Consider the following 288,358-nt stretch of genomic DNA (forward strand, 5'->3'; position numbering starts at 1 on the left):
AGAAGCAGGAAATATCAGAAAGTCTCAGAATTCAGAAAATGCAGCTGGGGGAGGAATCCAGATCAACAGAATGTGTGAATCGGATATGATAAGGGACCAGGTAAGAATATATCATGTTTGTGCAAAAGGAGATTGAGAAATGGGAGAGAGACAGAGCTAGGGGGAGGGGTTATGAAAGCCGGAGAAGTCAATATTAATGCTGTCCAGTTGGAGGGTGTCCAGTCGGAATTTGAGGTTTCCTGCAATTTGTGGGTGATCTCAGTCTGGCAGACCATGGGACCATGGACAGACATATCAGCAAGGGAATGGGATGAGGAATTGAAGTGGGTGGCATTGGGAGATCCATGCTATTGCGGTGGACAAACCTGGGAGCTCAACAAAGAGTTTTCCCAGTCTGTGCCCAGTCTCTCCAATGTAGAGGAGACCACCACAGGAGGACCAGATGCAGTAGATGATCCCTGCAGATTCACAAGTGAAAAGGTGTTTCACTTGGAAGGACTGTTTGGGACACTGAATAGTGCTCAGGGAGGAGGTGTGGGCGCAAATGGAGCATCTCCTGTGGTCACATGGGTAGGTTCTAAGGGACAATTGGTGGGGAGAGAGGAGTGGACAAGGGAATTACGGAGGGAATAGTCTCTGCAGAAGGAGGAGGGCGAGGAGAGGGGAATATGTGTCTAGTGGTGGGATCATGGTGGCGGAAATTGCAGAGGAAAGTGTGTTGGATATGGAGGCTGGTAGGATGGTGGGTGAGGACAAGAGGAATCTTCTTGTTGCACATGAGAGTGGAGGGAGCCAAGGCAGATGTGTGGATAATGGGGGATATGCAGGTGAAGGCCAGGTTGATGATGGTAAAGGAAGAAGCACATTGCTTGAAGAAGGAGGATATCGCTGATGATCTAGCATGGAAGTCCTCATGCTGGTTTCACAGACAGAGAAATAGAGAGAATGGAATCCTTAAAGGAGACAGGATGGGAAGAGGTGTAGTCGAGGTAGCTGTGGGAGATGGTGGGTTTATAGAAGCTGTCTGTAGAGAGAGAGGAAATCAGATGTTGGAGTAGTGGCTGGTCAGGAAAAACAAGCCCTCCACAGAGAAAAGGAAAAAAGAAGAGGAAAAATTAAGCTGAACAGAGAAAACCTAGAGGAGCTGAAAGATAAAGAAACCAAGAAGGCCCAGGAGATGGCTCCAAAAAAGAACATCAGAGGGACAGACAAAGAAGAAGAAAAGAAAACACCAGAAAGAAAAGAGGTAGGCCTTACCTGTACACGGGAGCGGGGAGCTCTCGTTAAGAAGATCATCCAGCCCCAAAAGGCGGCAGGCGCTCAGCAGAGTGGCGACTTCTCCCAGAGCGGACTGCTGAGCCAGAAAAAGAAACGCAACAAAGAAGACGTCGGTGGGAGAGGGGCCCAGCAGCAGGACACGACTGAAGCAGCAGATGGAGACGGGCAAGTGACATCGAGGGAAGAGGAGATGCTAAGAAGATGAGAAGGAGCCAGAGATGGAAGAAAAAGAGGAAGACAAAGATCTACACGGGAAAGAAGAAGGTAATAAAAGATAAGCAGTTAATAGATAGGGATTATTTTGATGAGCAAATGAGGACATTAAAAGACATTTTAACAACAGAATTTAATACAATTTAAAAAATGGAAAAGGCAGAAGATAGAATGGACCTGGCCATAGCAGAGATAGGAAAAAGAACAGATGAAGTGGAAGAAATTCAGGCAGTTATGGAAACAGAGGTGAATGAACTAAAAGACTGAAAAATAGAGACAAGGAAATTAAGGAGATGCAAGATTTGTTAATTCAAAAAATTGATGTGTTGGAGCAGACACAACAATATAAAAACAATGGGCGTGCAAGAAGGCAAAGAAGGGACAGACATAAAGGGATTTATAAAAAGATGGATCCCACAAGTCTTGGGAGCAGAAGAATTACAAGAGGAAATAGAAATCGAAAGAGCCCACAAAGCATTGGCACCAAAGCCGCAACCAGACCAAAAACCGCGCTCCATATTAATAAAGTTACTCAGACACACGATGAGAGAGAAAATATTGGAGCGGACAAAGGATAAAGTGAAATAAAATAAACAACCACTGGAATACAAGGGACAAAAAATATTTTTCTACCTGGACATTAGTTTTGAACTCTTAAAGAAATGGAAGGAGTTCAACTTGACAAGAGAGGTATTGTGGAAGAAAGGCTATAATTTTGTGCTATGTCATCCACCAGTATTAAAAATATTCATCCCTAGGGAGAGAAATAGATTGTTCTCAGATCCGAAAGAAGCCCAATACTTTGCAGATCGATTGTCGGATAGACAATGAGATAAGAATGCCAAGATAATGTATAGAAATAAGTTGTAAAGATGATAATGTAAATATAGAACTTTAAGGTTGAAAAAGATAAGAAAAAAAAGGAGCTTTGTTATGTTTATGGAAAAATGTATAGTGTTTCTCTGGGGGGGTGGCTGGGGAGGGGGAAAGATCTGCTATTACAAAATCTGTTGATGCTTGCGGTTATTATCACAACCCAAGTGGATAAGGGAGTTATGGTTGTCTGGCAAGGAGTCAAAGACAACACAATGCAGGGAGGATTAATGTTAATTTAGTTAGGAGTATGTTATGTGTTAGTTTTTGTGAGGGTTTCTGGGGTATTTTGTTTCTTAGTCATGTTATCATGCATTGAGATGAGCAAGAATAATTTAAAGAGTAACACTTGAAAAAGAGAGATGGAGGAGTTGAGGAAGTGAGAAAGAACTGAAAATGGACATATAAGATGGGTACATTGAATTATATGACCTTAAATATTAATGGAATACGCAGCCAAATTAAAGTAGCTATACTAGTTAACAAGAATTTGCCAATTAATATAAAGGAAATAATAACAGATCCAGCAGTTATTACTCAAAAGTTTGGAATTTGCTAAATATTTATGCACCTAACGAAGAAGATCAGGAATTCATCCAGGACATCTTCCTAAAGATAACGAATACACAGGGGCATATTTTGCTAGGGGGGATTTCAACTTCAACCTGGACCCAATGATAGATAAAACTTGGAAAACAATAAACATTAAGAATAAAGTAACTAAATTTATGCCTAAATCAATGTAGGATATGAAATTAATTGATATATGGAGGAAGCAACATCCAAATGAAAGAGAGTACTCATATTACTCAAATCGACATAAGACCTACTCAAGGATAGATATATTTATGTTGTCAGTGCAGATACAAGGGAGAGTTAGAAAGACCGAATACAAAGCAGGACTATTATCCAATCACTCACCCTTGTTATTAACAATCAAATTAGAGGATGTCCCACCAAAGACAGAGATGAAGGGTAAACCCTATACTGTTAAAAAGGAAAGATTTCAAGGAATATATTGAACAGAAAATTATAACATATTTTGAGATAAATACAGAGTCAGTAAAAGATAATTCATATTATGGGATGCAATGAAGGCCTTTATTAGAGGGCAAATAATTAGCTATACGACTAAAATTAAAAAGGAATAAAACCGGGAAGTAGAACAGTTGGAAAAAAGAGATAGCAATTATAGAAAAGGAATTAGCAAAAAGAGAAGACATAGAGAAAAAGAGAGAATTGGCAGAGAAAAAATTAGAATATAAAACACTACAAATATATAAAGTGGAGAAAAATATAATGAAAACAAATCAAAGATATTATGAATTGGGAGAGAAAACCCACAAAATATTGGCCTGGCAACTTAAAACAGAGCAAGTAAAAAGAACTATACTAGCGACAAGAAAAGATGATAAACAGATCACATACAATCCATTGGAGATTAATGAAATTTAAAAAAATTCTATAAACAATTGTATCAAACTGAAAATACAGGAAAGAATGACCAAATTGACGAGTTTTTATCTAATATCGAACTATTGCAACTACAAGTAGAAGATCAAAATAAACTGACAAAACCCTTTAAGATTGAAGAAGTACAGGATATATTAATGAAACTACTAAACAATAAAATACCAGGCAAAGATGGATTCCCTATTAGAGTTATATAAAATATTTAAGAGTCTATTAATCCCTCCCCTCCTAGAAGTAATGAAACAGATGGAAGAGACCCAAAACTTACCAGAATCATGTAAACCAGCAACAATCAAAGTAATTCCAAAAATGGGAAAGGGCCTACTGTTGCCAGCATCATACAGACCAATATCTTTATTAAATGCAGATTACAAATTAATAGCAAAACTACTAGCAAACAGCCTGACTGACTGTGATCCAAATTTGAAAAGTAGGATCAAACTGGATTTGTTAAAAAAAGACAAGCAGCTGATAATGTTTGTAAACTTATTCATTTAATCCACGCAGCACAAATGAATAAAATGCCAACGGTGGCTGTTACGCTAGACGCAGAGAAAGCCTTCGACAGGGTAGAGTGGAATTATTTGTTTAAAGTGTTACAGAAATTTAAACAACCGGAAAAATTTATGAATTGGATTAGAGCATTATATAATGGACCGTTAGCAAAGGTAGTAGTAAATGAATATGTCTGATCACTTTAAATTGAGCAGGTCAACAAGACAGGATTTATGATGGATTTAAATTGGATAAATTTTAAATTGCTTTTATTCGTTTGGCCTTAGCTGCAGCAAGAAAATGTATAGCAGTAACATGGAATGATGACATAGTATTCAAAGATGGCATAATGAATCTATTTAGAAAAACTAACATATAGTTTACATAATAATTATTCTTTTTTAACTAAAATGTGGGATTCATATTTAAAATGTATGGGACTTAGTGTATGTTGGTATAAATTGGGAAATAGCTTGAGATTACCAGAAAGTAGCAGCTATGAATATTTAATCACAGACACAATGATAATTTAAAAAATTATTACCAACATGAACGTCAAATTGCAATATAAGGAAGAGGATGAAACATGGTATAAACTGAAACAAAGTTGGGAAAATATTTAAATATAAAGATAAAGAATGAAACATGGGAGGAGTTACTTACAGGAATTATGAGGAATACAATAAATAATAGATTACGTATGATACAATATAACTGGCTACTTAGGCCATATATATTTTACTCATCAGAATATATAAGAGTGGGATCCAACAGCATCGGACAGATGCTTCTGCTGTAAACAAGAGATTGGAACAACATTACACGCATTTTGGACATGTTCAAAAGTGAAAACTTTTTGGGAAAATTTAAACCTCATATTAAATAAAATCGCAAAAAATAATATACCAAAAGATCCAGAAATGTTTCTGTTAAATAATATAAGAGACAAAAAAATTAGGACTAAAATTAGATAGAGCCCAAAAAAGATTTATTATGATAGCGCTGGCAGCAGTGAAAAAGTGTATTATGACAACCTGGAAAATGGAAGCAAGTCTAAAAATACAAGTGGTATACAGAAATGAACCAAGTGTATTCAATTAGAAAAAAATTACATACAATCTGCATTATTTGAACAAATTTGGAAACCAGACATAAAATGTTAGAAAATTCCAACCTCAAACCTCCATCTCTTAAAGTGATATGAATATAAACACGATAAGATTTAAATATGTAAAAGTGGGCGATACGACTTCTTTGCTTTTTTGTTCTTTTCTTTCTTTTATGTGTTTTATTATTTATTAGTTTTTGAAGGGGGAGGGATGAAGGGGGAAAAAAGGAAATGTCATTGTGCATATTTTAATGATGAACATTTGTAAATATTGTTATTGATATGATTCATGGTGCAATAAATTTTTAAAAGATGTCTGTAGAGTTTGTCTCCCAAGATGGAGACAGAGAGATCGAGGAAAGGGAGAGTATTGCTAGAGATGGACCAAGTGAATTTGAGGTCGGGGTGGAAGTTGGCAGCAAAGTGGATGAAATCAATGAGCTCATCATGGGTACATGAGACAGCATCAAAGTAGTCATCTATGTAGCAGAGGAAGGGTTGAAGGGCCTTGCCTGTGTAGGCTTGTAGCATGGATTGCTCTATGTAGCCAACAAAAAGGCAGGCATAGTTGGAGCCCATGGGGAAACCCATGGCTACCGCTTTAACCTGGAGAAAGTGGGATGAGTCAAAGAAGAAATTATTGAAGGTGAGGACAAGTTCTGCCTGCCAGAGGAGGGTGGTGGTGGAAGGGGGACTGGTTGGGTCCATTTTTCAGAAAGATAGGCCTTCAGTATGGGGGATGAAGGTGTATAGGGATTGAATGCCATGGTAAACATGAGGTGATCAAGTTCAGGCAACTGGAAGTTGTTAAGGTGATGCAAGGCATGTGAAGTGCTTCAGATGTAGATGGGGAGGGACTGGATCAGCGGGACAAAATAGAATTGAGGTAAGAGGAGACCATTTTGTTGGAGCAGGAGTGCACGGTCATGATGGCTCTGCAGGGACAATTGAGTTTGTGGATCTTGAGTAGGAGTTAGAAATGGGTGGTTCCAGGTTGGGAAACAATAAGGTTGGAGGCCGTGCCAGGGAAATGATTGGAAGAGATGAGTTCAGAGATGGTGGTGATACAGTGGTTTGATGAGTTTTGATGGGATCCTGTTGGAAGGATAAGGTGTCTGAGAGTTGTCATCTGACTTCAGCCAGATAGAGACCAGTGCACAAGACCACAACAATGCCAATTATCCCAAGGACACTGTTCCAACAAACTTGGAAGTAAAATCCAAAAGTGCTGTATATACTCGTGTAAAAGTCAAATTTTGTGGACTATTTTTTAATGTTATATTTATGGGGTTGACTATTACATGAATGCAACAGGTACCTTTCAGGGGCTGAAAGTCACACTAGAATCCAAATACAGAGTGTACACATCAAAACTCCTACCACGGGGAGGTCAGAATCACAGTAGGGATCTGCATTGTCTGAGATATCGAGAGGCCCAATGGATGGGCTACTAGGACTGAGGCACGTGTTCATAACCGAAGCATCAGGAGTTCCAATGGGCGGGTGGCCAGGCCCAAAGCATGAGCCATGTTGGAGACATCAGAAACTTCAACAGCCAGCTGAGGCCGAGGCACGAGTCATTGTTGGAGACATCAGGAGTTCCGATGAGTGGGTAGCCGGGTCCAAGGCTTGAGTCCATGTTGAAAGCGTCAGAGGCTCCAATGGATGGGCAGATGGATCCGAGGCACATGTCCACGCATGAGGCATCAGGGGCTCTAGCCTGTGGGTGGCCAGGGCCAAGACAAGAATCCGCGTTAGACACTTTGGGAGCTCTGATGGGTGGGCAGCTGGGGCTGAGGTGTGAATCTGCGTTCAGGGCGTTAGGCATTCCGGTGGGCAGGTGTCCAGGGCTGAGGTGAGAGACAACTTTACATGAGATATAGTACATTGAAAATTCCAGATCCTTTGGTCAAAAATAAAGAGTCGACTTTTACATGAGCTCAACTTTTACACAAGTATCTACCATAATAAAAATATTGTTATTTTGTTCACTGATTATAAGAAATTATTGGGGAAATGTGGGTTTTGGGGTGATGCTTGACCGTTAATTAATCAGGGAATGATTGTGTGATAATGGACACCTCACTGCTCTTGCTCCAGTATTTCTCTCACTCTGCCTTGGCTGGAGCTGATGTGCAACAGATGTTCTTGACATCTGGACAATATTTCACTGAATGCAATTGGCTGAAATCCATCAAGGGGCAGTGGAGACAGGGGATGATAGATCCTGGGATCTGGAGCAACAAGCAATCTACTGGAGAAAGTCTGTGGGTTGACCAGCAGTAACAACGTTTTGGCATGGAATGCTTTGTCAAGAACCTTCCAGTAATTGGAGACAGAATCACATAAAGGATGATGCTTGTGGTTGTTGGACATCACTGTCATGGGCCAGCCATCTTCATCTGCTCTTTCAGTACTTTCTTTCCATTGTAAGGTCAGAAGTAGGAATGCTTACAGCCCCTCAATGAATGATAGCACCCTGGTTCGGCATGCAGCAAGAGCCAGCCAATACTTAGACACACCCTGCAAAGTAGCAGGTAACATTCATGCCAGACAATAATTACCTCCAACCAGAGAGAGTCGAACCATCTCTCCAAGTGCAATACAAATGGGAAAGTATTGATGATTTGTAGATGTCAGACTGAGAACAGATGCCTGAAAAATACCATTTAACCCTATAACAATTACAGCACAGAAACAGGCCAGTTCGGCCCTTCGAGTCCACGCTGAACACCTTCTCACCTAGTCCCAATGACCCGCACCCACCCAATAACCTTCCATACCCCTTTCATTTATATACAACCTTTCCTTAAATATTCCTTAAATATTAAAATCGAACCCGCAACTACCACTTTGGCTGGAAGCTCATTCCACACTCCCTCTGAGTGAAGAAATTTCCCCCTTATGTTTCTCCTATACTTTTCCCCCTTCAAACTCAATCCATGTCCTCTTGTTTGAATCTCTCCCACTCTCAATGGAAAAAGCCTATCCATATTTTCTCTATCTGTCCCCCTCATCATTTTAAATACCTCTATCTAATCACCCTCAATCTTCTACACTCCAGGGAATAAAGTCCGAGCCTGTTTAACCTTTCCTTGTAACTCAAATCCTGAAACTCAGACAACATTCTTGTAAATCTCCTCTACACTCTCTCCATTTTGTTGATATCCTTCCTATAATTCAGTGACCAAAACTACACAATATTCCAAATTTGGCCTTATACAACTTCAACATGACATCCCAACTCCTGTACTCAATACTCTGATTTGTGAAGGCCAACATAACAAAAGCTTTCTTCACCACCCTATTTACAGGTGACTCAACTTTCAGGGAATTATGTACTAGAATTCCTAAATCCCTTTGTTCCACTGCTCTCCTCAATTGTCTACCATTTAACATGTATAACCTTTGTTGATTTTTTTTCTTTGGCTTGGCTTCGCGGACGAAGATTTATGGAGGGGGTAAATGTCCACGTCAGCTGCAGGCACGTTTGTGGCTGACAAGTCCGATGCGGGACAGGCAGACACGGTTGCAGTGGTTGCAGGGGAAAATTGGTTGGTTGGGTTTGGGTGTTGGGTTTTTCCTCCTTTGCCTTTTGTCAGTGAGGTGGGCTCTGCGGTCTTCTTCAAAGGAGGTTGCTGCCCGCCAAACTGTGAGGCGCCAAGATGCACGGTTTGAGGCGATATCATCCCACTGGCGGTGGTCAATGTGGCAGGCACAAAGAGTTTCTTTAGGCAGTCCTTGTACCTTTTCTTTGGTGCACCTCTGTCATGGTGGCCAGTGGAGAGCTCGCCATATAACACGATCTTGGGAAGGCGATGGTCCTCCATTCTGGAGATGTGACCCACCCAGCGCAGCTGGATCTTCAGCAGCGTGGACTCGATGCTGTCGACTTCTGCCATCTCAAGTACTTCGACGTTAGGGATGAAAGCGCTCCAATGAATGTTGAGGATGGAGCGGAGACAACGCTGGTGGAAGCATTCTAGGAGCCGTAGGTGATGCCGGTAGAGGACCCATGATTCGGAGCCGAACAGGAGTGTGGGTATGACAACGGCTCTGTATACGCTTATCTTTGTGAGGTTTTTCAGTTGGTTGTTTTTCCAGACTCTTTTGTGTAGTCTTCCAAAGGCGCTATTTGCCTTGGCGAGTCTGTTGTCTATCTCGTTGTCGATCCTTGCATCTGATGAAATGGTGCAGCCGAGATAGGTAAACTGGTTGACCGTTTTGAGTTTTGTGTGCCCGATGGAGATGTGGGGGGGGGGGCTGGTAGTCATGGTGGGGAGCTGGCTGATGGAGGACCTCAGTTTTCTTCAGGCTGACTTCCAGGCCAAACATTTTGGCAGTTTCCGCAAAACAGGACTTCAAGTGCTGAAGAGCTGGCTCTGAATGGGCAACTAAAGCGGCATCGTCTGCAAAGAGTAGTTCACGGACAAGTTTCTCTTGTGTCTTGGTGTGAGCTTGCAGGCGCCTCAGATTGAAGAGACTGCCATCCGTGCGGTACCGGATGTAAACAGCGTCTTCATTGTTGAGGTCTTTCATGGCTTGGTTCAGTATCATGCTGAAGAAGATTGAAAAGAGGGTTGGTGCGAGAACACTGCCTTGCTTCACGCCATTGTTAATGGAGAAGGGTTCAGAGAGCTCATTGCTGTATCTGACCCGACCTTGTTGGTTTTCGTGCAGTTGGATAATCATGTTGAGGAACTTTGGGGGGCATCCGATGCGCTCTAGTATTTGCCAAAGCCCTTTCCTACTCACGGTGTCGAAGGCTTTGGTGAGGTGAACAAAGGTGATGTAGAGTCCTTTGTTTTGTTCTCTGCACTTTTCTTGGAGCTGTCTGAGGGCAAAGACCATGTCAGTAGTTCCTCTGTTTGCGCGAAAGCCGCACTGTGATTCTGGGAGAATATTCTCGGCGACACTAGGTATTATTCTATTTAGGAGAATCCTAGCGAAGATTTTGCCTGCAATGGAGAGCAGCGTGATTCCCCTGTAGTTTGAGCAGTCTGATTTCTCGCCTTTGTTTTTGTACAGGGTGATGATGGTGGCATCACGAAGGTCCTGAGGCAGTTTTCCTTGGTCCCAACAAAGCTTGAAAAACTCATGCAGTTTGACATGCAGAGTTTTGCCGCCAGCCTTCCAGACCTCTGGGGGGATTCCATCCATACCTGCTGCTTTGCCACTTTTCAGTTGTTCGATTGCCTTATATGTCTCATCCTGGGTGAGGACCTCATCCAGCTCTAGCCTTAGGGGCTGTTGAGGGTGCTGGAGCAGGGCGGAATCTTGGACTGAGCGGTTGGCACTGAAAAGCGATTGGAAGTGTTCTGACCAAAATGGCACCTCATACTTATCTGCATTAAACTCCATCTGTCATCTTTCAGCCCACTCTTCTAACCAGTCTATATCCCACTGCAAGCTTTGAACCCTTCCTCACTGTCCACAAGATCACCAATCTTAGTATCATCTACACACTAACTAATCCAATTTACCACACTATCATCCAGATCATTAATATATATGACTAACAACAATGGACCCAGCACCAATCCCTGTGGCACTCCATTAGTCATTCGCCTCCAATTTGACAAACAATTTTCTACCACTACTCTCTGGCATTTCCCATCCAACCATTGTTGAATCCATTTATCCTAATGATTGAACATTCCTAACTAACCAATCTGTTTAAGAATACACTAGTGCATCCAAGGGTCCTGGGCCTGGAGAGAAGTGAAAGGCAAGATATTTAATTGTTAAATGCTCATTGTGACCCTTAAGTCTTTTCCTTACATTAGCTGCCATGTGACTGATAAATGTCTGTCGAGGTTAGGGGTAAGAGCAGACTCTGACAGTGGTTTGTGGTCTGTGAGACAGCCCATCACAATCCTGTGTGCACCAGATTCAGATTGCTGCCTTGGACTCTGGAGCTCCTGAAACCTGTCATCTTTCAAACACAGTCCCTGACGGACAGATGGACGTGTATTTGATGATTTGTTTCTACTTTGGTGTAGTTATACATTCTCTTTGTTGTTTTTACATTATTACCATTTTTACTTGTAGTTTAGTAAACGTATTATTTGTAATTTCTATTTTTTGAAGTGCTCTTTCTCCATCATTGATCCAAATCTTTGGAACTTGTCTGTACTGTAACACCTTAACATTCAATGGCATAACCATGACTTGAGTCCTTCATCATTGACGTCCTATACCAGTGGTTCCCAACCAATGGGCCATGGCCCACTGGTGGGTCAGTGTTTCCATGTGGGCCACGGAGACTTCCCAACCCTGTGAGGTCAGGATCATCTCAATCTGCCACTGAGGTCAGTGAGGTCATCTGGCAATCTCTCAGTACAAGCGGATTGGCACTCAGCACTCATTCACAGTTCCTATCAGACCTCCACACAAGACGGATTCAGACTGATTCAAAAATGTTTGTTTTCTCTCTTCTTCTTGCTTGTTGTTCTTCACTGCAGTCAAGACTCAAGATGCTCCTGTTTATAAGGTAGGACACATGATATATTTCTCCTCTAAAATTGTATACGAATCAATTTTGAAAAATTTTCATCTAAGATTTATCCTAGACGAGTTTTCCTGACTGTCGGATATATTCAGAAGATGAACCTTTTGTAAATTGGAATAAAATTGATGTTTTCTTATGTTATTTGATGTGCTTTTCATGATTTGGATATTCATTTCCCCCAGAAATTTCTCATTTTTTAGATAAAACCCTTTACAGACCTTTGGAAATAGACTCGTTTTTGAGACAATTAATAATAATAAAAGCCTGATAATGTACATGTTATGTCAATAAGCATTGATATTTATAGTTAAAACAGACAAATCATGAAAAAAACAATTAAAAATGTGACAAATTACATTAAAACAGATGCACCGAGATATAACACAATTACGGTTTGGCATCACTCTGTCATCAGAAGATCCTGCCCTTCATGACCACTTGGCTTTGTGAATCATATAAGACATTGATGCAGTTGAAGACAAAGGCTCAAAACTGCATTGAAGTGGAGGCAGATCACAGGTGTGAACTAACTACAACAGAACCAAGGATGTGGAAAGTGGTGAAGAAACTTCAGGAACAGGAATCTCATTAAAGTGGATTGAGCTTTGATTTTGATTGCGAGTTTTTATGTTCAGTGTCTGCTTGCAGTGGTTTTTTTTGTTCTTTAAAGATGTTGAATAAAATACTTTAAATTAGATAAAGATGTGTTTCTTACAGAGAAATCCATCAAGGGGCAGTGGAGACTTGAAAATATTACTCTGTCATCGCCACTAGTGGGCCATGACATGTGAGGCCAGAAGCCAGGAGGGCTTTAACTGAAAAAGGTTGAGAACCACTGTCCTAGATCATCAGAACACAAGAAACAGAAGCAGGAGTCAGCCTTTCGACCCATTGAGCCTGCTCCACTATTCAACAAGATCAGGGCTGATCTGGCTGTGGACTCAGCTCCACCGACCCAGCAGTTCCCATAACCTTTAATTCTGCTATATAAAAAATCAGTGCCTTAAAGACATTCAACAAGGCAGACTCTGACTGGTTCCTTGGGCAGAGAATTCCACAGATTCACTCCTCTCTGACAGAAGCGGTTCCTCCTCATCTCGGTCTGCGTGGTTATCTGAAGGATCAGCATTAACCAGAAATTTGATCTGAAAACAGCCACGAGAGCAGGTCAGAGGTGAGCAACTCACCTTCTGACACCCAAGTACTTTCTCCAAAGCACTGATGGAATACTCTCCACTTACTTATATAAAAGAAATTCCACCACCACCATTCAGAATGAAACAGTTGACTTAATTGGTACTTCATCCACACCATAAACATTTACTCTTTTCATTATAGAGACTGTTGTGTGTACCATTCATAGAATGCAGTCTCTGAATTACACTTGTATTGTCTATATTCATGATGTGGATGATAATGTAGAAAATTTGAGTTTGCTGATGTCACTAAGCTGGAGGGATTGTTGACAGCAAGGAAGGTTTTCAAAACTTTCGGAGGGATCTGGACCCACTGGAAAAATGGGACAGAAGGAGACAGATGGAATTTAATGCAGAGAAGTGTGACGTGTTGCAAGGTAGGATGTGTATAGTAAATGACAGGACACTGAGGAGTGCGGAGGAACAAAAAGATCTGGGAATTCAGATACATAATTCCCTGAAAATGGTGTCACATGTAGACAGGGTTGTGAAGAAAGCTTTTGGCATCTTGGCCTTCATAAATCAAAATATTGACTACAGGAGTTGGGATGTTATGGTGAGGTCATATAAGACATTGGTGAGGACAAATTTGGAGTATTGTGTGCAGTCCTGGCCGCCAAATTTCAGGATTGAAAGAGTGCAGAGAAGATTTTCTAGGATTTTGCCGGGTCTTCAGGAATTGAGTAACAGGGAAAGATTAAACAGGTTAGGACTTTATTCCTTGGACCGTAGAAGAATGAGGGGAGATTTGATAGAGATCTACAAAATAATGAGGTATATAGTCAGTAAATGTGAGTAGACTCTTTCCACTTAGATTAGAAGGGAAAAATATAAGGGATCATGGACAGGGTGAAAGGGGAAAGGTTTAAGGGGAACATTAGGGAGAATCTTTTCACTCAGAGTGGTGGGAGTGTAGAACGAGTTGGCATCTGACTTGGTAAATGTGGGCTTACTCTTAAGTTTTAAAAATAAACTAGATAGATACATAAGGTCTGGAGAGTTATGGAATGGGTGCAGGTCAGTGGGACTAGTGGTATGATATTTGGCACAGACTAGAAGGATCAAATGAACTGTTTTCTGTGCTGTAGTGTTCTATGGTTCTATAGTTCTAACCTCTACCCTCAAGAAGGGTAGGGGCAGCTGGTGCAGGGGAACACAACTACCAGCTGTAGCTTTCCCAACCAGTCAATCATCCTGAGTTGAGATATTACTGATCTTTCACACTTCATTACCGGATTGGGATCCGCTCAGTTTATTGAGTCCATCTTCCCCAAAACCTACCCTTCCCAAACTTCTATCAACTCCCCACACCCCACATCCTGATTCAACCACTCCACACACACTTGGGACAATCTCAGTAACTATTTAAGGTACTAAGCAATGTGCTATGGGGTATGGGAGAAAACCGGAGCTCCCAGGGAGAACCTGCAAACTCCATGCAGTCAGTGCCTGAGGTCAGGATCTCCGAAGCTGTGAGGCAGCAGCACCCAATAGCTGTAATGTCTCGGTGCAAATCCCAAATTCAGAACTGCAGCAGTTCAAGAAGAGGAATCACAATCTTAATACCCAGATCCGGAAAAGTGAAGGCGTAAAAAAGCATTTCAATGGGACCTTATGAAACATATCCTGGTTTTAGCATATGTCTAAAGAATGCTCACTACAATTCAAACATAACTCATGGGATGGGATATATCTTGGAACATCCTCAGATCACGATGGATACTCTGCAAATATTTGGATTTTACATTTTCCTTCAACTAGAAACACAGGAATGTCATTGGTCAGTGCATTGGGAAACAGAGACCTGATTGGTGGGCTCTAATAAGTGGTTCCCATGGGTCTGTACTGTGCCATCTGCTTTTCAGTTTATGACTTGGATAGAAGATGTGTAGCATTATGTGAGATGATCAGTGATTCCAACACATCCTGTTCTATTTCAACATTCATAGCATTTTGAACTTGGATTATTGCTCAAATCTCTGCTACTTCTCTCCCAGGACCATCATTAAGAAATTTTGCTCTGCTCTCTGATAGAATTTGTGTCTCTGCTTACATTTCTCCTTCATATAAGAAGCCAGTGATATTATGCCTGGAAATGGGATCAGCGAATTACAGAGATACCAACAAATTGACTCTACATCAGAGAGACTGGGTGCAGATTGGGAGATCACTTCGCTGAGTATTTTCACTCCGTCCCCGATAGTGACCAAAACCTCCCAGTTGCCAACCATTTCAGTTCTGTGTCACACTCACATCTTTAGACATGTCTTACGCACTATCCCACCAAGACCACCCGCAATTTGTAGAAACAACACCTGATTTTCTGTCTGGGCACTTTCCAACCAGATGGCATTAACATCAACTTTTCCAGTTTCTACTAATCTGTTCTCTTCTTCCCCCTCCCCCCTCCCTTCCCCTTTCCAGTTCTCCTCCCTCCCTTCACCTAGACATCTCCTTTCCCCTTGATCGCTGCTCTCCGCTCACTCCCTTCTCTACCTATTACCTCCTGCCTTCGCAACCACACCTTCCCCTCGTTACTCTTTTCCTCGGTTTCCTGCCGACATTTTTCCATACCTTGATGACGGGTTCAGACCTGAAATATCAGTTATGTATTTTTACCTTTGCTATATAAAGGACACTGTTTGAGTTTCTCCAGCATTGTGTGTTTTTACTTCAACCACAATGTCTATAGATTTTTGTGTTTTATTTCCAATAAATCGACTACACAGTTCACAGTGTTTGACGTGAGGCATTGAGCTGGGGTAGAGGGTGCCACAGAGTATTTTCTAAATCTAAGGAAACAAATTGTGGGGAAACAGAGAAGTTTGGCTGCTCAGGTACATATATCACTGAAACAAAAAGAAATCAAACCAATTGGTCGAGTGTTATCCTTCATCTGGGGAATGCAATAAAATAAAGATGTTTCTGCAAAAGTTCCACATTCCCTCTGAGCAATGTGCATATCTGTCACAGGCTCCCCAAGGTGGTGTGAACCAGGCTTCCTTCCTCAAGAAGGAGGAGAGCTGACCTCATCACAACATTTATGATAAAGGGCATTGTGTGGATAATCGTTGCAATAATACTGTAACAGCAAAAAGGCTGCGTAAAATGATGAAAGCTCAAATCTTTTTTTTTGCTTTGTTTTGGAGTGAGTGTGGGGTCATCTCCCCTAAACTTTTCACAACTCACTTTGGTATTTTCTGTAGTTCCCCAGGAAAAAGGTGCTGGCTGACCACCCTATGCCTCTCGTAATCTTCTGCATCTCCATTAAGTCACCTTTCATCCTTCATTGCTCTAAAGAGAAAACCCTTGTTCTGACAACCTTGCTTTATATGACCTGTTCTCCAATCTTGACAATATCCTGGTAAATCTTCTCTGTACCCCTTCCAAAGCTTCTACATCCTTCCTGGAATGAGGTGACCAGAACTTATGCCTCCTCCCAATCATGTTGCATGTTTAGTTTGGAGAGCCAAGGACAATCTTCTGCAGCATTAACTTGTGTGTGGTCTTTTGTGATGTACAGATTAAATGCTGCATTTGCAGGGTGTTGGAATTACCTCAGGGGTCTGTGCTAACTGTCCAGTGTGGTATTTCTTTATGCATTATATTCCCCTCCCAAGATTTGGTTCTGTTGATGTTGATGCAGTGTGAAGAACACAGGCTGTTACTGCCATGTTGCATAGAGAAACATGAAGAGTGCAAATGCTGGAATCCTGAGCAAACAATGAGAAGCTGGAGGGACTTAACGGGTCAGGCATCATCCATGGAGAGAGGTAGTTGGTCCATGTCTCGAGTCAGGACCCTTTATCAAGACCAGATAAAGGGCCCCTGGCTCAAAACATTGACTGACTATTTTTCTTCCCCCCCCCCCCCACAGATGCTGCCTGATCTCCTGTGTCCTAGCTTCTCATTGTTTGCCATGTTATGTTGTATGTTTAGCACTGGAGATCAAGAGCAGATTCCACATCATTAAATAAAAATTAATTCATGCAAATACTGGAAATCTGAAATACTGGAAGTGGGTTATTTGATTTTTTAAATTTAGAGGTACAGCATGCTATCAGGTCATGCTGGTGTTTAATAATCATACTGTGTATTAATTAGCTGCTATATTTGCCTAAATACCTGCTGAGAACTCCTTTAAAAAGTTGCGTGTCTCTTCCAGGCACACCTGCTTGATGGATGCTTCTGTATGCTAATTTTGTTTTAGATTTTCAACATGCAAAATCCTCTGCATTGATTTTACTGACAACAGTACATTGGCTACAAAGCACTTTGAAATGTTATGAGAACTATGCAAATCAAATTATTTTCTCTCTCTCACACACGTTTTGCTGCCAGGAGGCTAGAGGATGTTAGGAATAACTCAGTAATATCAAGGCAGATGAACATTTAAATGAAAGAGACACAAGAGATTGCAGATGCTGGAATCTGGAGCAAAAGAAGAAACTGTTGGAGGAACTCGATGTGATGAGCACCACCAGTGGGGGGAAAGAGATGGTTGAGATCCTTCAACTGGATTGAATGAAAGAGTGAGGTTGCTGGAATTCATTAAATAAAACTTCAGCATGTTGGGATTGACGAATTGAATAGCTGTTACCCACCAGGAGTGGCTAACTTTAAAACATCTGGGCAGGCTTGCTCCAACCTCTGGAAAGTGTCACAGGTGAACCAGAGCCCCCTAGGCTTGTGCCCACAGCACAGCTGCACAAAGCTGGAAAGGGGACGGTGAGGAGTCAGTTGGCCAGCACTGAGGGTAGAGTGGTCCCTGCTGTGAAAATCCCATAGTGTCTCTATTTTTTGAGGTTCGATCACAGACCTCACTTTTAATCCATTTTCATTTCTCATATTTTCTCCAAATGCAAGCCAACATTTATTGCCTATCCTTAATTGCCCTGAGAAGGAGGGGCTTCCCTCCTGAAATACTATAATCTCTCTGGTGAAGCTCACACAGTTCCAGCAATGACAGAGGGCTGGAGATATACTTCCAAGACAGGATGGAGATGATCTGGAGAAGAACCTATGTAAGGTGATTATGCTGTGCACTCTCAACCTTGTCCCTGATGGGAGAGGATGAAGTGCCAGTCCAATGAGCTGCTTTGTCTTGGACAGTGTTGAGCTCCTGGAGTGTTGTTGGAGTTGTACTCACCCAGAGAATGGGAAGGGATGCCCAGACATTCCGATGGTACAATGGCCCGGGGATGTCTTTGCAATAACTATCCCCTCCTCCAACCTCTGATTGCAACAGTTGGTTGGTCCGGTTGCGTTTCTGGTGACCTCCACGAGACTGATGGGCAGGGATTTTGTGATTGTAATGACATTGAAAGTCAAGGATGGGAAGTTAGACACTGGTTGGAGATAGTTGTTGCCTGAAACTTTGTGGTACAAATTTTCCTTGCCACTGTGCCTGAATATTGTCTCAGTCTCTCTGCATTGGGGAATGGACTGGTTCCCATTGGAAGGAGCTGTGAACAAACACTGCAAACAGTGAACACCCCATTCTGACCTGATGATGAGAGGAAGGACAGCTACGAAGACAGCTGGGCCAGGGCACCGCCTGAGCATCTCTTGCCATCATGTCCCTCGACTTGGCTGATTGACTTTCAACCATCACACCATTCTCAGGTACAACTTCCATTCTTCCCCCTTTCCTTCTCCCCATCACACTTTTGTCTCCTTTCCTGCCCATCCCCATACAGCCCCCTATCCATGCTAATCCCCCTCCCTCTTCAGTTCCTTCTATTTCCCCCTTTGGATTCTTCCAATCTCCCCTCCCTCCTCCCCATGTTTTGGTTCCATCTGGTTTCTCATTATACTACAATTGTCATCTCTGCACGGGCAGCTTTCATCTCTACTTAACACCCATCCACCTTGCGTGACATCTTCCTCCACCTCACCCTTTTGCTTCTCCCTCCCTCTGCCTGGCATCCACCAGTCCATTGACTTCCACCTCTCCCTGATTCAACAATAATTAATGCACCAACATGCATGGAATGTGGGAGGAAACCCACATGATCATGGGGAAAATGTGCAAACTCCACAGAGAATGTGCTAGGATTGAACCAGGGTCTCTGGAGCTCTGAGGCAGTGGCTCTACCAACTGTGCCACTTGCGCTGTCTGACTCAGTACTCCTCGCTGAAAATGACTGAGAGAAAGCTGCTTCCTTTGGTACTCTGGAGTTGGGTGCATCATCACTGACAAATGCACTCCAATGGAGCCATGGTGTGACCTGCTGCCAACTCCTGTCCTTGCCTTGCAGGTGTTCATTGTTCTCATCCCTGGTTCTAATGAATAGTTATTGATCTGAAATGTTAAACCTTACCTCCAGCACTTTCCAATTTCCATCAGTGGTAATATTCAGCAAATATTATTCCACTTGACTGACTGAAGAGATCAGAAAATGGAACTATGAATCAGATTGAAAGTCTCACAAGAAGACTGCAAAGATATCCATCAATAAACGCTAAGAGGTGATTGTTTAGAATGAGGAATTGCATGGATGTTTCATCAAAGGTGAAACATAAATGGCTTACTTTGAAGGGAAGTTACAGAAATGGCTTTGGAACACATGGGCAGTTTTATTGCCAGTGATGGACAATTTCAATTAAGGAAAAATAAGTGATTCAACATCATACTGAGATACTTTGAACCAATTTCTTCACAAGTCTTTCTCAGAAGATCTAATTCAACAGATCTCACGGCACGAATCTGAAAGATGATGACTTTCTGCCCAGTGCACTGAGGCCAACATTTGTGCTTCAAATAGTATCATACAGTCAGGTGATTGTTATTTCTGTGACCTGGCTGTTTGCAAAACGGTTGGTTGGTTTCCGAGATTGAATCAATCACTACATCTCAAAGATAATTAGCGGATCATCACAAGCTTCTGGATATCATGTGATAGTGAAAAGCACTATGGAAATGCAGTCTTACATAGAATGGTACAGGAGGACGCCCTTTTACCATGGACGTCCATGGTATTTCCCAGGTGAGTATTCTGTCTCTCCCTGCAGTCTCACATGCCCAATCCTCTTTGATTCTTTTTCCACTTGCTTACACTGACAAGTTATTTACAGCAACCAACTGAAGTGCCAGCCAAAGACTCCTGGGGGGAACCAAGATGTTCATAGAGAGAATACTTGAACCCCACCAGACAGCAGCCAAGGTCATTGATTGAACCTGGGTATCTGGGCAAGCTGAGCAGTAGTATTAACTGCTGCTTTTACAAGCAGTATTACTCTTGAAATCTGGGTTGTCTAGCCCGGAAAGGAATGGCTAACTAACTGCCTGTGTATGATATTTTGGACTCTCTGCCTGCCCTCTTCTCCCCTCTGTTGGCAGTGAATTTGAAATCAAGGTATGTGGGCAGTTTAAAGCACCCAGTTGTGGATAAGGCAGCTCACATTGAGGTTCTGCAGGGTCATAATGTCAGAAACTGGGACTTTTTACTGCAATGTGGAAATAAAGAAAATGGTGTTGAATGCAGTGAGTCTGCGATAATGTATAAAATATCTGTTTCAATGTTTGTGTTTGAATGATGTTCCTGGACTGGAGGGTTCAATAAAAGGATAGGCTGGGGTTGATTCCCTGGAGTGAAGGAGGTTGAGGGGATACCTTCCAGAGATTTCTAAAATCATGAGGGCATGGATAGGTAGTCAGTCTTTTACCCAGATTAGGGAAGTCAAAAATGAGATAAGTCTCCCGGATCGGATAGAATGCACCCCCAGGTTCTAAAAGAAGTAGCTATGGAGATTGTGGAGGCATTGGTAATGATCCTCCAAGAATCAGTAGATTCTGGCATGGTTCCAAAGGACTGGAAAATTGCAAAGGTCACTCCGCTATTTAAAAAGAGAGGGAGACAGCTGAAAGAAAATGATAGGCCTGTTAGTGTAACATCGGTGATCGAGAAGTTGTTGGAGTCGATTGTCAAGGATGAGATTATGATGTACCTGGATGAGCATGTAAAGACAGCATAGTTTCTTTAAGGGAAAATCTTGCCAGACAAACCTGCAATTTTTTTGAGGAAACCACAAGCAGACAAGACAAAGAAGATCCAGTAGATGTGTATGTGTATAAACATATATATATATATATATATATTTGGACTTTTAAAAGGCCTTTGACAAGGTGCCACACATGTGGCTGCTGAACAAGATGAGATCCCATGGAATTACAAGAAAGTTACTAGCATGGGTCGAGCATGAGTGATGAGATGAGAGAGGGAATAAAGGGATCCTATTCTGGTTGGGTACCACTTATCAGTGCTGGGTCTTCTTCTTTTTACATTGTATGTTAATGATTTGGATTGGAGAATGAATGGCTTTGAGGCTAAGTTTGCAGATGAAACAAAGAATGGTGGAGGGGCAGGTAATGATGAGGAAACTGAGAGGCTGCAGAGCAAAAGACAGATTAGGAGAATGGGCAAAGAAGTGGCAAATGTCACAAAATGAATGGTCATGCACTTTGGTAGAAGGAATAAAAGGGCAGACGATTACAGTACAACTCTGATTATCTAAAATGGTCAGGACCAGGCCTATGTTAGATAAATGGTTTTTTCGGAGAACTGGTCATTTTTTGCAAACAGCCCAGTAGCAACTGCAAATCACTTGTATTAATGAATGCCAACATTGCACTCAACTTAGAGGTTAACCTTTAGGGTATCCTGCATGAGGACTCCCAAGTCCTTTTGCACCTCAAACAACAAGGGAAGGCTTTTTAAGCATTAAAATAATGTTTCTCACCAAACAAATTGCTGAGCCCGAGACCTCACAACTGCAACTGATCCCTGGGGAGGCTTCTCAGGCTGCTGGAACTCACTGGTGAATGGTGGGCTCCAGTCTCCCTGATCACCAGAGCTGCTGACACTGGAGGCCCAACTCCAAATCCTCCTCTAGGCCTATGGCACATGCACATCGGGGAGTCCACTGCGTGTACAGTAAAAGGCCAAGGGGAGGATTCGGAGCTGACCAGAAACTCCACTATGCTGAGGAGGGAAGAGGAGGAGAGGGGATGCTACTGAGCCGGGAGCCCGAGGTCTCGCTCCTGCCCGGCAGCCTGAGGTCCTGCTCCTGCCCAGGAGGTCGCTCTCCTTGATAAGGCTATGACAAGGGATTCTTCCCACCATGTGGCTGGAGACAGTGACATCCAGTTTGAGAGGGAGAGTTGGAGAGAAAAGTCAATGGGGAAGGTGAAAAAGAAATAGAAAAAGAGAGAGGAGGGAGTTGCCTGAAAAGAGGGCAATCAACGTTTTTATTTCATGTCTGGTGAATTTTTTTTCAACCTGTGAGGTCAGCTTGGCGCCAAAAAAATTTTGGATAAATGAGGATTTCTGATTTGTTTTGGATATCTTCATTTATCTGAATTTTTTTTTAAATATGGATAAATGAGGATTTTGAAGAATCTAATTTTGACTAGTTGGAGTTGTATTGTATTTGGATAGGGAGAAAATTCAAAATTCAGAGATACAAAGGGATTTGGGACCCTCAAGCAGGATAGCCTAAAGGTTAACCTTTAGGTTGAATGCAATGTTGGCATTCATAGCGAGAGGAATAGGATATAAGAGCAGGGATGTGATGTTGAGGATTTATAAGGCACTTGGAGTACAGGGTACAGTTTTGGGCTCCTTATTTCAGAAAGGATATGCTGGCTTTGGAGAGGGTTCAGAGAAGATTAACAAGAATGATTCTTGTAATGAAGGGATTAGTATCTGAGGAATGTTTGACAGCTCTTGAACTGTACTCCTTGGAGTTCAGAAGAATGAGGGGGTGGGGGGGGAAAATCTCATAGAAGCATTTCGAATGTTGAAAGGACTGGACAGAGTAGATGTGACAAAGTTGTTTCCCATGGTAGGGGAGTCAAGGACAAGAGCACACAACTTCAGGATTGAAGGGCACCCATTTAAAACAGGGGTAATGTCTTTAGCCAGAGAGTGGTGAACGTCTGGAATTTGCTACCATGGGCGGCTGTGGAGGCCATATTGAGTGTATTTAAGCAGAGATTGATAGGTTTTTGATTAGTCAGGGATTTAAAAGTTATGGGGATAAAGCTGGGGAATGGGGCTAAGTGGGAGAATGGATAAGATCATGATGGAACGGTGGAATGGACTTGGCAGGCCAAATAGCCTTCTTCAGCATGAACTAGATGGGCTCAAGGGCCTGTTTTTGTGCTGTAATGTTCTATGGTTGTATGGGTTGAAGGTGAGAGGGTAAAAGGATAAAGGAATCTTGAGGGGTAATGTTTTCTACACAGAGGTTGGTGGATGTGTGGAATGAGCTCTGAGAGGAGGTGGTAGAGGCAGTGACAATCACAACATCTAAAAGGCATTAGGACAGGGTTTGGGGGATAAGGGCTGAACAAATGGGACTAGTCCAGGGGGCACCTCTGTCCAAATAGATGACACACTCACAGTCCATCTTGGACTTTGTCCACATCTCAGCAGTGGAGCAGGAAGACATTCAAAAGTTGAGCAGGTTTTCCTTGGAAAGTTGGAGATTGAAGGAGATTTAGCTGAGGAGTATAAAATTCTCTGGGACTTTGACTGGGAACTATTCTCCCCACCAAACCAGGGGCATGACAATAAAGGAAACTTGAGCATTAAAATCTGTGCCTGTGAGTGGCTGCAATCTGGATTGGTATAATGAGGATAAACCTTCCCTGAGCAGTAACTCAAATTGAGTAAAGTTGCCCAGAAGTAAAAAAATGTACTAAGTACATTTCTAGATGAGCTCTTATGAATTGTGGATCCCATGAACTATCCCAACTTCACTGGCTCTTTCACAAGCTATCTACTAACCAGAGGGAATTGACACAGAGGAGACTGCAGATACCACAATCTGGAGCAAAACACAACTGCTGGAGGAATTAGTGGGCCAGTCAGCATCTGTGGAGGAAAGGAATGGCTGACAGGACCAAGAGTGTGAGGGAGAGGTGGCCAGTAGAGGTGGCTTGGTTTCTGTCAGTTTCCAGGATTTTACTGATGTCATCTCTAAAAATAAATACAAATACTTAGTGATAAGATGTTTCTAAATTCCTGCTCAGTTGGGCAATAAATGTCCAGGAACTCTAAACGTGGAGTGGTACAGAGGTAGCTGTCAGCTTGCAGATGAACTCACAGATGGTAGGTATGTAGATGATTCAATGAAGGTCAGCTGGCTAAATATTTACTTCTGTAGAATTGTCCTTCTGCCTCACTGCCAGTCGATACTGTGTCCTTCATTTCATAAATAGGCCTATTGTGCTTTTGTGCAGTGCTTCGGATGGGCTGTTAATGGAACATTGACCTTCTCTGAAATGGTCCCTGATGCAAGTTGAATTATTTGAAACCATCCACTGACAGGGAGACACAAACACATTAGCCTTTCCCTTGAAATAAAACTCTTTATGAACTCATGCACTGTTCCACAGTGCAGTGTTGGGACCCACTTCTTTTTATGTTGATTATGGAGTGAATGGGTTTGTGGCTGCATTTGCAGACAATATGAAGTTTGGTGGAGGAGCATGTAGCATAAAGGAAACACAGGACTTTGACAGATTAGGAGAGTAGGCCGAGAAGTGGCAAATGAAATATAATGTCGGAAAATGTACAGTCATGTACTTTGGTGGAAAAAAATGAGCAGACTATTTTCTAAATGGGGAGAAAATTGAAAATATCCAGATGCAAAGGGACTTGGGAGTCTTTGTGCAGGAGAGCCTGAAGGTAAACTTGCAGGTTGAGTTAGTGGTGAAGAAGGCAAATATAATGCTGCCATTCATTTCAAGAGGAATAGAATATAAGAGCAGGGATGTGATGTTGAGGCTTTATGAGGCACTGGTGAGTCCTCACTTGGAATATAGTGAGCAGTTTTGGGGTCCTCGTTTAAAAAAGGTTATGCTGACATTGGCGAGGGGTGAAAGAAGGTTCATTAGCATAATTTGGGTTATCATATGAGGAGTGTTTGAAATTCCTTGGCCTGTACTTGTTAGAATTTAGGAGAATGAGGGAGGACCTCATTGAAACATTCTGAATGTTAAAAATCATGGACAGAGTATATGTTGAAAGGTTGTTTCCCGTGGTAGGAGAATATAGGACAAGAGGGCACAACTTCAGGATTGAAGGGCATCTGCTTAGAACAGAACTGGATAGGAATTTCTCCAGTCAAAGGGTGGTAAATCTATGAAATTTTATTGCCACAGAAGGTTGTAGAGCCAGGTCATTGGGTGTATTTCAGGCAAAGAGTCACTGGATTTTGATTATCGAGGCATCAAATGTTATGGGGAGAAGGCTGGGCAATGAGGCAGAGTAGGAAAATAATTGAATGGTGGGACAGACTCTATGCGCAGAATCGCCTATATCTGCTCCTTTGTCTTATTGGCTTAATGTAGTGTTATAATGGCAAATCAAAGAACAACGTCCTCAATGGACAGTACCTTATCATGGGTTATGACTCAGAAAATGTCTCCATTTTGCCCTGCCCTGGGTCCAGTCCCTTCCCACCTATATCCATGGAACATTGCATGCCCTCCATCATTTTGACAACTTCCACTTTTCTGAGCTAGGCCATCTTATTTTCACGCTGGACATCAAGGCCTCAAAGCTCACTGATACTCACCCTCAATCACTTCTCCTTTGGCTCATCCCACTCTCTCCAAATCAAAAATCTAGCCATGGGTACCTGCATGTGTCCTAGCTATGCTTATCTTTTTGTTGGCTATGTGGAACAATCAATGCTTCAAACCTAAACAGGCAAGGTTCCTCAACCCCTCCTCTATTACACTGATGACTACATTGGTGTTCCTCATGCCCTATGGTTATCCATCAACTTTATCCACTTTGCAGGCAACTTCCACCCTGACCCCAAATGTACTGGGTTGTATAAAGAAGTGAGAAGGAAGGTTAAGAACCACTGCTCTAGACCAAATTGTTACTGAAATATTTTGCTTGAGAAAAACTTCCTTTGGAGTTATGAAACCGTGCACATAGCGGGTCAATTAGGTACAGTGGTTTTTCAAACTTTTTCTTTCCACCCACATACCACCTTAAGCAATCCCTTACTAATCACTTGGCTGAATGGCACATCAACAACACCCTTGCACTCAATGTCACCAAAACTAAAGAGCTGATTGCTGACTTCAGGAAGGAAACCCAGGGGTAGATCATTGGGGATCAGAGGTGGAGAGGGTGAGCAAATCAGTTCTTGGGAGTTACTATCTCGGAGGATCTTCCTTGGACCAAACACACTAAAAGCATCGTGAAGAAAGCAAGCCGGCACCTCGACTTCTTTGAGAGTTTGCGGAGGTTTGGTATGATACCAGAAACCCTGGCAAATTTCTACAGAGGTATGGTGGAAAGTGTACAGACCAGCTGCATCCCAGTCTGGTATGGAGACACCAATACCCCTGAGCATAAAGACCTGCAAAAGGTAGTGGACAAGGTTCAGGACATCACAGGTAAAACTGTCCCCTCTATCAAGAACATCTCCAGGGAATGCTGCCATCAGAGAGCAGTCATCAATGATCCACACCACCCAACTCACGCTCTGTTTTCACTGCTGCCATCAGGAAAGAGGTATAGGTGTTATAAGACTTGTACCACCAGGTTCAGGAACAGCTGCTACCTCTCCACCATCAGACGCCTCAACAACAAACTCAATCTGGACTCTTAGTTGTGCAATTCATTGATTTTTTTTCTCTCTATATTGCACAGTTGGTTTGTTTACATTCGTTATCTGCTTACAGTTCTTTATTTCTTTACACTGTATTCACTGCAATCAGGGTTGTTTTGCACTACTAATTAGTGGTGATTCTGCTTCACCTGCAGAAAAAGAATCTCAGGATTGTATGTGATGTCACGTATGATTTTTTGACAATCTGAAATTCAATTGGTCCCTCTCTGGCAACACTCACCCCTTTCTTGATCTCTCAGTCTCCATCTTGAGAGACAAACTATTTACTGACATCTTTTATGAACCCACTAATGCCCACAATCACCTTTTTTTTCACACCCTACCTCCTGTCAGATTTCTATTCCTTTCCTTTCAATTCTTCCAACTACATCGTAGATTTATGCACTCAATCCCCCTCCTCCACACAGAGAGGGGATAGAGTTCACTTGCTCCTCACTCTTCTTCACACTAACCTCTGCATCAAGCGCATCATCCCCAGTCACATCTTCCCCTTCTGCCTTCTGCAGTGACCACACCCTCTGTGACTATTGATCCGCTCATTCTTCTACAGTCATCCCTTCCTGACCCCTGGCACTTTTGTCCCCAACCACAGGAGGCGTGACACTTAATCCCGCACATCCTCCCTCACTACCATCCAGGGACCTAAGACGACATTCCAAGGGAGGCAGAGGTCTACGTGCTCATGGCACCCAGTATTCCCAATGTGGCCTCCTCTTCAACATATGCCTCTGTCTCTCAACTCCATCTCTTCCCCTCCCCATCCGTCCATTATCCTTTCTCCATCCCTGGTTCACTAATTCCCCTTCAAACCCCACCCACCTTCTCTTTTTCTACCCTTTTCACAATCAGTCTTCAGGCAAAACATTGCCCTGAAATGTCATGGTTTCAAAGAGAGCCATACCGAAGGGAGCAGGCCCTTCAGTCTAACTCATCTATGCTACAAAGTTGGCTTTCTGGGCTAGCACCATTTGCCTGCATTTGGTCTCCATCCTTCTAAACCTTTCCTATACATAAATCTGTTCAAGCACCAGCAATTCCCAATCTTTCCACAAATGCTGTTCAATCTGCTGAATTCCTCCTGCAGATTGTTTGTTTTTGTTTTAGAGTATACAGTTTTAAGGCATTGTGCCTTGTAGTTTATCATTTGTGTGAAAGCTGCTTCTCTGACTGAAAGATGTGATTGCATCAGCATTACAGAAACTCTTGTTTTTCTGAAGAACTGCATCATGCCAATCAGAAAGGCTCAAGGTATTTAACAGTTAATATACCAAATACTGTTGTGGAGATGATGGTTGTCAATGTGCATAGCAAGATCCCACATACAACAATATGATGTTGACAGATGGTCTGTTCACAAGCGTACAAGAGTCCCCAGGTCACAGTGGGCTCTCTTGGCTCTTCTTTGATCTTCCAGAAAAATCAGACCCAAAAGGCTGCTCCTCTGGCTTTGCAGATCTCTCTCAGCTTGTATATTCATCAAACATAGAAATCTACAGCACAGTGCAGGCCCTTCGGCCCATAGTATTGGTATTGATCTAATAACCTACTCTACCAACTACCTGGAATTTCCCTACTACATAACACTTAATTTCTCTCAGTTCTAATCCTTTCTTAAAAGATCCTATTGTACCTGCCTCCACCACCGTGGTCAGCAGAGCTTTCCATGCATCCACCACTGGAAAATCTTGATTCGTACATTCCCCCTCCCCCACCCCATACTTACTCTCAAACACCTTAAAACTATGTCCCCTCATGTTGGCCATTTCAACCCTTGGAAAATGCCTCTGTTCATCCACAAGATCAAAGCCTCTTGTGCACCTCTATCAAGTCATCCCTCATCCAAGAAGAAAAGACCAAGTTCCTACAACCTATTCCCATAAGACATGCTCTCCAATCCAGGTAGCAACCTTGTAAATCTCCTCTGCACCCTCTCTATAGCATCCACATCTTTCCTGCAATGAGGTGACCGGAACTGTGAACAATGTATTCCAAGTGGGCTCTAACCAAGGTCATGTTACAATATTATTATATCACTGTAACATTACTTCATGTTTCTTGAACTTAATCCCACAGTTAATGAAAATGAACACACCAGACACCTTCTTAACAACACAATCCACATGTTCTATGGACACAGACCCTAAAATCTCTGTCTATCCACACAGCTCAGGGTCCTCCAGTTGTATTCTGCCTTCAAATATGACCTGCCGAAATGAACCACCTTGCATTTTTCTGCCACTTCTCAGCCCATCTCTGCATACTATCAATGTCCCTTTGTAATCTCTGGCAATCCTCCAGATCAGTGGTTCTCAACTGTTTTCCTTCCACTCACATCCCACTTTAAGTAATCCCCATGCCATCGGGGCTCTGTGATCAGTAAGGATTTGCTTTAAGTGGGATGTGAGTGGGAAGGGAAGGTTGAGAATCACTGCTCTAGACCCAATTGTTACTGAAATATTTTGCTTGAGAAAAATTGTCATTGACCCATTTCCTTTGGAGTTATGAAACCGTGCACATAACGAGTCAATTAGGTACAATTAAAACTGTGGTTTTCAAACTTTTTATTTTCCACCCACATACTACCTTTAAGCAATCCCTTACTAATCACAGAGCACCAATGGCATAGGGAATACTTAAAGTGGTGTGTGAATGGAAAGAAAAGGTTGAGAACCACTGCTCCAGACTATCCACAACACTACCAACATTTGTGCCATCTGCAAACTTACTAACCCAGCCTTCCACTTCCTCATCCAGGTAATTTATAAAAACGATAAAGAGGAGAGCTCCCAGCCAGATCCCTGTAAACACCACTGGTCACCGAGCTCCATGCAGAATACGAACTATGCACAACCACCCTGCCTTTTCTGGGCAAGCCAATTCTGTACCTACAAAGCAAGGCCTCCTTGTATTCCATGACTTCTTACTTTCTGAATGAGCTTTGCATAGGGAACCTTATCAAAGGCCTTACTGAAATCCATATACTCTACACCCACCATTCTACCTTCATTAATGTTCTTTGTTTGGGCTTAAGCCAATTGGGGGATTCAAATGCATGAAGTGGAGCCTCAGAGGAAACAGGTCTGACAATGATGGAGCATTAATGTATTACTAGGGGTCTGGTGAGGCTGATGGAATTACACAGAATGGATGGGATGGATGCCACTGGGGTGGTTTGAGTCAGAAAAGATTGCCATGGCCAATGACTCATGGGATCTGGAGAATAAGCTTCTTCCCAGAGGTGGAATCTGGAACGCTCTGGCTGAGGAGGTGGTGGAGATGTTCTTACAATGTTTAAGAAACATTTGGGACCAGCACATGAATCCCCAAAGCATCAGAGTAGATGGGTATTTGATTATATGGTGGTTTAAAGGGGAGTTAAAGAATGCATGGGAGAACTGGTTACATGGACATAAGTGTTGGCATTAAGTACTGCAGGAGCTGGCACAGACTTGATGGGCAGAATATTTGAGAAGAGCTTGAGGTTTGGAGAGAGTTTGGCAGGAACTGAGGTTGGGGCTGGGAGGGGACGAGATCTGTAAGGAGACGGAGAACACCACTGAGGTATTTCCGTGGCTGCAGTGGGCAGGGAGTGGGAAAAGCAGGATCATTCCGGCGCCGGAGGCCTTTCAGCCCTTCCTGTGTGTGCTGGTTCTCTGCATCTGCCTCCTGCGCTGCGATGCAACGTCGAGGTCCCCACTGAAGACGCTGGCCGCTGGGTTTCCAACGCCAATTCTCCTAGCTCGGTGAAACCCGCTCGCGGAGCCCGCATCGCCTGGCCGAACCTTGTGGTACGGCATCGGCTCCTCCAGCCCCGTCGGCTCGGCGGGGTTCGGGGCTGCAGGGACGGTCGGGGAGGAGCCGGCGTTCCCGGGGGAGGGGCAGCGAGAGGACGGAGCCCGCCAGCCAGACAGCGAGCCACCACGCTCGGCAAGCGGCGTTGCAGAGACGAGGGGAAGTTTTGGTGTGGCGACTAGGCAGCTTGGTCAGCGATGTGCGGTTACTGAGCCAGCCGGGGCTGCGGAGGACATGCTGCTTCTGGTCGCTGCTCTCACACTGCTGCCCGCACCGCAGGCGCGACCGGCCAGCGACACGGTGGGCACGGTGAGTGTCGGCCAGAGGACGGGGTCCGGAGCGCGGGTACCGGAGGCTGCGCGGGTACCTGAGGTTGTACAGGCACCCCTCCTCAAAGCAGCACCTGTCCAGGACCCACTCCCTCCCTTTGCCTCCCCCACCCCCTCCCTTTGCCTCCCCCACCCCCTCCCTTTGCCTCCCCCACCCCCTCCCTTTGCCTCCCCCACCCCCTCCCTTTGCCTCCCCCACCCCCTCCCTTTGCCTCCCCCACCCCCTCCCTTTGCCTCCCCCACCCCCTCCCTTTGCCTCCCCCACCCCCTCCCTTTGCCTCCCCCACCCCCTCCCTTTGCCTCCCCACCCCCTCCCTTTGCCTCCCCCACCCCCTCCCTTTGCCTCCCCCACCCCCTCCCTTTGCCTCCCCCACCCCCTCCCTTTGCCTCCCCCACCCCCTCCCTTTGCCTCCCCCACCCCCTCCCTTTGCCTCCCCCACCCCCTCCCTTTGCCTCCCCCACCCCCTCCCTTTGCCTCCCCCACCCCCTCCCTTTGCCTCCCCCACCCCCTCCCTTTGCCTCCCCCACCCCCTCCCTTTGCCTCCCCCACCCCCTCCCTTTGCCTCCCCCACCCCCTCCCTTTGCCTCCCCCACCCCCTCCCTTTGCCTCCCCCACTCCCTCCCTTTGCTTACCCCGCCTCCCGCCCCCCTGTCTCTCCCCCGAACCCCCACTCCCTACACCCCCATTGTGGGGCAGCAGAATGGGGTGAGTGGCCTCTCAGTCTGCCTCTGGTCCGTGTCCACCTCCGCTCTCTGCCCCTTATGCGGACACTTCCTGGGCTTCTGGCAATCCCAACGTTAGCACCAGGTGACATGTGGCTCGGTAGCTCCAACCGTGGTCAGGTCCATTTACCGAGCTGCTGTTGCAAGAGGCTTGGTGAAAGTGACTGCCATCCGCCTTGCTCCTCAAGGGCACAAATGTATCATTTCTCCATTTGGAGCCGAACCAGACCCAGGAGCGTGAAGAGAGGCTGCCCTAACACGACCCCAGGTCAACCTCGGTAGTGAGACTGTCGGTCTTGTCCCCAGCCCAGCCCCTCCCGCGTGTGGGAGCTGGACTAACCCTCCGCTGGGTTCCAGTGGCAGAGATCTGACCTGGAAAACATCAAGAAGTGAGGGGAGGACTGAGGGAGGGGCATGTAGTCTGCGGCAGGGGTACCTTTGTGCAGCGATGTCTTGAAATTCTTGTGCGTACTTCCAAAGTTGTCGGGCACTTTGGGAATTGTGAAGACGTGTGGTGTGTGTGGGGGGAGGGGTGTCGTGTTTGTGCGAGTGTACAGAGATCTGGGGTCCTGTGTTGTGGAAGGATTGTGTGTAGTGAGGGTGTAGGGTCCTGTGTGGGGGTTTAGTGGGGGTGTGGAGTCCTGTGTGTGGTGGGGATGGGGTTGGTGTGTATTGGGGGTGTGGGGTCCCGTGTGTGGTGGGGTTGTGTCCAGTGTGGGGGGGGGGGGGTCCTTTGTTTGGAGGGGGTTGTGTGTAGTGGGGATATGGGGTCCTGTGGGTAGAGGAGAGGGTGTGTGTATCGTGGGGGTGTGGGGTCCTGTGTGTGTGTGTGTGTGCCCATGCGGTTGGGATCATGCTGGAGAATGACAGGGGAAGGAGTGGAACAGCCTGTCCTTGGGTGTGATGCTCCCTGTCGGATGGCAAGGACTTGGCAGCGTGCTCTGACCACCGGCCCGTGAATCACTCCTTCTGCAGAAGCGGAGGGGAAAACGTCAGCATGTAAAGTGTCGGCTACTGGGTCACAAGTTCATCAGTGAAAAGTATTGGGACGATGGAGCGATTGTATTCCTGGTCCCCGGATCTCAGAGTTAGATTCCGGATATTGAATTATTTTTTATTGAGATATTTGTAAATTACAAGCAACAAGTAGAGCTTCAGTGGATGTGATATTGTCGGAGCTCCTCCAGGAAATAACTACATTAATGCAAATCGTTGTACTTTGAGTATTTTCACTTTCCAGTTTGTTCTCTTGATAATTAATGGAGTAGATAGTGTTGTGTGAGCTGACAGTGTGACAGTGAGGCATCACAGCCGGCTCAGTGCTGTTGCCTTGGGTCAAGCATCTTGGATGAGTTGTTAAACCCAAGCCAGTCATCTGGGAGATGTGAAAGATATGTGGGAGTATTTGACCAGAGGGCAGGGGTGTTCTCTCTGCATTTGTGACCAACATTTATCACCTGGACAGTAAAGAGAAAGATAGATGATCTGGTTATTAATCACATTTCTGAGTCTTTACCTTATGCACTTTGGATCTTGTGGTTACAGAAATTCTTTATGGACTGGGAGCAGATGATGTGCACTTTATGTGCATTCAACATCAATAATTATAATCATGATTCTATTGTCATACACATGTAAAGACACACTGAAATTTTTACTTACTGCAGTCAAACAGGTACTTGTAAAAATAAAACAACTCCAATATCGAATCCTGCTTCACTTCTAAGAAAGCTGTGTTCGTAGTATACTGATGCCCAATTTTTACATGTGTATGTTGTGCAGAACTGTTGAAGGTGGAAATTGTGAGAGTTGGTATTTCCACTGTGTTTCCTTTCTCCTTCCCAGAAACTGGGCCACTTGGGAGCCACGGTGAACTAAAGCCAGTGGGGGACCTGCCTCTGTGTAAAGTAGAACAACGGGCTTGCTACTTCCTCACGATTCACTTGCACTGTCTGGTGGCCACAATCTGAATGCAGCAACACTTATTTCCATCCCAGTAGCTTTACCATGGCTTTGATAGAGCAGAAAATGTATGGCACAGGAGCAGGCAAAAGACCCATTATGTTCATGTTGGTTGACTAAAGATCTCCCAGTCTAAACTTGACCTGGTAGAGATTTATGAAATTATGTGAATGGTGACAACCTTTATCTTGGAGAGTCTAAAACCTGGGGTAGGGACACAAAATTTGCAGACACTGAGATTAGTGTAGGGCACAAGGTGCTAGAGACCATGCAGCATCCATGGGAAGTAAAACGCAGTTGATGTTTCGGGCCAGAGAACTTCATCAGGAGGGCCAAAAATCAGGTAGATACCCAAATAAAAAGACGTGGACATGGGGGTTTCAGAAAAGGCCAAGCAGACTCGCTAGTGGGTACAGAAGAGAAGGTAGACGGAAATAAGGTGAGAAGTGATGGGAGAGAGGGTGATGAAAGGTAGTTCTGATAAAGAGAATGAAAGGAAGGGAGTCGGAGGAAAGGGGGAAGAGGGATAAGGGCAGGAGAGAGACCAGTAGAGGGGGTTAATGGAAATTGTTGAAATAAATGTTAATGCCATCCTTTTGAAGACTGCAGAGGCAGTATTAAGGTGTTGTTCCTCCACTTTTCTGTTTGGCCTCAACTTGGCAGGACATGAAGTCATGCACAGACATGTCAGTGTGGGAATGGTGTGTGAAACTGAAGTGCTTGGCCACTTACTGTTGCAGTGGATGAAGCGAAAGTGCTCAACAAAATGATCACCCAATCTGCATCCAGTATCTCCGATGTAGAGGAGGCCACATTAGGAGCAGTGGATGACCCTTGCAGATTCACGAGTTAAGTGTTGCTTCACTTGGAAGGATTGTTTGGGGCCCTGAATAATGGTGGTAGGGGCAGGTGTAGCATTTCTTGTGGTCACAGAGGTTGATACCGAGGGGCGATTAGTGGGAAAGGATGAGAGGATGATGGAATCCTGGAGGGAGCTGTACCTATGAAGGTGAAAAGGGAAGGAGTGGGATCACATTGTAGGTGGCGGAATTTGCAGAGGATAATGTGTTGCATCCAACATATTTTCATACAGAGGAAAAACAAGCTCATGCTTTTTTCTCTTCTATTCACTTGTTAGCCTGAGCTCCTCCCCCTGTCCCCTCCTCCCTACTCTCCTCTGCTACTTCCCAACCCCTCACCTTTTTATTCAGGTGCCTGTCTGGTTTTTTTTGTTCTTATTCCTGATAAAAGGTCTTTGCTTTCTGTGGGTGCTGCCTGACCTGTCGAGTTTCACTGGGACATTTGTGAATTGCATTTCCATGCTCAACATAGTGGTGGATTTTACACATCTCTCACATTCCAGCATCTGGTAATCATTTATTGTCCATTCAGGATCGGCCTTGAACTGCAGGACAATTGGGAGTCAATCATATGGGTGAGTTAAGTACTAGACAGCCGGCGTGAGGACCCTAGATTGCACAACATTAAAATGGTAACCTGACTGCAAAAGAAGGTCTGAAGAAAACTGGGCTGATGGAATAATTGATTTGCTGAGTCTAGGTTATGAGGGACTTGTAATTAATTTCCTTTTCTTTCAAAACCTGTCTATTGTGGCAATTATCCAGTGCCTTACCAAAGAGAACTAAGGCACTCTGTCCAGGGAAGTAGTAGAGGCTAAATGTATTCAAGACCCAGATTGATTTTTGAAGAGGAGAATTTGGGTTGATGGAGAAAGAGCGAGTCAATGGATTGGAGTGCGCAGCTAGATTAGTCATGATCTTATCGAATGGCCGAGCAGGCTTGACGGGCCCGATGGCCAACTCCTGCTCCTGTTTCTTGTGTTCTTATTCTAAACATTGTGCATTTCTATCAAACATGGAGCTGAACAAGATCTCTGGGCAGAGGACAGAGGGAGGGAGAGGCAGAGATTCAGGTCAGGGAGGGAGTTCCAGAGCTTGGAACTCTGGCAGCTGAGGCAGTGCCACCAGTGATGGGATTAGACCGGGAGAGGGCTACTGGGGTGCAATGGTCTCGGCAAATCACAGAGCAGGTTCAAGGATGAAAAAGAAACACAGGGCTTTGAACAGTGCAGAATAAAATGAATTAAGTCAACAAATTAGGCATCTTGATTTGTCCTGAATATTTGAGTTACCTAAAAGCTGGGAAAATTTTGAATAATTATCATGTTTCAGGCAAGGAATCTAATTCCCTGTGATGTGCAATGCTTGATTCCCAGTGTGAGATAATACCTCTTCTTACTAACAAGTGTTTCTTTGTGCTATTTTAATCTTGTGTCTTTATACATCAGGGCAAGCAGAGGCTTGTGCTCCATCTGGCTTCATCAGCATAATTTCCTGCTTGTGCCATTCCTTCAAGAGCTCCTCTTCCCTCCCTCCCCCCCCCCCCCCCACCCCATTGAAAGCCCAGTGTTATACTCGAGGTATGTGCAGAGGGAGATCAGGCTGCCAAATTTATTTCCAAGCTTGTCTTTTCTCCAACGCTGCTTTCCTCGGTCAGTCACTGGATAAATTTGGGAAGGTAGTGACCATGTTAGCCTAGCCTAAATCCTACTCAAATGGTGGGGCAGGCTTGCGGGGCTGAATGACCTCCTGTTCCTTGTCTTGCTTTCAAACCGTTGAGAACTGCTGACTCCGTCACACTGATTGGGAAATTGTGGGCGTGGGCACAACACAACCTGATGCTCTCTATTTGTCCTTCATTGCAAGAGTGTTGGAGGTTCTTGTGAACTTGAAAATACAAGGCAGGTTGGTGAGAGACAGTCTTACATGCCCTTCTGCCTAACTTGGCCATGCCATCAAGTTACCACCTAAGCCAGTTCCCGTGTTTGATCTATAATCCCTCTAAAGCTTTTACCTCCTGTTCTCAGACTCCTGGATGAGTCTCTCACTGGCAAATGATGATGCTCTTGCACTGCTTTCAACTGCACTTTTCTCTATACCCTGCACTATTTGACTTATATACTGACTTATTATAACTCCCCTATCTACACTGTGGTTTTATATTTTGTTTGGTTTGTTTTATTGCTTGGATAGCACAGAAAACGAAGCTTTTTACAGGCGACAATAAAAGAATGCAAATATCCATGTACCTGTCGAAATGTCTTTTGTTGAAACTGTTCCTACCTCCACCCCTTCCTCTGGCAGCTTGATCCACATGCCCAGCTTCCTCTGTGTGAAAATTTGCTCCCTTTGAACTTTTCCCCTCTCACCTTAAACCTAATACCTCTAGTCCCTAAAGAAAATACTGTGACTATTTTCCCTTTCCATATTGCACACGAGACTGCCCGCAGTACTCCGTATATCCAACTATAGTTTGATGCAAACTTGGAGTTGATAAGCTTTGCTTTGGGAATTAACTACTGCAATTATTATTGGGTTTTGGTGAGATTGTGTCTGGAGTGTCCTTATCCAGGAAAGATGGTACAAAGCTTTAGTCCTATTGCAGGGGCAATGGGGTGGCTATATGAGGAGGGCTTGAGTAGATGAGGGAGCACCAAAATTGCAGTGCTGCATTCCTGAGCAAACAGAGAAGTTGAAGGGACTCAATAGGTTGGGCAGCATCCGTGGGGAGAAAAGGAAAAAGGGCCCCAACTCGAAACGCTGACTGACCACTTTTTCTATTAATAAGCGTGAGATCACACACCATCAGATTCATGGACTGTTTCTTTCCCACTGCTATCAGACTCCTGAATGAACATCAAAATAGTAAAATGATGCTGAATTTGCTCTGTCCCAACTGATCTCTCCCTCTATGTCTGTACTTCTGCACTGTCTCTCTCTCAATGCATGAAATATCCAGCTGGTCAGCTCTCAAAACAATCTCTATCACTGTCTCCTGGTATATGTGATAATAAATGAACTCATGATAACTGAACTACATAATGTGTGCAGATCTCTGACCCTATCAGCAGTGTGGACACCAAGGTTGGTTGAAGTTCCCAATCACTTGTGCTCTACCTGGGTTTGACCTTGCTGTCATATGTGCCTTTAATTACCTCTTTGCTTCCTTCTCGGTCATGTAGGCAGATGTACATGATATACATTCACCCTCACCCAACTGTTAAAGGGGTGGGAGCAGACCTGAGCTGCCCAGAGCTATTTCCCAGTTCCCTCTCTCCCCAGCACCAGTGTGAAACTACAACTTCTGCATTGTGATGGTGTTTGAGGGCCCACCTGTTAGCTGTGCGCCACCCTCTCATTCAGAAGACAGCATCCCTCTCCTTCTCAATGTAGCATTGGCTCAGGGGATGCATCCCCCTGATGAGGTGTCTGGGATGAATACTCTTGTTTACTGGGACTCGTTGGGTACAGAATACTGTTTAAACTGAATTGATTTTCCCTCATTTACTCTGCACTCCCACTCAATGTTTAAGTGCCAATGCCACAGATAATTTTTATTTAAATTTACTCCAAGCCATCACAAGACCATAATCTCCCATCAAGGGGGATTAAAGGGATTTTCTTTTTAATCTTCCAGTGTCTGTTTTAATCTGTAATCACATCAGTTTGATTAGAGGCAGTATTTGTCAGATCATTTTGAATGGATTCTCTAATTCTTGTAGTTTAATGTTCGTGTTTGTGTTTATGTATACATCTGTGTGCTGATGTGAGTACATGTAATCCCGAGCATTGGGGTTTGTATTAAGTAAATGTTGGGGTATTCGTTCATTCTGGTGTGTACTAATGTCCAGTGAGAATGCTTGTTTTGCGTGATATCCACCTAGTCAACCCGTTCCTAGTACAGAGCGCAGAGTTACAGGGAGAGATCAGTTAGAACAGAGAGGCAACATAATTTTATAGTCTGGGTTTAATTCAGGAGTCCGATAACAGTTGTAAGGGAAGCATGTGACATGCTGAATTTCCTCAGGCATCTGTAGAGACACTGGTGCACTTTCTTCTCCATCATTTTGACATGGGTGGATCAGGACAGATTATTGGAGAGGTTTACCCCTGGGAACTTAAAGCTGTCTACTGTCTCCAACTCAGCAACATTAAAGATAGCTCCATCAGTTTTTCAGAAGTCGACGACCAGCTTCCTAGTCTTACTGATATTGTGGGAGAGTTTGTTATTCTCCCATCAAACTTCTCTTTGTCTTCCTTTTCTATTCCAATGTCATTATTTGAATTTACAGATGGAGTTGGAACAGTATTTGGGAGAATAGTTGGGGGGATAAGTAACCAGCCTTGCAGGCCCCAATGTTGAGGATGATGTGGAGGAAGTGCTGTCACCAATCCTCTCTGGTTGTAGCCCATAGCACAGCAAGTCGTAGAGCCAGTTGCAGAAGGAAAACTCAGGCCAAGCTCAGAGTTTAGAAATGTTTACTTGATTCCAGTATGCTGAAGGCAGTGCTGTAACCAATGAACATTGAGCTGGAATAGATGTTCCTTGGTGCCCAAATGTTTTAGCTGTGTAGAGCCAAGGAGAAGGCACCTGTTGTGGCAATACTGGAATTGGACTGGATCACAGCTGTCTGGGAGAAAAGAGAAAATGTGAACCATGACCAGCCTCTTGAAGCACTTCATGATAGTGGATGTCTGGAAATTAATCATTTAGACCAGTTTTTAAACTGTTTCTTTCCACTCACATACCACTTTAAGTATTTCTTATGCCGTAGGTGCTCTGTGATTAGTAAGGGATTGGCTAATCCCTGTTTTAATAGTACCTAATTGACTCGTTATGTGCAAGGTTTCATAACTCCAAAGGAAATGGATTAACGAGAATTTTTCTCAAGCAAAATATTTCAGAAACAATTGGGAACCTTTTTTCCCCCACTCACATACCACTTTAAGTAATCCCTTATTAATTACAGAGCACCTATGGCCTAGGGATTACTTAAGGTGGTATGTGTTGAAAGAAAAAGTTTGAAAACCACTGATTTAGACTCTTCATATGCTCTTTTGCACTGAGAAGGATAGTCTGGAGAATCCATTAGTTTGGCACTAACAAAGCCAAGAGCGGGTTGGATTACCAGAGTTTTACAGTGCAGCATGTTTCCAGTGTTCGGTGATGCAGGAGTGGACTATGAGGCATCAGGGCATTGATGAGGAGAGCCACAGATTGGATGGACAGCCAGCGTCTTTCTCCCTGGGTGGCAATAACCAATACCAGGGGACATCTGTTTAAGGTGAGGGGAGGAAAGTTTAGGGGAGATGTCAGAGGTAAGTTTTGTGACACAGAGAGTGGTGGGTGCCTGGAATGCATTGCTGGGTGGCGGGGGGGGGGGGGGGGGGGGTAATGGAGCTGGTACAATAGAGACATTCAAAAGATACAGCGCTGTCTGTAAGGAGTTTGTATGCTCTCCCCATGTCTGTGTGAGTTTCCTCCCACCTCTCAAAAACGTACAGGGATTGTAGATCAATTGGGTAGCACGGGCTTGTAGGTTGGAAGGGCTGTTACTGTGCTGTATGTCTACATGAAAAAAAACTTAATAGACGCATGGATGGAAAAAAATGGAGGGTTATGGGTGTGAAGGCAGGAAGGGTTAGATTGTCCAAGAGTAGGTTTCCATAGGTCAGCACAACATTGTGGGCTAAAACACCTGGACTGTGCTGCATTGCTCTATGTTTTATGGTAAACTTTCCAATAGCTGGGCAACTGAAACTGTGCACAATACTCCAAATTTAGTGTCTCCAAAAGAGTTGTACAGTTGAAACGTGACATCCATGCTCTGGTGCTCAGTGCCCTGACTAATGTAGGCAAGCATGTCAAACACCTTCACAGCCCTAAATGTGTCTCCACTTTCGTGCTCCACAACACCCCCCCATTCGCCATGTAACCTTGGCCCTCGTCTCGTGCCTGAACAACACTCACTCCACTTCCACAATTCCATCTCTGGGACAGCTACTTCCCTGCAAATGCTAGGGATGCTTTGTCCTGACCTTTTCTTGTTGCCTGTTTGAGAAAATAGCTCAGCCTTTCCACCAAATGACCTCGGATGAGTTTGTGGAAACATGTGTAATATTCTTCATGATTTCAACTCGTCTGTCTCCCGCTGCCTTCACTGGCAGAGTGAATCCCAAGGAACCTCAGCCAAACAGCTTGCTTGTGCCTCGTCCATGACAAAATGTTCTGCGAGGCCAAGGTGAACTAACTGTGGAACTCAAACCAGAACCATACTCCAAAGTCAGTGACTAGCATGGATCCCACTGCTGTAGGCCAAGCACAGTGATTGTGTGCTGCTCACTGCTGTAGGCGTGGCTCTTTGACCAGCATGGGCCCACTGACGCAGCCTGAGATAAGTACATACCATCAGTGGTCTGTGATATTTTTAAACCCTTATATTGGTTCTTGAATGATGTGCAGTTTTCACTCTTGGAATATTGTATTCAATTATCTAAACAAGTGTGTCGTTCTTTAAGGTCCAGTGGACAGCTCTGCACTGAATATTGACTCAGCTTTAAGTGGTTTGAACTGCTGTCTGTCTGATATCTCCCTAGTGATTACTCCAAACATTTAGCTTTGGCTTATTGCTCTTGACTGACCTCATCTTGCTGATGGTTCTAATATTCTTAAACTTAATTACCCACTTAACTTAATTAACAACTCTGGTAATTAGTTGAATTGCAGAATTGATTGCTGGTTTCTCACCTCCCCCACTTCATTAGCTATTGACCATTTCTGTTCCAAACCCAAGGACTGATGGTACTGGGAGAGATGGGAGGACAACCTGATGGATGGGCTCTGATGGAGAGAAGGGAACCATTAACGTTTAAGGTTTCCCATTTCCGCTGCATCTCCTTCTCTGCAAGGACACCATCCCTTGCTTCCAGTTTCACTGCCTCTGCCACATCTGCTCCCATTCTAGGACATGCAAAGTGTCCTTTTTTCCGGGGAATTTGGGTACCCCACATACTCATTTCCTCCATGTGGAAGCATCGAATTCTACAGCACAGAAACAGGCCGTTGGGCCAATCTTGTTCATGCTGATCCAGCTGGTCCCATGATCTAGCGTTCGGCCCACATCTCTCTGACCCTTTCCTATCAATGGATCTGTCTAAATGTCTTTTAAATATTACACTAGTCCCTGTCTCAAGCACATACTCAGGCAGCTTGTTCCACTCACCTGTGTGAAGAAGGTGCCCCTCAGTTCCCCTTTAAATCTTTTCCCCCTTACATTAAATTTATGCCCTCCTGTTTTAGATTTGCATACTTTAGGGAAAAGTCTCTGACTACTGACCTGGTCTATGCCCTTTGTGTATTTATAAACCTCAATTAGCTTCTGATTTTCTCGGAGTTCTGCCCAGACCACCTCGCATCCCTCTCCTCCCTCCAGGTTCTCGTACCAGGAACTTGTGTGTAAAGGTCCCAGATAGAGGAGACATCAAACTGTCCTAACTGCAGCAATGGATCCAGTGATATTGTTTTGAAGAAAGGATGTTTCTTGCTTGAATTTACCTGACAACCTCATCGCCAATCATGGCATCTTTAAGTGAAGAGGCTGCACTATTTCCCACCTTCCATTTCATTGGCTGGAGAGTGATAATCAAAGCTGTGAACATTTAACGAAGATTGCATCTTTCTGAAGCAGTCAGGGATGACAGCTGAATGGTCTCTTTCAGCCAGGGTCAGCGCTAGAATGAATGTTAGAGGGGAGGATTAGTGTATTAGAGAGGTGGCTCACAAACTCACTCAGCTGAGGGGGGGGGTGGAATGCTATTGGATGCCGGAACCTATCTGTTGATGGGGAGGGGAGGGGGGGGGGAAATGCTGGGACATACCTGTTGACGAAGATTAACATCATCCACCCCACCAATGTAAGAAGTTAGGGTGCTGACACTTGATGCATGCTAGTGACGCAGTCGAAGGAGGGTGCAGAATCGCTAGCATGCGTCCAGCTAGGCGCTAGTGATACGGAGATCCACATTGCCCAGTACCCGTTCTATTCTCGCTGCTATTGTCAGGAAAGAGGTAAAGTTGGCACAAGACTTGCATCACCAGGTTCAGGAAGAGCTGCTACCTCCTCCACCATCAGACTCCTCAGCAACAAACTCAATCAGGGACTCTTTTAAGGACTCTAACTTTGCACATTATTTATTACTGATTCTTTTTTTCCATATTGCACAGTCAGTTTCTTTACACTTTTCTTTACATTTCTCTCTTTTGTATTCATATCTTTTTCTCGAGTATAGTTTACACTATTGATAAGTAGAAATTCTGCCTGGCCCACAAGAAAAAGAATCTCAGAGTTGTATGTGATGTCACCACTGGTGCTGTGGTCCTCAGTCTCTGCTTGTACGCAGGGAGTAGAAGGACAGCCAGGTCAGGTAATCAGACTTGCTGAAGAGCAAGGGTAAATTGCATTAAAATCAATATCTTCCTAAGGATACAATACCTATTTCAATCGTTACCAATTCCCTTAACAGAGAAATTCTTCAATGAGCTAAAGAAAATAATAAGGAAATTCTTATGGAAAGGGGGGAAACCGAGGATAGCGCTAGATAAATTAACAGAATGGTACAAACAAGGGGGCTTACAGCTACCAAACTTTAAGAATTATTATAGAGCAGCACAATTAAGAAACCTATCAGATTTTTATCAAACAAGGGAAAAACCAGATTGGACCAGATTAGAGCTAGATAAAATAGGGGAGAAGGTACCTGAACATGTACTATATAAGTGGGATGAAAAGTTGGTGCAACATGGAAGTTCACCAGTACTGCACCATCTGCTCAACATTTGGAAGAAGATTCACGTAGAAAGGAAAAAAAACAAATAAAAAAAATATTATTGACGCAAAATCAACTGATCTCTTCCACAATAGATAACCTTTTAGATAATGGGGGAGAAAACAGATCAAAAGAACAGAAAATTGTTTTTTGGGAAATAATTTATTATCTTTTGAACAAATGAAGTACAAATATGGTATAACTCACGGTACAATGTTTACATACCACCAACTGAAAACCTACTTAAAGGATAAATTGGGAAGCAGGCTGAGGTTACCAGAAGGAAGCAGCTTTGAATATGTGATTACAGACACAATGATAATTGAAAGATTTATAACAAACATGTACATCAAGCTGTAAGAGAAAGAGAACGATGAAATAAGCTGTAAACCCAAACAAAAGTGGGAACAAGATCTAAACATAAAGATAAAAAATGAAAAATGGGAAAAGCTATGCTCCAGAACTATGAGAAATACAATAAACATGAGGTTATGCATGATACAATAAAATTGGTTACACAGGCTATATATCACGCCCCAAAAGTTAAATAAATGGGACCCAACAGTATCAGATAGATGTTTTCGCTGTAAGGAGGAAACGGGAATAACAGTACATGCAATTTGAGCATGTGACAAAGTGGAAAAGTTTTGGGAAGATCTAAATCAGGTATTAAATAAAGTCACGCAAAGCAACATACCAAAAAACCCAGAGATCTTTCTTCTAAGTAATATAAGTAAAGAATTAGGCCTCAAATTGGATGAAGCACAAAAAAGATTTATTATGATAGCCTTAGCTGATGCTAAAAAATGTATAATGTCAACCTGCAAATCAGAAGAGAGCCTGAGAGTACAGCAATGGTACATGGAAATGAATAAATGTATTCCTTTGGAAAAAATAACATATAATTTAAAAAATAAAGTCACAGTATTCAAACAAATTTAGGAACCGTACATGGAACACAACAGAGAGGGCCTACCATGGACCTCCACCACCTAAAATGACAGAAGGAGAAGAAGACGAAATGAACTGACCCAGTGTGTAAAAGTAGAAGACACAAATTTTCTTGTTTATTTACATTGTGTGATGACATTGTTTAATGGGTTTATTGTATATGTTGAACATTTAGTGGGTAGGGAGGGGGGTGGGAAGGAGGGAGGGGGGAAAAGGGGAGAAAATGACTGTGTATATTCAAGAGGGAAATATTTGTTTGTATTTTGGTTAATATGGTTCATAGTGAGAAAAATAAAAAAATTTAAAAAAAGACTTGCTGAAGAGCGCTTGTCGTATGGCTCGGTATGAGTTTTTCATAATGGTGTATCAGTGGTCGAGTGTGTTGGTTGCCCTCGTCTCGCGTGTGATGTGTTGGTGGTAGTTTGTCAGAGACTTCTTGAGGTGGGCCCTGATTAAAGTCTCCTGCAATGATCGGGAAGGCATCAAGAATGTGCTGTCTCATGGCTGCTTATCACAGTGCTCAGTCTCTCCAGTGCCAGCCTGACATTTGCCTGGGGTGGCAGTGAACTCCTTCGGCAGACAGAATGGGTAACACTTGATCGCCAGATGTTCCAGGATAGAGGAGCAGGACGAGGACGTAACCATCATAACTGCACCACAATGAATTGATGCTGACACAGACGCCACCTGCCCAGGTTTTTCCAGAAGTTAGTGTTCAATCAGCACAATGGAGGGTGCAGTCCTTGGGCTGCAGCTCCATGTCCTGAATGTTTGCATTTAGCCATGTTTCAGTAAAACACATCACACAGCACTCCCTGATGTCTCTCTGATGTTGAAGTCTGGCTTGGAGTTCATCAAGTTTGTTCTCCAAGGACTATACATTGGCCAGGAGAATGGTAGGGAGTGGAAGCCTCAGGTCCCAGTGTCTCAGCTTGACCTGTAGTCCCCTCTGCGTCCACGTGGTCAGATCTTCTTTACCTGGTTCGTGGGTCTGCTGATGGAGTTGATGTTGCACCTGCTTGAGCAGTTTAAAACTCCAGCGGAGCTCCTTGGTTTTTGTGACATTTATGCTTTTAGACTGCAATGTCGGGAAAAATTAACATAATTACTGCCCTTGTGGTCATTCGTACTGAGCGCCTTTTTAGACTGCAAGTACCTGAGTGCAACAGTCCCGGTGGTTGGACGTGCAGTCGAGTGGATGACTCAACAAATTTTTCTGGTATGATTTACACTGCAGGCTTCTTCCAAAAAGTTGTAGGGGTCCTGCAAGATAAATTGTGGTGCAGGAATTGACTTGAACTTCCTGCACATTCCTTTTTAGACTGCCTGTGTAGCAATAAAATTCCTTGATTATGCCAATCTAAAAACCATAATTGAGTGAGACGTTGTTGTTGGTGCACCATTCAGCCAAGTTTTCAAACTCCTTCTTGTATGCGGACTCATCGCCCTTTTTTATAAACCCATAAATGGAATAGTCAGCAGATTTGTGGATGGTGGTGTTGTCATACCGTCATAGATATAAAGTGAGCAGAACAGGGGGTTAGAACAGCCCTGCGATCCTCCGGTGCTGATGGAGATTGAGCAGGAAATGTTCTCGTCATTCTCCACTGGTAGGACTCTGCAGGTGTGGAAATCCAGAATCCAACTATACAGTGCCCAGGACTTGGAATTTACTGATCAATTTTGAGGAGATGACAGAATTAATTGCCAAACTGTAGTCAATAAAAATCATCTTTGCTGTCCATGTGTTCCAGGGTCGATGGGGGGGGGAAGTTTGCGTGATGTTCACCATCTTCTGGTCCTGACCAGAACAGCTCTCATCCCACATTGTGACGTATCTAATGAGTCTGCTCTTGATGGTGCACCTGCAGATGGAATTTAGGGATGGGGACATTAGCCTTCCCAGAGAGCAGAAGAGTTGTTCCACTTTCTTGACTGTCATGTCAGCATCTCTGTGCCAGACCAGTTCACTTGAGATGTTTAGTGAAGCTCTCTACTCTTTCCACTTCAGCATCATTAATAGGGCAGGGGTGTGGACTCTTCTCCTCCTCTGACCCCCGAAGTCAATGATCACCCCCTTCATGTTGAGAGAAATATTTTGCTACCATGTCACTAGACTTTGAATCTCTGCGTGAACAGGTATTTTAAACTTCATATTTCTGTTGACTTTTATAAAAATGTTGGTCAGCTTGTTCTTTATTTTCCCTGGAGACTTGTTCAGAGGGCATCCAGTGACCGCACAGTTGATCTTGGCGAGAGAGGTGCTTTAATCTCGAACCTGGTGCTCGGATCTCGGGTCAGGGAAGTAGAAGGTTGAGTTCTGAGCGTAGGTGGAATAGATGTGGCCTTTTCCCTCATGTGCAGGTGTGAATTATTTGAGGTATTTAAAATTCTAAAAGGATTCAATATAAATGTGACGATATCTTCCACTGAAGAAGGGATCCAAATTCTTCACATCATTGTATCATGAGCTCAGGAAATACCTCCCCGACAAAACCATGGTGCAAATCCAGAGGTCTTCCCCACCCTTTCTCCCCCCAACCCTCCCCGACGTACTCAGACAGTGGGAGGCCGGCTGATCTTTCAGTTAAGGTTAGTTCTTAAGTGCTGTGTGTGGTTACTGAGGGACACAGACTGAAGAACAGCTCCCAAAGCTCTTTAGCTGATGTTCACTTCAGTGATTTGATCTGTTAGCCCCCTGCCAGGATTGGGCAGTGAATGAATGATTGAGAGTTTACTGTCATATATGTAAACACACTGCAGATATACACCAGCATTCTTACTTGCTGTAGCCACAATGATTCACTATGTATGATGGTGTATATACTGAATTACCACAATATCCCAAGGTAGAAAAAGATATAATAAATATAAAAGGATAGATAAATAAATATTCACAGTTGCAGTGAGTGCAAAAAGCAATGTTTCAATCATGTGGAAAAATCTTTTGGTGGTCCTGGAGTAGTTTGTGGTGAGAGTAGTATGGGGAGATCAAAGAGCCTGACAGCTATTGGAAATAAACTGTTCTTGAACCTGGAGGTGCTGGTTTTCAGGCTTCTGTACCTTCTGCCTGAGGTAGCAGAAAGAAGAGGTTGTGACCAGAGTGATGGGGGTCCTTTATGATGTTGGGTGCCTTCTTGAGGAAGTATCTTACATAGATGCCTGCAGTTGGCCAATTTTGATTCAGGTTCTCACATTTTCTCACTATCCCTTAAAGGATGCCGACATTGTCAAAATGAAAGAAATCAAAGGGGAAAATGTCCTATTTGGTTTTGGAAAATAAGCCCTGGGAAAGCTGATTGTGAAGCTCTGGTGGGTATGTTGACAAGAAACTCTTTGGCTGCTATTGCAGGCTGATATTGTGCACTAAGCTTCATCAAAAGCAATTATAGTGTAAGAAAATGAGTCTCCTAATCTCCATCAGCATCTTCCAATTTTACAGCCAACAGCATTTTCTCAGGTAGATTGGTACTTTTATATGCAGTGTTGTGAATTTGCATTGGGTTAATGGGAAAACCCCTCCAGCATTTCAGCTCGCTGAGCTGTACACTGATATCTCACTTAAAATCAGGCTCTGTTCCCAGAATGAGGAGGGGGAGGACGTGGACCTGTCCTCGGGCCTGCGCAAAGGAGCTTTTAGGTGGAGTGCCGTGCGCGCAGTACTGGCCCCACCCTTTACACCCATGGTTCGTGTGCCGTGGCCAAGCAAGCTGGGACGTGGCAGCGAGGTCCTTGGGTCGTAGGTTTTATATCGGAGTGGCCTTCTCCTATGCAGGTTTCTTACCCGGGCTGGAGGGGCCTGCCTCCCCTCCTAGGTCGGTCCATACTGCCCGGACACCAGTGGAATTCATCACAACCTATTCTTACTGCCCCCATTGGGAAGAAGGTACAGAAGTCTGGAGTGCAGCACCTCCAGGTTCAAGGAGTTTACGGAGGTTTGGTATGACACCAGGAACCCTGGGAAATTCCTACAGAGGTATGGTGGAAAGTCTGCTGACTGACTGTGTCACAGTCTGGTATGGGAACACCAATATTCCTGGTGTAAAGCCTCCCAAAAGGTAGTGGACACAGCCCAGGACATCACTGGCAAAACCCTCTCCACTATTGAGTACATTTACAAAGAACGCTGCCATCAGAGAGCAGCAGCAATCATCAAAGATCCACACTACCCAGCACATGCTCTGTTCTCGCTGGTGCCATCAGGAAAGAGGTGTAAGTGCCACAAAACTTGCACCACCAGTTTCAGGAACAGATGCTACCCCTCCAGCATCAGACTCCTCAACGACAAACTCAATCAGAAGACATTTTACACAGCCACTGAGAAGCAGAAAATTTGCACTAACTTTCTGCTCCGCTGGCAGTGTAACAATGTTGTGACAATTTATTTGCTAAATTTCATCCCGTAATTTTTCCACCAAGACTCCTACACATTTTTATGGAGTGGCTGCCGTTTAAATTGACTTCAGGCACTCCGTGAAAAACTGGGCTAATGAATATGACATTCTCCCTCCGACAAACGTCGCCACACAGGAAGGCAGTGTAAAAGTTCTGCCTGTGTAAATGACCACTCCAGAGGCAAATATGTAATTTTTAAATGAAATTTTTTTCTGTGTAAAAAAAAATCATAAGAGATTCGTGCACTTTATTGATTTTCTTTTATTCTCTCTGCATTGCAGTCATTTTGTTATCATTTGTTCTCTGTTTACAGTTATTTTATTTGTTTACATGTTTATTTTTGCATTACCAATAAGTGGTAATTCTGCTGAGCCCACAGAAAAAAAGAATCTCTGGGTTGTATGTGATGTGATGGACTCTAGCACACTTCAGCAGGGATTTATCTGATGGCTGCACCTGGTAATTGGAGTCAGGTGACTCAGGCAGTTGGATTTGTAAAGCTCAGATCAGCAGGAAGCTGATTAGGCAATAGAGATCAAGTGACACAGGGTGGTATTAATTCATTTCAACTCAGCAGTCTGGAGAGATGGTGCTATTGATCAGAGTTTCACACAGTAGTGAGTAGGAAATTTTACAGCTAACTAATTTCTTTGTCTACGACTCTGACAATATTAATCTGAACCAACGGGCTCTTGAACCTCCCTGTATTATCCTCACCCTAGCCATAAATCGCTCCAGGACCACCAAAAGATCTGTCTGCACTACTGAAGCATAACTTTTTCTTGCACTAACTGTAACTGAATATTTATTTACTTATCCTTTATATTTATTGCCTCTTTTTTCTGACTTGGTATATTGTGGTAATTTAACGTTAATTGATGTAGATGGTGTATCTTGTGTCCCTGTGTGAGAATTACCTGTGTGAGAATTTTGATGCAGCTGTTCATTGTACTTGTGGAAAAGATCATTGGGGGTTCTCTTCCTACCATGAAGGACATCTACAACACTCGATGCAGGCAAAAGGCAGTAAACATTGTGAAGAACTCCACACACCCCTCATATAAACTTTTCTCCCTTCTGCCATCTGGTAGGAGGTACCGAGCACTTGGGCCCTTATGTCCAGATTGGGCAACAGTTTTTTTTCTCCCCCTCCCCGCCCACCCAAGCCATCAGGCTCCTGAATTCCCAGAATAGAGTTGGATAGTGTACTGCCGACTCTTACTGTATGCACTCTAATATTTTAATGTGTTTAACTATTCTAACTTATATTTCAGTAAATATGCTCCGTAGTCCTGGCAAAATACTATCTCGTCTTTACTGTGCAAGCATAGTATGAACGATAAATAATGGTGACTTGAAGTGTGTATGATAATGAACTCTCATTGACACATTAATAGGGGACATTACAGCATTACATATTGAGAGGGGATCTTGCAGAAACATAAAATTACAAAATGGATAGGTATGTTGATAGAGGCAGGAAAGTTGTGTTCACTGATAGGTGAGACTGCATTTAGGAAATGGGCAAGATTCATGGGAATAGATTTAGAATGGAGATGTGGAGGAACTGCTTTTTCCAGTGAGCAGTGAATCTGTAGAATTACCTGACTAAGAAGCAGTTGAGGCCGCCTCATTACATATATTTAAAAGGCAGAATGATAGATTTTTGTGGTAGGAAAATTAAGGGCTATGGGGAACAGGCAGATAGGTGGAGTTAAGTCCATGGCCTGAATGGCAGACTAGGCTTGAGGGACTGAATGGCCTCCTATTTCTTGCATTATGTGTACTATTTGTTACTGACTGTTGGATTGGGAACCTGGCACTAAGACAGGCTCAGTGTGGAGAAGCTGGCTCTGAGGTGGGTGGTGGGTGGGCTGAGGTCAGCAGTACTGTTCACCCAGAGCTGAGAGATGTGCTTAAGGCTACACCACGATTGGTACAGTGAGTGCAGTCTGTGCTGTGACTGGCAGCCCCTGTTTCATGTGGATGAACCGCCAGGGTCCTACTGTCTCTCTCATCAATTCCTGATAGTTCCCTGTCAAGTCAGCTTGTGCCCATTGAGAAGTCTCCCATTTGGGGAGCACTGTGCAGGAGAAACAAAGAGAGCAGCTTCTGCCAGGATGTTCTGTCGATAAAGGGACATCCCCATCTCTGTGTTGGAGAAGCCAATCTCAGGAGCACTGGGGGTGGGTGAGGGTCACAGCATTGGGGTATCTGCGTAGGAGCACGATCTTCCTGGAGCTGTGCTCTGAAGCTCATTGGAGGCAGAGGGATGAATATAGACTTTGGATAAGAAACAGAGGTGACGAGTTTTCCCTGGAGTGAAGGAGGCTGAGGGGTGACCTGATGAAAGTATTTAAAATTATGAGAGGCATTATTCGGGTGGATAGAATCTTTTCTCAGATTTAAAGGAGATCTGAGGTTAAGATTTATTTACATAGAGTGGTTGATGCCTGGGTGGAATCAGATACAATCACAACATTGAAGTAGCATTAATTTATCTACACTGAAATAGGCAGGATATAGAAGGATACAGTCCTGATGTGAGCAAAGAATTGGCATGGGCATAGAGGGTTGTGTCTCTATTGGTGGTGTATTGCCTTTGGTAGGAAGTGAATGAGAAACCAGAGGGACTCAGTGAAGATCCTTCAATTTCTTCAGATGGAATGGGATGAGTTTGCTGGGCATTCTCTGTGAGGATTGGGCAAATAAGAACAGGTTGCCATGACATCCAGTTTATCAAGATACTCCTCAACCATCCACCTAGTGGACAAAACTGGAATTGTTTGTTCATCTGCTGTTTCTGGAATCCTGCTCTGTTCAATGGTGATTATGTTTGGTATAGAACATTACAGTCCAGGCTCTTCAGCCCACAATGTTGTGCTGACCTACGTTAACCAACTCCAGAACAATTTCACACTTATGACCATGGCCGGATTAAGCTAGTGCGGGGTCCTAAATTTAAAAAACCCACATAAATATTAAAACATCTAGTGCTTTAAAAGAGAGAACGAAAGGGGCAGGTAGGACACCAAATGCCAGGGGAAGCTAAATCATTGGAAATGCAACATTGCTTATTTTATTAATGGATACAAACATGAGTGGGTGACTTGAGGAACTAGGTCCTCCGACTTTCTGGTGACTCAGAGAAAGTCTGCAGGTGGTCTATTCTGAACAAGGCAGTGTAACAAATCACATGCTTTTGATTTTTCAGGATGGTGGAGCGAGGGGTTGGTTTTTTCCTCCTTTGTCTTTTGTCAGTGAGGTGGGCTCTACGGTCTTCTTCAAAGGAGGTTGCTGCCTGCCGAACTGTGAGGTGCCAAGATGCACGGTTTGAGGCGATATCAGCCCACTGGCAGTGGTCAATGTGGCAGGCATCAAGAGATTTCTTTAGGCAGTCCTTGTACCTCTTCTTTGGTGCACCTCTGTCACGGTGGCCAGTGGAGAGCTCGCCATATAACACGATCTTGGGAAGGCGATGGTCCTCCATTCTGGAGACGTGACCTACCCAGCGCAGTTGGATCTTCAGCAGCGTGGATTCGATGCTGTTGGCCTCTGCCATCTCGAGTACTTCGATGTTGGAGATGAAGTCGCTCCAATGAATGTTGAGGATGGAACGGAGATGATGCTGGTGGAAGCGTTCTAGGAGCCGTAGGTGATGCCGGTAGAGGACCCATGATTCGGAGCCGAACAGGAGTGTGGGTATGACAATGGCTCTGTATACGCTAATCTTTGTGAGGTTTTTCAGTTGGTTGTTTTTCCAGACTCTTATGTGTAGTCTTCCAAAGGCGCTATTTGCCTTGGCGAATCTGTTGTCTATCTCGTTGTCGATCCTTGCATCCGATGAAATGGTGCAGCTGAGATGGGTAAACTGGTTGACCGTTTTGAGTTTTGTGTGTCATGGTGGGGAGCTGGCTGATGGAGGACCTCAGTTTTCTTCAGGCTGACTTCCAGGCCAAACATTTTGGCAGTTTCCGCAAAACAGGACGTCAAGCGCTGAAGAGCTGGCTAAAGTGGCATCGTCTGTAAAGAGTAGTTCACGGACAAGTTGCTCTTGTGTCTTGGTGTGAGCTTGCAGGCGCCTCAGATTGAAGAGACTGCCATCCGTGCGGTACTGGATGTAAACAGCATCTTCATTGTTGAGGTCTTTCATGGCTTGTTTCAGCATCATGCTGAAGAAGATTGAAAAGAGGGTTGGTGCGAGAACACAGCCTTGCTTCACGCCATTGTTAATGGAGAAGGGTTCAGAGAGCCCACCTCACTGACAAAAGACAAAAACCCAACACCCAAACACCAATCGACCAATTTTCCGCTGCAACCGTGTCTGCTGAGCCTGTAGCTGACGTGGACATTACCCCTCCATAAATCTTCATCCGCGAAGCCAAGCCAAAGAAAAGGAGTGAGGGGGGTGTGCTTTAAGTTTATCAGAAAGATAAATTGTTTTCCCTTGGGGGACTGTATAATTTTTATAGAAGGGCTACCTGGAGAAAGGTTGCTGTAGCAACCCTTTTAGCCGACAACTAGATGAGTATATTCATGAGGCTGTAATTTAAAGGAATTGTGCACACTTGCATAGTGGCCAGGATTTTCTATGCAAATAGACTGGTTTCACAGGCTGCGGTGCTGCTTAATTCTTTGGCTTGGCTTCGTGGACGAAGATTTATGGAGGGGTAATGTCCACTTCTCACTAAAAGGCAATCTAGCTACAGATTAATCTGCCTTTGTTTGCTGTTGTTCCTTCCTTTTATGGTAAGCATCAGGATTTGTAAAGGGAAGCAATGACTTAACTGTATGAACTGAAAGATTTTGTTTCCTAAAAGCAACATTATCATCTGCCCACGAACTTCTCCTGTAACTGCATTTCCATAGTTGCTGCGTGATTTTCAACAGAATTGGTAAATCAGTTATCCTCATGCTTTTTTAATCCACCAGTGATAATGTTGCCTTCCTTGCAAATTGCAGCGTCTGGGTCATTGTGCCATGTCACCTCAGCTTTGTCGAAAATAACATTTGTTTTAACTTGCCTTTATTATCCTTCCTTTAACAGGAACTATTGCTACTTATTAATATTTATTAGGATGTATTTGTTATTTGCATAATCATCCATGTATTAAAATGGCATTTGGTCTTTTGCCTCTTTCAAAAGAAAGCAGGCAAAAAGTGTCACAAAGTTGGAAAAAAAGAAATTGGTCTTTGTTCAGACCAGATTCGATTACCTTATGTATCTCTGGCTCCATCCCATTCCAATGTAAAAAGGCTGCATGACAGAGCTGAGACAGTTGGTTCTGCCTGGGATTCCTGTGCGAGCCATCTTGATAATTTGCCTCTGCAAAGGTATTGTTATAGAGTAATGTTGGAACAATGAAACAGTTGTTTTTTCACATTTCAAATCATGCCCTGGGCTCTTCATGTTCTTTATAATGTAACGGAAAAGGTGATCAATGTACCCCTATCCCCACCCTGTGTGGCGGATCATCATATTTCGAATCCGTAAATGAGAGCTCTGGTCGGAATTGATAGCTTGCAAGCATTAAGTGCAGAGTCCATGGCATATGCCACTTTTGCTACTGAATTAATCTGGCCCTGCTCATGACCCTCTATTTTTCACACAACCATGTGCCTGTCTAAGAGTATTTTAAATGTTCCTATTGTACCAGCCCCTACCGCCACCTCCAGAATGTAATCCAGGCATCCACCACTCTGTGGGGGGGAAAAAAAACATACTTCTGACATCTCCCCTCAATTTTCCACAACTCCCCTTAAACAGATTCCTTCTGGTAATTGCTACTGTCGGTCTAGAAAAAGTGCTGGCTGTCCACCCAATCTTAGCCCCTCATCATCTTTTATATCTCTTAAATTTAAAATAAAATTAAATGTGGACATACAGCATGGTTACAGGCCCTTTTAGCTCACGATTCCATACCACCGAAATTGACCTTCAAACCCCAATACATTTTGAATGGTGAAAGGAAACCAGAGCCCTCAGGGAAAATCCACGCAGACACTGGGAGAAGTACAAACTCCTTACAGACACCACAGGATTTGAACCCTGGTCCCATACCACCCTATGTTAAGACACCTCTCACCCTTCATCATTACAAAGGGAAAAGCCCATGGACAATCAACCTTGCATCATAAGACACATTCTCTAATCCAGGCAACATCCTGGTAAATCTCCTCTGCACCTTCTCTAAAGCTTCCACGTCCTTCATGTAATGAGAACTGATTGTATCACAGAGTAAGAATTATTACTCTGAAGCCACCTTGGGCAGTACTGAAGCTCCAACAAGGTCCTTTCAGTCCCTCAGAACTCACTGTTCTCTGAAAGTGTGCTGGCCATTTCTTTGGGTTGTCCAGCACAGACATCAAACAAGTTTCCCTCCGACAAGTCTGTAATAATGCAAAATGAAGTGGAAGAAAATTTTCTGTTCATTGTGTACAGTGTGCAGAGACATCTGATTATTATTTACCCGGCAATCTTACAAGTGTAATCATAAATATTCATGGCAATAATTGAGCAGGCCTGACAAACTATCATTTCCACTCAGGAATTAAGCCTGATGCTTTTTAAGTCTTGGCAATGCTAAAATCATAATAATTTCAATCTCTGTACAGCCACTGTGAAATCAGAGCTCCTTTCTTCAACCTTCTCCTGACCTTGTGGTCTATTGTTATAAAGGGGGCTTAGAAAAACTTTGAATTCACAAATTTAATCAAAAACAGATGTGCCCTTTCACTGCATCTTCCACAATGTCCAAAGGATGTGTGTAGCCATTGAAGGATTTCTTAGTGCAGTGAAAATGGGCACCAACATTCAATAAGTCCAGATATGAATTGTGAAGTAACGTCGGCCTCAAGGCACAGGAAGAATCAACCCTCCATGCTATTTTGGAGATGGTGGAGAGCTTTAGGTTTTTAGGAAAAAATGTCATCAACAGCCTGTCCTAGTCCAACCACCCTGACATTGTAGCCAGCAAAACGCACCAGTGCATTGCAACATTTCCTCAGAAACTTGAGGAAAATTGGTTCTCAGTGTCCCTTGCCAAACTTTTAAGGATGCACCATAGAAAGCATCGCAGCCCAGGACAGGAGCTGCTCCAACCAAGACCGCAAGAAACTGTAGAGTGTTGTGTATACATGTCAGACCATCGCACACACTCCCTCCCCTCCATCAACTCTGTCTTCACCTCCTGCTGTCTTAGGAAGGCTGCCAATATATTAGGGACCTGTCGAACCCTGGTCACGCACTCTTCTACCTCTTCCATTGAGCAGAAGATGCACAAGGATGAAAACACAAAACTCCAGATTCAAAAACTGTTCCTTTCTTGCTGTCATTAAACTCGTAACTGGTCCTCCCATTAGTACTGATGATGCCCTTGCACTGTTTAATTGTATTTTTCTTTTACATGACACCTGCTTTTGTTTTATTTCAGCACTATGGTTTTATTCTTGTACTATCTGTTGTTCTTTATGGAGGTTGACTTGCCTGGAAATCACTTTTTAATGTATCTTGGTGCACGTAACAATAACCAGTTCCTTTCAACAGTGACAGGTGTGTTATAAGAAGCAGATGGATCCTGGTGCAGTACCAACACTGTTGACAGGACCCAGCACATTGTCAGTTTAGTTTGATTTATTTTCATGCAGTGAAAGGCTTAGTTTTGCGTGCTACCCAGGCATTGCAAAAATGTCTCCAATCTCCACTTAAAATTAACAGAAAACATGGTAAAGGCAAAGTCACACAAGACTAACTGTGGCAGTGTCAGACAGTTTCTAACATGGCATACAGGGAGGGTAACAGTCGTCGGAAAGATTTAAAGGGCTATGGGACAAACGCAGGCAAATAGTACTAGTTTGGGTAGACAACTTGGTTGGCATGGATGAGTTGGGCCGAAGGGCATGTTTCCATGTTGTAAAACTGACGAAGTTCGATTCATTCATGGCAGCTTCCTGCTATTCCAGGAGCCACTCTGTCCTCAGCGGGTGGATGGAATTTAGCACAAACTGTCATTCCATAGGGAGATCTCAGCCATTCACACATTGAGTGCAATTGGCAAACAACTTGGACTGCTTTCTCCTGACCCCATCTCCCGCTGCATAGGAAAGACAGCCAACACACTGAAGGACCCATCACACCCTGGACACACTCTCTTCTCCCTCCTTCCATTAGAGAGAAGGCTTAAGGATGCGAAAGCATCAACAAGATTTAAGACAGTTTCTTCGCTGCAGCCGTCAGTCTCCTGAATGAACCCCACAACAGTTCTCTCATGTTGCCCTTACTTGGTGCTTCATTGTAATCTGTAAATTGTGCTCATTACATGGCTGTATGAATGATTGATGGCCTGTTAGTCTACTTACAGATGAACCCTTCTCACTGAAATAGATATTTTGTGACAAATAAACTTAGTGCTGATAGGCCTCACAGGATTAACTTCTGAGGACAAGAGGCCTGACCAGGGACTGTACACATTCCCTTGAGTCTGAACAGTTTATCAGGTGACTTAAGTGAGGTGTTGGAAACATGACAAGCCGGAGATTAGTGACAATAGCTAATCCTAACCCCCTACTCCCAACAAAATTCATGGCTACAAGTATTAAAAATGGGGTCATAAAGACACTTAGCCTTGTAATATTGGTAAGGTTTTTTCCACTTGGCAAGTTTACTGATATATTACCAGTTATAATAGGATTTTTCTATTCATTGAAAGTTTTATATTAATCCATTTGCTCACAGAATAAAGGTCACAGGCATGCATTGTAATGCATTTTCATGTGTTAACTTTATTGTTTTGGGCCACGAGAATTATTTAAACTGGGTCATGCTCAGTGAAAGATTTTCAAGTAGTAGGGAGAGAGACTGAGAGAGAGAGGTGCTGTTCACGGTGTTAAGGATAGAGCTAAGTGGGAGAGAAAATGATGGTGGTGGAGCAGTAGCAGGTTTGTAGAGCTCCCCGTTGAGGATTAGAAAAGATAGAAAAACAGAACCCCTGTAGAAATCGACAGGATAGGGACAAGGTAGTCTGGAAAATTTATAGAAAGTAAGAAATTGGTGAAGAAAATCAAAGTTGGTGAAAGGAGAGGTCACGGAAAACAACTCGTGGAAGGAAGGAGGAGACCAACACTGGGTCTGCCCAGAGGCCATAAACAGCTGCAGCTGTGACATTGGTGCCTGAGTGAAGGAGCCCCTGTTGGGAAGAGAGCTCACCAGAGGAGGAAAGCGAAGGCAATTTGGGAGGGGCTGACCCAGGACGATGTTGGAAGAGGGCTACGACCGAGGCAGCGGGAGCACTGTTGGGCGCAGAAGGTTCAGAGGCCCGAGGTCAGAGGAGTCAGTCTGATACGGAGATGGTGGTGGTATTAGTGGTGGCAGAGGGAAGGACCCCACAGGCTAGGAGAAAAAGCAAAGCAGAAAGAAGAGACTTACCTGGTTAGACTGCTCCAACCAGCGGATGCAAGGAGGTCGGGTCCAAGGTTTTGAGGGCATTCGAGGTATCGGGTCTGGTTGACTCCAGGAGCAACGTGACCAGAGAGGAATTGGTGGGAGAATCATGTGGTGGGGTGGTCTGGAGTCAGAAAGCAAGGTGGAAGAGAATGAAGAAGAGGAAGAGCAAGGGGGTAAAGAAGGATATTACACGGAGGTGAAAGGTAGATAAAGGAGGCAGAAGCACCTGATGACTTCTGCGAGAGGAATATTGGAGGGCATTAGCCAGATTCAAAAAACACTTTGAAGGCTCTGGTGGCAGGGCAGGGGACAATCAAAGAACAGTTGGATAATTTGACGGAAGGGTATCAGAAACAGAAGAGAGAATTGAGAGGGTGGAAGACAGATTGGATAAGAGGGAGAACAAAATAGTTACATGGGATAGGGTAAGGATGTGGGAGAAGATAGATAGAAAATATCAGCAGAAGGAATATAGTTAAGATTGTGGGGATGCAGGAGAATACAGAGGTGAGAGAGACAGTGGAGTTCCTGAGAAAGTGGATCACAAATATATCGGGGAGGGAAGAAATAGGAAACAACCTAGAAATAGAATGGGCCTATTGATCTCTTGATGTCCCCCACCCCCAGCCAGTGGCCAAACCACTGGCCATGCTCTATTCTGAAAAGGCTCCTTCACTACCAGGATAGAGAGAAAATTTTAAGGGTGGCAGCAGTGGATGCAAAGGCAAGGAGGGGGGTGTTGTCTGGTGGAATATGAGTGGGTGAAGGTTTCATTCTACCCGGACGTAAGTGCAATGCTATTGAAACGCAGGAGGGAATTTGACCTAGTTAAAAAGAGCCTTGAACAAAAAGGAATTGAGTTTACCCTCATTCACCTGACAGCTCTGAAGATAGTAAGGGTGGGAAGGGAAAGAAAGTTTATTAAGGATCCAAGGGAGTGAATGGATTTTGTAAGAACCCTGCCACCACTTTAGGATTAAATGTAAATAAAGATGAAAGAGGGAACCAGGCGAAATAGGAACTGTAAATATTGTCATTGTGATGAATATGGGGGGGGGGGTGGGGGGTTGGGGGTGGTATGTGTTTTTTCATAATGTTACTGTTTTAAGGTTAATGTATATTTTAAGTAAAGAATGAATACAGGGAGCTCAAACGAAGGGAGGGATGTATAAACGGTAGATGGGTCCATTGGGCACGTCTCAAAATGGAGGGGGGGATTGGCGCCATTAGCTTGGTTATTGGGGGGGGATTTCTGGGATGTTTTTTATTTTGTTATGAATTGAGGGTTCTAGTTGTGTTATTTGTTTAGTTTTTGATGTGAGCGTGATCGTCTGTGCCAAGGATCTGCAGAGGTTAAGTATCAGGATGAAAAGAAAGGAAATAATGGAGTGGATTGGGGGTAATGGATAAGTCAATCAAATTTGTGAGTTTTAATGTAATTGGGATAAATGAGTAATTAAGAGAAAAAGAGTCTTGGCACATCTGAAAAAGATGCTGGCAGACATGGTGTTTTATCAGGAGACCCACCTTACAAAGCAGGAGCATTTAATGTTAAACAGGGGATGGGTGGGGCAAGTGGTGATTCCCTCCTTCAAATCCAGAGCCAGGAGAGAGGGTGTTTTGGTTGGGAAGAATGTTCTAGTGATGGTCAGGGAAGTGGTCGCTGACTCAGTAGGGAGATTGGTGATGATGCAATGTCAAATGTACTCAGAACCCTGGACGTTTATGAATAATTATGCCCCGAATTTTGATGATGAAGAATTTATACAGGACATATTCTTGAAAGTATCTGAATGGTGTGAGAATGTTTTAATTGGAAGGGACTTTAAATTTTGTCCGGATCTCGTTAAGGACAAATCAGCAAAGAAGATAACAAGGGCTAAATTTCATAGATGTCTGGAGAATGTTGAATCTGAGACAAAGGGATTACTCCTTTTACTTGACAGCATGGTTCCTACACTAGAATTTATTTATTTTTGGCATCAGCCCAATTGGAGGGTAGGATAGTGGAAACACGGTACATGGCGCAGCTACTGTTGCCCCACTTGCACTTAACTTTATCCAACATAATGCCAGATAAGCAGGCCTTGATGTATAGATGATGCCTGAATATATTGCTGTTGGAAAAACTGGAATTTTGTAGCTTTGTTAGAGCTCAGGTATATTTGTTCTGTGAGACAAATTGCCCCTTTACTGAGGATAACTTCCTAATATGGGACACATTGAAGGCTTATGTAAGGGGCTAGATAATTGGATATACCAAGAATATTAAAAATGAGCACATGAAGGAGGTTAATGCTTTAGAACAGGAGATAACTTAACCAATATAGGAATTTGGTGAATAAAAATCTCAAATACAATACGTTACAAACATATAAACATATAAAACAGAAACATTGATTTTAAGATCTAGACAGCAGTATTTATGAGCTGGGGGAGAGGGCCAATAAAGTCTTGTCTTGGCAGGTGAGGGTGGAAGAGGCCTCAAGAGCAATCAGAGTGATTCAAACAAAGGAAGGCAAGATATCATATAAACCAAAAGAAATAAACAAAACATTTGGAAGGTTTTATAAGAAATTGTATAAATTTGAGTCAGGGAGTGATCCTACCAAAATAGATGATTTCTTGCTTTCATTGGATCAGGAAGAGCAAGAGGGGCTGAGTGCCCCTTTCTCTAAAGAGGAGATTGCATGGACTCTGAGATCTTTTCAGCCTGGCAAATCACTGGGGGAGGAAGGTTTCCCCACAAAATTTTATAAAGTGTTCAAAGATCTCTAATGCCCCTTCTATGAAAGTGGTGGATTGGGCGGCAGAGACACATACCCTCCTGGAGTCTTTCTCAACAGTAATCGTCACAGTAATTCTTAAAAAAGAAAGCCAGAGACCCATTGAATCCCGCCTCGTATAGTCCCATCTCATTATTGAACACAGATCATAAACTTATTGCAAGAGCATTGGCCAATAGGTTGGCAGAATTTTTGCTGAAATTAACAAATCCAGACTAAGATGGATTTGTAGAAAGGCAACAATCAGCAACAACATAGCTAGATTGCTTAATATAGTACATCTGGCACAGTTAAGGGTGGATCCAGGAGTGGCCATAGCTCTAGATGCAGAAAAGGCCTTCAACAGATTGTAGTGAGACTTCTTGTTCAAGGTACTGGAGAAATTTGGGTAGGGTTGAATATTTATTAATTGGGTGAGGACACTTTATTGTAAACCCCAAGCAAAATTTATTACAATGGGCAGATTTCTTCAGTGTTTCTATTGAGTGGGTCCAGTAGGCAGGGCTGTCCAATGTCTGTTTGTACTGGCAATTAAGCCGCTGACAGAAGCCATTCGGTGGGATCCGATGTAAGGGGTTCACGGTGGGCCAGGTGGAATACAAAATCAACCTTTTCCCTGATGATGTGTTAGTGTATTTGACAGACCCCAGGGGGTCATTGGCCAGGCTGAGGACCACACTGGAGGATTATGGGAAGGCCTCAGGATGAAAGATAAACTTGGTCAAAAGTGAGATGATGTCTTTGATGTACGGAGATTATAGACAATATCCACAGAGAAGTCAGTTTAAAAGGCCACAAGAAGGCATTAAATAACTGGGGATAAAAATACACAAAGATTTATTCAACTTATACAAACTTAATTATCTCCCTTTGCTCTGGAAGATTGAGGAGGACCTTGCTAGATGGAGAACTCTGCCCTAACACTGGTGGACAGAGTTAACTGTGTTAGAATGAAGGTGCTCCAAGAATCCAGTATCTTTTTCAATTGTTACCCATTTCGTTGCCCCAGGCCTTTTTTTAAATGGCAAAGAATGTGCCAGGAGGTTCCTGTTCTGCCCCCCCTCTCCTCCCCTGGGTATAGATTATACTACATGCAGGAGGTGAAAAGCTAGAAGGAGAGATTATATACAAATGGGACACTAAATTGATTTTTTAAAAATGGATAACCTCATGCTAAAACGCATACTTCAGATATGGCAAAGAATGAGTCAATGTATTGAATTGAAGGTGGAGATAGCTCCAAAACGCCTTAATACCCTTGACTCTGGGGTATAAAATCCTGGACACATGATGGCAGAAGGGGATCCGGTGTTACGAGGATTGTTACAAGCGAAGGCAACTCATGTCATTCAAGCAGTTGAGGAACGAATATTATTTACCTCATAGAACATTCTTCTGCAATCTGCAAATAAGATCTTAAGGGAAAAATTGGGACCATCAAAAACTAAATGTAATAATGTGGATATTCTAATTCGACAGGGGAATATGTGTAAATTTATCTCTAAGATGTATTATATATTCCAAAGTGAGGGCCGGAAGATGGGCTTACACAGGTCGAGGGAGTCAGACTTGGGCACAACAATCAATGAAGAGTGGTAGGAAGACTTGTGTCTGGATAGTGTGACTGGAGTCATCAATAGCAGATACAGGATGGTGTAAGCTCACACCACAAAAATTACATAAATCAAAGCTAAAAGTTTCAAAAATGTGCTTTAGGTGTGGTGTGAAGGTTTGAACTTTTGTCCACTCCACCTGGCTATGTACAAGAATGAGATCCTTCTGGGAGGACCTGGGGGGCATTCTGAAAAAAATTACAAAAGTAGATTTTCCATAAGATCCGGAGTTGTACCTTTGGGAAGATATTGGCGTTGTGAGTTTTAAGCTGTCCAAGTAACAAATTCAGTTTGTGAAGGTCGCCTTGTCGGTAGCCAGGAAGTATATAGCGATTACGTGGAAGTCTGACTCCCAATTAAATACCACACGATGGAATGTGGAAATACAGAGTTGCATTCCCCTGGAGAAAATCATGACACATTCCTCCCCTGGAGGAAATATGACACATTTGTTAGTGTGTGGCAACCCTATTTGAAATACATTGGCACACAGATCTGACAACCCCCCCCCCCCCCCCCACCACTTCAAAATATTGGAACTGTAACAATCCATTCCAGCAGGGAAATGAGTGGGATTAAGGAAGCAGGACATGATGCAAACAATGTGCTTTTTTAGTTTTGTTTTTCGTTCTTTCTTTTCATTCCTTATCTTTTGTTATTTAGTCACCCTGGTTGTTTTTCGAAGGTTTCTGTAGAGGTCGTGGATCCCACTAGTATTTGTATCTGTATATTTTATATTGGCCCCATGTATTGGGGTTGGGGGGGGTGTAAACACAGACTTTTTATGTTATAGGAGTGTTGAAAGGGATTTTGTTGCTTGTTTTAATTCTTATGAGACTATGAAAATCAGAAACAAAATATTCAGAAAAAGGATCGAGCTTGGTTGATCTGGGGTGATTTCAGGAATCTATTTTCCTCACATAGTGAGCAGGAAGTGTCTGCACAGAAAGCTTGGGCTGAGTTGAAACTTCCAAGTCCAGGAGTGGCGGGTTACCTTGTGGAATCAGGGTAGATAAATGAGCCAGGGTGACACGTCAGCTGTGACCTGATCAGATGGTGCAAGATCCTCAGCAGTCGGAATGACTCCGTTCCCCCATCCCCCATCTCCGGTCCTATGGTTGTTGACCAGAAGCTGGAAGCTGCTTTGCAAACCCAGCTCACGCTTGGCACAGAGAACAAAATGAAGGCGACAGAGCTTGTAATTGGCTTTTCATATCTGCTTAGTTCAATGAACAAAGCCCTCACTTACACACACATCATTGAATTTCTGGAGAGCTTTTAGGAACCCTGCCTAGATAAATTGGACCAGGAGAAAGTAAAAGAATACCAACCTGAAACATTAACTCTGTTTCTCTCTCCACAGATGCTGCCTGATGCATGGAGCGTTTCAGGCATCATCTGTTTTTATTTCAGATTTACAGCATCTGCAATATTTTGCTTTTGAGAGGCCAGAGGAAGACCTCTCACCTATGCATTGAGGAACAATTTACAATGGCAAATTAACAACTCTCCACTGCCGCACATCACTGGGATGTGGGGGGGGGGGGGGGGGGTGGAATCCAGAGGACCCAGGGGAAACTCCCAATGTCGCAGGGAGAGTGTGCATACTCCACATAGACAGCACTGGAAGTTGAGACCGAACCTGGATCACTGGGGCTGTGAGGAAGTGGCTTTACACTCTGCTAGAAACTATTAGCTGCCACTAAGAGACTGAAATAGGAAGAGATACGGGCAGAGACTGGTGGTGTGGATGGCCTAGTCTGTGTGTGGATCCTCTGTAGTGGAAATAATTTACTGCCACCACTCACACACCAAAAGGGTAAGCTTGTACTGTTGATTTTCTAAATTGAGAATTATGAGATATAATAAACAAAGGTGAATTGAATGATAGCTGTATTTCTCATTTCATTTCATTCATCGGAAGGCTTAATTATTTCATTCATATCTTATTTCATTTTCTAAGCTTCTTTCAACAAATGCACATTGATCTTAGAAAGTTTAACGCTGTGATATTGAACAGCTCTGGATTTTATCAATCTATTAATCTCTTGTCTGTTATAGCTTTGTGGTTAAATTAACAGTGTTACTGCTGGTCCAGATGCAGTGTCTGCTTTTAAATTTATCATTAAGGAGCTGATGAAGATCTCCAATGTGATGTAATCTGTATCCTGAATGATACGATATCAAATCAGAGAACATCAATTTCTGTCTAGTTTTCAGCTTGAACTTAATCATATTTACAATTGCACAAGAGAAAAGAGGCAGGTGAATAAAATTGGGTTATAATGGTACATCTAATGAATGAGATCTCTGCCGTGCTATGCCCCAGGACAGGTCAAGTCCCTCCATGGGCTGCACATGTGACTGTTAATCTAGGAGGCCTTCCCAGTGGTACGTCTTTGATGGCAACGAATCTTGTTTCAAAGAATGGGTGAATGATCTTAGTGAATCACATAAGAACATATAGCGGGGTGATGTAGAGATGTTGCCACTAGTGAGAGAGTTTCAAATGAGGGGAAATGGTTGCTGGTCGTTTAAATCTAATGTGTGCAGAAATTTCTTGTCAGAGAGTGGTGAATCTGCACTTCTCTGCTTGATAGTGTTGCTGGTTCATTAGAAATATCCAGTGGAGAAAAGGAAAGTGTTTGAAGATCAGGGAATTAAGGACTGGAATAGATCCGACACACGGTGAGTTGAGGCTTGGGGCAGATCAACCATGACCATATGGAACAGTAGGGCATGCTGGAGGGTTGGAGTGACCTCCTCCTGCTCATTTCTTCTTGTGTTCTTTTGGGTTCTGGACAATATCCTCCAGCCAACACCTGAAATTGGTTTATCCACTGTTTGTGGGACATTTCTCTCTGCAAATTGGCTGCTAAGTTTCATACAATTGTGGCAACTCCTTGAGGTCAAGGTGTGAAATGTTTCTCAATATTCCCGAGATGTAAAAGGCACGATAGAAATGGGAATAAAAAGAAAAAATACTGGAAACTCTCACTGGGTCAGCGGAGTTGATGATCATTCGTTAACATTCTGATGAAAGATCACCTATCCTGGAAAAAAAGACCTCTCCCTGCCAATACTGCCTAACCTGCTGAGTATTTCCTACATTCTCAGTTTTAATTTCATATTTCTGGCATCTGCAGTTTTTGCTTTACGATTACGGGTGAGGGAGTGTGTTTTGCGTTTGGAGGAGCCAGAGAAGGAATTTGTTGCACTTTCTCACAGCTCTTCTCAAAGATTCAGCTGCCACCATTGTGGGGAATGCCCACTCCCTATCATGGCAGCTGACACTGGATGTGACTGGACTGGGATAGGGAACAGGATGCATGGGTTGAAAATCCAGTGCCCTTGAATTTGAAGTTCCTCTAGGCAGGTGTGAGTGCCCAGGGCTTGTTATCCTAAATTCAAGGTTCCTTTATTGTCCCAGTGGAAGATGCAGAAGTGCAGAGGAAACTCAGCAAGTCACAAGATAAAGGAACAGAAGCAGGCCACTAGGCCCATTGAGTCTGTTCCATAAATCTACACTAGTTCCAATTTCCAGCCTTTTCCCCAAATCCTTTGATGCTCTCACTAATGAGATACTTGTCTATTTCTTGTTTAAATACTCCCAGTGATCTGGCTTCCACTGCTGTATGCGGCAGTGAGTTCCACAGATCCATGACACTCTGGCTAAAGAAGTTCTTCCTCATCACTGTTTTATATGGGTAAATCATGCAGCATCCATGGGAAATAAAAGGCAGTTGAAGTTTTGGGCCTGAGCCCTTCATCTCTGAACTGCTGAAAATCCGGAAAGACACCAGAATAAAAAGGTGGGGGAGGGGGGAGAGGGTGCAGCACAGGTTAACGGGCGGTTACAGGTGGGAGGGTGGAAGAGAAAGAAGCTGAAAAGTGATGGGGGAGAGGGCAGGGGGCCAAGACGATAGCTCTTTGAGAGGAGAAGGAAGGGAAGGGAGCTGGAGGAAAGTGGAGAGGGGTAGGGGAAGAGAGAGACCAGCTAGGGGGTTAATGGAAATTGGAGGTGATGCCACCTGGTCGGAGTAGGCCGAGATGGAATAGAAAGTGTTGTTCATCTGATTTTTGGGTGAGTTCAACTTGGCAGTTCATGAGGTCATGGACAGATATGTCAGCAGGGCAATGGGGTGTGGATTTGAAATGGTTGGCCACTGGGAGGTCCCCACTATTTCAGTGGGCAGAGCAAAGGTGCACAACAAAATTGTGATCAGTCTCCCTGATGTAGAAGAGACCACATTGGGAACTCTAGATGCAGTACATGACCTCTATAGATTCACATGTGAAGTGGTGCTTCCCTTGGAAAGCTGCTTGAGGCTCCAAATGGTGATGAGGAAGGACAGGTAAATGCAAGTATAGCATTTCTGTGGTCACAGGGGTAAGTATGGTTGGGACAATTGGTGGGAAGAGATGAGTGGACAAGGGAGTCCCAGATGGAGCTATCTCCATGGAAAGTGGGCAGGGGAAGATGTACCTGATGGTTGGATCATGTTGTAGGTGGTGGAAATTACAGAGATTGGATGCGGAAGTTGGTGGGAATTCTGTCCTTGTTACGTGTCGGGATAGAGGGGGGCAGGCCAAATGTGCAAGGGATAGAGGAGATGCAGGTAAGGGGGTGGTGATGGGGGGGATGCCCTGGAATCGAAAGCTTTGTCCTGGGAGCAGATGCAATGGAGATGGGGGAATTGAGAGAAAGCAATAGAATTCTTGCAGGGGACAGGGTGGGAAGAGGTGTCGTCGAGAAAGCAGTGGGAGAGTGTGTTTGTACAGGATGCCTGTAGTTTCTATCCCAAAATGGAGACAGAGAGATTGAGAAAGGGGAGAGTGTTGCCAGAGATGGTCCAAGAGAATTTGAGGTCAGGGTGAAAGTTAGCAGCACCGTGAGTCAGGAGTATGAAGCTTGGAAGGTTGAGATCCTATAACTGAGGGATGGTATCTGTGGATTTTACTGCGGACTAGTTTTGGGTTTCAGATACTAGCTGGCTCATTTCCAAACCTCTAATCTAGACCAGATGTTTGGTACAGAGTCCCTTCCTTCAGTGCTCACAGGGTTGTTCAATGGGGGAAGAGCATAATGCAGTTGTGTGGCTTTTGAGACCAGCCCCATCAATGAGTGGATGAGTTTCTTGTCCTATACATAAGTGCACAGTGCAGATGCAAAACGTCTTGCTTGCTGCAGTTCCCACTTGCATAAATCACTCTGACAGAAATTAAGCATTATTATAAAGCATAATTAAATATAAAAGAAAAATAAAATAAATGATAACCATTCACTGTTGGATGGCCAATAGAGCAATAAAATGTGTTGTGTCATTCATAATGACAGATATTTGGTGGCCTTGGAGTGGTGTTAGGGTGGAACGGGGAGGGTTGAACCTGATAGCCTTTGGAAAGAAACTGGTTTTGAATCTAAAGGTGCTGGTGTTCAGGCTCCTCTCTGAAGATAGCAGTGAGCAGAGGTTGTGAGCTTGGTGGTGGGGGACATTTATGATGTTGTCTGCCTTCTTGACAGGTCCTCACATAGATGTTTTCAATGGATGGGAGGTCAGTGCCTGTGATGGTCTTGGGTAGGTTTGCTGTTTTTTACAGCCTTTTGCTTTCCTGGACACTCATGTTTCCAAAACAGACGGTGAAGCTACCAGTCAGTATAGCTGTAGAACTTCAATAGGATATTCAGCAATACTCCAATTCTCCTCTATCTCCTTTGAAAGCAGAGGTTTGAGTAGTTTCTTGTTGGTTGCCAATGAGTCCCGAAGGTTTAATCAGAGCTAAAGATCTCCAGATTGCAGTAGGATTGGGAGTGGTGGGAGAGGCAGGGAGAAGCCGAGGATAAATTTAGAATTGCCTTTCTATGTTTGTACATTTGGACAAAAATTAAACTGATGCGGTAGGATATTAGTGAGAGTTTGTAAACCAGAACTAGTTTAGCTGAATGTATGTGATATTGTACTTCAGTCACAATTCAAATGGACTATTTAAATTTTTTTTTTTAAATTTAAATTTAGACATACAGCACAGTAACAGGTCATTTTGGCCCATGATGGTCAATTTACAACAAATTGACCTACACCCCTGGTACGTTTTGAATGGTGGGAGAAAAACCAGAGCCCCTCGAGAAAACCCATGCAGACCCAGGGAGAATGTACAAACTCCTTATAGACAGCATGGGATTCAAACCCTGGTCCTGATTGCTGGTGCTGTGAAGGCATTGCATTAACTGCTATGCCAACCTTGCCACCCTAAAAGACTAAAGCAGCTCTGTTCACCGACGCAATATCCACTTAACTTTACTTGTTGTTTAGTGGGATCCTGCTGTGCATTCACTTTTGCTACATCAAGGCAATGACTTAAGTGGCTGCAGGGTATGTGAGAATGACCCGAGGGTGTTGTAGGCACTATGGAAACTCATCTGTTGATGCGCTAATTCCATGCCAGTCATTGATCTGCCTGCAGCATTCACCGGTCTGCCCATCTGTCCATCTGTCTCTCTTCATTGGTGCCCGTTCCTCCTTCGACTACAGTTATTCTCCAACAGAGATCAATAATTTAATAATTGAAGCTGGAAATAAATTACTGTCATATCTGGCTGGAAAATGCCATTTGCCGATGATTTGAAAGGGGTAATGATTAAATTACTCTGAGCAGAATAATAATATTTTAAAGAGCACATCATTCTCCTGGTTCAGGCTTCATCCTCAGTCAGTGTAGGACCTGTGCATGAAGCCCACAGCTCTGAGCTGGTGTGTGTGTGTGTGTGTGTGTGTGTGTGTGGGAGGGAGTGGGGGGGGGGGCGGGGGCGGGGGTGGGGGGGGCATCCATGTAATGTAATAGTGGAGCAATGTGGATGCAGCTCCGACTGAGCATCAGTCCCCTCTCTGTGAGGGATCGTTCCCCAGATGGAGTTTGAACCTTGTGGAGCAAGGACTCTCCATTAGGGAGGGTGAATCAATGCCAGCAGGCTCCTCTTACAGAAAGAAGTGGAGGAGAGCAGAGGCAAACTGAGATGAAGCAGAGTTGAGGGCTGCAGAAATGAGGCAAGGAGAGGTCTTGACCCCTGGTACTGATGTTGGTTAGATCCTCACGATCACCTCACCGGATACTGTATGATTGCTAATGTAAACTTTATCTCTGAATCGTGAAACCTTCTCCATCCCAAGTGAACAGTTAAGGCAGAATCTGGGGTTAACAGATAGGGTGGACTGCAGCCCCGTCACCGAGGGAGGGTACAGAGGGAGAGAGACCCTACAATAGGAGCAGGTTGACCAGGTAGTTGCAGAGATGTTCCTGCTCTTGGGAAAATCTAAAGCCAGGGCCAGAAATAGAAATTATTCCTTCTCAATACATCCCATTGAAAATCCAGGAGAACTTCATCCAGAGGAAGGTAGGAATGTGAGTTCTGCTCTGGCAGGGAGGGGTTGGGACAAAGAGCAGAGAGGGTTTACTTCTATGAGCTCAGGTACTTGTCTTGGTTTGACTGCTTATAGAGTAGTTGTAAAGTTGTTCATAGCTACTTCCTTCCCCAGAGATGCACCCATCCAGTGTGTGTACTTCTGCCAGAGATACTGCCATCCAACACATGTAACTCCACGAAATATATACCCATCCAGTGTGTGTACTTCTGCCAGAGATACTGCCATCCAACACGTGTAACTCCACGAGATGTATACCCATCCAGTGTGTGTACTTCTGCCAGAGATACTGCCATCCAACACGTGTTACTCCACGAGATGTATACCCATCCAGTGTGTGTACTTCTGCCAGCGATACTACCATCCAACACGTAACTCCACAAGATTATATATCCATCCAACGTGTGTACCTCTGCCAGATATACCACCATCCAACGTGTGTGACACACACGAGACGTATACCCATCTTGTGTGTGTAATTCCACTAGAGGTGGACCCAGGGGTGAGTGGGTGGTTGTGTGTGTGTGTGTGTGTGTGTGTGTGTGTGTGATGCCACTAGAGATAGACCCAGGGTGTGTGTGTGTAACTCCACTAGAGATACACCCATCCAATCCTCAACCAAACTCCATGTACTGGAGAGTAGATTTGAGGGATATCGTGGGCACTGTGTTGCCTTATGAACTGTGATGCACGATCGATCAGAAAACAGACTCAAAACATAAAGTCTGTTCAACAGGCTTTATTTGACATAAACTTCCACAGAGATGGCTGTGAGAGTGCTGTGCTGGCTCTGAGACTGACCTCGAGGGGCCGGTTCTAGCTTATATCCATCCCAGAGGATGGTTGGAAGCCGACCAGGTGGGGCTTGGTCCATTCAGATCAGCTGATTGACAGCTGGCCAGGTGTTGCCTTGTCCTCCAGTGCTCTTCTGCAGGTACACAGGTTTCCCCCTGCAGTAGGCTAGTGGTGTATCACCACATGAACAATGCTGAGAAACTCCTGGAAACTTTTGTAAGGCCAAGCCTGCTTCATTTTCCAAACTCCACCCAACAGCATCTGCCGTTCCACCTCCCAAACAATCCCAAGTTGTTTTGTGTCTGTCCTAAGCATGCAATGTAAATGAGTTAGCACCCTGGTCCCACTGCCAATTCTCATTCCAAGAGCCTCTCTCAAATTATCTGCACACCTTATGAAAGCAGTCTTCAAAACTCATCACTTTAAAACCAGGAACATGATGGTGATGTTTATTGTCATATACATTATACAATTTACATATAGTTTGAATTTCTTATTTGCTGAACAGAAATTTTTTTGTAAATCCTGCAGTAGTATACATTAAATTAAAAGAAGAGAATGAAAAAAGGTAGAGGTAATAAAGAGTCACAATTAACCATTAGTGCCTGAGAAAAGAAGTGGCAAGAATGTTGGATTCGTGCTAGCAATTCTTCAGGAGGGTGAGCAGCACTGACGTCGAGTAGAAGTGGCTGTCTCACTGTCACTCTGTTATCGGACTTACTGTGGAATAAGTTTAATTAAATAGGACACAATTGCAAGGAAGATGCATGTAGTCCCGATGTGCTTATATATTGGCATCAAATAGCTGCCAGCAAGCAAGGAATCAAAGCACTCAATACTAAATCAAATCCATGTGCACTGCTCTCATTGTGGCAATATAGATTAAAGATCACACATGATCCAATGCAAATGAATATTGGAATCACATGATTCTACTACTTTCACCATTTTTAGCTTAAATTTATCAGTTACGCATATGATTGACAACCTGTAATTCCTCCTGGGGTTGAAAGCTGGTGAACTGCCATAGATACTGATCTGGATTGTAGGATGTTCCCATTTCCTGAGCTTTCAGCTTTAAGATGAGGTTTGGTTAAAGGAGTGTTTGGATTCTATGAGCTGCTTTTCTCTGTACAACCAATGAATGCAAAATGATCTGGACCGCTTGAATGTTGTTTTGCTATTTATTCGTTTGCGTGATGTCAGTGGGTGTCAGTAACTAGATGGGGATCTAGAATTTAGACTGATTATGGTACAGATAGATTGCTACTTGCAGACATGGAGTGACAGGAGGGTGGGATCCCTGTTGTGTTACATTGATGACCTCTTCTTCCACAGGAATGGTTGACCAAATTTGGATACCTGCTACCCCCAGATCCTGCAAATGGACAGCTTCAAATCCAAGAAGCGTTGATGAAAGCCATTAAAGCCATGCAAACGTTTGCTGGGCTTGAGATCAGTGGAGTGATCGGTAGGTGCCTTTAACCTTTCAAGATACTCACTGCATTTTCAACCAGAAATGATCCTGCAATGAACAGGAGCAGAATAAAAAAACATAAAGACGCTGGAAACCGGAAATAACATTTAAAAATGCTGCAAAGACTCAGCAGGTCAGTCAGTAAATGTGGGGGGTGAGTTCACGATTTGCCCACTGAAACCTGCAGACGTCCCATGGATGGGATAATTTTTTTCACAGAATCTAGTTTTATCGGGAAGCAACGTTACTTGGAGGGTTGCATTCATTTTGGTCACCCCATTTCAGAAAGGATGACTACTTTAGAGAGGGGGCAGAGGAAATTTATCAGAATATTGTCTCAATTGTCTTATGAAGCAAGGCTAACAGTGCGGGCTTTTTACTTTGGGTCGACGAAGGATGAGAGATGACTTAATAGAGGTAAATAATATTATGAGAGGGTCATATAGGGTGGACAGCCAGCAGATTTTTCCCGGGGCAACAGTAACAAATCGCAGAGAATGTCTGTTTAAGGTGAGGAGAGGAATGTTTAGAAGAGACATCAAGTGTAAGTTGTTTTTACATAGAGAGTGGTGGATGCCTGGAATACATTGCTGGAGGTGGTAGTGGAGGCTGGTACAATATGTAGATCTAAAAGACTTAGATAGGCACTTGGATGCAAGAAAAATAGAGAGGTATGTATTTGAAGGGGAGAAGGGCGAGAATATTATGGAGTGGGTTTATATTGGTCGGCACAACATTGTGATCTGAAGGGCCTGGTCTGTGCTATGATGTCTGTGTTCCATTACACGAGAGACAGACATTTCTCTGGTCAAATATCAATCATCATCCAACAAACTTAATAAAGGGTCCTGACCCGAAACATTGATGGACCTTCTCTCTCCACGGATGCTGCCTAATCCACTGAGTCCCTTGAGCTTCTCATTGTCTGCTTAGGCAAGGAATTCACCAAATTATGTGCAAGCACTAATTTCAGCCATGCACCACATGAAGAGGTTAAACTGTTAAACTTTGTTGTCCTTCCTACCTTGGAAGGTGATCATTGCTTTGAAGAATTGCTGATGAACCACTGAGCATTTGGGAAACATGGGCTACAAATAATGGCCATTGAAGGCTTGCTGCAGGAAAAGGGCAGGAGATTCTCGGGGGCTGCGGAGTTCACTGCTGTGCTTCTTGCTTGGGATAGGAATGGCATGAGTACTCCAGGCTGGATTGAATGAATGAAGCTGACTCAATTCTTCAAAAATCTCTTTCTTAAGCACACCCTCCCTCACCTCCAGTTTAAATTCCATACGGAATATTTTGGAAGATCAAGAACCAAGCAGGCATTTCTGCTGAGACCACAGAACACATTGCACAATTATGACCCTAGGAGCTGACCATTTGGCCCTCCTGCTGCCCTGTCATCTAGTCAGATAACAGCTGATCTACCTTAGCACCTACTGGAAGGATGTGCTTGTGTTGAAGAATGTGTGGGGAGGAGATTCACCAGGATGTTGCCTGGACTGGAGGACTTCAGTAATGAGGAGAGATCAGGGAGAATGGGCTTGTTTTCCATGCAGTGAAGGAAGCTGAGAGGTGACCTGATAAAATACTGAAGATTGTGAAAGGCAATCGATCATCAGATTCTTTCACCATGGCAAGAGAATCAAAAACAAGAAGGCATGGGTTTAAGGTGAGAGGAAGGAGCTTGAAAGGGGATCTAAGGCAGAAGTGTTTGCATGGAGAGTGCTTGTCATCTGCAACGCACTGCCAGAAGAGGTGATGGGATCAAATACAGATACTGTTTCAGAGGCAAATAATTTAGACAGGCGTTTAAAGAGGCAAGGCATGGACAAACAGGCAAGGCATGGACAAACAGGCAAGGCATGGACAAACAGGCAAGGCATGGACAAACAGGCAAGGCATGGACAAACAGGCAAGGCATGGACAAACAGGCAAGGCATGGACAAACAGGCAAGGCATGGACAAACAGGCAAGGCATGGACAAACAGGCAAGGCATGGACAAACAGGCAAGGCATGGACAAACAGGCAAGGCATGGACAAACAGGCAAGGCATGGACAAACAGGCAAGGCATGGACAAACAGGCAAGGCATGGACAAACAGGCAAGGCATGGACAAACAGGCAAGGCATGGACAAACAGGCAAGGCATGGACAAACAGGCAAGGCATGGACAAACAGGCAAGGCATGGACAAACAGGCAAGGCATGGACAAACAGGCTCATCGGGATCCATATGATGAGCATAATAACCTGTTTTTGTGCTCTATGACTGTGACAACGGTTGGTGGAAATGTGACACTCGCCATCATTGGAAATAGCTTTGTGCTTTCAAAGGAAGTTAAATGAGCAAGTGAGGGGAAAGATGAGGAGATGCAGGTGGGAGGGAAGGAGATTGGAGCCATCATCAGCCTCGCTGCCCAGACTGTGACATGCAGTGGATAAAGCTTATCAACTTAATCCCTCTGCTTTATTACTGACTGAAGCTGGCAGTGTGACATTTGAAAAGGAGATGACAATTTAGAGAATTTAAAATGAATTCCACTTCTTTTTTGCAAGTTGATCCTCAATATTTCCTTAGTTTTCAATACTCCGATGCAAAGTCCTCCAAAGAGATTTTATTGGAATATTTTATTATGAAATATTGTTTCATTTCTACATTTGATCATTTGATTAAAAAAGGAATATAATGTTTTGGACACCACTATATGTTTATTAATCCTTCCCATCCTCTATTCCTGGATTCCGATGATGCCCTCCTCTTCCCCCAGCTCTACCACCTTCTCTTTCATTCTGGTGTGGGATGGAGGGGGAGGGGTGATGAGGGGAACTTGCTGCAAACAGGGTGTCCTCGCACTGCTTATTTGTGCCATCCTGTGCAACATGCCTTGTTTGAATTGTAGATGAGGCCACTCTGTCGCTCATGAAGACCCCTCGGTGTTCCCTGCCCGACATCACAGATATGGGCAGCATGAAGAGTCCTTCTCCCATCGGGACCAAATGGAACAAAAGAAATCTGTCCTGGAGGTAAATGTTAATCATGTGCCAGGGTTATGATGGTTATAGCCTGGCAAGGCAAGGCTTTTTATAGATAGTTGGTTCCACTACTTTAGGAACAAGGCTACTTTGTTAAAAAGGGGAGTGCTTGTTAGAATGATGAATAATTTTGCTCTTTGTTAATACTAATGCTGGTTGTCTTGGATTTGCTTCCATTGCTGCTTTCAATAACTGAAACTTCCTTTCCAAGTGATTTGGATGCAACTGTGAGAGGAATAGATTAGAGAATCTTTTGCCCAAAATAGGGGAATTGGTAACCAGCGGACATAGGTTCAAGGTGAGGTGGGAGAGATTTAACAGGAACCTGAGGGGTAACTTCTTTTACACAGAGGGTGGTGAGTGTATGGAATGGGCTGCCAGAGGAGGTAGATACTGTTGTAATGTATAGGAAACATTTGGACGGATATATGTATAGGAAGGGTTTAGAGATATGGGAATAACACAGGCAGGTGGGACTAGTATGGGTGGACATTTTGGTCCACGTGGGCAAGTTGGGCCAAAGGGCCTGTTTTCATGCTGTGGGACTCCATTACTCAATTATTTGATTCAATGGAAAGTTAAAAGGCAGACCAGAAATAAGTTGGAGCACATGAGAGTTCGTTATTGTCAGTCACAACCACAAAATGAAAGGGACAGGGAGTGATCATACATTCATCACGCTGCATCAGCCCCTCAACCTGCCCCCACCACCCCTCACTCTACCCACACTACCACCTCCCTGTCCCCCCGCCAATCCCTCATCCTGCCCACACCACCCCTGCCCGCACCACCTCCTCCCTACCCCCACCAACCCTCACCCTGCCTGCACCACCTTCTCCCTATCCCCACTAACCCCTCACCTTGCCCACACTACCTCCTTCCTAACCCCCAATCAACACTCACCCTGCCTGCACCACCTCTTCCCTACCCCCCACCACCACCTCCCTGCCTGCACCACCACTTCCCTGCCCATAGCACCTCCTCTCTGATCTCACTGCCACCTTACCCTACCTACACCACCTTCTCCCTACCATCCTATGATCCCCTTACTCTGCCCACATCACCTTCTCCCTGTCCCCCACCAACCCCTCATCCAATTGTCACCATCCCTCACACCACCCCCTAGCTGCTCCATCAATGAGTCACATCATGACCAATCCCACCATGATCCTTGACTGTTGTATCATCTGAGAATCCATCCACCTCAGTCACACTTGTATCCAGCAACCTCTCTGTAATCTCTCTTTGTAATCAACTCATCTGGAATTGTCTTCCCAACAAAGAGGGTGAACAGAATGTGGCCAGGGAGGGAGGAGTCTTTTCTGAGGCAGTGGGAGGTGTAGACGGAATTGATGGAACAGAGGGGTTTGTGATGGTCTGAGTTCACAACCCTCTGCACTTTCTTGCGGTGTTGGGCAGAGCTGTTCTTGGACTGTCATTGGGGCCTTTGATAAATGAATGTTCATCACCTCACTGTTCACAGCATGTGGTCACTGGGTGTCCTGACTAATGGTCCATGAGAATAGAATGACTTCCTCAGGGCACAGGTCCAACCAGCTACTGAGACAAATCTAAATACAAACATCAGCTTCTGTCACCAATGTCATTTGTTATCTCCACTCTGAGACGAGAGTGAGACAGAGCTTCCATCAACACAAACAACTGAATGATTGCCTCTTTTCCATATAACCATATACAGCACAGAACAGGCCAGTTTGGCCCTACTAGTCCATGCCGGAACAAATCCCCACCCTCCTAGTCCCACTGACCAGCACCTGGTCCATACCCCCTCCAATCCTCTCCCCTCCATGTAATTATCCAGTCTTTCCTTAAATGTAAATAACGTTCCTGCTTCAAGCACCTCCGCTGGAAGCTTATTCCACATCCCAACCACTCTTTGCGTGAAGAAATTTCCCCTCATGTTCTCCTTATAATTTTCCCCTTTCAATCTCAAACCATGGCCTCTGGTTTGAATATCCCCCACTCTTAATTGAATAAGTTGTTTAGAACATAGAAAGTTATAACACAGTACAGGCCCTTCACCCCACGATGTTGTACTGATGTACATAATCCTTCTCAACAACCTAAACCTTCCGTACCTCACACCCATAACTCTCTATTTTTCTTACATCCATGCTCATGTCCAGGTGTCTTTTAAATGTCCACCATCCCCAGCAATGCATTCCAAATATCCACTACTCTCTGTTTTTAAAAAAAAACTTACCACTGACATCTCCCCTAAATTTTCCTTCCCTTATCTTAGACAGATGTTCTCTGGTAATTGCAACTCTCAGCCCTGGAAAAAAGAGCAAGGTGTCCACCCAATCTATGCCTCTCATAATCTTGTAGACCTTTATTCATCCTTCTTTGCTCCAAAGAGAAAAATCCTAGCTTTGCTAACCTTGCCTCATAAGACACATTCTCCAATCCCGACAACATCTGGTGACTCTCCTCTACCTTCTCTCCAAAGCTTCCACATCCTTTCCTGTAATGAGGCAACCAGAATTGAACACAATATTCCAAGTGTGGTTTCCCCAGAATTCTGAGTTCACCGCTTGTGTTTACTTCCTGCAGGGTCCGAACATTTCCCAGGACCTCCCACATGGCTCCCGACACCATCCGCGCCCTCATGCATTATGCTTTGAAGGTGTGGAGTGATGTAGCACCGCTCAATTTCCACGAGGTGGCAGGGGACAATGCCGATATATTGGTGGATTTCTCCAAGGCCCAACACAATGACCGCTACCCCTTCGATGGGCCAGGAGGCGCAGTTGCCCATGCATTCTTCCCTGGTGATAACACGATGGCGGGGGACGTGCACTTCGACGATGATGAGACATGGTCATTTCGCTCCTCAGGTAAGGGGAAGCGGCCAGGCTGCGACACAGAGGGTGCAGAGAGTGGTGCTGAGTGACTGGGAGCGGCAGTACCGAGGAAAGGTCACACTGTGGGAGGGCAATACTCAGGAGGGGTTGCACTATGGGAGCGGCGGTACAGAAGTCACAGTCTGCAGTGCTGGGAAGATGAAGAAAGATGAATGATTTAAATGACTGAAATGGATTTGAATCAAAAGGAGGTTTTATGTGTAAGGTGCTGGACTACTCGTGCAGACTTCTTGTTCAGAAGTCCACTTCTTGTGAGTAAAACTTTGTTGTCTCCAACTAGGCAGTTCAAGCAATTAGCTGGCAGTCTGACAGGGTGGATGTACTCTACTGCAGAACGACTATCCTTGTTAACAGCTTGACATCAGTGACTCCACCACCAGTTCATCAGTGATTAGCTTGAGATCAGTTGTTGATGACATTTTGACAGCGTCTCAAAGGCCAGGGAGCCTCGGCTTTACCTTTGAGGCATTTGAGAGGCTTTGTCGGATGGCAAGGGAGCCAATACGTGAAGCATCCAAGAATTTCTGCTCATCGCTCTGCTATCTCATTGCCCAGATAAAGAATTCACATCTTCAGCTCTCAACATGTGAAACGTGGGACGGTGTGATCTGGGGAGGATCGAGTTAGCACGTCTTCAATCAACATGACAGTTCCCCTCTCCTGATGTGGACTATTGTTTTATACAATGGACTAGTTTGGGTTTTTTTTGTAAATATGCCAGATGCATCTTCCAAAAGACCTGGGTCCCACAGGGGTCATTCTCGGCCAGCAACTGCAAAGACCCGCTGTGGCCAGAAATTATCTCACATCACTGGAAAATGGGAATACAGTCTTGATACTTGCCTTTAACTATCATGGTTGGAAAATGGACAGAAGTAATGGCGGGGAGAGATGGCACCTTGGCCATTACAGTGACAATTAACCTGGTCAGCACAGATTTGTAATACTCAACTAGATACTCCGTCTGGATGGATGTTTTCCTCGGCTGTTATTGTCGTAAAATCGGGCGTAGAAGGCAATGAACTCCTCTGGGAGCAAAGCTTTACTGTCTGCTACTTCACTGGATTTGATTTTGTAGCAGGTTATAGCATTTCGGACCTGCCACAGCTGTCGGGTGTCCCTTGTTTCCATTTTCATCTGGAATCTCCACTTCGTCTGGAAGATAGATTTTCACAGGTTATACCTGCTCCTATTGTATTGGTCTGGATCTCCGGACTTAAATGTCTGTGATCTGGCTCTCAGCAGGTTCCAGATTTCAGTGTTCATCCAGGGCTTCTAGTTGGGGAAAGCCCTGAATGATTTGTTGAACCAAATCCAAGAACCAGAGGAAAATGGAGAAACAACAGTGGAGGAACAAACACTGCTGACATTGGAGAGGAACAGAACTACTGGAGGTGCTCGAGAGGGCAGAGTGCATCTGTCTACATTTCAGGCCAATGATGTGTGTCCTCCCAAGGACATTTCCTCTGTTCTTCTCTCCCTACCACCCCCCCCCCCACCCCACCCTTGCAGGTTGAGTGAAGGTTCACCGACCTTGCACGTTAGCTCCCGGTCCCTCTACATGCATGCTGTCTGACCCGCTGATGATGTCCAACATCATCCCTTTCATTACTGTATGCAGATAGGGAGAGTAAATTCAAACGGGACCTACTGAAGGGAACTGAGTCTTTCTCGAGGACAAATATTTGTGTGGCTGCAAGGTATCAGGGTTAACTGGAGAGCTATCTGAAGGGCTGGCAAATGGCTGATGCCTTCCTCCTGCACACTGAAAGTTGACAAATCCAGCTCTTATCAACACAACAATCTGCATTGAACTCCTGCAGGATGTAACAATGGTGCTCCTTCTCCCAGACCACAATAGTCCACCTTATCCACATCCTCATAGCATCAACCCCAGGCCCCCATCTCCATTTTATTCAAGCTATCATACATGTGCACTTTGAGGAACCATTCAGGGTATGCAGTAAGACAATGATTAGTTTCCAGGATACTGCTGTCAAGTGGCTCCCCAATATGTAAAAGAGCACAGCCTTTGTTTACACAGCTGAACCTTGTGATTTCAAAATCCTTCACTTCTCCAGGTAGTAGTTTGTTGGCTGATATTTTCTTTTGCTCAATTGAACATTTTAAAATGTTTGTTAATGGCTGAAAAGATTTTTAAACATTATAGAGTGTTTATATTTAATTCAGGGACAAAGGAGAAGGCCCAAGTGGAATCTATGTTTTTTTTCATCCATGGGAGACCTGAGCCTAGCAGCACACTGAACTGTGACTGGGTCATGGAATTTCCAGCAAATCCCCTATCGCCATCAACATTCAATATTTCAGGAGAAGGTTGGGTCATTTGAAAGGACTGTCCTCATCACCCAACTCCTCCACTTCAATGTGTTTTCAGGCGTATTTGCCCCTCCCCACTGAAGGCTCCTTTTGATCTGGTTCCACTCCCCTTCTAGCTATTACCTCCCAGTTGATGCCTCTCACTCTACATAGAAATTCACATTATCCCTTTGCAGTGTTAGAATGAAAAACTGATTTAGGATCCATTATTCCAGCAGTTATTCATATTTAACAATTTACAGATGAGATGGTTCTAATTTCGCAGAATATATTGACGTCAGAAGTAGATTGATGTGTTCACTCTGAGCTCAGCGCACCAGTCACCTGAACTTCAGTGGAACTCTGCACAGGCACCGCGTCTCTCTCATTAGAAGGCAATGTGAGTGCGATGATAAAAGACATTAAAAGCACATAAAACCTTTCTGTAACAATCTCAGGCAAAGGAAGCTATTTAAGCATTAATAGGGCCTCACTAGGGCCCTGTAACCATATTCCTGGGAGAGAGTTTCACTGAGGAATGCTAATTTCACCTGGCTTTTGCCTGTTATCTCTGCTCCAGTATAGCATCAGGAACTGATAGGAGAGTAGTAGAGGAGGGCTGACTGGAAATATATAACCAGCAGAGTACCTCCGACATCAGGAGGACTGCACTGTTCTAGGTTCTAATAGACAAAAAGGCTTTCAAAAATAATGTAAATGTTCGGATTAGAATGTTTGTAGATGAGACGAAAATTAGTGCAATGTGGATACCGACGTTGTCAAGGATATAGCAGACATAGTCCAGCTGTAAAGTTGGGCAGACTGGTGGCAGATGGAAATTAATCCAGACAGGTGTGAGATAATGCACTGAGGAGGTCAATTTCTGGCAGGATGTCTGGAGGAAATACTCATCATCTCATCTCCCTAACACATTGGGCGGCAGTGGCCAATTAACCCTCCCCCCCATCCCAACCACTGTTCCCTCTAAGCTGTGCATGTGGGCACATGCACACATGCTTTGCAACCAGCGCACAAAGGAAATGAATGTGCACACAAACGGAACAAAGTAGTTCAAAGTATAGAATAGAGTTTTATTAGCCTTGAGAGAGAGGCTGTGCCAAAATTATCTTGAAACAATGTCAAGTTTACATTTGCACATGCATTCAGTGCACACATACTTTTGTCACAGGAAAAAAATTTGCACAATATAAGATTCTTGCCCACACTGACTACTAAAATTAGAGGGAACATTGCCCCAGACTCACTTGTTTTGGGATATGGGAGGAAGCGGGGGTGCCCAGAGGAAAGCATAGGGTCACAGAGGGAATGTGCAGACCCACTCAAACAGCACCCAAGGTCAAGATTGAACTGGGCTCTCTGGCCCTGTGAAGTAGGGGCCCTACTCAAAACCCACTCCGCATTCAGTGGGCTGAAGGGTCTGTTTCTGTGTTGGATGATGCCAATCTTATTTTAATGGGCATTCAGATAAACAACCAGACACCTCTCTGGAATGCTATTACCGAGTTACACAAGATTAGAATAGGTCTGCAGCCTGCCAGTGATAGGTTAGTAAAAATTACTTCATTGTCATGTGTACCAAGATACAGTGAATAGTTTGGCATGTTATCCAGGCAAGGTCAAGAAGTCACCTCTTGGCAGCTGAATGAGAAGTCTGTAGATGCTGGAAAATTGGAGCAACACAGAGAATGCTGAAGGAATTCAGTACATCAAGCAACCTCCACGGAAGGCGAGAGACCGTCAACATTTCAGGCTGAAATCCCACTCTCCAACACTCTTTTGGATTTATTGTTAAAGCAAATGGTTATGATTAATCATGGCAATGGTCAAACTGGTTTCCTCGTGTTTCAACATAACAGTAAACGGGAGGGAGGGAAGGTGGTAAGTGCACAGTGACTTGGGGTGGGGGAGGGTTGCATGGCTTAGGATCCAGCAACCAAAAGTATGGCCTTAGTTGAGTGAAGGGAGACGGGGTTGTGCAAGATGTTGGAAGTGGAGGGCAAGGAGTGACAGTGGTTTCATCGGGAGGCTGAGAGTTAAATGATGGCTGTTCTTTCTTGCAGATTCCCGAGAGGTGGACCTGTTTGCAGTGGCCGTCCATGTATTCGGGCACGCCATTGGACTCCCTCATTCTTCATCCAACCAATCGATAATGAGGCCTTATTACCAGGGCCCTGTGGGCGACCCACTCCAGTATCAACTGCCTTACGATGACCAGCTGAAGATTTGGCAAATATATGGTCTGGAATTTATCCTGAACCTTTCTTTTGTTTTTTTGATTTAAAACTATTTAAAACAACCTCTCATTTAAGGAATCGACCTAATGCACAGTTTCAAGGAAACCATGTCTAGCCTGACATCAGCAGGCCAGAATTACTGTGGTCTTGTCGTAGAGTACTGGTTCTGATGGTGTGGGGAGGTCCAAGAGCCTGATAGCTGTTGGATTAAAAACTCTTCTTGAACCTAGAGATTCTAGTCTTAAGGCTTCTGTACCTTCTGCCCAAAGGAGGCAGCGAGAAGAGTGGCCAGGATGATGGGGGTCCTTTATGTTGTTGGCTGCCTTACTGAGATGGTACCTCCCATAGACAAAGAACATTACAGCACATGAATAGGCCCCTTCAGTCCCTCTAGTCTGTGACAAACCATTTTTCTAGCCTAGTTCCACTGACCTGCACCCAGTCCATAGCCCTCCATACCTCTCCCATCCATGCATATCTAAATTCTTCTCAAATGTTAAAATTGAGCCTGCATTCACTACTTCAGCTGGCAGCTCATTCCACACTCCCACCTCTATCTGTGTGAAGAAATTCCCCCTTATGTTCCCTCTAAACTTTACCCCTCTCACCTACCCTCAGTGGAAAAATCCTACCTATATTTACTCTGTCTGTCCCCTTCATAATTTAAAAAAAAACCTTTATCAAATCTCCCCTCATTCTCCTACGCTTCAGCGAATAAACTCCTAACCTGTTTAATCTTTCCCTGTAAATCTGTTCCTGAAGTCCAGGCAACATCCTATTAAATCTTTTCTGTACTCTTTCAATCTTATTGACATCTTTCCTATAGTTAGGTGACCAAAACTGAACACAATACTCCAAATTTGGCCTCACCAATGTCTTATACAACTTTCCCATAACATCCCAACTCCTACACTCAATACTTTGATTTATGAAAGACTGCCAAAAGCTCTCTTTACAACCCTATTCACCTGTGACACCACTTTCAGGGAATTATGTATCTGTATTCCCAGATCCCTCTGTCCTACCACACTCCTCACTACCCTACCATTAACCATTTGCCCTGCCAAAATGTAACACCTCACATTTGTCTGCATTAATTTCCATTTGCCATTTTTCCAGCTGGTCCAGATCCCTCTGCAAGCTTTTAAAACCTTCTTAGCTCTCCATAACACCTCCAATCTTAGTGTTATCTGCAAACTTACTGATCCAATTTACAACATTATCACCCAGATCATTGATATAGATGACAAACAACAATGGTCCCAGCATTGATCCCTGAGGGCACATCACTAGTCACAGGCCTCCAGTCTGAGAAGCAATCATCCACCGCCACTCTCTGGCTTCTCTTGTACAGCCATTGTCGAATCCAGTTAACTACTTCACCATGAATACCAAGCGAATGGACTTTCCTGACTATCCTCCCATATGGGAGTTGTCAAAGACTTTACTAGACAACATCCACAGCCTTTTCTTCATCAACTAGCCTGGTAACCTCCTCAAAAAATTCTAACAGGTTAGTTAATCATGACAAAGCCATGTTGACCATCCAGTCACTGGCTACCAAATACTTGTATATCTGATCTCTTAGAACACCTTCCAATAGTTCATCTACTGCTGACGTCAAGCACACCAGCCTATAATTTCCAGGGTTACAACAGAACAACATGAGCTACCCTCCAATCCTTCGGCACCTCACACATGGCTAAGGACATTTTAAATATTTCTGCCAGAGCCCCTGCAAATTTCTACACTAGCCTCCCTCAAGATCCAAGGAAATATCTTGTCAGGTCCTGGGGATTTATTCACCTTTATTTGTTTTAAGACAGTAAGAACCTCCTCCTCTTTAATCTGTTTCAGGTCCATGACCTCGCTGCTTATTTACCTTACTTCCCACAACTCTGTGCCCATTTCCTGAGTGAATACTGATGAAAGAAACCCATTTAAGATCTCCTCCATCTCTTTTACAAAGGAGACCAATTTTCAAGATTCAAGATTGAATTTATTGTCATATAATTAAAAAAATTGCTGTATTACATGAAATTGCTTTTTTCTGCTGTAAGGGAGACAGATTCTCCATTGGCAGAAATTGCCTGAAGAACCTCTTAAGGTCAGAGAAAGAGAAGAAAAAGATAGTTTCCCCCCCCCCCCCCCCAGAGTCACCGAGTGTCCATAAATTCACCTCCTGCACTTCCATAGCCACTCAGAGTCCAGTCCAAACCATCAGCAACCTGAGCTCCAGATCTTCTTTGGCTTGGCTTCGCGGACGAAGATTTATGGAGGGGGTAAAAAGTCCACGTCAGCTGCAGGCTCGTTTGTGGCTGACCAGTCCGATGCGGGACAGGCAGACACGATTGATCTGAACATCTGATACAATTACGAACCCTTCAGCACCCCCGGCATCCTCCCACATCCCAGTACCTGGTACCCCTTCAGTCATTTTCAAGCCAGTCTCCAGCACTCCGCAGCCTGCTGCGTCCCTTGTCAGCAGACTCTGGCTGCCACAGCCTCTATGGGTTCCTCACCTCGAGTCACCAGCTGCCTGTGTGGTTCCTTCGGCCACAGAACCCCTCTTTGGTCCGCCACTGTGGTCACCGTCCTCTGGGTCATCTCCTCTGCTTCTCCTCAGATGGGAATTGGTCTCCCCGCTTTCTGGTGCCCTGCGTCAGTCTCTGGTTCCCAGGAGACTGGAATCCCTTGAGGATGCTGCTGATCATGGGCGCCGCCATCTTGGCTCCAGATCCCGCAGCCACGGGATTTTAAATAAAATTACCATCAACTCCTTTATCAGGCCATTCAATGTCTGTATGGAGTTGTCAGCAGTCGGACCCCGCGGGAGTGCTATGTCTCCACCCCTCACCCCCACTCTCCATGGGTCTGCACCAGCGGCAGCACTGCTGTTACAGCAGCTTCAGCAGGCCCCGCTGCAATTTTGTTCCTTACTATCCTTTTGCCCTGAATATATCTGCAGAAACCCTTATGATTTTCCTTTATTTTGTCTGCCAAAGAACCTCGTGTCTCCTTTTAACCTTCCTGATTTCTTTCTGGAGGTTTTTCTGATATTTGTTATACTCTTCAAATACTTCATTCGCTTCATGCTGCCTATACCTGTTATACACCTCTCTCTCTGAACCGGATCCCCAATATCCCTCAAAAATAAAGGTTCCCTACACCTGTTAACTTTCCCTTTAATCCTGACAATAACATACAATCTCTGTACTCTCAAAATCTCACCTTTGAAGGTTCTCCACTTATAACATAACATAACAATTACAGCACGGAAACAGGCCATTAGGCCCTTCTAGTCCATTAGGCCACTCTAAGAGCAGCAGTTCCTCCTTACCTCCACCCTAAATCTACTCCCTGTACCTCAAAGGTTTGTCCTTTTGTTCTAGTCTCACCTCCTAGTGGGAAAAACCTCCCTGCTCTTACATTATCCATTCCTTTCATAATTTTAGAAGAATCTCTCTCATCCTTCTAAACTCCAGAGTACAGTTCTAGACGACTCAATCTCTCCTCACAGGCTAAACCTTTAATCTCTGGAATCAACCTGGTGAAACCCTCTGCATCACCTCCAAAGCAAGACGATCCTGTCTCCATTAAGGAGACCAGAATTGCTCCAAGTGCAGCCCCACCAGTACGCTGTACGCAGATTGTCCCTGCTCTTAACTTCAATCCTTTTAGCTGTGAAAGCTGTCATCCCATTTGCCGCCTTGATCACCTGTTATATCTGCAAACCAACCTTTTGCGATTCAGACCAAGACCAGAATTAGCATTCAATGTTGCAGAAGTTTGCAGGGACTCTACATGGCAGCAATGTGACTGAAGTTCCAAACGTGGGCCTTATCAAAGAATGGGGTGAAACACGAAAGATTGCGGTGATTGTACTAAAAACACAGAAATGCTGGAGGAACTCACCACATCTCGCAGAGTCTATAGGAGGTAAAGATTATATAAAAGATGCTTTGACCCTGAGCCCTTCTTTAAGGTTCAAGGGCTCAGGCCCAAAATGTTGGTTATATATCATTACCTCCTCTGGATATTGAGACCTACTGAGCTCCTCCAGCACTTTTGCGTTTTTACTACCAAAATGAGGGTCTCAGCTCCTGGAACCATCCCATTAAAGTGGTGACTAAGATACTGGAAGCATTTCAGCAATAAACCCAGAGCCGCAGACAAATCTTCCAGTGGTGGAGAGCTCTGGAGTAGAAATTCTGAACATCTGATACAATTATGAACCCCCGGCATCCACCCACATCCCAGTACCTGGTACCCCTTCAGCCATTTTCAAGCCAGTCTCCAGCAGTCCGCAGCCCGCTGCAAGTCCCTTGTCAGCAGACTCTGGCTGCCACAGCCTCTATGGGTTCCTCACCTCGAGTCACCAGCAGTCGCTGCCTGTGTGTTTCCTTCAGCCACAGAACCCCTCTTTGGTCCGCCACCGTGGAGCAGCTGATAATGGCTGCTGCGAATGATTATGAGCACCTACCTCATGGTCATTGAATATTCTCGGGTTCATCTATTTCAATGCAAAAAGTATTTTAGGAAAGGCTTAGAGTGTATATTGGCATGTGGAATTATGACCTTGTGGCCATTAGTGAAACTTGGGCAGGACTGGCAGCTCAATGTTCTGGGCTTCCGTTATTTCAGACACGATAAAACGGGGGTGGGGGGGGTGGGAAATAAAGGGGGAGGAGTGGCATTGCTTGTCAGGGAAAATATCACAGCTGTGCTCAGGCAGGACAGACCAGAGGGCTTGTCTACTGAGGCTGTATGGGGTGGAGTTGAGACACAGGAAAGGTATGAGCACACTCATGGGGTTGTGTGATAGACCGCCCAATGGTCAAGAGAATTGGGGGAAAAAATCTGTAGAGATAGCAGACAGCTGCAGGAAACACAAGGTTGTGAGTAGGGGATTTTAACTTTCCACCTATTGACTGGGACTCTTATACTGTAAAAGGGCTGGATGGCTTGGAGTTTATCAAATGAGTTCAGAAAAGTTTTCTATATCAATATATAGAGGTACCAACTAAAGAGAGTGCAATACTGGATCTCCTTTTCCAGAACAAGTCAGGACAGGTGACAGGAGTATGTGTAGGGGATCATTTTGGGTCCAGTAATCATAATGCCATTAGTTTCGAGTTAATAATGGAGAAGGGTAGGTCTGGGCCTCGGGTTGAGAAAGGCCAATTTTGAGGAAATAAGAAAGGATCTAGAATGTGTGGATTGGGACAAGTGGTTTTAGGGCAAAGAGTGTGGGGAATCTGTGGGATTCTCTGCCCGTAGAAGCAGTAGAAGTTGCCTCTTAAAGTGTATTTAAGGCACAGTTACATTTTTAAAGATGAAGGGAATTGAGGTTGTGGGGAACATACAGGTTGGGAGCTGAGTCCATGGCAGATCAGCCATGATCTTCCTGAATGGCGGAGCAGACTCGACGGGCCAAATAGCCATCTCCTGCTCCTGTTTCTGATGTTCCTATGCATCTTCCGTCTGCCTCTTGACACCATTCATCCCACAACTCTGATCTTCTTCTACACAGCTTGGGAACTGGCCAAGTACTTGAGCTCGAGGATTTATGAGTTCATTGGGCTGATCAATCACTGCGGGAATTTAATAAAAATCAATGTATCTGGAGGAATATGTTTGACTTCAAGCTAACTCTGGGTCAGCAGAAATAACCTTCACATCTGTCTAATAAGAATATATTATTGCAACCGCCCCGGATATTAAAACTTCAACTTAGAGCTGTCTATGTTGTTTAGTTTTTGTAGAAAGAAGTGTGATGAGATTGTCGTGTCTGGGAGTCTGACTCACAGACCCATCCCAGTGATTTTTAAAATTTAAATAAAAATTTTAAATGTAGACATGCAGCCCAGTAACAGGCACTTTCCGCCCACAAGTCTGTGTCGCCCAATTACACCCAATGATCTACAACCACCAGTACATTTTGAAGGGTGGGAGGAAACCAGAGCACCCAAAGGAAATCTACTCAGACACGGGTAGAAGGTCGAAACTCTATACAGACAGCACCAGATTTGAATATTGGTTGCTGGCGCTGTAATAGCATTGCGCTAACCACGCCTATCTCTAGGGAATACAACCAAAATATTGTAAAAGACTGGAGGGGAATGTTGTGACATTCCACTGCAGACGTCCATTGGAGATGCTGCCTCAAGAGACAGTCACCATCACCCTGGTCACAGCCTCTTCTCATTGCTATGTTCAGGCAGAAAGTGCAGAAGCATGAAGACCAGCATCTTTAAATTCAAGAACAATTTGGGCAGGTTGGGCTAATCTATCTTATCTATTCCTTTCATAATTTTATATCTTTCTATGTAATTCTCCCCCCCCACCCCCCGCCCCACCTTGTTGTTCTTAATTCCAGTGAGGTCCTTTACAATGTTGGCTGCCTTCTTGAGGCAGTGCCTCGCATCTGCAATAGATGGGAGGTTGGTTCCCATGATGGACTAGGCGAGGTTTGGCACATGATGTGGCCTCTGCATTCCTGGGCACTCGAGTTTTTAACCCAGCTGTTTATTCTGTCAAGGTGCTCTGACACACACCATCAAGTCTGTAGCAACTCGTAGACAAGCAGCCCCGTTTGCTCCTCTCGTTTCCCTGGAAATCCATTCTGCTTCCTATCTCTTCCTGGGCTCCAGATTAGCCCTACGCTCCAAATTTTAAAAAATTCTCCTTATGCCCTTCTCATTTCTTTAGTCCTTGTTCAGTGAAACATCTGCCAATGGGAATTGCTTTCCCACAATTCTCCAGTTTGAAGCTCTTGTCACATCCATCTTACCCTCTCTGTTCCAAGGAGAACATGCTGCCTAACCCTTGGGCTGATACCCCTTGAGGAGCTCCCTCTCCTCCCATCTGGCTCCTTCCCACCCTCCCAGAGATGTAGTCGGTGAATGGGATGTTGGGCAGAACCACAGTGCTGTATGATGGTGCCATGTATCCTCCCTCCCAGTAGACCCTGGGGCAACAAACTCTCCCAAGTGGGAACCAGTCCAGAGGCAGATATATGATCAGCCATTGTCACAACCCTGTGTGTCTCTGGATACTGTGTCAAACTGGAGAGCCATCCACTTCCCTCAATGGGTGCCAGGGTGGAGGCTTTGGCCAGCATTCCTCACTTGGAAACAGGATCATTGATCGCCTGTTCCATGTGGGATCTTGCTGTGCACACATTGAGCAACCTTATACCAGTTGCCGTGGAACCTACGGATTAGAAAGCCCATTGATCACTTAGAGAAGTTAGAGAATTGTGACTTAACTCTTAGGAAGTTGGTAGCACTGTTCCACAAACAGGCTTGGTGTTCTGGGTGTTGGAAATTATCTCCAGGTGTACGAAGAAAGGTATTCACTTCCATTGTGCCATGTTTATACAGCAGGATCCCACCGACATGCAAGTTCTCAAATCCCATGTGATGCCAATGGAATCTTGCTGTGTAAACATGGCACAAAGGGTGATAAGAAGGTAAATGGATTTTTTTTCCTTTGGTTGTCTGACATGTTTGTTCAGCAGACCACAGGACAATACCACAGACTTCTGTGAAGTTCTCCATTTGCAGCACAGTAATGAAATGGTGACTGGACAAGAAAGGCTATTGCTAATTTGATGTTCCCCTCATTAATTTAGAACTCAAGCACAATGAGGAAGATTGCTTGGATCTGAATAAAAACCACCCACATTTGTGTGGGATTGAATGATTATGCTTTTAGCCTAAGGGATTCAATTGGGTGAAACCACTCATATCAGCCAGTGACACCAAGAGAACAAAATTAAATCCTTTTAACAGACAGTTTGTCTGACCTCAATTTCAAATGCAATGCTTCATCATTCAATCAGTTTTGATTAAGATTCAGAGATCTTCCTTTCCTGTGTGTGAATGTACACCTGGTTATGGTCATGTGTGTGTGCATGTATATCTAGGTGTTGGGGTATGTATGGTGTTTATACGTATATACTTTTGTGTGTGTGTACATGATTGTGCATGTTTTTACTGTCCCTGTTTCTCTCTCCACCCCAGGGGTCAGGGAGCTTCTGTTTCCCACCAGCCAGCCCAAGTTGGAGAACTCATCAGCCCACCCAGTGCTCCCAGCTCCTTCACCGGCCAAGTACCCCACTCCCCAGTGAGTACCATGGTAGTGTGGGCAAGATCAACAGCCCACCAACGTGTACTCATCTCTACCCACCCAGGACAGAAAGGGGAACTAAGGTTTACATTGCAAGAGCTTGATTTGTTATTTGTAACCAATTATTGCCCTGTCTTGACTGGAAGGGAAGGGGTGGGGAGGTGGAGGGAGGAAGGGAAAGGGTGGGGATGTGCAGGGATGAAGGGTGGGGAGGTAGAGGTAGGAAGGGAAGGGGTGGGGAGGTGGAGGGAGGAAAGGAAGGGGTGAGGGAGGGTAAGTGAAAGGCAGATAGAGAGGGCAGGGATGGGAAAGAGATCAGGAAAAGCAGAGGATTAGGTATTTTAAAAAAGTGAGCAGATTAGCGCGGAGATGTTGATGTTGTCTGGTTAGAAACTCTCAAGATGGAAGTAAACAAGAAATCTTCTGATGCTGGGGTCTATTGCAAGACACAAACTTGCTGGAGAAACTCAACAGGTCACACAGCATCCATAGGAAGTAAAGGACCACTTATCTTTCAGGCCTGCCCCTGCGAAGACCAAATGTAAGGGGTTGTTCCTCCAATTTGTGAACAGCCCTAACCTGCAGTACCATGTTCTGTAGGCAGGGATTTTAGTGTGGGGATAGGAAGTGGAAATGAAGAGGCTGGCTACTGGGAGATCCTTGCTGTTATGGCAGTCAGAGTGAAAGTGCTCAACGAAACAATCCTACTTGCATTTACCGATTATCTGTCAGTCTGTGCTCCTTCGCCCCCTTCCCCAGCCAACTCTGTGATTCATCCCTCTGCTGTTCCTTCCTGTTCCTGATGAAGGGTCCCGCTGAAAACCACTATTGTCCATTGCCTTCCGTGGATGCTGTCTGACCCGTTGAGTTCCTCCATCACTGTGTATGTTGCTCTGGGTTTCCAGCATCTGCAGTCTCTCAGGTTTACCTCCATACAGCAGTTCAACCATCAGGATGATAGAACAAAGGCCCAATGTTTCCTGCTTCATGTCCAGCATTAATCCTTCCTCCCTGCCTCTGTAGACTTCACTTTGTGGTCTCCTGCCTTCCATCACCTGCCCCACACTCCTGCTTTTTGTCACCTATCCTGCCCTGGCTTCAGCTTGCTTGAGATTAAATTGACTTCTATATTAACCTGGTCCAGAAGCAGAGCCCCTCATGCTGAGGGTGAGAGGGTGGTCATTTTACTCCAGGGACTCTATCTGTACATTGTGTGTCAGGCAGTATCGAAGGCCAGTAATCTTCGTCCCAAGAGGCATCCACAATAGTTCTGTGTGGGATGATCCTTGACTTTCCAGCAACCCAGCCAACAGAAGTCTTCAAAGTTCCTCTGATCTTCCTCCTAGACTTTCCTTGGGGATGATTCTTCAGGTTGTTGGCATCTACTCCACCCTGCATGACCACCTGACTTTCTTTAATCGCTTTCCTCTTCCTGACACCTGCCGGTGAACTGGCTCTGCCTCCACATCTGTCCATCATCCTTCACCCATCCCTTGTTCGGTCTTATCCCTCTGGCCACCATCCAACCCCCTCCCACCCTGTCCTCATTACACTCCCATACCCTCTCCACTCTCAGTCCTGGCGAAGTGTTCTGGCCCAAAACATCAACCGTTCTTTCTCCCCCATGGATGTTGCTCAACCTGCTGAGTTCTCCGGCAGAGTATGGGTGTTTTGTCCAGTAATCCACTGGGCATTGAAATGAGAGAGGACACCAGTATGGAGCTGTGAACTCTGGCAGGCTTGATTAAGTGTGTGAAGCAGGAATCTCTTCTTTCAGACCAAGAGCCGATCTTCCTGACAGATGCAACACCAACTTTGATGCTGTGGCTCAAATCAGAGGAGAAGCTTTCTTCTTTAAAGGTATGGGAAGTAATGCATTAGGTCAGTGTTCTGAGCATTCCCCACTCTCTCCAGCTCAGGGCATTGATCAGGGATATTGTCTTTCAATTCTGAGGAACATTGGACCTACCCCTACCCATCTCCTATCCTGTCCTGGGCACCATCTCCTGTCTCTGCCCATCCTGTCCTGGGAACCATTCCTGTCCCTGTCCATCCTGTCCTGGGCACCATCTCTTGTCCCTGTCCAACCTATCCCTGCCCATCCCTTCCTGCTTTGTGTGTCAGGGCTGAGCCTGTATGTATTGTGCATGTCATAGGTATATAGTGTGCCTGTTGAATGTGTGACGTGTTGTGTATGTAATGTACATGCTTGATCTTTGGGCATATGAGATGTCATATGATATGTGTCATGTGGGTGTATGTGCTGTGGCTAGTGTGGTGTGTATGTGGTGTATTTTGTAAGTGAGTTTGTGCGGTGTGTCATAAGTGGCTGCGGGGTATGATATATGTGGTGTGTTGATGTACAGTATGTGGGTGTGTGATGTATCATGTGCTTGTGCAATGTGTTGTGTGTTGGTGTGCAGTGTATCATGTGTTTATATCTGTTAAATTCGTGTATATGTGTGAGAGAGAGTGCATAAGTGGATGTGTTTGTGAAAGAGAGTGTGTAAGTAGATGTGTATTTGCAGTCCAGGGTCGGCGCCAAGCTGGGGCATCCAAGGGCATTGCCCCTCAAGCAAGGTGCTGTGACCCCCATATGGTCACGGCCATTACCCCTGGGAGACCTGCCCCACCCCCTTCTGCATCACTAGTGTCTAACTTGACACACATTAGTGACTCTCCACGCGCCTCCGGCCACATCACTAGTATGCGTTAAGCATCAATGATGTCTTGTGACACTTGATGCAATAAAAGCAGTGCCCTCGTCTCCAACATCGGAGGGACGGATGGTGTTAAATGTTCGTCAGCAGGGAGGTCCCAGCCAGCATCTACCAGCACCCCCCCCCCCCCCCACCAACCCGTTGACAGGCAGGTCCCATCCAATAACATCCCCCCACGCTGAGCGAGTTTGAGCGTTCCACTGTGCCCCTCTCTAACATTTGTTTTGACGCCAACCCTGGTGCAGTCCCTTGTTTCTATGACTGGTGCTTCAATTCATTGACAGACGTGTTGATCACCAGTGAGGGACAGGTTTCAGTTACGATCTCAGAAGCACCATTCAGGAGGGAGGCACCTGCAGGGGCTTCAGTCCATTAGAACAACTGACGAAGGTGAGCAGATGCTGGGACTGCAGCTTGTTGCAGGCAGGGAATTGTAATAAACAGTGTGCTCTGTCTACCAGCCCAGGGATCGCAGCTGCAATGTTCTGTGCCCATACAGCCGTTGGGCCTGCGTGGGGCACCAGCTCCCCTCAGAGGAGCAGGCAGTAACTGCAGGAACCAAGTAAGAGTTGCGCCCAGGAATGAGATTGGAACATAGAACCTAGACCTGTATAGCACAGGAAGGTGCACTTCAGCCTGTATATCCGTGCCAAACACAGTCCGAACTCTACTCAAGCACCTGCTAGATATCCCTCCATCTCATTCATATTCATGTGTCCATCAGAAAGTCTCTTAAACACTACTGTTAAACCATATCCTCCTGTATCTTTGGACAACCTCTCTCACAATCCACAACACCTGTACTCTTTCTCCTGAAGCTCTAGACAACCTTCATCACACTCTACACCACCAACGATCATGTCATTGGCCCTGCTGGTCCTACCCTCAGACCTAGAGTTCTTTGAAGACAACAGTTGAATCCTCCAGGCCGCTTCCTCTCACTGCAGCATCAGATTTCTCCTGGCCTCGCTTGACTCTGTGACCTCTGGTTCTTGACCCTTCCCGGAAGCTTTTTCTTGAAGAAGTTGCAGAGCTGGGAGCGGGCGTGGGTGGTGAACTCATGTAGTGATCCGAAGGCTTGGGTGAATGTTGAGCAATGTTTCCATTGCCTTGGTAATATTTTGGATTTCGCCCAATAGGGAAGTACTTCTGGCGGTTAACCCGCAACCGGCATTTGGTGTCCTTCCAACCAGCGGAAATCCATCGCTTCTGGCGAGGGTTACCTCCCAACATGGATGGTGTGGACTCCGTGTATGAACGAACTGTGGACCACAAAATTGTATTCTTTAAAGGTAATGTGGCAAATGCCAATTAGCCATGGACAATATGGACCCAAGGGCCTGTTCTGCACTTGTGGCTTCATGACTGTATGTAAAAACTGGGCTCCATCAGTAATGAGACAACTCGATTCTCCCTATGAACTGGTATCCAGCCTTTAACATACACTGGCCAACCCATTGCATCAATGCCTGGTCACAGAATAAGGAGGTGTGATTACTCATCATTGATGCATTACAGCAAGGCTGTGCATGGAAATGACCTGTCAAGCATGATCAGGCACTAATGCTTGACTGCAGCTGTGTTTCTATCCTCGCCCCTGAGTTTGGTGCACTCCACTGGAGTGGGGTGAGGATGCAACCCACGGTTCAGTCTATGGTCTCTCCACTCCAAATCTACAATCCCACCCCCAACTGCTGAGATTGAGGTGCAGAGCACAGACAACACTTGTGCAGGAGAGCATTCAAAGGTCTAGTTTCATGTCAACATCTACTCACTCACTGAATCATTTGCATCCTGACACTAAACACCCCGAATCCAAGTCATCCAGGACACTACCCCTTCTGTACACCACCGTCCTCACAGTGAGATTCAGAAAAACCACGTCCACCTTCCTTAGTTCCCAACTACAGAAAACGGTGAGGTTAAAATTCTCCATTCATTGCCCCAGAACAATCTTCACCCGCTTGACGGAGAGAGCATTTGAAGATCAACACATCAGTCTGGCATCAAGTTCACAATCCACAGAGTGACACTGATTCCTACCTTCTGCAGGCTAACCACACACCATTGATGTGTAGGAGACTTTATTGTCATATATGAACATAAGTACACTGTATAAATGCACCAAAATTCTTACTTGCTGCAGTCATGCTGGTAAATAAGATACACTGTCTGCAGTAGTATAAATTAAATTACCCACAGTGTGCCAAGAGACAGATAGAAAAAGGGATGATAAATATTAAAGGTAGACAAACAAATAATCACAGTTGCAGTTAGTGCAAAAATTGACCTTTCAGAAGTGCAGACAGGTCTTTTGGTGGGCCTAGAGTAGATTGTAGTTCAGGTTATATGGGAGATAGGTAGCTGTTGGATAAAAACGGTTCTTGATTCTAGCGCTACTAGTCCTCAGGCTTCAGTACCTTTTGTCTGAAGGTAGCAATGAGAAGAGATTGTGACAAGAGTGATGACTGGAGGTTGCATTTCCCATAGATGTCTTTGATGGATGGGAGATCAGTGCCTGTGATGGACTCAGCTAGGTTGGCCACTTTCTGAGCCTCTTGTGTTTCTGGGCCCTTGAGTTTTCAAACTAGGCGGTGATGCAGTGTATGATAAAGTGTCCAACAACATGCCAAATCTCCGCAGACATTTTAGAAGTAGGCATTAAGGTCCCTTTGGATGTTTTATGCTGCCTTTCTGAAATTGGCTAGTTTGAGCCATGCACTGTCAAAAGTACGATGGGCCCATTGGCCTCCTGTGGCACTGCTTCTTTCTAGGCTTGTGTTAGACTATAAGATTTAGGAGTAGAATTAGGCCATTCACCCCATCAATCTGCTCTGCCTTTGAAATACTTTTCCTTTCAATCCTGTTCTCTTGCCCTCTCCCTATAACTTTCGACATCTTTGCTAATCAAGAACTTACTAACCTCAGCTTTAAATATAGCCAATGAGTTGGCCTCCACAGCCATCTGTGACAGCAAAATCACACCCTTTGGTTGAAGAAACCTCTTAATTTCTCTTTTAAAGGGACATCCTTTTATTGTGAGGCTGTGTCCCCTGGATGTAGAGTCTCCCATTCCTGGAAACATCTTCTCCATATCCACTAGATCCAGCCCTTTCAATATTCTGAATGTTTCACTGAGATCCCCACTAATCCTTCTAAACTCAAACTCCATCAAATACTCCTCATACATGAACCCTGTCATCCCTGGGATCATTCCAGTTAATCTATTCTGGATTGTCTCCACACCTTTGACATGGGGTCAGAATAATCCAAATGAAGTCTGACTAAAGCCTTGTAAAGCCTTGGAGTTAGATGCACTATTTCTAAGAAAGTTCAATTAGTAAATGGCAGCTTACCCTTTGGAGGCCTAGTTTATGACTTTTTCTCTCCCATCAATTGACAGGAGATCGATATTGGGTGTTCAAAGATAACAACGTGGAGGAGATCTACCCTCGTTTTATCACGGACTTTGGCCTCACTGTGAAGAGTGTAGATGCTGCCTTTGTCTCTCCCAACAATGACAAGACCTATTTCTTCAAGGACAATCAGTACTGGAGATACGACGACCATCGGAGGAAAATGGACTCTGCTTACCCAAAAGATATTGGCCTGTGGAAGGGTTTGCCCAGTGGAGTTGACGATGCAATGAAGTGGCCTGATGGTATGTCTGTATTGGTATTGGTCGGAGTGAATTGTTGGAGAATGAGGGAGTCAGGCTCACACTTCATCCTGACATGAGGAATGTTGCTAATTTGGTATCTCCACTAATCTGATCAGAAGGTTTGGAGCTCTCACTGGGATGATGATAAGGTAGAAGTGAGGAGGTTGTTGCCACTGGCAGGTGAGACCAGGGGACACTTCCTCAAGATTCAACGAGTAGATTTAGGATGGAGATAAGAAGGAACTGTATCTCCCAGAGAGTAGTGAATCTATGAAAATTAGGAAGAAGTCGAGCCTGCCTTATTAATTGTATTGAAGACACCAATAGATTTCTGCCTTGCAGGCCAATTAAACATAGAGCATAACACCACAGTACAGGCCCTTCAGTCCACAAAGTTGTGCCAACCTACACAAATCTTCTCAACAATCCAAATCTTCCCCACCTATTTTTCTTGCAGCCGTGTGCCCATCTAAGAGTCTTTTAATGACCCTATTGTACCAGCCTCCACCACCACCACTGGCAATGCATTCCAGCACCCGTAACTCTCTATATACAAAACTTACCCCTGACGTCTCCCTTAAACTTTCCTCTCCTTATCAGGTGACCTCTTGTGTTTGCTACTCTATCCACAGGAAAGGTGCTGGTTGTCCACCTTTCATAATCTTATAGACCTCTATTAAGTCACCTCTCATCCTTCTTTGTTCCAAAGAGAAAAGTTCGACCTCTGTTAATCTTGCCTCATAAGACACGTTCTCCAATCCAGGCCAAATCCTGGTAAATCTTTGCACTCTCTCCATAGCTTCTTCATCCTTTCTGTAATGAAGTGACCAGAACTGAACACAATATTCCAAGTGTGGCCGAACCCGAGTTTTATAGAGCTGCCACATTACATTGTGACTCTTGAACTCATTCCCTTGACTAATGGAGGTCAGCATTCTATAAGCCTTTTTAACTACCCAATCAACCTCTGTGGCAACTTTGAGAGATCTACAGATTTGGATCCGAAAGTCCCTCTGTTCTTCCACACTCTTAAGAATCCAGCCATTGACCATGTACTCTGCCTTCAAGTTTCTCCTTCCAAAATGCATCACTTCATACTTATCAGATTAAACTCCATCTGCCACTTTACTGGCCAACTCTGCATCCTGTCTATATCCTGTTGTAATCCATGACGACCTTCAACACTATCCACAACATCTCCAACCTTTGTGTCATCTGCAAACTTACTGACGCATCCCTCTACTTCTTCATCCAGGTCATTTATAAAAATCACAAGGAGCAGGGGTCCAGAACAGATCCCTGTGAAACTCCACAAGTCACTGAGCTCCAGGAAGAATATGTTCCATCTACCACTACACTCTTTTTGCAAAAAGCCAATTCTGAATCCACATAGCCAAGTTACCATGGGTCCCACACTTCATGACTTTCCCATGAGGGACCTTGTCAAATGCCTTACTAAAATCCATATAGATGACATCTTCAACAATTTCATTTCTTACTTCCTCAAAAAACTTAATTAAGCTTGTGATGCACGACCTTCCCCTCACAAGTGGGTGTAAATTGGGCGACACAGGCTTGTGGGCTGAAGTGGCCTGTTACCGTGCTGTGTGTCTAAATTTAAAATTTAAACCACACTGACTATCCCCGAGAAGACTGTACTTCTCTAAAAGCTCGTAAATCCTGCTCCAAGAATCACCTCCAATAGTTTGCCCAACACTGATGTAAGACTTATTGGTCTATAATTCCCAGAATTCCCCCCATGACCTTTTTTAAAACAAGGGACCACATTTATCATTGAACAAAGAGACCATATTTCTGGGGAACGGGTGGGTAGGTGGAGCTGAGCCAACGTCTAAATCAGCCATGAATGAGAGAGCAGGCTCAACAGGATGAATGACTGACTCCTGATCTTGTCTCTTAAGTTTTTACATGTTGATGTAATTTGGAATTGGGGAGATGGAACCATTCTGACCTTGGCTATAATGTCATCCAGTAGCAGAGTTCGGAGGTTCATTTTTGGTCACGTGTACAGAGATAAAGTGGAAAACTTAATCTTGCACTCTATCCAGACATTGCAAAAATGTCGTCACTCCTTGGCACTATTTTGGATTTAAAATTCTCAGGAAGCATGGTAAAAGCAAAATAACAATATTTATCATAAAAATTATGGTGACCATTAACAATTTATGTACGGCAAGATTAATATAGAGGTTAAAACAACATTATTACAACACCATTACTGCACCAGTGACCCAGATTCAAATCAGGCGCTATCTGTAAGGGGTTTGTACATTCTCCCTGTTTCTCCGTGGGTTTCCCTCGGGTGCTCTGGTTTCCTCCTACAGTCCAAAGATGTATGGGGTCAGGTGGTTCCGTGGGTGTATTTGGTTCGTGAGCCAGAAAGGTCTGTTACCCTGCTGTATCCCTAAATTAAAAACTGTAAATCAAGCCCCCATTAACACCAACATTAGACCAATTTTATCCTCCCCAGATTCATATTAACTCAATACAGAGGGCTGGGTTTACAGGTTACCCTATAGAGATGTATCATTTTGACAATTCAGGCTTTCACGGATGGGCACTGAGTATTTAACATGAGGTTATGGCCTGCACTAAGGTTTGTTGTGGTTTTCCCCACCAGGAGCAATCTATTTCTTCAAGGGGAAGGATTACTGGAGAGTGACGCAAAGTAACATGGAAATGGACCCCGGTTACCCCCAGCCCGTGGGAAAGGACTGGCTAGCCTGCAGTGAGATGCAGGCAGACTCCTCCATTTCAAATCGTGCTCAGTCCCGACTCCAAACTGCTCCCGATCCTCTTGACCTTACCAAGTCAGCCAGCGAAAACAGAAACTGCTCTTGCACGTCCACAGCCGAAACTGCTAGACTTGCAGCTCCGCTGAGATGGAGGCTAACGCTTATAGTGGTCGTCACTGTGTCAGTCTGCCGTGGGTTGGTTTAATAGGCATCGTCCTGGAGACAATTAATCCTTACCGCCTCTCGAGAGAGAGTCTCGGAGTAAAGTCTACAGAGCGTCGGATGGAAGAGGGTCCCCAGTGCTAACAAAATGTGGCATGGACCCAGAGGTTTTGAACAAAACTATTCAGTGGAAGTGTGCTTATCAGTGAAATTTCAGACACTTTTTTTAAGGCAAAATAGCAGAATCCGGGAATCATTCCCAACCATGGGAAGCAAGAATCGCAGTCTGAGATTATTTATGCACATAATTTTTATTTCCAATTGCTAGCTTTGCTCTTCCATTGGTTCCATGGGTTAGTGAGCTAGATACAGTTAGCTCTCGACACCTCTCTGGAGTGAGGCGGAGTGAGCTGGCACTAACTGACGGTGGATGTCAGGACTCGGCGAGTGTGGTTTGCTCATTCCCATCCTGTCCACTGACCCAGCCTGCCTCCTATTTGAAAAAAAAAATAATTGAACATAATAATATAATCAATTTATTTATTTATTCCTGGTTCCTGTTTATTATTGATGATTTGGGTCAATGGGAATGAAAGATACTGATTTCAACTCTTGAGCAAGCTGTTTTAAATTAATTTTCATCTTGAATCCAACATTTATTGCTCATCCTGGCTGCAGACTTTTCTGATCTGAACACATAGGAGGTCAGGCAGTCATTATGGAGAGAGAAACCGAGCCATTGTTTTGGCCAGGACAGGGGGTAAGTGAAAACAGGATGCAGAGAGGAGGTGAAGGAGGGATAGGAGAGAGGGAATATCAGTGATGAGCAGAGTTGGGATTACCCGAAGTTTACAGAGCTGTCTGGTTAATGGATCAATGAGGGAACAGAGGAGAAAGAGAGAGAGAGTTTCCAGGATTTTGCTATGGATTTCCAGTAGCTGCTGTGTTTTGATTTCCTTGGACTCTATGGCCTGGTTCTGAAATCTCCAGTTTTATTTTGGGCAGAAGCTTACTCTCTCTATCTCTGCGCAGAATTTGAACATCCCTGCCAAAGACATCATTTGTGGTTGCAATCTTCATGGCCCCTGCACTAAGCCTTTTCAAAGCGTGATTAACGGTCAGTCAGATTGGGGAATCTGGAATCACCTCTAAACTAGACCAGGAAAGGACAGTGGATTTCCTTCAATCAGGGAGTCTCACAGTTGCTTCATTTTAATTAATTTAAACCTTTAGCATATTGGGATTCAAACTCAGCTGTTGAGGTCATGTCCAGATTCAGATCTGGCTCCAGTAACATTGCAAGCATGTGGATCACAAGGCCTGATGGGGTTGGGACATCAGTGGAGAGGGTTCCTTACCAATCACATTACTCAAGCAGATCAGACTGTGTTCTCAAAGTACCAGAAGTCTGGTTATATTTCTTTCATTGTTGCGCCTTGAATTTGGTTTGTGATTGAGCTGTCGGAGAGCATCTGCAGAGTAATGATTATAAAATGTGCATCAAATAATTTTTTTTGCCCAAGAAAGTCAGGCCCTTCTCCGAGCCCTTGTGTTTCTGCAGAAGTATGCGTTGATTCTAAACAACCCCGTATAATTCACATAGACATTCGTGGACTATATGACTTTGAGAGGATTCACTTCTTCCTGTCCTTCCCCAGAGTGTAGGGTTTGGTGCAGACTTGTGTGGACTGGGCCAGTGTCCATTATCCCAGCATCTGTTGGGTCACATTGAGCCATTCTCAGAGCTCATCTCCAGTGACACTGCAGTAAATTGTGGTGAACACTCTGATTTTACATTTGGATCCTCACATGATTTCTGATCCTCCAGGAATCCAATGCCTCATCTGTGGCAAAGAGTCACTGATTTATGCTGATCGATGAGCAATGTCTAATCAGCCTCCCCTGCTGTCCCACAGCCACTGAGCGGAGACCCCCCCACTGAACTCTTCCTTCACTATGCCGATGTCTCAGTGTTGACCAGTAGTTCCACAGTGTAGGAGTGGGGGCAGGTGAGTAACAGCATTTTGGTTAAGTTTCTGGATTAGTGAGCATTGTGCTGCGACGTTCATCTGGAGATGCGAGTTAAAATCCCACCTCATCAGCTGGGGAATTTAATTCCAGGTTTATTTAATTTTCCCGATTTTAAAGCTCAGTTGGGAATGGAGACCTTGAATGGTGTAAAAGCTGATCTATGCATTATCAACATTCATGGGACGGGCCTTCCATCCTCAGCTGCTCTGGCCAGCAAGTGACTCCTCGCCCACCAATCTGGTTGACCCTGAACTCCCTTCTTAGGGTCAGGCAATTGCCAGCCACGTCTGCATTCTGTGACTAAATAACTCAAGGGAAAATTGAGATTGGGATTGGATGGGCTTTAAGGGGGAGGATATAGAGCTCAATTTTCATGCCTCTACTTCTCCATGCTTGGCTCTGTTAAGGCATCCTTCATTACACCCTTACCCACGCCAGAGGTTCTCGCTCTGTCGAGGTAATGACATTGGTACAAACAGGAAAGCTTCTGCTGGGAACCAGCTGGTGTGGGACGGGGACTGGTCACTCATTTGCCAGCAGCAGACTCAGACTGGTATGTTGACTGATGGTGTGAAATGCACAAAGTGATTCATTGTAAGTGGTGTACTGAAGATGGTGTCTGAGGGGCAGAATTAAAGTGTTTGAGGATTTCAGCGGGTTTTTGACTGTGTTGCGTTGACTTAATTTTCCAAATCACCAGCCCAAGGCAGTGGTCTAGACATTCATTTGCAGAGACTAGATGTTTGTGTGCTACTTCATGGAATCTTATCAGGGTGCCAATCAGATCCCCTATAGAAGTGTCTCTGGCTCCTCTCACACCCAGGGAGCAGACAGCAGTGTTTGTGTGGTTCATGTATGGCAGAGACAGCTAATGCCTCAGTGCCACTTTAAAGACCATAAACAAAATTCAGCCCCTTGTCCCTGATCTACCATTCCATGAGATAATGGCTGATCTTTACCTACAGTATTTGCTGCTACAATCCTCAGATGTGTAGATTCCCTTAATATCAAGAAATCTATTAATTTCTGCTCTGACAGAACTTATAATGACAGTGCTTCATTGGCATGTTTGGTGTACCCTGGCGCATTTGGTGAACACTGCTCCATTGGCACGTTCCATGTACACTGCTCCATTGGCACATTTGGTGTATACTGCATCATAGGCATGTTTCAAATACACTGTCAGTAACATCTCCCTGAACTGCCCCCTCAGGATCTTGTGTTTCAATAAGGTAACTTCTCATCTTTCTGAACTCCAACAAATAGAGATCTCTTATATATAGAGATATCCAGAATACAGAAAGTAAATGATGATGGTATTGAACCAAGCCAACCTACCCTCCATCAACTCAAAGTGCACCTTCTGCTGTCTCAAAAAGCTGTCAGCCACCCCAGTCATACTCTCTCTTCCACCCACCCCCCCCTCCCCCCCCAGTTAGGCAGTAGATACATCAGCTTGATAACACCAATTTCTATATTCAAAGACAGTTTCTTTCTTGCTGTTATCAGATTCTTAATGGATCTCTCAAAGATAAAAGATGATGCCCTTGCACTGTTTAACTGTACCTTTCTCTTCACCCTGCATATTGTCCCTGTAACACTACACCCAGCATTCAGTAGCCTCTTTTAAACTGCAGCACCTGGGAGCCAGGTGAGATTACTGGGACAAAGGTGCTGGAAGCACCTTTTAAATTGCGGGGGGATCTACCCATTAAATCATCAACCCAGTGATTAAGGAGGATCCCGTCCCCCGCAATGACACCATGTACTCATCGGAAGTGCTGCCAGATGTTCAGATGCTGACTGCCCAGTGACATACACAAGCAAATGCTGGCGTCACTGGAATAAGCGGGTCAGCAAATTTCTTTTTCATATCACCTGTGGAGATGACCAAGGTAAGTTTAGCTGGGTTCTCTGACGACTTTTGAGGTAGGTCATGGACCCAGTTGGATTCCGACGGGGTTGACTGAGTTGGACCCTTTCTAACTGCCGCGTAACTGGGGCGCTAACTGGGCAAATTGCCTGGTTAAACCCATTTTACACAGCCTTTTGAAAGGACCCACTGATTCTCTGTAACACTGCATCCTGTACTCTGTAATAAGACAGAACTCTGATTCTCTGTAACAGGACACCCTGCACTCTGTGACTTGCTGTAACACTACACCCTTTTAACCATTGCCTCTGTGAAGGAGGAAATTTAGATTCCCAATTTTGGATGATGCACTTTTTCCCAGCAGTATAAAGTATTTTTTTAAATTGTGGTTCACATTAAGACTTTGCAAATCTCCCAAAATCCAAACCCTAAAGTCAAATGAAATTTTGTTTTTATATCTGAGGTTATTCTAACAATGTATTTCCAAAAGTCTTCCAGATAAGAAGAATCCAAAGCATATGAAGTAAATCTCCGCCACAAGTTTTACATCTCTGATTATTGGGATAAGGGTTATGGTATATTTTGTGCAGTCTATGTGGAGTGTAGTAGGTCCTATTAAGAGTATTAAACTGTAGTTGTCTATGTTCAGTTGAGATTACTACAGTTTGAGACATTTGAAGGATATTACACCAATCAGCATTATCGTAATTACATTCAAGATCTGATTCCCATTTATTTTTACTATCATTCTTAGTCCAGAATAGCAAGCTACTGTTTAAAATAATATAAATAGACAATGTCAGACCGTTTGTAGTGTGCAGGGCTTCACTAAGCAAGTGCTTTTCAAATGAGGATTCTGTTGGAATTTGAGGACAGTCTGTATAACTGTTATGGACCCAGTGCCTAATCTGAAAATATTTGACTAAATTATGATTTGGTAGATTGAATTTACCAGACAATTGCTGAAAATTGGCAAAGTTGTCTTGGCTATATAAATCTTTAACTGTTTTTAGGTATACTATCTAGGTTGCATTAAGCCAGTCAGACAATGTTGTCATTCAACAAAATTACACCAGAAATTCTACTGAGTCCATTCTTTTCTTTCCTTCTCCTTCCATCAACTTAGGTAATGTTTGTCCCCGGTAGGTTTTCGCTATTGTATTTAATGTAAGGCTCCTATACTTGTTCGAATATTTCAATATTATTTCTTAACCTATATGTTATTTTTTCTAATGGAATACATTTATTCATTTAAATTTAGTAGTTTCTTCCTTTTAATTTGGTTATGTATTCCATTAATATTTAAAGACATATAGTTCAGCGTAGCCCTTTTATATTTTGTTTATCTTCTCTTTCCGTTTTTCCATCATTACCTTTCCTCCTTTTCCATTTCTGTTTTCTTATTTTCAACTCTTTATAAGACAACATTCCTACAACATCCAACATTTTCCTTATTCTCCTATTTCTATCTTATTTATCCCCAATCTCCCCTTCACCTCCTGAGTTGTCCTTTATCCCTTGTCGGACAAGCACATCTCCCCTCTCCATTTGGATTTGCGAATCCACTCGCAAGCGTCAACTGATTTTGCAGTGACCGCTATTTCCCCCCACCCCGCCTCCCCCAGAAAAGATTTCACTTTTCATATGTCACAAAGGTCACTCTTTTAATTCCCTCCTTATTCTCTCTATTCCATTACCTTCCCTTATTAATTCTTGTCTATACTATCTATATTTTCCTCTAAGTACAGATACATTCACGTATGCACATTGTCTCTATTCACTCTTATACCTCTTTACCCGCATACATATCAATCGTGATCATTTTTACTCTCATTACCTGTCTTCATCCCTCAGTCTATTTTTGTCTTTACCCACATACATATCAATCGTGATCATTTTAACTCTCATTACCCGTCTTCCTCCCTCAGTCTATTTTTGTAATTGTTCTGCAAATTTTCGTGCTTCTTCTGGATCCGAGAATAGTCTGTTTTGTTGTCCTGGAATAAATATTTTCAATACCGCTGGATGCTTTAGTATAAATTTATACCCTTTCTTCCATAAAATCGCCTTTGCTGTATTGAACTCTTTTCTCTTCTTTAGGAGTTCAAAACTTATATCTGGATAAATGAAGATTTTTTGCCCTTTATACTCCAGTGGTTTGTTGCCCTCTCTTACTTTTTCCATTGTCTTCTCCAGTACCTTTTCTCTTGTAGTATATCTTAGGAATTTTACTACAATAGATCTTGGTTTTTGTTGTGGTTGTGGTTTAGAGGCCAATACTCTATGTGCCCTTTCTATTTCCATTTCTTGCTGTAGTTCTGGACATCCTAGGGTCTTAGGGATCCAATCTTTTATAAACTCCCTCATATTCTTGCCTTCTTCATCTTCCTTAAGGCCCACTATCTTTATGTTATTTCTTCTGTTATGGTTTTCCATTGTATCTATTTTTTGAGCTAGTAGTTCTTGTGTCTCTTTAGTTTTTTTATTAGATTTCTCCAATTTCTTTTTTAAGTCTTCTACCTCCATTTCTGCTGCTACTGCCCGCTCTTCCATCTTGTCCATTTTCTTTCCCATTTCTGTTAAGGTCATCTCCATTTTATTTATTTTCTCTTCTGTGTTGTTTATTCTTTTTCTTAAATCCTTAAATTCCTGTGTTTGCCATTCTTTAAATGACTCCATGTATCCTTTAATAAGAGCAAGTATATCCTTTACCTTGCCTTTCCCTTTATCTATTTCACTGTATTCTTCCTCTTCTTCTTCCTCTGGGTTGGCCATCTGTTGTTTCTTTGTTGCCCTTTCCTCCTCTTCTTTCTTGTTTCTATTGTCTTCTGTGGTCTCTTCTTGCTGCAGGTGTTCTGCAGCTGTCGTTGCCGGCTGTGGAGATCGACTCCCCAGCTGGTCCCCCCTCCCGTCGGTGTGTTTTTTTTCATTCGCATCGCGCATGCACGAAGTATCGCGCATGCGCGGTTGCGCACTTTTACTCGGCTCTAATAGCCATTTTTGTAGTCCATTATTTACCGACCTGAGGGAGCGGGTTTCTCTCTCCGCAGCGGGCCTCTTCGGACAGGTAAGGCCTTCACCTTTTTCCTCCTTTGTCTTCTCTTCCTCTCTTCTTACCGTTGCTTTCGATTTTTCTTTTTTTGTCACCATCTTCTTTCCACCTTTATACTCACTTTTCTGTAAGTTTTATTTCTGTGCCTTTGTGTTTTCCTTTGTTTTTCCCGACTTTTCTGGAGAGGGCTGGAGTTCACCGTCCGGCCACTACTCCATCACGTGACTCCTCCCAATCTTTAACTGTTTTTATACCACAATTAACCCAAGTTTTAAAAATTCTATTTGCAGTCATGTGGGGAATATTGGGGTTATTCCACAGAAGAGTTTTCCAAAATAATGAGGTATTTATACCAATAACTGCATGAACTTCTTGCCATACTGCAAAAGAATTTAGAATTATAGGGTTCTTAGTAATATTTAAGAGTGCTGTCTTAGATATGAAAGAAGGAAGAACTTTTAGGGAACATTTTTTAGTTGATGCTGTTCAATAGGAAGTCATCTAACCTCATTATTCTCAGAAAGCAACCAACACCATATGAATAGAATTCAGTTGCAACATTTAAAATTAGGAAGATTTAAAATCCTCCCTTGGTGTTTGGGGCCTGAAGGGTTGCGAGTTTAACTCTAGTAACTTTACCTTTCCGTAAGAAGCTGGACATGGTTTTGTTTAATTCATTAAATAGACTTTTGGGAATTTAAATTGGGACACATTAGAATAAATATAGACATTTGGGGAGTATATTCACTCTTCCAATTAAAGATATTGGCAGTTCCTTCCATTTCTGAAGATTCAATTTAACCCAATTCAATAATTTGATATAAATATCTTGGAGGATTCTGTCTGCAGATCTCCTAATTTCTATGCCTAAATATTTAAATCCACTTGGGCACCATTGCAAGGGTTTGACTAGGTTATTGATGTTATTAAAAGGCATGACTTCACTTTTAAAAGGCTTAATTTATATCCAGAAGCAGGGCTGTATTGTTGAAAACATTGGAGAAGGAGGGTAATGATTTTGTTGGACCAGACAGGAAAACTAAAAGATCATCAGTGTAAAGGGCTAATTTGTGTTCATTTGAGCCAAACTTAATGCCAGTAATGGTGGGATTAGAATGAAAAGCAATTGAAAACAGCAGGAGAAAAATGGGTTAAACTTGGCAGATGCTTCATGATAGTGGCAATGCACCTGACAGGACTCAGTTAGAATTTGAGCTTTAGGACCAGAAAAAAATGTTTCAATGTATTGAATAAATCTCTCTCCAAAATTCATTGCTTTAAGGATTTGCAAAAGGAAGTTAGGTTCAATCCTGTCGAGCACCCATTGACTGCTTCCATTATGTGAAGATGTCTCCGTATATTGTCAGATCCACATCAGATTCTGACAAAGCCTGTCTGATTAGCATTAATAATTTTAGGAATAAAATCATCTATTCTTAATGCAATTAATTTTGATAAAAATTTGTAATCTTAATTCAAAAGACTAAGAGGCTGATATTTTTGACAGCCCTTCTCAGGTTTTGGCAGTAATGTTATTGTAACCAATTCCAGAGAACAAGGAAGAGTTTTATTAGTCAGTGCTTCCTTAAACATATTTGTTAAAGGGGTTAAAAGCTTCTCTGAAAAGGCTTTAAAGTATTCATTTGGAAAGGTATCTGGCCCCAGAGCTTTATTGTTCTGTAGAGACTTCATAGCACCAAGAACCTCTTCTTCAGACATATCAGCATCAAGACGATCTTTGTCCTTGGGATCTAACTTAGGCAGATTTAATGAGTTCAAGAAATGTGTTGCTTTGGTATTTTCTATATCATGATCTGTCTTATATAGTATTTCATAAAACTTTCTAAATTCTTGATTTATGTCCTGTGAATTAATGAGAGATCTGCCATCATCCGTAACAATAGATTGGATAAATCTATTGGTCTCTTCCTTTTTTATTTTCCAGGCTAATAACTTACCAGTTTTGTTTCTGAATTTGTAATAATGATAGTTAGTCCTGGCCACATCTGCCTCAGCTTTACTTGTACATAAATTATTATATTGGATCTGTTTTAAAGCCAATGTATTAAGTACTTCTCACTTTTAGTAAAAATATGTTCATGTTCAAGATTTCTAATCTCTTCCTCTACAGATACAAGAGTTTTCCTTTTCTCTCTCATTTTATGTGTGCTATATGAAAGGACTTGTCCTCTCATATATGCTTTTAAAGCCTCCCATATATTAGCGAGGGTAGAAGAATTTGAATTGGTTTCCGTAAATAAACCAATGTGGCCATTCATAAATCAGAAATTCAGAATCATTACACATAAATGATTTAAATCTCCAACTATAAGATGATGATTGTGTAATATCCATCCTCCAAGTCATCTTTATTGGATTATGGTCAGAAAGTACAGTCGGTAGTAACCCTGGATACCATACTCTGGGATATTAAAAACGGTTCCATTCTAGAATAGGAGCTGAGGACTTTTGAAAAGAAGGAAAAAATCTGTATCTTTAGATTAAGTTGATGTCAAATATCACATAACCCAAAATCTCTCATACCCTGATTCAGGACTGATGCTGCCCTTGAACGATTAAAAGGTCTTGTACGGATCGATCCATTGCTGGGTCTAGCACCAAATTGAAGTCACCACCAACCAGACAGAGGTCCAAAGCTGTCGTAAGTTTTAATACTAAATAATTAAAAAAAAGTGGGATTGTTGTGGTTGGGGCCATATTCATTAATCTGTTCATATTCCGTTCACAATTACCTAAAAGAAGACTGCCGTTCTTGTCTTTATCTGCTGATATTAGTTTAAACCTCAGATTCATATTAACGAGTATAGCTACTCCCCTTGCGTTTGTGGTAAGTGAAGAATAGTAAACATACCCAACCCAATCCCTTTTTAACTTTATATGTTCTGTGTCAGAAAGGTGAGTCTCTTGGATAAACAATGTATTAGTGGAATCTCTCAAAATATGTAAGAAATTATTTCCTCTTAATTGGAGAATTAATCATCCTTACATTCCCTTGACTAAAGGGAAAAAACCTCAGAGAGAACTATATGAGTGAAATTAATTAAAAAAAACAGATCCATACCATATCCCCGTATGAGACCCACCCATTAACGACCCCTAAACTAAATATCCTCGGGGGTAGGCTGCTCTCTCTAAATACACAAGGGCTCTGAACAGTTACAAAAAAATGTAATGAGCATTAAATCACATTAATTAAGAATTCTGGGTTCCACAACCTCTGAATGAGTACAATCAAAGCCTAGGAGCATGTACATAAAACCTGGTAAAGCATCATGAATCAAAGATATCTTAAAGCATTTAGTGTGAGACAAAGTGTTGAGTCAAAAATTAAGGAGATGTACCATAATAGCCAGGAGGGAAAGAATCCATGTTGTGAAACTTACTTGTGTCCTCGTATCTGGATCACGGCTGTCCATCCAATGATCACGTAAGTAAATGTCAATCAATGTACAGAGTGCCTAAGCATTACAATGACCCGTCCGTCGTGCACGGAGCAAGAAGACGATCAGTTATCATTGTCGATAGATTTCAAAACCTCCACCACTGCAGTTGGAGTAACAAACCACTTGGTCACTCCTTTATGCATAACCCAAAGTTCAGCTGGATAATGCAGGGAATAGTCGACACCCCTCTCCCGTAGGCTCTTCTTGACCTCCTTGAAGGTGTCCTTAAGGTGCTTCAATCTCGGGCTATGGACGGGAAATGTATAAATCCAGTTATTTTCATAATTAATATCTCCTTTTTTGCCTGGTTCTTCTTCTTGAGGAGCTTCACGATTATAGGTCTCGGACTCTGTGAGTCGTCACCACCAGTGGGGGGTTTACCGGAGTGGTGAGCTCTTTCGCAGGAGATGGGAACAGGAATGTTTTCAATGCCAAAGATTTCTGATAGGATTCATTCCAAAAATCCAGTGCATCACGACCTTCAGCTTTCTCAGGGAGATTAAGTATCCAAATATTGTTTCACCTGCTCCTGTTTTCCAAGTTGTCCACCTTGTCTGTCAACAGCTGCACCTCTCTCCAATTCCTTGATGAACGTGGTGACTTGTATTATGTTGTCTTCATTAGCTGATACATGCCCCTCCATTTCCTTAACTTAGTAAGCTAGTGTTGATAATGCAGATTATATTTTAATTAACGAGAACTAGAATCAGTGTCGATTCTTACTGATATTTCTTCCTTGCTTTCCCGAATGGCCGTCATGACTAACTCGAGGGAAAGTTCTCCCCCTTTTCCAGAATGGTCACCATCTTTTCAAAATATTAGGGTCCGGTTGTTTATTTAGTTAGCGATTAAAATGTCTTCCTTGCTTCTATGATTATATCGTGACGTGCCCTAGTAGCAGATGAGATTTGTTTGAAAATTTTAGGAATGTGGTTTTAACAATAGCATAGCAAAATAAAAGATAACTATTGAGGCACTTTCCAGGAGCTCATGTTTACATGTCTTTCCTTGTGGCTGCCTCACGTTACCCCTCCTCCCCTTTATCTTCTGTGTATGTCTTTTATGCAGCGCCTTATCATACACCACCTGGAAACCCAGGTAAACAATGTCCATCTGCTCCACTCTATCTACTGCGCTCATTATATCCTCAAACCTACTGCAGTAGGTTTGTCAAACAGGACCGGCCTTTGCTGAACCCATGCTCCGTCTGCCTAATGGATCCATTTTGCTCCAGATGCCTTGCTATTTCTTCTTTAATTGTAGCTTCAAGCACTTTTTCCAACTACCGATGTTAAACTTAACTGGCCTATAGAGCCCTACCTTTTGCCTAAATCCTTTTTTGAATAGTGGTGTGATAAACCGAACTACCAGCAGCTCACAGGGGGCCAACCTGACATCCTCACTGCCTACAAGATGCAGAAGGACCACAACTTTGAGGACCCTTAAACTGAATCCTGGAGTGTCTGCGCTCCAGCTCCCTGCTCTTGGGTGCTCCCCAATGCCGCCAACAAAGGCGCCGCCACTGAGGTCAAGTACATCTCGCCCAAGCACCAGCTCATCAAAGTGAAAAACCCGAGAAGAGCTGCAGCAAAGTGACTAGTTCCCCCAAGGATAATCAGGGCAAGGTCATTATTCTGGAGGACTGCACAGATCCATGTGATGTGTAGTCTGGTCGGGAGAAAGTGATGGGAAATGATGGATACATGGAACCATACGAAGCCCAATGAATGTGATACGGCAGTGATATGCCGGCGGGGATCTAAGGACAGTCCTGAAAAGTCACTGCCCTTGTTCGATATGACCTATGAGCCCATGAAGAAGGCGGAGATTCCAATGCAGAGAGGGCACCCTGAGATTGACAGAGGATGACAAGTGGCCACCTGGAGAGTACGACCAACGCTGGGAATGGAAAAAGGAATAGACCTCGAATGCTGTTGCAACATTGCCCACGGCTCGGGATCTTGGACAGACCCATTACAGTCGGCTCTCTGATGCCTGCCCCTGGCTGGCAGCCTGAATTTCAGTGATGGTCTTGAGGCAGCAGCAAAAGTGGATGAGCAGGTGCCATGTGTGGCTTTTCAATGCAGGGCCCATTCACATGACCTGCCCGGACTAATCATCCATTAGCATCACCTATGGGCAGATCTAACAATTGATTATACCCAGAGGACCTATGACACACCAGCTGAAAGGGCCAATCACACATTCAGCCTCACAGGTGGGCAGAATTAACCCTTGATTGGCAGGTGAAGTCACGTCCAATCTCAGGCTTGCTGGAGAGGTCACATGACCCCCCCCTCCACAATCAACCCAAGATCTGCTCCTACTCCTCGTGGTCTTATGAACCCAACCGTGAAGCACTCATCTAATTTTATTTTACTGATATTCCCCTCAGATTCCATCCAGAATTCAGCGGCCAATTAACCTGCCAACAGCACCCACCCCCCACCCAAGTCTTTTGGGTGCAGGTGGAAACCAGAATAAACAGTCACAGACCCCATCCAGACAGAACTGAGATCATGACTTAAGTGATCATCATGCAGGTGGCTGCTGCCAGATAAACCCTTTGCCGGGTGAACTGCGGCAACCCTACGAAGCTAACCTCCTGCAGCCAGTCTGAGCTGAAGTGACGATGCACACCACTTGGCTGACAAAACCTCGAGTAATGAGATTTGCCGAGTCCCCACTACGTCCCTCACCCCAGGTGACCCAGCTTCCACCCTCACCCAAGTCACTGCCTGTGTGGAGTTTGAGACTGTCGATGACAGGGTGGGTTCACTCCTCATCCCAACCATGCATGATTCATTCACTGGGGTTGGCAGGCTGCAGGATAATTGGGTGGGAGCCAGCAGCCCCTGGCCCTTCCCTATCCAGGCAGGAGTCAGATAGGGTGGATTGTCACCTTTTTATGGTGAAGCTTGTGTGGTCCTGAGATCCCGAGAGTGATGCTGTCTGGAGCTCTGCTCCTGATAGGGTCACCCATGGCGGTAAGGTCAAGGGTGAGGACCCTGACAAAGAACAATCCAACCAAGACCTCAACGGTGGAACAGGCGGACGAAGTTACTCTGAACTTAACGGCTGTGAAGGCGAAAGAAGGCAGCAACAAATCCATCAGCTCCAATCATTGTGGTTTCCATGCCATTGGAATTAGTTGGTTAATTTGTGAAGTATCGTGAGCTTCTTGGAGTGCAACATCAAGTACACATTAAATAAATACATGCACAGGCATCTTCACTCTGTGGGCCATTTCTTCAAGTCTTTTGGCAATTGGGGAAGAGTGACAGGAGCAAGCAATGTGATAGCTGGAAGCTCCTAGCCACGAACTGGCATGAAAGCGGTGAATACTTGATTCAGTTACTCAACTTTTGGACAGAAGCAGGACAATTGTTCAGCAGCAGTATTTACTTCTGAGCAGTCCTATTTAGGATCCACTCTGCACACACTGAACTGGGAGGGAGTTTAAAAAAGTTATCAGAAGATATCTTGGAATGTAAAGATGGTTAAAAAATGGTATTTATCTCATCATGGAATTATACATCCACAAAAGAAGAAACTACGTGTAGTATTTGATTGTGGAACATCATTTCAAGGAGTTTCATTGAATTGTCAACTTCTATAAGGTCCAGACTTAACCAGTACTTTAATAGGTGTTCTGATAAGATTTTGTAAAGGGCAATTGATGCAGATATTGAAGCGATGGTTCATCAAGTAAAAGTACCATCAGAAGATTGTTATTTTTTTTTTACGATTGTTGTGGTGGCCTAGTGGAGATTACAGTAAAGACATGATTAAATAAAGAAAATGACAGTTCATTTAGTTGGAGATAACTGTTTGCTCTCTTTCTACAAGATGTGAAGGAAGAGTTAAAATGAGAAATTATTCTTTAAGTTTTTGTATCTCTATATATCTTTGCATTTCTATATAGTTTGCTTCACCCCATCCTATCTGGAAAGCCACATCCAGAGGGATTATTTTCATGCAGTTGAAAAACATTGAAAAGTGAAACTATGAAATTTGGAACCTGGAATATATGAACCCTGATGGATAACCCAAACCCAGACCAACCAGAGTGGAGAATTGCCTTTGTTGCCTGGGAACTCCAAAAATTCAACTTTTACATTGTAGATCTGAATGAGATTCACAGAACTGGAAAAGGGCAATTGAAGGAAGAGAAAGGTCAATATACCTTTTTCTGGAAAGGACGATCTTGAACAACTGAAGATCCATGAACTAGGTTTTGCCATCTGAAATAGCCTACTTCAGAAGCTGACAGAGCAACCACTGGGAATTAACGAACGTCTTAGGACTCAACGAATCCAGTTCATCAGGAACCAACATGCCACCATCATCACCACCCTATGCTCCAACCCTGGACCCTGAAGATGAAGTTAAGATGAAATTCAATCCCCAACTTGACGACATCCTTTCCTCCGTTCCCAACAATGACAATATCATCCTCTTGGGAGACTTCAATGGTAGAGTCAGGAAAGATCATAGTCTCTGAACTGAGATAATAAATAAAGAAAGAGTTGGCAAGGTCAACGCCAATGGAACACTCCTCCTTACCAAATGTGCTGAACACAACCTGGTCATTACAAACACCCTATTTTGCCAGAAAAATAGGAAGAAAGTCTCCTGGCTGCATTCGCACTCCAAACATTGGCACCTCATTGACTACATCTTACGCTCTCAGGACCAACAAGATGTACTGATAACAAGAACTGTTACTGGTGTCAATGAGTGCTGGACAGACCATCGGCTTATCTCGTCCACCATGAGAATGAATATTTGGCCCAAAAGGAAACCTCAAAATCAGAATAATATTCAGAAATCAATGTTGACATCCTTCAAGATATCAACCATGTACAGAAGTTCCAACAATATCTCTAAGAACAACTACCTCAACAAATCCCACCATCTGTAGAAGAACACTGGAATCAATTGAAGATTGCTATCATCACCTTTTGCAAAGAAACAATCAGGTTCAGGACAAAAAAAAACAAGGTTTGGTTTGATGATAACAACTCACTGACAAAAAGAGAAAAGCTTTCATCATCTTAAACCATGACCAACAATCAGCTGCCAAAAAGAAACACTAGGGGAATGTAAGGCTGCAGTCCAGAAGAGCACACAAAACCAGAAAAATCAATGGTGAAGGAAGAAAGCTCAGGAAATCCGACAACTAGCAGATGCCAATGACACTCGAGGCTTTTTTTTAATGCAACTAATATTATTTTTGGCCCATCTACTCATGGTCAAGGCCCTCTCAAAAGCAAAGAATGTTCAATCATCCTGAAGAGCAATGCTGACATCAATTCTAGATGGAGGGAGCAGTTTGAAGATCTTCTAAATCCTTATTTGACAGGAATGTGATTAACGACATTCCAAAACAGCCTGTTGATGACTCCCTAAGCAAAATACCAATATATGAAGAAATCAAGAGAGCCATCAAAACCTTGAAAAACAATAAGGCCACTGGACTCGATGGAATACCAGCTGAGGTCTACAAAATTGGAGATAACCTGCTTCATTACCAATTGCATCAACTTCTTATCAAGATTTATATAAATGAAGATGTACCAGCAGACTTTAGAGACTCAGCAATCATTACTATCTACATAAGGGAAGGCGATTGATCAGAATGTGGAAACTATCGTGGAATTTCCTTGTTAGCAACAGCAGGAAAGATCTTCATCTGAATCTTTGTTCACCATCTTTATTGCAACAATCCATATTATCAAGGATGATCTATCCCAGGAATCAAAATTGTCTACAGAACAGACTTTTCAATCTTGCCCGTTTTCAAGTCCCTCATTGAGATCCAATACATATGTGACAAGAGTGTTGCAGCTCTCTCAGAATACCACCTACAACAGATACTGACTGTCTTCGACCATGCATTCATGAATATGGACTTACCATCAATTCCAAGAAGACTCAAATCAGCTACCAACCATCACCAACTGAGACAAATCGGACAGAACCATCAATTCAACTTGGCGAAACAACCCTGGAAAATGTGGACCACTTTCTGTATCTTAGAAGTCACCTCTCTTCCAAAGTCAACCTTAATGACAAGATCCAACATTGTCTTAAATGTGCTGGAACAGCTTTTGGATGTCTCTGAATAAAAATCTTTTATGATCGTGACATCCAAACGGACATCAAAATGTTAGTGTACAAAGCAGTGGTGATCCCAATGCTTCTGTATGCATCAGAAACATTAACAACATACTGGCAACATCTAAAGGCAATTGAAAAGTTCCATCAACCCTGTCTTTGAAACATCTTAAATATTGGCTGGGAAGATAGAAGAACTAACATCACAACGCTAAATAAAGCAAAAACAATATGCATTGAAGCTGATGTCATTTGGAAATAACTAAGGTGGAGTGGTCATGTTGTTCATATGGAAGAGGAACGTCTGCCAAAACAAATCTTCTACTGCCACCTTAAAGAAGGTAAGCATAAAAGAGGTGGACCAAAGAAGAGATTCAAAGATGCCTTAAAATCCAACATGAAGAAATGTAACATCGACAACAATAATTAGGAAACCAATGCCAAGGACAGGAAACTCTGGCAAACCATCTTTCGAGAAGGAACATCAACTTTTGAATCCAACAGATGTGCAAGATGTCCAGATCTCCTGAATGCAGAAGATCTTTCAAAGCCAAGATTGGACTCATAAGTCACTTGAGTCCCCATAAATATATCAACAGAATGAAGTCCATCATCCTTGACTTCAAGGGATAGCCAAAATGACAACAATATTCGCCATCTTCCAATCTACCAGGACCTGTTTGGAATCTAGCGAATTTTGGTAAATTATCACCAAACCCTCAACTATAGCTTCTCAACAGGACCACTTAATAGACCATTAAGTTTTCCGAGTACTATATCTCGAGTGATACCAATACATCCAGGTCCTCATCTCCCATAACATCCATGACATTGTCTTTGGCATGTTCGATGTCTGTGAATACAGACATAAAATTCAAAGCCTCAGCCATTTCCTCATTACCCAATATCAATTCCCTCTTTTCATCTTCCAAGGGACCAACCTCCACTTTAACCATCCTTTTGCACTTTATATATTTTGTCTGTTTTTATATTTTGTGATAATTTTATTCTTATAGACTAGCTTCCCTCTCCTTTTTGCTCACTTGGTTGCTTCTTAAAGTTTTCCCAATTTTCTAATTTCCCACTGCTCAAACTTTGTACACACCAGCGTAGAGAAACGCATGCTCTTTATTGCAGAGATTCAAGTTTATAAACAGGGAAGTTTTGGTTCCAGTTGTACAGGATGTTAGTGAAGGCACAACTGGAACCCTGGGCATAGTTTTGGTCCCCTAAACCGAGAAAGGATATAGTAGCATTGGAGGCATTCCAGACGAAAGTCAGCAGGATAATTCTTGGCATGAGAGGGTTTCCTGTCAACACAAAAAGATAAAAGATCTATAGAGTTGCCTCCCGTGGCGCGGTGGGACCTGCTGAGTTTCTCCAGCACGTTTGTGTATTAACTGCAATCCCAACCAACCAATTTTCCCCTGCAGCCGCTGCAACCGTGTCTGCCTGTCCCGCATCGGACTTGTCAGCCACAAACGAGCCTGCAGCTGACGTGGACTTTTACCCCCTCCATAAATCTTCGTCCGTGAAGCCAAGCCAAAGAAAAGAAAGAGTCTGTAGACGCTCTTGTTTCACAAGATAACTAAGTTGGGTCTTTATTCTTTGCTATTTTAAGAATGAGGTGATTTTAATTGAACCGTACAAGATCCAAATTCGCGAGATTTTCCATAGAACTAGAAAGGGCACGAAGGGTCGAGCGGCCTCAATCTAGGATCCTATTTCAGCCCTGGAAGATGTGTTGCATTCCCCTCGAAAGAAAAGGCATAAAACGTGATGAGACACGCACGGCGTGGCTGTGTGCGGCAACGTCAGCAGCTCCAACGGCTGCGGTTCTCTCTCTCTCTCTCACACACACACACTTTTTTCTCTCTCCCTTTTTCTCCCCCTGCCTCCCTCCCTCCTCCTCCAACCTGTGGTGATATGTAATTACACCACTAGGTCACCAGGGGTCATCCCGATGACCCTGTATATAAAGCAGTCCAGAGCGACACTCCAGCCTTCCAGGTTGGTCTCGCAGAGAGACAAGACCTCTTAGTGTACAGATTAGTTTATTAAAGCTGTCTTCTACTCGCACTGCTGGTGCGGTTTTTTTCTCCCCCTCCCTCCCTCCTCCTCTTCTCTCTCCCACCCTCCCTGCTGTTCTCTTTCTCCCTCTCTCTCTAGCCCTCCCTCCCGCCTCCTGCTGTCTGGCCATCCGCTAGTTCTCGCTCCTGCACAAAGCTAGCCGAAAACACACGCGCTTGCGCGATAGCGAGGGGGAGAGAGAGCAGCTTCAGCAGAAACAACGCCATTTGTTTCATCAGTGCGATTGGCAAATATTCTCTCTCTGCATTTCCCTCTCCTCAGACCTTTGGAAACGACAGCCCTCACTGCATCAACATACTGGCACGGTTGCGATAGGTTTGGCTCCTTCACACAGTGTCCAGTGCGGAGAGCGCTGTGCGATACAATAGACTGCTCAGGCCTCCCCCGTTCAGACAGACAGGCTCGATCATGGGAGGAAGCGCTTGATCGCTCTCCCAGAGGATGTGCATGAGCGCCAAGGGGTCGATGGAGAGAGCGAAGGAGCCCGTGGAAATGGCACGAAGGAAATATTCTTGCCCCGCCAGCTGCCTGGACACCCCCTGTGCCACTCTCGGCCAACCGTGATCGAGAGACAAATAAACACATCGGAGGAAGGGAGGGCGATAGCATGGAGATCCTGGGGAGATTCGAGTTCAACAGGAAAGATCTGATCGGGCACGGGGCGTTCGCCGTGGTATTCAAGGGTCGATGCACCGAGGTAAGTATCACGCTGGTCGGTTTGACTGGAGGAAATGTACACACACACATACTGCCTCTGCAGCAAGGCCGCCGGGTCTCCGCCACATCTTGCTGTGGATGGAGCAGGCACAGGGGAGTTTTGTCTGCCTGAAAGAAACAAGTTGGAACATGACTCACCTGGAAAACCGCAATCCCATTGGACGCATCCTTAATATTTCTTCTCAGATTTTTTAAATATATGTTCAATGGTGGGACTATTCCATATTTGAATGAAACTGAAATGTAACATTTCGGGAATGACAGAAACGTCAAGGTCTCCAGTTCAACCCAAGAATGAATAAGAACTCAATGAAAATCTAGGCATTGTAGATTTGGAATACAATATTGAGTAAAAACTGAAAATACGGTTGCTATAATAATATGCTATTTTTTTTTTGTTTCAGAAACATGATTGCGAAGTTGCTATTAAATGTATTAACAAGAAAAACTTAATAAAATCTCAAACCCTTCTGGGAAAGGAAATTAAAATATTAAAGGTAAGAGCATCTCTCCACTTGGACATTTCCCTTTTCACTAACTTTGACCAACTCAGAAATGCAAAGATCTGGAACTGGTGGAAAGAGGTCTATTTAAACCCTGCGGTTTTGCCACCACCACTAATATTTCCTATTTTTCAGGAACTGAAGCACGACAATATTGTGGCACTCTATGACTTTCAGGTAACAGTACATTTGCACTGATTGAAAAGCTGAATTCTGAAAATGTGAAATGAAAACAAATCGTGCTTAAGTAGAAACTTAAGTAGTTGGGGCAGCAAATGTTTTCACCTTTGAAATTGATAATATATAAGAACCAACATCCTTCACAATATTTGGTGTTATATTTCAATTTGGGTTTTGAGAAATTTATTTATTTTAGACTCAGGTCATTACTGATGATTTAAAAGGTTTTTTAGATTGTTTACAACACCTTACAGATTCATTTTTTAGTTATTAATCCATATTATATGTGTGATAAATTTCAAGCGAGTCTCCTTGGGAGAATAACCTTTCCAATTCTGATCAGTTCATTACTAGAGATGTTAGTACAGTTGACTCCACGGCTCTGGTTTTATTAGAATTATCTCTGCTGACTTTGGTTTCATTGGGATGAACTGTTCCTGGCTGTGGGATCTTGTCTGGGAAATTTGGATTCCATCCCATTACCTCCTGCTGCTGCGAATGGGCGCTGAGAGGACAGCTGATCGCTTTGTTTACATTTTTCCTTGAATCGAGAGGAGCTTCAGTGCGCCTGCGCTACTCGTGTTCCTTCGCTCCGCCGCCGGCCGGCCGGCACTCGCTATGCTTACTGGGAATTGTAGTCAATCTTCACCCGACTCCGTCAGAACCAGGCCGGTTCAACTCCAGCTTCTGTGCGTGAGCACAGAAGTGTCACTAAGTAAGATAGCCTGTTGCATGCAAGACTAAAGTTATTGGGCAGTCCGCGATCGCCTTATGTGACAGATTGTAGGAAACATGACTAATGTTACCCATTGCAGGAACTCTGTGTGGCACTAAAAATAACTATTGGTTACATAGTTGCGAGTAACCAACCCCTAAACAAGGATAAGGCGAGTTTCATCATATTTCTTTTTGAGATCAATCCAAGTAAAGGGGATGAATATAAAAGGAATCATCATCAGTGCAGTGGGGAGAGAAATGGTCCATACCTTTTTTTTAAGCCAAAGACCTTTCATCAGACTGGGGAGGTAAGAATTAGCAGAGAGGCAAGGTTGAGGGCAAGATGCTGAATGACCAAAGTTACTTTTAAGAATTGGCTGTTGAAGACAGAAAGAAGCATTCACTGCAGTTGCAGAACCTTGAGCAAACAATGAGAAGCCAGAGGACAGTTGAGGGGAGTCTAGGTATACTAAAGAACTGTTGCCTGGCTTCTCATTGTTTGATCAAGGTTCTAGCATCTGCACTGAGGGTGTTTCCCCAGTGTCCTGCAAAGCATCTGACACTTTCTCCAGTGAGAATGAGGAACTCCCCCACCCCCCCCCCCCCCCCCTCATCCAGACATCCTCAGTCATAACAGCTAATGCTTTTAAATACTGATTGAAGGGCCCAGGTATGAAGCATTGATTAATTTTTATTTCCTATTTATTCTGCATGACCTGGTCAGTTTCTCCATATGTTTGCGTATTGGACTTGACTCTGGCATCTGCAGATTTTCTTGTTTAACCGGTGGTGTGTGGTTTTTCAAAGCCAGCAGACACCTCCATGACCCAGACTGGATCAGATGGTGAATTTCCACCCTTCCACTTGTTGGATCAGAATTTATTGTCATGAACATGTCACAGAATTCGTTGTTTTTGTGGTAGCATTACTAGTGTAAATATTGCTACAAATTAATTTTAAATAAATGTGAAAGAAGATAAAGTGAGGAAGTGTCATTGTCCTTCAGAAATCTGAAGGCAGAGGGGAAGAAGCTATTTTTGTACCACTGGGTATTCATCTTTACATATACAATGCAGTAACAGGCTTTTCCAGGCCACAGGTCCGTGCCGCCCAATTTACACCCAATTAACCTACACCCCTGGTACATTTCAAACAGTAGGAGGAAACCAGAGCCCTCAAGGAAAACCCACACAGACACAGGAAGAACGTATAAACTCCTTACAGCGCCGGATACGAATCCCGGTCACTAAGTACTGTAACAGTGTTGCGCTAACCACTACACTAACTATCTTACCCTCTATGACAGTGGTTTTCAAACTTTTTCTTTCCACTCAGATACTCGCATACCATGCCTTAAGTGCTTTGTGATTAGAAAAGGATTGCTGAGGGTGGTATGTGAGTGGAGAAAAAAAAAGTTAAGAACCACTGCTCTAGACTCAATTGTTACTGAAATATTTTGCTTGAGAAAAATTGTCATTGGTCCATTTCCGAATCCAGTCAATAGTGATGAATGCAATCTATTGCTATGTCATTCCTTAACACAAATCAAAACCTGCAAGAGAAGTCTACTTCATGACAGGGTTGTCATGGAGCAAAATTCTATAACTGTGGGTCGGCATGGTGAGCAGATCTGTTAGTGCAACGCTGTTACAGCGTCGGGGACATATGTTCGAATCCTGCGCTGACTGTAAAGAGTTTGTATGTTCTCTTTGTTAGCTGTGAGGGTTTTCTCTGGGTGCTCTGGCTTCCTCCCAACCTCCAAATTGTGCTGAGTTGGTAGATTAATTGGGCAGCATGAGTTTCAATGGCCGGAAATGGCTTCTACCATGCTGTATCACTAAAATAAAAAAAATGAAACTTAAAGCATTTGTGGATCATGGTACTACCTGAGTTTAGTTCACTATCATTGCTCATTTACCAGGTTTAGTGCAAACTGCAGATTAATTAAGGAGATGAGAAGACTGCTCTTTAATTGAAAACCCCATATAGAATTTGATGTCTGCTCCATTAATAGATTGTGTCATACTATAATTAAACCAGACTGACATGGAGAATGTGAGACCGCTGACACTCGGAGAGGTGTGAGGCTGGGTGAATTGGAGCGGTATAAAGTGGTGATTTGATCCAGGCATTGGAATTCCTCAGGGTTTGGACAGTCAATGGAAGCAGATCACTATGGAGCTCTTAGATGACAGGCAAGGATGTGTTAACGGTTTGCAATTGTCCTTAGTGAGAAGATCACCAGCCATTTCACAAGACCAACGTCAGAAATAACCTGACCACAGTGTGATAGGGTGGCAAGTGAGTGGGTTGATTGTGTGCCGGGAGGTACAGTTTTATAGACTGGGAATTTTGTCAGCAGAGAGTGCTCTGGTTGAGCTAGAGTGTGCAGTGAGGCACGGCTGCACGGGACAACATCTTTCATTTTTACTTCACCAGAATGAAAATTCAGAGACCTTATTCAATCCTGAAAACCAGAGTTCAGCTGACCAGGACAGTCTGTGAATTTTAAAATAGTGACAGGCACAGGAGGCCACTTGAACTGTTTGATCAATGTTAGCTCCCAGCAGAGGATCAGTTCCATTCTCCCTTCTCATATCCTTATGGGAGGAAGCTGGAGCACCTGGGGGAACCCACACAATCGCAGGGAAAACATGCAAACTCCACATAGACAGCATTGCAGGTCAGGGGAGCAAATCTGGGTCTGTGGAGCTATGAGCCAGTGGCACTAATTTCTGAACCACTTTGTTGCCCTGTGAAGAGATCACAAAATAATTGGGCAGTTTTGAAAGCCTACAGTTTCACTGATGCTCTTTGGGGAAGGCTCTCTGGGCCTGCCTGTGACGCTAGTTAAGAGATTGCTTGCTCTTAACTTCCTGAAAAGAGAGTACATCATCCTCTGAAAATGGTGGCACATACAGACTGGGTGATGAAGAAGGCATTTGGCAACCTTTGGCTTTCTGCGATAAGAGCATTGAGTACAGGAATCGGGATGACAACGGTTCAAGAAGTTGGTACAGCCACATGTGGAGTAATGTACAGTCTGGTCATCTTGTTGCAGGAAAGATGTAATTGAAATTGGAAAGGGTACAAAAAAGATTTACCTGGATGTTACTGGGACCAGAGAGCTTGACTAATTGGGAGAGGCTGGATAAACCACGGCTGTTGCCCCATGATTCCTCTTCCAGGGAGTCTAAAGCTAAGGGACAACATTTCAATCACAGCAGAAGTGGGAGTAACTTTCTTTGCTTGAGTTGTAAGTCTTTGGGATATTCTTCCAAAAGGTAGTGCAGAGGTACAGCCACTGATTGTTTCCAAGGTTCAGACTCGCGGATTGTTGGAACACGCAGGAGTTATAGGTATTGGGGAATTGGGAGGGAAATATTGATGCCAAGGAACAGACAAGCCATCTTATGGGCAATTCCTTATGTTCTTATACAGGTGGGGGGGGGAGAGTCAGAGGTCATTAAAGGTAAATTTTATTATTGGAAGATCTTTTGGGTAGCCTAACAAGCTTGGGGAGATCTAGAGCTGAGTGTTGTCAGTAAATTGCAGAATAATCAGAAAACACGTGTTCAATATTAGCCTATTTGTACCCAGGATAAAACTTTGCATATTATTCATTGGCTGAACCCTGTTCATCCTGGCAAGACTGCTCAGGATTTTGTCTGTCTCAACGGGATGATCTTTATTCTCGTACACTGCGAGTGAATGGGCTCATCCTTTCTTCAGGGGAGCTAAGAGCCAGCTGACTTCAATCCAGTGTCAGGATCTAATGGGTGGGGTTGAATTCGAAAGCCTTCTGGTGGCCAATGTCTGAACCCTTTGCAAGAATAGGCCTACTGGAGGTATACTTGGTTCCCTTGGTTGGCATTGCATTGTCGGACACCTTTCTGCTGCTGAATCTTCACCCTGTGCTTAGTCAATGGATTGGGAGCCGAGTACTCGAAGAGGAGCCTTCAGGCTGCACCACTCAATACCTGCACAACCAAAATGCACAAGGGATCAAAGTCTTTGAACACCATTTGAAGATTCTGATGCAACTTAAAACATGTTCAAAAGGAAGACAACACAAACACAAAAATTCTTGTGGTTAACATTGCAGTTTAAAATTCCTATCCTTGCTTTCCTATTTCTCCCTAGTTTCACCTTCCTTCTCCTAACCCTCCATTCTCTTGGATTTCTGTGCTCTTCTGATTTTACGGTATAATTTCCAAACTTAATCACTCCACAACTAGCAGCCTTGCATTTAGCTGCTTGAGGTTTGAAGTCCCTCTGTAAGCCCCTCCCCCTCACCACATCCCCTTGTGTGACTCGAATTCCCTTAACTTCATTTGGTAAAAATAGCTAGTTTTGTGGTTCATGAACCTCAAAACATGGGTGCAGAAAATCTGGCTCTTATTTGGACATTGCTCAAAATTAGGGCTTGAAAAAGCTTTACCTATTATTAATTTCCTAAAATGTGATTTGCCTACTGAAGGAAAAAAATAGCCTGGAGGAACACAGTGACTTTAGAGCTGGTAGTTTTCACTTATTTATTGGAACCATATTTTGATAGAATGTAGTTGGTCTGTTTGAGGACTGAATTTCTGTCTTAGTTTGTTCTATTTTCAGTAGGTCTCAGATACGATGACAATGGCAACTGTCTGTGGTGTGCAACCCCTAATAAAGGCTTGGATTTCTTCACATTTGAATCATTTATCAAATATATTGTAAAATGGAGACACAGGGGAATGTAGACACTAGAATCTGAAGCTCAATAAAATCTACTGAAGGAACTCAGCAGGTCGAGCAGCATCTGATAGAGAAGAAGAATAGTCGATGTTTCAACATAGAACATTTAAGCGCAGTACAGGCCCTTCAACCCACGATGTTGTGCTGACCTACATAAACATGGACAAAAAAACTAAACCTTCCCTACTTCATAACCTCTATTTTTCTTTCATCCATGTGCCTGTCTAAGAGTCTATGAAATGTCCCAATTTTACCAGCCTCCACCACCACCCCTGGAAGCGCATTCCAGACATCCACTACTTGCTATGTTTAAAAAAAAAAGCGTCCTTCTGATGTCTTCCTTAAACTCTCCTCCCCTCACTTTTTAAATGCTATAAAGATCCCAAGCATGCACACACACACCTCCCACCCCACACTATGTAGTTGACAAGCAGTTGTGAAGGGTGGTCAGTGCTGACCTTGCAGCTGATACTCATGTTCTGCTAGTAAATGAAAGAAGTATCTGTCTTGCCATCATTCACAGCATTTACATGTGCTGTGGTAGAGGAGGGTACTGAAGTAAAAGCAAACTGTTAGACTTGATAGTTTGAAAATCTGTGGTGAATTTTACTTAATTTAACATGCTGATGACAGTATTCATAGATAAATCAATCAATGTTGTATTTGCTGCCCAAAGCAGCGATGGTTGTGAGGTTTAAGAATATCAGAGCCCAGTGACCTACCTTCTGGACTCTGACAGGGTGGATGGGGGAGATTATAACCAATGTCAGTGGCTCTGGAGTGGGCATCTTACCCAGAAATTTAATCCCTTGCTCTTTGTCTCTATATTTCACAGGAGATGGCAAATTCTGTCTATCTGGTGATGGAGGTGAGTTCTACCAGATGTCCTGGCATGGACCAGATGCACCATTACTGGGTCATGGGATGGTTGGTGGGTTAGTACTTCCAGGCTAGTGCCAGGAGCTTGGGTACCAGGCACGCGGGACTTCGGGAAAGGATTTCTTCCAGTTCCCAGTACACGTCTCCATTATGTGCAGTAATATACCACGTTGATGTTCTAGCACATGTTGCCTTTACCAAGTGAATATTGTTGGAATGTAGTACTTTGCTTCTTGTGAACTCATGATTCTTAACTTGTCTGTAACACATTTCCTGGTTGTAGTTGTCCAGAAAAAGAACCACAAAAGCAAGATAGATGCATGCAGAGATTGGAAAAAATCAGAAAATATGGATCAATAGAGAGAGAAAATAGTCCGTTAAATGAATAAATGTGGTATACAGGAATCAGTAACTTTATTATGTAACACGTGCTCGCTCAAGATTCAGAAGGTAGACTCGAAACAGCATTCATTTGCTCCTGTAAAAATTAGAAGGTGGATTTGAAACACTCCTCATCTTCTAGAAATGGAGCAGTAAATCACATGCTCAGAATTTTTCATTGATGCATGTTCCCACTTGCTTCAAATAGACATCTGTCATAGCTAAGCCAAAGAAGAAGAAAGAAAAAAAGAAGTGAACCGGTGTGGACTCGAAAGGCCAATGTGGCCTGTTTCCGCTCCGTAAATGGTTATATGGTTATCATGAACTCTCGGTCATGAGTATTGATAAAATTGCCACAATGCAGCAAGGCCAAGTACACCTTGCTACTCGTTTAATGAAGAGTTTGGCTGAAAGGGGCATTCGGTGGGGTGTGGTGTGGTAGTCCTGTGGTTATGTTATGGAGTACCAGAGTATAACCTCCAGAGATGTGATTTTAGTTCTACATAGATAATTTTAACTTTATTTTTATAAATATTTGAACTTCATATAAAAATAAAGGTAGCCTTAGGCAAATCATTGGTGAATTTATTGTCATATACATAAATGCAATGTACATATGTACCAAAATTCTTACTTGCTGCAGCCACACATTGTAGGTATAGAAGATGCACCAAGAATAGAATTACATCAAATTTCCACCATGTAGCAAGACAGAAAAAGAGATAATAAATATAGAAAGATAAATAGATATTCACAGGATTGTGCAAGAAAGAAAGTGATGCATTTCAATGGTGCAGAGAGATGAATCTGAGAAAAACCCACCATGAATGCTGACGTGTTGTAAAATCTGTTGTAAAGTCTGTTTGATAATGTCCTTCAGTGGGAGATATCTCTCCTCCCAACCCAAATTGGCTACATATGACTCTAGATGGGCCCAGAGTGGTTGACTTTAACTGTCTCAGGGACAATCAAAAGTGAACAATAAAGGTTGGTATCCACAATTTGTTAAAAATGTTACTGGAACCTGAACTCCAGGTGCATGCCAGTGGTGACCACCCCAAACAATCATCAGAAGGAAACCACTAAGGGTGGGACTTTGGCTTATCCTTGTTTGCAGTTTCAGTGAGCAATTTTCCCAGATTGTATCACATTTACGGGACTGGGGCTTTCCCTCTGGGATCTTTTTACACTGCACCTGATGAACAATCTTGGATTGTGAATTAAAACTCACTGAACCTCAGTGTTTTTTTTTTCAGTACTGCAACGGAGGTGATCTTGCCGATTATCTTCAGTGTAAGTGCAATAAATTGATTTGCAAAGTGATAGAATTCAAGATGCTTTGGATTGGTCATGTTTAGATAAGATGTTTAGATGTGACAGTCATTGATGCTCACCTAGTATGGAGGGAGAGGAGTTTATGATTGTCTTTGCCTGATGTATCTAATCCATAGCAAGAGAAGGCCTTTCACCACTTTACCTCAGGCAAAACACTCTTCAGCCTTGGAAATGTGACTGAGTATTGGGGCCAGAAATTTGTGCACAGCTTCAATAAATAGCGTAAGCAATAGAAAGCAGTTGTCACAAGACACCACTGCCTCAGTGGGTGGGACTAGAAGGGGATTTGAACCCACAGCCCACCAACTCAAGAGCAAGTGCTCCACAGCCATGGCTTAGGTCGTGTGGCCCAGCAGAAGTGCAGTGTTTGCTTATAGGTATGGATGATTGAGACCTCAGCTGCTCTGTGTGTTTCCATTCACTCTCTGACATTTTGACAAGTGTTGATGGTCACAGCATGGGGGACTGTACTAACTCTCCAGCCCACGCAACACCAACACCTGCATCCAAATGCAAGTGAAGGGATGTTGCTTTGCCTGAGGTTATAGGGTCAGGTTGCTACGGCCTGGACCATGAGAACATCTCAGTGTCTTTCCTCATTGGTTCCTGCTTCCCTTTCTCCAGCTTGAACCGTCCTGGCATTGATACAGGGGAATAAAGCACTGTTTGTCAGGTGGGCCTTCAGACCAGGTGCTGGTGACAGTGCTAGAACCTTGACCAGTCCCTTCATCACTCGCTCCACTGCCCACTATTTGCACAGCATATCAAGTGTGATATTCAATTCACCACCATTCCTCCCATGATCATTCAAAGAGACAAGTTATTTATTCCCGAGATGAGGATCCCCTGAATTGCCCTTGAACAGGTAGGGATGGGCTGCCTAATCAAACACCACAGCTCTTCAGCTGGGGCTATTGTTGGGGAGGGAGTTCAGCAATGATGAAAGATCAGGGGAAGTGTGGGACCTATCTTCTGCTGGTTTGATGATAACCTCATCTGTGATGACACTGAATTTTCCTGGCCAATGTTTATCTCTCACCCAACTTCAGAAAACATCATCTAACTGTTGACATCCCTGCTGGTGGGATCTTTTTGTGCACAAGGGGTTGCTCAATACATATTGGAGCACTGACTGCACTTTGAAACAGCCAATGACTGCAACTTGCTGGGTAAATAAAGGTTCAGAAGAGAACTGGAAAACCATAAGCTCTTCATTCATGAATCAGGCACCTGTCATTTCTCAGCAGGTTAGGTCAGTTTCCTCAGCACTTTTCCAAGCAACCCCCTGTCTGGGTTGCCTGGTTATCTGGATGATCACTGGCCTTGTCTGGAGGTTATCAGCCTCAGTGTTCACTGTTTTCCTACTGGTTATCTCATTTGGAGAAATCACTTTGCTCCTGTTACCCTGTAGACCTACCCAACTCTCTGTGCTCCTGTTACCCTGTAGACTGACCCACTCATTAGGTGCTTTTAAGCTGCAGCACCCGGGTAGCCCTGCTACCCATGAATACCTAGCATCTGAACCTTTCTGACTAACTTCTCATGTGGGACCTTGTCAAAGGTCTTACTAAACTCTACATAGATGACATCCACAGCCTTTCCTTCATCAACTTGCCTGGTAAAAATCTATCAGATTGGTTAAAAAAGACCTACCACGCACAAAGCCATGTTGACTATCCAAATACTTGTATACCCGATCCCTAAGAACATCTTCCAATAACTTACCTACTACTGACCCAACTCACTGTGTTCATGTCACCCTGTAGACAGACCACTCACTGTAGCAGAGGTTGCCGATTACCCTGATTGCACTCACACTCAGTGTCAGTTTGAAATTTCTCTTTGCATAATTTGCAATGGGTGTTTGTGTCATTGTTGAATTTATTAACCTTTAACATCTTTCATTTGGAACATATTTAACTTAATCAGCTAGTGTTCGAATTCTGTTCAGGTGTTTGGAAAACATTGCCATTTAAAACAGGATGTGACTCACTGTTGATAACAACACACTTTAAGTGCAGATGGAAGTGATTGTGAAGATATTATTGTGGACAGAGAGTCTGCAAAATGTAAAGTCAACCTTAATTATTTGCTTCTTGTTGAGAAGACGCATGGGTGTTTAATGACAACACTCTGTGGATGAATTGAGCAGTTGTTTTGTGTATTCCCATATGTAAGGGAATGAATGATGAGACCCTGCTCCAGCTTTGTGGAGGCACCTCGTTTAACTTCATGATTACCGAGCAATGGGCTATGGACTGTCCACGGGGTAGCATGAGCACATTGAGTTGTGGACTCTGTCAAAATCCAGACACCAAGCATGGCACAATCCCAGACTGTGGTGACTGAACCCCGTCATTACAGTGCTGAACTCTGCATTTTGTAATTATTCAATTTTCTCAGTGTCCTGACCCCAAATGTACCCTGCACCAACCAAGGCTCCCTGCTGAGAACCCAAGTCTACAAAACATTACATCCTGTGAGAAAACTGGGGCCAGCGCGATGGTCGAGTCACTGCCTTACAGCTCCAGAGATCCAGGTTAAGTCCTGACCTCGGTTACTCTCTGTGTGGAGTTTGCCATTTTTCCCTGCTGCAACAGTGCGGATTCCACAGGAGCTCTGGTTTCCTCCCATATCCCTTAAGGCCTTGGGAGTTTGCTTTGTTACTGTACTGAACTGCCCTAATGTAGATGAGTGACAGAACCAATAAGAATATGGGAGAATAAATTACAGAGAAAATAAGTGGAGGATGGGGTTGTTCTGTGAGCCAGCACTCAATGGGCTGAATAGCATCCTGTGTTATAAGGACATTTTTGCTCTGAGTGTTGAACACCAGACACATGATGAACTGAAATTGTTTCCCAGTGCAATAAACTCCATTTCCCAGTGCCTGAACCCCAAACTAACAGCAATCCCCTCTGCTCCATGTCCAACTGGATATTCCAAGACCCACTTTCCCAGCTTCCTGGTTGGCTGATCACTCAGCTCCCTAAAGAAAAAGCAGGTTTTCCATTGAGATTGTTCCTCCCTGGGCCTGGTGCCTGATTTGCTGTTTATGTTGCAGTGAAAGGGACTCTCAGTGAAGACACAATCCGCCTTTTCCTGCAGCAGATCGTGGGGGCCATGAAGATGTTGCACAGCAAGGGGGTCATCCATCGTGACCTGAAGCCACAGAACATCTTGCTGTCCCACGTTGGAGGGCGGAAGTCCAACCCCTCCAACATCCGCATCAAGATAGGTAGGAGCCAACTCTGCCATCTTTGATGCTCTCTGTGTGAAGAAGAGTTTTATCATGTTCCCCCCTTGTTGATTGTGCCCTTGCTTTACATCTTCATCCTTCTTCCCTTCAACCTTTCTATCGGAAGGGCCCCGACCTTTGTCGAAAAGTCACCTCTCTTCACAGATGCTGACTGATTGACTGAGTTCCTCCAGCTTCCTATTGCTCAGGATGCCACATTGAATTCCTTGTATGTTCTCTCTCTCTCTCTCTCTCTCTCTCTCTCTCTCTCTCTCTCTCTCTCTCTCTCTCTCTCTCTCTCTCTCTCTGTGCAGGACTGTTATTACAGACTTTTGACCTTGCCCACTATTCAATAGGATCTTTTTCCTCCACACCATTTTCCTGCCTTAATTCTCATAAATTTCCCTTGATATCCAGAAAACTATCCATCTCTGAGTATCCACAGACCACCAGAGACAAAAATCCCCACCTTGTGATTGCCTGAACAAGCTCGATGGGCCAAATGTCCCCTCCTGCTCCTATCCAATTGATGGGAAGGTTTGCATACCAGGGAGCCTAAAGGAATTCAGCACACTCCCGTGTCTCCTACTAATTTTTATTGGGAATATCCCGTCCCAATTCATCACAGTAATGGGCAGGAACTGCTCTGCCCAAGACCACAGGAAACTGCAGAGAGTTGTGAACAGAAATCACACCATCATGCACATCCCTCTATCGACCCCATCTATACCTCCCACTGCTTCAGAAAAGTTGCCAATTTATTAAATAACCTGCCCACCCTGGTCACACTATCTTCTCCCCCCCCTCAGGCAGAGACTGCATGACATCACATACGACCATTTACAAGGGCAGTTTTCCCTTCTGTTATTAGACTCATGGATGGATCTCACATTGGTAAAAAAATGCTGCCCTTTCCTCTGTAACACTACACTCTGCACTTTTATTTTGCATGACCTACTGCACTTAAGTATGGGTTGATTTGCTTGGGCAAAGCAAAGCTTTTCACTCTATCTCAGGACATGTGACAATAACCATTCAATTCTATTCACATAGACAGCTCTGGAGGTCAGGATCAAATCCAGGTCACTGTAGGGTGATGTGCCACCACACTGCCCCAATGTCAATTGTTATCTAAGTCATTGATCTGAGGTGATTGGCTTTGCAATGACATCATTTGGTCTTGATAACACACAAAAGAGAGCTTTTCTCTGTGCCTTGGTCCATATAACAAAAAACATGCTTCAGATACTTTGATAAGGACTGTTTCAGCAGATTTGCCTTGGGAATAACTCTGACTGTGTTCATCCTTTTGTCTGAACACAGCTGACTTTGGCTTTGCCCGATATCTACAAAGCAACATGCTCGCAGCAACCTTATGTGGATCGCCCATGTACATGGTGAGTGTGCAGCCCTGTGAGGCTGAACTGTTGGATTGGGAATAGTCTTATAAAGGTCTGCATCAAGTTCTCCATCCACTTGCAGTCAATTTGAAACCTAGCCCCATCAACCCAAGTGGTTAAAACATCAAATTCATTGAACCAATGATCATTCATGGGAACCAGCTGAACTGGTTAAAATGTAACCATGTTAACTGTCCTGAAACCTATCATAGGTCTGGAAAGGAACCCTTTTTAAACCACAATGGACTATTTTAGAGTCACATTTTATAGAACAAAACAAGTTCCATGCTGACCATGTTGGTTTTGTTTGCCTGCGTTCGGCCCACATCCCCTTCCACCCCATCTCCTCATTTAGGGTCAGTCCTAGAACGAGTGTTGTGGGGGAGGCACAGTCCAACACTCATAAACTCACTCAGCTTGGGCGAGGGGGTGCTGGTGGATGCTGGTACCTGCTGAATGAACATTAACTTCCTCCATCCCTCCAACGTAGCAGCTGAAAGTGCTGCTTTTGTTGTGTGGCTTGACTCACGCTAGTGATGCGGGCGAGGGTGGGGGACTGACAGTGAGCCAGGATGCGGGGGGGGCACAGGACCTTGGTTGGGGGGGAGTGCCCACAAATACCCCCCCTTGGCTCCAACCCTGTCCCCATTACATTCTTCTCTCTTTCCCCCCCCCCACCCATCACTCCATACAGTTCTAGCTGGTCTCCCTTTATATCCCTGTGGTTGCATTTCCATCACATTCCAGCATCTGGATACACATATGTCTGCAGGTGACTTGACTTGCTGCCTGCATAATTGTTGCTGTGCTCCTCCCAACATTTCCTATCCTACTCCATCAAGGTCCTCTTCTGTTCCTCGTTTGTTTCTCTAGCTGTGCATCAAATTCATTCACAAAGCAAGTTCCACGTTCTCACCCCTCTCCTACAGAATCCCTTTGACAGGCAATCCCCATTCTGGTGACAGAAATTCCTGTACAGAATTCACAAATCATCCCCAAAATGTTGAGATATGGAATAAAATTCACACTCACTGAATTTACGTGAAATAGTAAATATAAGAACACAACCTTTTTGTCAACTGGTGAGCACATGTGGATGGTTTCACGTTATGGAACATTGTGATGCAGACCAGTTTTTTCAGAACTCAACCATCTCCCTGTAACACAAGCATCTTGTGTCTATTCATTAGTGACTGAGATGAATGTTACCAGATGTGGTCTCTCCTCAAGTGGAAAGGTCTGCTGAACAGCTACTCAGACAAAGCATTGCTCTATCTAAATTTTCTAAAATCAAGTCAGGGGAGCTCTTAACTATACAGCCTCTAGTGATGGGCTTGTAATCCTAGTCCTGGAACCATTCTTGTGAATCTTTTCCCACTCTGTTTCCTTCATTTTATAAACAGGGCCCAGAGCTGTCCACAATTTCCCTAGGTACTGCATTGAATCTGAGGATGGGATTGTAAATAGTGCCCTATGGGAAATATGACCAGCTTCTGGCAACACCCAATAAATCTGTCTGGGGAGCTCTGAGCATTTGGTTGCAAATGGTCTAATTCTGAGAAATCTCATTCTTAAATTGTCCACTGGGAATTGGAAGAAAGCATTTGTGAACTGTAATTTTATCTTTAACAATTGATTGCATGAGGTAAATGAAGTGGGAATAATGAGTTTCAGTATGGACCATTAATATTTGAGCGGGATTCGTTGTTAATCTTCTCTATTCTGTTCATTGCATTTACTCTGCCTTGATCCTTATTTCTTATTTTATTGGAAATCTTAGCAGTCTGATTTCAACAATCCCTGCCTTTCCTATTCTTAATGGGGCTGGCCTCAGATCATCTCTACCACAGTCCTTGTTAACACACCTTTTACCCTTCCCGATATCCAAGATTTCCACCAGCCCTCTGAGATCTGTACACCCCTTCAGTTCCATCCATTCCCAACTTGCACTGCCCTGCCATTGGTGGCCATAGCTTTCTCTCCCTGGGCTCTAACCCTGGGATCCCCTCCCTAAACCCTTCACTTTTCTACCTTGAAACGTCCAGCTCAGCCCCTGATTTTGTTCACCCATGACCATCAGCCCTTGATATCTCTGTGGCCTGGAGTTCAATTCCTTTAAAAGAAATTTAGATGGGTACGTGGATAGGAAATGTTCGGGAATCTGGGCTGAAGGCAAATAGGTCCAGATGGGTTGGCATTGATAAGTTCAAGTTCTGACAACCAGACAAAACAGCTTTTCTCCAGACCATGGTGCGCACACACAGCACATAATAATCACATACATAAAAATATAATCTAAAATAAATATGTGTATATATTCTAGAGAAATTTACTAAATTTCATCAGAGACCCAAGGTTACAGTTACAAGTTGAGTTGAAAGGTCTGTTTTCATGTGGTGAACTCGGCACCTCGATGAAATGCCCTAGAACTTTGATGGATTTTGCATCTGGAAGGTTGGATGTAGGTCTTCAGAAGCCTTAGTGAAAAGGAAGCTACTGTCCTTTCCATGTAAATCTTATTTTTAAACCTCTCACATGATTTGCATAGAATTGCAATCACATTGTGCAATGTACTGCTTGTCCTCCAGCAATAAATCAACAAACACAGAATGTGCTTGTTAACCCTTTCCTGAGTAAAATGAATGACTCAATTGTGATAAACCAGGTAGAATTTTTTTATTAAGGAATTTCCGATACAAAGGCATGCTGGATCTCCACAATTCTCACTGGGTTCTGTTCTCTGAATGTGTCTTGGATTGTAAGGAGGCCAAATAGCTTCAAGGCTCCACGAGGAAGACTCACTACTGCGCAACCAGATTCAGCTCAAACAGAATCATCAGTTTGCAGATAATATAACAGTATCACGTCGACAACAATGAGACTCATCAAATAATGTGGGAAAAACAACCTGTGTCTCAGTGTGAACTTCAGAAAGACAAAGGTCAACTACTGTTCACTACTCATCAATGGTTCTGTTGTGCAGAGAGTGCAGACCACAAAGTTCCTTGGTGTGCACATAAAAGACGACCTATCCTAGACCCACAACACCTTCTCATTAGTCAGCAAGAAGCAGCAGTGCCTACACTTCCTCAGGAGATTGAGGAAGGCAAGTCTACTGGCCCCTATCTTGACAACTTGGTACAGAGGCACAATCGAGAGTGCCCTGTCTAACTGCATCAATGGTTAGTATGGTAGCTGCAAAGCATTGGACGAGAAGTCTATACAGAGGATCATCAAAATGGCCAAGAAGATCGTTGGGTCTCCCTTTGACCCACTACCATCAAAAAGGAGGTACAGGAGCATTAAAATAAGGACTGCCAGGCAAGGAAATGGCTTCATCCTGCAGGCAGTAAAGTTAGGCAGTTTTAAGCCCTCCTGGGACCCAGGTGCGATAGGTGGGGCGAAGGTGCTTCCAGCACCTTTTAAGCAGGAGGGGGATTGACCCATTAAATCTCCAACTGGCAATTTAAGGAGGAGCCCACGCCCACAATGACACAGTAAGTGACGTGTCACACACTCAGGTAAGTCTCCCCGGCCCCCCAACTGGCTGTAAGTCGCCCCCCCCCCCCGAACCCTCTCCTCTCCTCCCCACAGCAGCAACCCCTCTCCTCTCCCACTTGGCAGTGACCTCTCTCACCCAACCACGCGGCAGCAACTCCTCTCCCGCTGATCATGGCACCACCCGCATCACGACATCGACCTCTCCCCCCCCATGCAGCGGTTTCACTCCTCCCGATTGTGGCCCCCCTCTCTCCCCCTCCTGGCAGCAACGCTTTCCCCCACCCCGAGCCCTGTGGCAGTGACCTCTCTCCATCCCTTTCACCCAGAAGTTTCCTTGTGATGCCAGTGCCAGTGTGCAAGTGCTGACATTACAGGAGTAACTGGGTTGGCCATTTTGCTGTTTAAGCCACCAGTGGATGCATCCTGGGTAAGTTTAACTGGGTTTCCTGACTACCTCTGAGGTAGGTCAGGGACCAGGATGGATTTGGACCACGCTGACCAAGTTGGACCCTTTCAAGCTGCCGCATGAGTGGGGCGCTAACCGGGAAAATCGCCTGTTCTAAGGTCAGTTGATTATGTATGGTTAATGCCCCATTCACGCAGCAGCTTGAAAGGGTCCATCCTGGCCAGTGTGTGATCCAAATTCAACCAGGTTCCATAGTCAGGGAACCTTAACCAGGACGCAACCTCCGGCGGATTGAACAGTAAAATGGCTGACCCGGTTACCTGCGCACTGGCGTCACAGGGAAACCCTTGGGTGAAATGCCTGCTGCAATTGGGGGGAGAGAAGGGTCGTTGCCGCAGGGGGGAGAGGGGTTGCTGCCACGGTGGGGGGCCACGAACTGCTGAGGGGGAGAGGGGTGCGATTGACAGTGGGGGCGGGGAGAATGACTGAAGGCTGGAGGGGGGGGCGGGGGAGACTTAACAATAATTCCCGAGTGCATGACGCATCACCGCGTCATCACGGGGCTGGGATCCCCCTTAAATCGCCTGGTTGACAATTTAATGGGTCAATCCCCCCTGCACCTGATAAGGTCCCAGGTGCTACCGCTTAAAAGTGCCTATTGACTCAGTTCAAGGCCAGGGAGGACAGATATGGGTTTTATGGGAAGCCATCAGTTTGATTCCTGCTCCCCATCCTGCTTATGGGGTTAATTGTTCTTTGATATACCCAACCACCCAGTCTCTCCATCGCCCTCTTTGGTGTTCAATGTTGGGAGATAGAAGCAGCTTTAACGTGCATCCAGGGATGGCAATGTCTGGCTTCATTGCAGCTCAGGAAAGCTTTCATTAGTAAACCACAAAATGCTGGAAAACTCAGGTGAAAGGTACATAACCAATGCTTTGAGCTTGAACCCTTTCATCAATAAGAAAATGCCGCCAGAGTGTCTGAACACGAGTTGGGGGTGGGGAGGGGGGTGTGGCAGAGGCAGGAGATGATAGGTGGAGAAAGGAGGGAGGGGACAGCAGCAAAGAGGGGAGGAGAGATAGCTGGGTGGGTGGAGGAACTGGAAAGACAGGAAAGGGGGAGGGGAAAGAGAAGGTGAGCAAGTTTAGTAGAAAGCAGAAAAGTCAATGTTCATGCCTTCTCGCTGGAGGGTGCCCAGATGGAAATCTCCAGGTGATCAGGGTGGGACAGTTCACAAGGCAAGTGAGTGTGGGAGTGTGACCCGGAATTGAAATGGTTTGCCACTGGGAAGTTGCTGTGGTTGCGAATAGTGCAAAGGTGCTGAACGAAGCTATCTCCTATTTTGTGACCGGTCTCTCCGGAATAGAGAATGCCACAAAGGGAGCACTGGATGCAGTGAATAAGTCCTTTGATGTACAAACTCAGGTGAAAGGTACATAACCAATGCTTTGAGCTTGAACCCCTTCATCAATAAGAAAATGCCGCCAGAGTGTCTGAACACGAGTTGGGGGTGCGTCATGCACTCGGGAAGACCTGTTTGGGGCCCTAGACCGTGGTGAAGGAGGAGGTGTGGGTGCAAGTGTTGAACCTCCTGTGGGCACAGGGCAAGGTACCAGGGCTATGATGGGTGGGGAGGGATGAGTGCACAAGGGAATCGTGGAGGAAAGGTCCCTGCAGAAGGCCAAGATGGTAGAAGGAAAAATGTGTCTGGTGGTGGGATCCTGATGGAAGTGCCAAAAATTCTGGCAGATAATGTATTGGATGTGGAGGATGGTGGGGTGGTAGTTGAGAATGAGGAGAATTCTATGTTTTTTTGTGTGTGCAGACAGAGGGGGCCAGAAGCAGATGAGTGGAAAATGGCGGAGATGCGGGTGAGGGCTGAGTTGATGGTGGTGGAGGAGAAGCCACGTTTGTGGAAGAAGGTAGACATTTCAGCAGATCTGAACTGGAAGACCTCATCTTGGGAACAGATGTGGTGGAGACAGAGAAATTGAGAGAAGGGGATGGAATCCTTGTAAGGGACAGAGTGTGAGGGACTTTCATCCAAATAGTTGTGGGAGATGGAGGGTTTGTAGTATAAGTCGGTGGAAAGCTCATCTCCCAAGATGGAGACAGAGAGATCCAGGAAGGGGAGAGTGTTATTGGAGATGGACCAGGTGAAATTGAGATAAGGGTGAAATTTGGATGTGAAGTGGATGAAGTTGACAAGCTCCTCGCGGATGCATAAGACAGCCCTGATGTAGTCATCAATATACTGGAGGAAGAGTTGAGGGGCCTTGCTTGTGTAGGCTTGCAGCATGGATTGCTCCACAAAGCCCACAAACAGGCAGACTTATCTGGGACCCATGTGGCTACCCATGGCTACTCTTTTGATTTAGAGGAAGTGATGAGGGCTTGTGTGGCATTGCGGATGTAGGTGGGGAGGGATTGGACCAGGGAGAAAAGATGGAGTCATCTTATGTATGGTTAATGCCCCATTCACGCAGCTGCTTGAAAGGGTCCATCCTGGTCAGTGTGTGATCCAAATCCAACTAGTTCGGTGGGACTTCCATTGTTGCTCTGAAAACATGGGTGTGGGTGTTTGAACAGCCTCGAATTATCACACTAATCTGATCAGTTGCTCCTCGTTGGGTGACTGCCACCGACCCTCAAACTAAAACATGTGCCCTTTAGGAGAATGCCAACAATATCTAATTTCATGGGAAGGCATGTTAAATAAGTAGACACAATCACGTTCACATGGTTTACCTTGTCATCAAGGGAGAGGCACAGTGGCAGAGTAGAAACAATTCAGGAAAGTCATTTGACCCACCCCAAAAGCTGGCTTGTGAAAGTGCTCATGATCTCCCATATTTCGTTGGATTGGACTTTACTCTGTGACCTCATTCATGGGCTGATATTAAAGTGTTTTCAACAAGGAGTAGAAGGAGTGAGCTCTGAGACAACGGACAAAGCTAAAGGTTGGGGTTTCTGATGCAACTCATGTCATTAAACCAGCAAGAGCAGCGATGAGCAAAGTGAAGCTGGATCTGTCCACGCCTGTGATTCCTGGATTAGGCTCCTAGCTGACTAATGCCTGTCAGATGTTATAATGAATCACTTATCGGAGTTTGTTTACTTTCAAAGAATAATTGGACCTGAAGGCTCAGGAAAGGGAATCACTGAGTCATTTACTGCAACCCTTCTTGAACAGGAAATAAAGTAGAACATTTGTGCAAAGCAAGCTCCCATAAACATCAAGGTGATGGAAGTCATTTTTGGGAGATCCTTGGTGGGAGAAAATGTCCAGTTTTTGGTTCCCATTAGGTGTGAGAAATTGTTTTCAGATTTTGTTCCAAACAAGCTCTGATGTTAATATGAAGTCTCCTATCAGAGGAGATGGTCTCTCTCCCTCTACAGCCATGTTGAACCAATTGCCCCATAACTTTTAATCTCAGCAGAAAAAATTAAAACAGGTCGTCATCATTTAACCCTTTTCCACTCTGAACTATTCTGTGCTTCACAGTATGAGACCTTTAGATTGCAGATGCTAGGAGCCAAATGAAACTCTCTGGGCTTATGAGTGACAGATGTTTACAGGTAAAAGTGTGGAAGGAAAGGAATGTGGAGCGGTGGTGAATAAAGCACAGGTCAGCCATAATTGAATTGAATAATGAGGTAGGTTCAAAGGATCCATGTGCACATTTCAACACTGAACAAGTAATATCTTACAACCGCTGTTCCACACTTCAGGTGGCACAGGTAACTCAGCCAATACAGCTGTTGTCTCACTGCGCCCATTCAATCTTGATCTCGGCCACTCTCTGCATAGAGTTTGCATGTTCTCTCTGTGACCCAGTCGGGCTCCCCCATGCTGATGTGTACTTGAAAGGCTAAATGTAGGGAGTACAAATGGTTATTTGTTGGTCGAGTTGGGCCGAATGGCCTGTCTCCATGTTGTATGACTGGATTGAGTATCAGTGAATTGGAGTCTCCCTCCCAGAGCCCAACATTGAGAACCCAGTTTTTAGTTGGATGGTGAAACTTCAATTCCAAATTTTATTCTGTCTCCGTCACTAGGCACCGGAGGTTATCATGTCCCAGAACTATGATGGCAAGGCAGACCTGTGGAGCATCGGGACGATAGTCTACCAGTGCCTGACAGGCAAAGCTCCCTTCCAGGTAAGTAGCACTGATCTCCACCTGCCTGGAGCCTCAGTGAATCCAAGATAGTTTACATTGCAGCAAGCAGGATCCCAGCTAAAATCACAGGAAGTATTGACTGGACTGGTTCTAGTTTTGTTTCACACGAGAGATGACAGAGGCTGCAATCTGGAGCAGTGTTTGAGCTGGAACCTTTCATCAAGGGTCTTGATGAACGGTTCTGCCCGAAACATCGACCAATCTTTCTCTCCCACAGGTGCTGCTCGACCTGCTGAGTTCCCCCAGCAGATTGCTTTTGTTTAGTTATTTCCACAGATATTGGACCTATGAACATGAACTATTTGACTGACAGTCAATGATTGTCCAGTCAGGCCATGTATGTTTACTAATTTGCTGGCAATGCAGCAGATTGCTTGATGGTCATATTGATTGAACAGTGATGGTGACCTGGGGTGAGACATTTGGAAGCAAGAGGTCATGCGATATCAACTCCAAGAAACCTTGTAGATAGACTGTGTAACTCTTAGCAAAGATGAAGGCAATGCCAAAACAACTGTGAGAGGGTGTTTTGATCTTACGGTGAGAGAATTGGAAGCTCCTTTTTAAAGATGATTTCATTTAAGGAAATTATGGTGTTTGAGGTCGCCTCAACATCAGAATGCCTCAGAGTGACATACAGCTATACTTTGTATAACTACTGTTGCATCAACCACTTTGTATGGAGCAGCTCCCAAAACTACCTTGAGGCAGAAGGAGAAGATGGCTGGTTCTAAGGGTACGCCAAGGGTGTATGCCTTCTATTAGGAGTGGGAGTAGGCCAGTTATGCTCCCTCTGTATTCCCTCTTTAAATACCACCAACATTCTAGCCTCCATTACCCAACATCTGAGAGAAGAAATTCCTACTCCACTCAGCTTTTACAGCGTGCCCCTTTCGATTGTGACTATGCCTCCTTGTTTGAGGTTCACCCATTAGTGAAAACACCTCAAGATCAACTCAGTTGTTCCTTTAAAATCCTATACATTTCAGTGAAATCGCTCCTCATTCTTCTAAGCCCCAAAGTGTATGGGTCTAAATTATTAGTCACACATAACAGAACAATTTTGACATAGGAGGTATTAGCCATGTGAATCTCTTTTGGATTGCCTCTAAGGATATATATTTTCTTAAATAAAAGGGCAAAAACTGGGCACAAAACTGCAGGTATGCCCTCACCAATGCCCTATACAATTGGCATAATGATTCCCTAGTTCTAAACTTTATCCCCATTATTTGCCTATGGTGAGCCAAGCGCAAGAGAACCGACCCTTCTGCCTTCACTTATTTGCATTCTCTCCCTATTTAAATAATAATCAGGCAGACTGAAGCATGACTTCACATTCCCACACCAAATTCCATTTGCCAAGTTTCCACTCATTCACCCAATCTATCCATGTTCTGTTGCAGAGTCTAAGTATCCTCATTGCAACATGCCCCATTGGGATATCCTCCAGATCATTAAATAACTCAAATAGAACTAAGGACCAAGAACTGATCCTTGGGGCATTCCACTCATTGCGTTCTTCCCAAAGGCAGTCTAAAGGAGATTCTAATTCCTAGGACAAGAGAGTTTGGGGCTATATTCCTTGGAGTTTAAGAAGAATGAGCGAGTGACCTTATTCAAACATGGGAGATTAAGAGATCCTAGGGAGCTTGACAGGCTAGATGTTGAGATAGCTACAATGATGGGAGAATCACAGTCAGAATGCAGTTACAAAATAAGGGGCAGTGTGCAGACATTTCTTCTCAGAGGGTGGTGATGCTCAGAGAGGGGTGGAGGCCAGATGTACATATTTACCATGAAAGATCAGGGAATTTGGGATTATGGAAAAGTGACACATGAGGAGTTGAAGCCAATGTATATCAGCCCTGATCAAATTGAATGGTAGGGCCGGCTTGAGGGGCTGCCTCCTAGCTTCTGGTGTTCTTGAGGTATGAACCCAGGAATCAGGGAGTCCCACCTGAGACAAACCAAGTTCTCTCGTTCAGGTTTGGCCCCAGTCCAAAGGCCAGGACTCTATACAAGATTGAGCTGGTCAAAGGCATTAGAGGTATCAGTGTCTGATCAGAGTGACTCCTGGCATGAACCCCCCCACCCCCCCCCCCCGCCCCCAATCCTGTGATAATGCAGCCTCCGTTAGTTATGGGCACAAGTGGGTTCTCCCAGTGACCACAATTTATCCAATCCCTCCGAGACAAATGATCTGGACTTTACAGTACTGTGAGCACCAACTGACTGCCTTCTTGCCATGGTTTAAGGAGTAGCTCGCTGGCTGCACAGTTTCTGCACAGAAACTAACCTTGAATCGGCACCACTCCTGACTCTTCCTGATGGGAGTGAGATGAAGAGAGTGTGGCCAGGGTGGGATCATTCCTTTTCGGAGAGGCATCAGGAAGCGTTGATGGAGTCGACGGAGGACGTGGGGGTTTGTGTGATGGTCTAAGCTGTGACCCCACTGAATACCTGTTTCCCAGAAACAGGCACTCTATTTCCAAACTCCATCGCAGCAGAGATTCCCTGGTCAATCAAGGATGCTCTTGATTTCACCAACTCATGAGAACCTCTGGGCCGTGATCTCTCGAAGTGGAGAAGGAACATGGGGGTTGGTTTTAAGAGTCATGTATGTGCATCAGGAGCAAATGAACCCTGCAGAACTGATGGGAAGAGGGCATCATTTCTCATCCACTCATCCCATTCCCCACTCATCCCATCCCCCACTCATCCCATCCCCCACCCATCCCATCCCCCACCCATCCCATCCCCCACCCATCCCATCCCCCTCCCATCCCATCGCCCTCCCATCCCATCGCCCTCCCATCCCATCGCCCTCCCATCCCATCGCCCACCCATCCCATACCCCACCCATCCCATCACCACCATCGCATCGCCCACCCATCCCTTCAACATCTCATCGCCCACCCACCTCTTCACCCACCCATCCCATCACCCACCTATCCCCTCACCCACCATCTATGGCAGAATCTGAGCTTCACACCATGTCCTCATCAACTACTTCAAAAACTACAGGACAGAGTGGGAGCAGGAGAAGAGAAGCCCAAAAGAAAGTTTGGGCTAAGATAGCAGAAGTTTAGTGAGATGTGAGTCAAACACAGGTACATGGGACTAGTTGGGATAGACAATGTAGTCAACATGGCCAAGTGGTAATGATGGGCCTGCTTCCTTGCTGGAAAACTCCATGCCTCCATAAAACCAGAAAATGCCAGAAATACACATCTGATTAGACAGCACCTGTAGAGGTGAGAAAATGTAAAAAGTTGATCGTTGTTACATCGTGCACAGCTAAACAGTCCTGGATGGAAGATTATGTTAAAAAGTTGCCGATTAAAGGGAAGTTGTGAGTTTCCCAACACTTCTTGGTTTAGTGAATATCACATTGTTCAAAGCACTACCACTTGAATGAGATATTAAAACCCATGCCCCATATCCTTTCTGAGGTGCATGGAAAAGGTCCCCTTGCAATATTTTGGGCATGTGGAAACATATGCACAGTATTTTTATTTTCCTTGGTTAACAAGATTTTTAAAAATCTGCTAACCTGGCTATCTTCACACTGCTGTTATGGGAGCTTGGAATGGTCACCCTTTTCTATGAATAGAACAGCTTCAAAATAGGTCTCAGCATGTGAATTTCAGATAGTTTAAATCTAAACGCCCTGGAACTTCAACCCCAACCAAGGGCCCTGGATTTGTCAAATAAATAAGTGGGGATGGAGGTGTCAATAATAACCTGCTGCATTTATATGGTGCCTTTACCATAACAAACAGCTGAAAGACCTTTGAGGGAACAGCTTGAATCAAACGCTGACATCAAACTGCGAAGTCCAGATGAGTGATAGGTTTAAAAGGCAAGAGAAAGAGGGAGGAGAGAGAGACAGACAGAGGTGGAGAGAGGGAAAAGAGAGGGGGAAAGGAGAGGGGAGAGAGGAATATGTATATATATTGATATAGATAGATATATAGGGAAATTCCCATATACTGAAGGTATAACAAACAGTGCCAGAGCAAAGGAAATTTTGGAAAGTCCCTAAAGCATTGGCTAGCAATGTGTTGGGGTGGGGATAGTTTGTGAACAAGCTGGCCTTCTTTTAGCTATTAGTTGTCTTCCAATTAACAACTTGGTGACCAGTCTGTCAAAATAAGAACGTTAACACATCCTTTTTCTTTGTTCTAAAATCTAAAGGCAGCAATTGCTGGTGCAGGTATTGATCAGTAAACAACTGGGTTTCTCTTCTGTGAATTAGCCGCATGGGATTGCCCGCAGGAGTCCTTCAAATGTCAAAGGCCTCATGTTTTAACCATGAGTCGAGGAAGGAATACCATTGGTCCATAAGATGTAGAAGCAGACTTAGGCCGTTCAGTCCATCAATGCCCCATCATTTAAATCATGGGCGATGTGTTTTTTCTTTGAACCCCATTCTCCTTCCTTCTCCCCATAATCTCTAACCCCCTTACTAATCAAGAACCTATCAACCTCCACTTTAAATACACCCAATGACAACATTAAACTGTTTTTTTCAAAGTGCATATCTAGTAGTGAAATTCCCCAAAGTGGCTGACAGACACATATTAAATAAAATCTGATACCAAAGTGCAGTGAGGCCAGGTAGACAGATCCCAGAAGGCTCTTCAAAGAGGCAGCTTTTGAAAAGCATTCTTAAGTGAGGAGGTTTATGAGAAAACTGGAAGGGTCTTTGGCAACTGAAGTCAAGCTCAGCATTAGGTGGGAGAGTTTGAGTTTATTGTCATACATAAAAGTACAACGAACGGCTTACCTGCTGCAGCTTACCAGGTACATAAAATACATAACACACGTCAGGAAGACAATAATAACAAATACTTGTGCTGTACATAACCCATCCACCATAGAGAGAGGCCTCAGGGAAATGTCGTCTTGCTTGGTGTTGATTGGCGGGAGATTGTGTAAGAGGTCAGTCAATCTTGTGGGGAGAAGAGGGAGAGATGGTGAGATTGTGAGACCCATAACCACCCAATTAACCTCAGCTGTACAGCCAGAAGTAGGAAGGCTAAATAGCTTCTCCAATTTGTAACTCCATTCACTACGAGTCATGTGCTGGGTTTTGCAAGGTTGTTGGGGAATACAGCATGCTCCTGCAGAGCACTCCAGTGGTGTTTGTGTGTCCTGTTCACCGTGAATTGGGTAGCATTTGACCTATAGGGAAGTAGCAGAACATCAACAATTTATTTCAAAAGGTTGGCTTCCTAAAAACGTTTTCCCACTGATTTTCGTTTTTTTACTCAGCATCTGATGCCTCTCCTGTCAGTGTCCAACAATAGTCGGCCAGCATTGATGAATTCCAGTTGCTGTGATATTGCTTTTCCATGGTTGTAATGTCCTGGTGAAATCTTTCACCGTATTCATCACTGACTGCAGCAAGATCAGAAGGAGAGAAGTCCAAGTGCAGAAAATGAATTTTCAATGGCATGTTGCACAACTTAGATTTGTAAACTTAAAATGGACAAAATATGACAGGAAATCACAAAAATAGATTATATCTGAAAAAAACCATACATGATAGGAAAGTTTTACAGTGATTTTTATGATCAGCAACCCAGGAGTTTGCGGGGTTTTGGTATATCATTGGAATCCCTGTCAAATTTCTACAGATGTTTCAGTTATTTCTTGGTTACATTAGGGAGCCAAGATAATTGGGGTAGGATTCTAGGGAGCCCCTTTTTCTTGAACTTTACTGATTGTGAGGCATACAGTGAAGGTATAACTGATACAGCAATGGATAGTTTGAAAGATGTATGGATTGAATTGAGATAGCCCAGTACAGGTCAGTATGATGAGCTGACCCGTGTAACCCTACTCCACAAAGATAATCTAGTCCTTTCTACCATAACCTTCTATTTTTCTTACATCCACATACCTATCTATCTCTGGCTTATATGTGACTGGTGAGGAAGGCAGATTTCCTCCTGCTGAAGGACATTATGGCATCATATAACTCAGTGGATCAGATGGGTCTCTCAACAAAAAAAAACATTGCTGCAGGAACTTTGTGGGTCAGGCAGCATCTGTAAAGGGAAATAGGCAGTTGATGTTTTGGGTTGAAACCCCACTTCAGGGTTGATGGTAGGAACAGAGTGGTGAGAGATACAGTGGGAAAGGTGTGGGGGGGTGGAGAAGGAGAAGAGGATTGGAGGAAGAGTGAGAGGGAAAGTAGAAGTGTTAGCCTTTGAGGAAGAATTGTTGCCTGAGGCTACACTCACTGGAGTTTCAAAAATGAAGGAGAGCTTACAACAACATACAATATTATGAAAGGAATAGATAAGATAGAAGCAGGGAGGCTGTTTCCACTTGCAGATGAGACTGGAACTAGGGGACTGAGCCCCAAGATTCAGGGAGCAAATTTAGGAATGCTTCTCTGCCCAAGGAAGCAGTTAAATGTATTTAAGACACATTAGATAGATTTTTTGCTGAGTAACAGGATTAAGGGTGACAGGAAACAGACAGGTAGGTGGAGTTGAGTTCATGGACAGTTCAGCTGTGATTTTGTTGAATGATAGAGCAGGCTTGATGGGCCTGATGGCTGATTCCTTCCTGATGCTGTTTCTTATGAAGAGGGCCGAGTGGGAGCAGAGACTTGGAACTTGAGAACTCAGTGTTCATGCCATTCGGTTGTAGTCTGTCCAGGCAGAGACTGAGGTGTGTTTGGCCTCACCCTGGCAATAGGAGAGGCTGAGGCCAGGCAGTTTGGTATGGGAATGGTTTTTGTAGCACCCAGTTGTGATTGATAGGATGTGAAAAGGTTGAGTGGTAATGGAATGATTTAAAGTATCCAATTCTTTCTGTTTCAGGCCAACAGTCCACAAAATCTTCGCCTGTTCTATGAGAAAAACAAGACCTTAGTTCCAAAGTAAGCCTATTGTTGCTTTCCCAGATGTTCCCTGAAGGTCGGTTGTGTATGTATGTTTGTCTTTGCCCAAGTGAGATTACCTGAGCAGAGACAAGGTCCAGGAAGTAAAACTCTTGGAAGCAGAAGTCATGGGAGGAGATCAGGTTGCAGTGCTGGCCATGGAGTGAGATTCTGAAATGGTCAGAGGTTGGTGTGGAGCAGCATCAGAGAGAAAGCTCGAATGGTGTTGATTGGTAGTAATACACTTATTTTGCAAATCTGATTTAGTAGTGAACTAATGTGAATCAGTACTCAATGTTTTTAGAAGAATATAGAACTTCCAACAGTTAATTAATGTCTGCTGACGAAGATGGAAACAGCACAAAGATCATAGTTGATTAATATTTGGCCAGTTTAATCATATTCTGATAATGGCGATACAGTGGCACAGCAGATAGAGCTCCTGCCTCAAATCAGTGACCCAGGTTCAATTCTGACATATGCCGCTTTCTGTGTGGAGTTTTCCCACTCTCCTTGTAACTGCATGGGTTTCCCTGGGTGATTTGGTTTAATCCCACATCCCAAAGATGTGTGGGTTGGTTAATGGGTTGTTGTATGTTACTCTTAGTGTAGTGGGGTGGTGGGAGAAATGGGGGGGGGGTGGGGAGAGGGAGGCGGCATTGATGGTTATGTGAGATCACGGGAAAATGTGGGAGAATGAAATTGGTTGTTCTGAGCGACGGCATATATTCAATGGGCTGAATGGCCCATAAGTCTCTCTGTAACCTCTGTTGAATGAGAAGTCAGGATGCCGCTGTTGATGAGATTGTTATGTAGATTATGGGGTGTGGGGCTGCCGCGGGCAGGGAGACGGCCGAGGCAGGTTCAATAGCTCATGCAATCAGTGATACTGCCAACAGCATTCCAAGGGAGACGTCCAGCCACCTGCGTCACCTGCTCCTGGGGCTTCTGCTACGCAACTACAAGGAGCGGATGGAATTCCGTGAGTACTGCCCTTGGATTCTCCAGGAGGGAACGTGGGAGAACAGGAGGTAATAGTAGGAGCCCTTCTCCCTGGTGCCACCTCTGCTGCCCCTTTCCCCGTCCATCAGCCCCTCAGTGTGCAGTCATGCATGTCACTGCCTAAATGTTCTCAGCAATCCTAACATCCACAGTCTTAGGCCAGAGAATCCCAGCAACTGGCATAACTCTGCAGAGAGACATTTCTCTTCATATGAATCAAGAACCTGAGGAGGGCATTTGGCCCTGGATTCTGTCATCATTTAATATGAGTATGCCTGATCTGATTGCAGCAGTCTCATTCCCACTGATCTCTCTTCCTTTCCTGATCAACAATCTATTTCGGCCATTCCAAGGTTCTGCATCCATTGCCCTTTGAGGAAGAGAGTTTAAAATATTCACTGCCACTTGTGAGAATGAAGTTGCTTCACCTTGTTCCAAGTCGGATATGACTCCATCCTAGACTCTATCCTAAAAAAGCAACCACTCCACATAGCCCCTGCTGATCCCACTCCAAATCTTGTTTGAGATCACAGTTCATTCATCCAAATGTGAGAGTACACCTCATTCTCAATTTCTTGTGATGGGATAGACCCCTCATCGCTTGAGTCCATCAATGACCACCTCCAAGACGAGTGTTTCCTATGAAAGGAGGGTGAATTTAGGACTTGATGGGCTGAAGGGCCATTCCCTTTGCTGCTTTCCCCAGCTCAGACTGTGCTCCTCTTCAATCCATGCAGTAAGTCAGCAGATCTGTCCAGTCCAGAAATTTGCCGTGGGTTAAGTTCAGGGCGTAGTGTGGAGCACCTCACCTCTTAACCAATAATATTTACTTTGTTTTGTAGATGATTTCTTCCATCACCCTTTCCTGGCTGTCAGCTCATCCATGAAGAAATGTAAGTTGGTCTAAGGCATCCACATACTGTATTGTGGGCCCAGTCCATCCCTCCTGCCCAGGACTGTCTGTGCATTGTCACTGCCCATGGCTGGGGCACTTCACAGTGCTCAGAGGGAGGGAGGGAGTCATATTGGGAGGGAAGAGAGACTGAGGGTGGGGAATGAAGAAAGAATAGAAGGAAAAGGAATGAATGGGAATGGAGCTTTGTGCTTCCCGGCTATTGTGATACTCTTGTGGAAAGTTCCAAGAATCTGCTGTCTGAACATTTGGAAATCAGGATGTTCCGGCACCTGGCTCACCATGTTTGCTGCAGTAGTCCCTTTGTATTCTCGAGGACCCTCGTTCTCTCCCTTTCCGTTTCCAGGGTTCAGCTCCTGTGCTGCAGCGCCCATTCTCCCTGTCAGTCCACCCTGTTCACCTGAAAATGTGTTATGCTACTGCTTAAAAAGAGTGAATTAAAACAACATCCAATAGTCTGGCAAACCAGCCAGTCAGACGCCACCAATCAGTGGTGTTTGTTGGGGTTTGCACTGAGCCAGCTCCGACAAGCAGAGTTATGTTCACGATAACTGATGACCACAGATGGGAGGATGTGTTGGCATGCTGAGTCTCTGCTCCTGCATGATCCCTTGCTAACCTGCTGCTCTCTCTGTTGGTAGCTGCCCCGGTGCCAATGCCAGCCTCCCCCAGCTCAGCTTCCAATAGCTCCTGCAGCAGCTCCTCCACATCACACCTCGCTTCCCCTCCGGTGAGTATACAGTGGCTCAGAGCTTGGTGGGAGAAGGGAGGTTTGGGGTGGCCACATCCTCTCCCCTCTCAGTGGTGTGAGGGCTGAAGTAGGAAAATCCCACCTCTTCTCCACATCATCAACAGTCTCAGGACCTGATCCCTGCCTGGACCACGGGTCCAAAGTTGTTGGACGCTACATAAAAGAAGGGTTTGTGCCAGGAAGCCAGAGGTTTATTTGTAGGATCCCATTAGTTGTTTCATTTCTGGTTTGGGAAAATGGACGCACCCCTCCCACCACATACAACTTCCAATCCACAGCAACGTTATTGATCCTTCTCTGTTCACCAACCTGGTACCAGGCTCTCACCAGGAGACCAGCAGAGCTGCCAGGTTAGTGTGGTGGTGTGGATCTGGTCCCAGGTCCCCAACTTCACCAGGAGACCAGCAGAACTGCCCAGGTTAATGTGATGGTGTGGACCTGGCCAGAAGGTCAGATGGTACAGGGACAGCCCCTTCAGCCCAGCATGTGTATGCTGACCACTTTGCCCAGTTTCACTAATCTTATTGGCCCTCATAGGTCCCCATGGCAATTTAAGTGTCTGTCCTCTTAAACATTGTGACTTTATCTGACTCCACCACCTCCCTGATCAAGAGTTCCAGATATCAACCATTCTGTGTTTTTGTGTGTAATAAATAAATAAATCCCCCTCAATCCCCTTTAAAATTCTTCCCTCTCACGTTAAACCTGTGCCTTGTTGGTTTTGATAGTCCTACTGCTGGAAATTTATTCTGACAACCCCATCCCATAGAGTCTTCCAGCAATCGCTTCAATCCATGGCCTCCTTCACTTCAGGGAGAACAAACCCAGTCAATCCCATCTCCCATCTCCAAGGCAACATCCACTGACAAGTGGTAAAAGATGATGCTGTGCTCTGTTTAACTCCACTTCTGACTTATGTGACCCTATAATCTGCACCTCTGATTTTATTGTAATCCAATGTTTTTATCATAAATAATATACCTGCTGCACTTAAGTATAGGTTGAGCTGCCTGGATAACATGTAAAACAAAGCTTTTCACTGTATCGCAGTACACATGGCAATAAACAGTTCAATTCACATTGGTGAGGCTGAAAGAGTTTTCACACCAGCCCAGTAGGCAGGGACTCAATGATGGGTTCAGCAGTTTCAGGAGTCAGCCATTCCACCCCTGCTTCCTGCATTTGTGTTTTTCTTTCCCCTACCACTACTTCAGATTTCATGTTTTCTCCCCACCCCTTGACCCCAAACACTACCCCTGCCCCAGCTTGTGTCTCCTGATCACACACCTTCCTTTCCATTGTCTCTGCTCCTTCTGTCTTTATGCTGCAGTTCAGGGCTCGCATCTCCCAGTTCTGATGAAACGTTCGGCCCTGCCCCTCTCTCCACAAGTGCTGCCCGACGTGCTGAGTGTTTGCACCAGTCCTCCTATGCATGGTCCCTTTTGCTGATTGGAATTTTGTTAACTGAATAAAATTATTGAGTCGCTGGGCTGACCTTTGCACTGAATGGCTCTCGTGACACTGTGCCCTCCCACCATGCCAGATATGACCATGAACCATAGAGCACTACAGCACTGAAAACAGGCCATTCAGCCCTTCCAGCCTGTGCCAAAAATATCATTCCGCTGTCTCACTGACCTGCACCCATCCCATAACCCTCCAGACCTCTCCCATCCATCCATCTATCTATCCAATTTATTCTTAAACCTTAAGAGTGAGCCCACATTTACCACATTAGATGGCAGATCCTTCACTTAGAGTGGTTGGAGTGTGGAACAAGTTTCCCCTAATGTTTCCCCTGAACCTTTCCTCTTTCACCCTAAAGCCATGTACTCTCATATATATCTCTCCTAATCTAAGTGGAAAGAGCCTGCTCACATTTACTCTGTCGCTACCCTTGATAATTTTGTAAACCTCTATCAAATCTCCTCTCATTCTTCTACACTCCAAGGAATAAAGTCCTAACCCTGTAACTCAACACCTAAAGACCTGGCAACATCCTAGTAAATCTTCTCTGCCCTTTTCAATCTTATCCTTCCTGCATACAACGCTCCAAATCTGGCCTCACCAAAGTCTTATAGAACCTCACAATATCATCCCAACTCTTATACTCAATATTTTGATTTATGAAGGCCAAGATGCCAAAAGCTTCCTTTGCAACTCTGTCTATCTGTGATGCCACCCACTTTCAGGGAATTATGTATCTGTATTCCCAGATCCCTTTGTTCCTCTGCACTCCTCTGTGTTCTACCATTTACTGACCATGTCCTACCTTGGTTTGTCCTTCCAAAATGCAAGACCTCACACTTGTCTGCATTCAATTCCTTCTGCCATTTTGCAGGCCATTTTTCCAGTTGGTACAGATTCCTCTGCAAGCTTTGAAAACCTTCCTCGCTATCCACAACAACTCCAATCTTTATATTATCTGCAAACTTGTTGATCCAATTTACCACATTATCATCCAGATCATTGATAGAGATGACAAACAACAAAGGTCCCAGCACCAATCCCTGAGACACATCACTAGTCACAAGTCTCCAGTCTGAGAAGCAATTATCTACCCTACTTTGTCTTCTCCTATTCAGCCAATTTCAAATCCAGTTTGCCACCTCCCCATGGATGCCTAGTGTCTGAACTAACCTGACACATGAGACCTTGTCAAAGGTCTTACTAAAGTCCATGTAGACAACATCCACAGCCTTTCCTCCATGTACTTTCTTGATATCTTCCTCTAAAAACTCCAAGATCTGATCTCTCAGAACACCTTCTAATAATTTACCCACCACTGACGTCAAACTCACTGGCCTGTAATTTCCTGGTTTACTTTTGGAGCCTTTTTTGAACAACATGAGCTACCCTCCAATCCTCTAGCTTCTCACCCGTGGCTAAGGACATTTTAAATATATCTGCCAGGGCCCCTGCAATTTCTATACTAGTCTTCCTTCAAGGTCTGAGGGCATATCATGTCAGGCCTGGGGAATTTATCTACCTTTATTTGTTGTAAGGCAGCAAGTGCCTCCTCCTCCTCTTTAATCTCTATATATTCCATGTCCCCTCCTGCCTTATTCACTATGCCAATTTCCTGAGTAAATACTGATGCAAAAAACTGTTTAAGATCTCCCCATCTCGTGAGGCTCTGCACATAGTTGACCACTCTGATCTTCTAGGGGACCAATTTTATTATTATTATTATCCTTCTACTCATAGAAACCCTTTGGGTTTACCTTCATATTATATGCCAAAACAACCTCATGTCTTCTCTTTGCCTTCCTGATTTCCTTAAGTATTTTTAAAAATTTTCCAAACTTTTGTAGTACCTCATTTGCTCCTTTTTTCATGTACTTGCTATACACCTCTCTCTTGCACTTAACGAGATTGCTAATATCCCTTGAAAACCAAGGTTCCCTATGCCTGTAACTTTGCCTTTAATCCTGACAGGAACATGCAAACTCTGCACTCTCAAAATGTCATCTTTTGAAGGCCTTCCCCTTACTGAACACATCCTTACCAGAAAACAAATTATCCCAATCCACTCTTCCTAGATCCTTTCTCATTTCTACAAAATCTGGCTTTCTCCAATTTAGAATCTCAACTCGAGGATCAGACCCATCCTTATCCATAATTAACTTGAAACTAATGACATTATGGTCACTGACCCCAAAATGTTTGTCTACACATCTGTCACCTGATCTGTTTGGTTCCCTAATAGGAGATCATTGGTACCTTTATAATATTGATTTAGAAAACATTCCTGAACACATTTCACAAACTCCAAGCCATCCAGCCCTTTCACAGTTTGGGAGTCCCAGTCAATATGTGGAAAGTTAAAATCTCCTATTATCACAATTTTCTGCCTCTTATCTACTGTCTCTCTACAGATCTGCTCCTCCTTTCTCTCTGACTATTGGGCAGACTATAATACAACCCTATCAGTGTGGTCATACATTTCCCGTTCCTCAGTTCCATCCATATGGCCTCTGTAAATGAGCTCTCTGAGCTGTCCTGTCTAAGCACAGCTATGATATTTTCCCTGACGAGCAATGCCACTCCTCCCCCTTTCATCCCTCCCCCTTTATCACGTCGGAAACAATGGAACCCTGGAACATTGAACTGCCAATCCGACAATACTCCTTGTATTGAAATATGTACACCTAAGAACATTTCTATCACATACAAACCTTTGATTTCTCTCTATACATGCAGTCGTTGCATGACCTTTATCCTCCTCCACCTCACTATCTACTTTAATACTCTGGTTCCCATCCCCTGCCAGTCTAGTTTAAACCTCCCACTGGAGCAGCACTAGCAAATCTACCCACAAGGTTTCTCTCCTTCCTTTCACTTTCCTTCTCTCTCCCATTGATGTTTATTTTGTGTGGTTCTGGGGCAGGTGAAAACATGAACGTTGGTTTTGCTCATTTCTGGTAACAGATCTCTCCTCTGTCGATACCACTGTCCCTTCTTTACTTAATCCCATCCTTACTGTTCTTTCTACCCTTCCCCCACTGTTCTCTCCTGCTCCCTCTATCTAAAGGAAAAATTGGGGCACAATTTTAATGCTCAGGAGGCATTGGGATAGATTTTTGGATAGATGGGGCACAGAAACAATTGCAGGCAAATGGAACTAGCCAGAATACCAACATGGTCGGAAAGGATGAAGGACCTGTTCTGTGCTGTATCTGTTGTGTTCTCCACCTTTCCCACCTTGCACATCTCTATCACGTTAAGGCCCCTCCCCAACTTCTTCCCCACCTCTTTTTACCCCCTTGATGACACCCCTTAAGTTGTCGCAATAATTGAAGGTTCGCAGCCTGAAACCTTGACTGTCCTTCTTCCTCCATGGATGTTGCCTGACCCAATAAGTCCCTGCAGCTTTACCGTGTTTGCAGGTATGTTCACCATGTTCTGCAGGTCATCAGAGATTAGTCATTGCACGGCAGCTGATGCTGTGGCTCCCTAAACTAAGTTCCCTTTTTCTGTAAGCAGTCTTTGGCTGATGTGCACCCACTCCGAGAGAAGAACATCGCTTCGCCTCTGCAGGAGGCACCTGGCTTCCTCCAAGCCTCCAAGGATTCAGCGGGAAGCAGCAAGAACTCCTCCTGTGACATCGATGACTTTGTCCTGGTGCCCTACAGCAGTCCGACACACTGCTCCAGTAAGTCCCCTCCCCGAGAGTGTGGGAGCTGCTCAGTGTAACCATGCCAATGTGCTGCACCTCCAATCCCAGCCTTGTGATCATCCCTGCAATGAAATGGCAGCCATGCCTTCAGCTGTCTGGGTCCCAAGCTCCAGAATTCTCTCCCTCAACCCCACCACCACCCTCTCTCCCCTGACCTCCTCCCTCTATGACCCAGCTTTCCCTCAGATTCCAAGTATCAAATCCAATTGCACTCCTGAGAACAGCCTAGAATCACGGTGTAGACACATTGTAATTTGTTGAGAGCCAGATGTTGGGAGTAGAGATGTTGTTAATCCATCCCTGGCTAAGATTGTGCTTGGTTAAAATGAAAGACACGTTTCTGCACTCCATGCCTTGTGTTCCATTGTTTTATAGAACCCCACCGCACAGAAACAGGCCCTTCAGCCCACAAATTCTGTGTTGACCCTCAAGCACCCATTTACACTTATCCAATTTTACTTGAGCCAAATTTCCATCAACTACATGCTAGGCCTATTTACAGCAGCTAGATATCCATCAACCTGCACATGTTTGGAATGTGAGAGGAAACCCACGCAGTCACAGGGAGAACTTGCAAACTCCACACAGACTGCAACGGCCAAAATTGACTGCTGGACGCTGTTGCCCCAATCCACGAGTGCTGTTGAGTTTAAGTCTGGTCAAACTGTCAGGACATGCACAAGAACAAAATACAGCAGAGCAGTAATATGTATCTGGGAGTGGGATGTGTAAGGTTCTGGATACACAAAGAGTTCATTGGAATGGTTTGGATCTGGCTCATCAAATTCAGCAGTTGAATTGTCAAGAGTCCTTTGTGTCTCGGATGCTGTGGATGTTTTCATGCTTTCTTCCTAAGTTACCTTGAGCAGGGAATGATAATCCTCCCCTAGACTGCCCGATCTTTGCAACCACTACAGGATACAATGGGCACTGCTGTTTGTTGATTTACATGTACAGACTCAGGCTGTACAGCCAAATCACAGGCTTCTCTTGCAGTTCATTAAGCAGTCTGTTCCTAGAGCCTCTGAGATTGTCCTCTTGGATTAATTGCAAATGAGATATTATCAGATACTGAACAAGTACATAGAACAGATGCACTGAAATTCCTATTTGCTGCAGCTACACAGGTATGTCAGATACACCATTGACAATAGTATGAATTAAATAACCACAATAAGCCAAGAGATGCTAACAAATATAAAAGGATAGAACCATAGAATGCTACAGCACAGAAAAAAGGTAGTTCACCCCTTCTAGTCTGTGCCAATCATTATTCCACTAGTCCCAATGACCTGCTCACATTCCATAACCCTCCAGACCTCTCCCATCTATGTATCTATCCAATTTATTCTTAAAACTTAATATCGAGCCTGCATTCACCACATCAGATGGCAGCTCATTCCACACTCCCTCTGAGTGAAGAATATTTCCCCTAAAAGCCATGTCCTCTCTTACTTAGCTGCCCCAATCTAAGTGGGAAAAGCCTACTCGCATCCACTCTGTCTATACCTCTCATAAACTTGTAAACCTCTATTAAATCTCACCTCATTCTTCTTCGATCCAAGGAATAAAGTCCTAACCTGTTTAATCTTTCCTTGTAACTCAATTCTTGAAGTCCAGGCAACATCTTAGTAAATCTTCTCTGCACTCTTTCAATCTTATTGATAGCCTTCCTGTAGTTATGTGACCAGAAATGCACACAATACTCCAAATTTGGCCTCACCAATGTTTTAAACAACTTCAACAGAACAACCCAACTCCTATACTCAATACTTTGATTTATAAAGGCTCAGATGCCATTTACTGTGTATGTCCCACCTTGGTTTCCCTTCCAAATTGCAACACCTCACAATTGTCTGTATAAACTCCATCTGCCATTCACTGGCCCATTCTCCCAGGTGGTCCAGATCCCTCTGTAAGCTTTGAAAATCTTCCACACTGTCCACAACGCCTCCTATCTTTGTGTCATCAGCAAACTTGCTCATTCAATTTACCAATTATTATCCAGATCATTGATATAGACAACAAACAACAATTGTCCCAACACAGAGCCCTGAGGCACACCAGTAATCACAGGCCTCCAGACTGAGAAGCAACTATCACTCTATGCTTTCTCCCACATAGCCAATTTCAAATCCACTTTACAACTTCTCCATGGGAACTAGTGTATTAATCTTTTGAACTAACCTCCATTATGGGACCTTGTCAAAGGCCTTTCTTAAGTCCATGTAGACAATGTCCACAGCCTTTCCTTCATTTACCTTGTTGGTAACTTCCTTGAAAAACTCTACAAGATTTGTTAAACATGACCTATCACACACAAAGCCATGCTGACTGTCCTTAATCAGCCCATGGCTGTCCAAATACCTATATATCCTATCTCTCAGAACTTCCAATAATTTACCTACTACTGACGTCAGGCTCACCAGCCCATAATTACCTGGTTTACTTTTTTAAACAACGGCACCTCATCTGTGGCTAAGGACATTTTGAATATATCTGCCAGGGCCCCTGCAATTTTTACACTAGTCTCCCTCAAGGTCCAAAGGAATATCATATCTGCCCCAGGGGATTTGTCTACCTTTATTCACCTCCTCCTCCTTAATCTCCATATGTTTCATGACACTTCTGTTTGTTTCCTTTCCTTCCAGTTTCCTGAGTAAATACTGATGCAAAAGAAAAACCTGTTTAAGATCTCCCCCATTACGTGAGGCTCCACATATAGTTGACCACTCTGATCCTCTAGGGGACCAATTTTGTCCCTTACTATATCCTCTTACTCTAAATATGCTTGTAGAAATCTTTCAGATTTACCTTCACATTATCTGCCAGTTATCTAGAGAAATAACTTCACAGTTTCAATTGATGCAAGAAAAAAGTGACCTTTCAGTAGTGCAGACGGATATTTTGGTGGTCACGGAGTAATTTATGGTTTGAGTAGTTTGGGGAGGTTCAACTGCCTGAGAGCATTGGATAAAAAACTGTTCTTGAATTAGATGCAATGGACTTCAAGCTTCTGTATCTTCTATCCAAAGATAGTGGTGAGGAGAGGTTGTAACCAGGGTTCTTTTACAATGTTGGCTGCATTCTTGAGTCAGTGCCTCACATAGATGTCTGCAATGGACGGGAGAGTTGAGGCAGTGCACAATATATGTGGTGTTGGGAGGGTGGAGAACAAAGCCACTTAAAACCCTGAACATGTTAACTGTAGCATCCACAGGGGACGCATCAAGGTAGTATATCCTGTGTCAACCCCATCGAGTATGTTTTCAGCCCTTCTCTGCCCCATAGCAAGAAGGTTAAAGGAGTTTACCATCTGATTTTTTTGTACCATGGAATATTTAAAACACCCACAAAAAGAGAAACCCTGCCAAATTTGGAAGATTAGTGTTTTCGTTTGTGAAAATCTCAAGTTGAGCCAATTCGAAGATGCTTCAGCGAAAACTAATTGTGAAGTTTCAGAGTTTCCCCAGAATATTCGTGCTAAGGTCCAACTCATTCTCCATTGATTTGAATAATTATATAAAGATAATGGAAACAGAGGTTGTGACACTGCCCGTTTGAGGTGGGACATCTCCATCTTACTGCCCCATCCCCATAACCCTCGATTCTCCTCTGGTCCAAAGGGTTTGGTTTTGATTTTATTCAGTGTTCATGAACAGAAGCCAGGAAGGGAGGCTAAACTTGGCTCTGTTGCTCCTCAGGTGACTTGCTGAATGACAGTTTGACAGGAAGAACTATGATTGACAGCCTTAACTACAGCAGGTACGTCTACCCTATGTTGTTACAGCTCACTGGGCATTATGGTTTAATACTGCAGCTTTCATTAAGCCATGCTTTTCCCCAACAGAACCCATGCAAGGTCTGGGTCACCTGAAATGGGGCAAGCTTTCCTTCCTTCGGTTCAATCTCTCCCATTTAGTGGTCACCCCATCAGTGCCCTGCAGAGATTTAAAGCTGGTATCAGGGGCATGCCACTATTGGTTCATCACAAAGCCTTCCTCCCCACCAATATCCTTCAGCTAAGGAACTCTGCTCTCTTCTCTACCCCAAAATTACTCAAATCCCACCAATGTGCTTGACCTTTCCTGGTTGCCTGAAGTGGTTGTACAGTCATTGTCCAGGGCTGAATTGGGAATGGACAATAAATTGTGTTTATTCCTGGCAATATACATGTTGCGTGAATATAAATATAAACAAAAAGGTCTTGGGAGGCCAGAACACAGTTAAGGGTCTGTCCTGTTGGGTTGAGGCTGCAGAGATGTTGACTGCGTCCCTCAGAGGACAGGAGTGAAGCAGCCTCTGAATAGCTCGACAGACACTGACTGGTTCCAACTATGACCGGTGACACAAAAATCCATGCTGCTTTACAAGCACGTCTCCTGAAGTTCGGACAAATCCCCAAACACTGACGATAAATGTTGATGTTCCCATCTGAACCTTTAGTGTCACAGCTGCGCTGCTTCCTCGCAGGGCTCTGGTGGTTGGAATTGATGTGGGACAGATCTACAGAATGATTGTCTGTTGAAGTATATGAAACAGAGTAGGAGCAGACCACTGAAATCTTCAGTTCAATGCCACTGTGAATGATTTCCCCAGCCTCATCTCTTCTGTGTCAGTTCCCCATTGCCTCAATTCCCCGATCTTTCAAAAAATGTGTCTCCCTCCACTTTAAATATCTCCAAAGATCCAAGCTCCACAACATGATGGAATACAAAATTCCAGACATTAACCTCCTGTTTTAAATGACCACCCTATTGTTTTGTAACTATCTCCCCCCTGTTTGACACTCTCCCATGAGTAGAAACATATAACATCTTCTTGTTCTTGGCTTTGCCACCTCTCATTCTTCTAAACGCCGAAGAATATAGATCTAATTTTTGTAGTTACGTGATTGGTCAACCCTCTCATCCCTGGAATTAGCCTAGTGAGGAATATCCTTTGGACCTGCCTCATTTTTCCATAAGGGGACCCACACCACACATACTCCAGGTGCCCAATTGTAAAAGCAATAACAACTTCATTATCATACACATTGTACAATGCACACGTGCACCAAAATTCTTGGTGGCTGCTGCCAAACAGGAACTTCATGTAATATGACAACAATAGTATAGATTGATTAAATTAGAAAGAGACAGAACATACAAAACATAGATAGATAATAAATATTCACAGTTATCTTAATGCAAGAAAAATAAGTGACTGCAATAGTGCAGACAGTCCTTTTGTGGTGTCAGAGCAAGTACCTGATTGTATCCTTTAAGAGGTTTAAGAGCCAGATAGCTGTTGGAAATAAACTGTTCTTGAACCTAGAGGTGCTGGTCTTGGGCTTTTGTACTTATTTCTATGCTACTAACCCCTTGCAGTAAAGGACAATCTGCCCACCTCCCTGCCTGCTCCCCAGTTCCCTTCCATATTTAACTCTGTTCAAATCTCAGCCTGACCAAGGGAGCATTCATGGCATTCTGCTCTGGGGACGTGCCAGGATCAGCAGCCTCCTGAGGGTTAAAAATTGGCCTTGCTTCAAGCCCAAATGGTCAAGGCCTCTTCCTGAGACCGATCCTCGAGCTGCGTTCAGCTTTAGCATCACCATACTCCGAGCGTTCTGCTTGTGAGTGACACTGAATTGTCTTAAGCTCTGTGCTGTGTTTGGTGACTGCCAGGGTTATTCTGTTTTCTGCTCCTTTCTCCTTCCAGCAGCTCTGTCCTGACCTCTGCTGGGCTGGGAAGCAACGGGGGTCCGCTTTCTCCCTCCGCATCCTGCAGCAGCTCCCCAAGCCCCTCAGGGTAAGACCAGCACTATCTCCCACCACTCTGGAATGTTTGTTGTTGTGAATTTACTGACATTTAAATTTAATTTTCTGAGTGAAGGGGTCAAACCAAGGTGCCAGTTTAAATGAGCAAATTCCACACCAGAGGCTTGAATGCAAACTACTGCCAGAGGTACCAATGGTCAATGAAGTGTTGAACCATTGTCATAACCATGTCCATAGACATAAAAGCTCTGTGGTGCCATTTAAAAAGCAGGAAGGCAGTTCTCCCACCATGGGGTGGCATGGTTAGCATAGTAGCTAGCGCAGTGCCAGCAATTGGGATTGGGGTTTGAATTCTTACTGCCTGTAAGGAGTTAGTACTTTCTCCCCGTGTCAGCGTGCGTTTCCCCCAAGGGCTCCAGTTTCCTCCCACCGTTTGAAATGTATTGGAGGGTGTAGGTTAATTGGACGGCATGGACTCGTGGGCCAAAACAGCATGTTACTGTGCTGTATATCTAAATTTTTTTTAAATTAAATTTAAATTTTAAATTCAATGTCTGGCTGGTATTCACCCTCAGTATCTGGTCACTCGGCCTTGGTGTTTGTTGGATCGGCACATCATTCAAGACTAATTTTAGAAAGTGCCAATGGGCAGAAAGTTACTTTGGAATGTTTTGATGCTGGGGAAGTTTCAATGGAAATAAACGATGTTTTCTTTGAGGTAGAGTGGGAAGATTGGTAACATTCTGTGTCAGTGTTTCTGGGAATCACTGAGAATGGCTCACACAGAGTTAATTTCTCATTGGCTCACATGGAGCTCACTCTGATTAGTCCATATTTGCTTCATCTGTGCAGAGGTTTAGATGTTCACATCATTCTAACCTCCACCCTAGCTAACAGGGTGGCAATAATGTTTTATTCCTGTTCTCACAGGAGCACTGGCAGTTGGCACCCTATAACAAGAGCTCTCCTTTCCTGGGCACTGACCATCTTTATCAAGGGGATTGTCCATGATGAAGGAATGGAGTGCACATGTCAGCCGTTCTATTTTTCCCTTGATATTCTACTGGAATAGAGCTCTTTTGCAAATCTAATTATCTGCAGATACTGTAAATCTGAAGTAAAAACAGAAAATGCTAGAAAAATTTCACAGGTCAGTCACTATCTGTGGTTGAGAAACTAGTCCAGGGAGTGTTTTGAGTAAGCAGCAAGACTTGAATTTGAGAGCTGTTGACTTGAGCTGAGCCAGAGTTCCATGCCCTTGAGTTACCAGGACTTCTGTAGACCAGGGTGTTCCATAACTACATTGTTTTCATGTTATCTACTGTTGGTATCTGTGTCTTTCAACAGGACAAATCAGGAGTCGACTGGCACCTATGGAGCCACCATTCCCATACCTGTCCCCACTCAGGTTCTTAACTACCAGCGGATAGAGCAGAACCTCCAGTCTCCAAAGCACATTCGGCCAAGGTTAGTGTTCCCAGCCTAGGAACAGTTCTGGTCAGTCAATCCATAGTAGTCCTTAAAGCATTCTGAGTTTCCTTTCAAGCTCGTTATTCAACATGAGGGAGCAGATGATTGATGTGACGGGCTTTGAGCATTACACAATTCCTTTTAATCACAGTCGGGGATACAAGGAGAAGCTCGGCAGAGTCGGGACTTAATGTTTAAGGTAACTAGTTTTGCTGAGTGTTGTCCTGGGAGATCAAACCCACTGCTTGGCTCACAGGTTTGCCCAGGATACAACTTTCTTTGTTTCTCCCATTGTCCACCTCATGTTGCTCTCCACATCGTGGTCATGAGCTGCTTCATTGAACTGCAGCAGTCAGATAGTGAAGGTGCTCCCTCGGTCTTTGGGAGAGAAAGTTGAGACCTGAGTCTCAGTCTCCCCCTCTCTCTTCCCCCTCTGTCCCCCCTCCCCTCCCCCCTCTGTCCCCCTCCCCTCCCCCCTCTGTCCCCCTCCCCTCCCCCCTCTGTCCCCTTCCCCCTCCCCCCCTCTTCCCCCTCCCTCCCCCTCTTCCCCCTCCCCCCTCTTCCCTCCCCCCTCTTCCCCCCCTCTTCCCCCTCCCCCTCCCTCCCTCCTCCCCCTCTCCCCTCCCCCTCCCTCCCTCCCTCCTTCCCCTCTCCCCTCCCTCCTCCCCCCATCCCCTCCTCCCTCCTACCCCCCTTCCTACCCCCTCCTCCCCCTTTGTATTGCAGCATTTTGTAATCTGACTCCATTTGGTTAATAATTTTCCCTTTGATTCCTCCTTGAACTTTTCCCACATTAGACACCAATTGCCTCATATTGCCCACAACGGAACCTATTCATATCCCTTTGTGTTTTCACCACCACATGACAACCCACCCATCAGCAGCACTTGGTGCCTTCAACCAATTAGTGTAAATAGTAGATCATTAGAAAGATCTTTGTGACCTGTGTCTAATCCATAAATAGCCAATTTATCGTGACCCTCTGTTATCTGTCAGTGAGCCAGACATTCCCAGGCAGCCACTTTTCACATGGCATCTTATTGCATGGCTTCTGGAAATGCAAATATATCGTGCCTCCTGGTTCATCTTTATTTTCACCATATGCCACATCCTCAAACACCAATTCCATTTCATAATGTTAGGTTGGACTCTGTTAAGTGTCCTTCTTAATCATGGACTCCAGTATTTTCCTAATGACCGGCATTAGATTAAGTGGCCTATTGCTCCATGCTCTCTCCCATCTCTCAGGAATGGTGACATGATCTTTATGGTTTTCCATTCCTCTGTGATCTCTCCCAAATTCTGGGAGTTTTGGTGGATTCCGATGAAAGCATCTGTTAGCTCAGAAGCCCCTCTACAAGCCATCTGGTCCTAGAGACTTGTCGGTCTGTAGCCACTTGGATTTGTCTGGTATTTTTTATCTAGCAATGGAGATTGTTTTAAAGTCCTTCCGATCACCCTATTCTTATCTAGTATTATGTGGATGCAGAGATTGATCTAAAATAATTATTTAAAATCTCTGGCATTTCCCAAGATTGCTTCCTGACCCTCAGCCCCCAAAAGGACTATAGTTTACTTTAGATGCTCTCTTTCAATTTTTATGTCTGTGAAACTCTTACTTTTATATTATTATAGTCTCCCTGTTGTAGTTATTTACTGTTGGTGTCCCAATGTTTTCCCTGCCACTGGTATGAGCATAATTCTCTGTATTTTATTATCATTTGACACTCTCCTTAACTCCTGTGTTACAGTCTCACGGTGGAGACTTTCTTCCACACTTGACTTTTTCACCCTCAGACTGAAGTTGAAATCCTGCCAAGCTACGGTCGCTCTTTCCGAGGGGTCCTTTATTAAGACCTTGTTAATAATCCTGTCCAATTACATAATACCAAAATGGCCTTGGTTTCTCAATGTATATTTAAGACATCCTGTGATTGTACTTTTTATGGTGACCCTTGCCAATTTGATTTGTTCACTCCAGATAATGATTAATATTATCCAGAATTGTTATAGCATCTTTCTTCCAAGCTTCTATAACATTGTTTTACACTTTGACCTACATGATTGCTTCTGTGAGGGGCCCATCTGACACTCTCACCAGTCAGTTTTCTATCTGCTTTTGAAAGACTGGGTAGACTAGGGATATACTCATTGGAATTTAGAAGAACAAGAGGGATTTCATTGAGACATTTAGAATTCTGACAGGACCAGGCAGGTTAGATGCAGGACAAAACTTCCTGATGTTGGAAAGTCCAGAACAAGTGGTCACAGTATGAGGAGGAGGAGGACTGGGATGAAGAGAAACTTCTTCGCTCAAAGAGTTGTGAACTGATGGAACTCCCACCACAGAAAGTTGATGAGGCTGGTTCATGGGATATATTCAAAAGGGATTTGGATGTTTCCCTATTGGTTAAAGCATCAAGGGGTATGGAGAGAAAGTGGGACTAGGGGACAGAAGTCTCAAAATGATTAAACCAATCACCAATACTTAATCACCAGTAAACTGCTCATTAATGTCCAATTCGAGATACATTAGGGCCGTTTTTTAGACCTCTTCACAGCATTGATTCCAAGAGGGACCAAATTCTGGAGGCAATGCGAGTGACTGTCCTTGACACTATTTCAAGAGCAATGGTCATACTCAGTGGTTGAGCAGGCTTGAAGGGCTGAATGGCCACTTGCTGTTGGTATATTTTCTGAATCCAACCTGTTTCCACATCTGGATCTTCTGAGCCAGTATTAGCACTCATCGCTGAGGAAGAACAGATCAGCTGTTCTATGCTTTCCTTAGCATCACCAAAACATCTTTCTGATTTATCACCTTGCTCTTTGTGGGAGCTAGCAGTGTGCATATTAGCTGCTGTGTTACAGCAGTGGCTAAAGGGTCCTTCAGGACTGTTAAGCAGTTTGGGGTATCCTGATAGCAGAGGTGTGCACGTCCTTACCTTTGATGAGCTGTACCTGCTTCCTGTTCAGGTCAGAGGCATTTGGAAGATCTTGCAACACAAACCCAGTAGGAATCAATAAAGCAGCAGCATGCCCTGCTGGTCACAGAGACCAGGGCTCTACGTGGCATCGACGGTCATCTGCCGGAAGTTTGAAGCCTTGCTCACTCTCTCCACCAGGTATGTTGAGCCAAGGGGTTGTTCAATGATCTTGCCCTGGACACTTGATAAACAGACACCCCTGAATGGTGTGCGAGTACCTTCGGAAGGTGGAGCTGCAGCTGTTCTCAGTGGAGAAATGTCATGTATTCCAGCACAATGTATTATTCCATGTCAAGCTTCCCACACAGACTGATTGTATTGTATAGCACAACACTTTTACAATACCAGTGACCTGGTTTTGAATCAATTGCTGTTTGTAAGGAGTTTGTACGTTCACCCCATGAGCAGCATGGGTTTCCACTGGATGTTCCAGTTTCCACCCACCCTCCAAAAACTTGTGTGGTTGGGAGGTTAATTGGGTGTAATTGGGCAGTTTCACAGTTGCTGTTGCGACAGGTTATGTTATATTTTATATTATGTATAGATATGTTTTAAAGGAGATAAATTGTGGCAGGTTTTTTACAAAAATGACATACAAATCCCAAAGTTCTATCCTTTCCCACCTTACCTTCATCTTTTCTCTTAACATTCTCCCCAGATTTAATTTCAGATTTACTAATCTGTTCCACATTAACCCTCTAAAAAGGCTCACTATTCTGATATTTGTTTTTATGAATCAGGGCATATTCATCCACTAATCTTGCCGTTGGCTGCCACGTCCCCACGTCTCTCTCATCCAGGTATAATTTAATCTCATTTGGAACACACCTTTTAATTTCTTCAATTAATATCAATTCTCTCAATCTGTCAAAATTATTATTTATTCCTTTTGAGGCGCACCACTGGTCAAAACCTACAGATTTTCCCAGAGCAAATTCCATATAAGATTAGTTCCATGTTTTTACCAAACTCCTAAGTTTTTGTTTATACGCTTCTGGAACCAACTCATAAGCTTTCATACTGCTTGTTTAACAGTCTCATAATTTGCCACTTAAGAGTATATAATTTGTGCTTTTCCCTTCAATACACTTTTGGAGCATAAAAGACCATTTTTCTTTTGGCCATCTTGAGCTCTCAGCGACCTTTGCAAAAGTCTGAAAATATGTATCTATTATCTCCCTCATCAAAAGGAGGAACTAGATTTACTTCTCTACTAGCCAAAAACCTCTCCCCAGGAGTTACAGCCTCAGTTCTCTCAATTTTTAATTTCTCTAATTGAAACTGTTTATGCCTTTCAATCTGGTCCAAGTCATATTTTCTTTGTCTTTCATCAACAAACTTTCCCTCACCTATATAATATTTCACTTTAATCCTCTGTGTTTGTAATTTCCTCATCCAATGCTTGACTTCAGTCAGCTTTAATGCTTTAGAAATAACCATCAGTTCCTCTTTTCACTTGCTCGGTAGCTCTGCAGGTGATGGTTGTGACAAAAATGTACTAACCTCCACTGCTCCTGTTTTTCCACAAACACAAGCTTTAAATTATCTTGGAAAAATCAATTAACTAATAAATTCCAAAAATTTAATATCCCAAAAGTCCAATTTTAAATCCGAAAAGACGAACCCCAAATGTTGCGACCCCAGAGGATTAAAAACCCCAGCTGCAATAGAAATTCACCAAGAAAATGGTTACTTAAATAAAAGTTACTTTTAATTATCTTTCAACAAGAAAACAAGATCAAATTCTAACTTATTACTATTAATTTAACTCCCTTCTAAATCTGTCCACGTGGATGTAATGTGTATATAAGTTCAGAAAAGTTCTTTGATTCACAGTCCAATCTCACTTCTCATTCCTCCAAGTTCACTGGTTGCAGGGAATTCTTATATTGTGCACAGAATCTAAGATTTATGAAGTTCACCAGGCTTTGGTGCTTGAAAAGTAAATGGTTACCACTCAGGAAGGTTCTTGTCGGTTTTCAGAGAGAGATTTGTTGCTCTTTGAATACCCACAATTGATTCCTTTAGATCAGCTACTTCAGTATCTTGGTAAAGAAACCTGCCCCATCAGTGTTTTCCAGATGATAACCTCTTTCTTTCAGGTCACCAGAGTTCCTTTTTGTTTCCCTTATTTCAAGTGCAGCCAGGTTTTTCCTCTTGTATGGACCACAAGGGCTTTGACCAGGCTGAACTAAGAACTCACAACCATTCTTCAAAATAGGGTTTTCCCACAAGCTTGCCAGCTTGTCCTGTTCCAGTCCCAGCTGCTGCTGCTGGACTGTAGAAGTGATCTTTCTCTCTCTCTCAGAGAAAACCACATGACCCCCTTAGAACAGCAAACTGTACTCAGACTGCAGCACCGGACCCAACCTTCTAAGTCCGTTCGTCTGTTGCTTTCCAAAACAATAATTCATTACTCCATATATGTCCAATGAACACCTACTTGTGAAGTCTCTGTAGGTATTCTTCAAAGTTTTTGCAAAGACACTCGGAGCCTGGACTGTCTGGCTTGAGCAGAGCTCTAGCATTTTAAATGAGATCTGTTTTGAAGTGTTTGTATCTGTATGTGACCAACACTAAAAAACATGCCATATTTTATCTCCTTTAAAACATATTTATATATAATTTAAAAAATAACATAATCTGACACACTGTCTAGTTCCTGAGATTCCTGCCTCATTGCTTAAGATTGACTATCCAATGGTTGAGGGAACCTATAGCTATTGAGCTTTGTTTTGAGAGGATGTGGAGGCCATGGTGATGCTGTCCATCTGAGAGGAATAACCACACTGAGAGATGAGGGTGATAGAAAAGGCACTTAGATTATGAACTTCCGATGTGGAGCTTACAGCAGGAGAGAGGGCCATGATGATAGGAATTGAGATCTAAAGATGCAGGTTCAATTCTGGGCATTAAAAGAAAAAAAGAAAATTTGGACTCAAATCGGGGTAAGGTCTGCTGCCTTCGTATAGTGGTCCAAAGGTAATAGATGTGTTCTTTCTTTGAAACCAGGTATCCCGTTACCAGCGCCTCACCAGCATGGTTTGGGCTGCAGGCTACACAGTGCTCCCATCCCCTCAGAGCTGAAGAAGGAAAATTCAGATCCTCTGGTGGATTGTGTGACCCAGCCTCCACAGATGCTTGGACAACCGCCCTGCAGGCAGATGAGGCTCTCGCCCAAACTCTCCGAGCTAATTCAGAGGAGTCCACTCCCTACCATTGTGGGTTCCCCAACAAAGGTAGGATCGCATGCATGAGCTTGGGTGGGTGGGGAGGGGGGGAAACGTTGATTGACGTTGTTAAAGGGTGTTGCTTTGATTTGGCATCTTCCTTCACTTCAGTGGAAACTAAAGTGCTATCAGAGAGAAGTGATAGTCAATTTGTACGCAGCAAGATCCCAGCAGATGCTCTGTTTTCGTGACATGAGTTGCACACCCATGGTACTCCCCAAACTGTGATTTAATTTTTGTCAACATGTCTCAGTGCCACAAGCACAAGTGGAAGTAGTCACTGTTCTAATTTGGGACCCACTATTGGGTCTAAAGTGGGAAGGGGAGATAACAAGTATACGAAGAAGGAAGGAAGAGGTGAGGAGCCAATAGTATTGAAGAGAAGGAGGGAGAGGTGGAGAGAAAATAGGAGTAAGTGGAGAAGAGTTGCAAACTGGAACTCAGTGGAGGAGGGGGGTTACCTAAAGTTGGAAAATTCCATATTGAATCAATCAGTGAAGTCCACATCTTAAAGTCACTCAGTGGTGCAGCTGGCACAGACTTTGAGCAGCAGGAGTTACTTTAACCTTGATGCAGAGACGCATAAACTCATTGTAAAATTGTGAACATCTGTCGTTTTGGTAGAAGGGAGGGCAGCAGGCTGCTACAGGGAAATGTGTTCAAAGCAAATCAACTTATTGTAAGGATCAGGAGGAAACCATTGAGGAATGAGATGAGAAATATTTTCACTCAAAAGCTGTGGACTTAACGGAACTCCCTCCCAATGAAAATTGTTGAGGTTGGTTCATTAGATATATAAGAAATGGAGTTAGACATGGCCGTTGAGGCTAAAGGGTGTGGAAGGAAAACAGAAACAGGGGTCATAGATCAGATTTCTCCTGTGGATGCTGTTCCACTTGCTGAGTTCCCCAGCAGATTGAGTTTGGCTTCCGATTCCAGCATCTGCAGTCTCCTTGGGTTCCTTTACTGAGGACACAGGCTCATATTGAGTAGTGGAGCAGGCTTGAAGGGCTGAATGCTCCTATTTTCCACATTTCAGTGAACAAGCTCCTAATTTTGCTTTCCAAGGTGTCGTCCTCGCCGTTCGAGTACCCGGAACTTCCCAGCACACAGAATCTCGTCACCCTGCTCACTCACCAGGGTGTGACTCTGGCCTCGAATCGCAATAGGACAGTACCGGACCTGGGTCACCTCCACCAGCAGCATCTCGGGGCCACACAGAAGCCCAGTGAGCAAGTGAAGGGACCTTTTGGCAGGTTTGATAATTAACCCCAGCAGGTCACGTACCGGGCCGTTGACCCCCTTCAAGTTCAATAGCAGGTCAATGGGAGGGTATGGGTGCAAGTTGTGAGCAGACCCCTTCCTTTACATATGAAAGTGATTAACAGCCTGACAGCCCAGCAACTGGAAACAAGTCCATACCAACCATCATTGCTGGTCCAATACCTATCCAATTCATTTTCCCCACTTCCCATCAGCTGCCCCAACTTGACCACTCACCTGCACACCAAAGGCAATTCACAGCAGTCAATTAATCCACTGGCAGGTGAGGCCAGAACCAGGGGACAAAACACTGAGAGTGATGGATTCAGCAGAGGAGTGGGAACGGTTGGGAGATGCTGGAAGTTTGTTGGCAAGAGTCCTGAAGGATTTCAGTGAGGGGGAAAGACAAGAAAAGCTACTGTGGTCGCCCTTGAACAGAGGAGGTCAAGCAAAAATTGAGCGAGATGTTTAAAGTTAACGTTTCAGATTGAATAGTTTCCAATGGATGACAAGCTGATTACAGAGAAACCAGTTTTAAGATGACCCAATTCTTCCTGTAGATGTAAGTTTTGACACAATAGTTAGGGTTTGCTGCTTGCTAAGACTTCAGTTACAAACTGAATCATGGGTATCTACAAGCACTGAACTCAGGGACAAGGAACATTTCATGGGACTAATGAGGCACAAGCAGGAGAGTGCGACTAATGGATTACTCCGGAAAGGGGAAGCACTGGCTCAGTGAACTGAGTTGGATGATCTGCTGCACTAAGGCGTGGGCTGTGCAGCAGATAAGGGGTCAATAGATTGTGTCACCAGGGATGTATGCTAACAGCTGAATAAAGGATAAGCGAAGATGATTCTCAGCCTTCCTCTGTTCACTGGATCTGACATTTCTTAAGGAGATCAGAGAAGGTCTATTTTTCAGTCTGTGAAGAGTGTCTTGTAATCCACGTGTTGATAAACCTTCTGCACAACCTACAGATCGCTGAGTGCTGGTAAACTATCAGATCTACTCCTGAAAGCAGCATTTGGAGGGCAGGTTGTGGAGGCCGCCAGCAACGACAGCCTGAACACAGAGAGGCCAATGGATATGACAGGTAGCGTGATTTAGGACAGCGGCTCAGGGGAGGATGAACAGGCATCCCTTCTGAACCCGGGGATGGCAGTGAGAACAAAGAACAGCCCTTGGCCATCATGTCTACACCAACCACAATGTAGCAATCAAATTGGATCTCTGCAGTGTGCATTCAATGTATATCCCTCCACCCCACTGCATATTCATGTATATGTTTGAAAGCCTCTTAAATATACTGTATCTGCTCCCACCACTAGCCCTGGCACCCCATTCCACCCACCCACCATTCTGGAAAATCTTTACTGGCACGTCTGCTTTAAACTCCACTCCCTCCCCCCCTCACCATAATTGCAAGTCCTACAGTGCATGACTCTTTTACCCTTATTCAGACTGGGGATAGAATGATCCCCTGAGCCAAGGTCCTGGGCTTAATCCCCTCCCTTACCTCTCTCCTGAAACCATGTATTTTTTAAAGCCTGAGTGAAACATGAAGGTTTCAGCGTCCATAAAATGCAAAGATATATTGACAATATTTTAGATCTGAGCCCTTCAAGGAATAAGCAGAACGAGCCAGGAGCAAGGAATCTCAGAATACAGACAATGCTGGCAAGACAGACCAACAAAAGGTTTCAATTGGATATAATAAGGGGAGAGGTGAGAATTTATCAAGTCTGTGTGAAAGGAGACAGTAAAGGGGGAAGGCGATGGGGAAATAAGTGAAGGGGGTTTAACGAAAACCAGAGAAGTCGATATTAATGCCATCCAGTTGGAGGGTGCCCAGTCAGAAGAAGAGGTGTAGTTTCTCCAGTTTGCAAGTGATTTCAGGCTGGCAGTACATGAGACCATGAACAGATGTCAGCAGGGGAATGGGATGGAGAATTGAAATGGATGGCCACTGGGAGATCCACTCTGTTGTGGCAGACAGCCAAGGTGCTCAACAAAGTGATCTCCCATTCTGCATCCAGTCTCTCCAACATAGGGGAGATCACGACAGGAGCACAGGTTGCAGTAAATGATCCCTGCAGATTCACTAGTGAAATGTTGCTTCACTTGGAAAGACTGTTTGGGGCCCCGAATGGTGCTGAGGGAGGAGGTGTGGGCGCAAGTGGAGCATCTCCTGCAGTCACAGGTATAGATAGCAAGGGGACGATTGGTGGGGAGGGAGAAGTTGATGAGGGAGTCATGGAGGATGCGGTACCTGTGGAAGGTGAAGAGGGGAATATGTGTCTAGTGGTGGGATCATGTAGTAGATGGCAGAGGATGGAGGAGGATGTGTTGGATGTGGAGGCTGGTGAGATGGTAGATAAGGACAAGAGAAATCCTGTCCGAGTTGCACATGGGGGTGGAGGGGGCCAGGGCAGATGTGCAGGTAATGGAGGATATGTGGGTGAGCACCGAGTTGATGGTGGTAGAGGGAAAGCCACATTGTTTGAAAAAGGAGGACATCTCTGATGATCTGGCATGGAATCCCTTGTTCTGGGTGCAGTGCAACGGAGAAGGAGGAATTAAGAGAATGGAATGGAATCCTTACAGGGGACAGGATGGGATGAGGTCTAGTCGAGGTAGCTGTGGGAGTTGGTGGGTTTGTAGAAGATGTCTGTCGAGAGTTTGTCTCCTGAAATGGAGACAGAGAGATTGAGGAAAGGGAGAATGTTGCTCGAGATGGACCAAGTGAATTTGAGGTCAGGGTGGAAGTTGGCAGCAAAGTGGATGAAGTCAACGAGCTCATCATGGGTGCATGAGGCAGCACCAAAGTAGTCATTGAGTAAGAGTTGTGGGCCCTTGCCTGTGTAGGCTTGTAGCACAGATTGCTTTGTGTAGCCAACAAAAAGGCAGGTATAGCTGGGGCCCATGGGGGTGCCCATGGCTTCCCCTTTAACCAAGAGAAAGTGAGATGAGTCAAAGGAGAAATTATTGAGAGTGAGGACAAGGTCTGCCAGCCCGAGGAGGGTAGAGGTGGAGGGGGACTAGTTGGGTCCAGACAGAAACGAAGGACTTTGAGGCAGTCAGTATAGAGAATGAGGTGTTTAGGTAAACATGAGGTGATCGAGCTTATGGAGGTGGAAGTTGTTGAAGTGATGGAGGGCATGTGAAAAGTCCCAGATGTGGGGGGGAAGGGACTGGATCGGGGAGACAAAAAGAATCAAGGTAAGCGGAAACCAATTCGATGGGGCAGGAACACGCGGACACGATGGGTCTGCTGGGACAATTGGGTTCGTGTATCTTGGGTAGGAGATAGAAACAGGTGGTACCGGGTTGGGAAACAATAAGGTTGGAAGCCATGCCAGGGAGGTGACCAGAAGTGATGAGTTCAGAGATGGTGGTGATGCGTTTGATGAGTTTTGGTGGGGTCCTGTTGGAGGGGTAAGTTAGAGAAGGTTTCTGAGAGTTGTCATCTGGCATTGGCCAGGAAGAGGTCTGTACACCAGACCACCACAGCAACACCCTTGACTGCAAGTTTGATGGTAACGTTAGGATTGGTGCGGAGAGAGTGGAGGGCCAGGCATTCCGAGGGGGTGAGGTTGGAATGAGTGAGGGAAGTAGAGGATGATATGGTTGATGTCACGACGGCAGTTGGAAATATAAAAGTCCAGAGCAAGTAGAAAACCGGAATGGGGTTTCCAGAAGGAGGAAGACATTTTAAAATGGAAGAAGGGATCTGTAGTGGGGGTGGAGAATCGTGATTATGGAAGTAAGCATGGAGTCAGAGCTGACAGGAGAAGAGTTCAGCATCATGGCACGCGCGGAACTCATGGAGGTGTGAGCAAAGGGGGATGATAGTGAGGACTCTGCTGAGGACATAGTGTTCCGTCTCCTAGAGGGGAAGGTCAGAGGAAATGGGGAAGACCAGGCAAGGATTAGGGGAGGTTCATTGGGGTGGAGGATGAGGTGGATCAAGAGGTGGAAGGTTGGGAAAGTCAGAGGGTGGAGAGAGAGAGAGAGAGGCCTGTGCATTCCTGGAGCCAGAGTGGGAGTTCACAAGGCTTGGTCCTGTAGGTTGCAGGGACCAAGGTGGAAACTCATGTCTGAAGTTCGGTTCAGTCGGTTGCTGAGTTCAGGGTGAAAGTTCATGTCGGAAGCTTGATCCTATAGGACACCAGGATTGAGGTTGAGACTCGTGTGAAGCCCGGTCCTGTCGGAGGCTTGTCCTGTAGGTCACCGAGGCCAAGGTGGAGAGCCACGTCAGGAGATCTGTCCTGTTGGTCACCAAAGCCAAGGTGGAGACTCGTGACAGGAGCTCTTTCCTGTAAACCAACAGGGCCAGAGTGGAGACTTGCATGGGAGGTCCCCGATGCAGCAATCTTCAGGGATGTGAGCTTCCAATCCTTGATGGATGCCAGGTGTGCGTAGAATCAGCCATTGAATGCGTGGATCCAACGGAGGATGAAGTGTGGGAGAGATGCGTGGCAGATCATGGAGAGTAAGGGATGGAGCCGAGGCAGCAGGAAAGAGAGAGTCTGCCGCTACCTGCGCATTGAGCTAAGGGTAATACGCAGGATATGGCGAGAGAAACGAAGAGCAGGAGTCAATGAAGCACAGGTACCCAAGATCCTGGTGGGAGCCAAACTAGAAGGCTTGGAAACGGAGCTGTAATTCACATGGCACCTGATGGTGGCAGAAGCAAGTAGCCAGGAAAGACACATGGCTGTGGAAGCAAGTCTGGGTGAGAAAGTGGTCGTAGAGCTTGAGAGCAGCAGGCAGTGCAGATGGGGAGCAGTGAGAGACACTCACAGAACTCCCTTCAAAGAGAGGAGGAGAACTTCTTCAGGGGAGGCATCCCTTGAAGAGATTTCACAGTGGATCAACTGAACTGAGTGAAACACGCTCTGATTGTGGTAAAAGCACATAGAAATGCTGGAGGAACTCAGCGGTGGCGGCGGGTCCCCGGGGGGCGGCGGCGGGTCCCCAGGGGGCGGCGACGGGTCCCCGGGGGTCAGCGGCGGGTTCCCTGTCGATGGCGGCAGCGGGGCCCTGGTCGGCGGCGGCGGCAGCCGTTGAGGTCGGGGCTGGGGCCTGGTCGGACATTACTTTGTGAGGTAGGGTGAAAGTCATTGCGGCGAGGGTGGGTTGTACCTTCCGCAGTTGACGTCTGCCTTGTGATGTCAGGCGCTGCTGCGCAGTGGAGCCCTCACTCTCATTGGACGAGAGCTCTGAGGAAGAAGTCTTTGAATGGGAGGGTGGCGATTGGGCTTCACACGAGGCACTGTGTTTAACGGTGGCCATTTTGGAGTGACAGACTACAGCAAAGTAGCCGTTTTTAAGGCACTTCTGGCATCTGGATTTTCTCACCGGGCACTGGGAACTGCTGTGCTTGTTCCTCCCGCAGAAATAACACTTTGGAGTTGGACAGGCCATCGATGTGCCGGGGGGGGGGGGTAGTAGGGTAGACGGAGGGCATCCTACTCACATCAGAGTGTGGGGTCCAGCCCCTAGTGTACATGTCCATACTTAAGACCGCAGCCTCCATCGTCTCTGCGATCCGGATTACGTCCTCTAGGTTTTCTCCCCCGTGCTCTAGCAGACGCTGCCTCACCTCATTCGATCGAACCCCGGCCACATAGGCATCCCGAATGAGATCGTCTGTGGTCTCCACAGCAGTTCTGTCTGTGCAGGCACAGTACCTGCCCATTGCCCTTAGTGTCTGAATATAAGCTCTATAGGACTCACCAGGCTGTCGCCTCCTTGTTGCAAGTTTGTACCGAGCATAGACCCTATTCACCGGTTGCTGGTAGAGCCCTTTCAGCACCTTCATGGCTGTGGCATAAGTGGTTGCATCCTGGACACTCTAGTAGACTCTCGGGGACACCATAGTCATCGATATTAGTAGTCAATGGGTGTCCTCTATCACGGCAGGGTCAGAGAGCTGTAAGTATGTTTCAAAGCATCTCACCCAGTGCTTAAAGTCATTTGAGACTGTAGCCGTCTGTTGGTCGATGTCGAGGCGTTCCAGCCTTAGCATACGCTCCATCCCTTCAAAACCTTTTAGTTAATAAAATTGTAGAACATGTCGAAAGAACCAAAGACTTGTTGATCCAAACCAAGGCTTTTATTAACTAAAAGACTGGAGCGTATCACAAGTAGGTCGACCAATCCAGAATGACCTAGTCTGGCTAGGAGCAATCCTTGAAGACCTGCCAGTAGGTGTGGCTACGCTCTCAGCCAATCACAGTCATTCTACACTACAATCTGTACATAGACACATTGGTGATGGAATCTGTACTATCACACAACCCATTTTAGATCTTCCAAAATGCAAAAGCTCACATTTCTCTGCATTAGTCCTATCAACCATTCCTCTGCCCTTGCTGCCCAACCCATCAATGTACTGCTACAAGCTTCGGCAAATGTCTTCACTATCTACAGTATTAGACACTTTAGTGTCATCCACAAACTATACAATTGATAGAGTTTCAGTGGAACCTTATATGTCTTAACAGAAGTCCATTGGTTAATTAGATTTTATAATGCTCCCATGAAGCATTAAAGGTGCTATAGAAATTCACATTGGACAATCTCAATGGCCTGGGCCTCCCTCGTTCTGTGAGGGTGCACGGTGAGAATGCACAGTGAGGGTGCAAAGTGAAGGAGGGCCCAGTGAGAGTGTTCTCAGTGCTCAGAGCATGGTGTTGCAGTAACTCAGACGGGCCTCCCAGTGTGACTTCTCTTCTCCTGTCTCCAGCTCTCGGTGCAGCCAGTGGTGGGCATCTTCCTGCAGGTGTTGGTGTGGCCCTCTCATGCAGTCCAGCCCCCACTGTGTTTGTGGTGGGGTCCCCTCCCAGTGGCACCTCGTCCCACTCAGGCCGGACACGGATGTTTTCAGGTAAGCTTTTTTCATGCTACTGCTTTAAACATCCCCTGCAATGAGGGCAATTCAATAATAACCATGTTGGGACTCTTGTCAGGGAAACACCCATTTGAGTTTGGACCCTTCCGATTTATCTTCAGAAAGGGTCATCTGATTTACTTACCAACCTGGCCTTGTCACTCCAGCCTACCAATGTTAACCTCTAAACGAGGGCTCGATAAATCAAGGCAAAGGTGGGAATCAGACTTAGGTATAGAAATTTATCCATTTTGCTGGTCTAACTTATGTCGGGACAGCAGGATTAACACGATTAATGTAAGGTATCAGCTGATGCAATAAAACTTCTTGCATCAGCTATACCTTACTTCACAAAAGTTACATCCATTGAAATCGGAAATATCAGACCAACGCTTTCGATATCTTATTCTTTCTCTTACATTTCTTCTTGTTTCTTGTGAGGTGGGAGGGTTCTTCTCATTTTGTTCTTCCTTCTCTCTTTGGTTCAACATGGACATTGAATTTGCATTTTTGTAGTATTGTTGTAATTTTTCTTTTTTGATAATTGAATCACATGTTGACTTCTTTTTTCTCTCACTTCCTTTAACATTGAGGTGTGGATCGACATTTGTATTAATTTGTTGATATTACTGATAGTGATATTTTTCTTATTGATTATTCTTCGTTTTGACTGCACGTTGAATGAAAATTCTCAAAATATTCAAAGGAAAATAGGCTTGATGTTTAGATGCCCTTTGAAGCGGCCCCATCATACAGTTTGGTGAAAAGAATTAAGGCTGGCCAATAACAGTTGGCCCTTCTGGTGATGTCACATCCTGACTGTGCATAAAATCCACAAATAACAAGGATAGTGTTTCTATTCTCGACTTGGCTGGGCGATGTGGAGAGAAGCGTGGAGTTTATCTTCATTGCTGATCCCCACATTGGCTGTGGCTCACTCTCCAGGATCTGAACTGTCTGTGGTTGTTGTTGCTTTTCCTGAGGTCACGATGATAATTTCACAGCAATTGGCTGGACTGTGTGGTGATCAAACCACAGAACCTCTCACCACAGAGATGTAGGCTCATCACTGAGGGATTCAGATTTCAGATTGATTTGAGGTTCCTTTTACCTGTGGCCTCAGCAGAATGACCACTTATTGGTAGTGCAAAAAAAGCTGTACCCAGTGTACACATGTAAACAGATAAAGAAATGTGAACAACTAACTTCAATGCGGAGAGGAGAAAAAAAGCAAACAATAAAGTGCAAAAGTAAGAGTCCTTAAATAGTCCTTGATTCAGTTTGTTGTTTTTTTTCAATTTTTTTATTTTTCGCACTATAAACCATATTGACCAAGATACATACAGACATTTTTCTTCTTAAATATATACAGTGTCGTTTTTTTTTCCCCCTCCCTTCCCTCCCTCCCTCACCCCCTTCCCCATTTATTTGAAGTTCGATCTATAAGATACATTATACCCGTTAAACAATGTTGTCACTTAATAAAAATAAACAAGAAATTTTACTGAGTCAGTTCTTTTCGTTATCTTCTCCTTCTGTCATTTTAGGTGGTGGAAGTCCATGGTAGGATTTCTCTATTGTGTTTCATGTATGGCTCCCATATTTGTTTGAATATTGTAATGTTATTTCTTAAATTATAGGTTATTTTTTCTAATGGAATACATTTATTCATTTCTATATACCATTGTTGTATTCTCAAGTTGTCTTCTAATTTCCAGGTTGACATAATACATTTTTTTGCTACAGCTAGGGCTATCATAACAAATCTTTTTTGTGCTCCATCCAAATCGAGTCCAAATTCTTTGTTTCTTATATTACTTAGGAGGAAGATCTCTGGGTTTTTTGGTATATTGCTTTTTGTGATTTTATTTAATATCTGGTTTAGATCTTCCCAAAATTTTTCCACTTTCTCATTTGTCCAAATTGCATGAATTGTTGTTCCCGTTTCCTTTTTAACAGCGAAAACATCTGTCTGATACTGTTGGGTCTCATTTATTTAACTTTTGAGGTGTGATGTATCCAGTTATATTGTATCATGCGTAACCTCGTGTTTATTGTATTTCTCATAGTTCCGGAGCATAACTTCTCCCATGTTTCATTCTTTATGTTTAGATCTTGTTCCCATTTTTGTTTAGGTTTACCATTTGTTTCCTCGTTCTCCTCTTGCAGTTTGATGTACATGTTTGTTACAAATTTTTTAATTATCATTGTGTGTGTAATCACATATTCAAAATTGCTTCCTTCTGGTAACCTCAGAATGTTTCCCAATTTGTCCTTCAAGTAGGTTTTCAGTTGATAGTATGCAAACATTGTATCGTGAGTTATATTATATTTATCCTTCATCTGTTCAAAGGATAATAATTTATTTCCTGAAAAACAATTTTCTATTCTTTTGATCCCTTTTCTCTCCCATTCTCTAAAGGAAAGGTTATCTATTGTGAAAGGGATTAGCTGATTTTGCGTCAATATTAGTTGTAGTAGTTGGTAATTTGTTTTATTCCTTTCTACATGAATCTTCCAAACGTTGAGCAGATGATGCAATACCGGTGAATTCCTACGTTGCACCAATTTTTCATCCCATTTATATAGTATATGTTCAGGTATCTTCTCCCCTATTTTATCTAGTTCTAATCTGGTCCAATCTGGTTTTTCCCTTGTTTGATAAAAATCTGATAGGTATCTTAATTGTGCGGCTCTATAATAATTCTTAAAGTTTGGTAGTTGTAAGCCTCCTTGTTTGTACCATTCTGTTAATTTATCTAGTGCTATCCTCGGTTTCCCCTCCTTTCCATAAGAATTTCCTTATTATTTTCTTTAACTCCTTGAAGAATTTCTCTGTTAGGTGTATTAGTAATGACTGAAATAGGTATTGTATCCTTGGGAAAATGTTCATTTTAATACAGTTTATCCTTCCTATCAGTGTTAGTGGTAAGTCTTTCCAATGCTTTAAGTCGTCTTGTAATTTTTTCATTAATGGATGGTAATTGAGTTTATATAGATGGCCGAGGTTTTTATTTAGTTGTATACCTAGGTATCGCATTGCTTGTGTTTGCCATCTAAATGGCGATTCTTTCTTAAACTTTGTGAAATCCGCATTATTCATTGGCATTGCTTCACTTTTATTTGCGTTGATCTTGTAACCCGATACCTCTCCATATTCCTTTAATTTCCTATGTAATTCTTTTATTAATATTTCTGGTTCTGTTAAGTATATTATATCGTCATCTGCAAATAAACTGATTTTATATTCCTTCTCTTCTATTTTTATCCCTCTTATTTTATTTTCTGTTCTTATCAGTTCTGCTAGTGGTTCTATAGCTAATGCGAACAGTGAGGGAGATAGTGGACATCCCTGCCTTGTTGATCTGCTTAAGTTAAATTGTTTTGATATATATCCATTTACTGTCACTTTCGCCAATGGCCCCTTATATAATGCTTTAATCCAATTAATATATTTCTCTGGTAGGCTGAATTTTTGTAGGACTTTGAATAAATAATTCCATTCTACTCTGTCAAAGGCCTTCTTTGCGTCTAAAGCAACCGCTACTGTTGGAGTTTTATTTCCTTCTACTGCATGAATTAAGTTAATAAATTTACAGATATTGTCTGTTGTTCGTCTTTTTTTTAATAAATCCAGTTTGGTCTAGATTTACTATTTTTGGTACATAGTCAGCCAATCTGTTTGCTAATAGTGTAGCTATTATAATCTGTGTTAAGTAGAGATATTGGTCTATATGACGCTGGTGCAAGTGGATCTTTCCCTGTCTTTGGTATTACTGTAATTATTGCTGTTTTGCATGAATCTGGTATGCTTTGTGTTTTATCAATCTGGTTGATTACTTCCAGGAGGAATTAATAAGTCTTTAAATGTTTTATAGAATTCTATTGGGAATCCATCCTCTCCTGGTGTTTTATTGTTCGGTAGTTTTTTTAATATCTCCTGTAATTCTTCTATTTCAAATGGTTTTATTAATTTATTTTGCTCCTCTGTTTGTAATTTCGGTAGTTCAATTTTAGTTAGAAATTCATCTATTTTGTCTTCTTTCCCTTCGTTTTCAGTTTGGTATAATTGTTCGTAGAATTCTCTGAAGTTTTCATTAATCTCCGTTGGATTATACGTGATTTGCTTGTCTTTTTTCCTTGATGCCAATACCATTCTCTTAGTTTGTTCTGTCTTAAGCTACCACGCTAGAATTTTGTGCGTTTTTTCTCCTAGTTCATAATATTTCTGTTTTGTCTTCATTATGTTCTTCTCTACCTTATATGTTTGTAGTGTCTCATATTTTATTTTTTTATCTCCCAATTCTCTTCTTTTAGTTGCGTCTTCCTTCATTGCTAATTCTTTTTCTATATTTGCTATTTCCCTTTCCAACTGCTCTGTTTCCTGATTGTAGTCCTTCTTCATCTTGGCTACATAACTTATTATTTGCCCTCTGATGAACGCTTTCATTGCGTCCCATAGTATAAACTTATCTTTCACTGATTCCGTATTTATTTCAAAGTACATTTTAATTTGTCGTTCAATTAATTCTCTAAAATCCTGTCTTTTAAGTAGCATGGAGTTTAATCTCCATCTATACATTCTTGGTGGGATGTCCTCTAGCTCTACTGCCAATAACAGGGGTGAGTGGTCCGATAATAGTCTAGCTTTGTATTCCGTTTTCCTAACTCTCCCTTGAATGTGGGCTGATAACAGGAATAGGTCTATCCTTGGGTATGTTTTATGTCTACCCGAATAATATGAATATTCCTTTTCCTTTGGGTGTTGTTTCCTCCATATATCCAAAAGTTGCATTTCTTCCATCGATTTAATTATAAATTTGGTTACTTTGTTCTTTCTGTTAGTTTTTTTCAGTTTGTTGTTGAGGAGTCTGGTGGTGGAGGGGTAGCAGCTGTTCCTGAACATGGTGATATGTATCTTGTGGCACCTCGACCTCTTTCCTGATGGTAGCAGTGAGAACAGAGTGTGTGCCGGGTGGTGTGGATCCTTGATGATTGCTGCTGCTGCCCTCTCTGTGGATGTTCTTGATAGTGGGGAGGGTTTTACCTGTGATATCCTGGGCTGTGTCCACTACCTTTTGGAGGGCTTTACGCTCAGGTGTATCGGTTTCCTCATCATACTCCGTGATGCATCCAGTCAGCACATTTTCAACCACATATCTGTAGTAATTTGCCAGGGCTTCTGATGTCATACCAAACCTCTGCAAACTCCTGAGGAGGTAGAGGTCCTGACGTGCTTTTTTCACAATGCCATAAGTGTGTGTTGGGTCCAGAAAAGATCCTCCAAGATAGTGACTCCCCAAGACCCTAAATTTGCACCCTCTCCACCTCTGACCCTCCAATGATCACTGGATCGTGCACACCTTGTTTTCTACATTTGTCCCACTCCCTTATCTCCCTGCTCAATGTTTTTCCAATACTTTGCAATCACCTTTAGGAACTCAGTGGAATGCTCTGCAACAACAATGCAGAATTTCCTCATCTTAAATGGTGATGTAGATCTGACAGATGGCATCAATGTCAACCTCCAATTTCTGGTTCCCTCCCAAGTTCTCTTTCTCTCATTCTTTCCCCCCCCCACCCCTCATTCTCCTTTATCCCTCCTGTCTCCTTCCCTTCTTGAACAATTGTCTGTGCAGCTGCCGAGGCTGCCTAAGCACTGGAGGCAAATCCATGGACCCCCATTATCTCTGAAGGGACTCTTTTTAACTTCTCTCTCGCTTACTGTTAGGGGCGCCAGGCAATGCCAATGGCAACTATTTGTTTGCCTTACAGCAGGCAAAAAGGAAACTTCAGGTAATATTACATTTTCTTGTAGTAGTACATGACAATAAAAGGAATCTTGAATATTCTCTTTCCCTGCCCGCCTCAGACAACTTCCTTCCCCCCCCCACCCCTTCCTTCCTTCTCTCACAGAGCAGCTTTCTCAGCCCTCTCCCCCTACCACCACCCAGCTCCATTCCTTCCCCTCCCCCCCCACCCTTGTATCCCCTGATCACCTGTCAACCCATGCTACTCCCCCCACCTTCCTTCTTATTTGAGAGTCTGCTAGATCTTTGACATCCCTGAAGAAGAGCTCAGGCCTGAAACGTTGACTGCACACTGTTCTCCATGGTTGCTGTGTGACCTGCTCTCCAGCACTGGGTGTTGTAGATCTGTCAGGCTAACCTAAAGAAAGTGGTGAGGGGATGGTCAGGAAGACAGCCCCTGTGTTACATATATTTATCTTTTTCCTTGAGATTCTCAGATATTTTATCATGTTCCCACTCTGATGAAAGGTTTTTATGAACACAACAATATATTGAATTATGAATCTATTCTGAGCTTCCACTAGGAATCCCTTTGAGAACAAGTAATGTCAGCAGCTTCTGTAATCTCTTGAGACAGCAGAACAGCCAATCAATCAGCAGGTTAATATTCAACACACTGTGTCAGCATGTCCACATATGGAGTCTGGGTGCTGTCTGCGTTACTGCTTCAGCAGATCCAGCTGATAGTCCCTCACCAAAGGGAGGTGACCTTGCTGGTGGCTGTAGCATTAGCCCAGACTTCACCCGCCACCACCCATCACCAGCAGATAGTTGGTGAGGGGAGTGTAGCGGTCGAGAGGAATTGGGAAACTCATCTGACAGCAAGCCTACACGTGAAAAGGCAATGACAGTGGGAACCTGGCTGTACCCAAAGGACAGAGTGCTGGAGCTGTTAATTTACTGGGCCAGTAATCTAGATGCCCACTTCAAAGATATGGAGGTACAAGTTCAAATCTCACTACAGCAAGCGAAACACTCAAAACCAATGCCTTAAATAAATCAAGATTAGAAGGCAGATTAGTCATGGGACCTGTGGGTTCATGGCATAGTGATATGTTTGAATTGTTGTTTCTACATTTTACTACACTTTAGTACTCCAGTTGTATGGTTCCCATATTTAAAATCTCCCCATCTGGATTGCCATTCCTTTGGTGCATTTATTTAAATATTTATGGATCCAAACTGATTCCATCTGCATTGAATTCGTCCATCATTACTGAATGAAGATCTACCGGGACCAATGCCTGAAGAGGGCGCACAAATTCAGTGAACCGGTGCGGACTCGAAAGGCCATCATGGCCTGTTTCCGCTCCGTAGATGGTTATATGGTTATATGGTTGCCCGGGGAAGGATATTTGTTGCCCTGCCTGGTCCATGCTTGTAACTCCAGCCCCTTCCCTTAAATGCCCTTTGAAATGGCCCAACAAATTCAAAGGTCAGTAAATCCCATGGCCCTTAAATTTAACAGAATGCCCTTCTATGCAGGGAACTATTATTGGTTCATGAAACGTGATTATAAATATATTGTTCCATCAAAAGTCGGACAAATGGAATGTAATCATGGGATGATAGAACTTGGACAGTGTATATCCCCACTGTGACGGTTGTGGGAGAGTCCGATGCAAGGGTCTAATGCCCCTGGGGGGGATCTCTGTGTGTGGTCACTAGGTCTAACGTCCTCAACCTGTTCTGAAAATCCCTGTGTTTTCTCTCGTAGTTGGCTCTTCCAGCTCACTGAGTTCGGTGGGCTCCTGTAGTGGCTGGACACACCAGGGTTCGCCTCTGGGTCCCACCACAGAGCCCTCTGCAGGGCTGTTTGAGGGTCCGTCTGGTCTACGATGCACGTACCCCGAGACCGTGCCAACCAACATGGAGACTGCAGTGATCTTCGAAGCCCCAGAACTGCCTGAAGAAACTCTCATGGAGGTGAGTGGATTATTTTTACAAATACCTTTTGATCATATTTGTGCGTAGATTTGAGCAAACCTGGCTAGTTCTCACCACTTCTTTTCTCAAATATAAGCACCACTGTGCTTTGTTTTACTCTGGAATGGTATGTGACTCCAGTTGGATGTTGTTAACTCTTGACCTTTCACCAGTAGCCCGTAGCTCAGTAGATGGTCAAAAGTGGGTTTTAAAGCAAGTTACAAGGTAAGAGGCCAGTAATCTAAAATGGAGCTGTGTGAAACATTCTTTCCATTGAATGTGATAAACCTGTGCAATTCTCTTCCTCAGAGAGTTGAGAATTGTGGAAGTAGATCATTGGAAGTATTAATGATCCAGATATGTAATAGTGAGATAGGGGATTTGAGGGAGCATGGGGAACTGGCACAGCAGAAGACTTGAGGCCATGTTGATTCTGAATGGTGGGTCAGGCTTCAGGGGCTGAATAGTCTATTTACTTGTGTTCAAACCTGACCACGTCCCAAGGAGAAAGGAATATTTTTCTAAAGAGGACGGCAGATTATTCCTGTCCAACTTCCAAAGGTGGAGCAAGAGAATATAACTGGGTACACCTCTACACCTTTTGGCAAAGTTTCTGTACTTTGCCTTCTACTAACTAATTGTGGAGTTCTGCTGACCTCTTGGTTGTAAACTGGAGGGGAGATGATCTTTGGTGGGTCTGCAAAGCTGCTTTTCAAATCATTTATGTCCAGTCAGATCAGGAGTGTGTGAGGGGAGATTGGAGCTACAGATTGCAGCCTGCATGCTGGTCCAGAAGCCGGTGTGGTGCCTCATCAGAGGGGGTGGGTTCATGGGGCGAGAGTGTGGCTCTGCTGACAGACAGGTTTTTATCCCATATCAAGGTTTGTACAGAGGGAGCAACCCAACAGGTTGCACATGGAGTATCCACAATGCTTACTGGAGCCACGCGATCGTTTCAGTGGCAGACTTTATCACCGTCAGTTTAATGTAATGCTAAGGGGTTCCTGTGGAGTCAGTGAAATGACTGCTACACTCTCTTTTGGTCAAGACATTAAACTGAGGCCTATCCACAAGACCCTGCAGATCCTCCAGACAAAAAGTACGAATGTTTGCCCAGAATATTCAACCAGATAGTTGTTCCTCCGCAGGATTTCTCAGGAGATTATCTGGTCATTTCCACATTTGTGGGGGCTTGCTGTGCAGACATTGGCACCATGCTCCACACAACACTGGCTGCACTTTCCTTGGCCATGAAATGCTTTGGGATGTCACAAGGTGTAACGGGTGCTGAATTTTCCTCTGCGTATATGCTGCTCCTGCTGTCAGTGCCATGTAGGTCAGACCCATTGCTCGCTCCTCATCCCCCTCACAACCCCAGCCACGCCCTCCACACCCACTTGTTTCACGCCCCTGCCTGTGCCATTCACAGCAGGAGCACACAGAAATCCTGAAGAATCTGCGCTTCACGCTGGCCTTTGTTCACTGTGTGATGGAGATCGCCTCGGCCAGGGGGGACACACTGGACACCATGTACAGCTCGAGTGCTGCTGCCAGCCAGCTGCAGGAGAGCGTGGTGGTCGATCAGATCAGCCTCCTGAGCAAGGAGTGGAGGTGAGTCTGAAAGGAGGGGGGAGCAAAGGAGGGTAGCCCTCTCTGGTCCCCTACACCCCTCACCGTCTATGTAACCCCCTCCAGTCCCCTACATCCCTCCCAATCTCTAGCCCCTCCACCACCAGGTCCCCACAAACCCACCCCAACCCTGTATCCCCTCCACCCCGATCCTACAGCCCTCCCTATCTCTGTAGCCCCACCATCACCAGGTCCCCACAACCCACTTGATCCCTGTAGCCCCTCCACCCAGATCCTACAGCCCTCCCTATCTCTGTAGTCCCACCACCACCAGGCCCCCACAACCCACCTGATCCCTGTAGCCCCTCCACTCCGATCCTACAGCCCTCCCTATCTCTGTAGCCCCTCCACCCCAGTCTCCACATCCCTCTAAATATCTGTAGCCCCTCCAGACCCCTCCACCTCTCCCTATCTGTAATGCCTCCACCCCTGGTCCTATGCCCCTCCCGCCCTCGTGCTTCTCCTGATTGATGTTATTTTTCAGTTATGCGGAGCAGTTGGTCCTCTCCATGAAGGTGGCAGAGCTGCTATCAACTGCGTTACACCTCAGCAAGAGCCAGATCAAGGCAGGCAAGCTGTGCCCCTCATCGACAGTTAAGCAGGGTGAGCTGATGCTTTGCGTGGCATGGGTGAGGAGAGACTGTGGAGGCCTGTGGTTGAGGGTGGTTTCTCAGAGTTCCAGGACAAAGCCAATTCACAATCCATAATCTGCATTTTGGACAGGTTGGGTTGGGAAAGGGGCCAGGATGTATTTGGAATTGGACCAGGACTGTGATACTGGCATGTCCGTTACCTTTTTGGTCAGTCACAGAGTGATGCACTGAGAAGATGAATTGGCTCATCACATGTTCTGTAAACCCATTCCTCAACTCTTTCCTGATTGCCCAGTTCTTGCTAACCTCCTTCACGAATGAGTAACCAGTCCGAAACACCAGGCATTCTTTTTCTCCCATGGATGCTGTTCAACCTACTGATTTCCTCTGGCAGAATATGTGCTGATCCAGATTCCAGCATCTCCTGTGTACTGAGGAAGGTTTGATTCCTGCCTATCTGCTGCAGGCTTTTGCAAATTCCACCTGTCAGTCAGATAGCCAGACCTGATTCTGTAGGAACAAACCTAGCCAGTTTGCTGATAGTTTTCAGTCTTAACTCCTTCAGAAAACTGCTCACAAACTGGCCTCCTGATTCTGGTTAAAGAGCCTTTGGTTTTAACAGAAAGCCTATCTATGTCTTGGAACTATAGCCTATCCTAAAGAGTCATGGAACAGAATATTGGGATAAATGCAAAGAGAGATGGACAGAAACATTCTGTGTATAAAGCATCGAAATGGACAAATTAAGGCATGCACTTGCTCATTTACAAGAAGTTTCCATCTGAGGAGTGATGCACTGTGTCCTGTGGTGATTCCACTCTCGCCTCCATCAAAGGGAGATTTCCTATGTCAATGTCACTTTGTGGTTACACTGACTAAAACTGCAGCAAGCAAGGGCTGTGGGAGAAAATTCCTCAAAGTGAAGAAAATTATCTTCACCTCAGCCCTAAACAACTTACCTTGGTTCCATATCCCTCAGTCAGGGAGAATATCGGACTGATATTCTCCAGCTTGTCCAATCATAGACTCACACAGCATGGAAATGGACACTGTGTGAGTCTATGATTGGACAAGCTAGAGAATATCACCAACTTGGACCCAACTTGCCCATGCCCACCAAATTGTCCCTCCCACATTAGTCCCACCTACCTGTGTTTGGTCCCTGTCCCTCTAAACCCATCCCATCCATAGATCTGTGTAATTGACAGAACGTCATTGTCAGTGTGGTGCCTCTGGTCTGTGTGTGATGGTGAAACGAAGCAAGCCTTCTTGTGGAATGCTGGGAGGTGGGAAATCAGTCGATATGAGGTTGATCACTCAGTGTTTGAGCTGAGGTCTAACAGTGCTCTGTGTCCCTGCAGTGGTGAAGAAGTTGAATGAACACTACAAGTCATGTGTGTCACTCTGCCGTTCCCTGAACTTCAGACTGCACAGATTCTTCGTTGACAAGCAACGTCTCATGGACAGGATTAACAGCATCGCTGCGGAGAAACTCATCTACAGCCACACTGTGCACATGGTAAAATATCCAAACTGGTGGGTAGAGAATGGGGGAAGATGTGGGGTAGAGTTGGTGTACTCCTACCCAACATCCCCACTGCCCTGTGTTTCCCATGCTGCTTCTGTTGGCCATGGACCAAGCCAGTGTGGGCTCTGCCCCAAAACCTGACAACACCTCGCGACAGAGATCTCTGCTCCTCATCAAATCTGGCGTCACACCACTGTGCCTTCACCTGCCTGCATCCTGATTTGGGAATCTCCTCTCTTAAACTCTCCACCCCTCCCTCCTCCATCCAAAACTGCCTCTCTGCCCAAGGTTTTGGTGATCTTCCAGATTTGTGACTTGGCCTCCAGATTAATTTGGGATCAAACCTGCTATATACTTTGGATTGTTTCAGAATGTGGGAAGGGTCACAGAGCATAAGTTGCTGTCCATCATTGATGTGGCTGGTGATTTGTGAACACTGTTCCCAAGCCACTCCCCTCACACTGAGAGATGATGCATTTCCCCAGCTGGCTGTGAGTGAGGTTTCAGAGGGAGCTGTGGGGAAACAGGGAACCCAGCTGGCTCTAGGGAGTTCAGGAAGCAACCCTGAGCAAATAATGATTTGATAAAGGGAAATTGGAAGAAGGAGCTCACTGGGGAGTTTAAAAGCATCCAAACATTTTGTAGATGAGTCAGAGGAATATGTGGCAATGTGAAGCCAATCACTGACCAACACTACTGCAGTCACTAATAAGCATGTGGCATTTGTGTTAAATGAATACTCTAAGAACATAAGAAATATGAATACCATTCAGCCCCTTGAGGTATCCTTGTCTTATATTAAAATTCTGCTCAATCCACTTTAACATTCGCCCTGATCTTTTGATTCCTTCGGTAACCTTAGGCTGGAACTTCCTGAGGGACTGAACAACTGAAACTCTCGGTGGATATGGCGAAGAATTACAAAGACCCACTACCCTTCAAACATCTTCACATTAGTGAACATGTTTAATTCTCTGCAGGGTCAAGGGGAATGTAGGTGGATCCTGTGTGGATGTATTTTATGTAAAAAAAAGCAAATGGGGAAATTAATAGGGTCCAATGAATCTCCTTCCCAGGATTCCCAGAGGGAAATCAAAACTCTTTTGTGTCAGGGATGGTGGTATTTGTCATTTTAGTTCATCATGTGGAGAGGAATTGTAGCTAATTCATTGGGAACTAAGCACCCGGTTAATAAAATGTTGATCAAAAGATGGCACCCTGGATTTGAAAATAGCAGTCTGTGACTGAAGTGGTTGACTGATTGGAAAAAGTTATTAGTTTGGTGATGAACAAAATGCATGTAATTGTCAAGAGATCTGCCAGAAGGCAGCCAATCAGATTTTTCAAGAGGTTTTTTCTTCACCAAAAATGGTTGCACACTGAATTAGAGGAATCCTTGTGATGCAGATCTGTAATTGGTTGGAGATTCTATTTGGAAGGAAATTGGATTGAAGGTGTCCCTGGAGAGGCATGCTAGAATCTCAGCTTCACAATCTCCATTGGGTTGTATTGGGTGCAGGGTCGGAAGTTGTACACCAAGAGACAAATGCCACTTCTGGCTGTTCCACCGTCCATGACTTCTCCTCGCAATGCTCACCTCCTGCCTCTTCCTCCCCCTGCCACTTCTCTAGCACATACCCTTTCACGAACTTACAGGAGCCAATTAACTGATCTTCTCATCTTGGAATGAGGGAGGAAACCGGAGCATCCTGAATCCCACATGATCACAGGGAGAATGTGCAAACTCCACACAGCTGACACCCAAAGCTGGGATTGATTCCTGATCCCTGGAGCGGTGATGCAGCAGCAGTAACTGCCCTCATGTTTCCCCTGGGAAGAGCCACAGTAAACACTGTGGGAAGAAGTTGGAGACTTTGGAGAGGGTGCAGAAGAGGATTGGAATGTTGCCTGGATCAGAAAGTATTAACTATGAAGAAAGACTGAACAAACTTAGACAGTTTTCTCAGGAGCGTAGAAGGCTGAAGGCAGACCTGATATATGTTTATAAAATTTATGAGAGGAATAGATAGGTTAGAGGGTCAGAGTCCTTTTGAAGGATGCCACTGTCACACACTAGAGAAGATAGAGTGCTCTCCATAATGTTCGGGGCAAAGACAAATTTTTTTCCTTTATTTGCCCCTGTGATCCAGTTTAAATCTATGATCAAACAATTCACATGTAATTTAAGTGTACATTCCAGATTTTATTCAAGGTTATTTATAGAGATTTTGGTTTGACCATATAGAAAATACAGCATTTTTTATCCATAGTTCTCCCATTTCAGGGCACCATAATGTTTGGAACATTTGGCTTCACAGGGGTTTGTGAGAATTCAGGTATGTTTAATTGCTTCATTGGTGCAGGTATAAGAGAGCTCAGCTTGCTTCTAAGCTTTTGATCACCTTTGGAGTCTATAGTTGCCATTTTCAACATGAGGACCAGAGTTGTACCAATGAAAATCAAAGAAGCCATTATGAGGCTGAAAAACAAAAATAAAACAGTAAGAGACATTGCCCGAACTTTAGGATTACCAAAATCAACTGTTTGGAACAGCATTGAGAAGAAAGGGCACACTGGTATGGATGTGTCAATGACCTTTGACTGCAGAAGACTTCGTGAACAGAAGTACAGAGGCTACACTGCAAGATGCAAACAACTAGAGAGCCACAGAAACATGGATGGCAGATGACAGTTTGCCAAGAAGTATTTAGTGGGGGGGGGTGAGATGTGGGCAGTCATATGAGACTCTAATTTTAAAATATTAGTTACATGATGTATGTAATAATGTTCTATATGAGTCTTGTAAAAAATTAAAATAAAGTATTCAAGAAAAAAGGTATTTAAAAGAGCCTGCAGAATTCTGGAGAAAGGTCTTGTGGACAGTTGAGATCAAGATTGACCTGAAACAGAGTGATGGCAGGAGCAAAGTGTGGAGGTGTAAAGGAACTGCCCAAGATCCAAAGCACACTTATCTTTACTGATGTAACTGCTGATGGCAGAAGCAAAATGAATTATGAGGTCTATGGAAACATATTATTTGCCTCCAACCTCATTGTGCTTCATCCTAGAGCAAGACAATGATCCTAAATATACTACTAAAGCAACAAAGGAGTTTTTCAAAGCTAAAAATGGGAAAATTCTTGAATGGCCAATGCAGTCACCTGATCTAAATCGAATTGAGCATCCCTTCCATATGCTGAAGAGAAAAACTGAGGGGACAAGACCCCAAAACAAGCAGGAGCTGAAGATGGCTGCAGGAGGAGCCTGGCTGAATGTCACTAGAGAACATACTCAGCATCTGGTGATGTCCGTGAATCACAGACCTCAAGTCATTGCATTGCAAGGGATATATAACAAAATAGTAAACATGACAACTTCAATATATGTACCATTCCTATGTTCTAAATATGGTGCCCTGAAATTAGGAGACTAAGAATAAAAAGTGCTATAATTTCTACATGGTCAAACCAAAATATCTAAAAATATTCTTGAATAAAATCTGAAATGCGCAATTTAATCACATGTGAATTGTTTGATACAAATTTAAAAAGGTGGAGCACAGGGGCAAATAGAAGAAAAAAAATCTTTGTCCCAAACGTTATGGAGGGCTCTGTAGGTTTAAGGAGAAACAGTTTGAACCCAGACAGTGGTGAGTGTCTTGAGCCAGGAGTGTGGTGGAAGCATTGTTTTCAAGACCTTTAGACATGCACGTGAATCTAAAGGGGATGAAGGAATATGAACCAGATGGAATTGGTTTAGATTGGCATCTCATTCCGAGCTGGATAAGTGGTCCCGAGCCAAATCATTGACTGATTATTTCTCCCCCAAGATGCTGCCTGTCCCAGAGTCCCTTCAGCTGCTCTGTGTTTGCTTAGGATTCCAGCATCTGCAGTTCTTGTGCTTTTCTAGATTGATAATTATGTTCAGCACTGACACGATGAGCCGAAAGGTCTGTTCCATGCTCCACATGTGTGCAGGAGTTGATCAGTTAGAGGCTTCCACACTCAGTTTATTGCAGCAGAACCCACTCCCAAAGAATGGCTGTGAAAGACTTTGGGATAATCCCACTGTCAGCAGCCTTTTGAGAGAGAGGAGGTTTGGTAAGGAGGAATATTGATGGAATATAGAGACAGTGGAAGGCCACTTGGACTCTTGAATATGTTCCATCTTTCAATTAGATCATGGCGACCTGTGACAAATCCCTGTATTCTTCAATACCTTTGGGTATCAAAAAAATCCCGTTCGTCACAGTTTTAAGTCATTCAGCATCAGGAGAGAGTCTTCCAAAGTCTCTGCCACTCATTGTCTGTTTCTTAACTTTATTCTTGAGACTTTGGATCTACGCTCAGAGCCTACGCCATGTTGTAAACTCCCTCACCAGTGGAAATAACCTGTTAATATCTTGGATTCCAACCAAATCTCCCCGTAACCTTCAAAAACGGACAGTGCAGATCCCCAACATTTGCCTGGCCTCAGCCGACATGAGTTGAATGAACACCTTGCTTCTGTCCAACTCCAGGTTCAGTCGACAGCTCTGGATGAGATGTTCCAGCAGGGGCAAGACTGCATTCAGCGCTACCAGAAGGCACTGCTGTTGATGGAGGGTCTCTCGCAGATTATCTCTGACCAGGAGGACGTGAGCAACATCAACAAGTGTAAGTGCTTCAGTCACTCCGCACGTCTGCTCAATGTTCCTGAAACCATGGCTGCCCACTGCCTTGCCCGACATACTGGGATTAATTTGTTTGCTGTGGGGACCAGCTTTGATAGAGCTGTTTGATTGCAGTAATTAGGTACCCAGCTACATGACTGAGTCCTTGAGCTTCAGAATTTATGGACAACAATGGCCAACTGATCTGATCTCATTGTCCCTTTGAGTTATAGAGTTGTACAACACAGAAACAGGCCCTTCAGCCCAACTCTTCCATGTTGACCAAGTTATCATCCCAAAGTAGTCCTATTTATCTGAATTTTGCCATATCCTTCAAGTCTTCTATCCATGTAGCTGTCTAATAGTCTTGTTAATGTTGCAGTTGTCCATTGGCAGTCCGTTCTATAGACCTATCAGCTCCTTTGTTAAACGTTGACCCTCGGTGATGTGCCAATTCGATTTTTCACTCCCCTATCCTGGGAAAAAGACTGACTATTCACCTTATCAATGATTGATATGGTCACCGCTCAGTCTCCAGCATGCTAGGTAAACAGTCCCAGCCTATCTGGTGTCTTCTGGTAACTCAAGGCCTCCAGTGCTGATAACATCCTTGTGATTCATTAAAAACATAAGTTACAGGAGCACGAGTTAGCCATCTGGTCTGTCGAGCTTTCTTCACCATTCAACAAGATCACAACTGATCTGGCCGTGGACTCAACTCAATCTAGCAGCCCATTCCCCATAACCCTTGGACCTTTGCTACTATGCAAAATATCTATCTATCTGTGTCTTAAGTACGCTTACTTGGGCAGAAAATTCCACAGATTCAGTCCTCTCTGGGATTGAACCATATTCCCTGGTTCTAGTCTCACCTATGAGTGGCAAGAATCTCCCTGCTTCCATCTTATCTATTCTGCCATTTAATTCTTACTGCTGCATTGTCGAGGAGGGAGGAAGAGGGAGGAGTAGCTCTCTGATAGGAGACAGAAGGGGATGAGGAGCTGGAGGAAGTGATACACTGGACCAAACTGTAGCTGGTGTTTCCTTAGGCACTTTTAGGTGGCCAAAATCCCCTGATGTAAAGCCACATATTATGCCCATATGCGGCTGTTGGGAGGCCACTTGAAAGCTCAGGAGGTGCATGCGAAGCAAACTTTGTAACCCTCCTTCAGGAGGAATAATCACCTGAGCACTAAGGTCTCCCCCACACATGAATGCAGCTGCCTGAAAGTGGCTGCTAAGGGGATGATCAGCTGGCGAGCACCTGACAACCCCCCATCCCCGCTGCCCCTGCTCCCCAGTGCGGAACATCGGGCTGGGCTGGCTGTCAGGGCTGGGGCAGCCGGCACGGGCCGTAGGGGTTGGGGTGGCCGGTGTGGGCTGTCCCCATACTGATCCCACTTCCCTGCTCTCCCCACAGCCCCGTGACGATCCCCACACAGATCCCACTGCCCTGCTCTTTCCCCATAGCCCAATGTCAATCCCCACACTGATCCCTCTGCCCCAAGTTCTCCCCATAGCCCTGTGTCGGCCCCACATTGATCCCACTGCTCTGCTCTCTCCCCATAGCCCCATGTCGGTCCCCACACTGATCCCACTGCCCCATGCTCTCCCCACAGCCCTGTATCAGTCTCCACACTGTGGGGTGGCCGGCGCAGGCAGAGCAGTGGATCAGTGTGGGGACCGACACTGGGCTATGGGGAGAGAGCAGAGCAGTGGGTACTGGCACGGGGCTATGGAGAGAGAGCAGAACAGTGGGATCAGGGTGGGGACTGACACGGGGCTATGGGGAGAGAGCAGAGCAGTGGGATCAGTGTGGGGACTGACACAGGGCTGTGGGGAGAGCACGGGACGGGATCAGACACGGGGCTATGGGGAGAGAGCAGAGCAGTGGGATCAGTGTAGGGACTGACACGGGGCTATAGGGAGAGAGCAGAGCAGTAGGATCAGTGTGGGGACTGACACAGGGCTGTGGGGAGAGCACGGGGTGGGATCAGACACGGGGCTATGGGGAGAGAGCAGAGCAGTGGGATCAGTGTGGGGACTGACACAGGGCTATAGGGAGAGCAAGGAACAGTGGGACCAATGAGGGGACAGCCTGCGCTGGCAGGCCCAGCACTGACAGCCCACGCCGGCTGCCCCTGCTCTGACAGCCCACGCTGCAACCCCAGCGCCGAAAATCTGCCACCCCAACCCTGACAGCCCGAAGGGACAGGAGCCAGAGTGCAATCCAAGGTGCCTCCCCTGCAGCTGTCCCTTTCAGGTGGCTGCGCTGAAAGCACAGCGCTGGCCACCTGAATGACCATTCCGCAGGTCTGAATCCGCTTCTGCAAGCGCATTCTTGATGGAGAATGCACCTGAAAGCGGCTCTTCACTCCTGTTCATCTCTGCAAAAGTGATTGACTTGCTACCCCCTTACCACCCTCTTCTTACCTGTTAGACTATGCTCCTCCTTCATCCTCTCTCCACTCCGTCTTCCTCCCCACAAATTTTTATTCAGGCCTGTTTCTGCTTCTTTCTGACAAAGGGCCCAAAACATTGGTTACCCTTAATTTCTTTGGATGCTGTGTGACTTGCTGAGTTTCTCCAGCACGTTTGTGTATTACAGCTTTACGTTTTGATGATTTTCGATGTTTCTGTACTTCTACTTCATTGCTGACCTTTGGAGATTTTTGTAAGGGGATGGCCAAGCACCAATATTTAATAAGCTTATTCCACTGCTTCTCTTTCCACTGGTGTGGATAACCCAACATATCTTCCTGCCTGCTCACATAACCCACCCAGCATCGTTATCTCCCCACACACACCCTTTGTGTCCTGCTTATCTTTATCACTGTTCTTTGTGTTACAACAAACTTGGATATTCCTCTTGGTCCTTGCATGTGTTATTAATACATACAGGTACACAATCCTTTATCCGGAACCCTTGGGGGACAGTGTGTTCCGAATTTTTGATTTTTCCGGATTCCGGAAAGCCAGATATAAGCCCACCCGAATTGTGCTGCTGTATCCACCCCCACCCCCTTCCATTTCCACTGCCATCTCCCCCCACCCCCCAACCTCGCCTGCCCGACTCGGCTGCCAGTCTCCCCCCCCCACCTCGCCCGCCTTGCTAATTTTTGGAGCTTTCCGGATTTCAGATTTCTGGATAAAGGATTGTAATTGTCTGAGGCATCCCACTAGTTAACATTTCTCTCTGTCAAACAATTCTCAATCAATGCTACATATTCTAAACTACTGAGTCCTTTTCTTCTACAGTGACTGTTTGAGTAGCACATTTTTGAATGCTTTTTGGAAACACAAATGTTTTACATCTACTGGCTCCCCTGTATCTACCCTCAGTGAATAATTTCACTTCATAAAACATTGTTGACCCTGCCACCCTACTATGTTTCTCAAAATCCTCTGTTATCACTGTTCTGTACATTTAACACAGGATGTAACTTTGGTTCTGGATTCTAGGTAAGCACTGCATCGAACGCAGACTGTCTGCATTACATCCAGGGCTGTGTGCGTGACACTTTCCAGATGAAAGACCTTCCCATGTCTTAAACCTTGAGTTGCCTGGAATTCCTGGACACTTCTTTGGAACAATCCCGATTGGTGACCTTCCCCTCTGAAATGGACACGGTGTTTATCTTCACTCACACCTGGAAACCAAGTGGCTTGTTGTGAATGGTAGGTGGGAGCTGCTTCTCCTGCAGGGCCACTTGTAGATGTCACTGTTCTGCAGCAAATATCCTTCGCTGCCAACGACCTTTTGGCTTATGCTATCGAGCAGAGGAAAGCAATGTCATGTAGGTGAAAGTATACGGTGACCTATTAAAATAGCCAACAATCAGTTGATCCATTAATGAAGAGAGTTATAAACTTGCCACTGACAGGTCAGTGCAACAAAGCTCCCTGATTTTTTTCATCGAATGCTGCCTTGAAGCACTTTTCTCACTTTTCTTGAAAGTGTTAATCATGTGTGCACACTCGCACACGCAGTCTGCCGCTCACTAGCTTGCGCACACACACTGCACCTGCAGACACTAGCCTAGGAAATGAAGGTGCACTTTACCTGAGACTTGGTTATAAACTTGAAGCACACCACAGCTTGTGTGATGTATCACAGAACAGAACCCAAAGATACACAACTCCCTTGCCCTCCTCATCCCCACCCCCATCATCTGTCTTTGTGTTGCACTATCGCCTAGTACATGACAGTTTGGGGCAAGTATATGTGGGTCCCATTTGTTTCCCAGCCACAGCCTCTCACTGAGCTCAAACAGCAGCCACAGACAATCATACCTCTGGACTCTCCCCACTAACTCCTTCCTTGCTCCTGGGTTTTGTGAGTGTGCTTTATCTCTCGTGGATGAATGAAGCAAGATGACAAATGATCGAGAGTTTGAAAGCAAGTGTGTAAAATGTGAGGGAGACTGAAGCAAATGGTCACTTGAATGTTCCTGGCACAGTTGGAACATAAACTACTCAAATTTATAAACCAATTATTTCCTTACACTTTCCCTTAAATACTTGAAATTAGCCACAGTGTGTATACAAGAATACATGCGTACATATTTCTGCCTGTTTGATATTACACACACACACACACACACACACACACACACACACACACACACACACACACACACACACACACACACACACTTCAGCGTACAAGTCGAGTTGTGAAACCCAAAAAAATCTCTCGAAAAATGGGGGTTGAGTTGTATGCTGGATATACCTTGAGACCTTAAATTCAGCTCAAAATCCAATCTCTGCTGATACAAGTCGACCCTTGAATATTCAATTCAGCATATAAGTCAACCGATGAAAACCCAAAAAACCCGACTGACATATTTTCATTGAGATTTTTATTGAAAACAACATAATTAGCACCCTTCAAAATCATTATCATTGTCTGAAAACAACAACTACATTTAAAACCCTTCAAAATCACTCCTTATCATCTTCTGAAGCAAAGATGGCAGTCATCATACAGGTCCCAGTCTGTATATGATAAGGTGGTTTTGGCTTCGTCGTTAGTGTCCCACAATAAATCATCTTCCGTGCCATCAATGGCATAAGAGATACTGTACTTTTTAAACGATTTTATCAGTCTCAACTTTAACTTTGTCCCATGCCTTGAGTATGAAGTTACACAGCAAATCAAGTGATGGAGCACACATTGCCCCACCTTTTGTAAATGATTTTTCTGCACTCGACATCCATTTATTCCTATCCTCGTGCTCATGGTCTTTGAATAGGTTGTTAAAGCAGATATTAAGAGGTTGCACTATGGACATCAAACCACCCAGGATAACACCCACCATGTAAGTATTATGTCGTGCTAATCTATTTTAATCTTCTCAATTAAGTGGCTACAAAACATATCCCAGACCAGCAAACTCTATTCTTTGTGTAAACCATTTTCATCCATCCATCCTTTTCATGAAAATGTACAAAAATGCATGAAGGGAATTTCATTTTTGGTTTAATTTTGCGTTTGAAGATTACCATAGGTCTTAACTTTGTCCCGATGGCCATGCCCAATAATACCACCATAAACTTGGTCCTTTCGTGACCTGTACTTCTTGTTTGCACAGTTTTAACACCTTCCCATTCCACTGTTCTATTGCCTATCGTCAAAATTCATGGGGGTTTTGTCTATGTTTTTGATATTACCTCAAGGCAAGTACATCAGTTTTGAATTAAAAAAAAGTTGTTTGACTTCAAAGCAGAGATGAAAGTCATTGAAATGTTCAAAAAGGAAAAGCCAAACACAATCTGCTGGAGCAACTCAGCGGGTGGAGCCACGTCAGTGGGAGAGAAAGAGTGGTTGTCATTTCAAGCCAAAGTCCTTTATCAAGAGACTTTCACTGCTGTAAATATACATTGGGTAGGGGGCCACTTGGTCCTGATTCTTGTGCAAGCTGTTTGAAAGAGTGACACCATCTATTCACAGCTTTTCCCTCTGTCACCCAGACTATGACTCATTAGTGTTTCTGCTGGTTCCGTATAATAAACTGGTGAAAACTTACAACTTTATGATTAAGATCTTTTGGTAGTTTCTGTGCAATTTTTTTTTTTTTTTTTATGTAATACCAGATTTTTCATGTTCTTGAAATGATTACACCAGCCTAATTACATCCACCTACTGTAGCCTCAAAATCACCAGGGAGGTACAAATGTTCTTATTTTATTTCAGGTGCCGATGTAGCAATCTTGCCTCTGTTCACATACCCATTCTGCAATGTGATTTTCCAACACTGGCCAACGTTCTTTTCTCAAAGAACATTGCCTTTTTGGTTTTTCTTAAAGTCTCTTTTTTCTTCCTCTTATCCCTTACCAACTTCTCATTCACATCAGATTTTCTTGCAGCAGTTCAGTTGTTGGTTTTCTTGGCCATTTCTATCACTTTCAACTTAAAGCTTGCTTCATGTTTTCATTATGTGCTGCATAGTGTCGATAGCAATCACCTCCAGCCAATGCCCAGAGGATAAATCCGTGCAATCTATGGTGATCAACGTATATGCCAGTCAATGGCCCATCTCAGGCATCGCGAGCTTTGGGGGTCGACTTGTACGCTGGTCAGTCAATGGGGCACCTCAGGCAGCCAGAATCTCCAGTTATACCTTAAAATGCGGCTGAAAAAGGGGGTTGACTTTTACACCAGTCCACTTGTACGCCAAAGTGTGTGTGTGGTGTGTGTGTGTGTGTGCGTGTGTTCAGCAATGATATCAGTGCCACCAAGCTTGTTACAGAAGGTTCAAAGTAACCCCTTGGTATGTTACATAAATGTTGTCAATAAATATTTATTGCCTTGTCGTCAGAAATGGAACTGAGTGATCACTCAGTGTCACCTGCTCTTGAGGCAACCTGATTATGGTTATTTCTTCACAGTTGCAAGGTAGATGTGTAGATGTTGTTTTCTTTCACTTGGTTCCCATGAGCTCCTGGCTTATATATTCAGGTTCAACTGTTCAATGTGTGTTTTGTTACTCTTCAATGTTAAAATGCTGGAAATATTTTTATTTGTTCTGTGTTTATTTCTTTGTGTGCTGTAACTTCATTTCTTTGTTTTGAAATGTTTGAAACATTAAAAAAAACACTTAAATAAATCTAACCAAAATCTTGTCTGTTTGCCTGCTTGCATCTTTGGGAGAGTTTAGAGATCATATTGTGGCTCCCTAGGTTTGGAGTAACCTGTAGTAAATTGGCACTGTGTGCTGTTTCCTGCCAGATTTGGTGAGGTGAAAATAAATTATCAGAGAATGCTGGATATGCTCTGCAGGTCATTCAGCATCTATGGAGACAGAAGCAAGGTCAGCATTTCACTTCAAGGCCCCTTGATTAGAACCAGAAAATTGAGACGGTCAGGGTTTTATAAGTTGTAGCGGGGAGGGTCGAGAGACCAGAAGAAATGTCTGGGCCTGACCAAAGTTGTCAAAGTGACACCAGTACCTTGTACACCTTTCAAGGAGCTTCTCTTGATGCACCAGGCTGCAGTCATGTTTGCACATTATCAGGTGAAGATAATCAAATAGTTTGGCCTTAATTTGGGGTTTCCGAATAGCATCCAAAATTCTTCACAGCCATTGAAATGTAGATAATGTTGTAACAGTGCCCAGTCTGTGCACAAGAAGATCCGACAATCACAGTGTGGATTTGTGATGGGAAGATCATGTTTGACAAACCTTATCGAATTTTTTGAGGAGGTTACTAGGAAAGTCGATGATGGTAAGGAAGTGGATATTGTATATATGGACTTTAGTAGGCCCTTTGATAAGGTTCCTCAGGGAAGGTTAGGTATTATTAGGTATTAACATTAAAGTAGTAAAATGGATTCAACAATGGGAGATGCCAGAGAGTAGTGGTAAATAACTTTGTCAGATTGGAAGCCGGTGACTAGCGGTGTGCCTCTGGGTTCAGTATTGGATCCATAACTATTTGTCATATACATTAATGATCTGGATAAAGGGATGGTAAATTGTATTAGTAAATATGAGGCTGATACTAAGATAGGTGGAGCTGTGGATAGTGAAGAAGGGTTTTAAAGCTTGGAGAGGGATTTGGACTGCTTAGAAGAGTGGGCTGAAAGATGGCAGATGAAGTTTAATGCAGATAAGTGTGAGGTGTTATATTTTGGTAGGGCTAATCAAATAGGACATACATGGTGAATGGTTGGGCATTGAAGAGTCCAGTAGAACAGAGAAATAATGGTACATAGTTCCCTGAAGGTGAAGTCACATGTGGATAGAGTATGTTTGTCCTTTATAAATCCGAGCATTGAGTATAGGAGCTGGGATGTTATGTTAAAATTGTAAAAGGCATTGATGAGGCCAAATTTGGAGCATTGTGTATATTTTTGGTCACCAAAGAAGAGGAAAGATATCAACCAATTGGAGAGAGTGCAGAGATTTACTAGAATGTTGCCATGTTTACAAGTTCAAAGTTATAGGGAAAAATTAAATAAGTTAGATCTTTATTCTTTGGAGTGTAAAAGTTTGAGGGGATTTGATTGAGGTATCTAAAATTATTAGGGGTATAGAAAGAGTTAATGTGGAGAGGCTTTTTCCTTTAAGAAAGGGGAGATACAAATGAGATGACATGAGTTGAGAGCTAGGGGTCAAAAGTTTAAAGCAATGGTTCTCAACCTTTTTCTTTCCACTCATATACCATTTTAAGTATTCCCTAAGCCATAGGTGCTCTGTGATTAGTAAGGGATTGCTTAAGGTGGTACATGGATGGGAAAAAAAAGTTTGAAAGCCACTCTTAATTGTACCTAATTAACTCGTTATGTGCACGGTTTCATAACTTCAAAGGAAATGGCAATTTTACTCAAGCAAAATATTTCAGTAACAATTGGGTCTAGAGCAGTGATTCTCAACCTTCTCTTCCCACTCACCTTAAGTAATCCCTTACTAATCATAGAGCACTTAGGGCATAGGGACTACTTAAAGTGGTATGTGAGTGGAAAATGGTTGAGAACCACTGGTTTAGAGGAAACATGAGGGGGGACTTCTTTACTCAGAGAGTGGTGGGTGTGAGGAACGAGCTTCCAGACAAAGTGGTGGAGGCGGGCTCAATATTAGCATTTAAGGATGTGTTGGAGGTATATATGGATGCAAAAGAAATGGGTCATGGTTTGAGTGTCAGTGGGATTAGGTGGGAGAAAGTGTTCAGCATGGACTAGAAGGGCAAAGTTGGCCTGTTTCTATGCGGTAATGATACCTTGTGTAATGATGTTGAAGGGATGTAGCCCATGCTGTCCAAATATCAATCATACAGCTGATACAATACATCTTTGGAATGTGGGTGGAAATCATGCAGACGTGGGGAGAACATACAAACTACTTACAGACAGCGCCGGATTTTAACCAGAGTTGGTGGCACTGTAACAGCGTTGTGCACACTGCTACTCGAACCGTGCCGCCCTACGCAGGAGGCTGAGGATGTCGATCAAATGATGAGGGACATGGAAAAGGTAGATTGTCACCGTCTGTGGTAGTGACGATAAATTCTTCTTGCTCCCAGTGGCACAGTGGATATAATCATTCCTGTTGAATGGATAAATCTATTTCTGTACTCATGGGGTCTTTGAGTTTTATAAGAATGGGGAGGAAAAGTTAAATATCATGTATTTGATTCATCAGTGAAATTTGAAGCCACATGGCGACCTTTTAAGTCTTATTTTCATTTGATGTAAACATATTCAATGAGATTTGATGCATTTAGTCTTCCAGTTGAGGTATAGACTTACTTTTAGTTTTTGATTCACAGTATGGAATCAAAAGCTACAACCCTCTATAACCCTCTTGCTCAGATGTTTTGTTTTGGTTAGTATTTTTTTTTAAAACAGAGTAGGTTAGGTTTTTTTTATATATATAATATTGTCTATGTTTTTTTCTGTCTTCACCCAGTGCAATGGAGGGGAGACCAAGTTATACTGTTTTAAGTTTTATCTTGATACATAAAGGTTTGCAGGTTCATGGAGCAGAGTGTACCTTCCTGTATTGATTTACAGAACTGATAGGAGAGTTTGAGCTCAAAAACACCTCAAGGCAAGTACATCAGTTTTGAATTTTAAAAAGTTGTTTGACTTCAAAGCAAAGATGAAATTCATTGAAATGTTCAAACGGGAAAAGCCAAACACAATCTGCTGGAGCAACTTAGCGGGTGGAGCAATGTCAGTGGGAGAGAAAGAGTGGTTGTCATTTCAAGCCAAAGTCCTTTATCAAGAGACTTTCACTGCTGTAAATATACATTGGTTAGGGGGCCACTTGGCCCTGACTCTTGTGCAAGCTGTTTGAAAGAGTGACACCATCTACTCACTGCTTTTCCCTCTATGACTCAGCCTACGACTCATTGGGTAAACGCCCATGATTGCAGAACACAAAATTTTACTCCAGGAGCACGCTTCACAATTAAATGGAGTGGAGGATTTAGCAGGAGATCAGCACGTTGATTGGTGGGGCAGGCTTGCGGGCTGATTGGCCTCCTGTTCCTGTTCCTTACGTTCAGTTACGTGCCTATTTCACTATTTGTGGCACATGAGTCATTCATCAGGTCTTGGGAAATTTGTGGAATTATCCAACAGGTCATTTGAAGCAGCATCAATGGCTTACAGCAGGAAGCACAAACCAACAGTCTCTGAATAGAGTGAGGTCTGTGGGTAGAGGTTTGGGAGCGAAGAGGGAGGTAGTCGAAGGAAGGAAGGAAGAGAGAGGTTGGAGGATCGGAGGAGGGGAAGGGAGGTGTGGGAGGAAGGGAGGGAGTTGGGAGGTGTGAGAGGAGGGGAAGGGAGGTGGGAGGAGGGGAAGGGTGGTAAGAGGAATGTGTGTGGGTGTGTGTGTTTGCGTGGGTATGTGGAATGCGTGTGTCTTGGAATCTGCCTGACCTGAATGTTTCCAGCATTTTCTGCTTTCCCCTTCAGTACGTTACTTGGGTGGAAGCAGATTTACAGCAATGATGATGAAGCTGATCTAGAGTCCTCGGAAATGTAGTCAGCAGCATTTTAAACAAAACGTGTAAATTTGTGAAACCTGCCAGATCAAAGAGTTAATGTGTTGGCAGAGACTGTGAACAGACTTTGGAAACAGAGGATGAATGGATAAGGTGTGAGCAGTGGGTAGTTCTCAGCACTGAGCTCCTGTTATAGTAAATATAAAGTCCTTTCCATTTCAAATTTATTGTCAGAGGACATACATGACTCCTCTTATTTTTGCCATTGCATTCGAACCATTGTCAATCATGTTCAGCCTTCCCCTTCCTTTAAAGGCATTGTCCAAAGTGGACTTGAAGAGAGTTTGATTTTATGCTGATGACTTGTCTCATTCTGGAGGAGCTTGGCTTGATTTCAGGTTATAAATGGAATCTTGAAGAGTGAATGTATTACTCCATCCACAGAGCAGCTCTGTAACTTAACCAATCAGACTGCTTTTTCAGTTTAATCCATCAGGTTTCAAGTACCTTGGAGTAAAAATCATACGAACATTCTCCAATCTCCTAATAAAAAAATTTACTTCTCTTATTGACCAGGTGAAATCAGAATTTTAGAGATGGAGCAATTTGGCCCTTTCATTAATGGGCGGAATAGATATAATCAAAATAAACATACTGTATTATCAAGATTCCTTTACTTGTTTCAAACCATCATCCTGGCTGCAGTGTACATTCCGCCCCAGGCTAACGTCAGGCTGGCACTGGAGCGACTGAGCACTGTGATAAACAGCCACGAGTCAGCACATCCTGATCCTTTCTGATTATTGGAGGGATCTTCAATCAAGCCAACCTGAAGAAGTCTCTGACAAACTACCATCAACACGTCACGTGCGAGACCAGGGGAGCCAACACACTCGACCACTGCTACACCACCATGAAGAATACAGACTGAGACATACCATGGCTGCATTTCAGCAAGTCTGATCACCTGGCTGTACTCCTACTCCCAGCGTACAAGCAGAGACTGAGGACCGCACCAGTGGTGAAGATGGCAAAAATATAGTCTAGGGAGGTGGAGGAGTGTCTGCAGGACTACTTTGAATCCGTGGACTGGAACATATTCAAGAACATCCATAGACTTGAATGAATACACAAAAGGTGCCACTGACTTCCTCAAGACCTGCGTGGATGAGTGTGTGCCCACGCGCACATACAGGGTGTTCCCCAACCAGAAGCCCTGGATGAATCAGAGAATCCGCAACCTACTGAGGGCGAGAATAAGGGCATTTATGGCTGGGGATCAGGATCTTTACAAGAGATCCAGATGTGACCTGTGGAAGGTCATGTCCAAAGCAAAGAGGCAATTCTGGAAGAAACTAGAGCCAGAGCCAGATGCTCGCCAGTTATGGGAGGGAGTGCAGGACATTACAGCCTACAAAGCGAAGGCAAACACTACAGACAGCCGTGATGCTTCACTACCCGATGAGCTGAACAGCTTCTATGCCCGCTTTGAGAAGAAGAATCAAACAGTGCCAACTAGAATCCCTGCAAAGGCTGAGGACCCTGTGATATCTGTCTCTGAGGCTGACGTCAGGACATCATTCAAGCCCTGATGGCATACCTGGCAGGGGACTGAAAATCTGCACCAACCAGCTAGCCGGAGTGTTTATGGACATTTTCAACCTCTCATTATGGCAGTCAGAGGTTCCCACCTGCTTCAAAAGGGCATCAGTCATCCCAGTACCCAAGAGGAGTGTGAGATGTCTCAACGACTACTGCCCAGAAACACTAACTTCTACTGTGATGAAATGCTTTGAGAGGCTGGTCATGACCAGAATTAACAAATACCTATGTATCGATCGACCCACTGCCATTCACCTATTGTCACAATCACTCCACGGCATTATGCAATATCATTGCTTTTCACTCAGCTCTTGATCACCTCATAAACAGCATTTCATACATACAGCTACTCTTCATCGACTACAGCTCAGCCTTCAACACCATTATTCCCTCAGTGCTGGTCAAGAAGTAACAAACTCTAGGCCCTTGCAGCCAGATCCTTGACTTTCTGATCGAAAGACCACAGTCAGTACGAAATGGAAACAACATCTCCTCACTGATCATCAACACAGGTCCACCCCAAGGATGCGTACTTAGCCCACTGCTCTACTCTCTCTACACCCATGACTGTGTGCTAGGTACAATTCCAATGCCATCTACAAGTTGTCGGCAGAATCACAAACGGCAATGAAAAAGCATAAAGGAGGGAGATGGATCGCTTGTTGAATGGTGTAACAACAACAACCTTGTGCTTAGCAAAACCAAAGAGACTTCAGGAGGAAGTCAGAGGAACACAACCCAGTCCTCATCGAGGGCTCAGTAGTGGAGAGGGTCAAGAACTTTAAATTCCTGGGTATCAACATCTCTGAGGATCTGTCCTAGAGCCTTCACATTGATTCAATCACAAATAAGGCTCGCCAGTGGCTATACTTTGTGAGGTATCTGAGGCGGTCAGTACGTCACTGAAGATGCTCATAAACTTCTATAGGTGAACTGTGGAGAGAAGTCTGGCTGGTTGCGTCTCTGCCTGGTATGGAGGTGCCAACTCTCAGGACAAGAATAAACCCCAGAGGGTTGTTAACTCAGCCTGCAATGTCACAGGTACCGGACTTAGTGGACATCTACATGGGGCTGAGTCTTAAAAAAGCAGCCTCTAACCTCAAAGACCCCCAGCACTTGGGCCATGCCCTCTTCACTCTGTTACAATCGGGGAAAAGGTACAGGAGCCTAAAGATGAGCACTCAGCGGCATTAGGACAGCTTCTTGCCCTCCACCCCCCCCCCCCCACCCGCCATCACATTCATGAATAATCAATGAACCAAAGACACTGCTTTACTTTTCCTGCACTATTATTGATATTATTTTTATTTTTTTTATATAGTGATGTTGTAAGATGGTTACGCTACGACGCTGCTGCAAATCACCGAATTTCACAACTTGTTCATGAAAATAAATTCTGATTCATACTTCCTCCAAAATATTTTTTCACTTTGCCAGATAAAATAATGTCCTCCTTTATTTGGAACGGGAAATCTCTAAGGGTCCAAAAAGCATTATTACAAAATTGTAAGATTAGTGGAGGACTCGCTCTTCTCAATTTCCAATTCTACTACTGGGCAGCACATTCACACAAGCTAAATTACTGGGTGCTCTCCTGGTGTAAACTGGAAGAGTCATCTTGTAAATTGTCATCTTTAGCCACCATGGTATAATTTTCATTGCCCACAAAACCCTCTCATCACACCAACAACCCAGTGGTGCACAAGAAAGTAAAAGTTAGACGTCACTTTAAGTGGGCAGTGGCATCATTTCAGGGTCACTTAAAATAACAATCATTTATTTTCACCTTGTCTTTTTTTCATACATGGTAAACTAAAGGTATCAAATGTCTTCAAGATCTTTGTGCAGACAGAAGGTTTAGCAGCTTCATCTCTCTGTCACACACACATGGCTTACCTGCATCACCCTTATTTTGTTACTTTAAGATTTGATATTTTATTTCAAAGGCTTTCCCAAACTTCCCTCAGTTACCTGCCAAACAATCCTAAGAAGATCTAATATCAGTTAATCCAGGAGCGAGAGGGACAATTTCAAAAATGTATAGTTCTGTCAATTAAAAGTCATTCACATTCTAAAATAAAGACAGAATGGGAGCAAGAGATGGAAATGGAAATTGAGGAGAAACTGTGGGAAGAGGCTATTGAGATCATTCTTTCTATCATCACCTGCGCTCACTTGGGACTCTTTCAGTTCGAGGTGCTGCATAGGGTTCACTTTTCAAAATCCAGATTGTCAGCCATTTATCCTGACATAGAGGACAAATGCAATAAGTGTAATGGCTCTCCTTGCCACCGAAGTCGCATGTTTTATCAATGCCCCAAAATACAAGGGTTCTGGAGCGGAGTCTTCAGCACACTATCTGAAATATTTAAAGGCAATTTCCCTGCCTTTTGACTGCAATATTTGGAATTTCCAACAACTCCTTATATTCTCTGCAGAAAGATGCAATAGCATTTACATCATTATTAGCCAAGCATCTAATCTTGTTACACTGGAAGTCTGATATGGGGTCCTTTTATTACACAATGGATTAGGATATAAGTTTCAATATTAAACTGGAAAAAAAAAACAAATACACATTAAGAGGGTCCACCAGAAAATGTTTCCACAATTGGCAACCCTTTATGCATTTTTTCTCTGAATTAGGAGTGCTGACAGAGTAAAAGACTGTGAGACAATTGTAGCAGTACAATCGGTAATATACCAATGATACTGTCACCAAGGCACCCAGGGGGTGGGGGGATCCAGGCGTGTATCTGAGAGTGTACATGAATGTTTGTATTGGTTTTTCTGTTTTTTAAAAAAAAGTGTACAAAGTTGTTTTTGATGCTCAATAAATACATTTTGAAAAAAAGAGTACATTCATGACATCACACACAACCCCAAGATTCTTTTACCTGTTGGCTTGACAGAATTACCACTTCATGGTAGTGCAAAAAAGCTGTACACAGTGTACACATGTAAACAAATAAAGAAATGTAAACTGAATACGCAATACAGAGAGGAGTTTAAAAAACTACATGACCTGCACATATAAGCAAGAACTGTAAACAGATAATGAATGTAAACAAACTGACTATGCAATACAGAGATAATTTTATAAATCAATAAAGTGCACAAGTAAGAGTCCTTAAATGGCACCTATACCTCTTTCCTGATGTCAATAGGGAGAACAGAGCATGTGCTGGGTGGTGTGGATCCTTGATGGTTGCTGCTGCTCTCTGACAGCAGCGTTCCCTGTAGATAGTGGGGAGGGACATGTGTGATGTTCTGGGCTGTGTCCACTACCTTTTGGAGGGCTTTATGATCAGGGATATTGGTGTCCCCATACAAGACCATGATGCAGCCATTCAGCACACTTTCCATACACATCTGTAGAAATTTGTCAGGGCTTCTGGTGTCATATCAAACCTCAGCAAACTCCTGAGGAAGTAAAGGTGCTGGCATGATTTCTTCATGGTGCCATTTGTGTGTTAAATTTAACTTAAATTTGCTCACCCTCTCCACCTCTGATTCCACAATGATCACTGGATTGTATACTTCTTGTTTTCCCTTTCTGAAGTTAACAGTCAGCTCCTTGGTTTTGGTGATATTGAGTGCAAGGTTGTTGTTGCACCTTCCAGCCAAGTTTTCAATCTCCCTCCTGTAGGCTGACTCAGCCCCTTCCTTTATACAATCCACTACCGTGGTATCGTTAGAAAATTTGTAGATGGTGTTATTGTCGTAACAAGCCACACAATCTTAGGTGGAAAGTGAGTAGAACAAGGGGCTAAGAGCACAGCCCTGTGGTGCTGATGAAGGTTGTGGAGGAGATGTTCTTACTGATTGTGGCCTGTAGGTGAGGAAATCAAGGGTTCAATTACATAGCTTGGATGCTGATTCCCAGGTTTTGGAGTTTGCTGATCAGTTTTGATGGGATGATTAGCTCAGAGACAATAAACACACATCACCAAGGCCAGTACAAATTATTTCTGCAACATGCACATTGTAATATTTATGTCCTACTGCTTCTGTTCTTATTAATCTTCAACAATCAAAACCTTTCGGTGAGGAGTCATGTGATGGAGTAGTGGCCGATAGGAGAATACCAGCCCTCTCCAGAAAAGAAGAAAAAAAGTGAAGGAAACGCAAATCCCCAGATACACAAAACACAACAAATAAAAGATAAAGGTGTGGAGAAAAGAAAGAAAATGGCACCTAAGAAAGAAAAGAAAAACCAAAAACAACGGGAAAAAAAGGAATGACGCTGGAAGAGAAAGGAGAAGGCCTTACCTGCACGAAGAAGCAGGGACCCACTGTGGACAGAGGAACCCGTTCCCCAAGGTTAGTGGAGACCCCGCAGGGTTGCGACCTCCAGACCACGGGCTGCAAAAATGGCTCACTGAGCCAAACAGTGGTGCGCAATGCACACAACAAGGAAAAGGAGAACACCGATGGGAGGGGGTCCAGCTGTGGAGTGAACCTACACAACACGAACAGCTGAGAGATGCCCGACAGCAGGGCTCCCAGTTGGAAGAAAAGGAAAGCAAAGGGAAAGGGAGGGATGAGAAAGAAAAACAGCAGCAGGAGGCCCAACAGATAACTAGCCCAGAAGAAGAGGACCAACATCAAGAAGCCATGAAAAAAAATACCCAACAAACTGAGGCAAGCAGCTCAACAAGAAAGTCAGAAGAGACACAGATACAAGGAAGAAAAGTAGAAGACACAAACCCAAGAGCAGACACAGAAGAAGAAGAAGAACACCAAGCTCTGCACAGAGGAACAGAAGGTAGAATGAATGGACAGTACATAGATTTTAAAAAATTTCAAGAACAAATGAAAGCATTAAAAGAATGGTTGACACTAGAATTTAGAAAAATTAAAAGTACAAAAGAAAAAGTGAGTAGAATAGAGCTGGTCATAACAGATGTAGGGAAATGTGGAAGAAGGTGTAATGGCAGTAGATATGGAAGTGAATGACTTAAAAAGAAAATTGGAAGAAAGTGACAAAAAAAATTAAAGAAACACAAGAGTTGTTAGCTCAGAAGATGGATATAATGGAAAACTATAGTAGGCAAATTTGCCTTGGCGAGTCTGTTGTCTATCTCATTGTCGATCCTTGCATCTGATGAAATGGTGCAGCCAAGGCAAATAGCGCCTTTGGAAGACTACACAAAAGAGTCTGGAAAAACAACCAACTGAAAAACCTCACAAAGATAAGCGTATACAGAGCCGTTGTCATACCCACACTCCTGTTCGGCTCCGAATCATGGGTCCTCTACCGGCATCACCTACGGCTCCTAGAACGCTTCCACCAGCGTTGTCTCCGCTCCATCCTCAACATCCATTGGAGCGCTTTCATCCCTAACGTCGAAGTACTCGAGATGACAGAGGTCGACAGCATCGAGTCCACGCTGCTGAAGATCCAGCTGCGCTGGGTGGGTCACGTCTCCAGAATGGAGGACCATCGCCTTCCCAAGATCATGTTATATGGCGAGCTCTCCATTGGCCACCGTGACAGAGGTGCACCAAAGAAAAGGTACAAGGACTGCCTAAAGAAATCTCTTGGTGCCTGCCACATTGACCACCGCCAGTGGGCTGATATCGCCTCAAACCGTGCATCTTGGCGCCTCACAGTTTGGCGGGCAGCAACCTCCTTTGAAGAAGACCACAGAGCCCACCTCACTGACAAAAGGCAAAGGAGGAAAAACCCAACACCCAACCCCAACCAACCATTTTTCCCCTGCAGCCGCTGCAACCGTGTCTGCCTGTCCCGCATCGGACTTGTCAGCCACAAACGAGCCTGCAGCTGACGTGGACTTTTACCCCCTCCACAAATCTTCGTCCGCGAAGCCAAGCCAAAGAATAGTAGGCAAAACAATATAAAGAGAGTGGGCCTTAAGGAAGATAAAGAAGGCAAAGATATGAAAGAATTTATAAAAGAATGGATCCCAAAAGTCCTGGGAATACCAGAAATGCAGGAAGGAATGGATATAGAAAGGGCACACAGAACATTAGCCCCGAAACCACAGTCACAACAAAAACCAAGATCCATTTTAGTAAAATTTCTGAGATACGCAACAAGAGAAAATATATTGGAGAAGGCAATTAATAAAATTAGAGAAGACAAAAAAACCACTGGAGTACAAAGGTCAAAGAAAATTTCTACCCAGACATAAGTTTTGAACTCCAAAAGAAGAGGAAGGAGTTTAATGCAGCAAAATCAATCCTATGGAAAAAAGGCTATAAATTTATGTTAAGATATCCAGCGGTGCTTAAAATAGTTATCCTGGGGGAACAAAACAGACTGTTCTCAGAACACCTGCAGTACAGAAAGAGAGATGAGATGTAACAAGAACAAAGAACAACAACAAACTACATATAAAGAAGTAAAAATAATGTATAAGTAAGAACTAAAGAAGGGAAGAAAGGGGAGAAGGGGGAAAAAAGAGGAGGGGGTTAAAAAAAAGTAAAAAAGAAGAAAAGAGGGGAGCTTTGTTTTAATGTGAAGATAAAAGTCTTCTGGAGGGGGTTGGGTGGGAGAGAATAACAGTCACTGCGAAATTTGTTGACACTTGCGAATGGGTTCGCAGTCCGAATGGAAAGGGGAGTTGTGGTTGCCTGGCAAGGGACAAGGGGCGACTCAGAGAGGTGGGGGGGCACTTGGGGTTAAGAGAATTTTAGATGTGGGAGTGATTGAAGTAACTTATGTTTTAGAAGTCTTGTCATACATTGAGTTCAACAAAGGAAAACTGAGAAATGAAAATGGGGAAAAGGGGAAAGGTGGTGGTGAGGAAGTGGAAATGAGATGTAAACAGAGTATGAGATGGCCATGTTGAACTATATGACTATAAATAGTAATGGAATATATAACCAAATCAAAAGGAAGAGGCTATTAAATTGACTGAAAAAAGAAAAAAATAGATGTAGTATTCATGCAGGAAACGCATCTAACTGAAGTGGAACATAATAAATTAAGGAGAGACTGGGTAGGGCACGTAATGACAGCATCATATAACTCAAAAGCCAGAGGAGTAGCTATATTAATCAATCAAATGTACCAATCAAAATAGAGGAGGAAATAATAGATCCAGCAGGGAGATACGTAATGTTAAAATGTCAGATATATTCAGAACTCTGGAATTTGGTCAATATATATGCACCTTTTGAAGAGGATCAAAAGTTTATGCAAGATATTTTTTTGAAGATTGTAGATACGCAGGGGAATATATTGATAGGAGGGACTTTAACCTTAATTTGGATTCAAAGATGGATAAAACTGGACAAAAGACTAGCAAAAAGAACAAAGTAGCCAAATTTATGGTTAAATCAATGCAGAAAATGCAACTTTTTGCTAATAGTTGGATATATGGAGGAGACAACACCCAAAGGAGAAGGAATACTCACATTATTCGAGTAGACATAAAACATACTCAAGGATTGACCTGTTTCTGTTGTCAGCCCATATCCAAGGGAGAGTTAGGAAAATGCAATATAAAGCTAGATTGTTATCTGATCACTCACCCCTGTTATTAGTAATAGAACTGGAGAACATCCCACCAAGAACATATAGATGGAGATTAAACTCCATGCTACTTAAAAGACAGGAATTTAGAGAATTTATTGAGCGCCAAATTGAAATGTACTTTGAACTAAATACAGAATCAGTGAAAGACAAATTTATATTATGGGATGCAACAAAAGCCTTCATCAGAGGGCAAATAATAAGTTATGTAACTAAGATGAAAAAGGACTACAATCGGGAAATAGAACAGCTGGAAAGGTAAATAGTAAGTACAGAAAAAGAACTAGCATCAAGGGAAGACACAACAAAAAGAAGAGAATTGGTGGACAAAAAAATAAAATACAAAACATTACAAATATATAAGGTGGAGAAGAACATAATGAAAATAAAGCAGAAGTATTATGAGCTAGGAGAAAAAAACGCACAAAATACTAGCCTGGCAGCTTAAAACAGAACAGTATTGGCATCAAGGAAAAAGGACAAACAAATTACATATAACCCAATAGAGATCAATGAAAACTTCAAGGAATTCTACGAGGAATTATACCGAACTGAGAACGAAGGGAAAGAAGACAAAATAGATGAGTTTCTAGCTAAAACTGAACTACTGAAATTGAAAGAAGAGGAGCAAAACAAATTGATAAAACCATTTAAAATAGAGGAAATACAGGATATATTAAAAAAGCTACTGAACAATAAAATGCCTGGAGAGGATGGGATCCCAATAGAATTCTATAAAACATTTAAAGAGTTATTAATTCCTCCTCTCCTGGAAGAAATGAACCAGATAGAAGAAACACAAAACTTGCCAGATTCATGTAAAACAGCAATAATTACAGTAATGCCAAAGACAGGGAAAGATCCACTAACACCAGCATCGTATAGACCAATATCTCTACTTAACTCAGATTATAAGATAATAGCAAAACTATTAGCAAACCGATTGGCCAACTGTGTACCAAATATAGTAAAACTAGATCAAACTGGATTTATTAAGAAAAGACAAACAACAGACAATGATTGTAAGTTCATTAACTTAATCCATGCAGAACGAGGAAATAAGATACCAACAGTGGCTGTTGCTTAAGACAGAGAGAATGCCTTTGACAGGGTAGAATGGAATTATTTATTCAAAATATTACAGAGATTCAACCTATCAGAGAAATATATTAATTTGATTAAAGCATTATATAATGGACCAATGGCGAAAGTATCAGTAAATGGATATATATTGAACCAATTTAAATTAAGCAGGTCAACTAGGCAGGGATGTCCACTATCTCCCTCACTGTTTGCTTTAGCAATAGAACCATTGGCAGAACTGATAAGAACAGAAAATAAAATAAAAGGGATAAAAATAAAAGAGAAGGAATATAAAATCAGTTTATTTGCAGATGACATCATAGTATACTTAACAGAACCAGAAATATCAATAAAAGAATTATATAATAAATTGAAGGAATATGGAGAAATATTGGGGTACAAGATCAACGCAAATAAAAGTGAAGCGATGCCAATGAATAATGCGGATTACACAGAATTTAAAAAAGAATCACCATTTAAATGACAAACACAAGCAAATCGATACCTAGGTATTAGATTAGATAATAATTTAGGCCATCTATACAAATTAAATTATCAGCGATTAATGAAGAAATTACAAGATGACTTAGAACATTGGAAAGATTAACCACTAACACTAATAGGAAGGGTAAATTGCATTAAAATGAATATCTTCCCAAGGATACAATACCTATTTCAATCGTTACCAATTCCCTTAATAGAGAAATTCTTCAATGAACTAAAGAGAATAATAAGGAAATTCTTATGGAAAGGGGGGGAAACCAAGGATAGTGCTAGATAAATTAACAGAATGGTACAAACAAGGTGGTTTGCAGCTACCAAACTTTAAAAATTATTATACAGCAGCACAATTAAGAAACCTATCAGATTTTTATCAAACAAGGGAAAAACCAGATTGGACCAAGATAGAGCTAGATAAAACAGGGGAGAAGGTGCAAGAACATATACTTTATAAGTGGGATGAAAAACCGGTGCAACATAGAAGTTCACCAGTACTTTTTACTCAACATTTGGAAGAAGATTCACGTAGAAAGGAAAAAAAACAAATTACCAACTACCAAAATTATTATTGATGCAAAACCAACTAATCCCTTTCACAATAGATAACCTTTCCTTTAGAGAATGGGAGAGAAAAGGAATTAAAAGAATAGAAAACTGTTTTTTGGGAAATAATTTATTATCATTTGAACAAATGAAGTACAAATATGGAATAACTTATGGTACAATGTTTGCATACCACCAACTGAAATCCTATTAAAGGACAAATTGGGAAACAGACTGTGATTACCAGAAGGAAGCAGCTTTGAATATGTGATTACAGACACAATGATAATTAAAAGATTTATAACAAACATGTACATCAAGCTGCAAGAGAAAGAAAATGATGAAATAAGCTATAAACCCAAACAAAAGTGGGAAAAAGATCTAAACATAAAGATAAAAAATGAAATATGGGAAAAGTTATGCTCCGGAACTATGAGTAATATAATAAATACGAGGTTATGCATGATACACAGGCTATATATCACTCCCCAAAAGTTAAGTAAATGGGATCCAACATTATCAGATAGATGTTTTCACTGTAAGAAGGAAATGGGAACAACAGTACATGCAATTTGGACATGTGAGAAAGTGGAAAAGTTTTGGGAAGATCTAAATCAGATATTAAATAAAATCACAAAAAGCAACATACCAAAAATTCCAGAGATCTTTCTTCTAAGTAATATAAGAAGTAAAGAATTAGGCCTCAAACTGGATGAAGCACAAAAAAGATTTATTATGATAGCCTTAGTTGTAGCAAAAAAAATGTATAATGTCAACGTGGAAATCAGAAGGGACCCTGAGAGTGCAGCATTGGTACATGGAAATGAATAAATGTATAGGAAAAAATAACATATAATTTAAAAAATAAAGTCACATTATTTGAACAAATTTGGGAACCGTACATGGAACATAACAGAGAGGGCCTACCATGGACCTCCACCCCCTAAAATGATAAAATGAGAAGAAGACGAAATGAACTGACCCAGTGTGTAAAATTTTCTTATTTATTTTCATTGTGTGATTACATTGTTTAATGGGTTTATTGTATTGTATATGTTGAACGTTTAATGGGTTTGGAGGGGGTGGGAAGGAGGGAGGGAAGGGAGGGGGAAAAAAAGGGAGAAAATGACACTGTGTATATTCAAGAGGGAAATGTTTGTGTGTATTTTGATTAATAGGGTTCATGGTGTGAAAAATTAAAAAAAAATTAAAAAAACAATCAAAACCTTTTAATCTTCAACAGGTACCAATCAAGGTTGCCCTTTAAGTCCACTGCTTTTGATTTGGTTTTGGAACCACTAGCAATTACTCTTCGAGAGTGCAGAGATTTTTCAGGAGGGGAATTGAGTATAAAGTTTCCTTATATGCAGATTGTAGCATCTGCTACAGAATCGAGAGATGTCCAGATTGTGGAAGGGTGAACTAGTAACTGACTTTATTGTTTGAATTTCTCATGCTACGTGCAGGGAAACACTCACTTCCGTTGACATGTGTGCCGGCTTCCGTGATGTCAGCGTGTCATAGCACTAGTCCCTGACCAGTGGTGCACCGCCCGGAAGCGGTGATGTCCCCTGGGCTTCTCCTCGGGAGTGAGGGTGACTCGTGCTATTTTGAGTCAGACGACTGGGGCAGTGATTCAGCCCATCTAACTGTGTGGTCACTCAGCCCGTTACAAGATGATCTTATGATCTTTGTATCTAATCCAGATGCTTCCTTACCAAGCATATTATCTTTGTTTTCACAATTCAGTCAGTTTTCAGGATATAAATTGAATATGCATAAAAGGGAGCTTTTACCTTTAAATGCTCCTATACCAAGGTACACTGATTTTTCTTTTAAGATTGTGAAGTGCCTGGCTCCCCGCTGAGCACCACACATTGGAGCGTGAAGATGCAGAGCTATTTTCCCCTGGAGAAAATCACCTACAATCCGAGGAAGAGGTATGGCATGCACGGTGAAGTGTAGGAACCATACTTGCGGTACATTGGAACACAGGTATGATACATCCCCTCCCTCTACTTCCTTTCTTTAAAAAAGTGGTGGATGGGAAGTTGACGCCAGTCCCAGAATGCCAGGATTGAAGAAATGACTCTAAACCCGGTCGACACACACTCCCTCCCACCCCAAGTTTTTTTGGGTTTTTTCTTTCAGTTTTGTTTTTCCTGTGCAGTTTAGGTTGCTTGGGTATCTTGGCGTGGTTATCTTTGGATTATTTCTGTGACCCATTTGGTACCATTGTTATTCCGCTGTGCTTTATTTTCTTTTGCAACTAGTATGTGTTTGTTGATTTATAGTTTTGGGGTGGGGAGGGGGTGCGGGGAGGGGAAAAGAGATTCAGTATAATGTACTCTGTAAAAGGGGATGAATGTTCTCCTGTGTTGTTTGAAATGCATGAGTCTGTAAAATCAAAAGTGAAATATTCAAAATAAAAGAATGTGAAGGACCAATGTATTTATCTTGGTATTACAAGTACAAGGAGTTACAAGCATTTTTTTTAAGGAAAACTTTTCTATTTTACTTAATCAAGTAAAATTGCTCTTAACGAGATGGTCACCTTTATCTATTTCTATGATTGGTTTTATTAATTCTATTAAAATGAATATTTTACCTAAATTTTTGTATCTTTTCCAATCTATGCCAATTTTCATCCCTATATCTTTTTTTGATTCATCTATATATTCTTATATATGGTAAGGAAAACACCCCCACTTAAATAAAGTTCAAAAAGCTAAAAGGAACAGTGGTTTGGCGCTTCCTTTTTTAGATTTTATTACTGGGCAGTCAATAAACGTAACTTGATTCTTCTGTTACAGTTTGAAAATTGAGTTGACTGCCCTACATGAGTAGAAATGGAACTAAATTTTGTTACAAATACTTTCATGTTGGGAATTCTAGGGCCCTCTTTATCCTCTAATTCAATTAATGATAATCCGATAATTAAATACAGCTTGAGAATATGGGCACAATTTTGAAGGTATTTTGGATTTCAGTTTTTTCTTTTGCCAGCCCAATTATATCCAATCACCTTTTTCAACCCTCTTTGTAAGACTCTGCTTTTAATGATTGGCACAGGGTGGGTATTAAATGTTTTAAAGTCCTTTTTATTGGCAATAATTTTTCATCTTTTGAACAACTGGTGGTAAAATTCAACTTACCTAAAATTCATTTTTTTAGAAATTTACAAATTAGACACTTTGTTCAATCTCAGATTTCTGATTTTCCTGTAATCCCTGAGGTGAATGTTCTTGATACATTTTTTGAATGACAACCTCCTTATAAAGGCTTAATATCTCTTATTTATGATGGAGTGGTTAATTTTAGACAAGCTTCATCAGTTAAAATTAGGAACGCCTCGGAACAGGATTTGAACCTTTCGCTCTCCAATGAGGTTTGGGATTCTATTTTTAAGCTGACTACTTCCTTTTGTGCACGCCATTGTTTGCTGCAATTTAAAGTGATCCATAGAGCACTCATCTCTAAAGTTAAACTGTCATGTTTTTATTCAGGTTTGAATCCTTTATGTGACCAATGTAAAATAGGTAGTGCCTCATTAGTTCATATGTTCTAGTCTATCCCTAGCTTAGAACAATTTTGGAAAGATGTTTTTCAAACATTATTGGTGATTCTAAATTTAAAATTGGATCTTTGTCCTTTAATTGCTCTTTTTGGAATACTTCAAGAGGATGATGTATTACTGTCTTCCACTCCGAGCCAAATTTTATCTTTTACTTCATTCATGCAATTGTGATCAAATGGAAAGGTAATACCCCACCTACACAAGCACAGTGACTAAACAATATGATGTCTTCCTAAAATCTAGAAAAAAATTAGATATGCTATTAAGGATTCAAATATTAAATTTGAAAGACATTGGGCTCATTTATGGACTGCTATCACAATCTTAAGTTTTAGTGTTGTTCTGGAGCTTTGACGCTGTGCTGTGCCTCTCCAAGGTGTAATTTGATTCATATTTATCAATTTTCAACCTTGCTCAGAGGAAGAGGTTTTGAAATTTTTAAACTTTTCTTTTTTTGTTATGTTTTATTTTATTATCAAGATTGTGCTTTAGATTCCTTAATTATGATCATATTTGATTTTTCTAATTTTGTTGCTCATTGTATAATTGTACCATTCAATTGTTTGTACTTTAAGTATCAATAAAAATATTTTACAAAGAAAGACAAGTCACCTCAACATCCCAGGTGATTTTTGGGATTTTAGGAAATTAAACCAAGGTGGAAATGCTGGCACATGATAAGGCTTCAGGAGAGCTGAAAAGGTGATGGGTGAACTAAAGCACGTTGGTTTCAGGAGCTTTGCGAGGAAATTACAGCACTAGGGATCCAGGTAACTGACAGCAAGACATTGCTGATGGAGCAATGAAAATCAGGGATAAAAGAGATATATCAGAGACCCTGGGTTGGGGTGGGGGGAAGCCTGGAGCAGTGACAGGGAGGAGGGCAATTCAGTGATTCTCAACCTTTTTCTTTCCACTCACGTCCCACTTTAAGTATTCCCTATACCATAGGTGCTCTGTGATTAGTAAAGGATTGCTCAGGGTGGTATGTGGGTGGGAAGAAAAAGGTTGAAAACCACTCTTTTAATCATACCTAATTGACTCGTTATGTGCATGGTTTCATAACTCCAAAGGAAATGGGCCAATGACAATTTTTCTCAAGCAAAATATTTCAGTAACAATTGGGTGTAGAGCAGTGATTCTCAACCTTTCCTTCCCACTCATATATCACCTTAAGCAATCCCTTACTAATCACAGAGCACTGATAGCATAGGGATTACTTAAAGTGGTGAGTGCGAAGAAAAAAAATTGAGAACCTCTGCTCCAATTCTTTCATTTGCTTTATAAACCATAAAGAGATGAGACTCAACTAACTCGTGCATCAATGAGAGAAAAAGAATGTTCCACATTCTGAAATCCATTATCAGGACGTCATCAGAGATCATTTTGCCCTTCGGATCCTGCTCGAGCTGCTGAGTTCTTCCTACAGGGAAGGTATGGATTCATATTCTCACGGGCAGTGAGGATGCTGAACGACCAAAGTAACTGCTAAGACTTTCATTTGCACAACACAATATTTATTTATTTACTTGTATAGATAAAATACTTATCCTGCATATGTATTGTTTGTCTGTATGTGTGTTATGTCTGCTTGTGTGTCTGCATGTTTTTGCACCAAGGACTGGAGAACTTTATTTCATTGGGATGTACTTGTACAATCAGATGACAATAAACTTGACTTGACTTGATATTCCAGTCTTTGCAGTGTCCTGTGTAACACCTGGATGGTAGTCTCTGCACCACTCAGGCTTGGGTTCAATTCTTTAGCTCCAATGCTTATTTTAGGCTCTAAATGTGATCACTGTGTATGAGGCTGATGGTGGTGTTGCGTGCACGATGTGGTGGTGCTGTGAAAAGAAAGGAGCACGTCTGAACCAAGCTGAGTGAACCAGTAACTGACTCTTTATTCAAACAGACCGTCCTACGAAAACAATACTGCGAAACCCCCACCTGCCACGTTGGCTCACTGGAGTGACATCAGCACACAGTCTCAAGAGCAGCGCTCGCTCCTGCAGTCCGCTCTTTAACCTTGGCGCTTCTCCTCAGTGAGGAAGGGGTCTCTGAGCCATTGTATGTGGGCTGTGTGCTGTGGCGATTCGGCCCCTTGTGTATGAGACCAGACTGGACCACTACACCACCACCACCCCCACGAATCGTAAACAGTTCTCACAATTTGTTTTAGAGTCCTTAGGAAGGTGGTTACATTGCTGCAACCAAAGGGCAGGGAAAGGTTCCGTGCCGACTAAGTGGGCCTGTTTAAAATGGTCCATGGTGAATGTGTCCTGTCCCACAGTGAGCATATCCCAAAGTCCAGAGTAAAAATCACCCCATCCCTCTTTAAGCACGATAAATGGTCTATTGTAAGGGCATTGTAAAGGGTTTCCTGGCTGGCCCCTCCTGACGAAAATGAAATCCGCAATTTTCAAATATTCTGGGGTGTGGCAGGGTGGTGAGCCATGTGTGGTAGTAGGAAGTGGGCGTGGGTTGGCTGTGTTGTCCCTTAAAATGCTGCAGGACATTCATGGCATTGGGTTGAGGTTCAGTGGAGCTGAAATGGAAGTCACCTGGAATGGTGAGCGGCATCCCGTAGACTATCTCAGCCGACAAGGTGGGGAAGCCTTCTTTGGGTGCCATGCGGATGCCAAGAAGTGGCGGTGAAAGCACTCCACCAGTCCGTTCGCTTGGGGGTAGTAGGCAGTTGTGTGGTGTAACTGGCTACCACAGAATTTTAATAGTGTTGACCACAGGGAGGATATGAAATGGGCTCCTCGGTCTGAGATAATATGTGAGAATGGCAGTAGTCCGATGATGTCCATGTGGATATGGTGGAATCTGCTTTCTGTAGATGGGAAGGATTGTAATGGTGTCTTGGAATGTCGGTGGATTTTGGCATGTTGACGTTGTATGCAGGTCTTCGCCCAGAGAGAGACTTTGTGGCATAGTCTGTGCCATACAGAGTGATCTGAGACGAGGAAGACTGTTGATCTGATGAAGGGGTGAGAAAGTCCATGCACTTGGTTGAACACTTGGCTTCTCTAAACAGCGGGAAGGATGGGCCTCGGGCGGCCAGTGGGCATTTTGCAAAGGAGTAGTGGTCCTCCTGGTTCAGGGGCAAACTTCTGTACCTGCAGTCCTATGATGGCCGTGCAGTAGGCCTGGATGTCTGCATCCTTGGCCTGGTCCCTGGCTAGTTGGGCCATATCTTTTTTTTTAAATTTTTTATTTTTCACACCATAAACCCCACTGACCAAGATACATTTTCTTTTTCAAATATATACAATGTCATTTTCTCCCCCCCACTCCCTCCTCCCATCCCACCCTCCCTACCTCCCCCCATTCATTTAAAGTACAAAATCTAAGACACATTAATCCAGTCAAACAATGTTGTCATTCAATAAAAATAAACAAGAAGTTCCACTGAGTCAATTCTTTTCATTTCCTTCTCCTTTCGTTAATTTAGGTGGTAGATGTCCCCGGTAGGTTTTCTCTATTGTGTTTCATGTATGGCTCCCATATTTGGGCCATATCGATACCACCTGCAACCTTGGAGATTGTTGGGCGTGAGAGTGCGTCTGCCACTACATTGGAGATCCCTGCGACGTGTTGGATGACTATAGTAAATTCCGAGATATAGGAAAGTAGCGTTGCTGTCTGGCCAGCCATGAGTCCGAGATCTTCCCCAGTGCTTGCACCAGTGATTTGTGATCTGTGTATGCCGTGAATACCCGGCCTTCTAGGATGTACCTAAAATGGCACATGACCAGGTACAGAGCTAGCAGCTCCCGATCAAAAGCATTGTACTTATGCTTGGGTGGCCTCAGATGCTTGCTGAAAAAAGCAAGTGACTTCCATTGTTGATCAACCCACTGCTGCAGTACTGCACCAGCCATTCTCTCAGAGGCGTCCATCATCAATGACAAAGGGGAGTCTGGATCTGGGTGGACCAAGAAGGTGGCTTCAGATAGTGCTGTTTTGGTTGCATTGAAGGCTTGTTGTGCGTCAGTGGATCAGGTGAGAGTCTTCTCACCCCTTTTGATGAGGTCGAATAGTAGTTGCTTGATGGCTGCTGGTCCTGGGAGGAAACCATATAACCATATAAAAGTTTATGGCATGGAAACAGGCCATCTTGGCCCTTCAAGTCCACGCCAGTTCACTTAAACAACTCCGCTAGATCTCCCTGCCTATAACCCTCTGTGGTATTGGTTGACAATGTAATTAAATGAATGTGCTAGGCACTTTCAGGTGGCTAATTGCCCCGCATGTAAAGCCGCATGTTTAGGCAATATGCGGCTGTTTTGAGGCCACCTGAATGTGCAGGAGGCGCTCTTGAGGCGAGCTACTTAACCCTCCTCCGAGAGGGATAATCAGCTCAGTGGCTCCCCCAGCCACCTGAATGCAGCTGGGTGAAAGCGGATGTTAAAGGGTCATCACAGCTGAATTCCTGCAATGCCTTGAGAGAGGTTGGTTTGGGAAGACTGCGGGTGGCCTCTACTTTGTCGGGCAGTGGCGTGGCTCCCATGCTGCTGGTACGTTGTCCCAGAAAATTAATGGTGTCCAGGCCAAACTGGTATTTAGCTGGGTTGACCCATGAGCCTGAAGCTTGGTGAAGAGCTGCCGAAGTTGTTCCTTGTGTGTTCCTGCATTGGGGCTGGTGATGAGACATTCGCCTAGATAGACGAATATTCCCTCCAGGTACCGAGTCACTACATCTATAAGGCGCTGGAATGTCTGGGCCACATTTTTTATGCACGAATTTGAAAAGTCCATATGGGGTGATGATGGCAGCCTTTGGGTTGTCATCGGGGTGCACTGGGATCTGATGATATCCTTTAACCAAATTAACTTTAGAGAAGATCCGAGTTCCCTGAGTCGAGCAGCGAAATCTTGCATATGTGGTATTGGATACCTGTCTGGCACTGTTGCATCATTTAACCGCAGGGAGTCTCCACACGGGCGCCACCCTCCAGAGTTCTTGAGGACCATATGTAGGGGAGAGGCCCAAGAGCTGTTCGAGCGGCGGACGATGCCCAACATGGTTACAAACTCGGTTTTGTCCAGGAGGAGCTTGTCCTGGGGAAGTCGTCTTGTCCTTGCGTAAACCGGTGGTCCAGTAGTCTGAATGAAGTGCTACTCACCGAGTGCAGGTTCCGTGTCGTGGAAATTCAGGGCTAGCACCGATGGGAAATCGGCCAGTAGGGAAGTATAGGCAGGTTCATCGCCAGTAACTTCAGAAGCTGCTGAAAAGCCGGTAGTGTCCATGCGTGCTTGGTAGGTCTCAAACTGTTGAAACCTATGCAGGGTCACCACTGTAGCACTCTCACAATATGGTGGTGCTACGATAAGAAAGGAACATTTCTGCACCGAGCTGAGTGAACCAGTAACTGGCTCTTTATTCAGACAGACAACGCTACAAAAGCAATACTGCAAACCAACCCCACCCCCCCAACCTGCTGCGCTCGCTCCCGCAGTCAGCTCTTTAATCTTGGCGCTTCTCCTCAGTGAGGAGGTGGTCTCTGCACTGTTGTGTGTAGGCTGTGTGCTGTGGGAATTCGGTCCCTTGTGTATGGGGCCGGACCAGACCACTACAGTGGTACAGTACCAGCTGGTGTTCCCCACTATACAAGACCCAAAATGGAACATTGCAATCCATCAGAAAAACCTTCTCAAGGACTGTTTGACCTTGGTCATGTATTTTTCCCTTTGCTACAGAAAGGACACTGACCTGCTGAACTTCTCCAGCCTTTTGTGTTTGTATTTCCCAACGAATGCCAGTGGATTGTGGAAGGAACAAGGGGGCCCTCTCTTGGCTCCACCAAGTGGTTGCAAGGGCTCGCATTCCTTCCACTTGACATAACCGCGTGTCCCAGGAGTTACACCTCACCTTTCAGCCAGACACATTATTGCCTCCAGATTCAATAACAAGCCCTGCACCTTCTGATGAGTCATTTTCTATGCCTGTGCATCATTCACATATTTAGTTTATTTATCACATTATACCTGGGACAGTGAGAAGGGTTCTTGTGCGAGCAGACAAACAGGTCAACTCTAACATTCATACAATTATGTAAAGTTGAAGAACAAGAGTACAATTTCAGAGTGTGGTGTCGGAAACAAAAGATTCATTCATGTAAAACAAAGGCAGCATGAAAGCACTGTTGTGGAATTCATTCAGAAGCCGGTAGCTGTGGGGAAGAAACTCTCTTTAAGCCTGTTGGTGTGAGCTTTCACACTCTTAGAGCCTACTGCCCAATGGAAGAAGAGGAAGAGAGTGTGTCTGGGGTGTGATGGGTCCTTCAGTACGTTGGCTGCCTTTCCTAGACAAAGGGAGGTGTAGATGGGGTCTAGGAGGGGAGGGGTTTGCGTGATGTTCTGAGCCACATTCACCACCTTCAGCAGCTTCTTCCGATTTTGAGCAGAGCAGCTCCTGTCCCAAGCTGTGATGCATCCAGCAAGTCTGCTTGCGATGGTGCACCTGTAGGAGTTGTTGAGGGACATGGGGGACATGCCAAATTCTGAGGGAGTGCACCCTCCTGAGACATTGGCCATTCAGTCACAAGTTAACCCCCAGCAGATGGAGTTGACAGCAGAGACTGGTTCCTCCACTGCTGGCCAAGGAGCCCCATCCCCTTGCCATCAGGATCCAATGATGCAGGATTGACCTTGGAGATGAAGGGTCCACCCCAGAGGGAGTCCCACACTTACAAAAAAATAAGTTGTAACATGTGAAGGTATATCTGGAGGGGATGGTGGGCACTCCTTCAACCTCCTGAGCAGAGAGAACAAACAGCTGACAAAGCTAGGAAGGGTGAAAATCTCCCACATCCCTGGGAGAAAGGAAAGCAGCAGCTGGACAGATGGAAGGAAGGAAGATGGAAACACCTGGAATTTGAGCAGTGACTGTGTGGAGTGAAACTGATCCCACCCTTCCTGCTGGGACTTTGTAGAATACTTTAGGTTACAGAGTCTTCATGGAGGCCATTCCTCCCCATGAGTCAGTGTCCACTCCTTGTGGCTCAATTTCATGACTCCCTTTGGCCCATCCACTCCTCACAGCTCCTCAGTGTACTGGCAACTCCTTTTCCATCTCTTGTCCAACATTTTAAAACTCTGCCGCAATCCTATAATTGTCCCACCAATAGACAGTGCACCTCCTCAACTCTGTCTAAACCAGTCTCACCCATCTCCTCTTAACCTTTGCTCCAACAAGAACAGCCCTAGCAACTCTGATCAAACTGGATATGAAATTCCTAGTCCAAGAATCCTTCCAGGATGAACAATTAGCAGTCTAATTACGCTGTGGAGCAGGAATGCCTTCACGTGGGCCTACAGAAAGATGGAGAACATACTTCATTTTACGCCAACAACACACACAGAGCTGGAGGGACTCAGTGGATCAGGCAGCACATGCTGCAGGCATGTATCAGCCAGGAATCCTTCATCAAGAATGCAGTAGGTATTCCTGATGAAAGGTTCTGGCCTGTATCATCGACTGCCTATTGCTCTCTATGGACGCTGCCTGACCCTCCAGCACTTTCTGTGTCGCTCCAGTTTTCCAGCATCCCTTCACTCTGCGCCAAGTGTGCTTGAGTGTCTTGGAAAACACAAAACCACACCTTCTCTGATAAGCTCCATCAAGGGTTCATGTGCAAATCAGCCTAATTTAAATAAATAGTTTATTGTAATCATCTCATACTACTTTATTTCTAAAAATGTGTACAGTCCAATCAGTGGTTGGGTCGAGTTTATGATTTTCTACAGAAGAGATAAAAACCAAAGGCAGAAGCACAGTGAGCGAGTGTGAACTCATCAGGTTGCAGGTTGCCAAAGGCCAATCACAGCAAATGGGATCCGAACACTTGGAGCCATTTGGGGAACTCTCGTGCTAATCATTATTAGCCTTGTCGGATCCAAGGAGTGTTGAGTTAGTGTCTGATGCCAAATAGTATGGACCTTGATCCACTGGGGAGCTTGACCATGTCAGGTCTGGGGTTTCCACTTTCAACACCTCCTTCTCTTGCCTGATGACTGGCTCTTGATGACATGGCACGTGTGGCTTATATTTCTTCCTGCGCTTTGCATGTTTCTGATGCTTGGGCTTCTCTTGCTTCAACCTCTTGAGCCCCTTGTAGAAATAGCAACTGCGGAGAGATTGGACCAGACAAGAACTTCTGAGCACAGGAACACTGCAGTTAACTGTTTAAATCTGATCCACATCGAAAAGCAAATCAGTTATCCCACTGGGATTTCTGGATCTGATTTGTGATTGGATAGTGAAGGAAGCACACGGAGATGTGCAGGAATCATCTCCACTTGACTGGATGAGGGCATTTCCAACAGCACCCGACAAGCACAATGCAGTCGAGAACAGAGGAACCCATTGACTGTTAACTCGTCCATCAACCCAGACATTCTTTCCATCCACCACTGGCAAGTCATCAAGGCTTCTTTGTTGGAAAATTCCAGCCCTTGGCACAAGGATGTCCATTCCAGGTCTCTTAGGCCAGTTGTAGCTTACTGCAACTCTAAGCTTCACCAGCTACAAAGCCCCCATTATTCACTACAGAGGGTTGAGATGCATGTGGTAACAGGCTCATCCTATCACTAATGGGCCTATTGGCCTGGCCCTGCTCCCATTGTTTGTTCTTCCTCCAGAACTCCTGCCCTTATGAAGGAGTGGGGAGGAAGTGATCTGGGAAGGGATGTTTTGGGGTAAGGGTGATCCAGATGATCCAGATGGGAAGCATGCGATTGGCTCTGAGGACATGTGTAGTGGTGGAAAGGGAAAGAAGGATGACATCGTGGGAGGATACCAGAGAGTCCAGGTTGATTCTGTGCATGAAACAGAGCTGGGGACTGATCCCCAAACAATTTTAATTGCAGTCAGCAGATCTGAAACTGGCCCTCCAACGACAGACGTGAGTGTGGGCACTGTCCACCAAGGAGCAGGATTTTGGGAATTCGGAAAGGCTCAAGCATAGGTTCTACCCACCCCCAGCTCTATCACAAAGCAGACATGGAAATCCATAACTGGTCCTTCATCACCAGTGGGTCTAAACACAGCCTTCACTCCCAGCACCATGGGGCCACCATCACTCGAGGTTCAGCAGAGCTTCAAGAAGGAGGTTCAGCCTCACATTGTCAAGGGCAATTAAAACTGGGAAATAAATGCTGGTCTTGACTGTTCACATAACTAACCAAACAACTCACTCACTCACCAACACTTTCAGATACACACATACATATACATGCACGCACACACACACACACACACACACACACACACACACACACACACACACAGTGTGAATATGCGAATATACACACACATATGCGCGCATACATACACTTAATATGTTTGCATGCACACTCTTACACTCCTGTGAACACACACAGAGGTATAGATGTATCCTTGGGAAATGGGGAATGTAACACACATTCTCCTGAATTAGGGACAGGATGTATCCTCTAAAACCAAGAATGTATAGATTTCTGGGCTTCAATTCCCAAGGCTGATTCCCAAATCACTACTCAAGAAAGATGTGGGCCAACTTTGCAAGGGGAAAAATGCAGGCAAGCACATGAATCGCCAAGGCTTAGGAAGCTAGTAAACGAGAGGACAGATGGGTGCTCAGTAGTTAGCATGAACGCAATAGGCTGAAGGGCCTGTTTTTATGCTGTATGTCCGTATGAAACTTTGTAATTAGAGGTTGGAAGATCTGTCAGATTCAGGGATAACACTGGGTTTACCGAGCCTGTGCAGTGTTATATTGGTCAATGATTGTTACTGCATGGCTAGAGATAGTGTAAAGCATTACCATGAGGGTGAGGGTTAAGATATAGATGAGTTGAGATGTGGGAGTTTAGGCTCAAGAGTGAGCCTTCCCCTCTCCCTAAATTTAATGGGTCACAATTTCACTCCATCTACACTTTGCAATGAATGCCAGATAGATTTATAATAGCAGAGGGTTTCTGACAGGGTGGAAATCAGAGATGGGGGTGTGTTCTTGGTGTTCAAAGAGGCTGTAGAGAAATGAAGAGGCAGATTTACATTGTTCCTTTTCACTCTTCTAAACTCCAGCAAATACCAGCCTGCGCTGTCCAACCCCTTATAAGACAACTCGCTCATTTCAGATTTCAGTCTCCGAGAGAAGTGTACATAAAAAGAGGAATGCCAGCAATCTTCCTGAGAACTGGTAACTCTGAATCCTGGAGAACACACAATCTGCTGGAGGAACTCAGGTTGGCAAGTAGTATCACTGGCAGAGAAGGAATAGTTGACATTTCACACCACACTCTTCAACAAGACTGAGTTCCCCCAGCAGATTGTTTGTTGCTCCAGGTTTCAGCATCTACCGTGTCTCCAATGTCCGCAGGATTTAAATCCTTGTGATTATCACAGGAAGAAAATAAAATTAAATGACATATCCTGATTGAACATCTAAACCAGAGGTTCTCAACCTTTTTCCTTCCACTCACAAACCACTTTAAGTAATCCCTATGCCATCTGTGCTCTGTGATTAGTAAGGGATTGCTTAAGGTGGGATGTGAGTGGGAAGAGAAGGTTGAGAATCACTGCTCTAGACCCAATTGTTACTGAAATATTTTGCTTGAGAAAAATTGTCATTGGCCCATTTCCTTTGGAGTTATGAAAACGTACATATAACAAGTCAATTAGGTACAATTAAAACAGTAGTTTTCAAACTTTTACTTTCTACCCACATACCACCTATGGCATAGGTATGTGAGTGGAAAAAGATTGAGAACCACTGTTAGAGAAATGCATAAGAAATAAAGAGGATGACCTTGTAGTACAGGCACAGATTGGGAGGTATGATGTGGCCATCATGGACTTGTGGCTAAAGGATGGATGTCACTGGGAGCTGAATGTCCAAGGATACACAGTGTATTGAAAGGATAGGCAGGTAAGCAGAGGTGGTAGAGTGGCTCTGTTACCAAAGAATAACATTAAATCATTAGAAAGAGTTGACACAGGATCGGAAGATTTAGAATCAATGTGGGTTGAATAGTAAGGATAAAATTACACTGTTGGCAAATTTACACAGACCTCTAAACAGTACCCAGGATGTGGACAACAAATTACAACAGCAAATAGAAAAGACATGACAGAAGGGCAATTTTTATGGTAGTCATGGGGGATTTTAAAATGCAAAGAGATTACAAAAGCCAGGTTGGAAATAGATCTCGAGAGAGAGAGAGAGAGAGTTTGTGGAATGCCTATGAGGTAGCTTCTTAGAAAAGTTTGTGGCTGAGCCGACCAGGGAAATGGCAATACTGGATTAGGAATTGTGCAATGAACCATAGTTGTTAAGGGAGCTGAAGGTAAGGGAACCCTTAGGACCAGTGATCATAATACAGGTACATGATCCTTTATCCGGACATCTAAAAACTGGAAAGCTCCAAAATTCAGCAAGTGGGAACCGGCGGTCAGGGGAGGTGGCCGAGGGACTGCGATCAGGGGAGGTGGACGGGCGGCCGAGGGACCGGCAGTTGGGGAGATGTCCAGGCGGCTGAGGGACCGGCGGTAGGGGGAGGCGGCCGAGGGACCATGGTCGGGGGAGGCGGCCGGGCGGCTGAGGGTCCAGGGATTGGGGGAGGCGGCCGAGGGACCGGCGGTCGGGAGGAGGCTGCCGGGTGGCTGAGGGACCGCTGTCGGTGGAGGAAGCCGGGTGACTGGAAGGGGTGGGGGTGGATATGGCATCACAATTCGGGTGGGCTTTCAGAAATCCAGAAAAATCTGAAATTCGGGACACACTGTCCACCAAGGGTTCCAGATAAAGGATCATGTACCTTTGTAACAGAATTCACTCTGCAGTTTGAGAGACTGAAACAAAAATTAGATGTGTCCGTGTATCAGTGGAATAAAGGAATGAGAGAGGAAGTAGCAAAAGTTCATTGGAAAGGTACCTTGGCAGGGAACACGGCAGAGAAGTAATGGCTAGAGTTTCTGCGAGAAATAAGGGAAGAATATTCCCAAAAAGAGGAAATATTTGAATGGAAAAAAGACACAACTGTGACTGACAAGAGAAGTCAAAGCCAGAGTGAAGGCATGAGAAACGGCAAACAAGGAAGCAAAATTTAGTGGGATGATAGAGAATGGGAAAGCTTTTAAAATCCTACAGAAGTGAACTAAGAAGACATTGGGAAGGAAAAGAACGGAGGAGTCACGTGATGGAGTAGTGGCCGGACGGTGAACTCCAGCCCTCTCCAGAAAAGTCGGGAAAAACAAGAGAAAATACAAAGGCACAGAAATACAAGTTAAAGAAAAGTGAGTATAAAGGGGAAAGAAGATGGAGACAAAAGGAGAAAAATCAAAATCAACGGAAAGAAGAGAGGAAGAGAAGACAACGGAGGAAAAAGGTGAAGGCCTTACCTGTCCGAAGAGGCCCGCTGTGGAGAGAGGAGCCCGCTACCTCAGGTCGGTGGAAAAAGAACTACATCAATGGCTCACAGAGCCGAGTAAAAGTGCGCAACCGCGCATGCGCGAGGAGTCGCGCATGCGCGATGCGCATGAAAAAAAACACACCGACGGGAGGGGGGACCAGCTGGGGAGTCGATCTCCACAGCCGGCAACGACAGCTGCAGAACACCTGCAGCAAGAAGAGACCACAGAAGACAATGGAAACAAGAAAGAAGAGGAGGAAAGGGCATCAAAGAAACAACAGATGGCCAACCCAGAGGAAGAAGAAGAGGAAGAATACAGTGAAATAGATAAAGGGAAAGGCAAGGTAAAGGATATACTTGCTCTTGTTAGAGGATACATGGAGTCATTTAAAGAATGGCAAACACAGGAATTCAATGATTTAAGAAGAAGAATAAACAACACAGAAAAGAAAATAAATAAAATGGATATGACCTTAACAGAAATGGGGAAAAAAATGGACAAGATGGAAGAACGGGCAATAGCAGCAGAAATGGAGGTAGAAGACTTAAAAAAGAAATTGGAGGAATCTAATAAAAAAACTAAAGAGACACAAGAATTACTAGCCCAAAAAATAGATATAATGGAAAATTATAACAGAAGAAATAACATAAAGATAGTGGGCCTTAAGGAAGATGAAGAAGGCAAGAATATGAGGGAGTTTATAAAAGAATGGATCCCTAAGGCCCTAGGATGTCCAGAACTACAGCAAGAAATGGAAATAGAAAGGGCACATAGAGCATTGGCCCCTAAACCACAACCACAACAAAAACCAAGATCTATTGTAGTAAAATTCCTAAGATATACTACAAGAGAAAAGGTACTGGAGAAGACAATGGAAAAAGTAAGAGAGGGCAACAAACCACTGGAGTATAAAGGGCAAAAAATCTTCATTTATCCAGATATAAGCTTTGAACTCCTAAAGAAGGGAAGGAAAAGAAGAACTTTGAAAGGAAGCTAACAAATAATATCAAAAAGGATGGAAGCTTTTCAGGTATCCAAAGAGTCAGGATATCAAAGGTTATGGGCAGAAGGCAGGGGAGTGGAGTTGAGGGAGAGAATGGATAAGGTCCAGGTGGAATGGTGAAGGGAACTTGACAGGCCAAGTAGCCTACTTCTGCTCATATATCTTATGTCGACCTGGTGTTGAGAATGCCCAGACTCTTCTAATACCATATTGTACTTACCACAGCACGATACCAACCACTGTTCCCACCAGTAGGATCCCAGTGACAACTCCTGCAATGACCTCCAGGCCCACAGTCGATACGCCTGTATTTGTTGACACAGATTTTATGCCCTTTGTTAAAGTCATCAAGTGCTTGTCAAAGTTCACAAACTCTTCGCAGGATTCCAAATTAACCTCTTGCAACATCCTCTCCTTTGCCAGTGTCGTTGCCTTCTTTGTTGACTTCAGCCAACTGGACGCTGCATCTACACAATGTAACCAAGAAGACAGGTCATTCTAAAGCAGAAGGAACAAAAGCCAAGGCAGACACTTCAGTCCTTCATGGGTGCCCATCATTCAGCAAGATCAAGGATGATCTTCTGCCTCCCCGACCCCATCTCACCCAATTCTCAAATATCTAAGGGATATTTAAACAAGAGAGATAGTGGAGGCACTGATTGCCAAACTTCAATAGATCCAGGTCTGGAAATTAACAAATATTAGTTTAATATGTTTTATTTAATCTTTTAATTTTAATTTTAATATTTAATTTTGTAATGTACAGTTTTGGTCACCAAAGTATAGGAAAGATATCAACAAACTGAAGAATGTGCAGAGAAGAATTACTAGAATATTGCTGGGTTACAGTTATAGGGAAAGTTAAATAAGTTAGGTCTTTATTCTCTGGAGCATAGAAGGTTGAGAGGGGATTTGATTGAGCTATTTAAAATTACTAGGGGTATAGATAGAGTTGATGTGGAGAGGCTTTTTCCTTTAAGAAAGGGGGAGATACAAACGAGAGGACTTGAGAGCTAGGGGGATAAATTTTAGAGGAGACATGAGGTGGGGACTTTACTCAGACAGTGATGTGTGTGTGAAATGAGCCTCCAGATGAAATGGCGAAGGCAGGCTTGATATTAGCATTTAAGAGAAGTTGCATGGGATATGGATGAGAAAGGAATGGAGGGTTATGGGTTGAGTGTAGGTCAGTGGAGTTAGGTGGTAGAAAATGTTCGGCATGGGCTATAAGGGCCAAGTGGCCAAGTTGGCTTGTTTCTATATTGTAATGGTTATGTGGTTATATTAGCCTATAAAGAAAGGAGGTGGTGAGAAAAAAAGGGAAACTACACTCCAGAGGCAGGGGAAATTATGTAACTTATTATAAGAAATTAATAAAGTTCGCTTGTAAGTTAACAGATTTGGGCAGAGTTAGCTTAGATCAATGAAAGAGATTGATCATTTTTGATAAATGTATTAGAATTTTTGGAAGATGTAACTGGTGGAATAGATAAGCTGGAACCAGTTGGTGTGATGTATTGAGTCTTTCAAAAACAATAAAGTTACAAAAGGGAATATATAAAAAAATATTAGATTGCATGGCATTGAGATAATATTAGACAGCTAGGAGATTGGTTCACAGATGGAAAGAAAAGGGTTATAGGGTGATATCATGGAATCACAACGTTCATGTTGACTCATTATCAAATTATCAACAAAGAGATCTTGGCTGGGCTTTGAGGGGAGGAATTGATTCATGGAATGATGCTGAATTTGAACATGTCGAGACAACAGAAGGGTTCAGTGGTACCACTCTCACTACTGTAGGTTGTGGGTTCCAATCACATTTCAGCTTATGTCCAGGACCTGGACAAGTACCAAGGGAAGGATTGCACTGGCCCAGGAACTTCACTTCAGATGGTCCGTTGCTGAGGGCCCACCTGTCCTTAGTGCAATGGCATTGCTGAAAGGCCATTCCCCAGTATCCTGGGCAACATGCTCCTCCATGCAATACAAGCAATGGTGACATGATATCTACAGGGCTAAACCACCATATTTGGAAGCTGCCTGTAGTCAACATGGTCATTTTAAATTAACAATATTTATTATTATAATTATTTTCATTATATTATAATTATCATAATATATTATTATAAATTAATACCCTAAAGGTTAACCTCCAGGTTGAGTCAGCAATGAAGAAAGCAAATGCAATAGTGGCATTTGTTTCTAGGGGAATAGTATAGAAGAGCAGGGATGTAATGTTAAGACTCTATAGGGTGCTGGTGAGACCTCATATGGAGTACTGGGTAGAGATTTTGGCACCTTATTTGAGAAAGGAAGTGTTAGCATTGAAGAGGGTTCAAAGATGATTTACCAGAATGATACGAGGAATGAAAGTGTTAGCATATGAGGAACGTTTGTTGGCTCTTGGACTTTACTTGTTGGAGTACAGAAGGATGAGGAGGGACTTCGTAGAAACATTTAAAATGGTGAAAGATCTGGACAGTGTAGATGTGACAAAGTTGTTTCCCATGGTAAGGGAGTCTAGGACAAGAGGCCACAATTTCAGGATAAATTTCTTAGTTAGAGGGTCATGAGTCTGTGGAACATTGCCACAGGCAGCAGTGGAAACGAGATCATTGGATCTATTTAATGCAGAAATTGGCAGGTATTCGATTAGTCAGACATCGAGAAGCCCAAGGAGTGGGGCTGAGTGATAAGGATCAGCTCATGATTAAATGGCAGAGCAGACCTAATGGGCCAATTGACCTACTTCTGCTCTTATATTTTGTGATCTAGTGACATTACTGATCAGTTTCAGGTGGCTTTGTGATAATAGAACTTGGCACAGTGAAACTTAATTATTCCGTTCCCATGCCCTCTATAACCATGGGAACTAGACATTCACCTCCCTTGCCACTCGTTACCCATGTTAACTGGACATTCTCCGCCCCCCCATAACCCATGGGAACTGGACATTCTCCATGCCCGTAGCCCATGGGAACAGGACATCCTTCATCCCCCATAACCCATAGGAATCGGGCAATCTCACTTCTCACCTTTTCCATCGCTGACCATGACCACAACCTTTTGTCCATTCATCGTCACCTCGCCCTCAGAGTACAACCTCAGCTCGTACTGACCAGAGTCACTGGTTAAAACAGGCTGCAGCACCAGTGAGCAGTTACCCTTGGGAATGAGGGAGATAAACATCTGAGCACGACCTTCATACGAGTTGGGCTCACTGACAGGCTCCAGCACAGACCCCATCACTCGGTAGATGGGCCTATAGTAACCATTGGGTTCACTGATTACTCCCCACTCCAACCGCAGATTGGCAGATTGCACATCCTCATCAGTTTTGAACGAACATGGTATTAGCAGCCTGTCGCCTTTATTTGCCTCAAACCTTGTTTTTGGAATCTGAATTTCTTCGATGTCTAAAGCTGATGTGGAAAGAGTTGTTACGTATTGTTAGCAACAAGGAGAAACAGTAATGCATCACTCACTGTACTCTTTAGATATAACAAGCTGGAAATTACCAGGCCTTTCTCACAAGCAGTAGTCAATCTGGGTAATGATAGAGGGGCAATATTTGCACAGGGCATTGAAGGAGAACACCCTCCCACTCACTTTTTGAACTAATTTCTCAGGATATTTTACTTCCACTTGGACCTGGTTTGTTGCCCTGTTTGGACGCTGTATCTAGAAAAAGCTGCATTCCCTCAGTGCCGCTCTGCCATAATGGGATGAACAACTGGCTGAGCCACAGTGATGACTGCAACCCACTGAGGTACGTTTGGCATCTCCCACCAAAATTTACAGGGTAACTAATTCCCAACTACCGCTGCACTGGATGGAACATTTTTCTGAGAACATCATGTTCCCAACATCTTGGGAGTAGGTCCAGATGAGATGGAAGGAAAGCAGAGTGACGCCCTTTGCTCCAGAGGTTATGCTGTCATGTCCTAGAGTCCCCTAACATGGGAAACATCCTTGCCACATCTACAGTCCAGGCCTTTCAGTATTTGAAATGCCTCTTTGAAGTCCCCCCCATATCCTTCTGTATTGCAACGAGTACAGTCCAAGAGCGGACAAATGTTCCTCATAAACTAACCCTTTCATTCCTGGTATCATTCTAGTAAATCTTCTCTGAACCCTCTCCAATGCCAGCAGATCTTTTCTCAAATAAGGTGCCCATATCTGTACACAATACTCCAAGTGAGGTCTCACCAGTGCTTTATAGAGCCTCAACATTACACCCCTCCTCTTGTATGCTATGCAACAATAAAATTAATGCCAATACTTTTCACCACTGACTCAACCTGGAGGTTAATCTTTGCACCTCTGAATTTAGAATTTTATCCCCCAATTAAATGATAGTCTGCCTCTCTATTTCTTCTCCCAAAGTGTATGACCCTACTCTTTTAAACATTGTATTTCATCTACCACCTCTTTCCCCATTCTCCTAATCTATCCAAGTCTCTCTGCAGCCTTTCTGTATCCTCAGCACCACCTGCCCATTACATACTTTGGTATCATCTGTAAAATTAGTCACAAAGGCATCTATTCCATCATCCATATCATTTATACACAATGTAAAAAGAAGTGGCCCCGCCACCGATCCCTGCGGAACACCACTGGTAACTGGCAGCCAACCAGAGTAGGATCCCTTTATTTCCACTCTGTTTCCTACCGATCAGCTACTGCAAAGCTACTATTATTCCTATAATTCCATGCAGCCTCATGTGTGACACCTTATTGAAGGCCTTTTGAAGGTGCAACTGCATCTCCCTGTCTGTCCTACTTGTGATCTCTTCAAAATATTGCAATAGGTTTGTTGGGCATGATTTTCCTTTAAGGAAACCATGCTGACTTGGGCCGCTCTTTTCATGCACCTCCAGATATTCCATAACCTCATCCTCAACAATCGACTCCAACAGCTTCCCAACCACCGGCGTTAGGCTAATAGGTCTATAATTCCCTTTCTGCTGCCTCACTCCCGTCTTAGGCAGTGGAGTGACATCCTCGATCCTCCAGTCCAGACTCCATTGATTCCTGAAAGATCATTACCAATGCCTCCACAATCTCTACAGCTACCTCCTTCAGAACTTAAGTGTGGATTCCATCCAGTCCAGCAAACTTATCTATCCTTAGACTATTTAGCTTCCCAAGTACGTGCTCTCTCTTAACTGCACTCATTTCTTTTCCTAAAGACTCATCAGTGTCTAGCATGCTACCAATGTCTTCCACAGCAAAGACTGTTCCAAAATATTCATTCAGTTTCTCTCCCATCCGCTTGTCTCCCATTATAATTTCTCTAGTGTTGTTTTCTATTGGTCCTGTGTCTACTTTGGTCTCTCTTTTACTCTTTATATATTTTTTAAAGTTTTTAGTACATTCTTTGATATTATTTGCTAACCTCTTTCCATAATTCATATTTTCTTTCACAATCACCTTAGTTGTATTGTCCAAAAAGTTTCCCAATCCTCGATCCTCCCAGTAATTTTTGCCTCCTTGTAGGCTTTTACTTTGGCTTTAACTTCTCTCCTCAGCCACAGTTATCTAATTTTTCCATTCACAAACTTCTTTCTTTTTGGTACATGCCTGACCTGCACTTTCCTCATTTCTCGCAGAAACTCCTGCCTTTGCTGATCTGCTGTCTTCCCCATTAGTGTGTTTTTCCAGTCGACTTTGGCCAGTTCCTCTCTCATGCATCTGTAATTTCCTTCACTCCACTGAAATATCAACACATCGGGCTGTAGCCTCTCCTTTTCAAATTTCAAAGTGAATTCAATTATATTGTAATAACTGCCTCTTAAGGGTTCCTTTACCTTAAGCTTTCTAATCAGCTCTGGTTCATTACCCAGCACTCAATCCAGAACCGCTGATCCTCTGGTTGGCTCATCAACATGTTGCTTCAAAAAGCCATCTGGACATTCTATATGGGAGTGGGATGTAATGTTACTACTGTACAAGACATTGGTGAGACAATCCTTGGAGTATTGCGCACAATTCTGGTTACCCAGCTGCAGGACAGAAAAGGGTTCAGAAAAGATTCATGAGAAATTTTCATGGACTGGCAGCCTTGAATTACAAGGACTGGGACTTATCTGCCTTGAATGTGGGAGGTTAAGTGGGGGTGGGGGGAGACCTATAGAGTTTTATAAAATCACGATGGGCATAGAAAGGATCTTTTGCCCATAGTAGGGGAATTTAAGGTGAGGGTGGGTGGAAAATTTAAGGGACCCAGGGGTGGTGTGTATCAAGTAGGAACTGCCAGAGGAAGGGGTAGTGGACAACTGTACAAGATGTACAGGAACATGGCTAGGAAGGATTTTGAGGGTTATGGACCTAACATAGACAGATGGGACTAGCTTTGGTAGACAACTTGATTAGCATGGATAAGTTGGGCCTAATGGCTTGTTCTCATGCAGTAAAATTTATGTTTCTAATGATTGTACAGAATGACATTTGGCCCATCCTATCCATTCTCTACTGGAACTCGTGTATCAACGTATGTACCTGATGCAGCTTGCGGTAAGAACGTCACGATCCAGAGTAGAGGGTAGAGGAACATTTTACAGTGTGTCAGCCATAAGCCATGTTGGGCCGTGCTGTGTGTGGGCGGAAGCTGCCCGGTCAGCCCACCCCTTTGCACAACGGCCCATTATGACCACTCTGCATTTGGAATTTGGAACCCAGGCAGACACAATGACACCAGTCTTCACAAAGGGCAAGCTTCCTGCACCTCGCCACTCACTGAAAGCACACCGATACTTTTTTTCCAAAAATATACTTTATTCACGATAAATTCATAATAAATATATTTTATACAGGAAAGAAACCGTTCAAGGATTTACATTAATCATTTCCATCATATTGCATAAATTATTTACAATACTGTAAAAAAGAAATGTTCAAATAACTTTTACATGGTGATAATCATCTCATCACAGCACATTTTACATTTGACCTTCTCTTTTAAAGCTCCATTACCACCTCTATGGCACTTTGTTGTTCCTTACCCCTCTTTGTTGGTTTAAGGAGCTTCCCCTCAGCGTCAGTCCCTCTGGTAATGGGGGGCTCTAAACTTCACTCCTTCCCCACAGTGCCCTCGCATTGGCACCTCCAAACCTCAGTGTGTCCCTCAGTACGTAGTCTCACAGCCTGGAAGGTGCCAGTCGGCAGCATTCCCAGACTGACATCTTAATGTGCTTAAAGATGGTAATGCCAACAGGTTTTGGGCCGACCAAATGGCATCCTTCCCCAAGTTGATGATCTTCTAGCAATTCTGGATGTTGGACTCAGAGTGTGTCACCAGGAACAGTGGTAAATCAGGGAGTCCTCTGTCACGAGGCTGTTGGGGATGAAGTGTAACAGAGCCCCTGAATCCCTTTCTACATCCTTGCATATCTGCATTGTGCAAAGAGGTGGGCCGAGGTCTCCACCCCACCACAAACTTTCCGAGGACAGCGTGCTTGAAGGATGATGCTCTGGCCATGCAGGAAAGATCTCATTGGGAGGGCTCTTCTCACTGCCAGCCAGGCCAAGTCCTGGTGCTTGTTAGTGATCCCTGGTGATGAGGCATTCCGCCAGATGATCTGGACGGTCTACTCAGAGAACTATCCCACTGGATTTATTGAGTCCTCCTCTCTCAGTTTCTGCAGGACGTTCTGTGCTGACCACTGCCTAATGGCCTTGTGGTTAAAGGTGTTGTCTGAAAAAAACTTTTCCATAAAGGATAGATGGTGTGGCCAAGTCCAGCTAATTGGGACATAGCATGGCAATGGGGCCAAGCCTATCCATCACAACACCCAGGACATGTAGAACCTCCGCATGTAATGGCACTTGGTGCCCTCGTACCTTGGTTCCACGAAGGTGGTCATTAGGATGAGCACCACATTGGGTACACCCTCACCCGTATTTTCCAGTGACTTGTACAAGATACTCCTTCTGACCCTATCCATTTTTGAACCCAAATTAATCTGAACATTGCTCTGGTGAATGCCAGGGTTCAGGTGCGGAGGATGGGCCACACCTGCACTACATACAGCAGCACTGAGAGCACATCACACCTGATGAAAGGTTCAAAGGGAAAGACAGAGACAGAGGGAGCTGAGCCAACTCCAGACTGAGTTGCCACAACTACTCCTTCTGCAGTCAAGAGGGGTAGATGTGAGGGAGGAATCCAAGAGTTTCTTGCTATTCACCTCAGAGTTCTCCAAGATCATCTTCAGATCTAGAATCCACACAGTGGAGCAGGATAAGATGTGGTCACGTTTCTTCTTCCAAAAGATTCTCAGAGAGAGCTCTATGATCTGCAGCCTTAAGGAAGAGAACAGTTGAGTCACATCCTCACAGACGGGCATTCAGAGGATCAGCAGATGCCAGCCTGTATGACACTAAAGCTACTGACAGAATCACCTCCCAAAACTTCCTGTCCTCTATCATGGAGGTCTTAGATGACAGTACAAGGGAATATCTGGATTAGCTAATTACTCTGGGGAAGCTGATGGACTCCGTCCATTCCTTTGGTTGGGTATGACCCCCCAGAAGCGATGGCTGAGTTGTACACGGCTCCATGGGACTTACTGGAAGTATACAATGCTATGCTCCTAGCAGGCAGAATGTCAGACTACATGAAGAAGAGCATCATCTGTACAGACTGGATTTGTTGCTTCCTTTTTTTAATCAGATGGCCATTCTTTCCTGGGTTACAATTGATTTGCACAAGGTAGGAGAAAGGATAGCAGAAGAATTTGTCTATAAATGGGACTCTAATCAGGAAAAAAAATCCTCTATGAGGCATATATTTCATGTCTGGCACAAGATCGAACAATTTATGGCACTAAAAGAGGGATAATCTGCAAAGATGCCTTTATTTCAAAATAATTAATACCCATGACTTTGGGGAATAAAATTTTAAACACCTGGTAGCAAAACGGTGTATTAAGGATTGTTACAATGAACAGAGGCAATTCATGTCTTTTGAGAAACTAAAAAAATAATTTGACTAATAGGATATTCTTCTTCTATCTCCGATTACAATCTTTTTTTAAAGGATACGTTGGGACCATCATTGGCCCTGCCAAGGTGCACAGACATGGAGGTTCTAATTCAAAAGGGGAATGCATCTAAATTTATTTCTACTATGTATTTCCTGCTCCAAGCCCAAAAATTGGGTTACATAGATCTCGGGAGAGATGGGGATCAGATTTGGACATTTGATCAACAATGCTGGTCAAATTTATGCTTAGACAGTAAGACAGCTCTTATTTAATACATTTCGATTTTTTACATCAGCTATATCTCACTCCTCAAAAGTTACATAATAGTAAATCGGATCTATCAAATATGGTACCTTTATACATTCTATCTGGTTATGCATGAAACTAAGACCTTTTTGGATAAATTTTGGCGAAGTAGTGATGAAAATTATGGGGTGGACTTCCTTCTTGATCCATAATTGTTCCATTTGGGGAATTTGGCTGTTATGATTGTTAACTTCCCAAAAGTAAATCCAAATTTATTAAAATTGCTTTTGTAATAGTCAGGAAATGTATAGTGGTAACATGGAAACCCGATTCCCTCATATATTGATCGTTGGAATATGGAAATGCAAAATTGTATGGAGAAAATTACTCATTTTGTGTAGTTTTCTGATGTAATATTGTAATCATACCATTTTAATTTTTTTTAATTTTTCTTTAAATGTAATTCTCTATTGTATTCATGTTATTAAATTTTAAATAAAGTCTTCAAAAAAAAAGAGAAAATTACTTATAATCTTAGAAATGAATATATAGATATTTGACAGCCTTAATATATAGATATATATAGATATTTGACAGGATTTCAGGGTCTGAGTTACAGGGAAAGGTTGTGCAGACTGGGGCTTTTTTCTCTGGAGCGTAGAAGATTGAGAGGGGACTTGATAGAGGTGTTTAAGATTTTAAAAGGGACAGACAGAGTAAATGTGGATAGGCTTTTTCAATTAAGAAAGGGGGAGATTCAAACTAGAGCACATGGTTTAAGATTGAAGGGGGAAAATTATAAGGGGAACATGAGGGGAAATTTCTTTACGCAGAGGGTGGTGGGGATGTGGAATGAGCTTCCGGCAGACGTGGTCGAGGCGGGATCATTGGTTATATTTAAGGAAAGACTGGATCGTTACATGGATAGGAGGGGACTAGAGGGGTATGGACCGGGTGCTGGTCAGTGGGACTAGGAGGGTGGGGATTTGCTACGGCATGGACTAGTAGGGCCGAACTGGCCTGTTCTGTGCTGTAAGTGGTTATATGGTAATTGAATTATTTAAATACCCGGATAGTTTAGTGTATTTATTAAATATTTTATATTTAATTTTCATCCCTTATTGGTAATTTGATATTTTAACTTAAATTTATTTTTTTGATGGCATTAAATGTTGATGCCAGCTTTTTGCCCTTTCCTTTTTCTTCACCTCCTTCTCCGTCTACTGTTTCCTTTCCTTTCTCTGAAGGTACAGAGGGGTTATTTCTAGACAATTTCTAGACAGGAGGAGGATAATAGGAATTGGAGACCTATTTCATTGCTAAATGTGGGCTACAAAATCCTGTCAAAAGCCATGGCCAATCAAGTCTGCTCTGGGACAGGTGATCCACTCTGACCAGACCTGTGTGTTTCGGGCCTCGTGCTGCTGAGGGACACCATCACTTACGTGCAGGACAGGGGGGTGGACACCTGTCTGGTCAGCTTAGACCAGGAGAAGACTTCCAACTGGATTTCACACACATACATGAATGACGTACTCTCCAAAATGGGCTTTGGGGAGAGAGTTCAGAATTGGATTAAACCGATAGCTTCCCCATCAAGTCCAGAGTTAGTCAAGGCTGCCCTCAGTCTCCAGCCTTATTTGTGTGTTGTATAGAGCCCTTTGCCAAAGCCATCAGGAAGGAAGAGGGCATAAGAGGAGTGACATTGCCAGGCTGTGGAGGTGCCCAGGTCAAGCCTCCCTGTACATGGATGACATTGCAGTCTTCTGATTGGCAGAGGAAGAGCTCATGATCGGTCTGGAGACTGACCAGCATATGTGGGCAATTTGAGTCGCATTAGGCGCCAGGGTTAATCAAAAGAGCAAGGCAATACTCTTCAGTAACTGACCTGACCAGTCCACCATCCCCTTCAGTCAGAACTGACTACCTGAAGGTGCTGGAAATCATCACACTGAGTACGGAGGGGAGGGGCCGCCAGGGCTTTGTGCTTAGTCCATTGCTGTTCTCTCTGCTGATTCATGACTGTGCAGCAAAACACAGCTCGAACCACATCATCAAGTTCATTGATGATCTGACCATGGTGAGCCTTATTCATAAGAATGATGAGTCAGCATAGAGATGAGGTGCAGAACCAACAACCTGTATCTGACTGTTAATAAAACAAAAGAGATGGTTGTTGACTTCAGGAGGGATCACTCTCTGCTGACCATTGACGGGTCAACCATTGAAGTCAACAAGAGTATCAAGTTCTTTGGCGTGCACTTGGTGGAGAATCTCATCTGGTCCCTCAACACCACTCCATAGCCAAGAAAGCCCAGCAGTGCCTCTATTTCCTGCGAAGGCTGAAGAAAGTTCATCTCCCACCCTCCGTCCTCACTACATTTACAGACGATGTATCGAGAGCATTCTGTGCAACTGCATCACCGCCTTGTTTGGAAGCTGTATCACTTCGGACCACAAGACCCTGCAGAGGATAGTGAAGTCCGCGGAAAAGATCATTGGGGGCTCTCTTCCTACCATGACTGATATCTACAACTTACGATGCACGTGGATAGCAATAAACATTGTGAAGGACTTCACACATCCCTTGTGTAAACTGTTCTCCCTTCTGCCACCTGGTAGGAGGTACTGTAGCACTAGGACCCTTACATCCAGATTGGGCAACAGATTATTTTCCTCCAAACCATCAGGCTCCTGTATTCCCAGGTGTGGATAGTGTACTGTGGACTTTTACTGTATACTTTTTACTGTATGCTTTACTGTATATTTTAACCTATATATGTAAATCTGCTCCATGGTCGTGGAGAAACGTTATCTCATCTTTACTGTGCAATGCATGCTTGGGACTGTGGGCGCAGCGCTCCCTCTCAAAAGCACATCGACACTTCCATTACCGCGAACTCATGGGGGCGTTCATTGAAATGATTATGCCAGCCCGAGTTGCTCGGACCTAGGGTAAAAACGATTTGCCACACAGCTGCGGGCAAGCCAAAGGGTTAGGTCTGAAGTGTGTACCTTCTGCTGATGACTGGCTGCAGAATCTCGTGTTTCATTTCGAGACAAGGCTGATGTGGCAGATTGGCAGGAACTATTTCGAATGAGGAGTGGGCTGAGTGCCCCTGATTGGCAGAGGAAGAGCTCCTGGTGCTGATTGGCAGAGGAAGAGCTCGTGGTGCTGGTTGGCAGAGGTAGAGCTCGTGGTGCTGATTGGCAGAGGAAGAGCTCGTGGTGCTGATTGGCAGAGGTAGAGCTTGTGGTGCTGATTGGCAGAGGTAGAGCTCATGGTGCTGATTGGCAGAGGATGAGCTCGTGGTGCTGATTGGCAGAGGAAGAGCTCCTGGTGCTGATTGGCAGAGGAAGAGCTCGTGGTGCTGATTGGCAGAGGTAGAGCTCGTGGTGCTGATTGGCAGAGGAAGAGCTCGTGGTGCTGATTGGCAGAGGAAGAGCTCCTGGTGCTGATTGGCAGAGGAAGAGCTCCTGGTGCTGATTGGCAGACGTGTTGCTGGTGACGCTAATTGGCAGGCGTGATGCTTGCGGTGCTGATTTGGCCGCCATAGGGCGGGGCAGCAGTCGCTGATTGACTGTCTGAGGAGTTAGCGGGAAACTGGGCAGGGCTAGTGCTGTTGATTGGCAGGTGACCCTGCATCGCATGCGATGTATCAGGCTGCTATTACATTGTATCGGGGCTGCGTCGCGGTGTGGGGTAGGTGGCCGGGGAAGGCTGGCGCTGCGGGGCTTCGGAAGGCTTGTGAGCCAGCCTCTCAGTCGTGTGCACCAGGCCCTCGGCTTCCGGTACGGCGCGGTCGGGAGGCAGCGAGGCATGGCCGGCGTGGAGCAGGGCCTGGAGGCCGGGAGCTGTGGGGAGCAGGGCCTGGAGGCCGGGAGCTGTGGGGAGCAGGGCCTGGAGGCCGGGAGCTGTGGGGAGCAGGGCCTGGAGGCCGGGAGCTGTGGGGAGCAGGGCCTGGAGGCCGGGAGCTGTGGGGAGCAGGGCCTGGAGGCCGGGAGCTGTGGGGAGCAGGGCCTGGAGGCCGGGAGCTGTGGGGAGCAGGGCCTGGAGGCCGGGAGCTGTGGGGAGCAGAACGGCAAGCGGCAGAGGGTGGTCGGGCTTGAGTCGCCTACTGTTAAAAGGCTGAAGGAGGAGGCGGGCGAGCAGCCCAGGAAGAGTCCGAAGAGGAAGGTGGTTCTGCTGGTGGCCTATTCGGGGAAAGGTTACCACGGCATGCAGGCAAGTGAGCCCGGCGTCGTTCTCTCCTCCCGACATCCTGCACCTGAACGTAGGTGGTACTGGCAGGCTCCGGTCAGCTGGTGAAGTCCGACATATAAGTTTCAACACGATGGGTTGGTAACCGAAGGAATCCCACGCTCAAGGCCTGGAGTTCTGTAATATGAGGTTCTGATTAATCTTTGCATTCTCTCGACCCTGTTCATTTTAACTATCCCATTGCTGCCACAGATCCTTTCCCTGGCTGCGTTTTCGTATTAAGCAGTTGAAATAGAATATGGAATTGTACAGCCCAGGAACCTGTCCCTGGGCCCACGTGCCTGAGCCCAAACCCAATTAAAACTGCCTACTTGCGATGCATACCCTCCCATTCCCTTTAAATGTCAACTCTGTTGACATTCTGAAGGAAAATTGTCGGTTTGAAACCAGGATGAGGCATCACTTCACGAGTACCCTAACCCTGTGATTGTTTCCAGTATTTTGCATCCAGGATAAACAAGTTACTGCTTCACCTCTTGCTTCCCCCGGCTGTTTTGGACACTAGCCCCTTCACGTTCGCTTCCCTATTCTCTCCAAATTCTGAGCAAGTGTTGCCTGATTGAGTCCATAAATTCATCCAATGTGTATGCTATAAACTCATTGCCTGGCCATGGCTGCTCATCTGACATCTGTCCCCTATTCCTGCTTGCTCCCTACACTCCTTGACCCCTTTAGCAAATAAGGCCACATCCAACTCCCTTTTGAACCTATTTAATGACCTTGGTTCACCAACTTGCTGTGGAAGGGAGTTTCTATCAGTCTTAAATGGGTTAAGTTTGATCCTTTGTGACCCCCTCCCCCCCACCCTTGTTCTGGATTTCCTCAACATCAGGAACATTCTCTAATTAACCAGTCTAATGTCCTTTTGGAGTGAAACATGAAAGTCTGTAGATACTGTGATTGTCATAAAGAGACAGATCTGCTTGAAGAACCTGCAACCATAGGAGATAAAGAGGTATAACTGATGTTTCAACTCAAGGTATGAATAAAAAGCAGACAGGTACCTGAATAACAGGCTGGGGAGAAGAAAAGAAAAGGCAGGGGAGGAGCACAGACAAATGGAAATAACTGGACATGGGAGGAAAGGAGAGAATGATTTGGGGGAATGGGTGGGTGGCTCTGTGAATGCAGTGCTGGAGGAAAGGGAAAGAGTGACAGAGGTTGAGGAAAAGGGGAAATAGGGATAGATGCGGGTGATGTCTGACTGACAGTGCATGAGACCATAGACTTTTCAGCAAGGAAATGGGATGGGGAATTGAAATGGGTGGACACTGGAAGAACCACGCTATTGCGGCGGACAGAGCCGAGGTTCTCAACAAAGCGATTTCACAATCTGTGTCTAGTCTATGATGGAGGGGAGACTACAGCAGGAGCACTGGATGCAGTAGATGACCCCTGCAGATTCACAAGTGAACTGTTGTTTCACTTGAAAGGACAGTTTAGGGTCCCGAATGGTGGAGAGGGAGGAGGTGTAGGCTCAAGTGGAGCATCTCCTGCGGTCACAGCTGCCAAGGGGACAAATGGTGGGGAGGGAGGAATGGACGAGGCAGTCATGGAGGGAGCATTCCTAAGAAAGGAGGAGAGGGGAATATGTGTCTGGTGGTTGGATAACATAGTGGGTGGTAGATGAGGACAAGGGGAATCCTGTCCTCATTGCTTGTGGAGGCGGAGAGGGCCAGGGCAGATGTACGAGTAATGAAGGATATGCAGGTGAGCGCTGAGTTGATGATAGTAGAGGGAATGCCATTTTTTTTAAGGTATCTCAGATGATTTCATATGGAAGACCTCATCCTGGGACCAGATGTGATGGAGGCGTAGGAATTGTTAGAAAAAAATTGAATCCTTACAGGGTGTGAAGAGGTATAGTTAAGGTATCTGTGAGAATTGATGGGTTTGTAGAAAACGTTTTGTCTCCTAAGATGGAGACAGAGATCAAAAAAGGGAAAAGTGTTGATCAAGATGGACCAAGTAAATTTGAGGTTGGGGTCGAAATTGGCAGCAAAATGGATAAAGTCAATGAACTCATCATGCGTGCAGGAGGCAGCTCCAATGTAGCAGAGGAAGAGTTGAGAAATCTTGTAGTATGGATTGAGCTGAGGCCCATGTGGGTACCATTTGCATGGGCCCCTGTTGGAATTTTGTGTCCTTGTTAGATCTCACTCTTCTAAATTCCAGTGTATAACTGGTCAATCCATTCTTTTTTCATGTGTAGGTCCTGCAATCCCAGGGTTCAGTCTTGTCAACCTTCACAGCTCCTGCCCAATGGTATGAATAGTCTTCCTCAGATTAGGCCAAACCTTCACACAATATTCAATGAGTGACCTGCAGTCAGACCATCCTGCTTCTATATTCAAAACTTCTTGCAATAAAGACCAAAGTCATTTGCTTTCTTCACCACCTGCTGTACATCTATTCCAACCTTCACTGACTGATGCATTGTGACACCAGGTCTCATTGTGCCACCCTTTTCCTATTTGTCACCATTCAGAAAATCTTCCTGTTATTGCCACCTAAGTGAACACCTCATATTTATGCTGCATCTACTATGCATTTGCCTACTCACCTAAGTTGCCCAATTCACCCTGCATCCCCTTTGAATCTTCATCCCAGTTTTTATCTCGTCTGCAAACTTGGAGATATTACTTTACATCTAGATCATTAAAAGAGTTATTCAAACATTTTAAAAATCAGATTCTAGTATCTGCAGTTTATTTTTTATTTCCAGATTAGCAGGTCAGGCAGCATCTGTGGAGGGAAAAGCAGTTAATATTTCAAGTGATCTTTTGGAAGTGGGGAAGTTAGAAAAGCTGCATGTTTGAAGTTGAGGGGTGGGTGATGGACAAGAGAGAAGCACAGATTACTGCTGGCCAGATGAATGCAGTGAAGACTGGGGGTAACTAATTGGTGATGAGCAGAGATGAGAGTGGCAGAAGTGTAACTGACAATCCCAGAGTGGCCACTGCCTCAAAACATGGCACTATAAGGAAATGCTTGAGTACCTGCAGCTTGGGAATTGCTGGGAGAGGTAAACTCCAGCATGGGTTGGAGCATGGGTTGCACCCATACATGACGAGGCAGGGAACTCCTTTCCACCATACTAACAGATGTACGTTTTTGGAATTTTCTTAAAACAGAGGAATGTTGGGTCAGCCCAGTTTAAGACCATTGAGGATGAGCTGGTTAAAGCTCTGGTGAAGGCTGGCTGTATTCCAGAGAACCACGGCAATGATATGAGGAAGATGGCCTTTCAGAGATGTGCAAGGACTGACAAGGTACTACAACCATTTTCTCTCCATTAAAAAGAGCTGAAGTCTTTGATCATGTGGGATATTGAAATAATTGATTTGAAAATGTTAACATTTTAATGGGCTGTTAGTATGATCAGCAACAATGCTTTGGTCAATGTTCTTGTACTTTTGTGTTTATGGCAGAATCCATTCAAATTAGTTTGCTATAAATAATTCCCTGCTGTAGCCAGTAATCAGGTTGCAGGAGGAAAACACGAAAGTCTGCAGACTCTAATTGAAGTTAAAACACAATGCTGGAGAAACTCAGCAGGTCAAACAGTGTACTTTATGTAGCAAACATAAAGATACAAAAACAATATTTCAGACTTGAGCCCTTCATCAAGGTACTGTATGAACAAAATGTAGACAAAAGTAAATCACAAAATTCTGTAGACACCGTGGTTGAAGTAAAAACACAAAATGCTGTAGAAGCCCAGCTGTTCAAACAAGGCAAAGATACAGAACCAACGTTTCTTCATTCCAAGGTGAATCTTGGAAATTGATCACCAGAGTACGAAGGAGTCTCATTGCTGGGTTCATTCCAAGCAGAAATTTCCAGATATTAGTGGATTTGAGGGGTATGAGGATAGGTAAGGAAATGACACCAAGGGAGATCAGCCATGACTGTGCTGAATGGGAGAGCAAGTAAGCTTGAAGAAACAAATGTCCTGTTGTTTATGCTTTCATGTACCGATGGAAACATTTGTCCACATTAATTTTCTCCAAATGTTGAAAATATCCTTTGAAAATCAAATTCTGACACGTTTATGTGTTGAACCTGGCTCACTTTGCAGTAACTAATTTTTCACACAGAAACATAGTTGGACAGTATAGAAAGAGGCCCTTCAGCCCAACTCATCCATGCTGACTAGGTGGCCTACCTGAGCAAGTTCCAATTGCCTGTGTCGTCCCTTATCCCCTTCAAACCTTTCTATCCATGAACCTCCCTAAAAGTTTCTTAAACCTTGGAATTGTACCCACCTCAACCACTTCCTCTGGCAGTTCATTCCACTCCATCACCCTCTATGTGCAAACTAAACCATCTAGTTTTAGACTCTAGCCTGGAAAATGATTAATCTTGTCTGTGCCCCTCCATTTTTCAATATTTCCTATGAGGTTCCCCCTCAACCTCCCACACTTAGTCCCAGAGTATCCACTTTTCTTGTAACTCTCCAGTTGCAGAATTTTTGGCAAGAGGGCAAGTAAATGCCTTCTGTCAGCAATGACTCCAAACAAGTGGTTCCTCTGGATCTTCTTGCCCTTCCTTCTGGGACAGAGTGGTACCTCTGCAGATAACTGCAAACAAATCCTGTGCTAATCTTCAAAGATTAACAGCATAGGTTGCAAGATGTTTTGGGCTGATCTATCAACATTCTCTGTAAAGAGTTGTCCAGGCAATTTGATTAAAGCTGTAACTGCAGGGAGGGGAGAGAGTTTTGGTGGAAGCCTGGGTAGCTGTAGGGCAAGGGAAATGATGATTCAGTGATCATAATTGGGAGTGTTTTTGAAAATGCAGAGCTGAAGGAATTTGGAGATGGAGTTGTTGAGCTGGAGGAGTTTGGAAGTTTTGGGAACCAAGGTTGTGGAGTGGTTGAATACCGAGATGCCATATGTCTGTTACAAAATCCGGAAATGCTGGAAATAATCAGCCCATGTCTCCAGAAAGGAAAACTGGTTTAGTTTGACCTTGTAGGGTCTTCAATCTGAATCATTAATTCATTCTCTTTTCATTCTCTTTTCACTCTTTTCATTCAGTAACCTACTGAATGTTTGCGGTATCTTCCTTGGTCCATAGGGTCTATTTCCATGTTATACGTCTCTGGTCCAGATTCAAGATTTAATTTGTTGTCATGTAATAAAACAGTATCCTTTTACACGGAATTGCTTTTGCCTGCTGTAAGGCAGGTAGATTTTCCATTGGCGGAAATGCTTCTTACAGACAGAGAAAGAGAAGCAGAGTTCCCCCAGAGTTCCCAAATGTCCGTAGATTCACTTCCTGTGTTTCCGCAGCTCCACAGCCATACAGAGACCAGTCCAAACCATCGGCAACTCAAACTCCAGATCCGAACCTCCGACACGGTCAGGAACCCTTCGGCACCCCCTCACCTCCCAGTTTGGATACCTGGTACAGCTAGTTTTGAGCCAGTCTCCAGCTGTCCCCCAACAGTAGTGTGCAGCAACGAATAGCCTCCATGGGTTCCTCACCTTGAATCACCAGCTTCCCGCTGAATGTATGGGCCTTTCAACTGCAGTGGTCCCTCACTGGTCTGCTGCCGTGGTCACCATCCAGGTCATCTCCTCTGGTTCTCCTTCTCAGATGAGGACGATCTCCCCGTTTTCTGGTGCCCTGCACCGGCCCTCCAGTTCCCTGGAGTCTGCAACCCCTCATGGCTGCTGCCTATCATAGATTCCGCCATCTTTGGCGCAGACCCTGAGGTCACGGGATTTTAAATAGAAGTATCGTCGACTCCTTTAGCGGGTCGTTCAAAGTCTATGCGGAGCTGACGGCAGTTGACTGGGCAATTGAGAGCACCGTGGGAGCGCAGTATCTCCGCTCCTCACTCTCCGTGGGTTTGCGGCAGCACTGCTGTATGGAGATTCTGGCAGCGCCGCAACTTGTCCATGTGGCCCAAGTTGTCTACCTACAATAGCCCGTTAGAGTGTACATTTTCTGTGTTTAATTGCAGATTTCCAGAGTCCATCATTTTCATTTAGTGTATGTTTCAGTTATCAACCTGAAACTTTAACTGGGTTTCTCCGTCCAGTGTGAGATGAGTTGTCATTACACAAGTACAATGCACAGACAGAGCAAAATTCTTGCTAACTTCAGGCCCACAAGATATACCAACTACAACAGTACAAATTAAATCACAATATTACCAAGACGGAAAGGGATCATGACTCTGAAAGAATATATACATATTCATTTGTTAGTGCAAGAAAAATATGTTGTTTCAATAGTGCAGATAGATCTTTGGTCCTGGAGTAGTTTATGTTTAGGGAAGAATGGGGAGGTTAAGAGTTTGATAGCTGGGTTTGATTTAAAAACTGTTCTTGAACCTAGAGCTGCTGGTCTTCAGGTTTCTGGACATTCTTCCTGAAGGTGGCAGTGAGAAGGGGTTGTGACCAGGTTGATGATGTTGGCTGCCTTCTCGAGGCAACGTATCATGTGGATATTTTCAGTAGATAGAAGGTTAGTGTCTGTAATAAACTTGAGTCGGTTTTCAATTTCTGCAGCCTTCTGCATTCCTGGGCAATCGAGTCTACAAGCCAGGCCGTGATGTATATCTTCCACAGTGCACCTGCAGAAGTTTGATGTCGTATTCAACATCATGCTAAATCTTCTGGGACATTTTAAGAAGATAAACTAACCAATAATCTAAAGGAGGATACCAAAAGATTTTTCAGATATATATATAAAGAGTAAAAGAGGAAAGAGTGGTCATTGGACCACTGGAAAATGATACTGAAGAACAAAGAAATGGTGGATAAACCAAATAGGAATTTTGCATCAATCTTCACTGTAGAATACACCAGTAGTGTGCCAGAAATTTGAGAAATTCTGGGACAGAGGGAATGTAGTTGCTGTCACTAAGGAGAAGATGCTTGGGAAGCTGAAGGGATTGAAAGCGGCCTGGAATGGGCAGACCACAACCCAGGGTTCTGAAAGAGATAGCAGACGAGATTGTGAGCACATTAGTAGTGATCATTCAAGAATTGCTAAAGTCAGGATTGGTTTCAGAGGACTGGAAAATTGTAAATGTCTGTACTCAATGAGAAGGCTGGAAACTGTAGACCAATTAGTCTAACTTCAGTAGTTGGCAAAATTCTAGAATCCATTATTATGGATGAGGCTTCATAGTACTTAAAAGCTCATAATAAAGTAGTCCAAAGTCCGCACAGTTTCCTTCAGAAGAGATCTTGCCTGACAAATCTATTTGAATTCTTTGAGGAAGTAATAAGAGACAGTCAAAGTAGAGTTGGTGGATGTTGTTTACATCCACTATTTGAAAACTAATTTTCAGAAAGTCTTTGACAGGATGCTGCACATGAGACTGCTTAACAAGTTAGAAACCCATGGTATTACAGGAAAGGTACTAGTGTGGGTAGAAGACTAACTGGCAGCAGCAATAGAGTGGGAATAAAAGGGGCCTTTTCTGGCTGGTTGCCGGTGACTCGTGGTGGTCTGCAGTGTTGGCTCTGTTACGACAAGTTGTATGGAAATAATCTGGAAGATGAAATTGGCTTTATGGCCAAGTTTGCAGATGATATAAAGATGGGTGAAGAGGTGGGTGGTGTTGAGGAAGCAAAGAATATAAAGGAAAAGATGCAAGGCTGAGGCCTTGTGTAGTTTGGGTCAGACCACATTAGCTACATTAATAAAGTGAAATAGAAATGTCGGGGATAATTTATCAAAGCTCTGGCAAGGGGTTCCATGGGGTAGAATGGAATGTTCTGTTGGAGAAAAACCATTGTGGAACTCTATTTTTAGTTATTCCCTCAGGTATATTGGATTAAAATGGTCAAAATGTCTAGCCTCTGATTTTGCTTAAACCTTCCTTTCCCCTCCCCACCCAGGGTGTTTCTGCAGCTGGTCAGATTGTCTCCCTGAAACTCTGGCTCATCGATAACCTCGTGGAGAAGATCAATGAAAACCTGCCACCGGGCATTAAAATACTAGGTACGGCCATCTGCTGCGTCATATTGATTGGACAGCCCACTGGGAGATCTCTGGCCTTCGAGGGTGGGAGGAATATGTAGTTAATAAAGCAAAGAGGGAAGAGCCTGTTTCATTTCATCTGCAGTTGGCTGATTGCTGAAGTTTATTCCTTGGATCCCATCTTTATGTTATTGGGCTTCTGGTGTCTGGATTTATCTGGTTTGCCTACTTTGATTAAACCTAGGGCTGTCGACAATAACTACTTCAAAATCTGTTTACAGATTTTCATGCAAGATCAACCAGGTGCATGTAAAACACATTCCTGAGGAATAGACACCAGGTAGCAGTTTATACCAGTTCGAGGTGAACTCATAACTCTGCTGCTTTAATTGGTGCTATCTTTATAGAGTTTCCATGCTACAGGTGAAGGCTGTTGAGCCTCTTGAACCTGCTCTCTTATCCAGTAAAAGTGGGGCTGATCCTGAACTGCAAGCCCATGTTCCGCCTGATCCCTACTTCCCTTTTAGTCCACAAACATTTTTTGACCTCTGCCTTGTCTAGGTAAGAAGAGACTTCTAAAGGTATTGGTGGTGTCTCTCCAATCCTACAGTCCTAGCCTGAGTTTGTAGACTGGAGAGCACCTGGTTGATTGAACCAACATTTCAGTCTAAAATGTTAACGGTGAACTTTTGGTCTTTGGTTGTGCCTTTGCAAATGAATGTTCTGGGACTGTTGTCAGGTCAACAGGTACAACGATGTTACTTTGATCATAATGTCTCCTGATCATAGGTCATTTCTTTAACCTCTGCTGCATTTGCCATGCCAGATGTTTCTTCATTAATTCTTGCTCCACCTATCAGGAAAATGTGGTGTGCTGCCCATACCTTGAGGAAAGGCTCAAGCCTGAAATGTTGGTTGTACAGTATGTTTCCTTGTATCTGAAAAGCTTGGGACGCGATGGTTTTCGCTTATTGTTTTTTTTTACAGTTAACAGAATGATGGCTTTAAGTATGGTTAACAATGGCAGGCTTTTCGAGCATGAAATAATGTTTAATACGTACCAAAAAACAACTTAATCTCCTTTTCACTGACATCCATAATGCTATCTGCAGACCTTTTTGCCATTTCCAACTATATCTTTGGACAGTACACGAGAGGTCTGTTGTTATGAAAATGGCACCAACAGATTGTCAGAGCCCTTCATGGGTAAGTCGGGTGATCAATTTTTTTCAACTTGTGACGCCATGTTGGCATTGCAAAAAAGTTTGGTTAATGGATCATTTTGGTTAACAAAACTTCAGATAAGGGAAAACATTCTGTACATCTTTACCTCCAATGGATGCTGTGAGACTTTGCCTCCAGAATTTTTGTTTTTACTACAATCACAGCATGCATTGGAGGTTAGTGTTTCACTTCTGCCCAATGTTGTGCTCTGGAGCAATAAAACTGGGAATTGCTCTCAACCATACCCAATCCCACCCGACACCATGACGAGTGTTTTAGACTGAAATTTTCATTCTACCTTGCCCCCATAACTCTGTCAGCTGTCTTCACAGGTAGGATCTTGGAAACCTGGAATGTTATCAGTCTCTCCCCAGTTTATGAGGGGTTTCTGATCTGAAATTTGTGTGTTAATTTTCCAGTTCCTACCTGGGCTAGAGTTGAAGTGAGACTTGGTAGATGGTGCTACAAGAACCTCTTGTCTCAGTGTAATTTCCTTGTAGTGGCTCCTGTCTTCAGCTTTGTTCCTGATTTATTTCTCTATCTATCTCTTTCCTCCTCCCCCCCCCCCCCCCCCCACCTCTTCCAGGACTGAAAAGAGTAACTGGGAGATTCAACTCAAAGAACACCTGTGATGCCCGCACCTACTTTTACATGCTGCCCACATTTGCATTTGCACACAAGGACTTTGATCGACAGAATGAGGAGTTCCGCCTGAGCATTGAGGCTCTTGGAAACGTCAACAAGCTGTTGGGCTGCTACAAGGGAACCCACAACTTCCATAACTTTACATCTGGGAAGGGTCCGAGAGACCCCAGTGCCAAGCGTTACATAATGGAGATGTTTTGTGAAGATCCATTTGTGAGGCAGGGCATGGAATTTTCTGTCCTGAAGGTCAAGGGTCAGAGCTTCATGATGCATCAAATAAGGAAAATGATTGGCTTAGTAATCGCCATCGTGCAAGGTTACGCCCCAGCATCTGTTATGGATCAGAGCTGGGGTGAGGAGAAGGTTGATGTGCCAAAAGCCCCTGGACTGGGGCTTGTATTGGACACAGTTCATTTTGAGAAGTACAACAATCGGTTTGGTAATGATGGAGTTCACGAGGCTTTGCAGTGGACTGATGTTGAAGAACAAATTCTGGCCTTTAAAGAGGATCACATCTACCCTACCATTATCAGAACTGAAATAGAAGAGCAGTCAATGGCTAATTGGTTGAGCACCCTTCCAATTCATGACTTTACTGCAACAGCCTCAGGAGTCCAGCTGAATGAGAACCACTCAAAGGTAAGAATTGCAATCCTGGGGATGGGATGGGGTGTGGGTGATAGTAACAAGGTGAATTTTACTGGGAAAAGTTGAAGGGACTCAGTCAGGCAACATCCAGGGAGAGAAATGGTCAGTCAACATTTTGGGTCAGGATCCTTTATCAAGACTAAAGTAGGAAGTGGTGATATCTGGGGGGAGAAAGAAAATGAGTGTTTGGATAAGATTGAGAGGGACTAAGGGATGATAGCATATTGGACTGAAATTGGAGACATAGGTAGAGGCCACAATGTGGGGGAAAATAAGTGATGGATACAGTGGAACCAGATAGAGGTAGGGATTACATTGATGTTCATGCTGTTGGGTTTGTCAAGACGAAAGTAGGAAGGGATGATATCAAGGGGTCCTAATGTGAAACATTAACGGGCCATTTCTCTCCATGGACTCTGCTTGACCAGCTGAGTCCTCCAGCATCTCATTGTTTACTCATGATTTGAACACCTGCAGTTTGTTTTTCTAGTGAGTATTTGATGGGTCTTAGCTCCTCATGCTTTTAATGACTGCATATATGCTGTCTAAATTGGTGTCTATGTCATCAGACTGATTGTCAATAACTTGCATTGATCCATTGATCTGTTCACAGATATCAAGATACTTCACAGAAGTTTTATCAGTCTTGAAACACATGTGACCAATAGCTTTGATAAGAAGAGAGAGAGGGTTTGGGGTAGGGGGGAGATAGTTTGGGAAGGGAATTCCAGTACTTAAGAATAGCTGGTGAAGGTGAGTGTTTTAAAAACTGGAGATGCACCAGAGTCTGGAATTGAAGTAGGTGCTGAAATGTGGGTAGATTATGTTTGAGTTTTTGCACATTGGCTAGCGAACCTGGAGTTCTCCCTTGGCCACATTTGTCTGCAAACACCTTGCATTCTAACTCACTTCTACCACTGCCTTTAAGTGTAGGATTTGACTTGATGAGGGTTTCAGCTGGATAGAGCAATTGCTTGATTTCACAAGCTTTACTGTCTGTGGATCAGCTTTCATGAGGTTTTTTGTAAAGCAATTTTATTTAATGCCTGTGTTATCTCTGGAATCACCCTGTTTATTTTGGGCCATCTTATTGCTGAGAATCCAACAAGGATTTCTCCACAATGTGCAGGGGATATCCATGTTACTGACCAGATGATGATGGAATAGCTCATGTCCCCATTCAGGATGGTTGTGACTTCTAGGTAGTGTTGCTCCCACTGTTGGAGTTCTACATGTCTTGGATGAGGGGTTTATGGGAGTGGAGATGAGTTGTTGCAGTGTATCCTACAGACTGCCTATATAATGATAGAGCTTGAGGAAAAGGCGAAGTTATTCTCAAGAGTCCAGTTTAATCAGACTGTTTAGTCCTATTGACACCTGCAGCCATCTGTGCAAGGGGCATGGATTCTGACATGCATCCTGGGGTGGTTTTTTGCACTCCAGATTAAGATGTGCACCAACAGCCTGAATGGGTTTGATTTTCATAGCCCATTCTATTTTTGGAGCTTGCATTGCCAGCTGAGAACTGACAGAAATCACTTGAAGCAATTAATATTCTGGGCTCAATGTGAAATCGGGTTGAATACTTCATTGGAGTGCAAGCACTCCAATGGTGGTACATTGGTCCAGTGGGGGTCCTTTATTCCCCAGCCATTCTAACTGAAACCTAGGGTGCTAGTTTAACATTCCTGTTTGTGCAGGACATAAATTGGTTGCTACATTTTCCACATTACCACAGCAACTGCACTTCTAAAAGTACTTTGTTTGCTTTAAAGCACATAGAACATTACAGCACAGAAACAGGCCACTTCGGCCCTTCTAGTCTGTGTTGAATTTTTTTTTGCCTAGTTCCACTGACCTGCACCCAGCCCATAGCCCTCCATACTTCTCCCATCCATCTGTCCAAGTTATTTTTAAATGTTAAAATTGAGCCTGTATTCAACACTTCAGCTGAAAGCTCATTTCTCACTCCCACCACTCTCTGTGTGAAGAAGTTCCCTGTCATGTTTTCCCCCTTTACTCTTAACCCATGTCCTCTGGTTTGTATTTCACCCACCATCAGTGGAAAAAGCCTATCTACATTTAGTCTGTCTATTCCCCTCATAATTTTAAATACCTCTATCAAATCTGCCCTCATTCTTCTATGCTCTGGTAATAAAGTCCTAACCTGTTTAACCTTTCCCTGTAAATCAGTTCCTGAAGTTGTGGCAACATCCCAGTAAATCTTCTCTTGCACTCTTTCAATGTTATTGATAATTTGCTACAGGTGCCTAACCTTTTATCTGGGACCAGACACCTGCTGTTGCTCTGGATTTTGGAATCAATTTAAAATGGTGGTCCCTTTAAGCAAATGCAATGTTTCAAAATCGCCCAAAATAGGGGGTGCGGGGAATTAAATTAATTTAGAAAAATAGAGACCATAAAAGACCATAATATAACGAGCATGTTATTTTCAAATAAAGCTTCAAAATAAAACTGGCTCAGACCCCCGTCCCTCCCCTCTGTTACCTTCAGTGGAAAGGTGACTCTTGGCCCCAAGCCTGGAGTGTTCACTCGCAGCAGCGCTGGCTCAACTGTCGCTGGCTGCTGTTGTGAGTGAACTCTGAGCACGGCTGCACCACACCCCTGCTGCTGTGTCGGGAATTAGATGGGGAAGGGGGGGCGATAGCCTGGGATGCGACCAATGGATGGATGTGTGGGGGGGGGGTCTGACAGATGGCGGGGGTGGGGCACGGGGCTATGAGCGAGGGGGTTGGGCGTTTTCATTATTGAAGAAAGTGCCGGGTTTTGGAGGTTGCCAGTGTTCAGAATCCTGGATAGATAGAAGGTATAAAAGAACTGTGGGGAAATCCTGTGAGGTGCAATTTTTTTTTCCCATGAGCCCCTGGATTTAAAGCTCTTAATTGATTTTTATGTCAAGCTAAATCCATTTCTGGTCAGTTTCCTGAGTATTGATTGTTGCACCTTTCTGTGCTATGTTTTTCCATCTGTCTCCCCTTGTGTTTTTCAGACAACGAAGGAAGAGCTGGATGATGGTAGTGATGCAACAGGGTCTGACTGAGCTTTTGTCCTGGCTCCAAACTGCGCACGGTCCCCAAGCCCTACTGGATTTTGAGGGAAGACGATGGATCATCACTTCTGCCTTATGGAATCTGAAACCAACCTACCCCAGAAAATGAAGGATTCCCAAGTTTTTTTTTAAGTATTTTTAAATATTCATTTTGATGTGCTCTTCATTTTTTTGTTTTCACTTCAGTGAAGAAGAAATGGCAGGGATTTTTTTTACTGTTAAATTAGTATTCTGCACAAAGAATAACATCACAGAAGGTGGCCATTTGTCCTGTGTGTGCTCCTTGAGAGGGGCTCTGATTAGCTCTACCTGAATCCTGACTTTCTTTTTATCCCCTTGAATACTTATTCAACTTTGAAGTTCACCACTGGTTCTTTAATTTGTATGAAAATAATAACCAAATTAACATGCAGCTGTCATTTGGTTTGCGTCTTTCCTGGTGATGCTGGTATCTGGTGCTGATGTTACTTCCACATATGGGTAAAATATTTGGATCTGTGAATTGCTGACTTCAACACAGTCAAAAATATTTTGTACTGAATCTGAATTTCAGGATTGTCGCTGTGCGGCGTTTAAGATAGAAACATTTGTATAAAAGTAATAAAGTGATGGAAATTCACCAAAAAAAGTTTCACTGTTCTTGAACTTGGTATTTTCTGACCCTATTGTACTGTTTAACTCAGCACCTGTATTGAACAATATGAGGCTATCTGTTCTTCATTTATCTCTCTTATCTGTTTACCCATCTTTCATTTAGATGCAAATCAACTAAACTTATTGATCTCTCTTGACTGTTTGAATTAATGCTCATTAACCATTTGGCCTTAAATGTGGAAATGTGTGTCACCTGATGAGTTTATGATAACCTTTGGGTTAAGGTTCCAATACATGGGCTTGGTCCAGGTGTATGTTCAAATCCCAGCAAGGCAGCCGGTGAATTTAAAGTAATTAAATCAGTCTTGATTTTAAAATGTTTAGCCTGGTAATGCTCAGATATAGGAGCAGAAGTAGGCCCATCAAGTCTGCTCCACCATTCTAATCGTGCTGATCCATCCTCCCATTCAGCCCCACTCCCCGGTTATTTCCCCGTAACCCTTGATGCCCTGACCAATCAAAAACCTGTTAACCTCTGCTTTTAAATATCCCCAATGACCTCACTTCCACAGCCACCTGTGGCAACGTTCCACAGACTCAACCCTCTGATTAAAGAAATTTTTCTGCATCTCTGTTATGCTAACCCTTTCATTTCAGATATAATTCCAGAACCCTCTCCAACACCAGCACAAATAAGGTGCCCATATCTGTACACAGTACTCCAAGTGAGGTCTCACCAGTGCTTTATAGAGTCTCAACATTACACCCCTCCTCTTGTATGCTATGCAACAATTAATGCCAATACTTTTCACCACTGACTCAACCTGGAAGTTAATCTTTGCACCTCTGAATTTAGAATTTTATCCCCCAATTAAATGCCTCTCTATTTCTTCTCCCAAAGTGTATGACCCTACTCTTTTAAACATTGTATTTCATCTACCACCTCTTTCCCCATTCTTCTAATCTATCCAAGTCTCTCTGCAGTGTATCCTCAGCACCTCCTGCCCATTACCTGCTTTGGTATCATTTGTAAATTTAGCCACAAAGCTATCTATTCCATCATCCATATCATTTATATACAATATAAAAAGTGGCCCCGCCACCGACCCCTGCGGAACACCACTGGTAACTGGCAGCCAACCAGAGTAGGATCCCTTTATTTCCACTCTGTTTCCTACTGATCAGCTACTGCAAAGCTTCTATCCTTCCTATAATTCCATGCAGCCTCATGTGCAGCACCTTATCGAAGGCCTTTTGAAGGTGCAAATGCACAATATCCACTGCATCTTCCCGTCCGTTCTACTTGTGATCTCTTCAAAATATTGCAATAAGTTTGTCGGGCATGATTTTCCTTTAAGGAAACCATGCTGACTTGGGCTGCTCTTTTCATGCACCTCCATAACCTCATCCTCGACAATCGACTCCAACAGCTTCCCAGCCACCGGCGTTAGGCTAATAGGTCTATGATTCCCTTTCTGCTGCCTCACTCCTGTCTTAGGCAGTGGAGTAACATCCTCGATTCTCCAGTCCACCAGAACCATGGCAGACTCCATTGATTCCTGAAAGATCATTACCAATGCCTCCACAATCTCTACAGCTACCTCCTTCAGCATCCAATTGTGCATTCCATCCAGTCCAGGAGATTTAACTACCCTTAGATCATTTAGCTTCTCTAGTACCTTCTCTCTCGTGATTTTTACTGCACTCACTTCTCTTTCCAAAGACCCATGAGAGTCCTATGCTACTAATGCCTTCCACAGCGAAGATTGATCCAAAATATTCATTCAATTACTCTGCCATCTGCTTGTCTCCCATTATAATTTCTCTAGCGTCAATTTCTATCTGTCCTATGTCTATTTTGGTCTCTTACTCTTTTTAAAAAAAAAAGCTTTTAGTATTCTCTTTGATATTGCTTGCTAACCTTTCATATTTAATCTTTTCTTTCACAATCACCTTCTTAGAGTTGCCTTCTCTAAGCTTTTAAAAGTTTCCCAGTCTATCTGTTATGAACCATGTATAACAAGCAGCAATAGACAATGAACCAGATAGTGTTTAATTTTAAAAATCTAATTTTATTTCTTATTCTTAAGCTATAGTCCTAACTCTTAAACTATCCTTAACACTAAATCTATCCCCAGCTGTGCGCAGGTGTTTTGTGTGTGTGTGATATTCCCAAACCATTATAGTCCAGACTAAAATCTGAAGAGTTGCATCAAATTTCACTTTCAAATTCAGTGTTAAAGTGTAGGCCTTTGAAATTTGATGCCCAGAATTAATGTTGGACTGATGGGAAAATTGGAGTTGTGGCTGCTACAGACTCATGAATTCTTCTCGCGTTGCCTTTGAAGAAATGTCCATCCACATGAGCTGTGGTCATAACACTCCTGATCCTTTTGTAGGCAAGACTCAAACTGGGTGGCCTCCATGAAGCTTCGAAGACCCTGGCACCAGTCTCTCATAGTAACTTCACTGCCAGTCACAATTAAAATGAAACACTTTGCTTCCCAATAAACCCTCCTGGCACAGGCCAATCTACCAAAAAGGCCTAGTCATTCACAGAGCATGCTTTGCTCTGAATTCCACAAAAATGGCTGGCCACGAGAGCTGTTTCAAAAAGCTGTTTTCTTCAGTCAGAATGGTTCTCCCTTTGCAAAATCACAATGTCTTTGCAAGTATATCAAATTCCGGAGCAGACTGTGACAAACCTTCCCTCGTTCCAATGTATTGAATTATCGCTGGGCTGTGACTTGTGCTTGTGTGAAATGTTAGCTGTGACCATTCAGTCCCTCCTATTCTTTACAGTGACAATTCCATTTTACTAAAATGGGAGCTTGTATAACTTACTAATTTTTTCTTCCTTGTATTCCCTCTTTTTTGTTTTACTTTGGCTTTAACTTTCCTCATCAGCCACAATTGTCTCATTTTTTTTATTCATAATTTTTTTAAATCTTTGGTATGTGCCTGTCCTCCATTTTCCTCATTTTTCACACAAACTCTAGCCATTGTTGATCTGCTTGTTTTCTGATTAATGTGTTTTTCCAATCTTTGGCCAGTTCCTCTCTCATGCGAATGTAATTTCTTTCACTCCACTGAAATATCGATATATTGGACTTTAGTCTCTCCTTTTCAAATTGAACTCACTCATATTGTGATTACTGCCTCTTAAGCTCTCTAATCACCTCTGGTTTATTACACAGCACCCAATCCCGAACAGCCGATCCCCTGGTGGGCTCATCAACCGGCTGCTCCAAAATATCATCCCTTCGCATTCCACAAACTCTCTCCTGAGATTCTGTACCAACCTGTCTTTTCCAATCTACTTTCATGTTAAAATCCCCCATGATTATCATAATGCTGCCCTTCTGACATGGCTCATCTATTTCCAGTTGCATTTTGTTGTCCACACCCCAGCTGCTGTTTGGGGGCCTGTACATAACTGCCATTAGGGCCATTTTACCTTTACCATTGTATAATTCAACCCATAAGACTCTATCTCTTCTGATTCTATGTCCCTTCTCATCAATGATTTAATATTGTTGCTTACTAAGAGAGCCCCACCGCCTACTTGCTTATTCTTCTAAAACACTTTTTCCCTGGATGTTCAGCTCCTAATGACATCCACCCTTTAGCCACGATTCAGCAATGGCCTAAACATCGTACCTTCCAATCTGTAGCTGTACAGCAAGATCAGGCATCTTGTTTCTAATGCATGTATTTAAGTATGACACCTTCAATCCAATTTTTGAATGCACTGTGTCTCTCATCCCTCTGGTTACAATTTTGTCTCGTCACCTGCCTGTCATCATTGCTGCACACTATTTTCGATTTTCTTCAGCCCGAGCACTCTGCTTCCCATTCCCCTGCCAAATCAGTTTAAACCCTCCCGAACAGCTATATTAAGCCACGTGTAACCTATCCTTTCTGTATAGGTCTTACCTTCCCCAAAAGAGATCCCAACAATCCAAGAATCTGAAGCCTTGCCCCCGCACCAGTTTCTCAGCCATGCATTTATCTGCTTGATCTCACTATACTTGCCCTCACCAGCACGTGGCACAGGCAGAAATCCTGAGATTACCACCCTGGAGATCCTGCTTTTCATCTTCCTTCCTAGTTTGCTATATGCTGGGAATTTCACATTGACCATTAAACCAAAATATTGTAAAAACTCATTTGGCTGATGGGTGTCCCTTTGGGAAAGGGAACTGTGCTTGATCTGGTCTTCATGTAACTCACAACCCACCATGAGATCCAGCAACACACTGTTTGTGATCACTTATAGCTGGATAAAGGCCTTGCCAATGTCATGGCATATTCTGTGTACAAATACATTTCTGGCCTCTCTGTAGAAGAATGTTTCCTACTTTCACTGTTTCTCTGTCCTATTGAATTCCTTTATGATTTGTAAGGCCAGCCCTCAACTATTAAACCCAGAAATGCAAATCAAGTTTACACAGTCAAAAGCAAGCTGCTGGAGGGACTGCGAGTCGGGCAGAATCTGTGGAGGGGGAGAAATTGTACCTGTGTTTTTAACCAGATTACATCATATGCAGTCTCGTGTCTCCACAGTCACCCCCATGTAATTTAACCCTTTTGAACTCGTGTCTCCCCAGTCACCCCCTTGTGATTTAACCCTTTTGAACTCGTGTCTCCCCAGTCACCCCCTTGTGATTTAACCCTTTTGAACTCGTGTCTCCACAGTCACCCCCTTGTGATTTAACCATTTTAAATCAGGATCTGTAATGCCAACACTTGCTTTGGCCGAGTGCCCGAAAGGAGCATCTGAAGGGATTCTAGAAGGAAAGGATGTAAGGTGGAAGTAAGGTTTAGTCAAAATTTTGGGGATTGGAATGGAACTACTGGGGATGAAGAGGACAAAAGGGAAGGACAGTAAACCTACCCTCTTGTAAAAGTAGAGAACTCCTTTTACTGGTATTTATTAGAGTTGTACAGCATATATCAAGTTCTACCAAAGGGCCTGTTTACATGGAGACTGAGGTCCATGTCCGCAAATGACATTGGTCTGAATTTAAGAAGTGCCCCTCTTCTCTCCACATGCTGCTTAGATAGTGCATCTGCCTCCACCAGCTCCTCTGGCAGTGCGTTCCTTATATCCACTAGCCTCCCCCTCAAATCTATAAATATTCCCTTCACCATAAACCAATAGCCTCTCATTCTCAACTCCCCTCCCTTGAGGAAACAGACTGATTATCTACCCTCTCTATGCCCCTCAATCTTACAAACCTCTCAACTCAGTCTCTTGCATGTGAGAATAAACCAAGTTTATCTCATCTTACAATTGCAGTCCTCTATTCCAGGCAACGTGCTCCTGAACTTCTGCATTCTTTCTTGCTACCAAATCTTTCCTGCAATGTGATGAGCAGAACTGGAAGCAGTGCTCCAACCTTTGAATCAGACCACCTATATTCTCATCCAAGTCTCCCAATCAGAAGAGTAACCTGCCTCTTATCATCATGGAGATATCAATTTGGAACTACAGCATGGTGACAGGCTCTTCAGGCCAAGGGCCCCCATGTAACTAATTAACAAACTCACCCCATACATCTTTGGAACCTGGGAGGCAAATGGAGAAAACCCACATGGTCACAGGTTGATTGTACAACTGCTTACAGCGGCAGATTTGAACCCCAGTTGCTGGTGCTGTAATAGCATTGTGCTCATTTTGAATCCAGTTTGCCAGCGTGCCTTGAACCCTTTGTGATTTATCTTCCAGACCATGCCAAGAAACCACTCTGTCTACCACTCTGCCTTCAATCTTCATTCAGATTTTTTGATTCAGGATTTTCCTACACAAAACCATGCAAATGTGATCACTCCCTGCCTTTTCCAAGGGAACACAAGTCATATCCCAAAGAATTCTTTCCATTAATTCCCCTACTACTCATGTGCATGAGAGCTCCCCCATTTGATTCAGGAGACAGGAGGTAGCAGTGAAAGGATGACTTTCTGATTGGAGGCCTGTGACCAGATGTGTGCTGCAAAGGTCAGTACTGAGTACACTGTTATGTTTCAGCTGTATTAACACTTTGGATGGCAAGATAATTAATGTGATTAATACATTTGTGGATGATACCAAAATTGGTGGTGTTGTGGGCAGTGAGGAAGGATGTCTAAGCTTACAATAGGATCTAGTTGGGAAGGTGGGTCAAGGAGTGGAAAATAAAATTTAATTCTGACAAGTGTGAGGAGATGCACTTTGGTAAATCAGACCAGGGCAGGACTTGCATAGTGAATTGGCAGGGTCCTTTTCACAGAGAGACCCTGGGGTACAGGTGCATAGTTCCCTGAAAGTGGCATCTCAGGTGGACAAGATGGTGAAGACACTTGCTTTCATTGGGAGTATAGAATATAAAAATGAGGACTTTGTGATACAGCTGCATAAGGCAATGGTTAGACCACAGGGAGTACAGTGTATCATTATAGCCATAGGAAAGACATCAGTAAGTTGGATGGAGTGCAGAGGAGATTCACCAGGATGTTGCTGGGACTGGAGGGCTTGGTTATAGGAAGAGGCTAGATCTTTACCGCTTCAGAGTATAAGAGATTGAGGGGGTGATAGAAAGGTTTATAAAATGAGGGGCACTGCCGATCATCCCATCTCCTGTTGCATCCCATCTCCTGTTGCATCCCATCTCCTGTTGCATCCCATCTCCTGTCAGGACCACTCAATCATCCAGTGTCCTGTGTCACCATTGGATCATCTATTCACGTCGATGATGCAATTGAAGCTACCATAAACCAAGTACCCACGGTTCCTTCCAATGCCAAACACTGAGAGGGGCAGGGAGTTGGTATGGATGATGGCAGCTTGGCTGTCCATTCTCAGATTTTCCTTCTGCTTCTTGATGAAGATTCAAAACATGTCTTTGATTCCTAACACAGGTCCTTGTTCCCTAGAAATAATGGCCCAGGAAGATGAGCATGTCCATGAATGACACTTGTGGGCTGAATATGTGAACCATTATCACTCATTTCTGCATAGGAAGGGAGGGTGAAGAGTGGCTGCACCCTGAAGATTGGAGCCACGCTCCCCATCTCCTGGAAGTCCCAGAGCATCTGCCTTCCGGGCACTGAAGGTCACATCAAAGTGACTGTTACCCACAACGTCATGGAGGCAGTAGATGTCCTTCATCTCAAACTTGCAGCAGTCCAGGAGAACCTTCTGGTGAAAGCATCCCTTGCTCATGACCTTTACTGTTACCCTGAGATGCCTTGTCCTCTGGAAGATCTGGTTGCCATGCCATTTTTGTGTGACTGGTGGTGGTGGGCGTAATGGTGAGAAGAGTGTTAGATTGGTCACCTGTTGTGCGTGAAGAAACAAGCCCAACGAGTCCCATTAAGACGGAACACAGTGGCTTTTATTTGCATGCACAAGGGAGTCACAACATGGATAAAAGACACATGTCTACACACACACACCACCCCCCCCCCCCCCCCAGAGTATATAACTAAGTTAAAATGTATGATCGTAAAAACACAGCAAAATGCTGGAGGAACTCAGCTGGTCTTTTCAACATCCATAGGAGACAAAGATATATTGCCAATGTTTCAAGCCCAAGTCCTTCTTCAAGGAATAAGCAGAATGAGCCAGAAGCAGGAAATCTCAGAAAGTCTCAGAATTCAGACAATGCGGCTGGGGGAGGAATCCAGACCAACAGAAGGTGTTAATCGGATATGATAAGGGATGAGGTAAGAATTTATCATGTTTGTGTGAAAGGAGGTGGAATGGAGAGACAGAGATAGGGAAAGGTGACGGGAAGAAGTGAGGGGAGGGTTGAATGAGAGCCAGAGAAGTCAATATAATGCCATCCAGTTGGAGGATCCCCAGTCGGAAGATGAGGTGTTGTTCCTCCAATTGACAGGTTGTCTCAGTTTGGCAGTGCATGAGACCATGGGCAGACAGCAAGGGAATGGAATCGGGAATTAAAAAGGGTGGTCACTGGGAGATCTCTGTCTCTCAATTACCCATCTCCTTTGGCACAAATGTGATAAATTTTTACCTTGCCCCTTATTATATCCAATTTACACCTTTTTTTGGTCTACATTCCTCCCCCTTTGTTGAATTCTGAGACTTTATGAGATTTCTGCTTCTGCCTTATTCGGCAATATATCTTTGTCTTTGATAGATGCTGAAAAGATCAGCTGAGTTCCTCAGCATTTTGGTGTGTTCACTACAATTTCAAGGTCTGCAAATTTTTCTGCTTCGCTCTTACAACGATACCCGCTACCCCTTGATAAAGTGCAGGCACAGCTCTTAACTGTTCTAAACTAGGGACAGTGATTTTTAAAGGCACATTATACAGCCCCCAACCCTTTGTACACACCTTGTAAATGACTCTTTTTCTTCCTTTTTCAATATTTTTATTAAAATTGAAATTTCACATCCAAAAATACAAAGTACATATGGATATATGTTAAAATTCAAAAAGATACATTACACTTAAATCATAAAATTTCATCCACATTTTAATCAAACAGATTATATTGTATTGATATTATTTTGTTATATAAAATAAAGAAAAATTTAAACCCACTACCAAGAAAGAAGCTGTATGGCCAAAAAAAAGTAAATAAATCTCCATTGTTGTCCACAGTTCACAACGTGGAGTGGATCTCGTGTTCATCCCAGAAGAGAAGGAGACAGATGGCTCACACATGGTGGACATTATAATGTCCATCAGCTGGAAAGTCCAGCCCAGGTATCGATGAGGCAATTAAAGGGGCCAATGACCAGGTGTCCATTGACCTGAGGGCAGGGCTTGACCTTGATTGGCAGGTGAGGTGACTTCTGATTAGGTTCCAGATGGAAAGGCCACATGACCTCTGCAATCCACATTCCACCATGTTCCAGATGAACAGGTCACATGACCCACTACATTTCCACCCCTCAGAAATCACGAAACTTGCCAATCATTACATATAGTAAATCAATATAGATTAGGAGTTTTCCAGGTAAATTTACAAAGACAACTGAAAAGACAAAACCCCACCACCATGAGAGTGATATCAGTGACCCAGTGAATAACAATAGCCCACTAGCTTCCCAGAGCCTCAAAAGACCACCAGTTTCCTCAGGAGGAATCATGATACAGGAACTAGTCCCTTGATTTTTTTAATTTTATCCACCAACTCTTGCATATGGTCAGCAAAATGAGTGATATTCCCCAATTCATCGGGTATGTAAGTGCACCATTCCTTATACCATCTAATTCTGCAAAGTAACCATGCAGACAGCTGTCAGTTTTGCTGCCACTTGAATCAGATCATCCTCCATATGCCACAGCTGTCTCATTGGCCAGAGTCTCCAGCATGCTGGTCATGCGGATAACTTCACCAGACAGGTAGGCAATGCTATACTGGGGGAAAGTAATAATTCAGAACCTTTCTGCCTCAAATTTTGCCCTTGTGTCCCAGTATCTGTGGTAGGCTGGGTGCTCCCCAAAATCATTAAAGTGGTGGATATAAGGCAGAGCATATCCTGGAAAGCAACAGTCATACCATTCCTTAGGAGCCAGGGGTAGGCACATTGTCCACATATCCACTGTGTGCCATTGAACACTCAGGGAGCCCCCAACTTTGCAGTGCTCTTGGCTGTGGACACTGGCATATTTGGATACCATTCTTGCCCACACTTGTGTGACCTATTAACAGGTTGGACTAGTGTTCATTAAAATGTTTGCACGAACATTCCCCTGCCCAGTTCATTGGTTGGGGAGTCACTCTGAGAGTTGGGATTCCAGTGCTTGCCAGATTGTAGGAAGGAAAAGAAACAGTACCTGAAACACACACCTAACTGGGGGTGGGGTCACTGCATGTAATGTTGTGCAGCTGGGAGGTAGATGGGAGGTGTTAGGTCTGCTTTGTTCATGAATGAGTGAGACAAACACCAGACTGAGTCGAAATCAGGGTTCTTTGTTCTTTATTACCGGATTGTAACACTTGCGACTAACAATGTTAGTCGGAGAATGCATTCTGCCGTTATCAGCAAAATGGTGATTTTTTATACCCTTGGATACATGCTTAGAACATCATCATATCATTACTTGTCCAATGACTAAAACTGTTGCTATCCTTTCCCTGCTAGCTTCCTGCCTCTCAATCCATCAATGTCTCTCTTATCTTGTAAGTACAAGGATGCATTCACATCTTGTTACAGCCCTGTACAGGGTAACTCCTTACACATTCCCATCTCATGATGTTTTACCTTACAGAGGTCAATGCCATTTGCACACCCCCCCCCCCCCCCCCAATATTGGGACACCTGAAGCCTGCAGAATCAACAAGTCCATTCAAATAGTACATTTCTGTGTCATTGAATGGGATTGACGTAAGTGGAAGTCCCTCAGCAGTGTGCATCGAAGCTCTCATACAGATCCAGCAATTTAATCTGTGGTGCAGTTGACATACTTGAAGGCCACCCTGAGGAATGTGTTGTAGGCTTCCATAATGCTGATCAATGCAGCGATGATCAATAATGTTTTCTATGGCAGCATAAGTCATAATGAAGAGAAATAATTTCTTACATGAACAAAAGTGGAAGGATCGGTTCCAATACACTGTAACATCCTCATTCTGTATAGCCAAGATTTAGTCTTTAATTAGCACATGTAAATGTTAAGTCTCCCAATAATATGAAGCCATCAACATACACAAAGGGAAGGGAAGTTTCTAGGCTGAAATAGAATTGTAATGAAACTCTGCTAGCACCTTGAGAGTTGATGTGTGTGCCCTACGGCCAATGACAAGTCAAATCATAGCTGAAGACTTAATCAGCTTTATTAGCACTTATGAATGGGCTCGCTTGCTGACAGCTCTCAACTCAATTGACAGAGCTATTTAGCGCTTTTGTGTTAAAAGCCATTATTGCTTCTGTGAGCCCAAGAAATGGCTGGAGTGATCAAATGACTTTAGGTGATTAGATGATTAGTTTAATGGTCTGCCTGGAAGTTGAGCTGCCCAGTAAACATGTGGTTTTCTCTAGCCCCAATTTTGAAGCTAAGGACTAATGTTTTTAATAAAGACAAAATCAGTGGTCCTTTTCTTGAAAACTGACATTTCTGGATATCTCAAAAATACAAACTTTCACAACAGGATTGAAGATGCAGTAACCAGAAAAGGCACTGTTGCATGTTACTCCCAGTCAAAGGAGAACACAGAATAAGTGGCTTTTGAAGGAGGAAGACCACTTCTGACTCTATCTTTAAGTTAAAGAGGGCATGGAAATTGATACTTCTAATTAAGAGAGAAAAATTATCTGCATTTGAAACATATGCATTTTAAGATGGACATCATCGTGGAAAAAAATAGCTACTACACTGTCTCTTTGAGAAGAGGATAGATTCTATTGTGTCCATTTTCACATGACCACTTCGTTTAACCTGGGTTTATTAAATCATTGTGGAAGAAAATAGCCACTTCACTGTCTCTTTGAAAAGAGGACAGATTCATCTTGCGGAACACAGATTCCAAAATCTCCATACAAGAGAGGGGAAAAGTCACTCATATGAAGAAACATTGCTCTGAACACAACACGACAAGAGATTTGTGAGTTTTAAAGGGGTCTGATGACTTGCTGTTTCAAAATACTTCATAATTGCTTTTGAAGAACAATTTAAAGAAATCTGATGCCTCACATTTACTCCATAAATACTTTTGAACAGCAGTAAAGACTTGGGTTCATGGCACGCTGGCAAACTGGATCCAAAATTAGCACAATGCTATTACAGCACACACACACACACACACACACACACACACACAAATGCATGTGCGTGCATTTGCACATAGTGGGGTTAAGTCAGAGTTAAGTAAGAAGTGTTATGCTATTAATTAATAATAAAAATTATTGTTTTGAAAATACCATTATCATGTTGAATTACCATTGCTGCTTGTTTAGTACTTACAAGGCAGACCTTGTGGTTGGTGCACTCTTACTCTACCTGATTCCTCAGGGTTCTGATCTTCTACCTCCTCCTCTTTTTTTTTTAAATTTTTAAAATTTTTTTATTTTTCACACCATAAATCACATTAGCCATGATATATTCTACCTCCTCCTCTGAGGATGCCAGATGGCATGAGAGTGAAGATTAACCCTGGTCAATTTGATGGGAATTAAGGTTGTCCACTGCCCCCTGCAGTGTATTGGTGGGCGTCAGTGTGCGTATCTGTTCCATTAGCAGGCTATTCATTTGCTCAATTAACCTGGATACCTGTAGGTGGTAGGGGGTATGCAGCAGCCATGAGATACCGACCTCTGCTGCCCATTCCTGTACATATGGCCCCGTGAAGTGTGAGCTCTGGTTGGATTGTACCTGCCGTGGTACTCCATAAATGGAAGAGAAGGTATAGTAGCCCTTTAATAGTGCTGTCCTGGTCAGTCTGCCGGCAGGGTACTGCCACCAGGATTCCAAAATAAGTGTCAACCATCATGATGAGGTTATATTGCTTTAATGTTGGTGGGGGAGAGCCCGATATAATCAACTGCCCATATCTGACCAAGTCACATGAATATGGCCTGGGGACCCATTGACAACCCCTGTCAATTTTGACAAATGGGGCAAATGGTAACCATGGTTCCTGCTTCATTATGGGATAGTGAGATTCCCAGGTTCTCTGCACAGCATCACATCCCATCAGCCCCCATATACCTACTTTAATGATGCAACTATAATGTCAAGGTGTTGTGGTCATTTGCTTGGGGTGAGTGTTGGTAGAGAAGATTTGAGCAGTTTAGTCCACAGCGGTGTTGTGGGCAGCTTCAGCAGTTACCCTGGAGGTGTGCGTGTCCACGTGATGGACCACGACTGTTCTTTGTTTTGCCATCTCCCATATGAACTGCCAGTGTTGTTGACTTCAGAGCGGGAAGCTATGGATCTCCGTCTCCCGCCACCGGGCCATCCATACTACCATACTCTTTGCCACAGCCCAGGAATCCTTGAAGATGTGGAATGGCTTGGAGATTTATTTTAGGTTGAGTGCAACAGCCACCAGCTCAGCCAGTTGGCTTGATCCACGCATCCCTCTGTGTAAGTGTTTTACCCTTGGTGGGGTGGAGAGCCGTTGATTTCCAATGCTGTTTGCCATGCTTCTACCAGCTGGAGCTGTCAAAAAACCAAGTTTCTTGCAGCTGGTTGAGGTCTAGGGTGTTGAAATGTTGGCCGCAGGCCATGGGGGAAGGCTGAATTGTGGGGTACCTTGGGTGGAGAGGTGGTCACCTTTGGGCATGGACATAATCTGCTCATATAAACAACTCATCACTTTGGGACCAGGCTCTGTGTGGTCTGTGATGTACCCCTTCCATTGAACTATGGAGGTCTGCTGGGTATGACCCTCCTTATGGGTGGCATCTGCAGATTTGACAAATTATATGATGGGGAGGTGCAGCTGGAGTGTAACAGTCTCAGCTGAGGTCTGGTGCTCAGTCGCTAACAATGCCAGGTAGCAGGCGAGCAGCTGGTGCTTGAATGGGGAGTACCAAGAGGCAGTTTCTGGGAGGGACTTGGTCCAGTAGCCGAGTGGGACTCTACGGCCTTGCCGCGTCTTCCAGAGGCTCCACTTAGCTACTGTCTTTGTCACAGAGACCTTTAGTTCAAAGGGTACTCCAGTCTGGCAAGGGGTCAGTGGCAGGGCCTGCTCCACAGCCTGTTTGGCCATTTCAAAAGCATTTTGTTCAGGTCGCCACTGGAATACAGATTTTTTTTTCCTGGAATTGCAGCACAGTGGGTGAAGGGGTATGGTGAGATGGGGTTCATGCTACTGACCCACGACTGCATCGCCAGCTGCAGCTCCAACAGTGTCATCAAGTTTGCAGATGACACAACAGTAGTTGGCCTCATCAGCAACAATGATGAGTCGCCCTACAGAGAAGAGGTGGAAAATCTCGTGAAATGGTGCGAGAGAAACAACTCTCTGTATGGGTTTTCCCCAGATGCTCCAGTTTCCTCCCACCTTCCAAAATGTATGGGGTTGTAGGTTAATTTGGGTGTAATTGGGCAGCACAGGTTTAAATGGCTGGAATCGGCTTTACCATGCTGTAAGTATATGAATAAAATGTAAAGAAAAACTTAATCTGAAAGAGAAGTGGCGATGAATTCAACAGCAAATGAAAATGAAAAAAAAATTGCAGATGGTGGAACTCAGAAATAACATTTTAAAATGATGTAAATACTCAGCAGGCCAGGCAGTATCTGTGGAGAGAGAAGCAGAGTTGAACTTTCTTGTTGCCTGCCCCTTCCATTCTCTATTTCACTCCTACTGTGCCCTACTACACCTTTACAATGAGGCCCAATGCAAGCTAAAGGATTATCTTCTCTCTGGGAATGTAGCGGCCTTATGAATTTTCCAATATAAAGTAACACACTTCCTCAGTCAGGCCGCTTCTTCTGTCGGTCACCCATCTGTGATATTGTCTCCAGGAACACACCTTGATCTTTCTGGGATGTGCCACAACCCTGCAATTAGTAACTTATTGCACCTTTACCTGCCTATTAACTCAGGTGTCTGGATGGTCCCACAACATCCCTGCCTCACTCCCGCTCAGTGATTCCCTTTGACTTTTTCTCCTCTCTATCACCTTCTCTGCAACTTGTCTCTATTTCTTTATCAGGTAAAGGGTCTCTGATGTGAAATGTAAACTGTCTTTCTCTCCACAGATGTTGCCGGACCTGCTGGAAACATCATTTTGTTATTTAAAAAATATTACTTTTTATTTCTCCCTTCCCTGTTAATTGAAATGGATAATTTTGGCACTTCAAAAGAGTGAAGTGCCATTAGGCCATTCAGCCCTTTGTACATGCTTGACTATTCATGGCTGAACTTTGACCTCATCATCAATTCCCTTCTCTAATCCATAATCTGCTGTAATGTTCTATGACTCTTTCATTTTATTGAGTTGTTCATATAGTGAAAAACCTTGTTTTATGTGCTACCTAGGCAAGTTAATCTATACTTAAGCACAACATGAAGTGCAGTAGTAAGAAAAGGTGGTGCAGGGTGTAATGGTACAGTAGGTTAAAGAATGTAGTGTTCAGTTTTACAGAGAACATTCAGGGTATAGAGAAAATCACAGTTAAAACAGTGCAAGGGCATCATCTTTTACCAATGAGAGGTCAATTTAAGAGTTTGATAACAGCTGGGAAGAAACTGACTTTGAACAACTCACCATCATCAATTATGAATGGGCAATTAATGCTAACCTTGCTAGCAAAGTATGGAGCTCTGAGATCTATTGAGATTTCTACATGTGGAGAATGATGAGCCTTTGGAATTCCATGCTATCGATGGAGGATCAGTCATTGCATGGATTCAAAACAGAGACTGGTAGATTTCTGAGCATTAAAGGAATGAAAGGATACAGAGATAGGGCTGGAGAATATTGTTAATGTGGGTGATCATGAATGATCTGGTGATGTGCAAGCGATCTACTCCAATTTCTCTTTCTCACAACAGGTGAGTGGTAGTAGTTGTAGTGGTCATGCCTCTGGCCCTTCAACTCAGAGGGAAAGAGGAGGAAGAAGAGGAGAGCTGTAGTGATTGGGGATTCAATAGGAAAACAGATAGGAGGCACTGTGAACAAGAGCAAGACTCCTGAATTGTATGTTGCCTCCCAGGTGCCAGGGTTAAGGACATCTGGATTGAGTCCACAGCATTCTCATGTGGGAAGGTGAACAGCCAGATGTTGTGGTTCATGTTGGTACCAATGACATAGTTAGGAAAAGGAGTGAGGTCTTGAAGAGGGAATATGAGGAGTTAGAAAAGCAGGAGCTTAGGGTGGTAATCTTTGGATTGCTGCCTGTGCCACATGCCAGTGAGGGCAGGAATAGGAATTTACAGCAGATGAGTGAATGGCTGAAGAGTTCATGCAGAGATCAAGGGTTCAGATTTGTGAATCATTGGGATCTCTTCTGGGGAACATATTACCTGCACAGGAGGGGGACTAATATCCTGATGGGCAGGTTTGCTAGAGCTGGGTAGGGTTTAAACTAGTTTGACTGGGGGATAAGAACCAGAATGAGAGGGCAGTGAATAGGGCAAAAGATTCTGAAGGATAGGCAGTCAATAGGGTAAAAAATGCAAGCATAAGATTAAGGATTTAACTCGGGGTACTTTGAAAGCAAAATTGATAAGAGAGATGAATACAGTGCTGAAGGTCTTAAAATTAAATGCCCACAGTATGATCTAGTAGCACAGATGGAATTTGGCAGGTATGACATTGTGGCCATCACTGAGTCGTGGCTGAAAGAAAACCACAACTGGGACTAAATATCTGTGGATACACAATGTATCGTAAGGCAGGACAGTAGGCAGAGGGGGTTGGGTGGTTCTGCTGGTCAAAAAAAAACATTTTTGGAGAGAGGAGACATTGGATCAGAAGTTCTAGAACCCCTGTGGGAAGAATTAAGAAACTGAAAGAGTAACGGTCCCATGAGCAAGGGAAGGTCAGAACTGGAAGATAGTACAGACAAATGTGTGGCTGAAGAGATGGTGGAGGCAGCAGGGTTTCAAGATGTTGGATCATTGGAACCTTTTCTGGGGAAGGAGAGACTTTTTCAAGTGGGACAGGTTGCACCTGAACTTGAGAGCAAGCAAGGAGGATTGCTAATGCTGTTGGGGTGGGGGTAGGTGACTTAAACTCAATTCACATGAGGATGGGAGCCTAAGTGAAGAAGCAGAGGAAGTGCGGTTGGTGCACAAGCATGCACAGCTGGGAGTGAGTATGTGTGGAAGGACAGGCAGATAGGGCCACATTGCAGCCATGGGATGCATTGCAAAGCAACAGGGACACAGAGTCAAATATAACAAATAAAGGGCTAAAGCTTTTGCATTTAAATGCACACAGCATAAGAAATAAAGTGGATGACCTTATAGTACTGCTACACATAGACAGGTATGGTGCTGTGGCCACAATGGAGCCATGGCTAAAGGATGGATGTCACTGGGAGCTGAATGTCCAAGGATGTACAGTGTATTGAAAGGATAGGCAGGAAAGCAGAGGAGGGTGGGATGACTCTGTTGGTAAAGGAACAACATTAAATAATTAGAAAGAGGTGACATAGGATCAGAAGATATACAATCATTGTGGTTGTGTTCAGAAATGGCAAGGGTAAAAAGACACTGTTGGCTGCTAAATACAGACCTCAAAACAGTAGCCACGATGTAGACAACACATTGCAACAGCAGATAGAAAAGGTGTGTCAGAAGGGCAATGTTATGGTAGTCATGAGGGATTTTAATGTGCAAGTAGATTGGGAAAACACAGGTTAAGACTGGATCTCAAGTGAGAGATTTTGTAGATAGCCTATTTTTTTTTAGAGCAGCTTGTTCATGAGGCTTGTGTAATTCACCCAAGATGATAAGAGATCTTAGAGTAAAGGAATAATTAGGGGGCAGTGATCACAATATGAGTGAGTTTAATTTGAGATTATATAATCAAATTGTGAAGGTAATCCATGAATGGACCCCATAATTTGTCAAAATCAAACATAGTTTATTTAATAGTAGATCTGATTTTCTCCAAGCTCAAACAAGACATAATATCTTGCATCCAGCGCATGTGTGTCAATGGTAGACTATCTTTCCATTTAATTAAAATTGCTCATCTGGATAACAACGAGGTAAAAACTACAACTCTTCTCTGAGTTAGGTTCAAGGAAATATTTCCCTGTTGTGAATAACCAAACAAAGCTCATCAGGGACAAGGATCTTGCTTGATCCAAAGAATCTCTGAAAACATCTGAAAAAATCATCCCCAAAACATATGAACAATCCCAAAACATATGAACCAGTGATGCCTCATGAATTCTACATTTGTCACATATTGGATCCATGTCAGAATAAAAATGGGTAAATTTAACCTTAGTGGCATTCTATACACCACGTTGAATTGCAATAAATGATGTCGTGCACAAAATTAAGTATTATTAGACAAATCAAGAGAAGTATCCCAATCTTCATTGGGAATAGAGATATTCAAATTTTTTCCCCATTCCCTCCTAATTGCATTTCCAGAACCCATTTTTAGATCCATCAGATTTTAATAAATGGTCGCTATCAATCTGCCATGATAAAAGTTTATATCAAAAAGTAAATCCAGAACATTGGTTTTGTGAACACAGGGAAAATTAGAGTTTAGTTTGAGCAAAATGCCTAATTTGTAAATATCTAAAAGAAATGCCTATTAAGAAGGTTAAATTAATGATGCAAAGTTGCCTCAGATATATAAATCCCTAAGACTCTCAATACCCAACACGACCCATTCTCTACAACCTGCATCCAATATAGAAGGCTGAAAAAGATGATTGTTCATAATAGGCCTGGATATGGAAATATGGAAATGGTGGGGTGACATTTGTGATCGTGGAGCATATTCTGATTGGCTGCTAGTTCCTAGTGGTGTTCCACAGGGGTTGGTATTGGGGCCACTTCTTTTATGTTACATTATGAATGATTTAGATTATGGAATGAATGGCCTGGTGGTCAAATTTCATGTGATATGCAAGTAAGTTTAGGAACAGGTAGTGTGGAGGAAACAAGAAGGCTGTAAAATGGCTTTGACAGATTAGAAGAATTAATGTCAGAAAGTACGATCATGCACTTTGGTAGAAAAAAATAAACTGGCAGACTATTTTTTTAAATAGGGAGAAAATTGATAATACCCAGATGCAATGGGACCTGGGAGTCCTCTTGCAGGATAGTCTGAAGGCAAGCTTGCATGTTGAGAAGGTGGCAAAGAAGGCATTCATTTCAAGAAAAATAGAATATAAAAGCAGGGAAGTGATGTCAAGGCTTTATAAGGCAGTAGTGATATTTCACTTGGAGTACTGTGAGCAGTTTTGGGCTCCTCATTTAAGAAAATATGTACTGAAGTTGGAGAGGGTTTAAAAGAGGTTTGCTAGGATGATTCTGGGATGAAAAGGTTATCATGTAAGGAGCATCTCTTGGCTTGTATTTGTTGAAATTTAGGAGAATGAGGGGGGGAATCTCATTGAAACAGTTCGAATGTTGAAAGGCATGGACAGAATATATGTAGAAAGGTTGTTTCCCATGGTGGGAGTGTCTAGGACAAGAGGGCACAATTTCAGGAGTGAAGGGTGTCCACTTAAAACAGAAATGAGTAGGAATTTCTACAGCCAGAGGGTGATAAATCTGTGGAATTTGTTGCCCCAGTCAGTGTGAAGGCCAGATCATTGGGTATATTTAAGACAGAGATTGATAAAAGTCCAGGCAGTGAGGTTGAGTAGCAAAATGATTCAGCTTGTGATTAAATGGTGGGGCAGACTTGATGGGCTGAATAACCTATTTCTGCTCCTATGTCATATGATTTATGGTCTTAAAATTACCCTGATGGGAGTTATTTACAGGCCTCTAAACAGTAGCCAGGATGAGACGTCAAACTACAGTGGGAGAAAGAGAAGACATGCAAAAAGGGCAATGTTACAATAGTTATGAGAGATTTCAACATGCAGGTTGATTGAGAAAGCCAGGTTTTTTTTTGGTTTTTTTTTTTAATTTTTTATTTTTCACACCATAAATCACAATAGCCATGATATACACTTTTTCTTTTCCACACATTTACAGTGACTTTTTCTCCCTCCCCCCTCCCTCCTCCCAAGCCACCCCCCCACCCCCCCCCCCCTCATCCATTTTAGGTATACAATCTAGGTTGCATTAATTCAGTTAGACAATGTTGTCATTCAACAAAAATACACCAGAAATTCTACTGAGTCCATTCTTTTCTTTTCTTCTCCTTCCATCAACTTAGGTAATGTTTGTCCCCGGTAGGTTTTCGCTATTGTATTTAATGTAAGGCTCCCATACTTGTTCGAATATTTCAATATTATTTCTTAAACTATATGTTATTTTTTCTAATGGAATACATTTATTCATTTCTATATACCATTGTTGTATTTTCAAATTATCTTCCAATTTCCAGGTTGACATAATACATTTTTTTGCTACGGCTAGGGCTATCTTGACAAATCTTTTTTGTGCATCTTCCAAGTCAATTCCAAATTCTTTATTTTTTATGTTACTTAGGAGAAAGATCTCTGGATTCTTTGGTATATTGTTTTCTGTTATTTTATTTAATATCTGATTGAGATCATCCCAAAATTTTTCTACTCTCTCACATGTCCAGATTGCATGAATTGTTGTTCCCCTTTCTTTTTTACATCGAAAACATCTATCAGATACTGTTGGGTCCCATTTATTTAACTTTTGCGGTGTAATGTATAGTCTGTGTAACCAATTATATTGTATCATACGCAGCCTCGTATTTATTGTATTTCTCATCGTTCCAGAGCATAACTTCTCCCATGTTTCCTTTTTTATCTTTATATTTAAATCTTGTTCCCATTTTTGTTTAGTTTTACCATTTGTTTCCTCATTTTCCTTTTCTTGCAGTTTAATATACATATTTTTTATAAATCTTTTGATTAACATTGTATCTGTAATCACATATTCAAGGTTACTTCCCTCTGGTAAACTCAAGTTGCTTCCTAATTTATCTTTCAAGTAGGATCTCAGTTGGTAATATGCCAGCGCTGTATCTCCAGTTATATTGTACTTATCTCTCATTTGTTCAAAGGATAAGAATCTACTTCCTGAAAAACAATTTTCTATTCTTTTAATCCCTTTTTTTTCCCATTTTCTAAAGGCAAGGTTGTCTATTGTAAAAGGGAGTAGCTTATTTTGCGTCAATATTAGTTTTGGTATTTGGTAATTTATTTTATTTCTTTCTACATGAATCTTCTTCCATATATTGAGGAGATGGTGTAATACTGGAGAAGTTCTATGTTGTACCAATTTTTCGTCCCATTTATATAATATGTGTTCAGGTATCTTTTCCCCTATTTTATCTAATTCTAGTCTCGTCCAGTCTGGTTTTTCCCTTGTTTGATAAAAATCTGATAGGTACCTTAATTGTGCGGCTCTATAATAATTTTTGAAGTTTGGCAATTGTAAGCCTCCTTGTTTATACCATTCTGTTAATTTATCTAGTGCTATCCTCGGTTTCCCCCATCTCCATAAAAATCTCCTTATTATTTTCTTTAACTCTTTGAAGAATTTTTCTGTCAGTTGTATTGGCAATGCCTGAAATAAGTATAGTATCCTTGGAAAAATGTTCATTTTAATACAGTTTATCCTTCCTATCAGTGTTAGTGGTAGCTCTTTCCAATGCTCTAAATCGTCCTGTAATTTTTTCATTAGTGGATTGTAATTGAGTTTATATAATTGGCCTAGATTTTTGTTTATTTGCACACCTAGGTATCTTATTGCCTGCGTTTGCCATCTGAATGGGGATTCCTCCTTAAATTTTGAGAAATCCGCGTTATTCATAGGCATTGCTTCACTTTTATTTACGTTTATCTTGTATCCCGACACTTCTCCATATTCCTTCAATTTCTTATATAGTTCTTTTATTGATAGTTCTGGTTCTGTTAAGTACACTATCACATCATCCGCAAACAGACTGATTTTATATTCCCTGTCTTTTATTTTTATTCCTTTTATATTATTATCTCTTCTTATCGATTCTGCTAGTGGTTCTATAGCTAGCGCAAACAATAATGGTGATAGTGGGCATCCCTGCCGCGTTGACCTGCTTAAGTTAAATTGCTTTGATACATGTCCATTTACTGTCACTTTCGCTAACGGTCCCTTATATAATGCTTTAATCCAATTAATATACTTCTCCGGTAAACTGAATTTTTGCAATACTTTGAACAAGTAATTCCATTCTACTCTGTCGAAGGCCTTCTCTGCGTCTAAAGCAACTGCTACTGCCGGTGCTTTATTTCCTTCTACTGCATGAATTAAGTTAATAAATTTACAAATATTGTCTGTTGTGCGTCTTTTTTTGATAAATCCAGTTTGGTCTAAATTTACCATTTTCGGTACCTGTTCTGCTAATCTGTTCGCTAATAGTTTAGCTATTATCTTATAATCTGTGTTTAGCAGAGATATTGGTCTATATGACGCTGGTGAGAGTGGATCTTTCCCTTGTTTTAGTATCACTGTAATTATTGCTGTTTTACATGAATCTGGTAAGTTTTGTGTCTCATCAATCTGGTTGATTACATCCAGGAGGGGCGGTATTATTAGGTCTTTAAATGTTTTGTAGAATTCTATTGGGAGTCCATCCTCTCCTGGTGTCTTATTATTTGGTAAATTTTTTATTATCTCTTGTATTTCTACTGTTCCAAATGGTTCTGTTAATTTATTTTGTTCCTCTATTTGTAGTTTTGGTAGTTCAATTTTAGTCAAAAATTCATCTATTTTCCCTTCTTTCCCTTCGTTTTCGGTTCGGTATAATTGTTCATAGAATTCTCTGAAGTTTTCCTTAATTTCTTTTGGATTATATGTAATTTGTTTGTCTTTTTTCCTTGTTGCCAATACCATTTTCTTAGTTTGCTCTGTCTTAAGCTGCCATGCTAGGATTTTGTGTGTTTTTTCCCCTAGTTCATAATATTTCTGTTTTGTCTTCATTATATTCTTCTCCACCTTATATGTTTGTAATGTTTCATATTTTATTTTTTTATCCGCCAATTCTCTTCTTTTGGTTGTATCTTCCTTTATTGCTAATTTTTTTTCTATGTTTATTATTTCCCTTTCCAACTGCTCTGTTTCCTGATTATAGTCCTTCTTCATCTTGGTTGCATAACTTATTATTTGCCCTCTAATGAATGCTTTCATTGCGTCCCATAGTATAAACTTATCTTCCACTGATTCCGTATTTACTTCAAAGTACATTTTTAATTGTTTTTCAATAAATTCTCTAAAATCCTGTCTTTTAAGTAGCATGGGGTTTAATCTCCATCTATACATTCTTGGAGGGATGTCCTCTAGCTCTATTGCCAATAACAGGGGTGAGTGGTCCGATAATAGTCTAGCTTTATATTCCGTTTTCCTAACTCTCCCTTGAATGTGGGCTGATAACAGGAATAGGTCTATCCTTGAGTATGTTTTATGTCTAGTCGAGTAGTATGAGTATTCCTTTTCTTTTGGGTTTTGTTTCCTCCATATGTCCACAAGTTTCATTTCTTGCATTGATTTAATTATAAATTTGGTTACTTTGTTCTTCCTGTTAATTTTTTTCCCCGTTTTATCCATATTTGGATCCAAATTCAGGTTGAAATCCCCTCCTATTAGTATGTTCCCTTGCGTATTAGCTACCTTCAAAAAGATATCTTGCATAAACTTTTGATCTTCTTCGTTAGGTGAATATATATTAAGTAGATTCCAAAGCTCTGAATATATCTGACATTTTATCATAACATATCTCCCTGCTGGATCTATTAATTCCTCTTCTATTTTAAATGGCACATTTTTGCTAATTAATATAGCCACTCCTCTTGCTTTTGAATTATACGATGCTGCTGTTACATGTCCTACCCAATCTCTCTTTAATTTCTTGTGCTCCAATTCAGTTAAGTGTGTTTCTTGGACAAATGCTATATCTATTTTTTCCTTTTTCAGTAAATTTAGTAGTTTCTTCCTTTTAATTTGGTTATGTATTCCATTAATATTTAGAGTCATATAGTTCAGCGTAGCCATTTTATATTTTGTTTATCTTCTCTTTCTGTTTTTCCATCATTACCTTTCCTCCTTTTCCATTTCTTTTTTCTTATTTTCAACTCTTTACCAGACAACATTCCTACAACATCCAACAATTTCCTTATTCTCCTATTTCTATCTTCTTTATCCCCAATCTCCCCTTCCCCTCCTGAGTTGCCCTTTATCCCTTGTCGGACAACCACATCTCCCCTCTCCATTTGGATTTGCGAATCCACTCGCAAGCGTCAACTGATTTTGCAGTGACCGCTCTTTTCCCCCACCCAGCCCCCCCCAGAAAAGATTTCGCTTTTTATATGTCACAAAGGTCACTCTTTTAATTCCCTCCTTATTCTCTCTATTCCATTACCTTCCCTTATTAATTCTTGTCTATACTCTCTATGTTTTCCTCTAATTACAGATACTTTCACATATGCCCATTGTCTCTATTCACTCTTATACCTCTTTACCCGCATACATATCAATCGTGGTCATTTTTACCCTCCTTACCCGTCTTCATCCCTCAGTCTATTCTTGTCTTTACCCACATACATATCAATCGTGATGATTTTTGCTCTCATTACCCGTCTTCATCCCTCAGTCTATTTTTGTAATTGTTCTGCAAATTTTCGTGCTTCTTCTGGATCCGAGAATAGTCTGTTTTGTTGTCCTGGAATAAATATTTTCAATACCGCAGGATGCTTCAGTGTAAATTTATATCCTTTCTTCCATAAAATCGCTTTTGCTGCATTGAACTCTTTTCTCTTCTTTAGGAGTTCAAAGCTTATATCTGGATAAATGAAGATTTTTTGCCCTTTATACTCCAGTGGTTTGTTGCCCACTCTTACTTTTTCCATTGTCTTCTCCAGTACCTTTTCTCTTGTAGTATATCTTAGGAATTTTACTACAATAGATCTTGGTTTTTGTTGTGGTTGTGGTTTAGGGGCCAATGCTCTATGTGCCCTTTCTATTTCCATTTCTTGCTGTAGTTCTGGACATCCTAGGGCCTTAGGGATCCATTCTTTTATAAACTCCCTCATATTCTTGCCTTCTACATCTTCCTTAAGGCCCACTATCTTTATGTTATTTCTTCTGTTATAATTTTCCATTATATCTATTTTTTGGGCTAGTAATTCTTGCGTCTCTTTAGTTTTTTTATTAGAATCCTCCAATTTCTTTTTTAAGTCTTCTACCTCCATTTCTGCTGCTATTGCCCGTTCTTCCATCTTGTCCATTTTTTTCCCCATTTCTGTTAAGGTCATATCCATTTTATTTATTTTCTTTTCTGTGTTGTTTATTCTTCTTCTTAAATCATTGAATTCCTGTGTTTGCCATTCTTTAAATGACTCCATATATCCTCTAACAAGAGCAAGTATATCCTTTACCTTGCCTTTCCCTTTATCTATTTCACTGTATTCTTCCTCTTCTTCTTCCTCTAGGTTGACCATCTGTTGTTTCTTTGCTGCCCTTTCCTCCTCTTCTTTCTTGTTTCCATTGTCTTCTGTGGTCTCTTCTTGCTGCAGGTGTTCTGCAGCTGTCGTTGCCGGCTGTGGAGATCGACTCCCCAGCTGGTCCCCCCTCCCGTCGGTGTGTTTTTTTTCATGCGCATCGCGCATGCGCGACTCCTCGCGCATGCGCGGTTGCGCACTTTTACTCGGCTCTGTGAGCCATTGTTGTAGTTCTCTTTCTACCGACCTGAGGTAGTGGGGTCCTCTCTCCACAGCGGGCCTCTTCGGACAGGTAAGGCCTTCACCTTTTTCCTCCGTTGTCTTCTCTTCCTCTCTTCTTTCCGTTGATTTTGATTTTTCTCCTTTTGTCTCCATCTTCTTTCCACCTTTATACTCACTTTTCTTTAACTTGTATTTCTGTGCCTTTGTATTTTCTCTTGTTTTTCCCGACTTTTCTGGAGAGGGCTGGAGTTCACCGTCCGGCCACTACTCCATCACGTGACTCCTCCCCGAGAAAGCCAGGTTGATGCTGGATCCCAAGAGAAAGAATTTATCGAATGCTTTCAGGATGGCTTCTTATCGCAGTTTGTGGCTGAGCCAACCAGGGAAATGGCAATTCTGGATTGGGTATTGAGCAATAAACCAGAGTTGATGAGGGAGCTGAAGGTAAGGGAACCCTTAAGAGTCAGTAATCATAATATGATAGAATTAACCCTGCAGCTCGAGAGGGAGAAACTAAAATGAGGGGTGTCGGTGTATCAGTGGAATACAAGGAACTATAAAGGTAAGAGAGAAGAGATGGCAAACGTTCATTGGAAAGGCACACTAGCTTGGCAGAGTAGTAATGGGTGGAGTTTCTGTGAGAATAGGAAAGTTCAGGACAGAACTATTCCAAAAAAGAAGAAATACTTGAATGGAGAAATTACACAAATTGTGGCTGAAATCAAAGCCAAAGTTAAAACAAAAGAAAGGGCATACAAGAAAGCAAACATTAATGGGAAGATGGAGGACTGGGAAGCTTTTTAAAATCGTACAGAAAGCAAATAAGAATTGGGGAGGAAAAGATGAACTTTGAAAGGAAGCTAGCAAATAATATCAAAATGGATGCTGGAAGAGTAAAAAAGAGGTGAGAATAGATATGAAACAAATGAAATGATGCTGGAGAAATTGTAATAGGACACAAGGAGATGGCAGAGGAATTGAATAAGTAATTTGCTTCAGTCTTCACTGTGGAAGACATTAGCTGTATATTGGACTTTCTTGCAGTTTAATATACATATTTTTTATAAATCTTTTGATTAACATTGTATCTGTAATCACATATTCAAGGTTACTTCCCTCTGGTAAACTCAAGTTGCTTCCTAATTTATCTTTCAAGTAGGATCTCAGTTGGTAATATGCCAGCGCTGTATCTCCCGTTATATTGTACTTATCTCTCATTTGTTCAAAGGATAAGAATCTACTTCCTGAAAAACAATTTTCTATTCTTTTAATCCCTTTTTTTTCCCATTTTCTAAAGGCAAGGTTGTCTATTGTAAAAGGGAGTAGCTTATTTTGCGTCAATATTAGTTTTGGTATTTGGTAATTTATTTTATTTCTTTCTACATGAATCTTCTTCCATATATTGAGGAGATGGTGTAATACTGGAGAAGTTCTATGTTGTACCAATTTTTCGTCCCATTTATATAATATGTGTTCAGGTATCTCTTCCCCTATTTTATCTAATTCTAGTCTCGTCCAGTCTGGTTTTTCCCTTGTTTGATAAAAATCTGATAGGTACCTTAATTGTGCGGCTCTATAATAATTTTTGAAGTTTGGCAATTGTAAGCCTCCTTGTTTATACCATTCTGTTAATTTGTCTAGTGCTATCCTCGGTTTCCCCCCTCTCCATAAAAATCTCCTTATTATTTTCTTTAACTCTTTGAAGAATTTTTCTGTCAGTTGTATTGGCAATGCCTGAAATAAGTATAGTATCCTTGGAAAAATGTTCATTTTAATACAGTTTATCCTTCCTATCAGTGTTAGTGGTAGCTCTTTCCAATGCTCTAAATCGTCCTGTAATTTTTTCATTAGTGGATTGTTATTGAGTTTATATAATTGGCCTAGATTTTTGTTTATTTGCACACCTAGGTATCTTATTGCCTGCGTTTGCCATCTGAATGGGGATTCCTCCTTAAATTTTGAGAAATCCGCGTTATTCATAGGCATTGCTTCACTTTTATTTACGTTTATCTTGTATCCCGACACTTCTCCATATTCCTTCAATTTCTTATATAGTTCTTTTATTGATAGTTCTGGTTCTGTTAAGTACACTATCACATCATCCGCAAACAGACTGATTTTATATTCCCTGTCTTTTATTTTTATTCCTTTTATATTATTATCTCTTCTTATCGATTCTGCTAGTGGTTCTATAGCTAGCGCAAACAATAATGGTGATAGTGGGCATCCCTGCCGCGTTGACCTGCTTAAGTTAAATTGCTTTGATACATGTCCATTTACTGTCACTTTCGCTAACGGTCCCTTATATAATGCTTTAATCCAATTAATATACTTCTCCGGTAAACTGAATTTTTGCAATACTTTGAACAAGTAATTCCATTCTACTCTGTCGAAGGCCTTCTCTGCGTCTAAAGCAACTGCTACTGCCGGTGCTTTATTTCCTTCTACTGCATGAATTAAGTTAATAAATTTACAAATATTGTCTGTTGTGCGTCTTTTTTTGATAAATCCAGTTTGGTCTAAATTTACCATTTTCGGTACCTGTTCTGCTAATCTGTTCGCTAATAGTTTAGCTATTATCTTATAATCTGTGTTTAGCAGAGATATTGGTCTATATGACGCTGGTGAGAGTGGATCTTTCCCTTGTTTTAGTATCACTGTAATTATTGCTGTTTTACATGAATCTGGTAAGTTTTGTGTCTCATCAATCTGGTTGATTACATCCAGGAGGGGCGGTATTATTAGGTCTTTAAATGTTTTGTAGAATTCTATTGGGAGTCCATCCTCTCCTGGTGTCTTATTATTTGGTAAATTTTTTATTATCTCTTGTATTTCTACTGTTCCAAATGGTTCTGTTAATTTATTTTGTTCCTCTATTTGTAGTTTTGGTAGTTCAATTTTAGTCAAAAATTCATCTATTT

At 43.6% G+C, this 288,358-nt stretch overlaps 4 protein-coding genes and 3 long non-coding RNA genes across 12 annotated transcripts; 3 read left to right on the forward strand and 4 right to left on the reverse strand.

The window, feature by feature from the left end:
• The first annotated feature begins 30,668 nt into the window (after nt 1–30,668).
• Nucleotides 30,669–102,788, forward strand: mmp17a (matrix metallopeptidase 17a). The gene is made up of 10 exons (XM_069932501.1): nt 30,669–30,910; nt 72,043–72,175; nt 75,084–75,207; nt 77,791–78,074; nt 82,499–82,675; nt 90,700–90,802; nt 92,583–92,665; nt 94,665–94,817; nt 96,929–97,186; nt 99,828–102,788. The coding sequence occupies exons 1-10, from the start codon at nt 30,836–30,838 to the stop codon at nt 100,145–100,147; spliced, it is 1,710 nt and encodes a 569-aa protein (XP_069788602.1). The 5' UTR covers nt 30,669–30,835; the 3' UTR covers nt 100,148–102,788.
• On the reverse strand, nt 38,938–53,960 carry LOC138759929 (uncharacterized). Its single transcript, XR_011355235.1, has 2 exons — nt 53,864–53,960; nt 38,938–39,106 (listed from the first exon to the last, which is right to left on the reverse strand). It is a non-coding gene; the product is annotated as an uncharacterized lncRNA (long non-coding RNA).
• On the reverse strand, nt 100,407–121,275 carry LOC138761021 (uncharacterized). Its single transcript, XR_011356070.1, has 3 exons — nt 121,122–121,275; nt 101,463–101,576; nt 100,407–100,597 (listed from the first exon to the last, which is right to left on the reverse strand). It is a non-coding gene; the product is annotated as an uncharacterized lncRNA (long non-coding RNA).
• Nucleotides 117,755–119,734, reverse strand: LOC138761022 (uncharacterized). The gene is made up of 2 exons (XR_011356071.1): nt 119,591–119,734; nt 117,755–117,954 (listed from the first exon to the last, which is right to left on the reverse strand). It is a non-coding gene; the product is annotated as an uncharacterized lncRNA (long non-coding RNA).
• ulk1b (unc-51 like autophagy activating kinase 1) lies at nt 118,667–200,527 on the forward strand. Of its 6 annotated transcripts, none has more exons than XM_069932495.1 (27): nt 118,667–119,432; nt 119,857–119,949; nt 120,091–120,132; nt 126,422–126,454; nt 128,103–128,139; nt 131,246–131,419; nt 132,743–132,816; nt 140,789–140,890; nt 147,754–147,812; nt 148,712–148,794; nt 149,657–149,707; nt 150,369–150,457; nt 155,465–155,633; nt 159,362–159,422; nt 161,358–161,447; nt 162,764–162,883; nt 165,863–166,011; nt 168,886–169,112; nt 170,172–170,359; nt 171,348–171,463; nt 177,122–177,262; nt 184,793–185,001; nt 186,431–186,612; nt 187,115–187,233; nt 188,585–188,742; nt 193,271–193,406; nt 196,865–200,527. In XM_069932495.1, exons 1-27 carry the CDS (start codon nt 119,343–119,345, stop codon nt 196,918–196,920), a joined length of 3,048 nt encoding a protein of 1,015 aa, XP_069788596.1. In that variant the 5' UTR covers nt 118,667–119,342; the 3' UTR covers nt 196,921–200,527. The 6 variants fall into 6 exon arrangements, with proteins under 6 accessions (XP_069788596.1, XP_069788598.1, XP_069788597.1 ...); XM_069932497.1 differs by having other exon boundaries at nt 186,434–186,612; XM_069932496.1 differs by having other exon boundaries at nt 161,361–161,447.
• Nucleotides 200,528–226,847: 26,320 nt separating this feature from the next.
• LOC138761020 (uncharacterized) lies at nt 226,848–239,206 on the reverse strand. Its single transcript, XM_069932502.1, has 4 exons — nt 239,079–239,206; nt 235,613–235,999; nt 232,792–233,038; nt 226,848–227,303 (listed from the first exon to the last, which is right to left on the reverse strand). The coding sequence occupies exons 1-4, from the start codon at nt 239,131–239,133 to the stop codon at nt 227,048–227,050; spliced, it is 945 nt and encodes a 314-aa protein (XP_069788603.1). The 5' UTR covers nt 239,134–239,206; the 3' UTR covers nt 226,848–227,047.
• A 6,150-nt stretch (nt 239,207–245,356) lies between these two features.
• Nucleotides 245,357–260,514, forward strand: pus1 (pseudouridine synthase 1). Its single transcript, XM_069932504.1, has 5 exons — nt 245,357–246,035; nt 249,206–249,343; nt 253,937–254,039; nt 255,829–256,526; nt 259,546–260,514. The coding sequence occupies exons 1-5, from the start codon at nt 245,460–245,462 to the stop codon at nt 259,594–259,596; spliced, it is 1,566 nt and encodes a 521-aa protein (XP_069788605.1). The 5' UTR covers nt 245,357–245,459; the 3' UTR covers nt 259,597–260,514.
• The last annotated feature ends 27,844 nt before the right edge of the window (nt 260,515–288,358 follow it).

This window comes from Narcine bancroftii, chromosome 4, assembly GCF_036971445.1.
Source record: "Narcine bancroftii isolate sNarBan1 chromosome 4, sNarBan1.hap1, whole genome shotgun sequence".
Taxonomy (NCBI): domain Eukaryota; kingdom Metazoa; phylum Chordata; class Chondrichthyes; order Torpediniformes; family Narcinidae; genus Narcine; species Narcine bancroftii.

What these genes read in the sequence shown, in the direction of transcription:
- mmp17a (XM_069932501.1), top strand. Translation starts at nt 30,836, where the DNA reads ATGCTGCTTCTGGTCGCTGCTCTCACACTGCTGCCCGCACCGCAGGCG. An exon ending in ATGGTCATTTCGCTCCTCAG is followed by an intron (nt 78,075 to 82,498) that starts GTAAGGGGAAGC and finishes TCTTTCTTGCAG; the next exon opens with ATTCCCGAGAGGTGGACCTG. An exon ending in GAAGATTTGGCAAATATATG is followed by an intron (nt 82,676 to 90,699) that starts GTCTGGAATTTA and finishes TCTCCACCCCAG; the next exon opens with GGGTCAGGGAGCTTCTGTTT.
- ulk1b (XM_069932495.1), top strand. Translation starts at nt 119,343, where the DNA reads ATGGAGATCCTGGGGAGATTCGAGTTCAACAGGAAAGATCTGATCGGG. An exon ending in CTGTCTATCTGGTGATGGAG is followed by an intron (nt 126,455 to 128,102) that starts GTGAGTTCTACC and finishes TTTTTTTTTCAG; the next exon opens with TACTGCAACGGAGGTGATCT. An exon ending in CGTGAGCAACATCAACAAGT is followed by an intron (nt 193,407 to 196,864) that starts GTAAGTGCTTCA and finishes TCTGGATTCTAG; the next exon opens with GTAAGCACTGCATCGAACGC.
- LOC138761020 (XM_069932502.1), bottom strand. Translation starts at nt 239,133, where the DNA reads ATGTTCCTCTACCCTCTACTCTGGATCGTGACGTTCTTACCGCAAGCT. An exon ending in CTTACCGCAAGCTGCATCAG is followed by an intron (nt 236,000 to 239,078) that starts GTACATACGTTG and finishes TTTCCACATCAG; the next exon opens with CTTTAGACATCGAAGAAATT. An exon ending in CATGGTCAGCGATGGAAAAG is followed by an intron (nt 233,039 to 235,612) that starts GTGAGAAGTGAG and finishes TACATTGTGTAG; the next exon opens with ATGCAGCGTCCAGTTGGCTG.
- pus1 (XM_069932504.1), top strand. Translation starts at nt 245,460, where the DNA reads ATGCGATGTATCAGGCTGCTATTACATTGTATCGGGGCTGCGTCGCGG. An exon ending in GATGTGCAAGGACTGACAAG is followed by an intron (nt 249,344 to 253,936) that starts GTACTACAACCA and finishes CTCCCCACCCAG; the next exon opens with GGTGTTTCTGCAGCTGGTCA. An exon ending in ACCGGGCATTAAAATACTAG is followed by an intron (nt 254,040 to 255,828) that starts GTACGGCCATCT and finishes CACCTCTTCCAG; the next exon opens with GACTGAAAAGAGTAACTGGG.